This window comes from Hyperoodon ampullatus (genome assembly GCF_949752795.1).
Source record: "Hyperoodon ampullatus genome assembly, chromosome: 3".
NCBI classification, from domain to species: Eukaryota; Metazoa; Chordata; class Mammalia; order Artiodactyla; family Ziphiidae; genus Hyperoodon; species Hyperoodon ampullatus.
This window is the reverse complement of record NC_136916.1, coordinates 148,735,183-149,023,540: the sequence shown is the minus strand read 5'-3', so window position 1 is coordinate 149,023,540 and position 288,358 is coordinate 148,735,183. Positions and strand designations below refer to the sequence as shown.

Here is a 288,358-nt window from a genome sequence, read left to right as displayed (position 1 = left end):
ATGAAAAGACGACCTCAGAATGGGAGAAAGTATTTGCAAACGAAGCAGTGGACAAGAGATTAATCTCCAAAATACACAAACAGCTCTTGTAGCTTGATATCAAAAAAACAAGCAACCCAATCAAAAAATGGGCAGAAGACCTAAATAGACATTTCTCCAAAGAAGACATACAGATGGCCAAGAAGCACATGAAAAGATGCTCAACATCGTTAATTTATTTATTTATTTATTTATTTTTTTAATTTTTTATTTTTTGTGGTACGCGGGCCTCTCACTGTTGCGGCCTCTCCCGTTGCGGAGCACAGGCTCCGGACGCGCAGGCCCAGCGGCCATGGCTCACGGGCCCAGCCGCTCCGCGGCATATGGGATCCTCCCAGACCGGGGCACGAACCCGTATCCCCTGCATCGGCAGGCGGACTCTCAACCACTGCGCCACCAGGGAGGCCCTCAACATCGTTAATTGCTACAGAAATGCAAATGACATATCACCTCACACCAGTCAGAAGGGCCATCATCAAAAAATCTACAAACAGGGCCTCCCTGGTGGCACAGTGGTTAAGAATCTGCCTGCCAATGCAGGGGACACGGGTTCGAGCCCTGGTCTGGGAAGATCCCACATGCCGCGGAGCAACTAAGCCCGTGTGCCACAACTACTGAGCCTGCACTCTAGGGCCTGTGAGCCACAACTAGTGAGCCTGCGTGCCACAACTACTGAAGCCTGCCAGCCTAGAGCCCATGTTCCACAACAAGAGAGACACCGCAATGAGAAGCCCACACACTAAAATGAAGAGTAGTCCCTGCTCTCCGCAACTAGAGAAGAGCCCACGCGCAGCAACAAAGACCCAACACAGCCAAAAATAAAATAAATTAATAATAATTTTTAAAATCTACAAACAATAAATGCTGGAGAGGGTGTGGAAAAAAGGGAACCCTCTTGCACTGTTGGTGGGAATGTAAATGCATACAGCCACTACAGAGAACGGTATGGAGGTTCCTTAAAAAACTAAAAAATAGAACTACCATATGACCCAGCAATTCCACTACTGGGCATATACCCTGAGAAAACCATAATTCAAAAAGACACATGCACCCTGATGTTCATTGCAGCACTGTTTACAATAGCCAGGTCATGGAAGCAACCTCAATGTCCATTGACAGATGAATGGATAAAGAAGATGTGGTACATATATACAATGGAATATTACTCAGCCATATAAAGGAACGCTATTGGGTCATTTGTAGAGACGTAGATGGACCCAGAGGCTGTTATACAGAGTGCAGTAAGTTGGAAAGAGAAAAACAAATATCGTATATTAATGCATATATGTGGAATCTAGAAATATGGTACAGATGAACCTGTTTCCAAAGCAGAAACAGAGACACAGACATAGAGAACAAACATATGGACACCAAGTGGGAAAAGGGAGGGCGGGATGAACTGGGAGACTGGGATTGACATATATACACTAATATGTATAAAATAGATAACTACTGAGAACCTGCTGTATAGCACAGGGAACATTACTTAGTGCTCTGTAGTGACCTAAATGGGAAGGAAATTCAAAAAAGAGAGGATATATGTATACATATGACTGATTCACTTTGCTGTGCAGTAGAAACTAACACAACATTGTAAAACAACTATACCCCAATTAAAAACAAAAATCAATACTTGACAGCTTCAAACACCAGAATAACAAAATCATACTGTGGATCCTGCCATAGATATTTGGCTAGTTTGTGGGAATGCTTGAAAACTACACGCAACATGCATATCACATGACAACCAACAGACGGCCCTCCAGTGCTGTCCATTTTCATGATGGGACCCTTCAGAAACCTCCATGGGGGTCTGTGCCATCTCCTGTTCTTGCAAGGGGATCACAGGATGAAAGAGGGTCATGAATGAAGCTTTTCAGTAGACTGACAGTGTGAACCACTTCTTGGACCATTGAAACCCCCTCTCTGAGGATGTGAAAAGACAGCCCAGCACCCATGCTGTTTCCAGGACTCCTGGAGATGACTTCTGAGACAGAGGCCAAACCACAGTGCTCAAGTGGTGGTGTAAGAAAAGGTTTCTCCTACCCTCTAGAGGGTGAAGAAATGTTTAAAACATCCAGTTTTTAAAACTCCAGGAATCTGAGACAATGATCTCCAAGTCCCTGGTCTTAGAAAGAATCACTAGACTTTAAAACAACAACAAGAAAACCCTAAATGTCAAAAGGAAGGGGTGGTAGAGAGAGCGCTAAAGCCCTAGATATTTCTTTGTTCTTTTTGTTCTGAGTGTAGATAGCCAACTGCCGAGTTTTGGTGGCTACAATGGAAGAAGGAAGAAGGTGGGTCTTGAAGGCAGTCCATCTGGGAGGGATCCCAGCTGGGCCCTTTCTTAGCTGTGTGAGCTTGGACAATTTATATAACCTCTTAAGCTTTAATGTCCTTATCTGGAAAATGGACATAACAGAATCTGCCTGATGTGAAAACTTAAATGAAAGAATGTATGCAAACCCTTAGCTCACTGCTTGGCACACAGAAGAATCTAAGGAGGACACGTGTTCTGTGAAAGGGAGAGGATAGAAGGTGGAACAGGATGAAAGCAGGTATCTTAGGAAGGTGTCGCGATTGGGCCAAACCCACTGACAGCAAGCTCCCTGAGGTTCTGACTTTGTCTTACTCATCCTTGAATCTCCAACACCCAGCATGGGCCTTGTACAGAGTTGGCACTCAAGAAATGTTTGTTAGACTGAATGGAGCCCTAGCTGGGCCTGAGTCAGGGAGAGGTTTGCAGAAGGGGAAGGAAGGCAGGTGAGAGAGAAAAGGACACAGAGTGACAAAGCCTGAATGATGGAGATTCCAGATGATAAATGCTAACTTTGCCCTGTCTTTAGAGTCCCCATAAAATTAATGGACTTGAGATGGAATTGTTTCAAAAGTGTTTGGGGAGCCAGATGGGAAGCTTATGTCATTGTGTTCCCTTGCGAGCTCAAAATAATGGGTCGCGTTCCTGCCTGCGGGGGAAGGTAGGCATCCTCCACCTCTCTCTGTCCATCACTGCTGAAATGGAGCCTTCCCATCCTCTCTGCAGATGCCTTTTGGAAATGCTACCTGCTCTGCGAGGCTGTCCTGGGCAGCTGGGGAGTGGGGCAGGTGGGGGGAAAGTGCTGTGAGGTAGAGCCAGGCAGGGAGAACTAGACATTCCAGCCTCACAACAAAAGACACATCCCACATCCCCTACGGGAAGTGAACGCAGCACCAAAAGCTAACCAAGTTCTCAGGCTGGGCGCCTGGGCGTATTTTAGGTCTTAGCTGCACAGGAAAGCTGTCAGAAAACTGTGAACTGCTCTGCAAATATAGCGATTTGTTAGTTAATAGTGTGGGGAGAAGAAAATAACAGCAGACCAAGAGATACAACAGGGTCCTTCCACCGCTTTGCAGCTCACCCCGTGTCAGACGGGGCCACCAACCTCTTTGGACCTGAGTGCTTCACCGACAGAACAAGGATAGCTTCCTCGAGCCCACCTGGGTCAAAGTGACCCCGTGCTTTTCTGTACTCCAAGCCACGTAGCCCAGATTTTTATGTGACATGTATTTTGCTCTCTCTGGCATGAGATTTTTTTTGATATTTCAGTTAATTGTTTGTATAGCTCTTGACTCGGCCGATTATAAGCTCCCTGAAGGCTGGGATTGGTGGGAAACGCAGTCAAGAATTATTCATTTTCAGGCATCCACTTAACCAGCATTGACTGAGTCCACCAAGCACTGTGCTAAACTCTAAGATGATAGTGCTGAGCTACTCAGGTACCATCCCCGCACTTGGAGAGTGTTTCTTCTGCTGGGGAAAATGGGTATGCATGATAAAATAGAACAGACCAAGAAAAACAGAGGCAGAGCTCCTGCGTCACAAAACTCCAGGGGGCAGATTCCTACAGAGCACAGCGTGAGTGATGTCCCTCAGATTGCGCAGGGCAGCAGCCCTGGTGTCACCACATTCCCAGGGTCTGGCCTGATGCCTGATGCTGTAAAGGTTTGTTAAAGAACAAAAGAGGATTAAACGAGGGGTCTTCCCCAGTGCGGTGACGGCTTTTAATGTCTGACTGTATCCATTTGTCTTTCTGCACACACCTCCTGGCCCCTGTGACTAAATCTGCCCAGTGTAATGCCAGCAGAAGTGCCAGGATTCACTTTCTGGGCTGGCGGGGCAGGGTGGGTGGGCAGTGCCTGACCCCCTCCAGCTGTTTCTTTTCCTGCTGCGGTGACCAAGGCAGCTCTAAGATGATGGATTCTATCACCCTGAGCCCCTGAGAGATTCTGTGGGGCAGGGCAGAGCAGTCCCTCATTGGCTAAGAAGCATTGATTAAAACAAGCCTGTGTTATGTTAAGCCACTGAGACAGTGGGGCCGTTTGACACCCTGGCATAGACTGATCTATTCTGACTGATGCTCTCACTTTCCTGTGAGTTGGGTCATGGGGTCGTTTATAGGACCAAGCACAGAGGTGATCAGTAAATGTTAAAAAAAAGAACTGAGAGGTGGAAGAGGAATGTACATTGATTCATAAGTATTATCAGTGCCTTTTCCCTCTGCTGGAATTCCTCAGCTCTTAGGAAATGTGCTCTGTGTGCCCTAGGCCCCAGACACAATGGCTGGATTGTTCATTTCCAATAGGTGGGTTTCCTTTTACCCGCGAGGCCCTCTCTGTGGTAGGTAAGGTAATGCTGCCTTTTCCACATAGAAAAAAGCACACCAGCTTCTTTCCATTGATGCAAACAATCTGGAGGAAGGACGTAATGGAGGAAAACTCCAGGCCCCCAGAGTTGGAGCAGGTGGGGTCTTTGCCTACCCAAGCCCCCCCAGTGTGGCTCACACAAAACAGAGATGCTTGCAGCTGTGCTGTGACCAGAGCCAGAGGTAAGGACCAAAACACTCCATCCCCACTGCCACAGACCCACTTCCTTAGACCAGGGGTTCTCAAACTCTGGAGTGTATTCGAATCACCTGGAGTGCTTGTTCAAACACAGACTGTCAACCCTCATTCCCAGAGTTTGTGATGCCGGGCTCTGGGGTGGGGCCTGAGAATTTGCATTTCTAACAAGCTCCCCAGTGATGCTGATGCTGGTCCAGGGAATATATTTTGAGAAACCATTGCCGTAGATGGATGTTCTGCCTCTCAAAGTCAAGGATAAAAGCAATACCTTTGAGATTAGCCCTATAACCTGTTATTAGCCTTAACGATACAGAAGGAAGGAACTCTTTTTTTTTTTTTTTTTTTCCAGATTACCCAGTTCAGTAGAGAGGAAAGGATGAAGAAAAGATAAGTTTCAGGGAGGAGAAGGCCTGGGAAAGAATCCAATTTGAGGACTGTTGTCCAGAGGGGAGGGCTGATGGGTGTCACAAAGGAAGGTCCTGGGATGAGAGCCAGAAGGAACCTGGGTGCTGAGGTAGCCAGAGAAAGACAAGTTTGACAGCTGATCATTGGGTAGTGAAAAAGAGCACTGGATTTGCAGTCTGAAAACCTGCATTTCTCTCCCATAAGGCCTTGCAGCTACTGGCAAGAGCCAAGATAAAACCACTCTGAATTCAGTCAAAGGTGATCTAACAGCTCTCATGGGCAGAGACTGCCAGTTTTCTAGGTGGGTAAGCCCAGTCCATGGCCCTATGCCCAGTGCACTATTTGTACTGGGCCTGAGACCCAGAGCAGGAAGCCACCAGGCACTGCCGAGCACTCCGGCAACCTCCTGCTGATTTATCCATGCTCCCGGCAGGACTGTGCTGTGCCACGGGTTAGCGTGGGCGGCCGTGACTCACCCAGCCTCGTGGGGAAGCAGATGCTGCAACTGCAACCAGCGCTGCCACGGAAACAGGCTAAATCAATCTCAGATCCCTGTAGGGGCAGAGAACAAGCCACCTGCCGCCAGGGAGCTGGGGCTGCTCTGGTGGTGTTCTGGGTTCAGACACCAAATTGGTGAGCACAGCCCGAGCTGTGCTGGTCACGGAGCTGGCTGGAGAGCCAGGTCGGGGTCAGCAGCAAAGAAGCTGGTGCAGCGACTAGATCATGTGACAAGGAGTGGACAGACTCCCCACCCCTGCTGTGTCTGATGACGGAAGCAGGGTTGGGGGGTTGGGGGGGTGGGGGACAGAGGGCCCTGGATGGACCAGTTCACGCAGATCCTGTCCCGAAATCTGTGGGATGTCTGCGCTGCTTCGGGGGGGTGGGGGGGACAAGAGATGCGGACCTGACTGACCCTTGACTCTCTCTCTGCTCTCAGCTTTGCTAAGACCCAACTCCTATGAAGTTGCTCCCTCACCAGATCATGTGACCACAAATACACCCCCAAGAAGATGAGGAAACGGAGGCCAATGACCTAAGCAAAGTCCCACAGTTTTCTGAGGCAGTCAGGCTGGGCTCCCGATATCCTGAGCACCAGTCCTTCATCATTTGCCACTAGACACTGCATCCCAAGGAAAGAATTCGATGGGCCTTGCAGGATTTGCTTTGCCTTCAATATCTGCTCTCCGGGGCAGTGGGTGGTGCCATTAATAACGTACTCTGCTCTTCCCAAGAGCTACAGTGAGTCTTTAGCCAGCTTTCCCCACCTTCATCAACTCCTAAGCCAGGCGATGAGTTTCCACTGGCTCCACCAACCAGACAGAGGAAACCTCAAGAGTCTCCAGGTTCGCCCAATATCCCATCATCATGGCATCATGGGAACAGAGCCAGAAGTGGGCCCCTGGGGTTTTCAGGCCAGCCCTCCCTGGGTTGAGGGGGGCGGTGCGGTGAATGTCTACACTCAGCAGTCCCTCCTGGGGACTCTTGGGCCATTTCCCTAGTTGTCGCCTCTAGGGATTCCCAGCCGAGGCTCACAGCCGGCTGTGGTGGCTTCAGCACATCTTCAAGCCCTGAGGTCCCCAGGTCCCGGGCAGCGTCTCCCCAGCCCCACTGCAGCCACTTCAGACCTTCTGCTTCCTCAAGCCCCTCGCCTGCAGAGGGTGCTGTGAGGGACCTTCCCCTTCCATTTCAGGGGTGGGGTGAAGGCTACCCGGTGGGTCTCTACCTCCTTCCTGCCTTCCTCCTCCCTTGTCCTGTTTAAGGAAAATCTCTTCTGCCTTCAGGATCCCTTCCCCACCCTCGCTGTGTCTTTGATCCATTAACTATCTTTCTCCTAAGGATTCACCTTTGGCTTTTCTGTGAGCTCCTCCTCCTCAGTCTATAATCACGTTTCTGTCTCTCCTACGTGAAAACAGCTAAACCAAACATGTGTTCCACTCTGGCTACTCTCCTTCCCTAACCGCAAAGCTTCTTCTCAGAGCAGCACTTTTTCTCTCTCCTCTCTTACCACCCAAGGGGTCCAAATGTCTCCCTGTGCTGCCTGGCATCTCTGCTTCCTCCCCTGCTCAGTCTCCCCCACTGGCTGGCATCCACCATGGGCACATCAACACCTGGGGCTGTCTCAGATGTTCCCAACATGTCTAGTCCCCGGGGCGCCAGAGCGGGCTGGGCTTCAAGCAGGGGAGGAGAGGAGGGCCCCCTGACCCCCAGCTGCACGTCTTCTCTTGAGCCCCAGCGCAGCTGTACTTGTGTTCAAGGTTTCCTCAACGGTCTCCTTCAGCTCCAACTTTGTCTTCCCTACCTAAGCCCCACTGCCACGTTGGGCGATACACCAGCTCCCACAGGACCAGCCAAAAGGAAGGATGTCAAATAAGCCCTTTATCTCCTCTGGCCTTTCCCCTACCCAAAATATTTTATTCTCCCCAAGTTACAGAAGAAAATCTCCCTTGCATGGAGGGTGGGCAGCAGAGACCGGAGGGTGCGTACGGTGGGGAGAAGTGTACGGTGGGGAGGAGAGGACCAGGCTCCTGCAGGGGCGCTGATGGCAGGAGCTGTGTGTCCAGCCACCCTGAGTCAATTCTTGTGGAATGGGAGAGAATCCTCCCAAAAGGACCATTAGGGAGTGGAAGGAGAGGGTCTGATTCTCAGTCTTGGAGCTGAGGGGTAGGCTTTGAAAGATGTGAAAGATAACTTTTCCTTTGATCAGAGTTTATAGCTAAGAACCACCAGGAAAGAAGGGTGGGCTTGTCTCCCGGGGAGGCCCCCGCTTGTACCAGATGTGCAGGGTCTGATTTCACGGTGGAGGACACCTGGCCTCCCTGTCTGAGCGCTCGCATCTCCTTGAGGGGCCCGTCTCACCATCGGCCTCCTCCCTTGGGAGCATGCGGTCCAGCCAGAGGAGCCTGGGCTCTAGGGGTCCTGAGAGCCGGTTCCCACTAGAGTCAGCCCATGGCGGGGACCTGAGCAGAAAGTGCCTGTGCTCTCTGTCAGTGCACTTGTCAGACGCAGAAGCTCTGGACTCCAGGTGCTGCCCGCAATGGCAAGGTCACTCTGTGACGCCAGAGCCCAGGTGGTCAGCTGGCTCTCCCCTGGCTTTTGGGGCCCATCTCCCGTCCCTGAACCTGGCCTGGCTTCTGGGAAATGCACAGAACGGCCAACGTACTTACAGCCTCACTGTAGATTCTTCCCAAAGCCCTTTGATATCCACCAAAATGTAGCCGCTCGCATTTCAAAGGGACCTTACAGCCCAAGGTTCAGCACCCCTCATGCAGGACTTCAGTCAGCTGATCCACCTGTCTGTCTTGAGTGGTTCCCAGAACAGAAGGCTCTCTGCTTGATTAGGTGGCCTATAGAAGGCACTTTGGTTAATGGAAATTTCTTCTTGATTTTGACCTAAAATCTGCCCCCTTGTGACTTCCACCCACCTGGTTCTGTTCTCTGGTCCTTGGAAGAAAATATCTCCTCAGTCATCTAATTGGTCTCACAGTAGCCAGAGGAGGTGAGGATGGAACTATTGGCCTCTTTTATAGAAAGTGCATGACTGGGGAGGTTAAGGAGCTTTGAAAAAGCTACAGGTGGAATTGGAGATAGAATCCAAGTGTCTTAATTTCCCAGACCAGTTCTCCTGCCATTACTCTGCATTTCTTAATCTTTGCCCATTATTGTTGAGTACCTACTGTGTGTACCTGGAATACCAGGTAAGGGTTGGAGGCATGGGACACCTGGAGCCTCTCTCCAGAGTCATTGATTCCAGCTCAGAGGACACGGACACACACACACACACACACACGATTCAAAACACCTGCTCAGCCAGCAGATTGGGTGGCCTCACCTTCACCCTCTGAAGTTCAGCCTAGAAAATCAGCCTTCTTCCTTACTTTTGGCTGCTCCCCCCACCAGCACAGGCTGACAGGTAGGAAAGGGAAAATGTAGAGAAGATGATTTTAACCACGGAAGAGCCTGAACTTGAGAGGAAGAAGGAAGGCCTGAAGAGGAGTTTGAAAATGATAGCTGTCAACACTAGGCTTGGAAAGACGGCGGCACAGAGAGCTCGTGGGTGGGTGGGTGGGAGGGATGCTCACCGGTGCCAAAGCTCAGTCGTGTGGCAGCAGGGAAGTAGGGACGCAGGGCCGGGGCTGCCAGAACTGCAAACCAGAACCGCCAAGGCCTGGTCTCAACAAAGGCAGGCCCTAACAACTTCCCAGGACCTGGATAATTGGGCCAGGCTCCACCCCCGAGATGTGCTTTCATCTTTCTTAAAGGCACAGTGCCCTGATTCAGTGTCAGCTGAGTATCCAGCAACAGCACTAGCACTCGGTACTCTAGGCTTCAATTTTTCTCCCTTGGACGGCAGCACTTATTCTACCGAATCATTTAGGCACAGAGAGACCCAGGCTCTGCTCTCTGCAGTTTGGGGATGCAAAAGCTGACCAGAGAGGGAAAACCCAGGGTTTTGACTTTAACTGTGCCCATTGCTCGACAGTCACTGAGCCCTGGGGGACGAAGTCCTGTAAAAGGACAGCAGCCCTCACTCCTTAATTTGGCAAAGTGGAGGAAAGAGCTTCCCCCCTCAACATGGGCAGATAAAACTCTCCTTCTCAAACCCAGGCACCTTGCTAAGGGGCAGATTGCTTCCGTGGGGCTGGGCCTGGAATTCTGCATTTCCAACCTGCTCCTGGTCGTGGTCGATGTTGTTGGTGCCCGAGTACTTGCATCCTTTGGGAGAAAACCTCTACAGGGTAAGGCAGGGTGAACTGAAAGAGGAAGCGTTTGGGCCGTTTCAAAGAGCTCTGGTAATCAAAAGAACTTCCGTAGAGTCCCTGGGGTGAAAGCCAAGTTACTGAGAGCTGAGGATGGGGGTGGCAGCTGGGGGAGGGAGAGCAGATGTCACAGGGTGTGGGACTCCTGATCAAGTGACAGTAGCTGCCCACCTCCCATCACCTGCCCTCCTCAGGATGTCAGAGGATGTGCTTCTCAGAGGAGCTCTCTGGATAAAGATGCATCAGTGTTCATGGGGGGACGACGGGAGTGTGGAAGCCTGGCCCACTCAGTCCTGCCCAGTCTTGCCTTGAGCTCCTCCCAACATCAACCAGGCTGCACCTCCTGGGCCTGGGGCGTCGTGGCCTGTCCCCTCTGCTCACTGGGTGTTCCTGGCTCCTTAGGGGCTTTCCACACTTTCCTCCCCTCTCTCTTCCACCCTATCCCGCGTCTTCTCATCCTCCCCGTGACCTCAGAGAACACACTAAAGCAGAGGCTCATGTGTTTCCCTGCTCAACACCATCCAATGGTCCTCATGTTACTCAGACCCTTACAATGGCTCCCAATGCCTCGTGTGACTCACCACCCATTTCTCTCAGCGCTCGTCTCCCTCCCTCTGTCTCTGCCTCACAGAGGCCTCCTTGCTTTTCCTCACACACGCCATGCAGGCTCCTGACTTACGGCCTTTACGCAGTTGTGTGTGGTTAATTCCTTCATCTCCTTTACATCTTTGCTTAGAAAACTTGTACACAAATGTTCACAGCAGCACTGTTCGCAACTGCTGAAAAGAGGAAGCAACCCAAGTGTCCATCAACAGGGGAGTGGATAAAGAAGATGTGATGAGTCCACAGAGTGGAATACCATGAGGCATAGAGGGGCCTGGGGTACCAACACGTGCTCCAACGTGGATGCACCTTGAGAACATTGTTACCTGAAAGAAGCCAGTCACAAAGGTCCAGATGTTGTGCCATTTCATTTATATGAAATGTTCAGAATAGATCTACGGAGACAGAAAGTAGATTGGTTGCCTACAGTTGGAGGGAGGGAGGAATGGGTACAGAGTGGGTACAGCCAGGGGGCACAGCTAGTGGGTACAGAGTTTCAATCTGGGTGATGAAATATTCTAAAGCTGATTGAGGTAGTGGTTGTGCAAATCTGTGAATATACTAAAAACCATTTAGTTGTACATTTTAAATGGGAGTGTAATAGGGAAGAAACTTTACTCTAGTACAAGTTAATCACTAAAGGGATGTTGCCTATAAGCTTAAATTATGCATAATGGCTCATCTCTGGGAACCCTGCCTCCCAGGTAATGAGCATTAAGTTAAAATACCTTTGTTTAGCTCACAGGGAAACATCCTGACCAGGCTCACCTGTAATGGCTGCAGGAAGGAAGAAATTAACACATCCCCTCCAAGTCTGGCCAGAACCAGGACTTTCCCCTTTCCCCTTTTAGTATAAAAGAAGCCTGAATTCTAACTTGGGGAAGATGGTTCTTTGGGACACTAGTCCACCAGCTTCTCAGTCTGCTGGCTTTCCAAATAAGCTGCTATTCTGAGGACCCAACAGCTCGTCTCTCGATTTATTGGCCTGTTGTGTGGCAAGCAGTGTGAGCTTGGGCTGGGTAACCCTGGGACATTTAGCTCAACAAGAGATGCCTGCAAAAGCTCAGCTTCACCCTCCAAGGGCACAAAGGCTGTGTGAATGCACCACAGCACCTGCTGGAGGTGTCTCAGAGGTGATGACACCAACCCGGTGCTGCCCAGGGTCCCTAGAGCACTGCCCCCTCATCAGAGGATGTGTTTCCACCAATGGCCCTGTGAGGGGGGTTGTGTCAGAGCTGAGCCCATGCCCACGTGGGCAGGGGTAAGGACACCTCCCCAGCTTGGTGTGGGGTGTCTCTCTCTGAAGAGAGAGCTCAGGAACCCCCGGGCTTGAAGCAGAGAGGGGTGGGGGGACACGACCCTATGTCTCCCCTGCCCCCGCATTCAATGCTCAATCCTAGGGAAGATCATTCTAGGTTTGTTTAAAGCAAAATTATCTATTTCTTAAATGACAGAATTCTTTCGTTTATATTTTATGTAGTTTTAGCTTTAACTTTCAAGAACTTTAAACTTCAGTTTGCTTTATCAAAGAAAGTGCTGCTTGGTGATGAACAAAGGTATGCTTTTCTGTGCAGCAAAATGAGCTCTTTCGGTTGTACTTGGGACCAGAGAATCTGATGGGCAGGGTGGGCACCTTAGGGCTGGCATCAGCCCTCATCTTCTGCCCTGCCCTTTGCCCTACTGTTGTTTGCACTCTCCTTACCTGCCTGGAATACTGCTAGGGGTTCCTATCTCATGCAATGGCTCTCAGATCTCTCTCCCTCTTCAATTCCTTCAGCCAGGTTCAATTCCCCCAAACACACTCAGGTTATTTCCCTATTAACGGCCCTCCATGGCTTGTCACACAGCGTTCCAGACACTCATCTGGCTCCAAGCCATCTCCTCAGCCTAACAATCAGCTACCACCCTACCTGGGCCTTGTGCCTCAGTCAGGCTGCACTTCCGTTCCCACACTTCATGTTTCCTCTCCTTATGCCAATCCTTTCCACCTGGAGTGGCTTCCCTGTGGCCTCCTCGTCATAGCACCTCCTCCAGGAAGCCCTCCAGGGCCTCTCAGTTGAAGTCATCTTATGATCTTTGTGCCTCCCTCGTGGTGCTGTGCACCTTCTGCCCAGCTGGAGTCGTTCTCATCCATGATTTCTCCACAAGGCTGTGTGGTTCTCAAGGCCAGGACTTTTTTCATCCTTCTTTGTAATTCAATACTTGGCACACAGCAGGCCCTCAACAAGAGCATTTAAAGTGGTCTGACTCTGATCCCACTGCTGATCACCAACTAAAGATTCTAGCCACCAATTTTCAATGTGTGTGTTGGTGGGCGGAGGGGGGTGTCCCCACACATCCAAGCAAGTCTCCCACACCAGCTGGGCGTCCTATGGTCGAATTCAATTCTGACACCATCTACCCAGCGATAGCGTCAGATTCCACAGGTGAAGGGCTCAGTCCTATAAGACTGTCCCCCCCCACCTCACCACACACACACTTCAGACGCCACTTCACAAGTCCAGGTTGTCACCCGTGTTTCTGACTGACTGGCTATAGATTGCAGGTTTCAATGACTCCCTCTTTGGGTTCAATTAATTTGCTACAGCAGCTCACAGAACTCAAGAGAAGATTTTACTCACTATATAACCTGTTTGTTATAAAAGGATACAACTCAGGAACAGTCAGATGGAAGCGATGCACAGTGCAGGGTATGGGGGCCGGTACAGAACTTCCATGCCCTCCAAGCTGGACAGTCTCCCTGCATCTCCATGTGTTCACTAAGCGGGGAGCTCCCCAAACCCCATCCTTTTGGGTTTCTTTGGAGGCTTCATCACATAGGCACGATTGATGAAATCATTGGCCAAGGTCAACGGATTCAGCCTCCAGCCCCTCTCCCTTCCCCCGAGGTCAGGGGGCTAGGACTGAAAGTGATTAGTTCTGGCAACCAGTGTCATCCACGGGTGTGGGTTCCAAGTCACCCCATACCTCCCTCTTCACAGGAAATTCCAAGGGTTTTAGGAGCTTTGTGCCAGAAATGGGGACAAACAACAAATATACATTTCTTATAAATCACAGCAGCACAGTATTAAATAAATGGATGTTGGGTTTGTTGTCTGATCTCTGTCCCGCTCCCACCCCACCTGGCAGGTAGGGGCACTGGGGCTCTATTTACTTACTTTGCTGTGACCCACAGCTGCCAGGGGCTCAAGGGAGAGTGACTGCTTTGTTATCATCAAGGGCGCTGCTGGCCGGCATTAATGCCGGGGCAGTCTCACTGCGGGCAGCTGCCTGCCCCCTCCAGGAAGGGACACAGGTGTGAACGGGCTCCCCTCGACATCTGAGGAAGCAGCCTTAGGAGCTGCAGCCCTATGTCACCATCATCATAACCCTGTCCTGAACCGCAGCTCTCTGCCCAGCCTGGAGGGAACAAGACCCTCCCTCCCTGCTGCCCAGGCTTTGGAGAAGGTCAGGGAGACACGCTAGCTCCACTTCTCTAAATTTTCAGGGGGTTCAGGGAGTCCCTCAGAAATCAGTCTACAGCTCAAGCTGAGGTCAGGTGGCAGGAGTCCACGTTTCAGCACCTGCCCGGGGAAGTCTGGCTGCTTCCTCAGGTGTGAGAGTTGCTGGAAGCCCGCATTTCCTCTCCAAACTCCAAAGGTAGGGATCAGGCTGTCCAAGGAGGAGCTGAGATCTGGGGCCTGATTAGCTTCTCCTAAAGCCTTGGGGCTGGGAATGGGCTCTATATCCTCCACCCCCTTGTCTCCCCTCCACTTAAGTCACATGAGATCAAATAAGTGCCTTCTGTAATGCTTAACAGACAGTAGGTGCTCAGGAAATGGTACTTCCTTTTTTCTTTTTGATTCATGCCCATTTTCTGCTACAATAAAAATTTTGATGGACTGTGTAAGTAACAGAAGACCCAACTAACAGGGCTTAAATGATATATCATTCTCACATAACAAGGAGTGTGAAAGTTCACAGTTCTTGGATTATTTTGGTAATTCAACAATGTAATCAACATCCCAGGTTTGTTTTTTCTTATCTCTCAGCTATCCTTGACACGTGGCTTTTCATTCTCTTGCTGTAACCTAATAGTCACAAGAGGGCTGCCACAGCCCTTGATAACATGTCTATTTTCAAGGCAGAAAGAGGAAAGGGTGGAACCAGCTATATTTTTTGGTTTTTTAATCAGAAAAGCAGTTTTTGCAGCAACCCCTCCCCCCCAGCAGAGTTTCTCTTAGGTGTCTGTATTAGTTTCATAACACTGCTGTAATAAATTACCACAAATTTAGTGGCTTAAAACAACATATATTTATTTATCTTCCAGTTCTGGAGACCAGAAGTTTGAAATGGGTTTCACTGGGCTAAAATCAAGGTGTCAGCAGGACTGCATTCCTTCTGCAGGCTCTAAGGGAGAATCTACTTCCTTGACTTTTCCAGCTTCTAAAAGCTGCCCACACTCCTTGGCTCATGGCCCCCTTCCATCTCCAAATCCAGCAATGCCTGGCTGAGCCTTTCTCATGCTGCATCACACTGACACGGACTCTCCTGCGTCCTCCTTCCATGTTAAAGGACACTTGTGGTTATATTGGGCCCACCTGGATAATCCAGGATATTCTCCCTATGAAAAGGTCTGCTGATTAGCAAACTTAATTCCCTCTACAACCTTAAGTCCCCTTTACTGTGTAACATAGTCTCAGTTTCCAAGGATTAGGATGAGGACATCTTTCTGAGGTCGTTATTCTGCCTACCATAGCGTCCTTGGCCAAACCAGATCCCGTGGCTACCACCAATTGCAAGCGAGATTGGTAAATCAATTAGCCTGTGAAAGCGAGTAGGAGATCACAACTGGCTTCGACTAATCACGTTTCATCATCTGAATCTGGTGTCTTTATTAAATCAAATCAGGGCTGCATTTGCAAGGAAAAGGGGTGAAGGAATGGATATTGGATTGGCTGCCAACTGCCTGCCACAGCATGCAGCAGCTGACTTTGGGCAGATTTCCCTGTCACATGTCAAGTTTGCATTTTGTAATGCGATGGGATGTGAATGTTCCCAGGCTGTACACAAACCCCCTGTGCATTCCGGTGGACTCTAGTTCTGCCTGTGAATTTTCACTCCCTCCCCTGCTCCTGGCTCCAGCCCTCCAAAGAAAGAACCTGCCCACACAAAATGATTTTCTTGGGCAAAGAAAACTATTCTGTAATGGGCAAGGAGGAGTGAATTAGATGGGAGAAGCAAGGTAGACTTTATTGAGACAGTGTGTCAATATACCTCATAAAAGTCTGATAGAAGGAAGGGGAAAGAGAATAGAATTAGGAAGGTAGTTAGGAGTTTTCCCAAGGTCTCTGAAGAGAGAGCACAGGAGCTGGGGACTACAGTCCTTGTCACTGGGTTAGAAAAATGTAAGTAAAGTCATGAGGATTTTGGAATGACTTTGCTGGCACAGTTGACTGTGACTCCACTCTGGAACTCAACCAAATGGTAGATTCAACAGTAATTATTACAAGTAACTCCCCCACTCCACTCCTCCCCCCGGTGCTAACTTGCTAGTCAGTGGTGCTAGTCAGTGCCTGGCAAATCGTTAACACTTGTTTCAGAGTCTCAAACAGGTGAACAGCTCTAAAATAGGTATTTGTACAAGGGGATATCTGAGTGCCCTTCCACCTTGCATAATTGACAATCCTGTCATCATGTGTGGGGTCCACGTCAAGCTCCTTTCTGTACCCCCGGGTGTCTAGGGTGTCACTTATACTCTAAAAGATGGGCTCAGAACACAAAGAAGATGTAATTTGGAACTCTACCACTCACAGGGTCACTTGACTTCTCTTAGCTTGAGTTTCCTTAAATGCAAATGGCCTTACTAATGCCCACATCATGGTGTTGATATGAGGATTAAAGATAACATGTGCAAGGCCTATGGCCCATAGTAGGCACTTAAGGAATTTCCACTCCTAAAATAAAGGAATTGAAGATGAAACATGATGATCTGCGATCAAAGGGAAAACGCGGTTGTTCTTTGGGTGGTGACAACAACAAAAAATTATCAAAAGCAAACATCTTGAAATTTTTAGTTTTGGGTCTCAGAAGTATTCAATTTTTTTCTGCTCTATCCTTTCCACACTCAAGCTGACTGGTCATCCCTGCATCTGATAACTAACACGTTTACAGAACAGCACACCTATTCATTGGAAAGGGGAGTACTAGCTTGCTTGTCCCCTTTCAAAACACTGCATAAGATTCTCCCGTTCTCTATGACCAGGGTCCTCTGTAAATATGACAAAAGACTCAGGCACTGTTTTTGTGTTTGCAAATTTGTGAGCCTCTTCATTTTGACCAAGATCCCCCATTTGTTCAATATGGTAGCCACCAGACACTGAAATCTAAATAAGTAAAAATTATGTGAAATAAAAAATTCAGTTTCTCAGTCACACTGGTCACATGTCAGGAGCTCCATAGCTACAGGGGGCTGGTGGCTGTCACATTGAACAGAGCAGATTATAGAACATTTCCATCACCACAGTTCTACTGGACGGCACTCTCCCAGACTGATTCACCTAGCTTTTAATAAAAATAAACTTAAAAAACCCAGCCTGGGACTTCCCTGGTGGTCCAGTGGTAAAAAAAAATCCGCCTTCCAATGCAGGGGAGGCGGATTCACTACCTCGTTGGGGAACTAAGATCCCAAGTGCTGTGGTGCAACGAAGCCAGCGTGCCACAACTACTGAGCTCGTGCACCTCAGCTAGAGAGCCCATGTGCTGCAAGCTACAGAGCCCACGCGCCCTGGACCCCACGCGCCACAACTAGAGAGAAGCCCGCGCGCCGCAACAAAAAGCCCGCGCACCACAAGGAAGATCCCTTGTGCTGCAACTAAGATCCGACACAGCCGAAAAAGTAAAAAAATTAAAAAGAAAAGAAAACAAAAAACCCTACCTGACAGTTGAAGTATTAGTCCTGATAAAAGGGCCATCTGGCGAGGACCGTTTTCCCAGGAATGCATTGCGTGACAGCAGAGTCTGCCTGGTGACCTGCAGGTAGGGGAGGTTGTGCAAAGCCCGTGTCCCTGGGCTCACAAGGGCCCCAAGTGGGAATGCCTTTCAGGCCACGCTATGTGCCAGCAGCTTCGTGACTGGTAGCTTAACTAGTCACCAGTTCAGATCCAGGCTGCAGATGAAGTTGGGTGAAAAGGCCCCCTCAGTGCTTTCCACGGAGCAGTTAAGGGCTGCTGGCTTTCCTCACACTCTTCCCTGGCCACAGATGAATAGACAGCCATGTCCTTGACACCTTTCCTGCCTGTCAAAATCTCCCCCATTCTTCTCCACGGTCTCAAATGCCACCACCTCCAGGGCCTCCCTGACTCTCTGTGAAGCCCCTCTTAGCTCTTTCTTTGTAAATCTCCAAGAGTACTTATGCATCGTGCCTTGAACCCGAGGTAGTCTGTCGGCCTCCTCTTCTCCTCTATTGGATAGCAAACTCCTTGGAGTGAAAGGCCCCATGTTTGTCACCCAGCCCAGCATGGGGTGCCGTGTCTTAACGTGGCAGACATTAATTAGCAGGACCTGATCCGTGTAAACCCCGGAGGGTCCACCCTGAAGAGTTTTGTGGGACGGCTCTGACCTATACACTTGTCACAGGGAGACCCTAATGGTGGCCTCTGTGCTTGCCACTGACCGCAGCTTCATTCAACCACCGGCCAGGGCCCCTGCTTCAGGAGGGGCTGGAGTGTCACTACAAGCTCAGACCCCACCTCAGCCCCTTACTCACTGGGTGACATCAGGAAAGTTACCTCACCTCTCTGGGCCTCATTTTCTGTAAAATGGGGATATAAATACAGATCTTCCTCTACTTAAACGATGGGGTTACATCCAATAAGCCCATTGTAAGTTGAACATACTAAAATACTAAACATGATAGCTTAGCCCAGCCTACCTTAAACATGCTCGCAATACTGACATTAGCCTACACTTGGGCAAAATCATCTAACACAAAGCCGATTTGATAATAAAGTGTTGAATAGCTCATGTGATTTATTGACTACAGTAAAAACAGTGGAAGTGAAAAACAGAATGGTTATCTGGGTCCAGAATGGTGGTAAGTGTATGGGTTGTTTACCCTCATGATCGCAAGGCTGCCTGGGAAATGTGGCTTAATGCCCTGCCCAGCATCAGGAGAGAGGATCGTACCGCATAACACCAGAAAAAGATCAAAATCTGAAACACAAAGTATGGTTTCTACTGAATGTGTATCACTTTTGCACCATTGTAAAGCTGAAAAATCATAAGCCGAACCATCTTAAGTCAGGGCCATCTGTAGTATATATCCCCTGGAGCTGCCGAAAGAATTAAAGAAAATAATGCACCTAAAATACATATTAAATGCCTGACAAACAGTAAACACTCAATAAATCATAGCTATTACATTATTATCATCATTCTCTGCAACAGCCTAATTGTTCTGGGAAGTAGCTTCCTGACTTCATTCATACCCATATTCCTGCCTTTGATCTTCAATTTCCTGGTTTCTGTCATCATCTATTCAACCAAGCATCTCCCAGACCCTGCTTGTCTTGGTCTGCCTAGCCCCCATCACGGGCACCTACCTGCCTCCTGTGAGACCCAGGATGCCCAGCCTCTCCTGGACATGGCCCAACTCAACACTGGGTAGCGATGTCTTGCTCAGGCTGAGGGTACTCAGTAAATGTTGGCTGATTGGAATTGTTGTTCTCAGAAAAACTAGCTCCTGACAAACATGTTGGGTTGATCTCTGAGCACAGGATTCTAGCTCAAATGGGGCTATGTTTCCAGGAAAAATGAGCAGGGTGTCAGGAAAATCAAAGGAGTGAGCCTTCTGAGGATATGTTATTAGGAATAATAAAACAGAAAGTATAAGCTGATTCTAAAAGCTTTCACTAAAATGGCATTTTGGAAAAAAGAATTTGGGACCCACCAAACTGTCAGCGATCAGAAAACAATGGTTTACACTGTTGGTGGGCATGCCATTGTAATAGGTATTCTCTTAATGATGGGCCTCCAAAATGTGGAAGTAACAATGCTTACCAAAAGGTCCATATCTTTTGAACCAGAAAGACACTTCTAGAAATATAGTCCAATGATATAGTCAGAGTCAAAATTTATATATAAGAATATTGGTGGCAGCATTATTTACGAAAAGGAAACTTTGGAAACAGCCTGAATAGCCAGCAATGTTAAAATGCTTTTGCAAGAGTGAAAATCCATCCATTACTCAGTGGAATATCATAAAACACATTTGGTCTCTTCTGCTGTCCAGAAAACTCTTGGACCTGCAGCCTTCTCTTTTCACTCACTTCAGGACCCTGGCTGGCCAAGTTCTTTGCACTGCAGAAGTGGCACCATGAGCCTCAAACAAAAGCCCAGCCCCTGCCAACAACACCAGCAGACTTCCTCTGTGGTGTACCTTGCCGAGCAAAGAAACTGGGCCTTTTGCAACCCTGCGGCATTCACTAATTATTACAAATTCCCTGGGTGAGAAACATAGCTCCTTCTCCATCATTTAATCTCAAGCAGGAGACAGAGAGTGGGGCGGATGGACTGATCCACCTCGGGGACGTGGGCAAGTGAGTTCTGGTCTGGAGACAGGGCTGTTTTCTCAGAGTGGTAACCCAGTTTGGGCAGTGACCCCACGCTGAGCCAGTTCTTTTATTCCATGGGGTCAAACTTCCCCTCTAATCAGGTGGTAATTGAGAGGTTCCAAGGGAAACTGGGAGAGGAGGGAATGTTACTTGGCATTTGCAACACATTAGCTGCAGGGGATTTCAGAGAGAGACTCTGACCCTCACAATAGCCCCATAAAAAGTGGGGTTCTTGGGGCTTCCCTGGTGGCGCAGTGGTTGAGAATCTGCCTGCTAATGCGGGGGACACGGGTTCGAGCTCTGGTCTGGGAGGATCCCACATGGCGCGGAGCAACTGGGCCCGTGAGCCACAACTACTGAGCCTGCGCGTCTGGAGCCTGCGCTCCGCAACAAGAGAGGCCGCGATAGTGAGAGGCCCGTGCACCACGATGAAGAGTGGGCCCCCGCTTGCCACAACTAGAGAAAGCCATTGCGCAGAAACGAAGACCCAACACAGCAAAAATAAATAAATTAATTAATAAACTCCTACACCCAACATTTAAAAAAAAAAAAAGTGGGGTTCTTGACCCATTTCAGAGACAGGAAAACTGAGACTTGCCCAGGATACTGCCAGTTACTGTTCCTGCAGGGTCTGAAGGGCATGGGGATCAGCAGCCAACTCAGATCCTCCCCACTCTCTCTTCCAAGCCACCTCATGCAATTAGCAGTGTTTCAAGAGGGCTGGCAGGGCAAGCGGAGGAGCCAGGTTCCAATCCATGGGCACCTCGTGGACTGAAGTTCCAAAGATTCCAAAGCTCAGAGCATCCTGCAGGGTGGATGACCCCTCCAGCTGAGCTGTCAGGCTAAACTCTGAATGCCCAGGCAGCCCTGAGGATAGGAGGGGAATATTTGCATGTGCACTGTTTTTTCCTACACCAGTATTTTATTCTAATTACTTATGACTGATTCATTCATTCTTTTATTCACTCAATAAAATGTTATTGAATTCTCTCTCAAGGGCAGATCTAGTTTTGCAGGGCCAGACACTTATTTGGGAACCCTCTGTAAGAAAAATTACAAGTAAAAAGTTAAGTACAAAAATGAATATTTAGAATGAGAAGGGAAATCACAACATATTATTAGTGTCTTGGACATTCAGTTCCTCTGAGGTTTCTTTGGGCAATGATGTGCCAGGCTTGAATAGAAATGCTTCCCTCATTGCAGTCTGCCACACTAGAATGTTCTGTAACTCCCAGCCCTCACAGGGGCCATGCAGGGGAGGGTCCTGAAGCTTGACCTTTATTAACTGCTGAGAAATTCCATGTGCTACGTGCAGGGATGAGCAAACACAGATACAGTCTGCTCTCTTGGCACTTGCCATCAAATACCATCAAGTAATCACACTAAATGTTTATAATTAAAAACTGGGGCTTCCCTGGTGGCGCAGTGGTTGAGAGTTTGCCTGCCGATGCAGGGGACACGGGTTCGTGCCCCGGTCCAGGAAGATCCCACATGCTACGGAGCAGCTGGGCCCGTGAGCCATGGCCACTGAGCCTGCGCGTCCGGAGCCTGCGTCCGTGCTCTGCAACGGGAGAGGCCACAACAGTGAGAGGCCCGCGTACCACAAAAAAAATAAATAAAAACAAAAAAAAAACTGATTAGTTCCATGGAGGAGAAGAACACAGAGACATCTCTGAAGTTGTGTGACAAAGGGAATGACACCTTTAGGACACCTTCTCTAAGGCGGTGACACTTGGTGGGGGGTAACAGGGTGAACAGTAGAGGGTTCCAGACAGTGCATTACTCTGTTCCCCAAATGCTTGTTCATTCCTCAGTGCTGGTGTGTGAATGTGTGAGCTCTCCCCTGCCAAGAAGGCCCTCGCCAGGTCCCCGTTCCACCTGCACTGCTGATCAGCTCTGAGAGGACGGGGAGCTGGCCTGGCTCGTGGGGCTGCCATGCTCAGTGCCCAAGAAGGCTGCTCCCGCTCTGACCCCTGAGGAACCGACGACACCCCTGCCTCCATCCTGACCCACTCCTCCTCTGGCTTGGATTTCATTCCAGTCTCCATCCCCAAGACACCTTCTCCCTGTCCCAGCTGCATCCAAGTGGCATGCTGATACAGGGCACTTGGAAGGCGGCAACTGGCACCACACAGCACGCGAGAACAGAGCTGCAAGGCTCTGTGATCTGGACTCTGCTCTACCGCTGCTTACATCCTGTGACCTGAGAGGTCAGTCCCTGGAGTGATGCAGTGAGATGAGGACTGGGGGACAGGGACCACCAGGAAGCCAAAACTCAAAGATGGAGAAGTCCATGCCAAGCACCCCTGGGAACCACTGATTTTAGTGGAAAAGTGCATTCCTATGTAAGTGGGAAAGGAAGAAGCCTTTGCACCTAACTTTGTGCCTGGCACACAGCAGGCTCTTGGCAAATGGCTGGCGAACGAAGGAACGAATAGATGAAAGAACACAAGTCCTGCTCGGTCCTCCCTGGAGAAGGAGAGAGAACACGGAGGGCGGGCTAGGTGTGTGCCCTGACTGGATCCCAGTGTTGTTTCTGCATCCCGACCTCAGGCTTGCAGGAGATGCTCCTCAGGCCGCCCTGAGGGAGAGGAGAAAAGCAGCCAAGGAGGCAGCTCCACTCCCAAAGGGGGAGGGGAGGAGAGCTGTGCCTCCAGCTAGAGCCCTGGGGCCCTCCCCCACTGGCATCTGGGACACCCTCACAGACCCCGCACCCCACTGAGCCCAAATGTGCGCTGACTGGGGTCGGGGCCTCTTGCTGGGAAGGGGTGAACTATTCCACGTGGTCTTCTGCAGAGAGGCTTCTGCAGCTGTTGCTTCCATCGGCCTCCAGCTCCCTCTTTTCTTGTCAAAACTTCACTTGAAAATTACTCTGTCTTCCCCATGTCTGATGAGTCCATGGCTCTCCCCATGTCTGATGAGCCCATGGCTCTCTTTTCGTTGGGTTTTCCCCTTAGTATGAAGAGAAATATGGTACCACACTACGGAAGGTTTGAGGAATAGAGAAAGGACACCTCTATGGCGCTACCATCCTAATACCCGCCCGTCCTCTGTGTTTGGTCTTCGCGTTGCTTATGGCAGCCAGGCAGGACTCTGGGCTCCAAATGCCTGCAGGTGAGCCATTGCTGCCACCCCCAGGCTCTCCGCTGTCATACCCAATCCCCAGGCCACCTTCTGAGCCAAGGGCAGGGCCATCGCTGGGGTGGATGGGGAGAGCTGGTCCGAGTCTGGGGGCCCCTCAAAGGGCTGCAGGGCTCAGCCACAGCCATACTTTCATGGAAAACATCAGAAGCCAAGGAAAGCCCTGGCTGGAAGGGAGTGAATTACCGGGAGAGAGTCACGCCTGGGCTGAAGGGCTGCCCAGCCATGAGGGGCCCCAGTGAGGAGTGATTTTTTTTTTTTTTTTTTTTTTTTTTGCGGTACGTGGGCCTCTCACTGCTGTGGCCTCTCCCGCTGCGGAGCACAGGCTCCGGATGCGCAGGCTGAGCAGCCATGGCCCACGGGCCCAGCCGCTCCGCGGCATGTGGGATCTTCCCGGACCGGGGCACGAACCCACGTCCCCCGCATCGGCAGGCGGACTCCCAACCACTGCGCCACCAGGGAAGCCCAGTGAGGAGTTATTTACTCAGGGACTGCAAGGCTGCACTTAGGTTTGTCCAAGGTGCCCTGAGCACGCAGCCTGCCCTGGGTGGCTGTCAGAGATGGGATAGGGAGCAGAGACCGCAGGCCTACCTGTGGGCCTGCAGCTTTCCCACTTCCTCTGGCTGGTTTGCCTCTCATTTCTCAAGTCTCCTATCTCACTTCATTACGGGGCTCAGCCTTCTAGCAATTTCCAGACGTTAGCCCCACCTTCTGCCCCAGCAGGGGGTTGCTGATGGCAGCCCAGGTGGAAGAGGGAGGCCAGATGGCAGGCGGCAGTGCTGAGCCACTGTCACTCCAGGGATTCTGGGTGCCTGGTGGAGATTGCGAGAACCTCGTGCTCGGCGGTCCTGTGCGCTTTGGGTCAAGTTGGGGATGAAGGTGGGGGGAGGCTGGAGACATTCCCATTTGAGTCGGCTGCTCATAGCACACGGCATGTGCCTGGGAGGCACACACACAGACTTTCTTTCATAAAAGAACAATATGAGGTAGTAATAACAATAACCACAACTCATATGAGTGCAGTACTTTACAGTTTACAAGGAGCAGGAATAGCATGGGTAGAGTCTCTTTTCTGCAGCCCAGCCGGACACATTGTGCTTAGTTTGAGAAGAATAATTAGGAAGGGGAGGCAGACAGATGATGCTTTCTAATGAAGTGAGCACAGCATTAGGAGTAAGGTAGCCATGGGACTTTGAGCTAATTTTTTTTTTTTGCGGTACGTGGGCCTCTCACTGTTGTGGCCTCTCCCGTTGTGGAGCACAGGCTCCGGACGCGCAGGCTCAGCGACCATGGTTCATGCGCCTAGCCGCTCCGCGGCATGTGGGACCCTCCCAGACCAGGGCACGAACCCATGTCCCCTGCATCGGCAGGCGGACTCTCAGCCACTGCGCCACCAGGGAAGCCCTGAGCTAATTATCTAACCTCTCCAAGCTGCAGTTTGTTTCTCTGTAATATAAGGATAATATTAACTACCTGAGCACACCTGGCTCCCAGATCTTGGTTGCTGGTACTAGTCTCCAATAAAAGGAACCAGGGCTCCTGGGAGAAATGGCTGATTCTAGGACTAGAGCAGGAAATTTCCAAGATAAGCCTGGAGTACCTTGTAGTGCCAGAAAGTAAGGAAGTACTGAAAAAACAAATAAAACAAAAAATTACCCAATTCACAATGATGGGACAGGGTGGGGATGGGGAGTTCTGTGAAAGGGACACAGCAGGGAACTGAAAGAACTCTCAATGACCAAAGTTGGGACAACTTGACAATGAGATAAATAGTGTTATATTATAACCCAAGGTACAAAATAAATTTCCATGAGCCCATATTGATACAAAGAAGTGATCAGAGAACAGACTTGTGGTTGCCAAGGGCGGGGGGAGGGATGGATTAGGAGTTTGTGACTAGCAGATGCAAACTATTATACAACAAGGTCCCACTGTATAGCACAGGGAACTCTATTCAATATCCTGTGATAAACCATAATGGAAAAGAATCTGGAAAAAAATGTGTGTATCTGAATCACTTTGCTGTATACCAGAAACTAATACAACATTGTAAATCAACTATACTTCAATAACTTTTTAAAAACAGACTGCAAAGTAACACCAAGAAAAAAAAAAGAAATGATTAGAAACATAAATAAATGGGTGGGAAGAGACAAATCTTCCATGCAGAAGAATTCCAAATAATATATATAGATGCTCTGCCTTCAAGGAGGCATGAGTTGTGCCCGGTGACTTCCTTCCAAAGAGGACAGTATGCAAAGGGAAAAAGAGAAAGCCTAGAGCAGAGAAACCCACAAAGCCTCTCTCAAGCCAGGTGACCAAGATTAACATCAACAGTGATACCTCATGTTATCAGCATGTGCTCTTGATAGGATGTGATGAAAACAGCACGTTGCCTCTGAGGTCTTCTTCCCAGAACACATGAAGTCTGATCTAATGGCAAGAAAAACATCAAATTACAACTGAGGGCTATTCTACAAAATACCTCCTCTTCAAAATTGTCAAGGTCATCAAAAACAAGGCAACTCTGAGAAACTATCATGGCCAAGAGGAAGCAAAAAGTAATGTAATATCCTAGATGAGATCCTTGAACCGAAAAAGGACCTTCTATAAAAACGAAATTTGAGTCAAGTACAGACTTTAGTGAATAAAAATGTATCAATATTGAATCAATAGCCGTGACAAATGTACCATACTAATGTAAAATGTTAATAATAGGGGAAACTGGGAATGGGTTATATGGGAACTCTCTGAACAAACTTCACCACTTTTCTATAAATCTAAAACTGTTCTAAAACTAAAACTTTAGTTAAAAACTATTGTCTGCCTCTTAGTGTTATGAGGATTATGATAAGGCATGAAAAGTGCTTAGCACAGTGCCTGGTAGATGGTAAGTTCTCCACAGATGGCAACTCGGTTATGATCAGGTACCAGAGAGGACAGAAAGCGGAGGAAGAAACACACTGGAGAGCATATGAATACAAGACTTATGAGTCGGACTTCCCTGGTGGTGCAGTGGCTAAGAATCTGCCTGCCAATGCAGGGGACATCGGTTCGAGCCCTGGTCCGGGAAGATCCCACGTGACACGGAGCAACTAAGCCCGTGCGCCATAACTACTCAGCCTGCGCTCTAGAGCCCGCGAGCCACATCTACTGAAGCCCATGACTAGAGCCCATGCTCTGCAACAAAAGAAGCCACCGCAATGAGAAGCCTGCACACCGCAACAGAGTAGCTCCCGCTCGCTGCAACTGGAGAAAGCCGGCTCACAGCAACAAAGACCCAAAGCAGCCAAAAATAAATAAATAAATAATTTAAAAAAAAAAAGACTTATGACTCTATGCCTAGCTGTGGCCACAGCACCTCATTAACAACTCCAGGGAGCTGCCGGCCTCCTGGAAAGGACTGTCACACCTTATCTCAGCACAACAGGGTTGCTTAATATGCATCGCTGTAAAAACCTATAGCTCAATGGATGGGACAGTGACTGCAGGTGTGCTAATCAGAGCCAGGAACAACAGGTGATGGCTGGCTGATTTGCACACAGCCAATCAGAGCTAAGGTATGAACGTCGACACCCCCTGGGAAAGGAGGTCCCCCTACAGAGCTTTCAGCATGTGCTGGCACCGGCTCCCCCTGCGGGGCTACACACTGCCTCTCTGATTCAGGTTGGAGGCTGGCCGGAGGCTCTGAATCTTGTGCTCTAATTGATCCCTTGGACCAGCCAACAATGAGATACCTCATGCCAACCACCATCCTGTGCTAGCTACCTGCCATGAGGTGAGACCATCTACACCTACCAGGTGACATGGGTCACTCTGGGGCTAAGACCCCGCAGCTTTGATTCAATTCTTGCCCCCAAGGGGTGCTATCCAGACATAGACCAGAAAGATCAGTGAAGATTCTAGGGGGCAGTTGATGGCGTTGGAGAAATCCAGGACATGGAGGAACAAACCCAGAAACCCAATACCCAGTGGGTTATTTTGCATCCTTGGGGTTGCAAGTGATAGAAACCCAACTCACCTAGGTTAGGGGCATGAGGGAAGGAGGTTAGCTCACACAACCAGGCTTGAGAAGCAGAATCAGGGCTGCTCCACGGATTACCTTTTGGAACCGGGATTCCAGGGCTGAGAGGAGGCACTTTCTGTGGGTTTCTCAGATCTGCACCCCACCCCCAGTTGCCAGCTGTGTCCTTTCAGACCTGCTTTGTCCAGACTCAGACAGCTCCCAGGCCCACCATCAGCCCATGTCACCCACAGAGGGGACGACTCCTCTCCTCTGACCAAGCTTCAGTTAAATTAAAGCACGGGGAAGGACTCTGATAAGTCCACCTGGGCTGCCGTGCTCACCTCTAGACGGGTCAGGAACCGACAGCTCCTGGAACAGAGAGGAATTTCTAGACAGAGTTTCTAATTGTGTCAAGTTGTTAACTGAGGACCTGGAAAGGTAAAAAGAGAATTCTAATGGATCACAGAGTTAGCAACTGCCTGAAACAGCTACTAATCCTAGGACTGGGGAAGAAAGGGAAGACATTGGAATTATTTACATGTAGAAATTGAAAGATGGGGACCCTGGGAGCTGGGAACCAGACTTCCAAAGAGGGGGGCACCAGCTGGTTGGTATCTCTGAGGGGGATGCAATAAAACTGGTTTAACTCGGGTTGGAAAAACTGCTAACTGGATTCAGCTGCTGCACAGGACTGCGTTGCTGCTGATGGATGAACAAATGTGGTATATCCACCCAATGGAGCACGTACTATTCGACAGCACAAAGGAACAAAGTCCTGTTGCCTGCTGATAACATGGAGCCACATCAAAAATATTACGCTAAGTGAAAGACGCCAGACACAAGAGGACACAGGTTGTGTGCTTCTATTTTTATGAATGTCCAGAAAAGATAAATCCATAGAGACAGAAAGGAGACTAGTGGTTGCCTCAGGTGGAGAGGGATTGCTCACAGGCTCGGGTTTCTTTACGAGCTGATGGAAATGCTGTAAGATAAGATTGTGACATGGTTGCACAATTGTCAATAATACTAGCAATTATTGAATGGCACACTTTAAACAGGTGAATTTTATGGCATGTAAATTATACCTCTGTAAAATCTTTTTAAAAAATAAGCAAGGATGATCCCATTGCTAGCCAACACTATGGTAGTAATTATTTTGCAAGATAGGAGTGTATTAAATCAACACATTGTACACCTTAAACTTACAGAATGTTATACATCAGTTATGTCTCAATAAAGCTGGGGGGAGGGAAAGCAAGTAGACAGAAAACCATAGGCAGGTTTTAACACTTCACCCTCCTCCCGCTTCTCAGAGCCCCTTTAAGGACTCTTCCCTGCAGAGCTGAGCAGGGAAGGTGTGGACTCCCATAGCATCATAGGAAAGGGTGAGTGTGAAGCAGAAAGGCAATTACTTAATTAGTGTCACAGGGAGATAAGTGCTCCCCAAAGAAAGGAGGTTTCTGACTTCTGAAAAAGGTCTGAAGGAGATGCCAGGCAATCAGAGCAATAAACATTCACAGCAGAGGGCCCGGGAGGCTGGGGAAGTAGGACAGGAACTCAGTTGTGAAAATACTGGGGAACAGGGCAACAATTGAGAGAGAGTCTAATGACAGCAGGAGTCACAGGCAAGGCAGGAGCTCCTTCTATCCCCCTGGCCCAGAGTCAGCGACCAGAAGCTCGGTGGAATATTTCTAGCTCTGACGATTTGTAGACAGGAGGCACCTGGTTCTGGAAGCCACCACGTCCTGGTGTGCAAGGAGCTCGCCAGCTGCACCGCACTGGGTGGGTGTTTGTGAGGGCCACCGGGTCTGAAATACCCCCATTCAAGGGCTCGTTCCTTTGAGCTCACTGCTCCCTCCTCTTACAAGATGCAAATACACTTCAATGGCAGCTCTTTTGTTTTACTTCTGAAATATGTATCCCATGCCTACTATGTGCAAAGCACTTCTAAATCATTTTAGAAATCTAAACTCCAGGCATTTTTAAATCACTCCTTGCCCTGACAGGAGAAAACATCCATTGCTGAGCCCTGTCGGGGGAACTGGGAAATCTGGGTGAGAAAAGGGCCTGAACCCAGACTGCTGTGGACATTCAGGGGAGGAGAGAGAGACAGGGAGAGACAGGGAGAGACAGAGACACAGAGAAGGGAAATTAGTGGTGCCAGGGCTGGGGGTGGGAACGGGGAGTGCCTGCAGTGGGCACCAGGCTCCTTTTTGGAGTAGTGAGGATGCTCTGAAATGAGATGATGGGATGGTGCACAACTCTGTAAAGATACTGACAGTCACTGAACTGTACACTCAAAACGGGTGAATTTTATGGTATGTAAATTAGACCTCAGTAAAGTAGTTTCAGAAAATGAAAGTATCTCAAAAGACAGGTTTTTTTATGGACACTTGAGCAGATAAGGACAAGACACCCACCAAGGACTCAGCACTCTGCCAGCAGGCGCCGAGGCCGCTGCAGTTAGAGGCGCGAGCGCAGTTGCTTCTGACACACCCTCCCCTACTCCTCCGAGGGAGGGGCGTGGCTCACTGAATCCGGATCCTCCTGGCATTCAGCTCTGCCCTCAGCTTTGTTTTTCTGTGCATCCTGAGACGGGGATTCGGGAGTGGGATGAGGGATGGTGGCTACAGGCTCCTACCCAGTTTTCACCCCAGTTCTGCAAAGAGGTTACTGAGTTGTGGCTCAGCTATTAATAAAGTGGGGTATTGATTCCTATTCTGTGTGTTTAAAAAATAAGACAGCATTTGAGCATTTCCGGTCTCCTGCCATAAAACAATCAAAACACCACCCAAGCCCAGTGTCACCCTCAGTGCAGGTTCTGATTCAGGATGTCCGGTATTGCCCTAGATTCTGCTTCTCTCATCAGCTCTGGGCGATGCTGATGCTACTGGTCCACGGACCACACGCTGAGCAACTTGCATCTAGAGCTTCTCTGCCAGAGCTGCAAAGCCTCTGCTGCTTCTCCTGGAGAATCCAGCTCCAAGGGAAGGGGCAGGCAGGCCTTTTTTGAGCAGAAGCTCATGGGAGCCACCAGGCTCTCCGGGAGTACACCCGGGGATGCTTGCCTCTGCACCAGGTTGAGGCTCCAGAGAGGCTGCAGGCTGGGACGATGGCAAAGGCAGCAGCTGCTTTACCCGACCCTCCCCCCACCCCCAACAGAGAAAGTGATGAGCTGCTGATTAAGCAGGAAGGGACCTGCTCCACCTGAGATCGGCCATTCACCACGGACTCCTGTTAGTGCAGGAGAGGACGGGCGCCATGTGTCCCCTCCTCAGCACCTTAGAGGCCCAACTCCAGCAGGTGATGGATGGGTCCTGGAGCACTGGCAACAACAAACAAGGAAGAATTCGCTGCCAAAGGCAGGAACAGCCACCGCTGAACTCACATGGCTATTCTCTCAGTCAGAGAACATTCCTTCAGCATCACTAGGTGCAAAGCACTGCCGACGAGCACAGAGATGATTAAGACCTGGCCCGTGTTTCCGGGAGCCCAGGACCCTGGGGCAGGCAGCGTGAAGTGTGCATGACCTGTGATACAGTGCAGGGGGAGAAGGAGGCGCGAATACAGGGAAACTGTGGGGAAAGGGATACAGTTGTGAGCAGGGAGAAGAAACTGCGTTGGAGGGCGCGGCCTCAGAATGGAGTCGCAATGGCTGGGTCGAGTTGTGGTGCGTGAAGAAGAGCCGAGAAGGGGATGGGCAGTCAGGAGGGGGAGGGAAGAGCATGTCTGCAGAATGGATCTGCTGGGTCTGATGCGGCACGGAGGTGTGTGGTTAATCGTGTCTACTAAGCATTTACTACGTGCTATAGGGGCCTCGGGAAGTGACAAAAAAGCAAATGCTCTTACATGATAGCACATTCGTGCATTCCAAATATAGAGAAGTCCCTGGCAGAAAGGGCCGTGAGGAAAATCCAGAGCCACGTAGGGGTTCAGACGAGGGACCCATTTCTCTGGGCCCTGTGCTGGGAGAACTCTGGGAGCCTGCAGAGCAGACCAACAGGCGGACTGTCCGATTAACCAGGAATGGCCTTCTAGTCAAAGCACAGAACTGGGAAGTTTGGCCCTTTTCTCCTGGCGTTCTACCTCTGCTTTCTGCAACTTCTCCGCAGCCTGCCTGACAAAGCCTGATGTGTTCAGTACCTCACTGCGGTGAGGCCGTGCCCTTGACCAGCTGCTATGGCTGTAAGGGTCACCTGACAAGTATTAAGAAAAGCTACCCAGAACCTGGAAACAAGGCCAAGGGGTTATCTGCGTGTCCTTTTAATGTCATGCTGAAGTATTGTTTAACAGGCTCACTCAAGGATTATCAACATTCTAGGAGAATGTACTATTGCTTGACTACACTCTTTTCTATGAATTAAGGGCTCAGACTCTGAAGTTAAATATTGTCTTGCAGAGTTGTATAGATGCAAAGGACTCTTGTCTAGTAAAAAAGATAACCTCAAAGGTGAGGGCTAATTGCCAGGAGGACATTAATGAGTTGTTGTTTTTTTTTTGCTGTACGCGGGCCTCTCACTGTTGTGGCCTCTCCCCTTGCGGAGCACAGGCTCCGGACGCATAGGCTCAACGGCCATGGCTCACGGGCCCAGCTGCTCCGCGGCATGTGGGATCTTCCCGGACCGGGACACGAACCCGTGTCCCCTGCATCAGCAGGCGGACTCTCAACCACTGCGCCACCAGGGAAGCCCTGAATAAAGTTTTTGACGTGGGTTCATTCCATATTTGTAAGAAAGTCATGCTTTTAATTTTTGAACATTATACTTGCCCAGCTAAACACTGAGGGCTTTAAGTATTATGAGAGACAAAAACATGTGAATTGATAATGCTCAATAGTATTAGAACTTTCTAATGGGCTACGATGGTCATAACCCAGGTCCCCTGTGGACAAAAGGAATCACAGATCCCAAGGGGAAGTTAATCAGAAAGAAGAGCTGGTATAGACTAAATCAGTATGTTCCTACATGAGGTTTGGGACCATTTCTCTCATGTGTGTCTTGCACTAGAAGTTCCCACAGACTTGCAAACCTTGACGTCACACTCATGCTTAGGAAACAACAGCAAAATACTTGAGTGTAACATACAAAGGCCGGAACCTTGGGGACTCCATGTTTTGGGACCTGGACAAGCTGAATGTCAGCCCAGCAGGGCCTGGGACAGGTCACATTGGGCAGTACAGAACCTGCTTGCATCATGATGCCATGTGGCAGTAACAGAAGCAACAATAATCCAGCCCTTGGCCCTGCTGCAGGCTGAGCAGACACCTCCACTACAGTCTCTGCCTGACATTGGGAAGGAGGCGAACCCTTTGGATTAAATCCCCTTAAGTCTGAAGAACAATTCAAGGCCTCAAGAAGAAGGTGCTGGGCTTCCAGCAGGTGGGCACCTGAATGACACGTTGGAAATGAAAAAATATAGTTATCTGTACCCCGAACTGGTCACACCACTTTATATACACATGGGTTATGTAAGAGATTGCCTTTTAATAAGAGGCCACAGCTGAAGAGAAGTCTGCTCCCGAGCTGTGGGAAAGCATGGAAAGAACTGGGGCAGGAAGGAATCTCCCCCATCCTGGGGCAGGAAGGGAAGGCCTCAGAGAGTACACATGGCCGCCAGCATCTCCCAGATCCATGCACGAGGCGGACCATGGAACTGGGCTGGGACTGTGTATCACTTTGCACCTAGCAGAGAAGCCCACACCCCTGGCATACAGTAACAGCCCTTTGTTGTCATGGATCAGGCCAGGCCGGGCTCAGCTGGTGGGACCTGCCCCTCAGTGCAGGTCTGCGGGCTGCTATGCTCCACCCCGCACTCAGTCGGGGCTCAGGTGGAAGGTGGCCGTTACCTTCGCAAGAGAACAAGCGGAAGCATAGGAGGCCTCTTAGGCTCAGAACCACACACCATTCCTTCCATCCACATCACTGGCCAAAGTCAAGGTCAAGAGGTATGCGCCTTGCCTAGGATAAGGCCATGGTAAGGGTCTGGATGCAGGGAGAGGTAAAGGATTGGGGCCATTCGATCTGCCCCAGAGAAAGGCTGATGGCCTTGGGAGCCCCCGTCTCCCGTGCATCTGCCTCCTTCTGGCTGGGCAAGCAGAACTGGGCCACCTCCAGCCCACAGGTCTGCGTGCCCAGCGAGTCTCCGGGGGGAGCAGGGGGTCAGTCCAAAGGCTGAATGGCATGGGTCGCGCCAAAACGTACAGTCTTCTCACGCATTCCTTTCCCCCCTTCCCTCTGGACTACCCTGGTGAACATTTAAATCATTCTAGAACTGTTTCCTTGAGCTCATTAAAATGGTCCTCTTCCTACCTCATTGTGCAGGGGCGCTTTCAACCAGTTTAATGACTGTGCTGGCATCCCAGGGACGCTCAGCCTGTCAGATGGATCCTCACAGAGGCCCAGTGTCTACCATGTGGCCTCTGTGATCAGCAATAAGATCTCTACTGGCCCCCGCTCCCCCTTGTGGGGATGAGAAGAATTCTAATGACTAGACTGGGGACCGGGATTTGGGACCTCAGGACACAGTCAGTCAGTCGGGGACTCAACCGAAGTTATTGTTGTTTATTGAGTGTGAGTCCCAATTACGTGTCAGGTGAGTGTCAGGGGGCTCTCTCAGCACGGGGTGGAGATGGACCTGTCCCTGAAAGAGGAGTGGGTCCTCTGGGGAAGCTGGTGGGCCTTGGGAGCAAGGTGGCCGCCATGGAGGGTATGTGGGGCTATAGGGTCACTGGCCAGGGATCTGGAGCTGGAGAGGGTAGTGGTTTCTGCATGTGGCTGAGGTTAGAAACGCTTTTACACCCTATTCACTGGCGCTGTAGAAGAGGGGCATGGTGTGTGTGTGTGTGTGTGTGTGTGTGTGTGTGTGTTTGTGTGTGTGAGAGAGAGAGAGATGGGGGAGGGGTGGGGAGGGGAAGGGAATGATTAAGAGATCAAATTGCCAAGTAATTAGAGAACACGCTGGATCATAATCCCATTTACGTGTTACATGTTACCTATGACCAGGGCCCCCAGCCAAGCTCCTGCAGATGGAGGGCAGTGGGACGGGCAGATGTGCACACCCTGCAGTCATGCCCCCCCACTGTCCCCAAGGGGACTGAGACCAGGGTGGACAGGACTTACAACAGCCAGCGGAGGCCTGGCTTCAGGGCTGTGGGGTGTGTGCCTAGTTCCCAGCAAGTCTGCGGGTGGGAGAAGAGGATGGTGCTGGGCAGCCACACAGCTCAGGGAGCCAGTTGTGACCCAGAGTGGCAGGAGTGGCCTAGACTCCTACTCCACAGCAGACTGGTGAGAGCTGCCAAGCTCCTCTTTACGAGGAAACTGCAACCAAGACCAGATGTCTTAAACTGATTCTGTCCCTGGCAGTAGTGGATGTATCAGGGAGGGACCCCCAGGAGAGGAAGGCTAATGCCATGATAGTGACCTGGGTGCTTAAGCCATTTATTTTGAATAGGGAATGAATGTGTTCTTATGTATATTCCACACTGGAGACACAGAGCATAACAGCTACAGATAACAGTTATACATCATCACCATCATCATCATCATCATCATCATCATAACATATCTCAAGGTTGTGTAAGAACTAACAGTTATGCAGTTAGTTCTCCCTAATCCTTACACAGCCTTGGATATATAATAATTATTATTATTATTCCCATTTTGCACACACACCCAAGTCTTCATTCAGCAAGCTGGTCAGTTCTGTGCTCACCGAGCCCTGGGAAAGGACAGTGGGGTGTGGAGAAAAAGTAGCCTGGAGGAGAGTGGATGGGCTAGTTGGGGGTGATGGGACAGGCTGGGTCCTGCAATTCAGTGCTGAGGTGACAAGAGACACTCAGACAATCCCTAGGGAGCCTCAAAAGGGCCTGAAGAACACTGGGCTTCTGGAAGCTCCCCGGAATGCAGGTGTGAATCACCCTTATCTAACTCTCTAAGGGATATAAGGCTCCTAAGGGCTGGGAACAGGGCAACCAGAAAAACCTGGACTGTATCTATGCACCGAGTCCCAAGTATGTGTTAGGCATCATGAACTTTAAATACATTGCAGGGTTTTTTCATTAAAATTTAAAACAAATACAAGCTTGTAAAAATCCAAACAGTGCAAATGTGTGTGGTACAAAAGGTAAATCACCCTTGACATGTCCCATCCTCCTCTCCCACGGTTGGCAGTTTGGTGTGTGCGCTTTCAGGCCTGTTCACAGATACATGAGAAAGTGTGGGTAAGTGCTTACTAGGAACCAGAAACTACTCTGAGTTTACACACAGACACACATTCACACTTTTTTTAAAACACATAAATGGGTTCACATTCTACCTTTTTTTCTAAGTTGCTTTTTACTTAATATGTTTTTGAAAGCTTCCCAAGTCACTACTTATAAATATGCTGCCTTTAAAAACAACATTTTATCTTTAAAAAAGCAGTGGGTGCACATGGTAAGAACTTTAATCAGAAGGATGAGAAATGGTATGTAAAATTTCCCGACTGCCCATTTCATTTTGCTCTGAAGTCTATACTTTCATTAATTGTCAGCACCTCATTCATATATATGTATTTTCACAATTTTTTACTTAATAGTTTTGCAACTCCCTTTTCTCACTTCATATATGGGGATCTCTTTCCTCATTAGCAGATAAACAACTGCTGCTTTCATTTTTAACTGCTGTGTAATATTCCACTGAATAAAAATATCATTCTCTATTTAATCAGTCTCAGACTTGTAGATGTCATTTAGATTGTTTCTAGGGTTTTTCCAATTATAAAAAATGCTGCAATGAACACCCTTATGCCTATACCTATGCTTATGTATATGTGTTGTATTGGAGATTGGGCAGTGGTCTCTGTTAACCAACCTCCTCTGCTTTCTTTAGTCATATAGCCTCTGGACTTTTGAGGGCACATGGCTGCCCAGAATAAAGACTACATTTCCCAGTGTCCCTGCAGTTAGGTATGGATATAGGATTAAGTTCTAGTCAATGGGATATAGCAGAAGTGATGAGTGCGACTCTGGAATTGTGGCCTTAAAGGGAAAGGATGTGCCTCCCATCCCTTTCTCCATGTGGTGGGGAAGCTGCCTTCTGCCATGCAGATGAGGGCAGCACTCTAAGATAGTAGAGCAAAAATTATGGAACCTAGGCCCTCAATGCCATGGAATCATGACACCCCCCTACACACACACTATCCCAAGCCCTAGATTGATTAAGCTGAGCTGTCATGTTCCAGAAAGAAATATGTCTCTGTTATGTTTAAGCCACTGTTATTTTGGGTATTATAGCAATCAACCCAATATCCTAATTAAAATTAATATATTCATAAGATTAATTCAGAGCAGTGGAGCTGCTACATCAAAAAGTATATGCATTGCGGAGACCTTCAAGATGGCGGAAGAGTAAGATGTGGAGATCACCCTCCTCCCACAAATACATCAGAAATACAACTACATGTTGAACAACTCCTACAGAACACCTACGGAACGCTGGCAGAAGACCTCAGACCTCCTAAAAGGCAAGAAACTCCCCACATACCTGGGCAGGGCAAAAGAAAAAAGAAAGAACAGAGACAAAAGAATAGGGATGGGACCTGTACCAGTGGGAGGGAGTCATGAAGGAGCAAAAGTTTCCACACACTAGAAGCCCCTTCACTGGCGGAGATGGGGGGGCGGGGGAAAGCTTCAGAGCCGCGGAGGAGAGCGCAGCAACAGGGGAGCGGAGGGCAAAGCGGAGAGATTCCCGCACAGAGGATCGATGCCGACCAGCACTCACCAGCCCGAGAGGCTTGTCTGCTCGGCCACCGGGGCGGGCGGGGGCTGGGAGCTGAGGCTCGGGCTTCGGAGGTCGGATCGCAGGGAGAGGACTGGGGTTGGCTGCGTGAACACAGCCTGAAGGGGGCTAGTGCACCACAGCTAGACGGGAGGGAGTCCGGGAGAAGTCTGGAGCTGCCGAAGAGGCAAGAGACCCTTGTTTCCTGGTGCGCGAGGAGAGGGGATTAAGAGCACCGCCTAAACGAGCTTGAGCTTCACAGACAGGCGCGAGCCGCGGCTATCAGCGCGGACCCCAGACACGGGCCTGGGACGCTAGGGCTGCGGCTGCTGCCACCAAGAAGCCTGTGTGCGAGCACAGGTCACTCTCCACACCGCCCCTCCCGGGAGCCTGTGCGGCCCGCCACTGCCAGGGTCCCGTGAACCAGGGACAACTTACCCGGGAGAACGCACGGCGCGCCTCAGGCTGCTGCAACGTCACGACGGCCTCTGCCGCCGCAGGCTCGCCCCGCCCTCCGTGCCCCTCCCTCCAGCCGGCCTGGGTGAGCCAGAGCCCCCGAATCAGCGGCTTCTTTAACCCCGTCCTGCCTGAGCGAAGAACAGACGCCCTCAGGCGACCTACACGCAGAGGCAGGGCCAAATCCAAAGCTGAACCCCGGAAGCTGTGCGAACAAAGAAGAGAAAGGGAAATTTCTCCCAGCAGCCTCAGGTGCAGAGGATTAAATCTCCACAATCAACTTGATGTACCCTGCATCTGTGGAATACCTGAATAGACAACGAATCATCCCAAATTGAGGAGGTGGACTTTGGGAGCAACGATATATATATTTTTTTCCTTTTTCTCTTTTTGTGAGTGTGTATGTGTATGCTTTTGTGTGTGATTTTGTCTGTACAGTTTTGCTTTTATCATTTGTCCCAGGGTTCTGTCTGTCTTTATTTTATTTTTTCTAGTATAGTTTTTAGCACTTGTTATCATTGATGGATTTGTTTTTTGGTTTCATTGCTCTCTTCTTTCTTTCTTTTTTTATTACTTTTTAATTTTTAAAAAATTTTAATATTTATTATTTTAGTAACTTTATTTTATCTTATTTATTTTTTCCTTCTTTCTTTCTTTTTTTCTCCCTTTTCTTCTGACCTGTGTGGCTGACACGGTCTTGGTGCTCTGGCTGGGTGTCGGGCCTGTGCCTCTGAGGTGGGAGAGCCGAGTTCAGGACATTGGTCCACCAGAGACCTCCCAGCTCCATGTAATATCAAACGGCGAAAGCTCTCCCAGAGATCTCCATCTCAATGATAAGACCCAACTCCAATGACCAGCAAGCTACAGTGCTGGACACCCCATGCCAAACAGCTAGCAAGATAGGAACACAACCCCACTCATTAGCAGAGAGGCTGCCTACAATCATAATGAGGTCACAGACACCCCAAAACACACCATTGGACGTGGACCTGCCCACCAGAAAGACAAGATCCAGCCTCATCCACCAGAACACAGGCACTAGTCCCCTCCACCAGGAAGCCTACACAACCCACTGAACCAACCTTACCCACTGGGGGCAGACACCAAAAACAACGGGAACTACGAACGTGCAGCCTGCGAAAAGGAGACCCCAAACACAGTAAGTTAAGCAAAATGAGAAGACAGAGAAAAACACAGCAGATGAAGGAGCAAAGAACAAATGCACCAGACCAAACAAATGAAGAGGAAATAGGCAGTCTACCTGAAAAAGAATTCACAGTAATGATAGTAAAGATGATCCAAAATCTTGGAAATAGAATGGAGAAAATACAAGAAACGTTTAACAAGGACCTAGAAGAACTAAAGAGTAAACAAATGATGAACAACACAATAAATGAAATTAAAAATTCTCTAGAAGGAATCAATAGCAGAATAACTGAGGCAGAAGAATGGATAAGTGACCTGGAAGATAAAATACTGGAAATAACTACTGCAGAGCAGAATAAAGAAAAAAGAATGAAAAGAATTGAGGACAGTCTCAGAGACCTCTGGGACAACATTAAACACACCAATATTCGAATTATAGGGGTCCCAGAAGAAGAGAAAAAGGGACTGAGAAAATACTTGAAGAGGCTATAATTGAAAACGTCCCTGCTATGAGAAAGGAAATAGTCAATCAAGTCCAGGAAGCACAGAGAGTCCCATACAGGATAAATCCAAGGAGAAACATGCCAAGACACATATTAATCAAACTGTCAAAAATTAAATACAAAGAAAAAATATTAAAAGCAGCAAGGGAAAAAAAAATAACATATAAGAGAATCCCCATACGGTTAACAGCTGATCTTTCAGCAGAAACTCTGCAAGCCAGAAGGGAGTGGCAGGACATATTAAAGTGATGAAAAGAAAAAACCTACAACCAAGATTACTCTACCCAGCAAGGATCTCATGCAGATTCGACAGAGAAATTAAAACCTTTACAGACAAGCAAAAGCTAAGAGAATTCAGCACCACCAAACCAGCTTTACAACAAATGTTAAAGGAACTTCTCTAGGCAGGAAACACAAGAGAAGGAAAAGACCGACAGTAACAAACCCAAAACAATTAAGAAAATGGTAAAAGGAACATACATATTGATAATTACCTTAAATGTAAACGGATTAAATGCTCCAACCAAAAGACATAGACTGGATGAATGGATACAAAACAAGACCTGTACATATGCTGTCTACAAGAGACCCACTTCAGACCTAGGGACATATACAGACTGAAAGTGAGGGGATGGAAAAAGATGTTCCATGCAAATGGAAATCAAAAGAAAGCTGGAGTAGCAATTCTCATATCAGACGAAATAGACTTTAAAACAAAGACAATTACAAGAGACAAAGAAGGACACTACATAATGATCAAGGGATCACTCCAAGAAGAAGATATAACAATTGTAAATATTTATGCACCCAGCATAGGAGCACTTCAATACATAAAGCAAATGCTAACAGCCATAAAAGGGGAAATCGACAGTAACACAAACATAGTAGGGGACTTTAACACCCTACTTTCACCAAGGGACAGATCATCCAAAATGAAAATAAATAAGTAAACACAAGCTTTAAATGACACATTAAACAAGATGGACTTAATTGATATTTATAGGACATTCCAACAGAATACACTTTCTTCTCAAGTGCTCGTGGAACATTCTCCAGAATAGATCATATCTTGGGTCACAAATCAAGCCTTGGTAAATTTCAGAAAACTGAAATCGTATCAAGTATCTTTTCCAACCACAATGCTATAAGACTAGATATCAATTACAGGAAAAAACCCTGTAAAAAATACAAACACATGGAGGCTAAACAATACAGTACTTAATAACCAAGAGATCACTGAAGAAATCAAAGAGGAAATCAAAAAATACCTAGAAACAAATGACAATGAAAACATGACGACCCCAAACCCATGGGATGCAGCAAAAGCAGTTCTAAGAGGGAAGTTTATAGCAATACAATCCTGCCTCAGGAAACAAGAAACATCTTAAATAAACAACCTAACCTTACACCTAAAGCAATGAGAGAAAGAAGAACAAAAAAACCCCAAAGTTAGCAGAAGGAAAGAAATCATAAAAATCAGATCAGAAATAAATGAAAAAGAAATGAAGGAAACAATGGCAAAGATCAATAAAACTAAAAGCTGGTTCTTTGAGAAGATAAACAAAATTGATAAACCATTAGCCAGACTCATCAAGAAAAAAAGGGAGAGGACTCAAATCAATAGAATTAGAAATGAAAAAGGAGAAGTAACAACTGACACTGCAGAAATACAAAGGATCATGAGAGATTACTACAAGCAACTATATGCCAATAAAATGGACAACCTGGAAGAAATGGACAAATTCTTAGAAAAGCACAACTTTCCGAGGCTGAACCAGGAAGAAATCGAAAATATAAACATACCAATTACAAGCACTGAAATCGAAACTGTGATTAAAAATCTTCCAACAAACAAAAGCCCAGGACCAGATGGCTTCACAGGAGAATTCTATCAAACATTTAGAGAAGAGCTAACACCTATCCTTCACAAAGTCTTCCAAAATATAGCAGAGGGAGGAACACTCCCAAACTCATTCTACGACACCACCATCACCATGATACCATAACCAGACAAAGATGTCACAAGAAAAGAAAACTACAGGCCAACATCTCTGATGAATATAGATACAAAAATCCTCAACAGGGCTTCCCTGGTGGCGCAGTGGTTGGGAGTCCGCCTGCCGATGCAGGGGACACAGGTTCGTGCCCTGGTCTGGGAGGATCCCACATGCCATGGAGCGGCTGGGCCCGTGGGCCATGGCCACTGGGCCTGCGCATCCGGAGCCTGTGCTCCACAGCGGGAGAGGCCACAACAGTGAGAGGCCCGCATACCACACACACAAAAAAAATCCTCAACAAAATACTACCAAACAGAATCCAACAGCACATTAAAAGGATCATACACCATGATCAAGTGGGGTTTATCCCAGGAATGCAAGGATTCTTTGATATATGCAAGTCAATCAATGTGATACATCATATTAACAAATTGAAGAATAAAAACCATATGATCATCTCAATAGATACAGAAAAAGCTTTTGACAAAATTCAACACCCATTTACGATAAACACCCTCCAGAAAGCAGGCACAGAGGGAACTTATCTCAACATAATAAAGGCCATATATGACAAACCCACAGCCAACATCATTCTCAATGGTGAAAAACTGAAACCATTTCCACTAAGATCAGGAACAAGACAAGGTTGCCCACTGTCACCACTATTATTCAACATAGTTTTGGAAGTTTTAGCCACAGCAATCAGAGAAGAAAAGGAAATAAAAGGAATACAAATTGGAAAAGAAGTAAAGTTGTCACTGTTTGCAGATGACATGATACTATACATAGAGAATCCTAAAGATGATACCAGAAAACTACTAGAGCTAACCAATGAATTTGGTAAAGTTGCAGGATACAAAATTAATGCACAGAAACCTCTTGCATTCCTATACAATAATGATGAAAAATCTGAAAGTGAAATTAAGGAAACACTCCCAATACCATTGCAACAAAAAGAATAAAATACCTAGGAATAAACCTACCGAAGGAGACAAAAGACCTGTATGTAGAAAACTATGACACTGATGAAAGAAATGAAAGATGATACCAACAGATGGATAGATATACCATGTTCTTGGATTGGAAGAATCAACATTGTGAAAATGACTATACTACCCAAAGCAATCTACAGATTCAACGCAATCCCTATCAAACTACCAATGGCCTTTTTCACAGAACTAGGACAAAAAATTTCACAATTTGTATGGAAACACAAAAGACCCTGAATAGCCAAAGCAATCTTGAGAAAGCAAATGGAGCTGGAGGAATCAGGCTCCCTGACTTCAAACTATATTACAAAGCTACAGTAATCAAGACAGTATGGTACTGGCACAAAAATAGAAATATAGATCAATGGAACAGGATAGGAAGCCCAGAGATAAACCCACACACATATGGTCACCTTATTTTTGACAAAGTAGGCAAGAATATACAGTGGAGAAAATACAGCCTCTTCAATAAGTGGTGCTGGGAAAAGTGGACAGCTACATGTAAAAGAATGAAATTAGAACACTCCCTAACACCATACACAAAAATAAACTCACAATGGATTAAAGACCTAAATGTAAGGCCAGACACTATAAAACTCTTAGAGGAAAACACAGGCAGAACACTCTATGACATAAATCACAGCAAGATCCTTTTGGACCCACCTCCTAGAGAAATGGAAATAAAAACAAAAATAAACAAATGGGACCTAATGAAACTTCAAAGCTTTTGCACAGCAAAGGAAACCATAAACAAGACCAAAAGACAACCCTCAGAATGGGAAAAAATATTTGCAAATGAAGTAACTGACAAAGGAGTAATCTCCAAAATTTACAAGCAGCTCATGCAGCTCAATATCAAAAAAAGAAACAACCCAATCCAAAAATGGGCAGAAGACCTAAAAAGACATATCTCCAAAGAACATATACAGATTGCCAACAAACACATGAAAAGTTGCTCAACATCACTAATCATTAGCGAAATGCAAATCAAAACTACAATGAGGTATCACCTCACACCGGTCAGAATGGCCATCATCAACAAATCTACAGACAATAAATGCTGGAGAGGGTGTGGAAAAAAGGGAACCCTCTTGCACTGTTGGTAGGAATGTAAATTGATACAGCCACTATGGAGAACAGTATGGAAGTTCCTTAGAAAACTAAAAATAGAACTACCATATGACCCAGCAATCCCACTACTGGGCCTATACCCTGAGAAAACCATAATTCAAAAAGAGTCATGTGCCACAGTGATCACTGCAGCTGTATTTACAATAGCCAGGACATGGAAGCAACCTAAGTGTCCATTGACAGATGAATGGATAAAGATGTGGCACATATATACAATAGAATATTACTCAGCCATAAAAAGAAACGAAATTGAGTAATTTGTAGTGAGGTGGGTGGACCTAGAGTCTGTCATACAGAGTGAAGTAAGTCAGAAAGAGGAAAACAAATACCATATGCTAACACATATATATGGAATCTAAAAAAAAAATGGTTATGAAGAACCTAGGGGCAGGACAGGAATAAAGATGCAGACATAGAGAATGGACTTGAGGACACGGGGAAGGGGAAGGGTAAGCTGGGACGATGTGAGAGAGTGGCATGGACTTATATACACTACCAAATGTAAAATAGATAGCTAGTGGGAAGCAGCTGTATAGCACAGGGAGATCAGCTCTGTGCTTTGTGACCAAAAAATCACTGATCTGATCGTGGGAAAGGGAGGGTGGGAGGGAGACATAAAAGGGAGGAGATACGGGGATATATGTATCTGTATAGGTGATTCACTTTGTTATAAAGCAGAAACTAACACACCATTGTAAAGCAATTATACTCCAATAAAGATGTTAAAATAAAAAAAGTATATGCATTAAAAAACTGATTTTTAATGCCAAATTGCATTCTGCAGCTATTGTACTAATTATACTCCTACCAACAGTATGTGAAGGCGCCTGCTTTATCACACCCTTGCCAACACTGTCCATTATCACACTTAAAATATTTGCCCATGAGTTTATAAACTTCATAATTCAGAAGTCTGCATTAATTTAATGATGATGGAAAGTCGGTTTTGCCTATGTTCATTATCCTTTTTATACATTATCTTCAATCTTTATAAGAATTCTAGCGCATTTTATCATTATACTCATTTAGTTTACCTCTGAAATGTTAAGCAACTTGTCCAAGATGGCACAGCTGGTAAGTGAATGGAGCCAGCCTTGAATTCAGGCTGGACTCACTCTAGACAAGAAACCAGACACTTTTTCCTGCATCATACCTTTGGCCTTGACAAAGCTTCCACCTCCCCACTTACTACTTGCATATTTACTGAGCAAGTACTCAGGGGCCCAGATAGGCAAACCAGCCTCCACAGCCAGGTCCAGCTGGGCCCTCTGGAGTGCCCACACCTGACCGTCTCATAAGCATCTTCAAAAGAAAAACTTTTTCCTTTGGTTTTGTTTATTTTGTCTAACCCTGGATGAGAAAATTGTCTTTGCAACTAAACTTTGTATCATCATTACAGTGCCCTATAGTCTAGGCAAAGAAAACAGTGTCCTGACCAATAGAAGAGGTACCTCATCCTTATGTTGAGAATAATTACAGCTTCTTATCTTTGGGGAGGTGTGTGTAAAAGAGAGGAGAGGAGAAATAATAAATGTAAAATGCTTGGCATATAGTAGAAACTCCATAAACTGTACCCATGTTTTTATTATTGGGGTTCCACTCCATCCCATACACCCTTGCAGCTCACAAGCCTGTGACATATACACATGTATATTTATCCTATTTTCCAGCCTCACAGAGTCATTCATTCAGAAAATATTAATATTTGTTGCCCAGTCTTGGCCTCTTTGGGCGTGCCAAGGAATAACGGTCACAACGTTAGGAACACATGCATAATGCTTACTCTGGGCCAGCACTGTTCTGTCCTCTGACTTCATCTCATAACCACAGCCCTAAGCCATAGGCTCCCCACTGTACAGTTGCGGGGTCTGAGTTCAGAGGGGCTGAGCAGCCCCCCCGAGAGGTGGTGAGCAGCAGAGGCGGGACTCGAACCCCGGCAGGCTGGGGGAACTTCTATGTCTCCTCCAGGCTCGGCAGGCTTGTCATCACCACCTTAAGTGGCTGTCCCAGGTGCTCCTCCCCGTGGAGGACGTCCTTGTCACCTGCCCTGCCCGCCCGCATCCAGCATCACCCTCTCCTGGCCACCCTCCCCCCAGTCTTCTCAACTCCCAGCTCTATGGCAGGTATTCCCGACCCCTGACAACCCCACCACCAGCCCTGAGAGCTCCTCGAGGACAGGGATGTGTCTGATTTATCTGCGTATCTGGGCCTGGTCTAGCCTGGTCTCTAGATAAAGGAGGAACTGAGAATGGGGATGCAAGGGCCCAACTCAGGGGAACAAAGCTACCTTCACGCTCCCGCAGTGAGCCTGCCGCCGAAGGAAGGGGCTCCCCTCCAAGAGGTGGGGGAGTCTACAGGGGAGCGTTGGCAGGCCTGGGAGGATGAAATCATTAAAGCTTATTCATTTGGGAAAGATGTTCCAACTCTACAACCTCAGTGTCCCAATCTGTAAAATGGGGGTAAAAATTACAACTATCTCCTGAATTAAATGAAATATTTCATTTAAAGTGCTGAGCCTAGTTCTGAGCACCGAGTAAGTTCTTAATAAGTGTTACCATCCTTATTACCCTCATTACAGGTAGCACAAGATACCGTATCCATGGACTTTAATTCCTTCTACTCTCTGTGTTGTGTTACTTAGAGAATGGAATTTCCTCGCAATGTTATTCTTGCCTGCTGAGCACAGGTTTTCTATCTTTGAAAAGGATAGACGCCTCTCTCTGAAGGACAGAACCCCAGAAGGGTAAGCAGCTGGTGACCGCTGGCTCCGGAACGTGCTCAGCCCAGAGCAGGCTGGACTGTGAGGGCTACCGACCTTACAGGGAATGGGCAGGCAGCAAGGCCAGGCTTCCGATCCCTGCCTGGGTGTCCACCTGTGGTCCCTCTGGGTTCCCACATTACCCCCCTCTACACACACACACCCCTGCCTGCAAAGGCACCATTCTGGGCTGGGCTCTCAGGGAAGGCTCAAGGGGAGGGTGCTCTCTCTCAGCCCACAAGACTCCTTAACTGCAGTTAACTCCAGAGTCACAGGGTAGCTTCTCCTCAGGTTGTCAGCAGCCACCTGTGCCCCACACAGACCCGCCATCAGGGACCTGCAGACCTCACTCTGTGAAAGGGAAGAGCCGGGGCCAAGTCATTCGGCCAGATGGGAATTCAGGCCTTAAGGAAACAAGAAACAGGTCAAAGCCCGACTTGCTACCTTTAACGGGCTGAATTTCCACGTGGGAGGGAAACAAGCACAGCAGCATAACATTTTGTTGCTGAACGGAACTTAGGTTGATCTGGTCGGACCCTCCTTTCACAGTTGAGGACACCAAGAGGCGAGGTATCCCGGCCCAAAATCACAGAGGGAGTTTGAACAGAGCCAGGACCAGGCCTCAGGTCTCTCCTCATGGCTCGATCACACTTTTTTATTTAAGGTCTAGCTTTTGCACAAGGGAATTATCACACTTTGTTCGGAAAGCCAGGGACTTGTAGGTTGGTGCTATTGGCACCTACTGGATAGAGATCAGGGATGCTGCTAAACATGGTACAAGGCAAAGAACTGTCATGCCTCGAGTGTCAATGTGGTTGGCTGTAGGTAACAATCTAGGCTAATCACCCAGGCCTCCAGGAAAAGTGGAACTGCAAGAGGAGAAAAAAAGGTAGTAGAAACAGATTATAGTTTAACAGGGAAGTGTTTGGTGAGAAAAAGGGTAGTGCCTGCAGGGTATTTTCCACACCAACAAGCAATCCTCTGACACCAACTGGGTGTCCAACAGTTCAATCCCATTCTGACACTAACTGCCTCGAGTTAGCACAGACCCCACAGGTTGAGGGCTCAGCCCCACAAGACAGTCCCCACGTCAGACGCCAGTCACAAGTGCCAGGGGCCACCTGTACTTCTGACCCACCAGCTCTAAGTTCAGGGGTCCCACGACTATCTCCTCAGCTTTGATAATCCGCTGGACGGATTCACAGAACTCAGGAAAGCACTTTACTTACATTTACCAGCTTATTATAAAGAACACAACCCAGGAACAGCCAAATGTAACGGGAGAGACATACAGGGCAAGATGGGGGGCTGTGCGGAGCGCCTATGCCTGCTCTGGGTGCACCACCCTCCCAGGACATTGATGTGTTCACCAACCCGGAAGCTCTCCAAACCCCATCATTTAGTGTTTTTCATGAAGGTGTCGTTACACAGGCACGATCGATTAAATCATTGGCCTCGTGATTGAGCTCAATCTCCAGCTCGCTTCCTCTCCCTGGGGTTGGTTGTGAGCGGGGGTTGGGCTGAAAGTTCTAACCCTCTAATCACAGAGTTGACTCTTCTGGTGACCAGACCCTATGCTGAAGCCATCAACCCACCCCACCCCTGACGCCCACCATGAATCATCTCATTAGCACATAAGACAGTCAATTCCAAGGGTTTCGAGGGTCTCTCTGTCGGGAACTGGGGACAACCACATATTTATTTTATATTTTCCCACAACAGGTTAACTCCAAGCCCTAGATGTCCTGGGCTGAAGGGGAAGGAGATTTTTTGAGTCAGGAGACAAGAGCCCGGCAGTGCAAGGTGTCCTGTGTGTTCCCAGTCTCCTGTGTGGTTCGGTGGCCCTCAGACTTCACAGGATTTAGGTGGTGTGGGACCCCCCATTAACTCATTATGCTGTGACCAGGCTACCAAATCTCTCAGATGCCAGGCTTTTTGTAAAAGTTTCAGAAAAGACATAGCAAGCTTTAGTTTCTACTTTCTCCCCTTGCAACTGGACAATCTGCAGACAGGAAGAACAACTGAGTTTGCTTTCTCTCTGCAAACTACCATGCTGATACTGAGTGGAGCAAGGGAAGATAAGAGCCTGCCTTCCCTCTTCAGACTGTTTACAACATATTCCAGAACCCAGCAAAGAAGGCAGGAAGCGAGCCTACCAGGCAAGTCTCCTCAGTTAAAATATGTAAAGATGAGGTAAATGATGAGGGGACTGTGGACACGGGTGATAACGTTTCCTGCTGTTGGTGTCAGTAAGATTTCATAGGGGCCTTTTCCTGTCTTCACTCAAAATGAAATGCATTGACACCAAGGGAAGTGGTAAAACCATGGGCCATTCTATGTTTTAGAAATCTGATGTTTGGGAACCTGCAGGTCTGACCTGCAGACCCGAAGAGTCAGGCTTCTTATGAAGATCTGATACACAGGGGTTATCCAGACAAGGAGCTGACTCATCGAGAAGTGTGGTGGACTTCTACGTAAAGCCTCAAACCACAAATGCTTCACCCCTAAATTCTGTAGACTTAGACATTTTTGTTAAGCACTGTGTGAAACAATGGGATGCCTGGTTTCTTTCCCCTCCCCACAGTGACTACATGCATCTTTTATAATATGCCCTTGCCATGTGGTCAACTTGCAAGGATGAATTTATTAATGAGGCTGTTTAGGGATTTTCAAATGGAAGACCTTATAGGAATGTAGAGTAGGTGTTCTTCTTGTACATGGAAGTATGTGAGCCCTAGTTCTCATCCCCAATGAGGCAACTGAGGTTACTGATAGTGGGAGAATAGAGATGGTGGGAATTTCCTGTAGAGGACTCATCACTGAAGAATTCTCTCTACCTCTTGATTTGACCTAGACTTTCCAGGGATAAAATAAGACTCAAGGTTTGATGGCGAAACAAAAAAAGTAATCACTTTCAAACTCCCAACACCCTTCCCCATCTCTCCAAATTTTCAGCCTGACTCACTTCCCAGCAAAACAGTAATGGGTCCAAGCTGATCAGATGGCAACGGAAGTAGGTGTCCTTCCTGGTGGCTGCCCGTACTTATCAAGACGGGCTCATCGTGGTCAACAGCACAGTCTTTGAAACTGACTGCTTGGCTGGAGTCTCAGCTCTGCTACTTACCAGCTGTGGAACTTCTGGCAAGTTACTTCACCCCTTCTACCTCCATTTTTGCTTCTGTCAAAAGGGGGTAATAACAGCAACATTACTCAAAATAGCCAAAAGGTGGAAGCAACCCAAGTGTCCACTGGTGGATGCATGGATAAACAAAATGTGGCATAACCATACAATGGAATATTATTCAGATTTAAAAAGGAAGGAAATTCTAACACATGCTACAACATGGAGGAGCCTTGAGGACATCATGCTAAGTGAAAGGACAAATACTGTATGATTCCACTTACATGAGGTACCTAGAGCAGTCAGATTCATAGAGACAGAAAGCACAGTGATGGCTGACAGGGAATGTGGCGGGAGGACAAGGAGTTAGTGTTTAGTGGGTAGACTTTCAGTTTTGCAAGATGAAAGAGTTCCAGAGATAGAGGGTGGTGATGGATACGCAACAATGCGAAAGTACTTAATGCCACTGAACTGTGCACTAAAAAATGGTTAAGATGATAAATTTTATGTAATGTGTATTTCACCACAATTTTTAAAAAAGTAATTTAAAAAAAATAAGGAGAGGTCATAGTGCAGGGTTGTTGTGAGAATAAAATGAGTTACTGTCAAGTCAATAGTTCTCTACCAGGCTGCTCCCCCCACTTCACACAAATCAATGTGTCGGGCCCAGAATGTCACAGGACGAATGCTGAGGAGCCCTGGAGAAAAGCACCTGGCACAGGGTAGCTCTAGGTAAACAGTGGCTGTGATTTTTATGTAGTTTATATAAAAAGGATTTATCATGCCCCCGAGTTCCCGTCGCCTCTCCATAGGAGTCTGTTGCTGATGCAGAAGCACCCAGAGGACCACTCATAGCAACAAAGGGCTTGAGGGTGAAGTCTGCGGGTCTGAGGGCACATGGCAGTTTATGGTCGTCAGTCGAGCCAGAAGAATCTTTCTCCACAAACTTGGGTTTGCTAACAATTTTATATTACTTTATTTTCCTTCAAATTAATTTGGACCACAAACTCCGATCCTTGTCCCCCCCATCCAAAGATGAGCAGAGAATCTGGGGTCTCATATGGGGCCAGACATCCAAGGAGGCTCCTCTGGCTGCAACCTGCCCAGGGTTACCCCCGGTGGCCCCCATTCAGCCTGTGTGAGCCCTGGAAGGCCCTCAAATCTTGGCTGTGGCCAGGAGTTCAAGTTTGGGGTTGCAGCCTCCCCACGCCTCCATGAAGACCCTCTCTTCTTCTGCACATCCCATCCTCACTACTCTGAGGAAGCTGCAGACCTCTACTCCCTTCTGGCTGTGGGAGACGCCCCCTCTCCAGGCATAATTCACTCCAGGCCCACCTGGGGCAACGAGGGGCAGAGCTGGCGGCTGGTGGATCATCTCTGAGCTCCAAACTCCCTCTCCACTCCACAGATGACCTTCCTCCTCCGTCAGTGGCCCCTCCCTGGGCTCTGACAAGAAGGGCCAGCGGGAGCCTGGCAGGTAGGAGCCGGGGGGTGGGGAGGACAGCCCTGACTTTGAACCAGTTCTTGGTTCCCTCTCCAGCTGTTTCTCGGCACCAGCTGTGTTGTCACGGCCCCACAGGGCCGCTGCAGCTCCAGGCTGGCCCGCGCTCCAGCCACCGGGTCTGAGCACCCACCTCTTCCTTGTCTCCCTGCCTGGCGCAGGGGCTGCTTCCCAATCCCCAGCCCTGTGCTCCCAGGGCACTTCCCACTCACTACTGAGCCAGTGCCTGACATGACACTCTGTCCAGCCACCGAGCGTGGTTTCCTTCTGGTGTCCTAGATGGCGTGTGTGGCAGGGCCACCAAGGCTCCTCCCCCCACCCCCACCCCGCCGAGAGGCTTCTCCTGTGATGTCACCAGGAAACCGCCCAGACGAGAAAGATCGCTCTGAGGTGTTGGAAGCACGCCACGCTCAGCAGGCAGCACGCTGACCTTGTCGCAGTCACCTGTCCCTGCCTGTCACGGTGGAAGCAGGGCAGAGGTCCCCTCTGCCTTCTCCCGAGAGGCTGAGTGGCTGAGACACACAGTGTCCCCGCAGGTCCTGGGAGAAGGTCCAGCTCCATAGCCTCAAGGGACGGCTCCTGTGAGGCTCAGTGAAATGATGGAGAGAAAAAACGACTCAGCAAGACCTGGGATGCTCTAAGGGCAGTCCTGATGGTGAGGTTTAGGACCACCGGGCCGCATTTAGCTGGAGGCAAGGACTCAGGGGCCTCGCAGATAGGCACCGGCATCAAGCAGTAAACATGTGAATCCAGGAGCACAGCCAGGGTAACTACTCCCAGGTAGACCCCTGATTTAACAGGCTCCGAGAGCCTTGTCATTTAGTTATTTTTTGTTCCTCACACCTCTGCTGGCACGTGTGTCTCTGGGGCTCCAGCCCACCCAACACACCCCAGCCCTCAACGCCTCCCCAGCCTGGGCTGAGCGCCTGCTGCCATCTGGTGGCAGTTTATGGGAGGACACCAGTGAGGCAGCCGCTGCTTCCCCTTCCTACATTCTGTTTGCAGAGACGGGAGCTTCCTTGGCATTTCCTTCACGGACAGAAGGAAAGGCCACTCGGCACGTCACTGCCATGCTCCGTTATGTCCCGTCCCCGCGCACAGCACAATTTAGGGAGATGGGACACACGAGGGGGCGTGTGGGGGAGTGTCACCGCTGATAGGGCAGGTCGCAACAGGATAGCTCTGTCTTTCCCAGCCCTCCAGGAAGCTGTCTCCTTTTCAGTCAGGGATCTGGGCACCTCTTGAGGGAGGAAAAATACAAGCTCCAAAGCTAATGGAAAAGCTCCAGCACATCACAGGATTTATGTTCTTAGCCACACACCCACTCACGTTGCAGACTGAAACCCTGGCACGTCCAGACTCCTCCACTGGTGCGTGGTTTCAATTGTGAGCTCCTTGAGGTCAAGGGTCTTTCGTGTCCATAATCTGTACCTAGCACAGGGCTGAGCACAGAGGGGGTATTAAATGTTTCTTCAGTGAAAGACCTCTATGCCATCAGGTCAGCATAACCTGTCAATTCATCGTCCGGAAGCCATTCTCTTGTCTGAAGCCCTCCTCTTTATCCCCAGGGTCAGTGGGTGCTATGTGCCACCCCTTGACCGCTCAAACCTAAGGCCCTGCCCAGGAGCTGCCCTCCTTCCAAAGGAAGCTACTTAACCAAGGTTGAGTCTCCTCCGGGAAACTAGTCATATCCAGTAACTAGTCAGTGCCGGCCGGGGCGGTTCCAGACTCTGTACCTCAAACCGGGATAACCTGGACCACTGAAGCCCCAGAGCTTCCCGTGGGACAGGCTGAGGCCTTGGCTGTGGCTGCATTGCAGCTCATCCTCTCCCTCCGCCCACCATGCACTCTTCACCCCTCCTAGGTTGAGGGCTCTCGATGCACCAGAGAAAGGCAGCAAGAGGCTGAGGACAATTACTTGCCTATTTAAGGCAAGGAGTCAATGTTAGAGGGGCCTCCTTGGTAGCATGTAGAGGTTCCTGTTCTCCTTCAGCGAGAGGGCAGGGCAGCTGAGGCCTGGCCCAGGACAGAACACGAAGGGAACAGAGCTCCAGAGAAGACTGAATTTTCGACTCAGCGGGTGTGCCATGCCAAGGACAGGGCCTGGCTGGGAAACAGGTGAGACTTGAGAGAGGGATTGTGACGTGTCTGGAGATTCCTCTGTTGTAACTGCATTGCAGGTCAACTTGACGCTCTTGACAACCTTGAAGCCCCAGATTCCCAAACACTGGCCTGCAGATGTGACCTGCTCTCCGCTGCTTGAAGATGACTCAAAGGCCACTCATCCCCTCCAGAATCTGCTCCCACCTTCCCTCCTGGCTCCCTGGCCAATAACTGGTCAGGTCACAACATCACCTGGCCAGGGGCGCGCTGGGGCTGCTAGGGGAAGAAGGGGCTAGGGGTTGAGGAGACCCCGCCAGTGTGAGCTGGCAGAGGCCAGGAGGCTGCATATGAGACTGGATCTGGAGGGTGCTGAATCAAGAGAAAACGAATACAAAGTTGGAAAAGAGAGAGTTTATCAATATGAGAACACTCTCCTATGACAGAAGATTGATATCCTGGCAAAGCCCCTAAAAGATTATGCAAATATACTGCTAGGTTGGTTCCCAGAAGACTGGAAAATGCAATAATCCATACTAAGTAGAACAGAAATGCCAGAATTGCCATGATAAGTGGTAGAGAAGGAATCCGAGGCTCAGAGAAGTGAGCATGCTAAAATGGGTATGTTGCATAAAGTCAGAAAACCCACCAACTACATTCCACGGGAAGGAGGGCCAGCCTCCTATCACTTTGTTTAGCAAAATGAAAAGAAATGTGTTGGTGACAAGGGCATCAGCACGACTGAGAAAGCTTAGTGGTGGGGGCTGTCCTCTGTGGGCCAGGGCTAATGCTAGAAGATGCTGTTATAGAGCAAGATTCCTTGATAGCAGTGGGATGATAGAGTCTCAAATTAAAAGAGGCCAGGAAGCACAAGGCATCAGAAGCAAGGTGGATGCAATGATTGTGATAAGGAGCAAAGTCGTTGACAACTGGGGAGACTGACCCAGAGGGAACGTGGAAATGGTTAACAGAACATGGCATTCAGAAGGGCAAGATAGAAAGGCAGGCACCAACAGGGGTATCATGCAATCTATACAATCAAAAGAAATCAAGGGGGCTTCCCTGGTGGCGCAGTGGTTGAGAGTCTGCCTGCCGATGCAGGGGACATGGGTTCGTGCCCCGGTCTGGGAGGATCCCACATGCCACGGAGCGGCTGGGCCCGTGAGCCATGGCCGCTGAGCCTGCATGTCCGGAGCCTGTGCTCCGCAAAGGGAGAGGCCACAACAGTAAGAGGCCCGCGTACTGCAAAAAAAAAAAAAAAAAAAAAAATCAAGGAGGCTGAGGGAAGTACCCCAATAAGAACTTAAAATCTGTGGCCCAGGGGCTTCCCTGGTGGCGCAGTGGTTGAGAGTCCGCCTGCCGATGCAGGGGACACAGGTTCGTGCCCCGGTCCGGGAAGATCCCACGTGCCGCGGAGCGGCTAGACCCATGAGCCATGGCCGCTGAGCCTGTGCGTCCGGAGCCTGTGCTCCGCAACAGGAGAGGCCACAACAGTGAGAGGCCCGCGTACCGCAAAAAAAAAAAAAAAAAAAAAAAAATCTGTGGCCCAGTTTCTGGGTCTGGGCCGGCTTTCAGACCTGGAAGTCAGTGACTGAAGGAAAAGCTGGGCCCTCGGGAGGAAGGATCCTGCAATACCACAGCAGCATATACAGAATGATTCCCTCTGTCCTTCCCCAAGGGATCTACGGGCCAACGTGAAAATCCAGAGATTCTAATGACTGGTTGGACACAGAAACAGGATCTGAGGTGTCAAGGATACTGGGCACCCAAAGCATCTTCATGATCCCTGTTAGAATGCAGGTCAGGGAGGCATATGAGAACTATATAAATAAAATACAAAGAAAGCCCTAGTGAAGGTCTGGTTTAGAGTGGGCCCACTGGGTCCACAGACCTGCCCAGTGTTTTATCCCTCATCCCTGAATGTATGATCAGAGTGGGCATACTTGGTAGTCAGGCAAACCAACTAGTCAACCACACTAGGGAAGGCCAAGTGGAAGCCTCTGAAACTCCCTCCGACCCCACCCCTCCACCCAAGACAGTAAGTCACAATACCTGCAGGGATGAGAAGAGATATAAAGGAGAGGGGTGGCAGCTCTCATATTCCCAACTGATTCACTAGTCAGGTCCCTACAAAAAACACAAATGCAAATTAACACTGCTTCAGGTACATGGTGACACTTGGCACATGGTCACTCTGGCAAATGTATTCTTATCCACCTCTACTGAGAATGAAGGCCAGAAGCAGTCTGCATTCATGTGAGGTGGACAATGCTGTCCATTTACGGTCTTCTGCCCTCCATCAAAAGGTATGAAGGAAGCTGTGTAGACATGTTGCAGAAAATCCCATTGGTCCCCTACGTTGATGACATCACGCCAGTCAGACTGGATAATCAAGAAGGCGCAAGTATGGTAGGAGATAAAGCCTATAAAAATCCAGGAGCCTGCCGGAATTTCCCCTTCAATGTAAAGGACTCGTTTCTCCCATGACTAAAAAGGACTCAGAATGCCCATAGGTTAATGTGGATGCTAAAGTCTGCAAAGTCCATTTGTGAGAATACTGCTCTGACCCATTTGCCAAGTCACATGGAAAGCTTTGAGTGGGGCCCAAAGGAGAATGACTCTGCAGCCAGTCCAGGATGTGGTGTAAGCAGTCTTGCCACTTGGTCCTTACAACCTGGTAGATCTTATGATATTTAAAGCATCTATGATGGGAAAAGATGCTGTATAGGGTTTATGGTAAACCTTATTGGAGAATCACAATGTAGACTCATAGGATTCTGGAGTAAGGCCATGGCATTTATACCAGCTCCTGGTTTGCTGCTGGCCTTGGTAGAGAGTGCTTGGCTACGTGACTTGTCAGACATTAAGCTGTAAGCCTGAATAGGCTCAGCAGCAACCCATTTGAAAATGGAAGTGGTACACAGGGCATTGGACATGAGCAGGGAGAGGGGACACAGGTAGGCTGCATGAGTAGGCAGCCCAGGCTCCCTGCCATGTCATTCACTGCTGTCGCACGAGCTCACCACTATGGCTAAGGGCATGGGAATGTGTCCCTTATAACCAACTTACGGAAGAGGAAAAAAGCCAAGTTTGGTTCACAGGTGGGTTCATGTGGTAGGTAGACACAAGCCAAAAATGGACTGTTGTTGCAACGCAGCCCCACTCAGGTGGCCCTTTAAGACAGTGGTGAAGGGAAATCACTGCAAGGCAAAAGTCAGGCTATCCAGTCATCCAGTTTGTGTGGAATCAGAACGAGTCCAAGGCCAGAAAAAACATGAACAAATGGGAGTAGCAAATGGCTTCGCTGATTGGTCAAAGGAGAGAAAGATAAGGTGGTTACGGACACAGGTTGGGGCACATGGATGGTCTATGGGAGTGGGCGTGGTGTATAAAAATCTTTGAATGGTGTTAATGGCCACCAGAGAGCATCTACTATGGAAGAGGCACTGAACAACCAAGTGGTCCAAATGATTTGGGCAGTTGATACCTGCTAGCTTCTTCATTAGTCACTCCTGTGCTGGCAAAATGTGTGCATGAAAGGAGTAGCCATGGTGGCAGCAATGGCAGATACACGGTGGGATTCCATTCACCAAGGACGGTCTAGCTACTGATGTTGCCAAATGTTTAACCTGAGTGCTAGAGATCACTGCTGTATATTGTATATTGACTCAATACCCACCCCTCAAGGAGAAAAACCATCCACCTGATGGCAAGTGGACCCCTTCCACTCTAGGTGGGGCAGTCATTTATCTTGACTAGAGTTGACACACATTATGAGAATTGGTCTTGCCTTTCCTGCTTGCAGGGCTTCAGCACTATGATAGTATGAGGGTTTACAGAGTGTCAGACCCACTGACACAGGATTCCATGTGGCACTGAATAGGACCGTGGGACTTTACAGCAAAGAGAGTGAAACAGTGGGCATATGGTCAGGGGATCTACTGGTCCTATCATGTACTGGAAAAGTTGCTGCTCTGATAGAACAATTAAGTGACATTTTAAATGTGCAGCTGAGGTGCCAGTTTGAAAATGATATCCTGTGAGGATGGGGCACCACCCACCCTTCAGGATTGCAGGATACATCCTAAATCAATGACCATTCTAGTGGTTCAGTGGCCCCAACTGGCAGAATACACCGGACTGGGAACCAACAAATAGAAATGGGAACGGCCCCGCTAACCATCTTTACCAACGACCCTCTTGGGGAACTTGTGCTTCCTCGTCCCACAACTTTAGGCTCAGTGGGTCTAAAGAACCTGGTTTCCAAAGGGAGAAATCTTCCGTCAGGGGATATAGCAAGAGTACCATTCAACTGTAAGCTACGGCTATCACCCAGTCACTTTGGGTCCTTCATGCAATGAGGCCAATAGGCACGAAAAGAAGTCACCACCACGTTCTTTCCTTGGTGGAAAGGAAATTAGGAGAGGCGGGGCTGCCCTCACGCAATGGGAGGAGGAGAGACACGCCTGGCATCCAGGTGATACACTGGAGTGTCTCTTGGTAATCCCTTGTCCAATTTAAATGGAAAATGGTCAGTCAGGTACAGCAGTCACTGCTTGAGAAGGGCCTGGTGACGAGAGGCTCAGAGCTCTCAAGGATGAGGGAGTCTGGGTCATCGCAGCAGGTAAGCTTAGCGGTAAGAGCAGGTAAGCACCCAGACTAGCAGAGGTGCTCGTCAGGAGAAATCTCAAAAGGGTGATGGAGGAGGGAGACACGTGGATGTGAGCAGGGCAAGAACTGCACTGGGCGCTGTGGTGCTCTGCCCAGATTCCACTTCAGGATGGAGATAATGATGCCTATCCCAGAGGTCAGGAGTACTGCCGCCCCAAGGTGTGTCCTCAGAACATCTCAGAAGGGCTCCAGGTCTTCCCATGGATTTTTAACTAAAGCCTTTGTTGTAACTGCATCAACAGTTCATCAATCCAGCTTCTCGTGCTCCCTCACCTATACTGTCCCTGAAGAGCACTCTCATATATACACTACCAAACGTAAGGTAGATAGCTAGTGGGAAGCAGCCGCATAGCACAGGGAGATCAGCTCGGCGCTTTGTGACCACCTAGAGGGGTGGGATAGGGAGGGTGGGAGGGAGACGCAAGAGGGAGGGGATATGGGGATATATGTATATGTATAACTGATTCACTTTGTTATAAAGCAGAAACTAATACACCATTGTAAAGCAATTATACTCCAATAAAGATGTAAAAAATAAAAAATAAAAATAAATAAAAATAAAATAAATAAACTGTGCAAAACTCCCAGCCTCAGAGTCTGCTAACTAATGCCCTACAGTCAACACCTCAGTCCCAGCTCAAGGCTGAATCACAACAGCCTCCGAGGATGTCCTCAGGGCTTCCCTTGCAATTCAAATGTCCTGGACCCGCCCCCCCCAGATTTTCTCCATCATGCCACTTATTACGTGGATTATCTCAGGCCAATTACTAAAAATAAGGTAGACAAAACTTGTATGCCAATGGAAAACTATGCATCGTCTATAGCATACTCCTCTGTCTTATCAGGTTCTGATTCTGTAGGAATTATTTTATAACTTTGTAAAATGTAGGTATCGAATAACTCATGTAAATTCTGCCTCCTCTAGTAGAGGTTCAGTGGACAAAAAAACAAAACAATTTGTCTCCATTTCACAATTCATTTTTAACATTCTTTTACTCCACATACACTTGTGCCTTTTTCTAAAAAATTTAAATTTGAATGTGTTATAACATGTGGTTAGTTCTTCAGATTAATGCATCAGATAAAGTCTTGAACACATGTAGTACATTTTTATACCTGAGGACCATGATTTTACGTTTTCCTTAAAATTATCTTTTAACCCTCTATTTTCACATATGCAAGACAGTAAAAACATATGACAGGTTTGTTGTCAATTTATCTGGCACACAGTAGGGTCTCACATGCTTACTTCGATAAACACTTTGCAAAGAGAGTCATTACTGCTTTATATATAGAGTCCTTCTGCTCAGATTTGCAATGGAAATATATTACTTTCCAGAATCTTTAATCTGGCAAGAGTTATCATATGCCAGCCCTTTGCCACAGACATGTCAGCATCTTGTTTTAATGTCTTTACACTATTAGATTGTGTCTAATCAGTCTGTCAGTGTCATTTATCTTCCGTCCTTGAATACTGAATATTTTCAAGATAATTTACAACAATCCCTTTCAAGCTAAACAGATCCCGTATTTTAAAATTAGATTTTGCTTTTAATCTTTTAAAACATGTTTGCTCTTAGTTTAAAAGTTATGAGACATTTTCCCCTCCCCAAATTGATGGGTGTATTTGGAGAAAATAATTAAATTATTCTTAGTGGGAAATGTAATGAAGTAGGAGGTATAGTCAATTTGTGTCCTCTGAACTGTAAGATAAAGAGATTTTCCCAGGTTTGAACTAGTGAACTTCACACCAGTGGGTAAGACCAATTCTCTGCAATCAAAGCAGGAAGGACGGGCTTCCCTGGTGTCGCAGTTGGTTGAGAGTCCGCCTGCCGATTCAGGGGACACGGGTTTGTGCCCCGGTCCGGGAATATCCCACATGCCGCGGAGTGGCTGGGCCCGTGAGCCATGGCTGCTGAGCCTGCGCGTCCGGAGCCTGTGCTCCGCAACGAGAGAGGCCACAACAGTGAGAGGCCCGCGTACCGCAAAAAAAAAAAAAAAAAAAAAAAAAAAAAGCAGGAAGGGCAAGGTGTTGAGTAATCCAATTAAGGCATCTCAGCAGAAGCAGAAGCTGAGTGTGAGAAAGCTGGAGCCTAACACAGTCGCATTGACACACCTGAAGGAAGAATGTGACAAAAGAAGAAATGTGGTCTGCTTGGAGTCTAGAAAAAGGAAGCCAAAGATCAAAATTTGACAATGTTTACTGCAGTGAAAAAACTAAAACTGATGGACATAAATATTCCATCACTAAAAAAGTAGAAAAATTATAAAGCATGCTTTTCCCAAGGCAGGAAAAAAAATGTTCAGAATTATAAAAAATGATGTTCCTTGTGCTCTATGTCCATAAACTAACTTCTGATGACCAAAGTGGCCTAACAGTTACCTTCTGACACGAGGCTGGGAGTGCCCTCATCTCCAGAACAGGTCAGTCAATAAACTGGCATTTTCATCAACGTATTAACCTTCTACTACTTTCATTATCATTAACTGCTTCTGAAGTTAATTCAGGTTCTGACAAAATCAAGTTTGAGTACTAACCCTAACAGACCCCAAAGTCAAGCATATCTGAATAGCCAGTCTGCCTCTCTCCAGAACCTCTCTCTCCACATTAATTCTAGCTCTTAAGCCATCTTCCTCCTTTACCTAGAACACACTCCGTGCAACTTTAGCTACAAAGGGATGCTAATGAAAACTTCATTATGAAAAAATGCATCCTAAATTTAACCTTATTCTTCATGTTCTCTAGAAGTGCAGGGGCTGAGGAGCTTGTAATTTTTAGGCCCAATACCCAGTTCTATGAGGCTTGCTGTGTTGGCCGTGGGCAGATGAGCCAGTGCTCGCCTTGGTGGTGACACCTCACCATCTAATCACTGGAGACACCAGAGCTTTCCCTGCTTCAGGACTTGTCATTTCTTTGGCCCTCTCACCCATGGCCCACATAACCTGTAGGTTTTCTTTCTGACCTGCATACCCAGAGGGTGACCCAACACAGGTTGAGAAAGAGAGATGTTAACTTGAACGTGTCAGAACTCGTGTAATTGGAGAGTTCTCTCGTTTCCAGAAAGGAAAAGATATTATCCAAGTGAAATATTTTTTGCCTCCTGTCCTCTGGCCCCATATTTTTTTTTTTTTTTTGCGGTATGCGGGCCTCTCACTGCTGTGGCCTCTCCCGTTGCGGAGCACAGGCTCCGGATGCGCAGGCTCAGCGGCCATGGCTCACGGGCCCAGCCGCTCCGCGGCATATGGGATCCTCCCGGACCGGGGCACGAACCCGTATCCCCTGCATCGGCAGGCGGACTCTCAACCACTGCGCCACCAGGGAGGCCCTGGCCCCATATTTTTGAAAAAAAAAAAAAAAAGTAAGTCTAAGGTCTTACAAAATGAATTATAAGCCTCTGGACTGGATGGTTTTCAGTAAATAAACCATTTTATTTCTCTGAACACTCAACTCAATCAGCTCAAGTAGATTAACCTTTAAGAAACTACCACTTAGCAAATTTTAGTGAAGTAACAAAACAAGAATATTAACAATTATCTGAAAAGGCTATTCAAATATTCCTCTCTTTTCCAACTACATATATGTATGAAGTCAGGTTTTCTTCATATCCTTCAATCAAAATAATGTAATGTAAAACATTGTATGTAGCAGCAGATAGTTTAGATGTCTTATGCAATTTTTAAAATTTGGAAGCACTGTTTTAAATAAAAATGTTAACATGTAATGAGTTCATTATTTATTAATTCATTTAGAAATAACATCTTTAGTATTTGTTGTTTTAATTTCTAATGCAATATATATCAGTAAATATAAGTATTTCTTACATAAAAAGAAGTTCTCTGGTAGCGGGGGGCTCAGTAATTTTTTTAAATGTCCAAGTATTCTGAGACCAAAAAGTTTGAGATGTGCAGTCCTAGAGAAATCCAACTTACCATAACTAACTAAAAAAAGAATAGGAAACCTGAGTAGTCCTTTAGAAACTGAACCCATCATTAAAAGCCTTTTCCTAAAGATCATCCTATGTCTAGGTGTTTACTTTTTTCTTTTTTTCCCCAACAAGTTAAGGAAGGAAATAATTTACATGGAGAAAAGCAGAAGCACGATGAGATGTAAGGCAGCCCCTCAGAGAAACAGAGCAAACACTTGGACCTAGTCCACCTCAGTTTCTGCTGACTTTCTGTTCTAGGTCTGCTACAGATACATCCTAAAAGAAACACCTTATTTTGTAGGTAGTCTGAGTCTCTGTTTCTTGAAAACAACACTCAAGTTCCAAAATGCTATGTACAGACCTGTTGTGGACATTGTGGCCAACTCCTTTGCACACATCGTATAGCAACCATGCTGTTTGCGGAGTGGACTCTGGGTTCTGGGCTAAACTCTGATTTGTCTGAGCCAATCATGGTGACTGTTCTTATCAGTGACTGGTTCAGAAAATCAGGACATAGGGACAGGTTAAGGATCTTGCATATGTCAAATCTTACATTAATGAGATGCAAGGAGAAATATGCTCAGGCTTCTGAGAGATTTTCCCACTTAAGGGAGGTAACAGGAAGTGTTTTTTTCTGAATGATAATGTGTATGGAGTGAGGTCTAGAAATAGACCCTTAGTTCCAGTCTGAAAAGAAAGCCAGCATACACAGGAGGACAGAGATGGGAAAATTACAGATACACGGAGCTGGAGTAACATGATTAATCAATCCTGAAAGCCCAGTTTACCTTTCATTTTATAATGAGCCAATTTCCTGTTTCAGGAACTTTGGTTTTTTTCTTCCTTGCAACTGTAAGCATCCTAAGTAAATATTTTCGAACTATTTAAATAGTATCTTAATGTAATTGTACAAAAGGAGTCATCCTCAAATTTATAAGCTAGATAAATCTGCATTTTGTCTTAAAAAAAGATACCTTACTTTAGCCATTTGTGCTCCACTGTTGAGTTCCCACTGGGACATCCTGTGTTATTAACTAGTACAAAACCGAAAAGTGGTGGGTGGTTTCTGAGAGCAAACCCATTAACAGTATTAAAAACACTGCTTGGTATCTGATTAAATTCAGTGCTGGCCTGGGATGGTGACTGTATGATAAAGACAAGTCAGGATGCTTGTGCTTCAGGGTGGGACTGACCTGGAGTATCCTTACATGGGCCCAGTTATTATGGATTCATACAATGTCCTTGGGAGCAAAAAGGAACCCTGGACTAAAAGATGACTTTTCCCTTTCAGCACAGTTTACTGGGCACTGAAACTGAATGGTTTCTTAAAAGGCTTTCAGATAAGACGGATTCACCTCTTACCACTTGCTGTTAATATATATCCTGAGAAATTACAGAGCGATCTAGGGATCCTCTTGTACCAAATTACATTTTTCTAAGCATGAAGTTCAATTATATTTAGCTTTCTTTAATAAGCACATATGAATGGGGGAAAAGGGGAATAAAACAAACGTTTTATATAGTAAGCGCTGAATGAATACCCCAAAAGCCATCATCTGGTCACGTCCTTACTTCACAAGGTGTGTTTTACCTTCCCCAGAGGAAAATGCACCTACATGGTGAGATTCATTGGTTACAGGCCAACATTTTCGGATCCTTTAGGAGAAAAAAAAATCCTAAGTAAACTGCACTTTACAAACAACGGAGAGCTTTTAGGGGACCCAAATTTCAGGTCAACTCCCTTTTGAATCTCTGGCTCTAAGATTAATGTAGATCACATACACAGAAAATCCCTTTCTTTGAAGATGTGTTTCATTTAACCAGCATGTTTCCTGTCACTAGAAAAAATACTGTCCTATAAGATCCTATAAGACTAAATGCCATTACATTTCTAGGGGTGCCACTGTGATCCTGGACAGGAAGACAGCAAACTGTTTGGGACTCTGATGCCAATGGCACGCCACCTGCACCCTGCTGGCTTTGGTTGTTACTTATAGTTAAAATGACTCACCGAAGGATTAATAAGTGACTCAGTCAAGAGTATATCTATTATCATTGTAAGTCAGCTTGCATTTTCTTGAAGTATTCTACATGAAATCAGTGGGTTAGTACACACACCAAGTTAGCGTTTGTCTGATTTTGATGACCATAATCTGTATGTCCTTTCCATTTTCTGTACTGTAATTTAGTGTAATACAGTGAACATGTACACATTTTCATCCGTCATCCTACATGCTCCATCTGATATTATATCATTAATAGGACACATTCAGATAAGTTCAGAAGATGTAAACTACAATCTTTCTGCCAAGTGTGAAAAGCTATCCTTTTATTATGAAATATATACATTTCTATTATAAGCTGAATCCCATGTTAATAGGCCAAAGCTTCTGTTTAAAATGATTATTTTCAGAACCAAGTACATGTTTTTAAAATATGCTAGGAAGAGCTTAATATGGTAAACTCCAATTTTTCTTAATTTGACAAAAATGGACAGAAGGCAAAATGAAAAAAAATTTATTTCCTCCGTGTTTTATCCACTGTCAATACTGTATCTTTGATGCAATATATTTGCAAAGAAAAAACAATCTCAGCTTTTAGTTTCCATTTTAAACATCTACAGTATTTACAAGCTGTTTAGAATAACAAACACTCAACACGCGCGCACACACACACTCACAGACACACGTGAGTACGTATATTCTTATCTCTGGTTTATACTGAATGCTGGTAGAGGCAGTGAATACTTTCAGAGCCCATGATCAGAAAAGGGAAACCCATTCTCTTTCCTCCCACCTACCTTCCTGGAATCATTTTCAGTATTCTTTCTTCCATTTCCTCATGCAGAGCTCATTGCCAGACTTGTACAGGGTTAAGGTAATCATTTTTTACAATTTATTTTTACTTAAACTATAATAAACTTTAAAAAAGCATAAGCAGACATGATTTTCCCTCCCATTTCTGTTATTTTGGTTGTAGAATCAAGCTTCATATATAAAAAATCTTGTTTAACCACAATTATGCTAAATCCAAGAGTCATCTGGAGCAGCCATCTCATTCTCTTCTACTACTCTGCTTTGAATTCCAGGGTATCACCCCATCTGTGCAAATACCACACAGGAATTCATCCTTATCACAATCTTAGATGACCTTTCTTCCTTCTAGCTTGGATCCTCTGAATCATAAATTGTCAGGTACAGAGCTGAAGCATAGAAAAAAGGTATAACCCTATATAATAGGTGTGCCTTAGAACAGAGCTGTCATGTAACCTTGTGATGACAATCAGCTCTGGTCCCCCACAGAATGTTATGCTGCTTCCATAAAATGGCAGATAATGAAGTTCAGTTCACAAATAGAACTTATTTTCTCTAATTCAGAAAGAATATGTGGCTGATAGGCAATAAAGAGAAATTCTTATCACACATAATTCTTGACAAGATGACTCTGGAGAGGTGATTCAAAGCAGAAAATATACATCTGTTTCAAACAAAATTAATACTTCACTCACATACCTACCAGATCTATTTGTATAATAATTAACTTCTTTCCAATCACAGTTCTCACCTAAACAAATGAGAAGGACTAGGTATATATCAACCAGATTTTTTTAAAAAAATGAAGTGAAGAAAAGAGAGGCTGGTTTTTTAATACTTAATTTAAAAAAAACTATACATATCCAACGTAATATTAAAACTTATGCTGCACAAATACATGGTAATAGCTAATTTTCCTCTTTCTCCAGATAAATAAAACTCAATTTCCATATATGACTGAAACAGACAGTTCAAAGTCCATTAATGGGCTCTAAATATCATCTTAGCCTTGAATGACATCTTACCCTTGGTCTGTGTCCAAGCAAAGTAATTTTATGTGATTAAAATATACTACAAAAAAGAACAAGAATGAATACTGAGGACTTTTAAAAACGGGGGGGCTCTGTCCATATTCATGAAAAAGTAATGAAAACAAACACAAAAGTCAATCACAATGCGGGTAGCAATTTATAGTTTTGTAGCTTAGTAAACATAAATTCAAAGAATTCTCATGCAAAATTATTGTTATCTTTTTCTCAAGTCACATATTTAGGAGGGAAGATTTTTGAAAGAAAACAATAACCTTAGCCTCTGGGCAAATCCTAAGTTTAAACGACTCAGTTCTGGATGAATGTGACTCAGTGCAGCAATCCACCAAATGAAGATTTCCTAAGCAGAGGCAGAAGGGTGCTGCTCAGAAGCAAAGTGGGATTCTTTAAGGCTAAGCTACCCTTGCTTAGATTGGAGGCTGTTTTTTAATAGTTTGATATGAGATGGAAAAGTAAACTAACCCAGGAAGAAAAATCCTCTTTTTAATGAGCTGTTGTTTCTTACGTAAAAACTTGTATTTTCACTGCCTGACGTTTGGTACACAGAGTAATTTTCCATGGTTCACTCGGGAGAGAAATCTTGTCTGACTAATTCTGTTTCAAGGGTCTGTAGAAGTATCTCAGACATACTTGAAATATTAAAAAAAAAAGAAAACCCTCAAATCTAATGGAAGTTAATCTTCCAGTAATGGAAACTCAAAGAAGGCAGAACACTGATGAAGTCTGTTTGCTAATTTCCTGAAAGGTAATTAATCTCCTTTTACCTTAAAAATATAGAGCCTCACCACCTACTCTCCCAAGTCCCTTCAAGATCAACATCTTATATTAGTCTAGACTTTTGGAAAAATTATAGTTCTTTAGAAAAAAGTGAACATATAAACTTTTATCAAGTATTGAAAAATGGTGTAAAAATAGGGCTTACACCAAGTTATAAACTGGAAGATTAACCAAAAATTTGAGTTATAAAATGATTTTTAACACTGAATAACAACAACAGCAAAAAAGCTAGGAATTTATAACTTATTCCAAAACTCTCTCTAAAGGGGGAAAAAGCAAAATCAAACAATAAAAAAATGGAAAGCTATCAATAAAACTATTTAAAGCAAATGAAAAAACTAGTGTTTTAATTACATATTTTTACTTTCAAATTATGGAACTCTGAACGTTTTGGCAACTGTGAACTAAAGATGCTAATGTGTGTATACTGGAGTCTTATATACTAAACAAAAGGGCTAAGCAGGGAATCTAAATGAATAGCTCACTAATCTCCAAGGGGGTGTGGGGTGGCAGGGGACAGGGTTGAATAAGACATGTATAATCAACTTAATTAATGAAAGTGTGTATATTTCTATATTATACTTTAGTTCCAATTATTTTTTTTTTTTTTTTTTTTTTTTTGCATTACGTGGGCTTCTCACTGCTGTGGCCTCTCCCGTTGCGGAGCACAGGCTCTGGACGCGCAGGCCCAGCAGCCATGGCTCACGGGCCCAGCCGCTCCGCGGCATGTGGGATCTTCCCAGACCGGGGCACGAACCCGCGTCCCCTGCATCGGCAGGCGGACTCTCAACCACTGCGCCACCAGGGAAGCCCAGTTCCAATTATTTTTAAGACATGACTCCTTCTTTAATTATCAATGCTTCCCCTGATGCAATTATTAGAAAAGTATTATCATTTTAAAAAGACTATATGTTTTAGTCTTAAACATTTGAAGTTCAGGTTTTTTCTTTTTCTCTGTGTAGGAAAATGAAGTATCTTCTATTTAAGACTGGAAAGGCTCCACTTATCTTCTCATCTAGGCAATGACCATGAAGAGATCATATTCATCTCAGAAAGGGAACAAGCAGCAGGGAGCATAATTCCTCTGAGAGGATTTTAGATAATATAGATAGACAAACAGATCATATATTCAGTTTCAGAAGAAAAAAGAAGAACCTGAACCTTAATGGCATATTGTACATTTACCAAAATAAGGCAAACATAGAAATATAATGACAGCATCAGGAAAAATACATTTTAACTGGTCAATTTAGAAAGGGTACCTTTGTGTAAATGTTCAGTAAATCATTTGACAAAAAGTTTTTCAACAGTAAATTCTGCAAAGTGTGTGAAGTCTGGAAACCTCAACACGAGGCACATTGGCTCCTGAATACCCACAAAAATTTAAAATTGGAAAAAGGAAAGGTAAATAGGTTTTGGAGTGAAAATGCAATCAGAGGCTATATATTAGCTATTTACTTCCTTAGCTTTCATTCCTTCCACTGAAGTGTCATGTGATACTGTAAGATCTACATCAGAATTAGGAGGAAAAACAGCTTCTATCTCCTCTCACCTCATGAGAAGACACTTTAAACCCACGCTGCCCAATACAGTGACCACTAAGCACATGTGGCTAGCAAGTACCTGAAATACGGCTAGTACCACATGGTGAAATAGCAATACTTTGGATATATGGACTAAACAAAATGTATGACTGAAATTAACTTCACCTGCTTCTTTTTACTGTCCATTCACAGGGGGCAGAAAGATGGCTGCTCCTAAATGCTCAGATGTACAGTCTTCTTTGGAGTTTCACACAAAAGGAGAAAAATTTTCTGAAGGATTTAAAAAACGCCATATGTTGAAAATTAAATCTAAACTGCAGTTCCCACCTAGTCTAATTGTAAATCTGAGTTATATATTTCCCTGAATACATACACTTTTAAAAAAACCAATAAAATTTAAGTTATGAGACAACATATGAATTAAGTCAATTTCATCACCGTTATAAATATTTCAAATTACAGCTACACACTATAAATCACAGGAAATAAAATTCAAGTAATAGAATAAAGAGAGGAGGAAAATAATAGGCAAAGTTATTAAAGAGGGATATAACAATAAGAACTGCACCATTTGGATAATTTTGTTTGAAAAAATTTTACTTGATTAACTGAACTGCATGTGAATAACTTCAAGAGGTAAGAACTCTTAAAGTAAAAGGCAATCCATCCTTTCTTTAAATTCCTGGACGTTCACCTTCTTCTTTGAAAAGCAAAAGTATTTTCTTCCCAGAACTGACCCCAGCAGAGCTTGCCCCAAGTGGGAGAAACAGGGTAGCTGGGACGCACACAGTGTTGGAACCCATCTGAAATGTGGACACAGGAGCTGGCAGGAGTGTTCACGGGACTGAGTCACTGACTACTGGCTCCGGGAAATGCCAGTGATGAAGCTACGTGTATCTTGAGATTAAGTATTCATTTTAAAGGAAACATCCAATGGACTGGCATGGAGTACAGACTGCTAAAGAAAAATGAGCAGCACAGTTCCTGCTACGTATAAGGAAAGGGAAGGGGTTAATCCCAAAGGCAATTTAAATAATGGTATTTTATTTTTATATATAAATAAATGTTCTGAGAAATCTCAGACTTTATAGTGCATTGTAAAAAATTAGTGCAGTTTTTTTCATTAAAGTTTTTAGCGCTCAAGGAATAAGATAAATCTATGTCTGTTCATAGTCTTTTTCACTGTACATTAAACTTTTATACTGCTATATGTCAAACTGAAGGTTTCTACACTTGTCTGTTTTTAAAAATCAAGGTAAATGGATTTCATGTTTTATGACAAAACATGGCAATTATTTTTGGCAAAAAAATTAGAAAAATATGAGATCATAGTTTAGAAAGCAAGAGTTTGTTGATTTAAAGCATAGGCAATGCATAGGAAAAAACTTGTTTTAAGGATGTATTTTAACAGAACTTTATCCTTCATGCACGATGTTTTCTCAGCAGCTAACTTAAAAAAATATTTCAGCTTTATTTGGGGATGGAGACAGTGACAGGAGTCAGGGTGAAGGGCCAAGGAGCAGTGCTTAACCAAGCCCACTCTATGTTCAAGTCTCTCCTACAGGTTCAAAGGGATACCTGCAGGCATCTTCTGCTCTCTCCTCTTTTTTCCAATCTCTTGGAATTTTGAGGGAAAAGAAATGAAGTTATAAAACACTGGCTCACACTTCAGCCCCAAGTTCTAGTACCCCAGTTTCGATTACAGTCACGTATTTATCTTCAATCTGAACCAGAAGTACTGTCTTGTCGATGTGGGATCTAGTACCTGGATCTCTGCTGCAAGGCACCCAACGGTGAATCACCTAATGATTCAGAATAAAACAAGCAGTTAGTGGCAGAGACCCTGAATACACTCACAGACTCTATCCTTAAGATTAGAGGTAGTAATTCAGTTTGGTAATTAAGCATAAGTACACAAAGCAGCTAAAAAACAGGCATACCAGTCAGGCTACAAAAAAGTCAGAGCACCAGCTTCACAGAGAACTTACATGGCCTTCCATGCCCTCCTGAGGACTCCAGTCTTTCCAGCTGTTTCTCCCAGCTTTTAACCGAATACCCTCATCAGGCCACTGCAGCTCTTTCCTTTTTGACAGGTTGATCCCATCCAGAATCTGACTGGGATCCACAATCTGCAGTGTAAATACATATGGATCATTCATTCAAAAATTCATTTTCCCCTCGATGACAAATAATTATATAATCCCAAACAGAATTTCTTTCACAGTGTCTCAAATTCTCCACTGACTATAATGGAATAAAAAACAACCTAAAGAGCCCCTGAATTCCTTTTAGTCTCCTAGGAGACCTTACCTGCAATGGCCACATAACCATGGCTGAAGAGGGAACAAATACACCAGTGAAAAACTGCTTGCTTTCAGTTTTTATACTGGCAGAAACATTTTTTCAACATTCAAAATTGTTCTAGTCTTCAGACTAAGCAATATAAGGTGTGTCTTCACAAGAGTCCTTCACTCAAAAAAAAACAAGAAATAAAAACAAACGAGTAAGAGAAACAGTGCAAGAAGAACCGTGGGCTTACTCACCTGGACTCTGTAAATCACCTCCCCCTTTTTGGCATGTGAATTATTGGCAGGACTTAAGGTGTTGCCGGGCTGAGTATCAGCGGCACTGCTCTGACCGCCGTCTGTCCCAAGAAAGCCCACGAGGGTGTGATGCTTGCAGGCTGGGATGCTTTGGCTGGAGCTGCTAGAGGAAGGCAGGCCATGCTGCACACAGGCCGGGCCGCTCTGACTGGAGGGTTCCATCTGGTTCACCACAGAGAGGCGGGACTGGATGGATGACGGTAAGTTGCGAAGCGATATCTGGCTGGTGGAAGAGCGCCGGCAAGGCACAAATCCCGTGGTGGACATCCGGAGAGATGAGTGCCGGCTGCTATAGCAGTAAGACGACTGGCTGGCTACAGAGGCCCGGGCAGGGGACTGCCGGACCAGGCTGGACTGCACAGAGTGAGAGCTGTGGCTAGCGGCTGGGGAGGGAGAAACAACAGCAGTGCTCCTTCTCAGTGGGATGACCCAAACACAACTGCTTTTTCAGTAGTTTCTAAGACTTTCTCCCTTAAGCCTCGCACCTTAAATTAGTTGGTGAATTTATTGAATTTAATATTTATACCTAAAACTTTTAAAGCTGCCAAAAAGAAATAAATATCTGAGATCTATTTTCTTATGTGGTTTTTGTAACATAATTTCTGTTTGCTGAAGCTTTTTAAAATTCAAATTCTGGGGCATAAAAAAATACAATTAAATAATTTATAGAAAATAGCAGGTATTTAGGTTGAGATAAATCCTAAAATTTCTTTCACTGAAATATTTCAGAATACATGAATATCTCATAGAAATGAGACAGTGAGAAATATTTATTAAGGATCTACTATGCGGCAAGCTCTGTAACTACTATTTCTCAAAATACGGTATTAATGCCCTTTCAATCTATTCCAATGACAAACTATACCACCTATAGAGGCACAGTGATGCCACACTGTAATATGCATATACATTAAGGGATCACTACTGAATATGAATGATCAGTGATACTAAATAGCAGGTTATTCTGTGTCCTTTTTTCTAATGGCTCGATAGGATTCTTCAGATTTGTGAAGAGTGATGTGAAGATTATTAGAAAATTATTATTAATTATATTGAAAAATAACTACATGTACTTTTTAATCTGAAAATAAAAAGAGCTAATCAATGTTAAAAGTAAAAGGTATATTTAAAGAAGCACACTGGCAGTTTTAGGTTTTCACTCAGAAGTTAAAAAAGAACATAAAAAAATGTCGATCACACACCTATTTAGAGTCTTAACAATTTCAGTGCCATTACATTTTTTTTTTTTTTTTTGTGGTACGTGGGCCTCTCACTGTTGTGGCCTCTCCCGTTGCGGAACACAGGCTCCGGATGCGCAGGCTCAGCGGCCATGGCTCACGGGCCCAGCCGCTCCACGGCATATGGGATCCTCCCGGACCGGGGCACGAACCTGTATCCCCTGCATCGGCAGGCGGACTCTCAACCACTGCGCCACCAGGGAGGCCCGCCATTACATTTTTTTAAATCATTTTAAGTAAATGTTTTAAAACTTCATCTGATCCATGCAAAACAGAGAGGGGGAAAGGACAGTGCTGGATCAACCAACCAGCCATCCGGGAACAGGTAAGATCTGAGTCCTGCTGCATGCCAGGTGGATTACAGCTCTCATGTAAAAGGCAAATTAGTAAAAGAATAGCTTTCTTTGGGATAAGGAAAAATTTCTTAAATAGGATACAAAAAGTATTAATCATAAAGGAAAAGATTAGTAAACTGCTCTACACAAAAATTAAGAACTTACCAAAAAAAGGCAAGCCACTCTTCACAGAAAGAGAAGGGAAAGCCAAGATACAGAATGGAAAAAGATGTCTGTGGTACAGAAAACTGACCAAGGGTTCCAATCCAGAATATACAAATAAGAAAAAGATAACCCAATGGAAAAATGGGCAAGAGACTTAACATGTACTTCAGAAAGAAGATCTGATAAACTCATTTAAAAGTTTCCAACCTCAGGTATTATTAGAGCAATGCAAATTTAAAAAATGCAACTAAAGACCACCCCCCTTCTCCTGTCTCTCTGAGAGAGCAGGGAGCAGAGGTGGAAACAATGATACTCAAAGCTGGGCATTCCTCTATACAACTGGTCAGAGTACCAATTGGTGTAAAAGAAATAAAAAAGAATTCTGGAAAGATTTTTGGCATTATGTATCATGTCTTAAATATTCTCATAAACTTTGACTTGATTCCATTTTTAAAGTTTCCAGCCTAAGAAAATAGTAAGTGATTACAAAGATTTATATACAAAGATTATTACAACACTCAGAAGAAACCAAATCGTTGTTCAACAGGAGAGAAGTTAAATAAATTACATTAGTTAACTATTATTGGCCTTTAAAAATGATACTTTCAAAGAAATGCTATTTCAAATGGTGTGTATTTATATTTATATATATTAAATGATTAACATAAACAAGTAGGATAATGTCCTATTGGGAATCAAACAAAACATTCTATTTATATATTTCCAAGTAGGTAATATGTCACCCTCTTTATACACACATACTACCTGAACCCCACAGTTGAGATGCTAACATTACACACATAATTTTGTTTCAGATTACCTAGTGTTGGAGGGTAAGATGTGACAGGCGGATGGAGTCCTGCTCCCGGTCCCTGGCCTGGGTTTCCAGTGCTTCCTTGGGACGCACTGCTGTGGGGATCATTGGCAGTTGTTGCACTGTTACTAGTGCAAAAGGCTCCACCTCCAGCATCAGAATCTTCAATATTGCCACCACTGTTACAGCCAGCTCCACAACCTTTCCTTAACCTAGGAACAAACACCGGAGTAGGAGGCGTGGTCCCAAGATCACTTCAAGATAGGTACTGTATTCTGAACATTTAATGCTACTAATGTTCACCTTTGGAAGTCTTCATGGGGCAATCAACATTAAGAAGCAAGAGTCTATGATGTTTGCGTATCTCCCTCATACTCACTGCCTCCGTTCTTCTAATCAACTTCACTTTTACACTACACTCTATCATCTTTTCTACACCATAACAAAGAACTGCACATAACAAGTTGTTCCATTAAGATCTCAGCTGGAAACAGAATCCTTGCCACTGTATACAACCCACGAATACCTAATTGATTTAAATTAAACCTAATTTATTCTGTAGCACACCTGAAGAGAACTGCTGTAATAATTTTTCTTCTCTTTATTTTTATTTATTTATTTTTTTTGCGGTACATGGGCCTCTCACTGTTGTGGCATCTCCCATTGCGGAGCACAGGCTCCGGACGCGCAGGCTCAGCAGCCATGGCTCATGGGCCCAGCCGCTCCGTGGCATGTCATGTGGGATCTTCCCGGACGGGGCACGAACCCACGTCCCCTGCATCGGCAGGCGGACTCTCAACCACTGCGCCACCAGGGAAGCCCTCTTCTCTTTTTTAAAACGTAGGGTGACCAACTCTCCTCGTTTGCCCACAACTGTCTCAGTTTGGCACTGAAAATCCTGCATCCCAGAAAACCACTCAGTCCTGGGCAAACAAGGCAATTCCAGCACAACACGTATTTTTTGAAAAGAAAACTTCTTTTAACACTACCCTGGTTTGTATTCTTCCCTCTGTTTAAATAGGGGTAGACGTTAAAATGGTGAAATTTTACTCTTTAATGCTGGGTATTCCTGGAAGAATTTTTTTTTTTCTTTTTTTGCAGTACGCGGGCCTCTCACTGTCGTGGCCTCTCCCGCTGCGGAGCACAGGCCCCGGACGTGCAGGCCCAGTGGCTACGGCTCACGGGCCCAGCCACTCTGCGGCACGCGGGATCCTCCCGGACTGGGGCACGAACCTGTATCCCCTGCATCAGCAGGCGGACTCCCAACCACTGCGGCACCAGGGAAGCCCCTGGAAGAATTTTAAGACACCTATTTGTGAGTTTGTTGCTCTAGTCTTGTTTTGGATTAAGTTTTGATATTTAAGGATCTGAACAACTCTTAATCTGAGATTTTTCTTTACCATCCATCAAATTATGATGTTCCTGCACCATATATCATAATTTACTACACAAAAGGCACAGGAACAAAATTCATGTGCATACTTGAAGACACTAAATATGAGATGTGAGTGCTGATTAACTGTTAAAATGGCAGCAGTATCTCTGCATCTCACAAGGAGGAGTTTCAACATGGACAGCGTGCTCCCCCTACTGCTGGAACGGAATACAAAAAGAATGTAATCGACTTGCACAAGTTTCTTTTATTTTTCTCTCATTTGCCCTGTTTGTTGACCCACACATTCTAATAGTGGCAATAAGCTGCAATAGAGAGTTTAAAAAACTAAAAGGAGGGAATTATCCAAGATTCTACTAAATGCTAGAGCAGTGGTTCCTGACCAGACTACTGTACATTAGATTTATTTAATAAGAGTTTGAAGATACAAATGCTCAGATTCTACTTCATGAAGCTCAGGTATAACAGGTTTTTATTGTACCGTGGCATCTGTGTTTTTCCTACAATCTTTCCAGGTGGTGCTAATGCACCTATACACATTAACACTGCCTAGATTAAGCAGGTCAGGACACAACACCACTGGAAAAGGCAGTCCTATGGCTCACCTGTGCCAGGTTGACACTACGAAGTTTCTGATATTTCCCAAGCTGATAGGTCCCCCAAGAATTTCTTTAAGCTGTTCATGGCTGTCAGAGTAAGAAGTTGTCAGGGGTGAGACAAAGATTGGGTAGCCAATAGGTTGATCACAAGATGAGTTTATCATGTTCCTCAGAGCTTGCTTGGCATTTTGGATGCTACCTCTCTCTGGGTTACGGTTACGTAGGAAAACAAGCTCCTGCTGTTGCCCTGCCCAAAGGCCTCGGACACACTCCTTATTCACCTGAAAACCAGAACACATGGGAATTAGGTTAAGGGGCCAAGAATAAAATTTATATAAACAGAAGAGTAGAAATGGGAGGGATATAAAAGACATTATATTATGATAACCAACTGTGAAAAGCAGGAAACAAATATAAGTAGGTCACATCTGAACAGGAGTTAACTATTTTCCACTGTCATTAGGCTATTAAATAATAAACACCTACAGAGCTCTTCCCTCTGCTATCTTGTAAAAATACCAAGTAAAATGTAGTCCATTTAGTCTTCTAAATTGGTGAAGCACTGAATTTTGTAACTAAGATAATAAATATTTTTGATAGAAATGAGAGGTAACAAATATTTAGAGTTGAAAGGATGTTTGTGATTTTGGGGGTTGATTAAATGAAGAAAAAACATTACAAACTATCAAAATAAAATGCCAGAGATTAAACCTCCTAAAGCCCCGAGATGCTTAAAAAAACAACAAAACAAAAAAGCAAGTTAGAGTGAACCATTTACAGTTAGCTACTATGAAGTACAAGCTATAGTATTATTTTGCAACCTAGGAATCACATCTTATTAGCAAGACAGTACTGACATTTTAGGAAGAGATGCTGCCCCAATAGCACATATAACAGGCAAGAGACTGCCAAGAGAGAACTAAGCAAAAAAGTTAAAGCTTTATGGCACATGAAAAAATTTTAGAGGACAGAGTAAATTACTGACAAAATAAATTAAGAGCTCAAAAAACAATAAACGTTAATGTAGTATGGTCATTATTTTTGTTTTCTATAAAAGAGTTTCAATTACTTTTTAAAAGTCTGGATACAGTTATCTAAGCTCCATTGTTTTCAGAGGCAAACAAGTGCCTCCGAACCTTACTTTAATGACCCTGAAGCTCAGGTAGCGTCTGTTGAGCATGATGATCTTGTACTCGTTGGTGCCATCATCCATGACGTGCCGCAGAGCAAGCAGGGAGGGTGAGTTGGCGAGGACTGCACTCCGCCACGCAGGGTCCCCTTCGTGGGCTATGACGAGGTTCTTCTCATGAGACACAATGGCTTCATAGAGCACAGTGGGGTCATCGTATTCATCCGGAGAAGTGAAATGGTCCTATACACAGAGATAAAAAATACACCTACAATTTTAGGAAGAGAAGAGAATGACTTCCAGGATGATGAAAGCTTCTGAAATTACTAAATCAGTTACTAAGTTAAAAGTCTTAAAAAACTAGTTTATATATTTCATTTCAGCACATGTTAATGTTATTAGAGATAAATTATTCAAGTTGGTTTTCATATCTTCATTCATTTTTTTTTCTGTTAAAGGATTATCTCACTGTTATCAGTTAAGGGAGGCTAAAACTACATAAAAGGTCTCTAAATTGAGCTTCTTTTTAACTAGTTGCTTTTCACTTAAAGCCACATCTCTAGAATGATTATAATAAACCATTTTATCCTGCCTCTCATTTAGTTAAGATAAGGCTCAAAACTATGAGCTCTGAGGACAAATTAAGGGCCCTAGGCCTAGAGAAGCTAGTAAAGTCTTCCCTAAAAAACCTCTCGGCCTTATTTGACAAGTCGTTATTTAATATCTACCACATGCAAGACTACGTGGTACGTAGCATGGATGAAACAAAGGAGTATATGAAATGTGTTTCCCATTCAGAAACCTAAAAATTAACAGGGGATACAGGATATAAACCCAAATAATCATAACACAAATCAGAATTTCTGAAATAGTGCGTTATTAAGGAAACACAAATATTATATTGGCTGCCTTGATAAGTTTTTACATCCAGGTAAAGTGACTCATTTGTGCTCAAGCCAACTGACTGGAGTGTGTGCTATCTGGAGGAGAGACAGTGACAGCAAGAAGCCAATGTCCCCAGGAATGCACTTCCAAGTCTGGGGGTTCATCTACATGAGACTAAGGGAAGTCTTCACTGTACACGTGGGTACATAACGTAAGAAGTTCTCCGATACAAGATTTCATCTCACTCTTACAACAACCTGGTCAAGGAGATTGAGCAGGTAATACCAGAATTTTACAAATATCAAAACTGAAGCTCAAGGAGGCTTAACTGCTTCTTAGGTTTAGAAAATTAGTATATGATTGTAATGCCAGGACTTGAACACATTTTTTAGAGTATTTTTTCATTCTGATTTTTAAAAATTTATGATTATAAAAGTTAACTGAAACACCTTTCAAATCCAGTTGCTGTGATTAGGGAAAGCTACACAGTGCAGGTGGTGTGGGGCTGGATCTTGAAAAATTAGTACACTTTCAGTGGATGGAGATGGCACCGAGGGGGAAGGGAAAGGGCTCCAGGGAAGAGGACCTACTAGTGCCTCTCCAGACTTTTTATAAGGCTGGTGCACTCCTCGCTCCACTGCTTTGAGCTTGGCTCGTAACAGCTCACAGCTGTTCCATTTTCTATGAACTACCTTCAGCTAATGGAGCTGCCTGGGTAGGAAATGCCAGGGGAGGATTATTCCCCCCTTGGCTGTGGAGGTGCAAGGTACACAACAGAACTCTGGGTGACATTAACACTCCAGAGCTCCCTCTGGAGACCAGGGGAGGCTAGAGCTCAGCTGAGAGACACTCCTGCTCAGCTTCTTCCCTTGCTCTTTCCTGCTTCCATCATTTCCTCACAGACTGTCCTGAGGGCATCCCCTGACTTGACTCTGCTTCTAGTGAACATGCCCTAAGAGCATTTACAACTTAAAATACTGATGGATGGCTCTTGACTTCTGTCCATCACACACCGCCAGCCATGCTAATCTTTCTTTTAGATACTGAGTTCACTTTCCTACACCAGCAGATAGCTAGATGACATAAGATGTGCTCTCTTTCATCAAGTTGTTCAATTAGGGAAGGAATGACATCCTTGGATAGTAGTATTTGTACAAGTATTTGAATGGCAAGTAAACATACAGAGACAGGCAGTAATCACATTCTTAATAAAACGGACACAAAGTTGGAAATCATTAGGCATGCCAAAAGTGGAGAATGCTTAGTCTTGTCCAAATATTTCTTCTCACTGGGCTTAAAATAGTTGAATGAATATGTAAACTTCTATGTACATCATTCAGCACTGTTTCACTGATAAAATATTTGAAACAGGGACTTCCCTGGTGGCTCAGTGGTTAAGAATCCACCTGCCAAGGCAGGGGACATGGGTTCGATCCCTGGACCGGGAAGATCTCACATGCTGCTGAGCAACTAAGTCCGTGAGCCACAACTACTGAGCCTGCGCTCTAAAGCCCACGAGCCACAACTACTGAGCCTGGGTGCCACAACTACTGAAGCCCGCATGCCTAGAGCCCGTGCTCCGCAATGAGAGAAGCCACTGCAATGAGAAGCCCGCACGCCACAACAAAGAGTAGCCCCTGCTCGCCTCAACCAGAGAAAGCCCACGCACAGCAACGAAGACCCAACACAGCCAAAAATAAATAAATAATTTTATTAAAAAAAATTGAAACAATCAGAATGTCCATGAATAGTGAGATAGCTTAATAAATGGAGTAAAAATTATACTCTGGAATACTACAGAGTCATTAAAGAATGTGGTGTGCCTCTATATGTGCTAACTTAGAAAGGTGTCCACGTTAAACTAAATGGGAAGAAATCTTGCACTCCAGATCAATTTCTATAGCACGATTACATTTTTAAAGAGGAAAATATTTATACATATAGTTGGAAATGTCTGCATGAACTTGGGGAAGTCAGAAAAGATAGGCATCAAATTACTGGCAGTGACTGCTTTGTGGGGCTGTTGTATGATGGTATGGGATGACGGAAGGTGCTTACTCTTGGGAGATGTTTACTTTTCAATGTTTCTCAGTAGTTTTCAAATAAATAAAAAGAGATAATGTTTCCAATTCTAGGAAAAGTTTTTAAAAGCATTTTAGAAACTTCTCATAACTTGAGAAGTTATGAGCAGAGGCACAGGAAATATTATTTTACGAAAACAATGAAACTCACGTAGCAAACATTCACAGGGCACCAAGCACTGTGCTAAACAAGGAGGACACAGACATAGAGACTAATATTGTCCTTGTCCTCGAGGAGATCACAGATTGTAAGACTTTCATTATATATCTCTTGTAAACCAAGCTAGACTTTAATTGGTTTATTTTACATCTAACGACCAGGTAAATCCTTAAAGAGACTAGCAAAAGAGAAAAAAATAAGGAAATATGCTGTTTTACAAAATGATTAGATAGAGGACAAGAGAGAACACATGAAAAGGGCAATTTGAGTAATTTCTCTGAGTTTTGATTAATCTTCAACTATAAAACAGGGATTAAAATAATTTTCTGGGTCGTGGGTGATATAATGTGTATGAGAGCACTGATACATTATAGGACACTGTAAAACTAAATATTACACAGATAACAGTTTTAATTTCTAAAGTAAAAACATATAACACATTAGATTGGAGAATTAAAAAATTAAAAAAGAACTGAAAAGGAAAAAAGCAAAAGTTAAAAAAAAATCTATGAAAAAGCTAAAAGCACCCTATCAAAGACTGTGTCTGAAACAAAAGTTATTAAAAATTTCATATTTTTAGCTCTCTGGGAACAGGATCTTTTTTAAAAAATCAGGTTGAGGACTTCCGGGTAAGATGGCGGAAGAGTAAGACGCGGAGATTACCTTCCTCCCCACGGATACACCAGAAATACAGCTACACGTGGAACAACTCCTACAGAACACCTACCGAACGCTGGCAGAAGACCCCAGACCTCCCAAAAGGCAAGAAACTCCCCACATACCTGGGTAGGGCAAAGCGGAGAGATTCCCGCACAGAGGATCGGTGCCGAGCGGCACTCACCAGCCCGAGAGGCTTGTCTGCTCGCCCGCCGGGGCGGGCGGCGGTGGAAGCTGAGGCTCGGGCTTCGGTCAGAGCGCAGGGAGAGGACTGGGGCTGGCGGCGAGAACTCAGCCTGAGGGGGGCTAGTGTGCCACAGCTAGCCGGAAGGGAGTCCGGGAAAACTCTGGAGCTGCCGAAGAGGCAAGAGACTTTTTCTTCCCTCTTGGTTTCCTGGTGCGCGAGGAGAGGGGATTAAGAGCGCTGCTTAAAGGGGCTCCACAGACGGGCGCGAGTCGCGACTGAAAGCGCGGAGCCCAGTGACGGGCGTGGGACGCTGGGGCTGCTGCTGCCGCCGCCAAGAAGCCTGTGTGCGAGCGCAGGTCACTGTCCACACCGCCCTTCCGGGAGTCTGTGCAGCCCGCCACTGCCGGGGTCCCGGGATCCAGGGGCGGCTTCCCTGGGAGAACGCACGGCGCCCCTCGGGCTGGTGCAACGTCACGCCGACCTCTGCCGCTGCAGGCTCGCCCCGCACTCCGTGCCCCTCCCTCCCGCCCGGCCTGAGTGAGCCAGAGTCCCCAAAGAGGCTGCTCCTTTAACCCTGTCCTGTCTGAGCGAAGAACAGACACCCTCCGGTGACCTACACGCAGAGGCGGGGCCAAATCCAAAGCTGAGACCCAGGAGCTGTGAGAACAAAGAAGAGAAAGGGAAACCTCTCCCAGCAGCCTCAGAAGCAGCGGATTAAAGCTCCACAATCAACTTGATGTACCCTGCATCTGTGGAATACACGAGTAGACAACAAATCATCCAAAATTGAGGAGCCAGGAGTCAGTGCTGTGCCTCTGAGGTGGGAGAGCCAACCTCAGGACACTGGTCCACAAGAGACCTCCCAGCTCCACATAATATCAAACGGCGAAAATCTTCCAGAGATCTCCATCTCAACACCAGCACCCAGCTTCACTCAACGACCAGCAAGCTACAGCGCTGGACACCCTATGCCAAACAACTAGCAAGACAGGAACACAACGCCACCCATTAGCAGAGAGGTGGCCTAAAATCATAAAAAGTCCGCAGACACCCCAAAACACACCACCAGACGTGGACCTGCCCACCAGAAAGACAAGATCCAGCCTCATCCACCAGAACACAGGCACTAGTCCCCTCCACCAGGAAGCCTACACAACCCACTAAACCAACCTTAGCCACTGGGGACAGACACCAAAAACAACGGGAACTACGAAGCTGCAGCCTGCAAAAAGGAGACCCCAAACACAGTAACATAAGCAAAATGAGAAGACAGAAAAACACACAGCAGGAGAAGGAGCAAGATAAAAACCCACCAGACCTAACAAATGAAGAGGTAATAGGCAGTCTACCTGAAAAAGAATTCAGAATAATGATGGTAAAGATGATCCAAGATTCTACTTCCCAGATCCAAAATCTTGGAAATAGAATAGACAAAATGCAAGAAACAGTTAACAAGGACCTAGAAGAACTAAAGATGAATCAAGCATCGATTAAAAACACAATAAATGAAATAAAAAATACTCTAGATGGGATCAATAGCAGAATAAGTGAGGCAGAAGAACGGATAAGTGAGGTGGAAGATAAACTAGTGGAAATAACTGCTGCAGAGCAAAATAAAGAAAAAAGAATGAAAAGAACAGAGGACAGTCTCAGAGACCTCTGGGACAACATTAAACGCACCAACATTCGAATTATAGGGGTTCCAGAAGAAGAAGAGAAAAAGAAAGGGACTGAGAAAATATTTGAAGAGATTATAGTTGAAAACTTCCCTAATATGGGAAAGGAAATAGTTAATCAAGTCCAGGAGGCACAGAGAGTCCCATACAGAATAAATCCAAGGAGAAATACCCCAAGACACATATTAATCAAACTGTCAAAAATTAAACACAAAGAAATCATATTAAAAGCAGCAAGGCAAAAACAACAAGTAACACACAAGGGAATTCCCATCAGGATAACAGCTGATCTCTCAGCAGAAACTCTACAAGCCAGAAGGGAGTGGCAGGACATAATTAAAGTGATGAAGGAGAAAAACCTGCAACCAAGACTACTCTACCCAGCAAGGATCTCATTCAGATTTGATGGAGAAATTAAAACGTTTACAGACAAGCAAAAGCTGAGAGAGTTCAGCACCACCAAACCAGCTTTACAACAAATGCTAAAGGAACTTCTCTAAGCAAGAAACACAACAGAAGGAAAAGACCTACAATAACGAACCCAAAACAATTAAGAAAATGGGAATAGGAACATACATATCGATAATTACCTTAAATGTAAATGGACTAAATGCTCCCACCAAAAGACACAGAGTGGCTGAATGGATACAAAAACAAGACCCATATATATGTTGTCTACAAGAGACCCACTTCAGACCTAGAGACACATACAGACTGAAAGTAAGGGGATGGAAAAAGATATTCCATGCAAATGGAAACCAAAAGAAAGCTGGAGTAGCAATTCTCATATCAGACAAAATAGACTTTAAAATAAAGACTACTAGAAAAGACAAAGAAGGACACTACATAATGATCAAGGGGTCGATCCAAGAAGAAGATATAACAATTGTAAATATTTATGCACCAAACATAGGAGCACCTCAATACATAAGGCAAATACTAACAGCCATAAAAGGAGAAATCGACAGTAACACAATCATAGTAGGGGACTTTAACACCCCACTTTCACCAATGGACAGACCATCCAAAATGAAAATAAATAAGGAAACACAAGCTTTAAATGATACATTAAACAAGATGGACTTAATTGATATTTATAGGACATTCCATCCAAAAACAACAGAATACACATTTTTCTCAAGTGCTCATGGAACATTCTCCAGGATAGATCATATCTTGGGTCACAAATCAAGCCTTGGTAAATTTAAGAAAATTGAAATTGTATCAAGTATCTTTTCCGACCACAATGCTATGAGACTGGATATCAATTACAGGAAAAGAGCTGTAAAAAATACAAACACATGGAGGCTAAACAATACACTACTCAATAACGAAGTGATCACTGAAGAAATCAAAGAGGAAATTAAAAAATACCTAGAAACAAATGACAATGGAGACACGACGACCCAAAAGCTATGGGATGCAGCAAAAGCAGTTCTAAGAGGGAAGTTTATAGCAATACAATCCCACCTTAAGAAACAGGAAACATCTCGAATAAACAACCTAACCTTGCACCTAAAGCAATTAGAGAGAGAAGAACAAAAACATCCCAAAGTTAGCAGAAGGAAAGAAATCATAAAAATCAGATCAGAAATAAATGAAAAAGCAATGAAGGAAACGATAGCAAAGATCAATAAAACTAAAAGCTGGTTCTTTGCAAAGATAAACAAAATTGATAAACCATTAGCCAGACTCATCAAGAAAAAAAGGGAGAAGACTCAAATCAATAGAATTAGAAATGAAAAAGGAGAAGTAACAACTGACACTGCAGAAATACAAAAGATCATGAGAGATTACTATAAGCAACTCTATGCCAATAAAATGGACAACCTGGAAGAAATGGACAAATTCTTAGAAATGCACAACCTGCCAAGACTGAACCAGGAAGAAATAGAAAATATGAACAGACCAATCACAAGCACTGAAATTGAAACTGTGATAAAAAATCTTCCAACAAACAAAAGCCCAGGACCAGACGGCTTCACAGGCGAATTCTATCAAGCATTTAGAGAAGAGCTAACACCTATCCTTCTCAAACTCTTCCAAAAGATAGCAGAGGGAGGAACACTCCCAAACTCATTCTACGAGGCCACCATCACCTTGATACCAAAACCAGACAAGGATGTCACAAAGAAAGAAAACTACAGGCCAATATCACTGATGAACATAGATGCAAAAATCCTCAACAAAATACTAGCAAACAGAATCCAACAGCACATTAAAAGGATCATACACCATGATCAAGTGGGGTTTATTCCAGGAATGCAAGGATTCTTCAATATACGCAAATCAATCAACGTGATACACCATATTAACAAATTGAAGGAGAAAAACCATATGATCATCTCAATAGATGCAGAGAAAGCTTTCGACAAAATTCAACACCCATTTATGATAAAAACCCTGCAGAAAGTAGGCATAGAGGGAACTTTCCTCAACATAATAAAGGCCATATATGACAAACCCACAGCCAGCATCGTCCTCAATGGTGAAAAACTGAAACCATTTCCACTAAGATCAGGAACAAGACAAGGTTGCCCACTCTCACCACTCTTATTCAACATAGTTTTGGAAGTTTTAGCCACAGCAATCAGAGAAGAAAAGGAAATAAAAGGAATCCAAATCGGAAAAGAAGAAGTAAAGCTGTCACTCTTTGCAGATGACATGATACTCTACATAGAGAATCCTAAAGATGCTACCAGAAAACTACTAGAGCTAATCAATGAATTTGGTAAAGTTGCAGGATACAAAATTAATGCACAGAAATCTCTGGCATTCCTATATACTAATGATGAAAAATCTGAAAGTGAAATCAAGGAAACACTCCCATTTACCATTGCAACAAAAAGAATAAAATATCTAGGAATAAACCTACCTAAGGAGACAAAAGACCTGTATGCAGAAAATTATAAGACACTGATGAAAGAAATTAAAGATGATACAAATAGATGGAGAGATGTACCATGTTCTTGGATTGGAAGAATCAACATTGTGAAAATGACTCTACTACCCAAAGCAATCTACAGATTCAATGCAATCCCTATCAAACTACCACTGGCATTTTTCACAGAACTAGAGCAAAAAATTTCACAATTTGTATGGAAACACAAAAGACCCCGAATAGCCAAAGCAATCTTGAGAACGAAAAATGGAGCTGGAGGAATCAGGCTCCCTGACTTCAGACTATACTACAAAGCTACAGTAATCAAGACAGTATGGTACTGGCACAAAAACAGAAAGATAGATCAATGGAACAGGATAGAAAGCCCAGAGATAAACCCACGGACATATGGTCACCTTATCTTTGATAAAGGAGGCAGGAATGTACAGTGGAGAAAGGACAGTCTCTTCAATAAGTGGTGCTGGGAAAACTGGATAGGGACATGTAAAAGTATGAGATTAGATCACTCCCTAACACCATACACAAAAATAAGCTCCAAATGGATTAAAGACCTAAATGTAAGGCCAGACACTATCAAACTCTTAGAGGAAAACATAGGCAGAACACTCTATGACATAAATCACAGCAAGATCCTTTTTGACCCACCTCCTAGAGAAATGGAAATAAAGACAAAAATAAACACATGGGACCTAATGAAACTTAAAAGCTTTTGCACAGCAAAGGAAACCATAAACAAGACCAAAAGGCAACCCTCAGAATGGGAGAAAATATTTTCAAATGAAGCAACTGACAAAGGATTAACCTCCAAAATTTATAAGCAGCTCATGCAGCTCAATAACAAAAAAACAAACAGTCCAATCCAAAAATGGGCAGAAGACCTAAATAGACATTTCTCCACAGAAGATATACAGACTGCCAATAAACACATGAAAGGATGCTCAACATCTTTACTCATTAGAGAAATGCAAATCAAAACTACAATGAGATATCATCTCACACCAGTCAGAATGGCCATCATCAAAAAATCTAGAAACAATAAATGCTGGAGAGGGTGTGGAAAAAAGGGAACACTCTTGCACTGCTGGTGGGAATGTGAATTGGTACAGCCACTGTGGAGAACGGTATGGAGGTTCCTTAAGAAACTACAAATAGAACTACCATATGACCCAGCAATCCCACTACTGGGCATATACCCTGAGAAAACCATAATTCAAAAAGAGACATGTACCAAAATGTTCATTGCAGCTCTATTCACAATATCCCGGAGATGGAAACAACCTAAGTGTCCATCATCGGATGAATGGATAAAGAAGATGTGGCACATATATACAATGGAATATTACTCAGCCATAAAAAGAAATGAAACTGAGCTATTTGTAATGAGGTGGATAGACCTAGAGTCTGTCATACAGAGTGAAGTAAGTCAGAAAGAGAAAGACAAATACCGTATGCTGACACATATATATGGAATTTAAGAAAAAAAAATGTCATGAAGAACCTAGGGGTAAGACAGGAATAAAGACACAGACCTAGTAGAGAATGGACTTGAGGATATGGGGAGGGGGAAGGGTAAGCTGTGACAAAGTGAAAGAGTGGCATGGACATATATACACTACCAAACGTAAGGTAGATAGCTAGTGGGAAGCAGCCGCATAGCACAGGGAGATCAGCTCGGTGCTTTGTGACCGCCTGGAGGGGTGGGATAGGGAGGGTGGGAGGGAGACGCAAAAGGGAGGGGATATGGGAACATATGTATATGTATAACTGATTAAATTTGTTATTAAGCAAAAAAAAAAAAATTAAGAGAAAAAAAAAAATCAGGTTGAGGTATAATTTACACACAACAAACTGCACCCATTTTAAGAGTACAGTGAGATGCGTTTTGACAAATGTGCAAACTCGTGTAATCACTGCTATAATCTAGATGTAGAATATTTCCGTCATCCCAAAGTTTCCTCCTGCCTTTTGGTATTCAATCTCTACATCCCAAACAAGCACTGATCTGCTTTCTGTCACTAAAGATTAGTTGAGCCTGTTTTAAATTTTATATAAATAAAATAATACCATATGTATCAAAACTTTTTTTAATTTTTTTATACAGCAGGTCCTTATTAGTCATCAATTTTATAAACATCAGTGTATACATGTCAATCTCAATCTCCCAATTCATTACACCCCCACCCCTGGCTGCTTTCCCCCTCGGTGTCCATATGTTTGTTCTCTACATCTGTGTCTCAATTTCTGCCCTGCAAACCAGTTCATCTGTACCATTTTTCTAGGTTCCACATATATGCGTTAATATGACATTTGTTTTTCTCTTTCTGACATACTTCACTCTGTATGACAGTCTCTAGATCCATCCACGTCTCTACAAATGACCCAATTTCGTTCCTTTTATGGCTGAGTAATATTCCATTGTATATATGTACCACATCTTCTTTATCCATTCATTTGTCGATGGGCATTTAGGTTGCTTCCATGACCTGGTTATTGTAAATAGTGCTGCAATGAACATCGGGGTGTGTGTGTCTTTTTGAATTATGGTTTTCTCTGGGTATATGCCCAGTAGTGGGATTGCTGGATCATATGGTAATTCTATTTTTAGATTTTTAAGGAACATCCATACTGTTCTCCATAGTGGCTGTATCAATTTACATTCCCACCAACAGTGCAAGAGGGTTCCCTTTTCTCCACACCCTCTCCAGCATTTGTTGTTTGTAGATTTTTTGATGATGCCCATTCTAACTGGTGTGAGGTGGTACCTCACTGTAGTTTTGATTTGCATTTCTCTAATAATTAGTGATGTTGAGCAGCTTTTCATGAGCTTCTTGGCCATCTGTATATCTTCTTTGGTAGGTCTTCTGCCCATTTTTGGATTGGGTTGCTTGTATTTCTAATATTGAGCTGCATGAGCTGTTTATATATTTTGGAGATTAATCCTTTGTCTGTTGATTGGTTTGCAAATATTTTCTCCCATTTTGAGGGCTGTCTTTTCGTCTTGTTTATGGTTTCCTTTGCTGTGCAAAAGCTTTGAAGTTTCATTAAGTCCCATTTCTTTATTTTTGTTTTTATTTCCATTACTCTAGAAGGTGGATCAAAAAAGATCTTGCTGTGATTTATGTGAAAGAGTGTTCTTATTATGTTTTCCTCTAAGAGTTTTATAGTGTCCAGTCTTACATTTAGGTCTCTAATCCATTTTGAGTTTATTTTTGTGTATGGTGTTAGGGAGTGTTCTAATTTCATTCCTTTACATGTAGCAGTCCAGTTTTCCCAGCACCACTTATTGAAGAGACTGTCTTTTCTCCATTGTATATCCTTGCCTCCTTTGTCATAGATTAACTGACCATAGGTGTGTGGGTTTATCTCCGGGCTTTCTATCTTGTTCCATTGATCTATGTTTCTGTTTTTCTGCCAGTATCATATTGTCTTGATTACTGTAGGTCTGTAGTATAGTGTGACGTCAGGGAGTCTGATTCCTCCAGCTCCGTTTTTTTCCCTCAAGACTGCTTTGGCTATTCGGGGTCTTTTGTGTCTCCATACAAAGTTTAAGATTTTTTGTTCTAGTTCTGTAAAAAATGCCATTGGTAATTTGATAGGGATTGCACCGAATCTGTAGATTGCTTTGGGTAGTATAGTCATTTTCACAATATTGATTCTTCCAATCCAAGAACACGGTGTATCTCTCCATCTGTTGGTATCATCTTTAATTTCTTTCATCGGTGTCTTATAGTTTGCTCCATACAGGTCTTTTGTCTCCCTAGGTAGGATTATTCCTAGGTATTTTATTCTTTTCTTTTTTCTTTTTTTTTTTTTTTGCGGTACGTGGGCCTATCACTGTTGTGGCCTCTCCCGTTGCGGAGCACAGGCTCTGGACGCGCAGGCTCAGCGGCCATGGCTCACGGGCCTAGCCACTCCGCGGCATGGGGGATCCTCCTGGACCAGGTCACGAACCTGCGTCCCCTGCATCGGCAGGCAGACTCTCAACCACTGCGCCACCAGGGAAGCCCTGTAATTTTCTTTTTTTGTAGTATCTTTGTCTGGTTTTGGTATCAGGGTGATAGTGGCCTCATACAATGAGTTTGGGAGTGTTCCTTCCTCTGCAATTTTTTGGAAGAGTTTGAGAAGGATGGGTCTTAGCTCTTCTCTAAATGTTTCATAGAATTCACCTGTGAAGCCATCTGGTCCAGGACTTTTGTTTGTTGGAAGATTTTTAATCACAGTTTCAATTTCATTACTTGTGATTGGTCTGTTCATATTTTCTATTTCTTCCTGGTTCAGTCTTGGAAGGTTACACCTTCCTAAGAATTTGTCCATTTCTTCCAGGTTGTCCATTTTACTGGCACAGAGTTGCTTGTAGTAGTCTCTTAAGATGCTTTGTATTTCTGCGGTGTCTGTTGTAAGTTCTCCTTTTTCATTTCTAATTTTATTGACTTGAGTCCTCTCCCTCTTTTTCTTGATGAGTCTGGCTAAAGGTTTATCAATTTTGTTTATCTTCTCAAAGAACCAACTTTTAGTTTTAGTGATCTTTGCTATTGTTTTGTTTCTATTTCATTTATTTCTGCTCTGATCCTTATGATTTCTTTCCTTCTGCTAACTTTGGGTTTTGTTTGTTCTTCTTTCTCTAGTTCCTTTAGGTGTAAGGTTACATTGTTTGAGATTTTTCTTGTTTCTTGAGGTAGGCTTGTATAGCTATAAACTTCTTAGAACTGCTTTTGCTGCATCCCATAGGTTTTGGATTGTCGTGTTTTGTCATTTGTCTCTAGGTATTTTCTGATTTCCTCTTTGCTTTCTTCAGTGATCTCTTAGTTATTTAGTACCGTATTGTTTAGCCTCCATGTATTTGTGTTTTTTATGTTATTGCCATGTAATTCATTTCTAATCTCATAGTGTTGTGGTCAGAGAAGATGCTTGATATGACCTCAATTTTCTTAAATTTACTGTGGCTTGATTTGTGACCCAAGATGTGATCTATCCTGGAGAATGTTCTGTGCACACTTGAGAAGAAAGTGTAATCTGCTGTTTTTGGATGGAATGTCCTATAAATATCAATTAAATCTATCTGATCTATTGTGTCATTTAAAGCTTGTTTCCTTATTTATTTTCATTTTGGATGATCTGTCCATTGGCGTGAGGTGTTAAAGTCCCCCACTATTATTGTGTTACTGTCGATTTCCTCTTCTATAGCTGTTAGCAGTTGCATTATGTATTGAGGTGCTCCTATGTTGGGTGTATATATATTTATAATTGTTATATCTTCTTCTTGGATTGATCCCTTGATCATTATGTAGTGTCCTTCCTTGTTTCTTGTAACATTCTTCATTTTAAAGTCTATTTTATCCGATATGAGTATTGCTACTCCAGCTTTCTTTTGATTTCCATTTGCATGGAATATCTTTTTCCACACCCTCACTTTCAGTCCCTAGGTCTGTGTCCCTAGATCTGAACTGGGTGTCTTGTAGACAGCATACAGATGGGTCTTGTTTTTTGTATCCATTCAGCAAGCCTGTGTCTCTTGGTTGGAGCACTTCACGTTTAAGGTATTTATCGATATGTATGTTCCTATGACCATTTTCTTAATTGTTTTGGGTTTGTTTTTGTAGGTTCTTTTCTTCTCTTGTGTTTCCCACTTAGAGAAGTTCCTTTAGCATTTGTTTTAGAGCTGGTTTGGTGGTGCTGAATTCTCTGAACTTTTGCTTGTCTGTAAAGCTTTTGATTTCTCCATTGAATCTGAATGAGATCCTTGCTGGGTAGAGTAATCTTGGTTGTAGTTTCTTCCCTTTCATCACTTTTAAGTATATCATGCCACTCCCTTCTGGCTTGTAGAGTTTCTGCTGAGACATCAGCTGTTAACCTTACGGGAGTTCCCTTGTATGTTATTTGTCGTTTTTTCCTTGTTGCTTTTAATAATTTTTCTTTGTATTTAATTTTTGATAGTTTGATTACTATGTGTCTCGGCGTGTTTCTCCTTGGGTTTATCCTGTATGGGACTCTCCACACTTTCTGGACTTGGTTGGCTCCTTCCTTGCCCATGTTAGGGAAGTTTTTGACTACAATCTCTTCAAATATTTTCTCGGGTCCTTTCTCTCTCTCTTCCCCTTCTGGGACCCCTATAATGCAAATGTTGTTGCATTTCAGGTTGTCCCAGAGGTCTCTTAGGCTGTCTTCATTTTTTTCATCCTTTTTTCTTTATTCTGTTCCACAGCAGTGAATTCCACCATTCTGTCTTCTAGGTCATTTATCCATTCTTCTGCCTCAGTTATTCTGCTACTGATTCCTTCCAGTGTATTTTTCATTTCAGCTATTGTATTGTTTACCTCTGCTCATTTGTTCTTTATTTCTTCTAGGCGTTTGTTCTTTAATTCTTCTAGGTCTTTGTTAAACATTTATTGCATCTTTTCAACCTTTGCCTCCATTCTATTTCTGAGGTCCTGGATCATCTTCACTATCATTATTCTGAATTCTTTTTCTGGAAGGTTGCCTATCTCCACTTCATTTAGTTGTTTTTCTTGGGTTGTATCTTGTTCCTTCAACTGGTACATAGCCCTTTGCCTTTTCATCTTGTCTATCTTTCTGTGAATGTGGTTTTTGTTCCACAGGCTGGATTCTAGTTCTTCTTGCTTCTGCTGTCTGCCCTCTGGTGGATGACACTATCTAAGAGGCTTGTGCAAGTTTTCTGATGGGAGGGACTGGTGGTGGGCAGAGCCCAGTAAAACTTTAATCCGCTTGACTGCTGATGGGTGGGGCTGGGTTCGCTCCCTGTTAGTTGTTCGGCCTGAGGCAACCCAACACTGGAGCCTACCTGGGCTCTTTGGTGGGGCTAATGGCTGACTCCGGGAGGGCTCACACCAAGGAGTACTTCCCAGAACTTCTGCTGCCAGTGTCCTTGTCCCCACAGTGAGCCACAGCCACCACCCGCCTCTGCAGGAGACCCTCCAACACTAGCAGGTAGGTCTGGTTCAGTCTCCCCTGGGGTCACTGTTCCTTCCCCTGGGTCCCGATGCGCACACTACTTTGTGTGTGCCCTCCAAGAGTGGAGTCTCTGTTTCGCCCAGTCCTGTCGAAGTTCTGCAATCAAATCCCACTAGCCTTCAAAGTCTGATTCTCTAGGAATTCCTCCTCCTGTTGCCAGACCCCCAGTTTGGGATCCTGACGTGGGGCTCAGAACCTTCACTCCAGTGGGTGGACTTCTGTGGTGTAAGTCTTCTGCAGTTTGTGAGTCACCCACACAGCAGTTATGGGATTTGATTTTACTGTGATTGTGCCCCTCCTACCATCTCACTGTGGCTTCTCCTTTGTCTTTGGATGTGGGGTATCTTTTTTGGTGAGTTCCAGTGTCTTCCTGTTGATGACTGTCCAACAGGTACTTGTGATTCTGGTGTTCTTGCAAGAGGGAGTGAGAGCACATCCTTCTACTCCACCATCTTGGTTCCTAAAATATTATGTACTCTTTTTATGTTTGGCTTCTCTTACTCTGCATCATGTTTGAGATTCATTCTTGTTGTGGCATCTAACAGTAGATCATTTATTTTTATTGCTAAGTAACATTCTATCTGTTGATGAACATTGGAGTTTGCAGTCTGGGGCTATAGAATGGCTATGCACACTTGTGTGTAAGTCTTTGCATGGCCATACACTTTCATTCTCTTGGGTAAATACATAGGAGTGGAGCTGCGGCATCATATGCCAAGCGTGTACTAATCCTTTAACATATAAGCCTTCTGTGGATTTTCATGAGTACATATGAACTTTGGAGATGAGCAGTACTGGCTGACACATCTATCTTTTCCTGGCCTCAGAGTCCCTCACTGGCAACCCACCGTCTGGTCAAAGTGATGTGCAGTGAATGGCTGTTGCTTGTTACTTTACAGGTCAATCTCACCCTTCTCAAAGGTGTATGTGAATCACAGAACTTCTCCAGGTTGCATCTGTGTTCTCATCTCCTCCCCTCCCCCAGCCCTCCATGGCCCCCAGTTCCCGAGTCCACCTCCTTATCCTCCCTGTTTGTCACTGTTGCTGTCTGTCATGGCTAATGATGACAGTGTGCTATACCCAACTGTGTTGGGCCTGATTATAAGGTGGAGAACCACTGTCATAGGCTAAAAACACATGTGAGGAAATGGACTAGGAGCAACAGGCAACAGCACTTGTAGGGAGAGATGGGGGCAGAGACACAAGGATCAGAAGATACAGAGAGCCTGTGCCTCAGCTCCTCTCTCCCAGATGGAGACAAAATACCTGTCATAACGTTCAGAATTAACTGTTAGTTAGTCATGCTACATAAAAGAGTATTTCTTATGTAACAGATACACAATACCTTTTGAGAAATTCTGAAGTTTTAAAAATATTTTAATATGAAGTCATTATCTTTTTCTTTTCAATACACTGAATTTTGTCTTGAAACTCTAAAGCTAGCCTGAAGATAGACAATTCTATTTGATCCCTATTGTACATTTTCCCCATCATCCTCAAAATAGTATTCTTTTCACAGAGATTTTCAAATACTATAGCCCTTATTAGTAATGCTCCTAAATAATGTGGGGTGTTAACTTCATTGCAACACGTTTTACCTTATTTTATTTTTTGGCTGTGTCAGGTCTTAGTTGTGGCATGCGGAGTCTTCACTGAGACATGCGGGATCTTTCGTTGTGGTACGTGGGTTTCTCTCTAGTTGTGGTGTGTGGGTTTTCTCTCTCTAGTTGTGGTGCGTGGGTTTTCTCTCTCTAGTTGTGGTGCACGGGCTCCACAACACGTGGGCTCGTAATTTGTGGCGCGCGAGGTCAGTAGTTGTGGCACGTGCACTCAGCTGTCCCGTAGCACGTGGGATCTTAGTTCCCTGACCAGGGATCGAACTTGTGGCCCCTGCATTGGGTGGCAGATTCTTTATCACTGGACCACCAGGGAACTCCCCATTCTAACACTTTAGATCACAGTAAAATCATCTGAAGAGTAATTCACCCTTTATTTGGTGGAAAGAGTCATCCAGATTTGAGCACAGCAGATGTATTTTAATGAATATTGTCATGTGCTCTCTATCATCAGATATCATCATTACTGTCAAGTGGAATGATTAGAGCAGCAAGTGCCAGTATTTAATTTCAAAATATATTCTTAAAGTGATCTGGGGCTGTAGATATACATTTTGGAGCCCTCATTTTCATTTTATTACCTTACTAGGATTATTTAATTAAGGCTGAATCTGTCCTAACCATCTATTACTCTATACAACATGCTGAATGGAGCTCATAGTTCAGTAACAGCAGCACTTACAAGACTCCTGAGATGCTGTTACACTGCACCAGAAGTCAGCTACATCCACCCACAGAACAGGAATGAATTATAATCACGTGAAGTCAAAGCAACCATTACAGGGGCCATAGGTATTTATTTCCAGTTTATCACTGCTTGCATTTTTTCCTCAAGTTCATGCCCAGGTCACTCTCTAATATTAACGTTCAAATTTACTGTTAGAAACAGGTTTAAGCTCCTAAGATTTAATATCGTGTCATGAATCATGTTTTTCTTTGCTTCGAATCAGGGTATTTCTCAAAAGGATCCTAAGGAACATAATTTGGAAGTCAAGTGAAGAAGTACCATTAAACACCAGTAATGCATTAGAAATTCCCTATTCTTACCTGATGAAGTTTAATGGACATACGAATTCCAGGGACTACTACTTTTCTCAGCAATTCCATGTCAGCAAAGATCCATTCGTCTCGAATTGAAGAAATTCGGAAATCTCCCTTAAATAGGGCATGCAATCCATAGAGGAATGACTCTAAATTACTGTTAAGATTAGAGATAAAATTTACATATTTTAACAAAGGTCTTCCATTACACTGATTCTAACATTTGGTTATGCATCAGAAGAATGTGGGAGTGTTTTGAAGATACAAATGCCAAGAACTAATGTAAGCACCCCTGAATCAGAATCACAAGGAATAGGGCCTGTTTGACCTGGGACCCTTGTTTATGAACTACTATAATAGTGAGTCCCTGAAAACAAGCAACAGGCAAAGACACTGTAACTTAAAAGAAAGTAAGGAGGGCCTAATGGAAAACATGTAGGAATCACAGAAGAGACTTAAAATACGTGGCATTTCTTAATTCTAATTCAATTGGATGTATATGTCAAGAAATCCAGTTTATATTTAGTCCCCAAATCTAATGTACCACTATATTAACAGTATAAATGCTGTGAACAAAAATTGCAAGGAGAAATGAAAAAATAAAAAGAAGTGAACTGTTAGAAAAATAGACGTATATGGGAAGAGACCAATCATACGTTATGAGTTGATTATTTTCTCTTAAAATGTCTTAAATCTATTAAATTCTCATTATCTATAGTTGCTCACACGTGTGAATTTTAAAAGCCAGTTCTGTTAACCACTTAGAACTCCACTGTGTTCGGCAAAAAGATCTATACAATACAATATCCGAAGAGGCATTTGCAATAAATTAGCACGGAATGCTTCCATTAAAAACTATTTCAGATTTTTCAGATTTCAGTTATAGAGCTTCCCAGTCTCTTTCTGAAAACAGAAATGCCTTCCTTACCTGGACATATGGTGGGATGCAGTCCCCAAAGCTCTCCGTCCCAGAACACAGAGTCCATAACAAAGAGTCACCAGGGATGAATCTTTGTCCACATCCAGTGGCTTTACAAAACAAAAAACAAAGAATGGGGTGACAGGGTCAAAAGGCACAAATTTCCAGTTATAAAATGAATAAGTCATGGTGATGTAATGTACAGGACAATGACTACAGTTTAGTAATACTGTACTGCATATTTGAAAATTACTGAGAGAGTAGATCTTAAAAGTTCTCGTCACAAGGAAAAAATTATCCTGTAGCTATATATGGTGAAAGATGTTAACTAGACTTATTGTGGTGATCACTCTGCAATATACACAAATATGGAATAATTACGTTGTACACCTGAAACTAATTAATGTTATGTCAATTACACCTCATTAAAAAAAGGAAAAACGAAAGAATGTTAGTTATCAGAAAGGAATATGAGTATTTAACAAGTCAGAAGATATCTATTTAATAAATCAGAGAAGTTCAGGAACTCAACTAGTACATACTTTCTATCTCTCCAGATAAAAGTTCTAATGAAAAGAAACTTAACAAAACAGCATAAAATGAAGTGTGAATGTATATGAGGAGGTTCTTTGGAATCTTTAAATAAAATCTAATACTTTATAATAATACTAGAACATACTAAAAAAAAGTGGCTGTATTACAGAGTATTAGGATATTAACTAAACATCTCAAAGTACTTGTTTATATACATCATTAGTGATATTGTCCTCTCCTGAAAAATACAATATTCTATCTATATAGCCTATTAGTGACTATAACCATAGCAAAGAAAATCAAACTGATATCTGTAGAATACGGCTTCCCCTCAACCTTTTAATTTTTCAACAACTGCATACCTTGATTATTGACTATTACATATATATTATATATTGAAAATATATAATACAATAATTATATATATATGCACAAGCAAAATGGTATACTTTATATAATACTACAGAAAATATTGGTAGCATCTCAATGACTGGAAACAATCTAAAGCAGTGGTTCTCAAAGTGTAATCTTGGGACACAACATGAGAATCATCTGGGAACTTATTAGAAATGCAAATTCTTGAGCCACTTCAGACCTATGAAGTCATATTCTGAAGGTGGTGTCCACCATCACACTCCCGGTGATTCTAACACATGCTAAAGTTGAAGAATCATGGATCTAGGCTGATAATGAGCTTAATTATTCTAACTTTGCCAATGGTATATATATTTGGCTTTATAAACCATTAACTTATAAACAAAAAAGGGCAGTTGTCTAAGATACTAACTTAATATAGCTTGGTTAGTTAATTACCATTAATTGCATAATTCAGTTAACAACAGTAAATGTGTAGGAGATCCTACATTTCTTTCTTTTCTGTCTCCCTCCCTTCCCCACCCAGTCAACTTTATATACTGAAAATGTATTGCTTTTGTGATGGGAAAAAAAAAAATTTTTTTTTTGGCTGCACCACATGGCATGTGGGAATCTTAGTTCCCTGACCACAGATTGAACCCATGCCCCCTGCAGTGGAAGCACAGAGACTTAACAACTGGACCGCCAGGGTAGTCCAAAAAATTTTTTTTATTTTAAATTTAGTTCAGGCCTCTGCTACTGGCCAAGACAGAGTAATAAAGGCCGGATTTACCCCTTGCACCTGAAATGACCAAGAAAAGAATATACTGAGACATTGGATACTAATCCCTGAGAAATGGGAAACCCTACAAGAGTTTCCAGGCTGTAGTACAAGGAAGAGGAACACAGGTAGAGCCTATAGCTCTCCAAGTTGAGGAGACAGCCGGGAGTCTGGGGAGGTCAAGGTGGCTAGAGTTTGCAGGGCAAAGTGCCAAGGAGAGACCTACATACAGAGAGCAAGCTCTGGAGATCTGCAGAGGATCCCTCTTGAGTCCAGCAGATTACTGATCAGCACATGCAGCAAAGGTCCAAGGCTGAGAACAGAACCATCAGGAAAAAAGTAGAAAGGAACAATGGAAAATTCTATGATTGGCTAGAGTGCTCAAAAGAATACTGTCTCAGTAATGGTGAAAAATTAGCCCCAGACTAAAGCTGCTTTGGTCCCTCTTAAGAAAGCTTAAAAGTAAACCCTGAAAAGATCAAACTGTCCCCAAGGAACTTAATTGTGTCACAGAATCATAAGGTCAATAATATTTATGGGAATACAAAAATATCTAGCACTCATCAAGGTAAAATTCATAAAGTCTAGCATCCAATCAAAAATTGTCAGGCATGCAAACTAGCAGGAAAATAGGACACGCAATTAGAAAAATAATCAATTAATCAATCAAAACTGACCCAGAAATGACACAGATGTTAAAATTAGTCAACAAGGACATTAAAAGAGTTATTATAACTGCATTCCATAAGTTCAAAAAGATAGAGGAATGACAGCATGCTAGTAGAGACATGGAAGGTTTATATCAGTATAAAAGACACAAGGAATTCCCTGGTGGTCCAGTGGTTATGACTCCATGCTTCCACCACTGGGGGCCTGGGTTCGATCCCTGATTGGGGAACTAAGATCCCAAAAGCCCCACAGAGCAGCCACAAAAAAAAAAATTAAAGACAAAAATTAAACCTCAAAAATACAAAAAAAATGCAATGTCTGAGAATAAAAAAAAATACACCGCATGAGATTAATGGCATATTAAACAACGCAGAAGAAAAAATAAATCATCTAACAAATGTAACAGAAACTATGCAAAGTTAAACACAGGGACAAAAAAAGACTAAAAAAAAAATACAGAGCATTAGTGAGCTGTAGGACAACTTAAGGCAGCCTAATATAAATGTTAACTGGAGTTCCCCAGAAAAGGGAAACGGGAAGACAGGAAAAAAATTTGAAAAAAATAATCACCAAAATATTTCCAAATCTGATGAAAATGATATATACCTAGGGATTCAAGTAGCTCAATGAACTCCAAGAACAAGAAACATTAAGAAGACAGCACCAAGGTACATCATAATTAAACTGCTTGGGACTTCCCTGGTGGTCTAATGGCTAAGACTCTATGCTCCCAATGCAGGGGGCCCAGGTTTGATCCCTAGTCAGGGGATCTAGGCCCACACGCTGCAACTAAGAGTTCACGTGCTGCAATGAAGATCCCACATGCAGCAACCCAGACCCAGGACAGCCAAATAAATAAATAAATTGCTTAAAACTAGTGATGAAGAGAAAATCTTAAAAGCAGCCAGTAAAAAAAGACATCATTATGTGGTACATACAGGCATACATTGTTTTATTGCGTTTTGCATATACTGTGTTTTGTTTTGTTTTGTTTTGTTTTACAACTTCAAGGGTTGTGGCAATGTTGCTTTGAGCAAATCTATTGGCACCATTTTTTCCAATAGTATTTGCTCACTTTTATGCCTCTGGGTCACAGTTTGGTAATTCTCAAAATATTTCAAACCATCCACCAGCAAAAAGATTATGATTTGCTGAAGGCTCAGATGATGGCTAGCATTTTTTAGCAATAATGTATTTTGAAATTAAGTAATGTACATGGTTACAGTTTTAGACGTAATGCTATTGCACACTTAGTATACTTCATAACATTTATAATTGGGAAAAAAAACCAATTTGTGTTGACTCGCTTTACTGTGATACTCGCTTTACTGTGGTGGTCTGGAACAGAACCTGCGATATCTCTGAGGTGCGCCTTTATTATTTGTCAGAAACAATGCAAGCCAGAAGGCAGTGTAGCCACATCTTTAATGTACTGAGAGAAAAAATAACTGGTTCAACCCTGGTAGCTCTATTTTGTTACTGTTGGAGAAGACATGTGTCTTACATCCTCAAATGCATTAGAAATTCTCACAAAGACTTCTTGCTAATACTAACAACAATGGTGAAAGAAATGTACTGTCATTTAACAAGCAGGAAGCAAAGTCAAGCTGAGAGGAATCTTTCCAATTTAGCATTCCAGGTAGTTTTAATGCAGTTAATCCAGGGCTACACTTACAAAAACATTATTTCAAGCTCTTCAGAAGACAGGTACAGCTATTATATGAAAGATTATTTCCTCCTAGAATACATATAATAAGAGAAGGAGGAAAGAATGACTTTTTTATTTCTGTGTAATATGCAAGTTAGAAAACTATCTTGGAAGGAAACTATGGGAAAAAAAAGTCTGGAGGCAACTTTATTAACATTCAGCAATTTGGAGTCAGCAAATCTTTCTGGTTTAATTAACTTCCTTCCCTGGGAAGAGGTTATTCTGGGAATGGTGATTCAGAAAACAGAATTCATGGTTTTAAGGAGGTAGGGATAATCTTGTTCAAGTTAAAAAACTGGAGAATGAAGGGATTATTTTAATTTTCCTGACACTTTTCTTCTAGAGGGGACTACAAGAGTAGAATATAATCCAGACTGATCTAGTGATAATAAGCTCTCTGAAGAGACTGGGGATACCCAAGTTTGGGGGTAAACCTTTTGAATATGATTTATTAGCAATTAAGAGGATGACTTCCTTGAGATACATCCATGACCTCAGCAATAATTTCTAAGAGATTATTTATTCCTTAAAGTCAGGAAGGATGGAGCCTGTTCCTGAGTCGGTAGACTGAGTTCCTAGTCTAGGTAATGATGGTAAAACCAAACAAAAGTAACCACTATAGTCTAAGCCAGAAGAAGGCTATTAGAATATGGTCACTCCAACCGCCCCCCACCTCCCCCTCCCCTGCCAAGAAATAAGTCCAAGGATTTAAGAACAGTGTGCAAAGCATTCTAAGTATATTTCATTTATGAAAAAAAAATAAACTGCTTGTTATGTGTTTGAAAAAAGAGAAGATTAGCTTTGAGGGCCTCCATTTCCAGACATTGTCTGTTGGTCCTTTTTCTGAGCTCTTACGAGGTTATTTTATTCTATCTTTTATTCCTTCCTTAAAAATATGCTACTCTGCTCAGTATCTACTGTGCATCCAGTACAAAAGCTCAAAGGCCACTCCTCAACTAGGAATTACAAGGATGCTCCTTTTCTTATGGATGAAGTAAGAGAAACAGGCTGATTAAGATGGGGTGCCTTACTCTAATTGAGTATCTGTAAAGGAAAGACTAAACTAGGTGCTACATCTAAAGACAGTCAGTGTGTACAGCCCAGATCATGATAAAGGCACTGGTTGTCAAAGTGGCTCACTATGCTCCATGGTACAGAGTAATCCTGTACATAGGGTGCTGGTGGTTCAACTACACAAGACTTTGCACTCTGCCTTGGTACTGTGGTTACGGTCCCTGGGGTCTAACCAGGGGGAGCAGCACTGCCACAAGAGCCATGGGACCTAGGAGGAAAACAGTAGTTGCTGAAGTCTGTAACTCAGCTTACATTTAGGATAAGACAAGTTATCCTGAAGTGTGGATTACGAACCCCTTGCATTATAATCACCCAGCATGACACAGATCTTGGGTCTCCAGCCTAGACCTACCTACAGAATAAGAATCTCGCAGGCAAGACCCATGAATCTGCATTTTTACACATTCCTGTATCATTTTTACCCATGTTAACATTTTAAAGTCAGTAGTCTAGATGAACATTGTCCAGTATGGTAGCCACTAGCCTAAATTTAATTGATGTAAATTTAAATCAATTAAAATTAAATTAAAAAATTCATTTCCTTAGTCATACTGGCTACATTTCAAGTGTCTCAGAATCTACCATATGTGGTGGGTTAGTAATTACCATATTGGAACAACACAGAATGTTTCAATCATTGCAGAAAATTCTATTAGCACTGGATTAGACTTTGGATTTGGGACAAAGATATTAACTTATCCTTAAGTCTGCTGTGTGTGTTTGGGGGCTTGGGGCTGGGGATGCTCCAAAACGCAGTCTTTAAGAAGGTGCTACACATAATCTACAACCTAAATCTGTGTATATGCACGTACCTGCACAGGGTGGAGGGGTTGCTATTTGGACAGTGAGATTATGACACTGCAGATGAAAGAATGAGAAAGGTCGCTTACTCTAACCTGTTTTGGCAGAGTTGGTTTGGCCCAACCATAATGAACTAGACAGGTTCTCTTACCCAGATAGTTAGAAAGAGGCAAGTCTAGAGAAACGAACCTCATGATAACAAACAGAGGTATTCTTTCCATCTTTGGAAAAACAGATTCAAAGAGTTATAAATGAAATAAACTCTACCTTTGCTCTTCGGGAAGAGCAATACTCTATCCAGTTGAGGTAAATCACACAGAAACTCTCCCTGGATATGCCTGCAAGTCGATGGTCATAGTCTTCATCAATGTTTGGATTAAACGTTGGGTCCACATCAACGTAATTTCGATCTGCACACAGACGTAGTCCTTCCTGCATCGTCTCATTAGCTAGCCACTCCTCCAGTTTAGAAGAGGTTGTAACATAATAAATGATACCCTAATGAGGAAAAGATTAAAAAAAAAAAACCCTCAGGCTAAATCAGAATCTGAATTAACTGCAAGTCCTCAGTAAATTAATTCCAACTGTTTATACTGATAGTAGGAATCAAAAATGTATATTCCAGCTCAATACTGTAAGTATACTATTTTAAGAATGCTATAGTAATACTTCTCAGGCTTTCCTGGATTAAAAAAATTAATTTAATACTTTTAAAATCACAACGATAAATTCAAGAAGGCAACTTCAAAACAACTCCAGTCCACTGATTTTAGGATATTCTAAAAACAATTCTGTCTACTGAATTTAGGATCTTTTAAGAGAGATGAAAAACCTTCATTGTGGTGTACTTATTTTGAGAAATTTCTCATAGAAAGCTATTAAACCATCTTGTGATCCTAGGTCAAGTTATAAAAATATAACTAATAAATAAAGGAATAGAAATATACATCTTTAGAGATAGGAAATTCCACACACAAATGCACACATGTTAAAAAATGTTGTAAAGTCAATTTCTTTAGCTTCCTGAGGTTGGGTTTAACCAAACATTCAACAGAGGACTCAGGCTTCAACCCAATCAGCACAAATAAGGTGGTACACAGAGGTAATAACACATGAATCATTAAGATTCAGCATACATTTTTCCTCTTGAAAATGTTGGCTTGGCTTGTAAACCCCCAGTCATAACCATGCTGTACTTCTGTAAAATCTTTAGCAAAAACAGAATACCTGTGCAGTAAAGAACTAATCTTGCCCAAAGAGAGGTTTGGCCTTTGCACCTGGGTTCTGGGAGGTAACCTCTAATCCTATGCACTGTCCTGCCTGATAAGAGAGTCTTTATTTACCTGGAGGCTTAGAACCATGAGCTCTAGAGGATCTGGAAACTAAGGCTGGCCATGTGGGTGGTCAAACAAGTCTAAATGACTGTGTGTCAAGACAAACTCTGCACACTGAGGCTCAGGCGAGCTTCCTTGGCTGGCAACACTCTGTAGGTATCCTCTCACATCGTTACTGGGAGAAATAAACATTGTCTACACAACTCCATTGGGAGAGGACAACTGGAAGTTCAGGCCCTAGTGTCTCTAGACCCTGCCCTATGTGCCTCTTCCCTTGGCAGATTTTAACCTGTATCCTTCCACTGTAATAAATTCTAACCATGAGTATAATGGCTTTGCTGAGTTCTGTGAGTCCTTCTAGCAAATTATTCAACATAATTGTGGTTTCAGGGTCTTGGGGACCCTGCAATTGCAATTGGTGTCAAATGTGAGGGTGTTTTTGGAGACCTCCCAAATCTTGCAATACTTTCGTTCAGTTTGTTGAAAGCAGTGCAAAGCAGTGGTTAATAGCAAGGACTCAGGAGTCAGACAAGCCTGGGTTTTAAATCCCCAACTCCACTTGCTAGTTAGAGGACTTCGGCACAGTTAACTTTTGATCCTTAACTTGTTTATATGTAAAACAGGGACGTAATATTTCTTTAGAGAATTATGTAAGATATACGTATCATATATATACATGCGTGTATGTGTGTATTCCTTAACACAGTGCCTAAAAGATACGCACTACAGATGCTAGCTATTAATATTAATGAACAAATGTAATAAGTTTCACTAAAGAAGGAAATAGCAAGACCTTCATAGGTATAATTTACTGACTGTACCGGATACTAGAGAATTTAAGTCACTACTTAGAAGCAAAGCACAAGTTAAAAAAACAAATGTGCATGTGTGTGCGCACGTGTGCGTATACATGTGTCTTTTCCAAGAGCCCCTGATACCAGATCAAAGTAGGCACATATCCTTACCTTGACATAGTAAGTGGTGAGTACTTTCCGAAGATCAAAGACTTGAAGCATGGAAGCAGCGCTATTGTCAGTGATGCTATAACCCTCCAAAATATACTTGGTGACTATCACTTCCCAAGCTAGCCAGCGCTGGCTAAATGCAGCATTAAATGAAAGCACATGAGGAACATGGCCAGGTTCACAACAGCAAAATCCTTCATCTTCCTCAACACCTTCAGTAATGGCCTCCACTTCCCGTTGTTGACAGTAAGTACCTTAGAGAGAGAGAGAAAGCACTTACGACAAAGGGGAAAGAAACATGAGGTGAAAAAAACATGAGGAGGAAAAACGAATGCTTCAAAGACATAAGAAACTTAGAAAAAAGACATTTTATTTATAGCAATTGAGAGTATGTGATTGATTTGCCTTAGACTGTCCATTAACAAACTGCAGCATGCTCCAGAAAACAGGCATAGTATATATTCATCGTCTGCAGAATCATAATGTGTACTAGCACATTCAAGGTTCTGAGAATTTGTGCAATAAAGCAACCTTAATTTTGATTCATTGATTCCCAAATTTGAAAAATTTGGGTTTACAACTGCATTCATATCAAATGAAGACCAAATGAGTCAACGTGTGTCTCACGAAGGTCTGAGTTAACTCAAAACTAGAGGAGTGGAACGAAAACTGAATCATCCCAGGGCACACGATACAGACAGACATGCAGAACTCAAAAGAATCTGGGCTGTATTCTCACCAGCACTGTGTCCATGCTGCAAGCAGAAATAGTATATATACATCCTGCTTACTTGGCTATACAACTTGTAATGGTTCACTATAGTTTAATATTAAATATATAATTACAATTTTTCTCTGTTGCCAATTCCAACAATAATTGGATAAGATTACATTATTGGCACTTGAGGCTTATCTGCTGATAAAGTTTCAATTAGGTACCAGGTCTGATTGTTCTGTACTAGCAAACAATTATTTGAAATTACATTCTTTTATCGATGATACTTATCTAATAGGCATTCTCTGCATTAGTGTTATTGAAATAAAAACAGAAAATCAGATTAAATATAGAATTAGATTCACAGCCATCTATGCCAACAAAATACCATCCATCACATTCATGTTAATTTTTATTTCGTTCTGTGGTCTTGCTTCCATTTAATTTGTAAATTCCTTATAGGACTATAGAGTGATTATAGCTAATTTTATAAAGGCACATATTAAAGTTACATTATAATAAAAGTAAGTGGGACTTCATAATAATTTTTTTCTTTTAAAGAGTATATATACAACATCCATATTTAAAACACCACTTTGAGAGAAAAAGTTGCCATGAAATTTAGCCCCGGTTGGTGATGGTGGTGGTGGTGGTGGTGGTGATGGTGGTATGATGAACGATAAGACTGAGAGGTAAGCTTGGCCAAGCTAATGAGCTGTACTGTCGAGAACTCTAGAGCCTTCAACAATTTTATTATTTCATTTCTTGTTTAATTATGTTGACAAGCCCTTCCAAAATAGTGTTACGGAGTGGTGAAAAAACTGTCTTGAACCTGACATAAACAGGAATGCATGCTGTGGCTGACCATTACATATGATACTGACTACAGATACACATATACACTTTTTTCAGAATAAGGATGTATGTAATTTTATAAAGTACTTTTGAAACCAATAATGAAAATGAAATTTAACCAATTTGCTTTTAATAATTAATTTAAAGCATGAAAAACGGCTGAATTGGTGAGGGATACTTTAAAAATAAAACTACTAAAAAAAAAAAAAGTACTGCTGGTTTCTCCTTACTCTGGGCTCTGAGGATTTTTGTATCTATAGTCATAAATGAATTAAACTATAGTTACTTTTTTAGCCAGTTCAGTCATATTTTGACATCAGTATTACACTGGTTTTGTACAAGAGAGGCTTGAGATATTTTCCTTCCTTATCCATTTGCTAGAATAGATTAGAGAGGGCAGAAGAATTATTCAATTTCTAGAAGAAACTTTCTGAGGCTGGGTTTTTTAAACTGTGGCATGAAGTTGGGTCTATTCCTTAGGTTTTATATGTTTTTACTTTATTTTATTCATTTTGTCATCCTTCTGCAAAGTCAGTCAAAGGTTTTTAAAGTAAAGGAAATAACATAATGAGAGCTGTATTTTGTGCAGATGACTCTGGTAGTAGTATACAGAGAAGAGAACAGGCAGGAGTGAATTCAGAGGTTTGACATTTTCTCACGAGAGACAGAATGAGGTCCTTGTTCAGAGTAGCAGAATAAACAGAGTAACTGAATTAATGTGGGGTGTTTTCACTCTGACATACAAACCCCAAGAATATTTTCTACCCCAACATACCCAGTAATACATTTTGCTTAGAAAATGAAGTCAACAATAAGCACAGGAATATTAATAACTGAAAAAAGAATTTTGAGATTTGGAAAGGGATTCTAGAGAAACCATTACTAATTGTTTCCTGGATTAGCTAGATCTTTCAGTCACTTCATAGTGACTGGTAAAAATAACTGGTAAAAATTAATAAAACTAACAATTATGAAAACCAGACATGTTAAAATTAATTTGAGTAAAAACTGAAAGGAATCTAAACAGAATAAAAATTTTTGACCTATAAAGTTTGACCTGAAAAACCATACTTGGTAGAAGCTGTAACCAGGAAATTCTGATAGACAAAAAACATGATTGATAACAAATATCTGACATAAAATTTACATGGAAAAGAATCTTGAGAATATCAGTAAAATGAAAATGGAAATGAAAACTATGAAGGTATTTAACCAAGACCTATAAAAAACTGATCAAGAAATTTTAGTTAAATGTCACTTAAAATTTAGCATCCACTATGAGAGACAATAAAATCAAAGGAATTAAATTGGCTTAATGGAGTACACATCAGAAAACACATCAGAATGCTCAGCAGATCCAAATATCTGCCTGGCAAAATACTGACAACACTCTTAATTAATATTTTGAGGGGTAGGAGGTAGATGGAACAGGGACTACCACTGTGAAGGAAAGAAAATAACCAAAGATCACAACAGCATTTGAGCAAGAATATAATCATTCCTCATCAAAGTTCTGGAATGAAGAGGAAGGAGAAAAGACTATTACCTAGATTACTTAACCATTCTACAAAATGATCTTTATCATATGCTAGCTGCTGTGATAGGTGCTGGATATACAATGATAAATGAAGCAGACAGGACTCCTGCCCTTGAGGAGTTTATAATCTACAGCAAAGGTTTACAAAATACAGCCCTGGGCCAAATCCAAGCTAAGAGTGGTTTTGATATTTTTAAAGGGTTGCTTAAAGGAAAAATCAAAGAAGAATATGCAACAGAGAATGTGTATGGCTCCAAAAGCCTACACTATTAACTATCTTGGCTCTTTACAGAAAATGTCTGCCAACCCCTGGGCTAGAGAAGAAATAAACTTTAAACAAATAAATAAATATAAAATTAGAACTCTGCTAAGTGCTAAGGAGGTAAAAACAGGGTAATATGAGAGATAATCATGTGGGACAGGTGGTTAGAGACAAAGGCTTCTCTGAGAAAGCGACAGTTAAGCTAATTCTTAAAGATAATTAAGGAATTAGAGGTGGAAGATTGGCAGGAAGAGGGGAGACGTTTGGTACTTTCTGGGCAAAGGGAAGGGCAATAAGGAGGCCTTAGTAAAGAATATAGCACAGCTAGGACACTGAAGGAAGGCCAGTGTGGCTACAGTGGACGAGGAGGGTGCTACAAAGTAAGGTGGAGAAACTGACAGAGGCCAGATCTCACAGCTGTCCATAGGATGTGTTAAGGAATTTGAATTCTATTTTAAATGCAATGGAAAGCCACTGAAAATTTAAAGCATGGAATGGAAAGGACATAACTGAATTTGCCTTTAAAAAAAAAATCACGATGGCTGAATGAAGAATTACAGGTATGGCCTGCTATTGAAATTCAGCATGAGTTCAGAAAGTAAGGGGGTACTGTGTTCTCAAATTGATTTGAGTTTTGTTTGACAAAAGAGTGAGAGTTTGGATGGCAAAGGATTTATCCAAAATTTTACTTGACTCTATTTGGTACCAGAGAGTAAAGTGGGGAGAGTGAAAATTTGGATCAATTTTTGATTTGGACAATTTCTGATCAATACGGTGAAATGAGCAGATAAGAAGGACCCCCTTCCAATTCACACACATAGAAATTCTGGATAAAATAACCTCCCCACAAATACTTGTTAAAAAAAAAGTTAAATTAAAAGCAAAGATGAAATCTTCAGGTGCCAACAATTTAAAAAAGAAGGTGAAGTTATAGCAGTGGTATGTGTAGTGGTAAGGGGGTGCTGACTTTTGGATGAGGATAGATGGATTAGATTTGAACAGCACTGGGTTAAGACCCTAGAAGAGATGGAATTAAGGTCCTGGGCTTCTGACAGAGAGTCAGAAACAAAGCATAAGACAAGAATAGGAGACTTTGAAGAAGAGAGAGTGAATGGGTTACAAATAAATTACAAATAAATAACAAACATTAACATTTACTACCTTGAGTTTTACACAAGTAAAATCTTACTTCCAATGAATGGAGTAACTTTAGAAAAGCACTTGCTCCATTAACAAAGACATTATGTAACAAAGGTGCAAAATTTCTGATTCAACACCAGGGTAAAAATAAAGCTATTACAGGTCTAATTTGATCCTCTATTTAGACAAATGCTTTCTTATTTCCTATTTCAGGTTAAAAACACCTAAGGTACTTCTTAGAATAGACCAAAACACTGCTTGGATGCTTTCTCTAAAAACTCTCAAGTCCAAATGTTGCCTAGTTTGGAAACACATGCATTAATAGGACTCCTTTCAATTCCTATAAGACAAGTTTCTATTCCTGCTTACAAGACACTCAACTTACAGAAGTGGATAACATCAAGCTGGTATGTTTCTGAATGCACGATTTTCTGTGTAGAAACAGCTTCATTTGTCAGTATACAAAACTGTTGAAGGCTGGTGGGGGAATAGGGAGTAACTGCTTAATGGGTGTGAGGTTTTATTTTGGGGTGATGAAAATGCTCTGGAACTAGACAGAGGTGGTGGTTGCACAATATCGTGAATATACTAAACGCCACTAATTTGTTCACTTTTAAAATTGTTAATTTGACGTTATGTGACTTTCACCTCAATTTAAAAAAATTGTTGAGGACAAGGCATGGCAACTATATGAAAGTAACTTGGTTAGCTAATCTCTGCCTCACAGCATTCTATGCTGCCAGCCATCTAACGAGCATATGCAGCTGATCACAAAAAAAGACTAGCAAGAGGGTAAGCAAAGAACAACAGAAATTCACTATTATCAGGAAAAAACAAGTCTATTATACACTATTGATACTACCTTTACATACAGAGCATACTCCAAAAATGATTCTTCTCTGAATGTGAAATTTGGAAAAAAACTAATAACTACTCTTTAACAGCTTTTCTCATTCCAGAATTCCAAATACTAAGGACCTACTTTTATAACTTTTGATTTGAGATGTAAACACATAAAACTTAGATGTCACAGGAGTACGTTATAGAAATGAAAGGTGAATGTCTTACCTCTGAATTCAAGTCCCCGCAGCTGGAAGGTAACCAGCCCATTGCCTATCTCTATAAGGTGTACTAACGCATTGAGGTAGTCAGAGGCAAGAATGAAACAGTCCCCTGTACTGTAGTTTCCCCACCGTCCTAGGTGCAAATCACCACAAAGACTGTGTTGTAGGGATCTGGTTAAATGTTCATAAAAGATGGAATTCAGATTGTTGTCATCTGATCCTATAAGAAGGGATTAAAAAAATGTTAATTTACCTTAAGTACCCTTTATAACAACAAACAAGATTGTTAAAAGTATTAAAACTAACTTCCAGTTAGGGCTGTATCTATAGTTCTTTGACAAGGAAGATAATATACCCTTACAAGGGTACCCTGTACCCTTATAATACAGATACCCTTAAAATTTCTATATAAAAATGAAATATAGGATAATGGGAAAAAAATTTTCAAATTACAGTTAGACATAACGTAACCTCTCTGAGTCTCTGGTCCCCATCCATAAAATGTGGGAATTGGATTAGGTGAAATCTAAGGTCTTTTCCACCTCTTTAACAGTCCATGATCAAAATTTTCTATCACTGTTCAATTAACTATGCTTTATAATTAAAACCATGCAAGAGAAATGAAAAAGATAAAAGAAATTCAAAATTAGAACAAAAAGATATACTGGTAAAGGAAGTGGGTTAAGTAATACAAGATTTGAACAAATGAGATAGTCCCAAACAAAGAGAAGCTGGTCAAAAAAACTCTGTATACTGAGATGCCTAATATTAGCTAAACAGAAATAAATTGTATACACAGAAACAGCAGTAAAGAACCACCTACAAATTTATTAGTCATCCTTTAAGAAAAAAAATTAGGATAAAACATCACCCAATAAATTGGAAAAACATCTTTAGAAGTAACCCATCCAAAGCAATAATCTGTAAATGGGTGCCGCCCAAAGCACAGAATTGAAGAATGACAAAACATACTAAACTTAATAATTACTTTAAACTCAGCCTAACTAAATAATAAAATAAAAGGGAAACACTAGGCTCAAGCTTCAATAAAATAGTTGTATCTGATGCTGTCTGCCCATTATGAAAGTGTGCATATTAATTCAGGACATGGTCTTTGTGATATGCAGGATGGCATCATCATAATTCCAAGCCCCCTACAAGGACATACCAGAGCTGAGATGGCTGTTATATCTACCAGAACATGATAATGACAGTCATTAATATCAAACAACTAGTCCTCCCCTTAATCAAATTTATAATTATGAATCAATCTGATTACTATAATTTAGTTTCTCAAGCAGAGCATTTGAAGTAATCTGCGAGTTAAATGAATACAAATCTTCCAGTGTATTGGGAGTCATATTTCTTTAGTAAATTAATACATTGATATTCTGGTTGATACATTAATCTTTTATGGGTGGGGCAGTGAGATTCACCCTCTCTGTGCCAGATTACTAATAGGTGGGCCAACAAAAAGATGTTTCCCAAAGGACAAAACTAAGAACCAAACTTTAGATAATGGTAACACCACCCAAATGTCCCACACTGAAACCTTATCTTGAGTGGCTATTTGGCTCCTCTACATGACATCTCTGTATACAATAAACTTAATGAAATTAACATTTATCTAACCATTTGGGGAAGCAGGGAAGCAAACATAATAGTAAGTTCAGACTGCATACTCTTCAATACACCTCATCAGTTTTACTTTCACTGTGCTCTACTTTTTTAACCTATGTAAGAACAATCTTTGAATGGATTTTAAAATTCTTATCAGCATTCTTAAAATGCATTTTATAAAAGATGGGTATATAAATTTTAGATATTCTAATTCACGTTACTTTGCTAAAGTAAAACAAAATAAAGCAAAGGATATTTAGTTTTTCAGAAATGCCCTTTGGATTCCATAGAGGATTCCCAATAAGTCGCGAGTGAAATACGTATATAACGAATTCCTTAGACTTGCTTCTTTACTCACAAATAGGGCTATTACCTGGATTTCTATCAAGCTGGGAAGCCAATCTGGTATTTGAATGATCCACTCGTTTTGTGCTAAAAAAGGCAAAATGAAACATCTTTAGTAAGCTCTTTTATATTAAAAAAAGTCTAACAATTAAAAGGGAGAAAACTATACAATAAAGATGAAATAAATATTATCGCTTTATAAAAATGAGAAAAATCCATGAGTAACATATTAATAAAGCTCTTTGATAGAATAATTTTAGGGGTAAGGATTTATTTTTTACTCTTCCACCTCCATTATACATAAAGTTTTTTCTTAACTGATGTTTCACTGAACAGTGTATAGAAAGACACTGACTTTAATGTAAAAAAAGTTTTGATCAGGATGAAAAAATGCATACTGTATACAGTTCCTAAAAATACACAGTGCATGAAACATTCCTCATAAGGGGAAGGTTATTAATGTCCAGAGGTACAGTGTTCTTTAGAACAGTGGTTCCCAAAATGTGGTCCACAGAACCTAGAGCAGGAGACTCCAGATCTTTCGGGGAGTTTTCCAAATCAAAACTATTTTCATAATAGTACTGAACTGTTATTCATTTTTTTTCACTGTGTTGACAACTGCGTTGATGGTGCAAAAGCAACGGTGGGTAAGACTGCTGGTGCTTTAACATCAATCAAGGCAGTGGCACCAAACTGTACTATTTTTCACTGCTACCCATGCACAAGAAAAAACAATAAATAAAAGTTCAAGTTTCCCTTAAAAATGTTCTTAACGAAGCAATAAAAATAATAATTTTGTTAAACTGCAGCCCCTCAGTACAGGTCTTTTTAATATTGTGTGTGGCGAAATACACATAAAGCACTTCTGCTGCATTCTGAAGTAGGACGATCATCTGGAGGGAAAGCATTTGTGCAACTGCTTGAATTGTAAGTAGCAGTAGCTGCTTTTTTTCCACGGAACACCATTTTCACTTGAATAAACTATGACTATTCAGACTTGAGTATTTGACAGACATTTCTCAAGTGAAGAAAGTAAGTCTGACATTTCAAGAAAAATAACTGATAAAGATACCTGTTGCCAATAATAAAAATTCAAGTTTTCAAGCAAAAATTAGAATTTCAGAAAACTTGTATCTACCACCATGCGCTTGATAGCTTCCCAATACTTCAACACTTTTTTGAGATTGGTGGTGATATGAATACATATATTTTTTAATATTGTACCGTGAAATGGGTCAAAATTTGGAAGATCTACATTACTCACTGAGCCAGTATTTTCCAAATGATAAAGATGTATCAATATAAGTATATGCATGCGTAAAAGACCCATTCAAACTATAAGACATATCAGTGAATTTTGATGTAATACAGTTCCAAAAATTCACTGATATGGCTTTAGATTCCACATTGCCACTAATCTTTAAGAAACTACCATGTGTCGAAGGATCCAAGAATATCCACAATTGTCTAAAAAGGCTATTAAAATACTTCTTTCTTTTCAAACTGTATGTCTGTGTGAGGCCAGATTTACTTTATGTACTTCAACCAGAACAACACAATGCTACAAGAGACTGAATGCAGAAGCAGGTAAGAGAATTCAGCTGTCTTTTATTAAGTCAGACATGAAAGAAATTTACAAAACTATAAAAACAATGACATTCTTCTGATTTTTTTGGTGGAATGGTAAATACAGTTATTCTTCATTAGAAAAATGTTATTTATATTAACATGTAATGTGTTTATTATTGTTATTTTTATATTAATTCATTTAAAATTCTGAGTTTTGACTTATAATACAATAAATATTGTACAATATTTATTATAGTAAATAACTATGTAGTAGATAAAAACCCCTATCAACAAAAACTCTTTGGAGACGTCAGTAATTTTTAAGATTGTATGTAAAGGGGCTCTGAGATCAAAAAGTTTAAGAACTGCTGACAAAGATGTTATTCTGGACTAAATTTAAGTTGGTCAAGAAGAAAAAAAGGGTATAAATAACACTGAAATTCACCAAAAAGAGAAATACTATGTGTGATTTTAGGTAAAAGACCAGAGCAAAAGTTTCACATCCATAAGCCAGTTCACTGTTAAAAAGATTACCATTTTCACCTATTATATGTACCTATGTGTGAAAGTGTAGAGAGAAAGGCAGTCGCGGAGCTGGCCAGTAGAATTATAAATTAGTATAAGCTCTTTCTGAATCAACATGTTAATACATTTATAAGCCTTTAAAATGTTTAAGCTCCATGATTCAGTAATTCCCCTTTAGATATTTTCTTAAATTAAAAAAAAAGAAGACAAAAATTTGGAGATTACATACAAGCACAGTTACTAGGCATCATATTAAACAGCTAACCTAAGGAATTAAGCTTAAATGAAGAAAATACTTTATGTACAAAGATGGTTATTTAAAAACCTATCCTCATGAAAAACTACAAATAACCTATAAAAAGTTTAGCTCTAAAAATAGCTACTTCTTAGAAAACTGAGATAACTAATTATGACTGTTATAATGATGTAACATTGTATAGCATAAAGTTTCAAAGTATTATTAATGTGGAACAATTCTAAGAAATAACATTAAAAGAAAAAAGACAGAAAAATGAACATATTTAACTAAGACTATGTTTTAAAAATCTTATAAATAGAAAAAAAGGTAGAGAAAATAGAGTATCCTCTGACTCTTCCAATTTTATATAATTTTGAAACTTTAAGAATATTTATAAAATTTTAAATATTTCAATAGAAAAAATTGTTAACCATGAATAACTTATAACAATGCTGTCAAGAGTTTTTCCTAGTAAAAAAGATAAAAACTGGCTTTCAAGTGTTGTTCTTTACTCACTTATAGTCTCTCTCCCAGAATTTCACAGGTCGAACATATGAAGTGATGAATATTGCACTTCCCAGAAAGGGGTTCAGTGGAGTAGAAAAGAAGGCTGATACGGCAGCCTGAACAAACAACATGGCTGAATCTATGGGAAAACTGGTTAAGGACCTTAACGTTCATCTGATTGTGCACGCGTGTTCACGCACCTGCGCACGCGGGGCACACGCGCGCGCACACACACACACACACACACACCCCTCACAAACACATTGCAATTACAGCAATTAGAAAAATGAGGTTCATCAGAGGAATACAGAAGAAGGTGTCACTGGACAGTATAAGGAGTAGAAGCAGAAAGACACAGCCAGGAAAGTACAGCCTGGCATGATGCTCTGAAGGGAGCCAAATAAATATTTGCTAACATGTGTCTGGTAAAATTCCATGTATCACTCTAGGGTAGAGATGGTTTTAATTTTCCAGAAGATAAAAACTAAAATTTAAAGATACAAAAGTCTGCATATCAACATCTACAAGGTCACTAACCTTTATGTTTACTTGGAAAGTACCTTTAAGAAAGGATGAGAATAGAAAATTTTGAATGTAAGTTTAATTACAATCATATCAATATGGAAAATGTTTTGAACACTCATTCATTTATAAATATTTCTAAACACATTTTGTATATATTGAAAATTCCTGGACTTTAATACTCACATATATAAACATGAAATTTTTAATCAGCATTACTTAATTATAAAACCTTAATACTTTTCTCATGTTCAGATGATCTGTGGGCCACAGAAGTTAATACAAATTAAACAATCAAAATTGGTATAGGTGTGGGCTCAAAAGACTGTGAATATTTGATAATTTATCATATAGTAACCTATATTCTATGCCTGTGAAAGGTTATGCCTACAAACCAACATTCTCATCAAGGATATGACTGCCCTTTCTTATAAACTTTTATTAGAAGGATACGGGGCACTGCAAAGGGCTGGGCAAAAGCATGGAAAGCAGAACCCCATGTAATTTGCCATGGAGCAATGTAAGTGTATACAAACTGCAATTTATAAAGGAGTTCCCAAAGCTGTAGGAGGAAAACAAAAACAATCAGTAAAAAGCTTACCATCAGATTTTTAAATTAGAAAATGAAAAACTTCTAAAATGATTTTCTTCCTAATAGGGAAATAGCATGGAAATTATTTGCCATTTGCATCAAAGGAAAAGAAATATCACTGCCAAAACACTGAATGTGTTTTTAAGTAAAGACAGTTAACTGACTTACGGATTTGTGTTTTACCAGTTTAAAAAATTCTATGCTCTCTATTGGTTCTATTACTACTAACAAGCAAAACCAAAAAAAAAAAAAAAAAAAAGAAATATAGATGTCTGTAAAGCTTAAGCAATAAATATATATTTTTTACTCTGACATTTCCCTTTCCCTCAAATTTTAGTGCTTTGGAAAATGAGTAAGTTTTAAATGCAATGTCAAAAGGAATTTGAAAGCAGCCAGGCAGGGGATAAAGCTGTAATTCAGTTGTCACTGTCTGTTTCCTAAGAATTTACTAGTGTGTATTAGGCATCTGTTCATAATCAGAATTGTTATTGCCAATGGAAACATAATATACATTTTAATCTTACTTCAATTAGGACCTGCTTTGTTGTTGAACATTTCTTCAACACTGAAACAGATCTATTGTGCCCAAGATTGCCTCTGCATGCTAGGCAATGCAAGGCCCCATTCTCAGAACAGATCACAGAATCTTAAAAGCAAGAGGTTCTGACTAATTCAGTGCCATGATTCAGGCACCAAACACCTCACATTTAAATTATTTAGCCGATTTACAAATGAACTTGTTTAACTTCCAATTTAAAAAAGAAATCACAACTTCAACCCATCAGAAACTGCAGATGAATCCCTGCATTCTTTGCCATGACTCAAAATTACGCTGGCAACCCTCGGTACTAATGGGATCAGGATGACAGGAAGTAGAAGCATCATGTATACTATCAGATGCCATTGCAACTGCTTAAAAACAGTGACACAGAACACTCTTCTGTTTCTAAATGGGAAACAGACTGTACTCAAATTTTGACTGTAATATTAGAGAAAAATGATATGTAATTACATGTTTAAATGGTTAGTGGGTGAAAATATTTTTGTATACATTCAGAGCGATTTTTTCTTGAAATATTATTAAGTTGGTGGTACACCTTACAATGATATCTTAAAATAAATATATCTAAAGAGATTCCTTGAATATTACTTGCTTATCATCACTGTTAAGTTCTATGAAGTAACCATATAAAATGCAAACTCCTTGCAGGCAGAGGTTTCTCTGTTTTGCTAACTAATGTAGCCTAAGCATCTAGAATAGTTCTGGAACATGGTACACTCTCAAAAACAATTTGCTTAACAAATGAAAGTATTAAGAAAATCCAAACTAATGCGAGTTAAATGTAGTGACTATTTCAAGGACTGTTTAGTTTATATTTTACTGCAACTTTCACTTTTTTCCAACCGGTTTAAGATTCAATACAATTTCCAATCTAAATATTAAATTTGTGAGAAATCACATGCTTTTTTTATACAGACAATTCTCTTATTAACTTTCTGGCTTCCTCCTTTGATTAACCATGCTCACTAGAAGAGGAAATAAATGATAAAAATGCATACAAATTAGTGATTGAACAAATATAATACTGTGATATTTTAGAAGCTATTCAGCATAACATTTAGTACAATATTTAGAAACTATTTCTAAAAGCTGTTCAGATTAACGGTTTTCATTCTTACTGTCCCCATCCTAGGCCAGAACTCTATCACATCTAAATTACTGTCAAGATCTCTTAAGCTGTTCTCCATACCTTTAGGTTCTCTCTTCCCCAATTCATCCCAAATGTGGCTGACCAGGCTAACTTTCCTAAAATTGGGATTTCATTGTGTTTTGTAGCTGCTCATATGCTTCAGCTCTCTGTCACCTATCAAATGGGATAATATATGTCAAAGTCCTTTGTATGTGGTCAGTGTTAACATGAAATCTAAACTATTTAATTTCAAATAATCTGACTACACAATCTATTTCACTTAGAAAGGCAGTGTGGCTCAGCAAGAAGATTCTTGGAGGCAGAAGATGCAGGCTTTACTATCTCGTTTGTAAAAAGACTACAGGCAACTATCCCATGGGTGATAACAAATTTTAGGAGCATTCTGTAAACTTCAGTATATTCTGCAAATAAACTAGCGTCTCACTGCTCCGCAGGGCCTCACTGCCCTCAGTCTCCATCATCTTCATTCAGTATCAGGTTATTTCCTCCCTCCATCTATGAAGCAGCCTACAGTTCAGTTCAATTATTACCATGTTTGTTTCTAAAATTATTCAAAACCACACCCCCTTTTGGAAGAACCCATATATTTATATACTTATTAGAGTTCCTCTAATTTTTCCATATAATTTAATCTTACCTTCCTAGCCACAGCAAGAAATATATCTTCTATGGATGACAGTGACTGGCATTGTTTAGGGATTCTAATCCTAAATAACTGGTTGACTGAAGAAAGATACTACTTAAAAGATAATGAAGCGAATGAAATGCAAGCGTAATCCTCACTAAATGGCATATTACTTAGGGAGACACTTTTTACAGATAAGGATGTTTCCTTCAGTGATAAATTACCTTGTTGAAGAGTATGGACATGAAGAAGAGATCCAACAGCATGGTCTCTGAAAAAGCTTCATAGTCAATTTTGAAAAAGAGCACAGTAAAGATGACTGTGACATACTGATATGTAGGGCTGCTGAAAGAGGACCGTAGCAGCTTCAGACCAGCAATGGTGATCATTAAAGCACCTAATCTACAATATAAAGAAAGCACATTCATCAACTGATGACTGAAAACGTTAATCTATGAACTTCAGAAAGATCACCATTTCATTTACTAAACTTAGAATATATATATCAAATTTAAACTTCTAAATATTCCTTTTTAAGCATATGTATCATAATTCTCATCCTTTATATAAATAATCATGTTTAAAAAATAAGTAACACTATTGCAATTCTGACATTTGGTTCTCCAGTTTCTCAGTACTTCTATTGCTTAAACTTTAACAGCATTTAGCACATAAAAAACATATTAATGCTTACCCAACAACATGTACCTAGTGTAGTGGGTAGGCCTACAGGATGACTGTATAGGCAAGTGAACACCTAAATGGTCTGATTCACACAGTACACAAAAATAATCATCTCCAAAACTTACCATCTAATATTAAAATTAACCTTATTTAATAAATGTCATCTCATAAAATGTTAGTTCACAATGAGATGTCTGGAGTAGTAATATGCCAAGAGCAGAAACAGATGTTCAGAAAAGGGAAGTCAAAGACAAAATTTCACTTGAATTTTTCACACAGTACTTTGCACCAAAGAGACACTCAATGATTACTTGTTACTAGATCAGTAACTTAAGACATTGCTATGACAGACCCCAACAGTCAAACTTAGATAAGAGGAGTACTGTACTTACTCTGTATCCAGTTTTTTTGGACTAGCAATTGTCTCTGCGCTGCTACTAAGTTCATTGAGAACAATCAATGGATAGATGATATTCTTCTCCACAAAAAGAAGCCACACATGAAGTTTCTCAAACCACATCACAGTAGCTGCGTCTAACAAGGCAATATTAAGTCAAGAAAACCATGTCATCTAATGCATAAAATAGTCTGGTAATGTGATAAGAAAGGAAAATCTTACCACTCAAATTCAGCTGTACTATAAATAATGTAAATAATCCAGTATGTCAATCAATAGTCAATTTTATGAATTCTGAGACACATCCAACTTTCCAACTTAGATGTTAAATTTAGATGAACTGAATTTCATTTTAAACTTTTATTCTTGAAACCTCAGGTTTTAACCACAACTTTTTCTTATTTATGCCTATAACTTTTGGAGAAAAGATTAGTGAAGATTATTAGACTGCCCCTTTCCCCCAAAAGAAATAAATGATCTATTAAATTATCTGTTTTTAAAATCCTTACATACACATACATCTTATAAGACATACATCTCAGAACAGATATGAAAGTATATGTTTTGGATTCACACACTTCATAAGTGTCATTTTCATTGCCAGTAATATTTCCCCAATACTTTAATATTTAATGTCATTAGGGAAAGTGTCTAGGATAAGCTGAAAGATTTAAAATAAGGTTCTCCAGCTATGTAAAAATAATGTCAACCACCTCTAGGAAGTTCTCTAATGAATCAGATTTTTCTTTATAGCTACTACAGTCAACTTTGCTAATGCCTAATACTCTCAATAAGTGAAAAATGTTATGTTGATTCAAAATCTATAAAAATTTAGACTAAATGTTTTGTTAACATAAAAAACAAACAACATGATCAATGATTTAATGAAAACTGTTCTTCAAAACAAACCAGATACACCTGCTAACATTTATATATGAAAGCAATTAATCATTAACTATCAAAAATACATCATTCTGGGGCTTCCCTGGTGGTGCGGTGGTTGGGAGTCTGCCTGCCGATGCGGGGGGCGCGGGTTCGTGCCCCGGTCCGGGAGGATCCCGCGTGCCGCGGGGCGGCTGGGCCCGTGGGCCATGGCTGCTGGGCCTGCGCGTCTGGAGCCTGTGCTCCGCAGCGGGAGAGGCTGCGGCGGTGAGAGGCCCACATACCGCAAAAAAAAAAAAAAACATCATTCTGAGTTATTTTCCTTATGGTAAGAATAGGCCAGTACAGATTTTTATAGTTTTATGTCATTTTACTACAATCTACACATTAATATTTAATTATCTCTCCAGGATCAAAATAGTGATCAAGATTACAGTACCATGGTGACTTAAGCAATTCTGCTAAAAGGCCCAGGAAATATGCTTTGATACTGCAAAGTCAAGTTTGGTATAGAAATCTTTCAAAAGCTTCAGAGTTCTCTAAAGAAGTTAATTTATCTCCAAACAGTTGAGAAATTTACTCTCTATAGTAACTCATTAACTAAAGAGAAAGTCTGAGGAAAAAACATTGGCTTGTTTAATCACTGGTATATAATAATGATGACACAGGTATTAACTTTTATTATATCCCTAAAATGAGGAAATATATTATAGGTCATGGAACCAATGAACCAGACTGATTACTTATAACAGAAAAGTCAGGGTTTAAAGTGACAAGTAAAAAGCTTGCCTAATGGACTGGCCTTCTACCTCTTTTTAGTCATTTTATACTTTATCCCAAATCTGAATGAACAATAGCAATTACAAATGTTTTTCACCTCTTTTCTCTTGATCAACTCTTTATAACCCTCTCTGGTAGGACATAGTGTCACTGGTGGAAACATGAACGAAGACCTTTCTATTCCCTTTATGCTTTGAGTTAAAAATATATCAAATAGAAGTCTTAAAGAGGATCGAGTTGCCTGCATATGGCAAGGAAGATTGAGGGTAAAGGTAGGGACTGGAAAGAGAAGTCATAGACATACACTGAAGGATTAATCAATGAGAGGTCTGTGAAGAACAACTCAGAGGAGGAAAGAGCAAGGCTTATTCTGTGGTAAGTTGGCATTTTAGCACTGACATTTATACTTCAACTGAAATGAAAGCAAAAGGTCTGATTCATTAGTGTCAAACCTAAGAAACACAAGCCAAAGTGTTACTTGACGATACTTACTTAACAGTCACCTGTCAACAAAGTAAAAGAAAAAAATCCATAGTATTGAAAGGAAAAGTGTTAATGAAATACTTACTTCGAACTTCATACTGATTATACTCCACCGTCTTGAGCAGAGGGTGAGAGAAGCAATGCCACGGTAGCTGCTTCCTAACTTGAGGCAGCACGTAATGGGTTACAAAACCCACGAAGCCAACAAGCGCGTACAACACATACTTGAGCGCAGGCTAAAAGAAGGATAAAGTTGAGGACATTAGAAGTGATTTTGAGACCCAAAGGAGAACTTCTAATTTGTCAGTTCAATTTTAGTCAACTACAGAATCTAAGAACTAAACATCTGTCTGCAGTTAACATTTCTATATTATGTAATTTTCTGATTAAATCAGCCATAAAAGTTAGTGTATTCATGTATTACAGATATTTTAAAATGTGTTAACTACTTTCCTTGGTGTCTCACACTGTCATGTCATTGTAATTAGAGTGTGGCCTGAGGTATATTGCTTGCTTCCCTAAGAATGTTCTATGTGACTTGCAGAGCAATGTATTCAATTGTTTTAGCTAGTAGAGATAAAGGACATGAGCTAAATAAAAGTTAAGTTTGAGTGAAGAGCAAAATAGAATGAGAAAAAAGTTCTTTTTTTTGGGGGCTTCACAAGGTTTGGAAGAGAGTTCTTATGTATGACTAAATTCACAAAAACCAAGTACCATCACTTCAAGTGTTCAAATTAAAAGTCATACGTTTAGAAACTAAAGAGGTTTCCATCGGACCCCTGAAGACCCACTGGACCTCACTCAGCTTGTGAGGTACTCAGGAGTTAATGGTTCAAATTGGAAGAGAAGAAAACAGGCAAAAATGTTAAAATTAAATAATATAACCTTTGCTTCTGGCCAAATGGAATAATAGAGATTTACTCTATTCCACATGAACCAAAATAGACTAAAATATATGAACCAATGGTTTGCAATATACCAGACATAAGGAAATAATCAGTAAACACTGAGAGAAAGAAAACAGATGAGGTAAGTGTCAGGACTGCCCCAGCTTACTGCCCTTAGATACTTTCCAAGTTGCAGTGAAGGGAGGGGAATCCACATGAAGCCTCCTGAGTTGAGAAGATAGAACTAAAAGCCTGGAGACAGCAAAGCAGCTAGAGCTCACCAGAGCAGACAGTGTTCCAAAGAGAAAACTGCATGGAGAGAGAACTTAGAAGATCTGCAGAACCTCCCTCGAGTATTCAGGGGAATCAGCACATGTGTGTGGGAGGGAACTACATATGCAAAGGGAAGGAACCTCGCCAAGGGATCAGAGAGAAGAGTATCCAGCACTCACACAGGGCTAGGAATAGTGCCTGTTCTCACAAGCCAGGTTGGAAAAACTCAACATTCACAGGGCATTGGTCAGAGTATTCCAAAGCATGTTGCCTCAGTAGGGGGAATATGAGCCCTAAACTAAACAGCCGTCTCAATTAAGCAACCTTAAAAGTTAGGTCTGAGGGGATCAAACTGTTAACAAGTAACTTAACAGCGCCAAAAAACAAAGTTCAAGAATATTTCTAGTAATACAAAAATATCCAATACACAAAAGGCAAACCTTATAATGCTTGACATCCAATCAAAAATTACCATGCATGCAAAGAATCAGGAAACTATGACCCATGGGGAAAAAAAATCAATTAATCAAAACCAACCCATAAGTGACACAGAAATTAGAATTATGAGACAAGAACATTAAGAGAGTTAGAAGTGAATTCCATTTGTTCAAAAAAGTGAATAGAGGCATGAGAGGTATAAAAAAAGACCTAAATCCAACTTCTAAAGATGAAACCTGTTAGTTCTGAGACAAAAAATACACTGGATGGGATTAACTGCAGATTACATATTACAGAAGAAAAGATTAGTGAACTTAACAACAAAGCAATAGCAATAGAAAGTATTCAAAATTAAACATGCGGGGGGGGGCGGAAGAATTTAAAATGAACAAAGCATCAGTGAACTGTGGGACAAATTCAAGAGGCCAAATATACATGTAACTGGAGTCCATGAGTGGGGGGGGGGTGGAGGCACAGCAAAAAGGAAAAGGGAAAAAATATTTACAGTAATAATGACCAAAATTTTCTAAATTTGATGAAGACTAGACCACAGATGCAATGTACCCCAAAACATGAAGAAAACTATGTGGAGGTGCATCATAATCAAATTGACACCATGTAGAAATACAGATCTGCACAAGAGAATGAAGAGCCCTGAGGAGGGTAACCGCATGGCCTGCAGGTGCGCAGCACTGTACTGTAGGACCAAGCGTCGCCCACACCCGGGCCTGATTTAGAGGACGACCTTCTGGACTTGCAGTTGTAGTGGAATGAGACTTTGGGGGGTTTAGAAGGGTGTGAATCATGGAGGCCAGAGGGCATACGGTGTTAGTCCAGCACGGTTCCTGGTGTTTATGCCTGCTTGTATTCCCCTCCCACATTGCAGCAGGGTTGCCCTGTATGACCAACGGATACGGAAGAAGTGGTGGTATGTATGCCACATCCAGCATCAGTTATAAAAGACTGGGCCTTCGGTCTTGGGCTTTCATTCTCTAAGATCACTGGCTCTGGGGGAAACAGGCTGCCATTCTGTGAGGATATTCAGGCAGCCCATGGTGAGGACCACATGGAGAAGAGCTAAGCTCTCTGGCCAACAGTCAGCAAGGAAGTGAGGCCTGCTAACAGCCTCAGTTGATTGCAGCCACATATGACTGCAGCATCATAACACATGCTGAGCTGGGATCATCTGGCTAAGCAACTCCCAGAGTCACGACCCATGAGAAACCATGAGAAAATAAGTATTTGTTGTTAAAACCAAACAAAAAGTCATATATTTCGGCATTATGGACCAACACTACAATCAAATCAGAAGTGAATCCAAACAAAGTGATTTTCCCCGAGTGAAAAGAACAAAATGATTCTTTACCTGCAATACTGTGAACACTGTGCTTACATGAATAGCAAAATACAGCACACCAATTACAATGCACACTACTAGGTCAGACTGTAAACGCTCGCTCTGTGGAACAAAACAGAATTATCAAACATGACACAAAAATTTAAACAAAATCTTTCCTCCCAAGTGGCCAAGCTTAAGAAATAAATTTTCATTGATCCTATTCTGTAGCACTTCTAAGTATTTCTTACACATAATAATTAACTACAGTAAGTCTTATTTTCTTCCTCAGTTTCCTCATATTTTGGTTTGATACTGCAATACCAAGGAAATTACACTAAGCTTAACTAGTTCCACACACAGTAAACATATCATAACGAAGTCTTTTAGAATGAAGATTTTCCCCCCATTGGTCTGTAAGCTTTAAATACGGGGAAAAGAAATGAGATATTTAAGTTCTTTTATAGGGTATATCCTTTTGGATAACAAAGTTAAATTTTCATTGGCCTTCTGAAATGTTGAAACTGCATGCATATGTCCTGTTTTACTTTTTGAATCTTGATTTTTTTTTTTAAATTTATTTATTTATTTATTTATTTTTGGCTGCGTTGGCTCTTCATTGCTGAGCGCGGGCTTTCTCTAGTTGGGGGGAGCGGGGACTACTCTTTGTTGCGAGTGCGTGGGCTTCTCATTGTGGTGGCTTCTCTTGTTGCAGAGCATGGGCTCTAGGCACCAGGGCTTCAGTAGTTGCGGCTTGCGGGCTCTAGAGCGCAGGCTCAGTAGTTGTGGTGCACGGGCTCAGTTGCTCCATGGCATGTGGGATCTTCCCGGACCAGGGCTCAAACCCATGTCCCCTGCATTGGCAGGTGGATGCTTAACCACTGCGCCACCAGAGAAGTCCATACTTACTGAATTTTGGTTCTTTTAGTGGTTGCAGTGAAAACCAGAAACCTCTTGATATCTTTGGTCATCAACTGACCCACAGATTTATGCTTTTAAGCTAATACATTCAGAAATATCCTATTATACTTAACATGAAATGTCCTTTGCTAACATGAAAACTAAAGTCAGAAAAAATTGTTTAAATTATATCTTGAGGCAGTTTTGTATTTTTCTAAAGTTTTCTAAAGAATATGTGAACAGCTCAAGTTCAGTGAAGGTAAATATTAGTCTAATTCAAGACCTATATAAATTGTTTTTCATAAATGGAAATATGTAAAATAACTTAGGAAAAAATGTTTTATGTTTTGTTCCATATGGCAGATATGAATCTGTAGAATTCATTTTTTAAATAATAACTGAAAGAATGCAGGTAACATTAAAATTTTTAAAATTACTACATCTGCTTGAGTATATGAAATTAGTACAGGTTATTGTTCACTCCCTCAACCTGGAAAATAAACATACGCGCACACACACACACACACACACACACACACACACACACATATACTTACCCCTGAAAAATAAAACACACTAAAAGACCAGCAGATGACTTATAAGGACGTAGTTTTTATCAACAAAAATAACAACAAAATAAATCTAATTTATGTTAATATTCACCTTTCAAATCCTAGTTTAAATTCAATAGTATTAAGAATTCTATAAACAATGAAATCACTTAATCTCACCTTATCTAAAAATAAATATTTAGCATACTGCTCTACATTGAAACAAACTTTGAGGAATGAGCATTTCTTACATGTTAAAATTTGAAATAAAAACCACCAACCATGTACAACTATATACGTATTTTTCCCCAGTTACTAAAATTGTGTTACCTCAAAAAGTGTTCATTATATAACATGATGAACTATACAAAATTTAACTCTTTTAGGTGATTTTAAAAAGCTAAAACTTACAACAGAATTTCTAAGTTTTTCAGGCAGTGGATCTTTTACTTCAGACAACGGGTCTTCTGGATTTTTCTCTTCTGTTTTTGGAAAAATCCTGGATTGCACCAAAGAGCTTTACATTAAAAAAAGAGAGAAAATAATTTAAAAATATATTTTGAAATCAAATATAGATAAGTCAATAGCACTTTGACAAGGCATTGGAAAAACAGATTTCGGAAGTTAAATTTGAAAGAAATGCCAACTTATTTAGATTTCTTTAATTCAATAACAAGTAATCTCACTTACAAAAGTACAGACGGATCACTGCTTTGTCGGCTGAGATGATAGGATACTGCCACTAATAAACCACAAAAAATGGAGAAAAGCACTGGAATATGCTGCCCATCCCAAGAATCCTGTTGGGGAAAAAAAAATTTTGACAGAACAATATGCTTCTAATTCACAATGTATCACATAATCCTTTTATGTCAGTATTTTGGAGAAAGATAATTTAATTAAACAAAACCTTTTCACGTGTTATTAATTGCATTTTATTCCACATAAACTTAGATTTATTACTTTCTGATGAACTAGAATCTAACTGCTAGATCATCGCCAGATTTCTTTTGGTACTAAAGCTCTATTATACACTAGGAATAATACATTTGTTTCTGATACATGCTGCTGTCAACTTCTAAGTGGTATTAAGTTTACAATAAACTACGTTCTCTTTTTTGAAAAACAAAATAACTTGGTGTAGCAAACTTCTGTTATATATAATAATGGAGTAGGAAAAGGCAAAACATAATACAACACTTCAGGCAAAACAAACTGTTGACATTTGGTATGCTACTTTCTGGATGCCTCTGCTCATATAAAACGCCATTATGTCCTCCAGAGCACTGAATAGGCATCAGTGTTTCTTGAGTGAATAAACTGTATATTCCCAGAAATAAATAATACAAAGCTAGCTTCTAAGGCCAACCAAACATGTGGATGTGGATATGCCATGTCTGCTTTGCTCACTGCAGTATCTCTGGAGTCTACTAGCACGGTACTTGGTATAGGGTAGATAACACTGCTATAAGGAATAGCTAACAGTACTTAAGTATGGCCTGTGAGGTAAGCGCCTTTGTCTTTCTCTGGGGATTCAAGAGGGGAGAATGGCGGAGTGGGTAATCAAATGGTAGTTTATTATACAACCTGCTTTTTTTCCCATTTAGTAATAGTCTTGGAAATTGCTCCACATCACAACAGAGACCTTTTTTTTTTAATGGCTACATCAAAATCTTATCATCATCATTGTATTACGTGTATCATACTATGTACCGAGCCCCATTCTCAGAGCTTGTAAGTACTTCCTAAATTCTTACAATCATCCTTGGAGATATGTACTATTACTCCCCAATTTATAGATGAGGAAACTAAGGTACAGATGTTAAGTAATTTGTCCAGTTAAGTGGTGGAGCCAGGAACTGAACTTCCTGATATGTTTGAATTTACTGAGGAGGAAGTTAAATGATACGTGAAGAGTTTGAGAATGAAAGAGAGATAAATACATAAGAAAACAAAGTAAAGGAGAAAACGAAATGTATGTAGGAATAGCACTTGCACAGTGATAGTAAGGTAAACATACCAGGTGTATGAGGGAGACAAGGAAGGCTGCGTCTAGTAGAAATGTGGGGGGAGAGGTGAAAGAAAGTTAAGCCTACAATTCCATGACGTGCAGTCCATGGATAATGCCTAAACCTTGACAAAATACAAGAAGTGTAAGTTAGTTGCTTAGAGATACGGAAGCAAATACCAAAAGAATCAGCTCAAAGAATTGAAAGTGGTAACTCTGAGGAAGAAATAACCGGGTAGGGGATTGCTGTCCCTGGCACTAAGTCTTGCAGAAATATTTGACTCTTTAAAAGATAACTATGTGCAACTCTGGTAAAAATGAAAACTGAAAAAAAGATGTGTAGTACAACCACTTTGGAAAACAGGCAATTCAGTTTTAGTTATCTACCCAAAAACATGAAAACATTTATCCACAAAAAAAGACTTGCACAAGAACATTCATAGCAGCCTTATTCATAATAGCCCTATATTAGAAACAACCCAGATGTTCATCTCTAAGATAGTAGATAAAACTGTGACATATTCATACAATGGAAATCATGAGGATTTAAAACTAAATGGGATGCTTCTCTGTAACAAAAAGGAACAAACTACTGATACACATAATGTAGATGAATCTCAGAAACATTATATGAACAAAACACATCAGTTACAAAAGAGTAAATATGGCATGATTCCATTTATATGAAGTTCAAGAACCGCAAACCTATAATAAAATAAAAGCGGCTGGGGCAGAGCGACTGGGAAGGAGCAAGAGGGAACTTTCTGATGGTGATGAAACTATTTTGTATCTTGCTAGGGGTGTATATTACACAGGTACATGCATTTGTCACAACTTATCAAATTGTGTACTTAAGATACATGGAATTCACTGTGTATAAATTTTTCCTCAAAACAAATATCTGGAAAAAAAAAAAAAAGATGCTTGCATTTATTTAACAAATGCTTGACAGTACTTTTTATTGCTCTCAGACAAAAAAAAAAATCCTTAAATTGGTCTCAAAATGACTTATTTTATTTAGATTAATAATTTAGAATAATATGCAATACAATGATTAAAAGATGGATTTGGGGCTTCCCAGGTGGCGCAGTAGTTAAGAATCTGCCTGCCAAGGCAGGGGACACGGGTTCGAGCCCTGGTCTGGGAAGATCCCACATGCCGCGAAGCAACTAAGCCCGTGAGCCACAACTACTGGGCCTGCGCGTCTGGAGCCTGTGCTCCGCAACGGAAGAGGTCCACGCACCGCGATAAAGAGTGGCGCCCGCTCGCCGCAATTGGAGAAAGCCCTTGCACAGAAACGAAGACCCAACACAGCCAAAAATAAATATAAATAAATTAATTCATTTAAAAGATGGATTTGTTCTACACACTGTATTGGGTCTGAACGTTTTCACTTCATTACATAATGGCCCAAATTCTGGCAATCTCTTAAAAATATGTAAGCATCTAGAAAGTACATACATAAAAAACAGGAGGTACTAAAGTTGTCTTAGAGGAATAATGTTAACTTTTAATAAGCTTTAAAGTTCAAGGTAAAACAAAACGTAAACACAAAAAAAGCAGAAATCAGAAATAACAGATGTAAAAGTCTACATTAGTGAATAGATAAAAAATTAAACCATTCCTAAAGGCATGCAATAATGTTCCCCAATGAGCCTAACTGTCCAGAAGTAACTTCTGTTGTCAATTTCTTGTGTATTCTTCCATAAATGCTCTATGTATATACAAGCCATCAGGTGTGCTTTTTTAAAAAAAGGCACAAAGGAAACATCTCTTTTTTGGCATATTGCCTTCTTTTATATTAAAACACACACACACACACACACACACACAGAGGGATATTATTCAACCTTAAAAAAGGAAATTTTGTCATCTGCAACAACATGGATGAAACTGGAGGGCATTATGCTAAGTAAAATAAGCCAGACAGAGAATAACAAATACTGCATGTTATCACTTACATGTGGGGGGAAAAAAAGTCAAACTCATAAAAACAGAGAATAGAAAAGTGGTTGTCAGGGACTGGGAGGTGGGGGAAACAGGGAAAGGTTGGTAAAAGGGTACAAACTTTCAGTTATAAGATAAAGTTTAGGTACGACATGGGCAAATGGGTAAAGAGGGTCAAAAAGGCACAAACTTCCAGTTTTGTTTAATATTTATTTATTTATTTATTTGGCTGCGTCAGGTCTTAGTTGCAGCATGTGGGATCTTTTTTTAGTTGTGGCATGTGAACTCTTAGTTGTGGCATGTGAACTCTTAGTTGCGGCATGTGGGATGTAGTTCACTGACCAGGGATCAAACCCGGGTTCCCTGCATTGGGAGCACAGAGTCTTACCCACTGGACCACCAGGGAAGTCCCATACTTCCAGTTTTAAGATAAATAAGTTCTGGGGATGTAACGTACAGCACAGTGACTACAGTTAATAATAATGTATGCATATTTGAAAGTTGCTAAGAGAACAGATCTTAAAAGTTCTCACCACAAGAAAAAATATTTGTAACTATGTATGGTGACAGCTGTTAATTGGTTTTATTGTGGGGTTCGTTTTGCAATATATACAAATATTGAATCATTAGCTGAAACTAATATAATGTATATGTCAATTATACCTCAATAAAAATTAAAATAATAAACTTAGAAATTGTTTTTTAAAAGGTGAATAAGTTCTGAGGAGCTAATATGTAACACAGTGACTATAGTTGATAACACTGAATTGTAGAACTGAAATTTGCTAAGAGAGTAGAATTTAAATGTGCTCACCAAAAAAAAAGGTAAATATGTGAGGTGATAAATGTGTTAACTAACTTGTCAGGAGGAATCCTTTCACAATGTATACGTATATCAAATCATCACACTGTACACTTTAAATATCTTACATTTTTGTCCATTACATTTCAATACAGCTTGATAAAAAAGAAACAAATTATATGTCTTGGAAATCACTCCACATCTGCAGATAAAAAATATATTTTGGGACTTCCCTGGTGGTCCCAGTGGCTAAGACTCTGACTAGTCTAGGACTGAACTAGGAGTTCACATGCTACAATTAAAAGATCCTGCATGCCACAATGAAGATCCTACATGTGGCAATGAAGATCCCGTGTGCCACAACTAAGACCCAGTGAAGCCAAATAAACAAACAAACAAACAAATAAATAATTTTAAAGTCTGTTTTTACTCTTTTTCATGGCTGTATAGTATTCCAGTGCAAGGCTATACCATATTTGATTTAAACAGTCACAAACAACAAATACTAGGTCGTTTACAGTTTTTGCTGTTACAAACACTGCTATGATGAAATCTCTGCACATAGTCTTTGCTCATTTATATAAGTACATCTGCACATTTATTCTATTACAATGGGGAATGCCTAAAACTAAAATAGTCTAATGTAAATGCCATGGCCAAGAAAGAAGGGAAAAAAACATATCTCCGTGCCTGTCTTAGGACACAAGGTTCTAGTTGGCAGTTTTACAATTGCTGCTCTTCTGCTATATAATTACAGTTAAATAGGCCTTTAGAAAATTAGAAAACTTACTGCATTGTTAACTTCTATGACTGCAACTTCCAAATAATGACCCACTTTCCAAAACATGCTCTCCAAATATAGATCTAAAACCTTTATACCAGGATGTTTTATAGGTAGTGTAGCTGGGAGAAGCTTGGATTTGGATCTCATTACCTCCAGTTCCTTCCTGGGCTTAATGTCATCAAGTATCTCCCTCTCTGATCAATTTTCCATCTCCCCTTTTAAATGCAATCAAGGCTCAGATCTTTTTTAAAAAACAAAACCCAGAAAACAATCCTCATCATGTGCACAGGCTTCCCGACTATATTCTAGAGAGAGTAGAATACGTTTCCTTAATATCTATTCAGACCTAAACTTATATTAATCTAGCTTCCTCAGCCAAAACACCAAAAGAGCTGTTTTGTTAAAGTCACCAATATCCTATTAACTGCCAAATTCAATAAATTTTTTTTCACACTGTATTGCTTCTGAAGTTTCCTTTGTTGGATTCTGTTCCATCTACTGCTTAAATATTGGCATTTCCCAGGGCTCTATCTGCATCCTGCCAACCCAGGCTAGCAGTCTTTTTCTTATACTTTAATTTGTTGATGAATTCTAAATCTTTTCATCATTACTGCAAATAACTACCCACTATATATCTCTGGATACCCCATTAATGCCAACAAACATAAGTGTCTAAATGTAAACAATCACCTTCCCCAGTAAACTCAAAGATTTCCAATCATGTGCATTAATATCACTATCTAACCAGATGTTCAAGCCAGCCCCTACCCAGAAGTCATCCTGGATCCTACTCTGGCTCTTTTCATCCACAGAGTTCCCAAATATATTCACTGAATCCAATTTTCATTAAGTCCCTTATAATTAAGACGGCAGCACAAGAGTCCCCCTACTTCTGATACTTCCTGCTTATATTTCAGTCTCCTTCACACTGGGGACCAAGTAATCTTTCTAAAATGCAACACTGATCATTTCCTTGCCTTACCTCGAATATTTGGTGGTGTTCCATCTCCACCCAATATGTTCAGGATAAAAGATATTTCATAATCCAGCCGTTGCCTACCTTTCCAGCCTTACTGTAGGCCATCTTTCCTCATGTACCCAAATTTCCAGCAATTCCAAATTATTTGCTGTTTCCTGTACATAACACACTTTCTTTACAACTCCATGGCTCTTCATCCCTTGTTTCAACTAGCTATTTCCTATTGTTCTTCAAATTTTGGTTAAAAAGCCACCCCCCTAGGAAAATCATCTTTAATCCCTTTAGGCTGAATAGGGTAATATCTTAATTCGTATATCTGTATGTTTTCATAGCCTTCATCACCCTCTATTAAGAGCATCGACTGACTTGTTAATCACAGTTAACATATAGGCAAATTAAAAGCAGAACTAGGCACACAGTAAGCACAGTAAATGCTACTGAATAAATGAAGCAAGGAAGGATGCTATGAGTCACTTTTCATAGCCCTTTCAACCCTATTGTTCTCTGATTATCTTGTATTAATCATAAAAAAATAAAATACCAGGAGCTGAGAGCTGTTTATGAGAAATCTAAAATTTTTACAGTTATAATTTGGTGACAATTGTTTTAAAATGGAACTAATAAGCCTCGTTCAGATTCTTCCAAACCAATATGACATTAAATTTCAGTGTGTTAATTTTTACTAGACTGTATTTTAAATTGCAGTCCTTGAACAACTTCTCCTAAGCTTTAAAAAATCTTGATGTGAAGAGTAGTTACACATATTCTTAAGTAGAAACCTAAAATTAATTTCATATTCTGTTATTACTATGCCCACCTCTATCCCAGACCAGCCTAGTTTTTACTAATCTGTTTCTAATATTAACCTATGATTACTGCATGGAAAAGGATTTTCCTTTAGTAATGATTAACTATGAAAATGCTTTCAAATTCAAACTAAATGAGAATAAGAATAATGCTCAACATAGGAAGACCATGAAAATTAATGCTGAAGAGATACCAGGAAAAAAATCATTAGTTAATTTAAAACAATCTTCATATAGAAAAGTAGCCTTAAAGACACAACATACTACATGTATTGCTCACCTTTAAGGCGCCGTAACACAATCCATATAGTAAGGCTACTGCCACAATGCTACAGATGAAACTGTAAAGTGCTGCAAGCAGGCTTGTAGTGGCTGGACAGGAAAGGGAAAATGAAATCAACATTTATAAACATTTATGGAGAAAACATACTTTAAAAGGTCACTGAAAAGTATTTAAAATAGTATGCTATTAACTATAATTAAATATCTACTTGTTTGATTTATAAAAATTCAGTTTCTTCATCCTGTCCTTTCAAAAAATTTTGAGGACTTTCCTGGTGGCACAGTGGTTAAGATTCCGCCTGCCAATGCAGCAGACATGGGTTCGAGCCTTGGTTCGGGAAGATCCCACATGCCGCGGAGCAACTAAGCCCGTGTGCCACAACTACTGAGCCTGCGCTCTAGAGCCTGCAAGCCACAACTACTGAGCCCATGTGCCACAACTACCGAAGCCCATGCGCCTAGAGCCCATGCTCCGCAACAAGAGACGCCACTGCAATGAGAAGCACGCGCACCACAATGAAAAGTAGCCCCCGCTCACCGCAACTAGAGAAAGCCCGCGTGCAGCAATGAAGACCCAGCGCAGCCAAAAATAAAGTAAATAAATTTATATATAAAAAAAAATTGAAACGACAAAGGTTTACTATCAACAATTTCTGATACAAGGGAAAATATATTCCCCTTGGAAGTAATAAACATTTATCTACAGCAGAAAAAAATTGTACCTATATTATGCTTCAAGAATATATCTTATTATTTATAAAAGTATGGGAAAATGAAGCTTGCAGAGCCTGAAAAGAAGCTAGAAATGTATTGTGTAGACTGTCTATGTAAACAGAACTTGTGTTACCCACAGAAATAAATGTATATTCCCATGTGTTAATCAATTCTCACAAGAGTAATGATCTAACTGCTAACAATAACAAAAAATAGATCTAATGGGATTATTAATAATAAGGAATAGAGGATGGCTAAGATAACAGAATTTAATAGTAATTTTATATGCTGACCATAAAAGAACTCTACAAGAAAAATTTTTCTTTAGGAGATATTAAAAACCTAACACCTTGCACAAGTTTGTAAATTATGACAAAGCCCACTATTATAAATTACCTACACTAAACCTTCTGCGTAGTATTTAGATTAATATAGCACCTATAATAGTCCCCTAAATACTGAAATTGTTTTCTACCCATTAAGCTATGCTGAAGCCCAGCCCAGTCTTAATTCACACTCCTTCAAATTTTCAAAACAATAAAAATGCTCTAGATACATAGTGACATAGAAAAAGCTTAGCTTCTATTTAAAATTTAAACCATAATATCAACATTTTATCAGTAGAGATAATTTCAATGCATATACTTGGAAGATGTGGACTGCAAATGTGAAGTATAAATAGAAATAAACTATAAGTTCAGTAATTTCTTTCTCTTTCATATTTTTTTCTATAGTTGTACACTCATCTTTCAATAAGATGTTATATGGTTAAACTTTATAAATAAGGGTATATTTTAACCATGGTGGCTGTCCAAAGTGTTATTTTCAAGTTCTGCAACTTGAAAATTATTATTCCAGGGTAATTTTCGTATAGTCTTACTTATTTTGAAAATAAAATGTACATATAACAGGGAATACATTTCTATCCACATATCCTACTCTAAAAACAGAGATACTTCTAGAAATCTTATTCAGTAAAATGCTTTTACTAAAAGCATTCAGGTTTTGGTGTTCCCATTCTAAAGATAAAACAAAGCTCTGAAACCAAATATATAGAATATCAAATGCATACACTAGTTCAAAATCTAAATATAATGCCACGTATCAGAGCTCAATCTATTTGATCTTTTATAAATATTTTGTTAAGTCTATTCAGGTTCCATGTAAACTCACTATAACTTTTACTTTAAGATGACAGTATTTTGACACTTACAAATCAACTCCATTATCCCTGGATCTTTCCCTAAAGTAGCAGCCTTGACTATTTCTTCCTATCTACAAATTAATTCCTGTTCTGTCTTTAATTATTAAATAAGTGCCTTTTTCTAATTACAATTCTAAAATAAAAACTGGAAAAGCAATTTAATGTTCAGTTTATTACTTAATGATCTGTAAAAGTAATACTGTAAACTGAAATTTTTATAAAGAAGTACTCACCATTACCACCAAAGATATGGATATCCAATTGTTCACAAAGGTACATTACAAATGTATTCACCTGAGGCAGGAGACCAATGAAAAATACTATTGGGAAACAGAGTGTAAACACTATAGAAAGAAAGAAAAGCAAGTTAAAAACAGTATATCACATCCATCCTTTTGTTCATCTAAGATCATAAAATAAATGATAAAAAGAAACCCCAAATTAATATAAATTATTAAGCTAGTTTCTTAAAGTTGCTTAAAACTACAAACCAAATTTCTTAAAATATACCATTTTAAATTACTTCTCTCTAGATAACTGCCTGAATATTAAATAATCTTTCCAACTATAAACAACAGCTTTTAAAATTCAACTGTTTTCACCTAATAGGAACCTGAGATCCAAAGGAAATCTTTCATTCCATCTGCTTCAACAACAGAAGAATTACTACAATATTTGTTCATCATTAACTTTTTTCATTCCTAACAGCCCTATAGTTTTGTTCCTCACTGAGAAGATGGCAATAAACAGCAAAATAAACCCAGTAAAACTATTTTTATCTATAGAATTGATCTATTTATCAGTGAATGGTTTGTATACAAATAAATTAACATTAAGATCTAAGATACTTTAAAGATGACTCACCTATAACTAAATCCCTGGCTGATATAAGCACCAGCGGATTGGTGAAAGTTATTCCGTATAATTTGAACTTGGTTGTAGTAAGGTTTCTACTACCATAATCCAAGAGCCAAATAAGACCACAACACAAACAGAAATAAACTGGTCTACTGTAGGCAATGATACGATTATGACCCTGAAAATGATATTAAAAAAGAAGTCAGTTTATTTAACTTGAAGTGTCACAACTAGCTACTGAGATCTTTGATGGCTTATATTCTAAGGATTCAAAATGCTTCCATATGGAGGTCAGGTTTCTGACTGTGGCAGAAGGGAATTACCAATAAGGATAGGAGGAAGGACAGAATAAAGCCCATGATACTTGATTGAAATTAAGTATCAGTATGAACTCAGTATTTTTTTTTAATTAATTAATTTATTTATTTTGCTTTATAACAAATTTAATCAGTTATACATATACATATGTTCCCATATCCCCTCCCTTTTGCATTTCCCTCCCACCCTCCCTATCCCACCCCTCCAGGCGGTCACAAAGGACCAAGCTGATCTCCCTGTGCTATGCGGCTGCTTCCCACTAGCTATCTACCTTACGTTTGGTAGTGTATATATGTCCATGCCGCTCTTTCACTTTGTCACAGCTTACCCTTCCCCCTCCCCATATCCTCAAGTCCATTCTCTAGTAGGTCTGTGTCTTTATTCCTGTCTTACCCCTAGGTTCTTCATGACATTTTTTTTTTCTTAAATTCCATATATATGTTTCAGCATACAGTATTTGTCTTTCTCTTTCTGACTTACTTCACTCTGTATGACAGACTCTAGGTCCATCCACCTCATTACAAATAGCTCAATTTCATTTCTTTTTATGGCTGAGTAATATTCCATTGTATATATGTGCCACATCTTCTTTACCCATTCATCCGATGATGGACACTTAGGTTGTTTCCATCTCTGGGCTATTGTAAATAGGGCTGCTATGAACATTTTGGTACATGTCTCTTTTTGAATTATGGTTTTCTCAGGGTATATGCCCAGTAGTGGGATTGCTGGGTCATATGGTAGTTCTATTTGTAGTTTTTTAAGGAACCTCCATACCGTTCTCCATAGTGGCTGTACCAATTCACATTCCCACCAGCAGTGCAAGAGTGTTCCCTTTTTTCCACACCCTCTCCAGCATTTATTGTTTCTAGATTTTTTGATGATGGCCATTCTGACTGGTGTGAGATGATATCTCATTGTAGTTTTGATTTGCATTTCTCTAATGAGTAAAGATGTTGAGCATCCTTTCATGTGTTTGTTGGCAGTCTGTATATCTTCTGTGGAGAAATGTCTATTTAGGTCTTCTGCCCATTTTTGGATTGGGCTGTTTGTTTTTTTGTTATTGAGCTGCATGAGCTGCTTATAAATTTTGGAGATTAATCCTTTGTCAGTTGCTTCATTTGAAAATATTTTCTCCCATTCTGAGGGTTGTCTTTTGGTCTTGTTTATGGTTTCCTTTGCTGTGCAAAAGCTTTTAAGTTTCATTAGGTCCCATGTGTTTATTTTTGTCTTTATTTCCATTTCTCTAGGAGGTGGGTCAAAAAGGATCTTGCTGTGATTTATGTCATAGAGTGTTCTACCTATGTTTTCCTCTAAGAGTTTGACAGCGTCTGGCCTTACATTTAGGTCTTTAATCCATTTTGAGCTTATTTTTGTGTATGGTGTTAGGGAGTGATCTAATCTCATACTTTTACATGTCCCTATCCAGTTTTCCCAGCACCACTTATTGAAGAGACTGTCCTTTCTCCACTGTACATTCCTGCCTCCTTTATCAAAGATAAGGTGACCATATGTGCATGGGCTTATCTCTGGGCTTTCTATCCTGTTCCATTGATCTAACTTTCTGATTTTGTGCCAGTACCATACTGTCTTGATTACTGTAGCTTTGTAGTATAGTCTGGAGTCAGGGAGCCTGATTCCTCCAGCTCCATTTTTCGTTCTCAAGATTGCTTTGGCTATTCGGGGTCTTTTGTGTTTCCATACAAATTGTGAAATTTTTTGCTCTAGTTCTGTGAAAAATGCCATTGGTAGTTTGATAGGGATTGCATTGAATCTGTAGATTGCTTTGGGTAGTAGAGTCATTTTCACAATGTTGATTCTTCCAATCCAAGAACATGGTACATCTCTCCATCTATTTGTATCATCTTTAATTTCTTTCATCAGTGTCTTATAATTTTCTGCATACAGGTCTTTTGTCTCCTTAGGTAGGTTTATTCCTAGATATTTTATTCTTTTTGTTGCAATGGTGAATGGGAGTGTTTCCTTGATTTCACTTTCAGATTTTTCATCATTAGTATATAGGAATGCCAGAGATTTCTGTGCATTAATTTTGTATCCTGCAACTTTACCAAATTCATTGATTAGCTCTAGTAGTTTTCTGGTAGCATCTTTAGGATTCTCTATGTATAGTATCATGTCATCTGCAAACAGTGACAGCTTTACTTCTTCTTTTCCGATTTGGATTCCTTTTATTTCCTTTTCTTCTCTGATTGCTGTGGCTAAAACTTCCAAAACTATGTTGAATAAGAGTGGTGAGAGTGGGCAACCTTGTCTTGTTCCTGATCTTAGTGGAAATGATTTCAGTTTTTCACCATTGAGGACGATGCTGGCTGTGGGTTTGTCATATATGGCCTTTATTATGTTGAGGAAAGTTCCCTCTATGCCTACTTTCTGCAGGGTTTTTATCATAAATGGGTGTTGAATTTTGTCGAAAGCTTTCTCTGCATCTATTGAGATGATCATATGGTTTTTCTCCTTCAATTTGTTAATATGGTGTATCACGTTGATTGATTTGCGTATATTGAAGAATCCTTGCTTTCCTGGAATAAACCCCACTTGATCATGGTGTATGATCCTTTTCATGTGCTGTTGGATTCTGTTTGCTAGTATTTTGTTGAGGATTTTTGCATCTATGTTCATCAGTGATATTGGCCTGTAGTTTTCTTTCTTTGTGACATCCTTGTCTGGTTTTGGTATCAAGGTGATGGTGGCCTCGTAGAATGAGTTTGGGAGTGTTCCTCCCTCTGCTATATTTTGGAAGAGTTTGAGAAGGATAGGTGTTAGCTCTTCTCTAAATGCTTGATAGAATTCGCCTGTGAAGCCATCTGGTCCTGGGCTTTTGTTTGTTGGAAGATTTTTTATCACAGTTTCAATTTCAGTGCTTGTGATTGGTCTGTTCATATTTTCTATTTCTTCCTGACTCAGTCTTGGCAGGTTGTGCATTTCTAAGAATTTGTCCATTTCTTCCAGGTTGTCCATTTTATTGGCATAGAGTTGCTTATGGTAATCTCTCATGATCTTTTGTATTTCTGCAGTGTCAGTTGTTACTTCTCCTTTTTCATTTCTAATTCTATTGATTTGAGTCTTCTCCCTTTTTTTCTTGATGAGTCTGGCTAATGGTTTATCAATTTTGTTTATCTTCTAAAAGAACCAGCTTTTAGTTTAATTGATCTTTGCTATCGTTTCCTTCATTTCTTTTTCATTTATTTCCGATCTGATTTTTATGATTTCTTTCCTTCTGCTAACTTTGGGATGTTTTTGTTCTTCTTTCTCTAATTGCTTTAGGTGCAAGGTTAGGTTGTTTATTCGAGATGTTTCCTGTTTCTTAAGGTGGGATTGTATTGCTATAAACTTCCCTCTTAGAACTGCTTTTGCTGCATCCCACAGGTTTTGGGTCGTCGTGTCTCCATTGTCATTTGTTTCTAGGTATTTTTTAATTTCCTCTTTGATTTCTTCAGTGATCACTTCGTTATTAAGTAGTGTATTGTTTAGCCTCCATGTGTTTGTATTTTTTACAGATCTTTTCCTGTAATTGATATCTAGTCTCATAGCATTGTGGTCAGAAAAGATACTTGATACAATTTCAATTTTCTTAAATTTACCAAGGCTTGATTTGTGACCCAAGATGTGATCTATCCTGGAGAATGTTCCATGAGCACTTGAGAAAAATGTGTATTCTGTTGTTTTTGGATGGAATGTCCTATAAATATCAATTAAGTCCATCTTGTTTAATGTATCATTTAAAGCTTGTGTTTCCTTATTTATTTTCATTTTGGATGATCTGTCCATTGGTGAAAGTGGGGTGTTAAAGTCCCCTACTATGATTGTGTTACTGTCGATTTCTCCTTTTACGGCTGTTAGTATTTGCCTTATGTATTGAGGTGCTCCTATGTTTGGTGCATAAATATTTACAATTGTTATATCTTCTTCTTGGATCGATCCCTTGATCATTATGTAGTGTCCTTCTTTGTCTCTTCTAGTAGTCTTTATTTTAAAGTCTATTTTGTCTGATATGAGAATTGCTACTCCAGCTTTCTTTTGGTTTCCATTTGCATGGAATATCTTTTTCCACCCCCTTACTTTCAGTCTGTATGTGTCTCTAGGTCTGAAGTGGGTCTCTTGTAGACAGCATATATATGGGTCTTGTTTTTGTATCCATTCAGCCAATCTGTGTCTTTTGGTGGGAGCATTTAGTCCATTTACATTTAAGGTAATTATCGATATGTATGTTCCTATTCCCATTTTCTTAATTGTTTTGGGTTCGTTATTGTAGGTCTTTTCCTTCTGTTGTGTTTCTTGCCTAGAGAAGTTCCTTTAGCATTTGTTGTAAGGCTGGTTTGGTGGTGCTGAACTCTCTCATCTTTTGCTTGTCTGTAAACGTTTTAATTTCTCCATCAAATCTGAATGAGATCCTTGCTGGGTAGAGTAGTCTTGGTTGCAGGTTTTTCTCCTTCATCACTTTAATTATGTCCTGCCACTCCCTTCTGGCTTGTAGAGTTTCTGCTGAGAGATCAGCTGTTATCCTGATGGGGATTCCCTTGTGTGTTACTTGTTGTTTTTCCCTTGCTGCTTTTAATATGATTTCTTTGTGTTTAATTTTTGACAGTTTGATTAATATGTGTCTTGGCGTATTTCTCCTTGGATTTATTCTGTATGGGACTCTCTGTGCCTCCTGGACTTGATTAACTATTTCCTTTCCCATATTAGGGAAGTTTTCAACTATAATCTCTTCAAATATTTTCTCAGTCCCTTTCTTTTTCTCTTCTTCTTCTGGAACCCCTATAATTCGAATGTTGGTGTGTTTAATGTTGTCCCAGAGGTCTCTGAGACTGTCCTCTGTTCTTTTCATTCTTTTTTCTTTCTTTTGCTCTGCAGCAGTTATTTCCACTATTTTATCTTCCACCTCACTTATCCGTTCTTCTGCCTCAGTTATTCTGCTATTGATCCCATCTAGAGTATTTTTTATTTCATTTATTGTGTTTTTAATCGATGCTTGATTCATCTTTAGTTCTTCTAGGTCCTTGTTAACTGTTTCTTGCATTTTGTCTATTCTATTTCCAAGATTTTGGATCTGGGAAATAGAATCTTGGATCATCTTTACCATCATTATTCTGAATTCTTTTTCAGGTAGACTGCCTATTACCTCTTCGTTTGTTAGGTCTGGTGGGTTTTTATCTTGCTCCTTCTCCTGCTGTGTGTTTTTCTGTCTTCTCATTTTGCTTATGTTACTGTGTTTGGGGTCTCCTTTTTGCAGGCTGCAGCTTCGTAGTTCCCGTTGTTTTTGGTGTCTGTCCCCAGTGGCTAAGGTTGGTTTAGTGGGTTGTGTAGGCTTCCTGGTGGAGGGGACTAGTGCCTGTGTTCTGGTGGATGAGGCTGGATCTTGTCTTTCTGGTGGGCAGGTCCACGTCTGGTGGTGTGTTTTGGGGTGTCTGCGGACTTTTTATGATTTTAGGCCACCTCTCTGCTAATGGGTGGCGTTGTGTTCCTGTCTTGCTAGTTGTTTGGCATAGGGTGTCCAGCGCTGTAGCTTGCTGGTCGTTGAGTGAAGCTGGGTGCTGGTGTTGAGATGGAGATCTCTGGAAGATTTTCGCCGTTTGATATTATGTGGAGCTGGGAGGTCTCTTGTGGACCAGTGTCCTGAGGTTGGCTCTCCCACCTCAGAGGCACAGCACTGACTCCTGGCTCCTCAATTTGGGATGATTTGTTGTCTACTCGTGTATTCCACAGATGCAGGGTACATCAAGTTGATTGTGGAGCTTTAATCCGCTGCTTCTGAGGCTGCTGGGAGAGGTTTCCCTTTCTCTTCTTTGTTCTCACAGCTCCTGGGTCTCAGCTTTGGATTTGGCCCCGCCTCTGCGTGTAGGTCACCGGAGGGTGTCTGTTCTTCGCTCAGACAGGACAGGGTTAAAGGAGCAGCCTCTTTGGGGACTCTGGCTCACTCAGGCCGGGCGGGAGGGAGGGGCACGGAGTGCGGGGCGAGCCTGCAGCGGCAGAGGTCGGCGTGACGTTGCACCAGCCCGAGGGGCGCCGTGCGTTCTCCCAGGGAAGCCGCCCCTGGATCCCGGGACCCCGGCAGTGGCGGGCTGCACAGACTCCCGGAAGGGCGGTGTGGACAGTGACCTGCGCTCGCACACAGGCTTCTTGGCGGCGGCAGCAGCAGCCCCAGCGTCCCACGCCCGTCACTGGGCTCCGCGCTTTCAGTCGTGACTCGCGCCCGTCTGTGGAGCCCCTTTAAGCAGCGCTCTTAATCCCCTCTCCTCGCGCACCAGGAAACCAAGAGGGAAGAAAAAGTCTCTTGCCTCTTCGGCAGCTCCAGAGTTTTCCCGGACTCCCTTCCGGCTAGCTGTGGCACATTAGCCCCCTTCAGGCTGAGTTCTCGCCGCCAGCCCCAGTCCTCTCCCTGCGCTCTGACCGAAGCCCGAGCCTCAAGCTTCCAGCGCCGCCCGCCCCGGCGGGCGAGCAGACAAGCCTCTCGGGCTGGTGAGTGCCGCTCGGCACCGATCCTCTGTGCGGGAATCTCTCCGCTTTGCCCTACCCAGGTATGTGGGGAGTTTCTTGCCTTTTGGGAGGTCTGGGGTCTTCTGCCAGCGTTCAGTAGGTGTTCTGTAGGAGTTGTTCCACGTGTAGCTGTATTTCTGGTGTATCCATGGGGAGGAAGGTGATCTCCGCGTCTTACTCTTCCGCCATCTTACCCGGAAGTCCTGAACTCAGTATTTTTAATATGCATATAAATAGGTAGGTATAAGAATACATGTGTGTATATACGTGTATGTGTGTATGTTAAGTGTATACATGTATTTTTCTAGCTTTATCCACTGAGAGGACCTAGAAGCAATAACATTCTAGTAATAAAGATTACTAGCATCCAGATCTTAGTTTATAAATAACATTATCCACTAAAAAGAACTAAGGATCCACAGAGAAAAGGCTGGTTTCAGGCTAGGGTCGGGAAAGTATACGATGAGCTTGGAACAAATAATTGTGCCCAAAAGGAAGAAAGTACTTTTAAAATGATGAAGGCATGTCAAAAGGACACAGAAGCCAGCTTGATGGGCTCCCAATGGCCAAATCAGGAACAATTTGAGCATCAAAATAATGATAGTAACATTACTGTCCATTTAATAAAATAAGAATCCATGAATCCACACCAATACAAACAAAAAGGGAAAGTTCCTACTTGCAGTAAAAAGTCAACTTATAAATGCAGAAGGTATGATGGAACTAAAAAAATCACTATTTGGCAACCATCAAATGATAACTGATTCGGGCAAGAAACATCAATAGATACTAAAAACAACTGGGCGGAGGTTTGCAGGGCAACAGGACATATACACAGTCTCAAAGTATCTCCTATGATATACTTATTAACTACAAGAGAAAAATGGTAACATTACAGTAGAGTATTGGTTCTCAAGGGAGTGGGAGGGGATTCTGCCCCCCAGGGAACATATGGCAATGTCTGAAGACATTGCGGTTGTCACAGTTGGGGTGAGGGTGTTATTGGCATCTAATGGGTAGAAGTCAGAGATAATGCTAAACAGCCTACAATGTACAGGACAGATCCTCCCCACCCCCAACTTTCAACAAAGAATTATCCAGCCCAAAATGTTAACACTGCAGTGTTTCAAAAACACTGCATACACTACCCTTAGCCAAAAAATCAAAGTTAACATCACCAATAAAAGCATAAATTGACATTATGTGCTTCTGGATATGATGAGTTATGAAGAACACAGCATTTTTGTAATATTCCTACCAAAAAAGCACAGCCTGTATCTAATAAAGAAGGAATATCAGACAAAGTCAAATTGAAGATCATCTGTCTACAAAATTACTGGCCTGTGCCCATTAAAAATGTCAATATTGTGTGAGACAAATACTGAGGGACTGCTCTAGATTAAAGGAGGCTAAAAAGAACAAATGCACTATCAGGGACTTTCTATTGCCAGTGAGAAAATAATAACATAAACCTTAGTTCAGTCTGAAATATGACCAAAAAAGGGCTTTGAGAAATGTTAAGGAAACACAAGTTACAGGTGTATTAGAGTGACTTACATGTCTGGGAGAAGAAGAATCTGGTTGAACACTCTAAAAAAGAAACAGACAGATTACACTACTGAAGACCTGGTAATTTTACATTAACTTCCAAAATGCCTGAAATAATGTCAAGTAAATATCCCATAGCTAAGAAATGACCTACATTAATTCTGTTGAAACATCAACAGAAGACAAAACATCAGCTCCAGATACTGATGTCACTGCTATTAAAACATCTCAAATCTTTCCTAACTCTTATACTTACTATGATTAATTAATAATCTGCATCTAGCTTAATGCTTCTGAAGTGGCAAATAGCAAATAGATCCATCCTACTACTTGGCTCATTACAACACCTAAGTACAGTTAAGGTAGAATGCTTTCTCACGGCAACATCACTCCATTCAGGAAATGCACAAAATATGGGTTAGCTTAAAAGAAGGATTCCAGTTCTGCCCACAAATTCCAAACTTACTAAACAATTCAATGGTAGTTGTGTTAAATATATTCTCTGCATTTTCACATCAAACCCATCAAATTAGTTAAGCTGTATCCTTCTAAGAGACTTTAACAACTTTCCATAAAAATGTTCAAAATGTATAGTGCAGCTACCCCCCAAATCATGACTTTTCTCCAAAGTTGCTGTTCATTTTCAATAGCATACCAAACAATTTCACTAGGATGGTCTATCACCATCCTACAGTTCTACATTGGACTAAACTCACTGAGTTTGGCATGTGGCCCTTGGCTGGATATGAGATCAGACAATCTTTAAACTCTTTCAATTCGAACATCTATCCTCCTAAAGCTCTGTTCCCGCCTTTCTTATTTCTGTTTATGATATTACCATTCTTCTAGTCAACTAGATTTTAAAAATCTGAAATAGTTTTAAAAATCTCAGTCATCCTTTGCCTTTTCCATATCTAACCATATTAAGCAGTGGACAAAATTAACAGGATAAGGGACACTGGATCCAGGGAATGAATTTAAATGGTTTAAGGCAATAAAGGGATGGATTAAGGGGAACTGAAATGAAAAGCAAGAAGAAAGGCCAGAAATTGTAACACGGAATCACAAAATTTAATCAGAGGGACGCAGTCACTGTCATTAGAGGTAAAGGAGGAGGAGGAGAGGCTCTAAGCCCTGGGTTGGTACACAACTACCAAAAGCAAAGGAAACGGGGCAGAGTCAAGATGGCGTACTAGGCGGAAGCGGAATTCTCGTCTCCTCACAACTGGGCACCTACCAGGCACCCAAGGGGGAGGGCACCTAAGGGGACGGAAGGAACCCCAAGCGACCAGGTAGGATGTGGCATGTGGGGGGAGTGAAGGGGGAGAAGAGGTGGAGGCGGGATGGGACTGGTGCCCCTGAGGGGCAGCTGGGGGAGGGGAAGGGATCCCAGGCCCAAAGGGGGAAACTGGGGAACCACTGGGAGGTCAGAGGATCAAAAGGGAGCATGGCCAGCTTTCCCCTGTCCACTTGGACCCCCAGAAACCTGTTGAGATCCCGGGCCTGATCCTCTGCCCACCTAGGCCCCCTCCAGCCATGCGGGTCCTGAGGGAGTGGGAGGGAGGGAAGTGGGAGCAAAAGTAAAGGCCAGACCTCTGGGGCTGGCACCTCTGGGGGGTGGCTGGGGGAGGGAAGGAGTTCCTACACCCAGCAGGACCCACCCACAGTTAGGGGTCCAGTAGCAATGGGGGAGACCCTGGGAGAGATGGTGGGGGAGGGGCGTGAAGGAACAGAAGGGAACGGGGCCAGTGCTTCCCTGCCCACTTAGGCACTGAGAAGCCTGTTGGGCTCTAGGACCTAATCATCTGCCCTCAGAGCCTCCCTCCTGCCAAGCAGAGCCGAAGCCCCGCCCCTACACCCCCACCCAGGGCCCCCCTCTACCCTCAGAGACCCCCTCCAACCATGCTGGGCCTAAACCCCACCCACACACCCTCACTCAGGGCCCTACCTCCAAACTCCGGAACCCCCCTCACTAGAGGCCCTCTTTTCCACATTCTGCCAGGTCCTAAGCAGAGGCCCCGCCCCACACTTGAAAGTCACCCTGCCTAGGCTCCGCCCCACGCTCAAACATCACCTCCCCCACCCACCTAGGTCCCACCCCAACCTAAACCCCGCCCCTGCCTAAGTTCCACCCCCCACCTAAACTCCACCCCCATAGCCAAGGCTTTTTTTTTTCTTTTCTTTTTTCCTTTTTTAGATTGGGGTTCTGTTTTATCTTGTTGATTCATTGTTGTTGATTTTTTTATTTTTCCTAACAAATCTTTTATTTTCCTAATTTTATTTTATTCTTTATCTTTTGTTAGTGATCTCTCCTTTTCACTTGTGCCCTTCCCCCCTCTTTTTCTGCTGTGGTTTTATTTTACCCTGTTACAGTTGTTTCAATTATACTTTTATTTTTCCTAATATATTTTTTAACTTTCTAATTTTATTTCATTTTTTATTCTTTGATATTGTACTGCTCCTTTTTGTTCTTTCTTTCTTCCTGTTTTTTTTCTTTTTTTTTTCCACGCCACGAAGTTTGCGGGATCTTGGCTCCCAGGCCAGACACTGGGCCCAAGCTCTTGTGGTGGGAGCTCTCAGTCCAAACCACACTAACAGAGAGCCTCAGACACCAGGGAATATCAATCAGAGTGAGGTCTCCTGGAGGTCCTCATCTCAGCACCAAGATGCAGCTCTATCCAGATGCCTGCAAACTCCAGTGCTGGATGTCTCAGGACAAACCCAGTAAGACAGGAATACAGCACCACCCAACAAAAACAAAAAAAAAAAGCAAAAAAATATGTTACAGATGAAGGAGCAACGTAAAAACCTATAAGGCCAAATAAATGAAGATGAAATAGGTAACGTACGTGAAAAAGAATTCAGAGTAATGACAGTAAAGATGATCCAAAATCTTGGAAACAGAATGGAGAAAATACAGGAAACATTTAACAAAGATTAGAAGAACTAAAGAGCAAACAAACAGTGATGAACAACACAATTACTGAAATTAAAAATACTCTAGAAGGAACCAATAACAGACTAACTGAGGCAGAAGAAAGCATAAGTGACCTGGAAGATAAAATGGTGGAAATAACTGCCAGGGAGCAGAATAAAGAAAAAAGAAGGAAAGGAATTGAGGACAGTCTCAGAGACCGCTGGGGAAACACTAAATGCACCAATATTCGAATTATAGGGGTCCCAGAAGAAGAAGAGAAAAAGAAAGGGTCTGAGAAAATATGTGAAGAGATTATAGTCGAAAACTTCCCTAACATGGGAAAGGAAATAGTCAACCAAGTCCAGGAAACAAGGAGAGTACCATACAGGATAAACCCAAAGAGAAACACGCTGAGACACATATTAATCAAACTATCAAAAATTAAATACAAAGAAATAATATTAAAAGCAGCAAGGGAAAAACAACAAATAACATACAAGGGAATCCCCATAAGGTCAACAGCTGATTTTTCAGCAGAAACTCTGCAAGCCAGAAGGAAGTTGCAAGACATATTTAAAGTGATGAAAGGGAAAAACCTACAACCAAGATTACTCTACCCAGGAAGGATCTCATTCAGATTCGATTGAGAAATTAAAACCTTTACAGGTAAGCAAAAGTTAAGAGAATTCAGCACCACCAAACCAGCTTTACAACAAATGCTAAAGGAAGTTCTCTAGGCAGGAAACACAACAGAAGGAAAAGATCTACAAAAACAAACCAAAAACAATTAAGAAAATGAAAATAGGAATATACATATTGGTAATTACCTTAAATGTAAATGGATTAAATGCTCCAAACAAAAACATAGTCTGGCTGAATGGATACAAAAACAAGACCCGTATATATGCTGTCTACAAGAGACTCACTTCACACCTGAAAGTGAGGGGATGGAAAAAGATATTCCATGCAAATGGAAATCAAAACAAAGCTGAAGCAGCAATTCCCATATCAGACAAAATAGACTTTAAAATAAAGACTATTACAAGAGACAAAGAAGGACACTATATAATGATCAATGGATCAATCAAAGGAGAAGATATAACAAGTGTAAATATTTATGCACCAAACATAGGAGCACCGCAATACATAAGGCAAATGCTAACAGCTATAAAAGGAAAAATCGACAATAACACAATAATTGGAGAAGACTTTAACACCCCACTTTCACCAATGCACAGATCATCCAAAATGAAAATAAATAAGGAAACACAAGCTTTAAATGATACATTAAACAAGATGGACTTAATTGATATTTATAGGACATTCCATCCAAAAACAACAGAATACACTTTCTTCTCAAGTGCTCATGGAACATTCTCCAGGATAGACCATATCTTGGATCACAAATCAAGCCTTGTTAAATTTAAGAAAACTGAAATTATATCAAGTATCTTTTCCAACCACAATGCTATGAGACTAGATATCAATTACAGGAAAAAAACTGTAAAAAACACAAACAGGTGGAGGCTAAACAATACAGTACTAAATAACCAAGAGATCACTGAAGAAATCAAAGAGGAAATCAAAAAATACCTAGAAACAAGTGACAATGAAAACATGACGACCCAAAACCTATGGGATGCAGCAAAAGCAGTTCTAAGAGGAAAGTATACAGCAATACAATCCTACCTCAAGAAACAAGAAGTATCTCAAATAAACAACCTAACCTTACACCTGAAGTAATTAGAGAAAGAACAAAAAAACCCCAAAGTTAGCAGAAGGAAAGAAATCATAAAGATCAGATGAGAAATAAATGGAAAAGAAATGAAGGAAACAATAGCGAAGAACAATAAAACTAAAAGCTGGTTAGCTGAAAAGATAAACAAAATTGATAAACTATTAGCCAGACTCAACAAGAAAAAAAGGGAGAAGACTCAAATCAACAGAATTTGAAATGAAAAAGGAGAAGTAACAACTGACACTGCAGAAATACAAAGGATCATGAGAGATGAGACTACTACAAACAACTCTATGCCAATAAAATGAACAACCTGGAAGACATGGACAAATTCTTAGAAAAGCACAACCTTCCAAGACTGAACCAGGAAGAAACAGAAAATATAAGCAGACCAATCAAAAGGACTGAAATTGAAACTGTGATTAAAAATCTTCCAACAAACAAAAGCCCAGGACCAGATGGCTTCACAGGCGAATTCTGTCAAACATTTAGAGAAGAGCTAACACCTATCCTTCTCAAACTCTTCCAAAATATAGCAGAGGGAGGAACACTCCCAAACTCATTCTACGAGGCCACCATCACCCTGATACCAAAACCAGGCAAAGATGTCACAAAAAAAGAAAACTACAGGCTAATATCTCTGATGAACACAGATACAAAGATCCTCAGCAAATACTAGCAAACAGAATCCAACAGCACATTAAAAGGACAATACACCATGATCAAGTGGGGTTTTTCCAGGAATGCAAGGATTCTTCAGTATACGCATATCAATCAATGTGATACACCATATTAACAAACTGAAGGATAGAAACCATATGATCATCTCAATAGATGCAGAAAAAGCTTTTGACAACATTCAAAACCCATTTATGATAAAACCTCTTCAGAAAGTAGGCCTAGAGGGAACCTATCTCAATATAATAAAAGGCCATGTATGACAAAACCACAGCTGACAACATTCTCAATGGTGAAAAACTGAAACCATCTCCTCTAAGATCAGGAACAAGACAAGGTTGCCCATTCCCACCACTATTATTCAACATAGTTTTGGAAGTCGTAGCCACAGCAATCAGAGAAGAAAAGCAAATAAAAGGAATCCAAATCGGAAAAGAAGTAAAACTGTCACTGTTTGCAGATGACATACTACACAAAGAAAATCCTAAAGATGCTACCAGAAAACTCCTAGGGCTAATCAATGAATTTGGTAGAGTAGCAGGATACAAAAGTAATGCACAGAAACCTCTTGCATTCCTATACATTAATTATGAAAAATCTCAAAGAGAAATTAAGGAAACACTCCCATTTACCACTGCAATAAAAAGAATAAAATACCTAGGAAAAAATCTACCTAAGGAGGCGAAAGACCTGTACTCAGAAAACTGTAAAACACTGATGAAAGAAAGGAAAGATGATTCAAACAGATGGAGAGATATACTATGTTCCTGGATTGGAAGAATCAACATTGTGAAAATGACTATACTACCCCAAGCAATCTACAGATTCAATGCAATCCCTATCAAACTACCAATGTCATTTTCACAGGACTAGAACAAAAAAATTTCACAATTTGTATGGAAACACAAAAGACTCTGAATAGCCAAAACAATCTTGAGAAAGAAAAATGGAGCTGGAGGAATCAGGCTCCCAGACTTCAGACTATACTACAAAGGTGCAGTAATCAAGACAGTATGGTACTGGCACAAAAACAGAAATATAGATCAATGGAACAGGATAGAAAGCCCAGAGATAAGCCCACGCACATATGGTCACCTTATCTTTGATAAAGGAGGCAAGAGTATACAATGGAGAAAAGACAGCTTCTTCAGTAAGTGGTGCTGAGAAAAGTGGACAGCTACATGTAAAAGAATGAAATTAGAATACTTCCTAAAACCATACACAAAAATAAACTGAAAATGGATTAAAGACCTAAATGTAAGGCCCAACACCATAAAACCCTTAGAGGAAAACATAGGCAGAACACTCTATGACATAAATCACAGCAAGATCCTTTTTGACCCATCTCCTAGAGAAATGGAAATAAAAACAAAAATAAACAAATGGGACCTAATGAAACTTCAAAGCTTTTGCACAAAAAAGGAAACCGTAAACAAGATGAAAAGACAACCTTCAGAACGGGAGAAAATATTTGCAAGTGAAGCAACTGACAAAGGATTAATCCCCAAAATATATGAGCAGCTCATGCAGCTCAATATCATAAAAACAAACAATGCAATCCAAAAATGGGCAGAAGACCTAAATAGACATTTCTCCAAAGAAGATATACAGATTGCCAACAAACACATGAAGAGATGCTCACCATCACTAATCATTAGAGAAATGCAAATCAAAACTACAATGAGGTTATCACCTCACACCAGTCAGAACAGCCAACATCAAAAAATCTACAAACAATAAATGCTGGAGAGGGTGTGGAAAAAAGGGAACCCTCCTGCACTGTTGGTGGGAATGTAAATTGATACAGCCACTATGGAGAACAGTATGGAGGTTCCTTAAAAAACTAAAAATAGAACTACCATATGACCCAGCAATCCTACTACTGGGCATATACCCTGAGCAAACCATAATTCAAAAAGAGTCATGTACCACAATGTTCGTTGCAGCACTATTTGCAGTAGCCAGGACATGGAAGCAACCTAAGTGTTTATCAACAGATGAATGGATAAAGAAGATGTTGTACATATATACAATGGGATATTACTCAGCCATAAAAAGAAACGAAATTGAGTTATTTGTAGTGAGGTGGATGGACCTAGAGTCTGTCATACAGAGTGAAGTAAGTCAGAAAGAGAAAAACAAATACCATATGCTAACACATACACATGGAATGTAAAAAAAAAAAAAAAAAGGTTGTGAAGAACTTAGGGGCAGGACAGGAATAAAGACGCAGATGTAGAGAATGGACTTGAGGACACGGGGAGAGGGAAGGGTGAGCTGGGACGAAGTGAGAGAGTGGCATGGACATATATACACTACCAAATGTAAAATAGATTGCTAGTGGGAAGCAGCTGCATGGCACAGGGAGATCAGCTCAGTGCTTTGTGACCACCTAGAGGGGTGGCATAAGGAGGGTGGGAGGGAGACGCAAGAGGAAGGGCATATACGTATGCATATAGCTGATTCACTTTGTTATACAGCAGAAACTAACACAACACTGTAAAGGAATTATACTCCAAAAAAGGTGTTAAAAAAAAGAAAAAGAAAAGGAACTGGGAAAGGAAAATATCAGAAGATGATGATGTGCCATTTTCAGAATGTGCCCAGCTGCCTGTTAGATATATAGGACTAAAGTTTACAAGAAAGGTGAAGCCTGTGAGACATAAATCTGGACATAATTCATATACGGGGGCAACAAAGTAATAAAAGAGTATGACTTCACTGGCAAGGAATTACAAACTGAAAAGAGGGCCAAATAAAACCCTAGAGAGTTCTTGTAAATTAAGAGGTAGTCAAAAGAACAAAGAGGCATCAACAAAGGAAAATAAAGTTACCTGCAAAATAGCATAATCATGAGGGTAGTGTAAAGTAACAGATCGTCAATGAGGAAAACATAAAAATGGAAGAAAGTATTCACAGGTATTTAAATGATGCAGCACTCACAGAGAATGAAGACTAAGAACACAGATTTGGCAATTAGAGATTATTAGCCCACAAAGACTGTAATTTCAATACTGTAACGAGGAAAAGAGTATGGATGGATCTTGAAGAAATGGAGCAGTTGACAAAGATGGTTTACTCCAGATGTCTATAAATGGAGAGAGAAAAAAGAAAGGATAGCTGATGGTATAAACAGAACTAAATAAATAGTTTTCAGGATGGGAGAGGGTTCTGCATGTTAGTATGTATCAGGCAAATAACCAGTACTGGCTAAGAAAGGAAAGAAAACAGTCCATGTTACCAGTGCACACTGATGTGGCATGCAAAGTGAAAACTTTGGTATTTGATTCTCCCATTTATGGAAAGCTTAAAATTAATAACATTTGGTATTTTAGAACCACTATTTAGACAAAAGCAAAGGGACACTGATCTGCTCTCTGTGTCCACAAAGAATGTATATGCTAGTTTTGACATTATTCTATCTACCAATGATGGATCTTTATAAATTTCACCTACATAATAGAAGACTTAAAATATGAGAGTAGGACAGTTAACGTTGATAAATTAAAAGAAAATAAATTTCAAGAACTCGAATTCTTGTTAATTCCCTAGTGGTTCAGTGGTTAGGACCTGGCACTTTCATTGCCAGGGTCCGGGTTATAACCCTGGTTGGGGAACTAAGATCCCGCAAGCCGTGTGGCATGGCCAAAAAGAAAAAAGAAAAGAAAAAGAGAGAGAGAAAAAAAGAACTCGAATTCTTATTTTTTAATTTTAATACAAAAAAAGTTTTTAGGAAGCTTCGTTCACGTCATTATTTTTTTAAGTTTATATGTCCCTTTTGTTCCTTTCCCAATCTTAACGTAAACATCCAAGGAAAATAAATCTAAAAATTATATTCTTACTATAATTCAATGAATGATAGAAAACCTTCTGCTTTTTAACATAACTATGATGCCAAAGTCTGAAGAGAAGGGAGATGCTGGTACCTTAAGTAGTGAATATTGACAGCTGGCTATCACCAGGCAGAACTGGAAGACCCAGATATCTCTGAAGAAGCCTTGTATGAGAAGAATAGATCCCAAAAAAGCCACAAGAATAGCCAAGATGACAGCTAATACATTTTCCAGGATCTCACGATTTCTGTAGACAGAAAAATTTATGAGTAAGTATATCATCAATACAAGAAATTAATCAGAATGCAAAAAGGGAAGACATCAATATGAAGTTCATACTATGCTTGTTAAGATTTTTTTTTAGTACTGGGTTTGAACAAGGTTTTGGATCATATGGAAAAAGTATGTTCAGTTTAGATGGAAAACTGGCACACATTCTTATGTGCAAATAAAGCATGCTACGGTGGATTGTGAAGTTATTATAATACATAATACAGTTTCAATTTCTATGTTATAACTTTACTTTTCTTATCATCTGCTTCTCTGTCAAGTTTGTTGCCAAATAACTAAACAACCTGAATGGCAAATAAAGGAAATATACAAAGAAACAAGTTTGAAAAACAAAATCTCAAAAGAGTTTCTAGAAAATTAAATTGAAAACATTTATATGACAAAGTTTGTAAGCAAATTTGGATACCAAGTGGTTTCATTTCCCATGTCTAAATCATCTGAAATAATCAGAAATCTTACTAAAATTACTTAAACACAGGCTCTTACATACGTTGAGAATGAAGGCAGTGACAGACCATCAATGCTGCCTCTATCAAAGTTACTGAGACAATTCTATATTTTACTAAACTGACACTGTAAAAGAAGCAGTATGATGTTCAACATACTACATACAGCAATGAAGATAATTTTTTTAAAATTTATTTTATTTTTTGGCCACACTGCACAGCATATGGGATCTTAGTTCTCCGACCAGAGATCAAACCTGCACCCCCTGCATTGGAAGAGTGGAGTCTTAACCATTGGACTGCCAAGGAAGTCCCTGAAGATGACTTTTATAAATCATGCCAAAAAATAAGAATCTATCTTACTTCTTGGGGAAATTTTATTCAAAAAATGTTAAGTATGTGCTAAAACTCTTGATTTTAAAGAATATTTACTGACACAGGAACATGCTCAGTACATTTGCTATACAAAGAAAGGAGGACACAAAACTGTATACGAAGATACAAGTTCTATTACTTAAGACACATACATATACAGGTTTTAAAAGACAATATATCGATTTGGTACTACTAATAATGGTTCTCTCTGGGTGGAAGGATTTTGGCTGGCCTCTGTCTTAAAATCTTTCTACATATTTAATAAAGAATTGCTTTCATAATCATAAAAAGATTTTTATTTCTTTATATTACATCAATGCCCAATTTATAATCAATTGACCTAAAAAATAAAATTCACAAACATCTCTGTACTATTTCACTTGATAGTTCTCCCAGATTAAAACAAGTTCAATAGTAATTTCAAATCAATAAATGAAACACTGGTATTTTCACTTGTTCTTATATGGCAGTTGTGGAATTCCCGATTTGCCGAATCCAATGATCCGTCGGCCCTGTTACACTATATTCTGTCCACGTCGCTTGAAACTGAACACGTACTCTCCCTTCGGCTTTTGTTAGTTTTTAATTTTGATGAATCCAATTTATCAATTTGTTTTTTCATTGATCTGTTTTTGATGTCACATCTGTGCAATTGTGCCTAACCCAAGGTCACAAATCTTTTCTCCTACGTTTTGCTTTTTTCTGAATTTTATGTTTTAGATTTCACATTTAGGCCTATGATCCACTCTGAGTTAATTTTTGTAATATGATGCAAGGTAATAATACAAATTCTTTATTTCTCTCTCTTTTTTTTTTTTGCATATGGAAATCCAATGTTTCTAGCACCACTTGTTGAAAAGCTTATCCTTTCTCCACTTCACTGATTTGGGATATTATTTTGGCACTATCTAGGCCTGGAATTTTCTTTATGGGAAGGTGTTTAACTACAATGCCCATTTATTTAATAGATATAGCAACATTAAGATATTGTATTTCTTTCAGAACTTTGATAGTTTTTATCTCTCAAGAAATTTGTCCACTGTCAAATTTATTTACATACAGCTGCTCATAATATTTTATTATCCATTTATTACCTGTAGAATCTGTAGTGATATCCTAGCTCACATTCCTGATATTAGTAATTTGTAACTTTTTTTTTTGTCCTGATCAGCCTGGCTAAAGTATATTACTTTAATTGAGCTTTTTGGTTCCCTTTATTTTTCTCTACTGTCTTCTGTGTCCTTACTGATTTCTGCTTGGTTCTTTATGATTTTCTTTCTTCTGCTTTCTTAGGCTTAACGTGATCTTCTTTTTCTAGTCTCCTAAGGGGGAAGGTGAAGTCACTGAATTGACTTTTCTTCTTATTCAGTGCTATAAATTCTTCTAAGTACTGTGTTAGTGGCATCACAAAAATTCTGTTTGTGTTTCATTTTTATTTAGTTCAAAATATTTTCTAATCTCCCGCTTGATGTGTCCTTTGATGTATGAGTTATTTAGATGTATTTAGCTTTCAAATATTTAGGGATTTTCCAAGGTTCTTTTGTTACTGATTTATAATTAACTCCGTGGTCAGGGAACACACTATATAGGACTCAAATCCTTCTAAATTTGATCCTTATATTATGGCCCAGAATATGGTCTATCTTGGTAAATGTTCTGTGTGCACATAAAAGAATGTGTATTCTGTGGTTATGAGTGGAGTGTTCCATATATGTCAATCAACTTAGGTTGGCTGACAATTATATCTTTGTTGATTTTCTACATACTTGTTCTATCAATTATTGAGAGAGGTGTGTTGAATTCAACTATAATTGTGAATTTATCCATTTCTCCCATTTCTATCAGCTTTTCCTTCAAAGCACTGTTTGAGATGTAGAAACATTTAGGATGGTTAAATCCTATGCATTAATTGACCACTTAACATTATAAAATGACCTCCTTTTACCTTGGTAATATTCTTTGCTTTGAAATCTACTTTGTCTGACATTAATTCAGCCACTCTAGCTTTACTGTGATTAGTGTTAGCATGGTATATCTTTTCTGTTTTTATATTTAAAGTGCATTTCTTGTAGGCAGCAAAGAATTGAGTCTTGTTTTTTTCCTCCAATTTGACAATTTCTGACTTTTCCAACTATCATCCTGTCATTTATCTTCTGTCAATCTGTTTTTGATGTCTTTCCTTTTCTGCCTTATTTTAGATTAAGAGAGTAATTTTTATGAATCTATTTTATCTCCTTTATTTTTTTAACTTACTAGTTATAACTCTTTCTTTTGTTATTTTAGTAGTTGCTTTAGTATACATTTTATGACAGTCTACTTCAAGTGATGTAGTATAAGTATACATACAGTATAAGCAACTTATATTTAATTCATATACAGTATAAGAAACTTATAGTAGTATACTCTTATATGCCCCTTCCTGGCGTTTATGCTATTATTGTCATGAATTTTACTTTTACTTATCTTATAAATCATACATCATTATTATTTTTGTTTAAACATCCAATTATGTCTCAAAGAGATTTAATCAGTAAGAAAAATTTTTATATATTTATTCATGTAGTTACTTACCATTTACAGTGATCTTTTATTTCTTTGGGTAGGTCCATATTTCCAGTTGGTATTATTATCCTTCTGCCTGAAAGACATCCTGTAATATATTTTGTAGTGCGGGTCTGCTTGAAAAAAATTCTTTCAGTTTTTCCTAGTCCAAAAATGTCTTTATTTCATCTTGGTTTTTGCAGTTTTGTTGGCTATAGAATTCCAGGTTGAGTTTTTCTCTCCTTTCAATACTTTAAAAATGATGCTCCATCATCTCCTCATTTGTATTTTTTCCAACAATAAATCTGATGTCTTCTTTATTCTTGTTCCTCTGTACAAACTACATCTTTTTTTCTCTTGCAGTTAAGATTTTATCACTGATTTGAGCAATTATGTGCCTTGGTATAGTTTTTTTCATGTTTCTTGTACTTGAGGTTCATGAAGATTCTTCAATGTGTACATTTGTAGTTTTCATCAAATTTTGAAAGTTTTCCACCATTACTTCCTCAAAATTTTTTCTCTCTTCCTGTCTCCCTTGGCTTACTTTCATTTTGTATATTCTTTTCATTGGGGGATGGGAGTAGGAGAATGATTCTTTTTTCTTTGTTTCATTTTTTAGTTTCTACTGCCATGCTGTCAACTTCACTTATATTTTCTTCTGTAATGTCTAATCTACCATTAATCTCATCCATTGTATTTTTCATCTCAGACATTTTAGTTTTCATCTCTAAGTGTGACTTGGGTCTTTTTTTTTCATATCTTCCATATCTCTACTTAATTTTTATTAACACGCAAAGTACATTTATAACTGTTTAATGTCTTTGCTAATTCTAATATCAGTGACAGTTACAGGTTGGTTTCCTTACTTCCCTCATTATAAATCACATTTTGTCATTTCTTTGTATGCTTGGTAATCTCCGATTGGATGCCAGATATTGTGAATCTTAACTTTTTATGTGGTGAGAATTTCTGGATTTCTATAAATCTTGTTGAGCTTTGTTATGCTACTTGGAAACAGTTTGATACTTTCAGGTCTTAGTTTTATGGCTTGCTAGGTGGGTCTGGAGTAGTGCTCATGCTAGGGCTAATTACTCCCCACTTCTAAGGCAAGACTTTCCTGAGTACCCTACACAATGCATCATAAAGTATGAATTATGGTGGGTGGGGATAGGCACTATCCCCAGCCCTGTGTGCCAGGCACTGTTCCTGTTTCTTTCACATCATTCTGACCCTGTCTTCCTCCTATACATTCTCTTACCAATACTCTGCTGAAGAGTTGAGGAGACCCACTAAAAATCTCTGAGGTTCTCTCTCTGAGCAGCAATCCTCTCTCTGATGTTCTATCCTACAGACTTGAGCTGCTCTAGTCTCCCTGGACTCTGAGCTCCATCTCCTCAACTCAGGAAGTCTGCTGGACTCTACTTCAGTACCACAGCCTGGGGACTCTCTTAAGGCAGTAAGGTGGGCTCACATAATTTGCTTCCCATCTCTCAGGAATCACGGTCCTTTTCTGCCTTATTTCCAGTGTCTTGAAAACCACTGTTTCATGCATTTTATCTGTTTTTCATTGTTTTAGGTAGAAGAGTAAACCCAGTCTTTGTTACTCCATGTCAACTAGAAGCAGCAGTTGGTCACCAAGTTCATAATTGACTAATACTGTTTACTATTATACCTTTTATAGTTCGAGTCATACTACATATAACCTTATGGTCATTAACACCTCAAATTCTCTGGCTTTTAAGTACAGTTGTATGATTCTTTTTCTTTTTTTTTTTTTTTTTTTTTTTGCGGTATGCGGGCCTCTCACTGTTGTGGCCTCTCCCATTGCGGAGCACAGGCTCCGGACGCGCAGGCTCAACGGCCATGGCTCACGGGCCCAGCCGCTCCGCGGCATGTGGGATCTTCCTGGACCGGAGCACGAACCCGTGTCCCCTGCATCGGCAGGCGGACTCTCAACCACTGCGCCACCAGGGAAGCCCCAGTTGTATGATTCTTAATGATAAAAACAATTTTTAAAATAAACATATTAAAATTTCCACAAAAAAAGCTTTTAATGGATTCAGGAGAGTCAATGTTTGGGAGCCTTACTAACTTAAATTTTATCTCAAGAGAACCAAAATAGAAAACACCTTCCAACATGGAAACCAAGTCAAATACTCAATGGGTAATTTAATACATTTCAATTTAAAAATAAAATCTGTGTATATCTTTAATATCACACTATATTCTCACCTATCAAACAGGGCCAAAAGTGTGAGTCTGTCAAAGTTAATGCCGATCCACAGCTGGGGCAGGATCCAAAAGCGATAATAGTGTTTAACTTTTTGGGCAGCTTCTTCTGTTGGACCATAAGTAGCTGCCAAATCAGGGCTTAGGTCAATGTCTTGTTGCTCCAACAAATCTGTATCGATGGTCAATAGTCTGTTCAATCGAATCTGTGGAAGAGAGAGCTAAAAGAAAATCAGCATTGAAAGGCTTAAAATATCTTTAATCAAGTCATGCTTCAAGGGCTATGCAATCAGCTTGCAAATTATCTAAACCTCCTTAATTATCTACACTAGTCCACTCTTGTGGATATTTTATGATTGTTAGAAACTACAGAAGGTGACAAAAGGAAGTGAACTACAACAAAGGCCTTTTGGAAAGATTTTTCTAGGAAGTATTTGAAATTTTAGTATTTTATGATTGTATAGCTAGTGAATCCATTAAAATCACCAACAGGGAATCATTAGCGGCTTCCCTTCTCCCTACCCCTTCTCTTCTCTCATTAAGCTATGAACCTCACTACTGTGTCAAATCTAAGCTCCTCTGCATTGGATTCAATGCCTTCAAATCTCAATTCTTTGTACAGTCTCTTATCACTCTTACTGCTCTTTTCAAATCCTTCCCACACTCCTTTATTTTTGTTTTGGCAGGCTGCTCATCTGAGGCTATACAGGGTAGTACCACATTACATTTCTTTCAGCTTCAACTCATCCATTCACCAGTTTCCCCTTCCTCTGAAAGAATCCAAAGTTTACTGAATTTAGCATAGCACTAGCCAGCATTTTGCTGTCTCAAGGCTCTCATACCATTTAACAGTGGAAAATACTACTATGCCATTTTATATAAAGGACTTGAGCAAACATAGATTTTGGTATCCGCACAGGGTCCTGGAAGCAATCCCCTGCGGATACCAAGGGATCACTGTAATCATTTCCCCATTTCTGCTTTCCTGTGGAGTTTCCAGGAATACATTGCAGCAGAAGAGTAGGAACAGTCTTTATTTTTCCTACACAGGGGTGGGGTAAAGTCAAGAAAATATGTTTCTTATATAACAGCCATTTCTGTCTCTAAGCATTGACAAATATCTCCCCAAACACTTTTTCTCCCATATCCTCTATGCCAGGGTTTCTCAATCTTGGCACTACAGGTACTTTCAAGCCAGATAATTCTTTGGGTGGGGGCTATGCTTTCCACTGTAGAATGTTTTACAGCATCCCTGGCTTCCACCCACTAGATACCTACAGCATCCCCCTGGTTGTAACAAGCAAAAATATGTCCAGACATTGCCAAATGTTGAAAACTACTGTTCTGTGCCAATTCACATCTATGGTTTTAAAACCCTGCTCACAACTCATCATCTTCAGGAAGCCTCTAATAATTAATCTCTTTGGCACTAAATTTATCTACACGTACTTTGTATCTCTTAAATATTGCTTATAAGGATTTCAACTGTTCTATCTTTTCTAACCTTATTTTGATATACATCACACAAAGGCAGTGTTATCTTTTTAAAATATACCCACTGCATCTCATATGGCATTTTTCTATACAGCGGTAACATCACTAAGCACACACACTGGTATATGAATAACTAATAGTTAACCAACAGTTAGTAGATAAGTACCAAATCAGTTAGCTATGTACCAAAATCATAATGTTCAAAGTGAAGTTTTAAAATGGCACAGTTAAAAATGGCACAACCAGATTATGACACTGGTGAGTAAACAGACCTCTATGTACCCTCAAAAGTGTAGTTACTGATTCATAAATAGCTAATTAAACTTCATGGTGCTTTACGCTTGTTTGCTTCTTAACAAAGGACTTATGAGAAGAGATCCACTATGGGACAGCAAAGGTGATTTTGCCAGTTTTCAACAAAACTGATATTTTGTAACCTCATCAATTTTCTGATTTGTATAGCTACTTAATCTGAAAATACAGCATTTTATAAAAATAAAGGAAAACCTACCACATCATGTGGATAAAATCGAACTGAGGTAGAACTGGATACATGTGAATCCGTGTCACTAAAGAAAAATGAAGAAGACTTTAGGGAATAAACAGCTTGTCAAGTAGTAGAAAGAAAAATAAGTCTATTAACAATTACATGATACTTACACTGTCTACTTTTCCATGTAAACTTCAAAGTACAAAATCGAATTTTCCTAGAGTTGTGATTAGGAGCATAGCCTCTGGGTCAAAGTATCTATATTCAAATCTCCTCATCAACTGAATGAGATCTTGGACAAGTTATCTAACCTTTTTATACCTCAGTTTCCTCATTGGTAACATAGAATAAAAGTACCTCTATGACAAAGTTCTTGTGAAAATTGTTTAAGAAAGCAATTAACATATTGCCAGGAGCCATAATAAATTTAACCTATGATATAATAGTCTAGGACGTGACAATTCAGTTTCCACAGTTCAGTCAAATTTAGATTTCAAAACTTAAGACCTTACCACATTTATGGTGTAAGGAATTGTTCTTATCTTGAATTATATTAAACATAATAAAGTGTTCCCATTGCTCCATCCTCCTATTGCTTCCACTGTTACAAAATCATCTGAACACTCCAATCATTTTTGAGGGGGTGAATTCTGAAACTGGACTAAAGGAGCTTTATTAAAGAGTACAGTTTCTGAAATGTTCTATCTTTTCAGCATGCTAAGCTAAGTGATCACAAGACCCTATTGCTTTAAAGAGACCCATAAAAAACTGAAAAAACTAACTGCCCATAGATATGTAACATATAAATAGGTGTGTCCCACTATTAAATGGAAGTCCTAAAATAAGAATCAAATGACTCTTGTGGAAAAAAAGTGAGCTAATCAATCAACAATGAATTTCAATGCAGCAATTTGAATAGATGAGTAAGATTAAAATTTCAGAAAAAAAATTTAACACATTCTAAACTATAATTGATTATGTTACACGATCAAGATTTCTATTTCTTATTTGCTTTCCTCCTAACTTCTGTTATCTTACATAATTCCTTCCTAAGGGAAGGAGAGAAAAGAAACTAAATGCAACATATTACCCACATTTTAAGAAATTCCTACTTCTTACAGCTGGTAAACACATTTTAAAACAAAATAAAAGATAATCATTTAAAAAGACACTTGACCAAAACCCTCACACAGAAATAAAAATTTGAAATTACACAAAGAAAGAGAATCAATGGGTTTGAACTTAGCTGTGTAAATATTTTTCTAATAAGTTTTTTCCATCATGCAATATATATACATAGTTAAATTTGAAATTGCAGGAAACTGCTGTCTCATGGTAAGATCTACAGGAAATTTTTACTTAATTTTTTAAAAATACATAATAGCTTTTGTTTTAAGAATAACAGCTTTCTTTTTTTCCACAGCAAAAAATTCTACTTTAATTCTTTGGCAACAAATGCATAATGACAATTTATTTAACCTAATATAAACAAATGTTTTCAAAATAACTTTTCTATCTCAATGTTTACAAACTTTAAAAACGGCAAACATATGCAAGTATATACACTCCCCTAATATGACTTCACACATACCAGATATTGGATGCTCTTCTTGCTGCTGGTTCAAAATTCACAAGTGACATATCACAGCCACCAGTCTCATAAAGCGTAGAAGAGAACTTACCTAGCAAATAAATGATTTTTTTAAAAAAGCCATTAGAATACTCAGAAATTTTCCTTCATGAAACACTAATTTTAAGCTTGTTACAATCTAAGAAAATGTATTATAACCTTCTTTTCCCAAAATATTTAAAAAACAATGATCTACATGTAATTCAGCATGATGTGAATTGAAAAGGAATGCTAAACAGTGCGGCAAAATGTCAACATACATAATCAGGTGTTAAAAGTGATTTAAGTCAGCTTGTAATAGCAGTCTCCTTCTCTTTTCTCCTCCCAGCACATTCTCAATTCAAATTATAATACAAACAAACTGAATATTGTTTAAAGGTCACCTGACCACTACTTACAAGTGGTGAGTAGCCATTTGGAGGGCTGCTTAAGTTTTAAGATAGCTCAAACTGCAAGACAACAAATTTATGTGATTACCTTCAGAGTTTTTTGGTTTTGTTTTACTTTTAAGAAGAAATGAAAAGTACCAAAATGGATCTAAGGAAGTTCAATGAATGAAGTATAATAATGTTGGTGACAAACTACAGTATTCAATGAATATTAATAGTTGTATGATTCTACAAGAACTCTATGAAAGAATTTAGGAACACCATTTGCTGTAGCCAAGTATCTACAGAACTGATAAAAGGCTTAGAAATTTTATTGGTTGCAAAGAATATAGGTTTGAAAAAAAAACTCTCTTAAAACGAACTGTATAACGTAAAATGATTTCTGATAATGGAATTTTAGAAACCTGAATACTGTCTGAAATGCATGCTGTACTTTGAAGATCTATGGTAAGCCATATCAATGGTGGGTAGGGAGCATAAATAAATGAATATAAATTTCTAGTAGGACAATAAGATGAGGTATATAACTGCAACTGTTTGGATCTAGTCCAGACTGCCTTTTGAGTATTTATGAGGTTTTTGTTTTACCAGCTAGAACTACTGAGGTTATAAATATGAGAAATCTAAAGGGCAATTTCAACTTGATGACAAGGCTAAAGGATTTCTTCTCCATGACTACAATGAAAACAGTATACAATAAGAATTTTTATTTAAGTGAAATCCTTGAAAAATGACAATAAAAGGCCCCCATAATATTCTAATATAACCAAGGGTTCACAGAACATTTCAACAACTACTTCTTTCGTCAAAAGGACTAGAATCAGAAAAAGTACTTTATTAAATAGGATTGAGTACTTTCTATGAGTCATAATATTTTATCCTATTATGGTGTTTTCTGTAGTAGCATTATTTTTGGTCAAAATACTCCTGAGATAAATTAGGGAAAAAGGCATTCTGTGAAATGCTCAGCTCATTTGCTGTTTTTCAAGGGAGGATTACTGAGCATGTAGATTATCTAAAACTCTGCTTTTTACCCCCGTCTTCTAGCCATGAGTTACTCACTCTTAGCACCTCTAACAGAAACCAGAGTAGGGAAATAAAATGAAATGATAGAGTTTTCTGAAGTGATAGGGTGGGTTGAAGAAATTGTTAGTAAAGACAAAAGTTAAAAACTGCCTTGACTGAGATTTTAAAATTATTTTTAAATTGTAACTTTTTATGCTGTGCTCTTTCCTTACTTATTAGCATGTATAATCAGAGATGGGCTGTGCTAAAATTAACTTAGATTAACAGAAAAAAAGAAACACCTGATCAAAATCACAGATTGCATAAATGCAGAAGAATATAAAATCATATTAAATGACTAAATCACAGAGTAACAGAGCTGGGCGGGCTAGTATGAAATCCAGTAAGAATGGAATACATAAATATTTGTGTTTATATCACATAATTTGTGTGTATTTTTGAAATAATTCTATATTCAGTAGAATTTAAATTATTGGAGTATATTCTGAGTATTTAAGCATTCCATGGGATTTTTAGTAATATAAGTCCTGTTCTTGGGATATTAAAAATAATAAATATTTATATGCAACTGAAATCAACTAAAATATTACTCTTTGTAATTTTCAAACGAAACAGTAAAAGATGATTAAGTCATTACTGCAACTATGTTGTCTTTTATGTATAGATGTCTAGTATGAAACTTATAAAGAAATGGGTGCATTTTAAATAAAAATAAAACAACCCCCCAAAAGCTTTTCAGAAAGAAAGCTGGAAAAACTGAGTAGTTTTATTACTACATAAATCTACAGCTACAACTACAAATCTACAACTCTGAATGCATACAAAACCACTGAGTAACAAGGAATAAAATTTAAAAATTTAAACAAGGCATAAAACATGTCTAAGAAAAGGGCAGTTATAATTTCAACAAATGTGCATGACTTCAACAGTGCTTGTTTTTTTTCCCTAAGAAGCTTCTGTCTACCTACTAACTTTACAAACATATCAGGTTCATAAAAACATACATGGCATATGTCAGAACAAACTAACTTTGTATTAAGGCTTCATGGTGTAGTCCCAACTTAACTCCACCAAAAGAACAGATTCTATGTCCCTCTTACATCTTTGGGCTTGGCAGCTGACAGCACTTCAGAAGTAACAAATTTTATTCAGAAGATAATTCAGAAAAATAAATTACACTAAAAAGTGTTTAGCTTAAGGTTTCAGTGAAAAACTTAGTAACATTTTAATATATGAATATAATAATCTACTAAAGACATTTTCAAAAATAACCAAAACAGAAATAAGTACATATTGCTATTGGTTTATAAAAATTAATAATATCTTAAATTTGTACAAATCTTCTTAGCAAACATAACAACTTGACATATATCTCATTTGAGATTAAAACCATAATCACAGTTAACCTTTCTGAACTAATAAGTAAATGTGCCCTTATTAATAACCCTATTTTAATAAGTATTCTGTATTTAGAAAAATACTTCCATTTAAATATTATTTCTAATGAACATTAATTGGGAAGGAAGTAGAACATCAATGAACTATGTCCTCCTCACATGCATTATGATTATAAACTAAGTTATCTCCTCATAATTCAACTCCCAGGTCATAACTAATTATATCTAACAGTATGGCTCTGTCATGATTTTAAAAGAAAATCATTAATTTCTGACAAACAAGATTGGAGGCTGGAATTTCAGACTTAATAATGACATTGGCCATGATATAGCATCTCTAAGATAAAGAAAAGTTAAGGCACCCGGTATTTCTGTTTCAAATATTCAATAATGACTGCTATTGTCTTCAAAAATTCAATTTAATTCCACAAAACCCTATTTTTCTTGAGATGGGAGAATTTCCAGTAACCACAGGTCAATACATAAGTGATGAACAAGAAGATAAGTAAAACTGAATATTGATTTAAGGAACAAGGACACTTGAAGCATTTCCCTGAAGCCACAAATTCAAAATAAACACTGGGGACTTCCCTGGTGGTGCAGTGGTCAAGAATCCGCCTGGCAACACAGGGGACACGGGTTCGAGCCATGGTCCAGGAAGATCCCACATGCCGTGGAGCAACTAAGCCCGTGTGCCCCAACTACTGAGCCTACGCTCTAGAGCCCGCGAGCCACAACTACTGAAGCCCGCGCGTCTAGAGCCCGTGCTCTGCAACAAAGAAGCCACCGCAATGAGAAACCCACGCACCACAGCGAAGAGTAGCCCCTGCTCACTGCAACTACAAAAAGCCCGTGTGCAGCAACGAAGACCCAACGCAGCTAAAAATAAATAAATTAAAAAACAAAAAACCAAAATAAACACTGGCAAAACACTGATAAAAGACATAGAAATTAATGAGATTCTCTAATTAGTCCTATCAATAAAGATCCTCACCACGTAACACAAAGTTCAGTTTATATTGTGAGAAACCCTTAATGTATTCTTAATGTCACTCTCATTTCACTTATTTATCTTAGAAAGAGGTGGTTACCAGAAGGACAAATCATCCGTAGGGTTGTTCCAATCTTCCTAGCACCAACGACAAAGAAGGCCTCTTACATTTCTTGGATGATTTCGTTCTGTAGAACCCCACCCTACACCCCCATTCATTTTGCATTCACCAAGCCTAACCCTGATACACTGCTTGACTTCTCACTTTTCTAGCACTATTCTTAGCGCAAGGAGGGGGGCTACAAGAGCAAAGAGAGAGAGAGACAAGGGAGGCAGCTTTACGAAGTGTTTTTAGAAGACAACTGGGGGACTACACACATCTCTAGGACGAACTTGAGTACTCTACGAGAAGTGTCTTTTTCTGGCGGTGATGAGTATTGTACAAGCTCACAATATCATTCCAATGAATACATGACACCTTTAAGAGAGGAGGCCTTGACAAGTTCCCATTTCTTGGATAGCACCCCCCTTACTATGAGTGGTGCCTGTGAGTCTCTGAGGAAACAAGAGTTTTCACCCAGACAGAAATGACTCATTTTACTGCTGCTTACAGGTTTATGGACCTGTTTCTCCCTAGACCAGGGATCAGCAAACTTTTTCTGTAAAGGGACAGATAATAAATATTTTAGGCTTTGTGGGCCAGATGGTCTCTGTTGCAACAGTTTGAGTCTACCATTGTAGCGTGAAAGCAGCCACAGAAAACACATAAAATATTTACTTTATTTACAAAACAAGCGTCAAGCTAGATATAGTCACCAGGCCATAGTCTGCTAATCCCTGTCCTAGACCAAAGGCCTTACTCTTATAAAATCTCTTTAATTCTTGTGCTAAATGGAAATCAAGTCACTATGTTGCTCCTATTCAATACGACAACCAGCCCTTCTTCCTAGAACGTGCAATGCTGTGCTAGGTTTTTAAAACAGGAGAAGGATAAGAAAAAGGGTAGAAATGAGAAGAAAGAGGTTGGTTTAGAAGAGAGCTTTTGAGTACTGGTAAGAAAAGACAGATAAACTCTATTGCTTGGTAACAGTGAAAGAGATTCATATACTGATATATTTTACTGCCATGGTCACTGTTCGCTAGTTCTGACTTAACACAACATGTCAATTCATTAAGTGGAATCCCCAGATCAGGTGAACCTTCCAGAAGTGAATGTACAAGTTCATATTCTGATATAATTTCATCACCTCACATCTCCTTCAAAAGGGCAAGTCTTCCTCATCTTGGTAAAATAATCCATAACAATGACATTGATGACATTACAAGTGATCAGATAAATAAACAAAAAAAGTCACAGAATGGGAGAAGATATTTGTAATTTGTATCTGACACATTAGTTGTATCTAAAATATCAAAAGAACTCTTAAATGTCAATAATAAGACAAACAGCTTGATTTTAAAACTGAGTAAAAGATTTGGACACACTTCACAGAAGATATATATATATATACATATATATATATATATGTATAGTCAATAAACACACCAAAGGATCGTCATCATCCCTGCTCATAGGAGAAATGCAGATTTAAGCCACAATGAGATATCATTATACACCCATTAGGGCTAACATTTAAAAGGCCAAAAATAGCAAATGTCAGTGAGAATGGGAACAACTGGAACTCATACATGCTGGTGGGAATATAAAATTACTTTTGAAAACATTTTAGACATTTTATTCACAAGAGCCAATACCTGGAAACAACACAAACTTGTCCATTGACAGATGAATGAATATAAAATATATAGTAAGCTCATAAAATGAATACTCAGCAACAAGGAACATACTGCTAACAACATAATGAATCTCAGAAGCACCAGGCTAAGTGCAAAACTAAACACAAAAGGTTTCATATTGTGTGACTGCATTTATATGAACTTCTAGGAGAGGAAGAACATAATGACATAAAGCACACAGTGGACGCCTGTGGCCAGGAGCGGAGGAGGCACGGACTGCAATGGGGGCACAATCTTTTGAAGATAATGAAAATGTTCTGTATCTTGACTGTGGGATTTCACAGGCGTGCACATCTGTTAAAACTCACCAAGTTGTACATGTTGAATGAACACAATTTATCATGCCAAAATTATATGTCAATAAAGTTGATTTAAAAACAAACAAGAAAAAAAAAGACTAGTCAGGTAAAAGACCAAGTAGATGGATGAACATGAGAGAGCATGTAGTCAGTGAAATTCCCACACGTTACTAATCAAGGTTTTGGAGAATGAGTGACATCTGTTGTTTTGTTTTTGTGTTTCATTTTTAAAATATGACACATCGAAAGATTCAAAAGCAGTATATAAAATGAAGAAAGTTCCCCACTCCCCACAGAAAGCCACTGCCAAGAGCACTTTCTGGGTTCTTCTGAAAATTTTTTATCTACATTTTGTCCCAAAGCAAATGGATCATTCTCTTCATACACACTTTCTAAAATTTACTTCTTTTGCTTACTAAATAGCTTACCTTTTCATGTCAATAACACATATATATCAAGTTCTGAACATCATAGTTATGTTCATAAATAATACACCAGGGGTTCTCCAGTAACAGACATTTAGATTGTTTACAGTTTTCCAAATTACAAGCAATGCTACAATGAATATCCACGTACATATATCTTCGCATGTTTGTGAAACTTGTGGATTAAAATATATTGGCATTTTTGGTTTATTGTTCTAAACCTCCCTCCAAAAATGTTCAATCTTGTAGTGGTCTATTTCACCAGACCCTTTCCAACAATGGACATCACTACACATTCAGTAGATGAAAAATATCATAATCCTATTTTTAATTTGCAATTTTTAAAATTATGAGCAAAGTTGAGCTGTTTGCCCATAATTGCAAGCTACTTGTAACTCTCAACTTTTCTAGTAGGTCATTGATCTTAATCTTACTGATCTGAAGTGTTTATTGTCTTACTGTGGCAAAGACTGATGACTGGCCTCCAGTATGCATCTTGTCCTTATCCCTTTTCAAAATAGGACCTTCCCCTCAGTGAATTTCAGCTGAGCCTATGTCTATCTACTTAGAGACCTCTCCCAGCCTCTCCTGAAGCTAGAAGTTGCCATGTGACTATGTATGAGCCCATGGAAGGCAGGAGAAAGTGACAGGCACATTTCCCAAGTCACAGTCTGAAAGATAAAGGCTAGCTGTCCTTGATCTTTTTTTAGCACCCCCCTCCCCACTGCCCTCCTGTCTGGGGGTAAATGTCAACAACTGGAGCAGTCACCATGGACCAAGCAGGGAAGCCATATGTGGAAGATAAAAGAACCAACCCATCTGCTAGGGACGGCTCCCAACAGACTGTTATGAGAGAAATGTAAACTTCTCTCTAATTTCAGTCACTGATGGGGGATGAGGGAGGGCAGGTCTCTCCATTAAAGACTCTACCTATATTCTAACTAATGCACATACTAATCAATTTAATTTAGAATCTTAAGAATGTTAACGTTAGAAAGCAGTTAATCTAGTGCTTCAATGAATTCTTTACAACACAGACTGGCAAGAGACAAATCAGATATCTCAACCAGTCTCTGTTATCTTCTGTAAAATTCCTAGAGTAGTTCAAGCATCCCAAACTTTTAAAAATAATATGCCGGTAGTCTTTCCACAGTAACAATGATAAACTTCTGAGCATTTCCAGGAAATGACGGTTAGAGTAGATAAAATAAAATTTATCTAGGTTTATTTTTAATATTTGTGGGGATAAAACAGACACTCTCAAACCCTGCCAGACAAAGTATAAACAAGCTTTCCATAAAGCAATTAAGAGTATACATCAAAGTCTCAATAATGTTTATTTCCCCTTGACGGATAATTCCATTTCACTGTATTTGGCCTAAGGACATAATCACAGCTGTACAGAAAGGGCTGTGCAAAGGATGTTCAGCAGAGTGTTTATTACAATAGAAAATATCAGGAATCATCTTGAAGACTAACAATGGGGTTAGTTAACTGGTTAAATAAATTGTAATAAATAATAATGTTAACAATAATAGTGATGATTATTTATGTAATTTACTATTGCCAGGCACTGTTCTAATTGCTTTCAATATTTTAATAGGTATAATCCTCACCACAAACCTATGAAGTATTATTACTATCCCCCCCTTTGATACATAAGGAAACTGAGGCACAGGGAGAGAAAATAACTTGTCCAAGGTTACACAGCTAGGAAGTGGTAGAGCTTGCATTTGAGGCCAGGAAGTTTAACTCTAGAGCTCACTATTCTACACTACCTTTCATGTAGCTCGCAGTGATAAAATATTACGCAGTCACTTAAGAACAAGTTAAAAAACAACATGAATAAATGTTCAAATGTGCTAAGAGAAAACAGCAAGAAGCAAAACTCATACGGTGACATAAAAGTCATACAACATCATCCCAGTTCTGTTAGAAAAGCATATACATGTATGCATTAAAAAAGAAAGGAAATAAAAATAAAATGTTAATAGTGACTATCTCTGAGTGGTAAGACTGCAGATGACTTAATTTTCTTCATTTTATTTTCCAGTATTTGTAAACTTGTATTAGAACATGCTTTTCCCATCCTTACACCAAAAAGTACAAATAGAATACATCCCCCTAAATTCTTAATACTTCTTCCTTCTAGAGATAATGAAGCATTTTTACTGTTTCCATAAAAATAAACATTTTACTTTCATTTATAAATACTGGAGATATGGGGATATATGTATATGTACAGCTGATTCACTTTGTTATAAAGCAGAAACTAACACACCATTGTAAAGCGATTATACTCCAATAAAGATGTTAAATAAATAAATACTTTGTGTTGCCCTCCCCTGCAAAAAGGTACAAAAAAATAGAATTTGTATTCAAAAACAACAATAAAGGGTAAGATCAAGGTTGTTGCAAAAAAGAATAACTTTTAGTTTAGATGAATGAAAAAGATCTACCATAACATAGGAGACTAAAGTATGGACTCCAAGGTCCCTTTAAAGCCATCTTGACTTTTATTTATAGTAATGAGAAGTACTTAATGACAGAGCCCAAAATGTTACAGAGTAGTCCATAATAATATAATCTATTTTAAACACTAAGACTAACATAAAAATCACTGGAAGTATTATAGATCATCTGAGTCTCTGCTTTTTAAAATAAAAAATTTAAAAGCCTCCAAATTGTATTTCTCCTTAATAACGCATAGCTGCTATAAACTGCTTAAGAAGGTCAATAGGGTGTTGCCAGATTTCCGTTAAATCTTTTTCTAGAGCTGATCACATTTTCAAGGTAATAAGTTCTGTAGTAGAGCGGATTATCAGAAAGAATACCTTCTTTGTAAATACTTGTACAGTAATGAAATTTTTTAAAAACCTTAGAAAAATCAATTCATTACTCTTTAAACCTCTAATACATTAACAAAATTAAGAAAGTCTTAAATTCAGAGGAACACTACCTATGATATTTATATATTTTACATTTATGTCTTGATAAACATAAAACTCTATTGTCCTCATTTCTTGCCTATAACAGTATTTTTATTTTTCACATGAAAATAATTTTATATATACTTCTCAAAACATATCCTCACCACCACTAATTTCATACACAGAAAAAAAAAGACAAATTTTCCTGTTTGATCCTATCTAGAATACTTCCTCTGAGATGTGATATATATTAAGAGTTTAACTATCAATTATAATAACCTATTTCATCACTACATCAATTTATTAGTCTTAATTCACAAGCGGAAGCCAGGATTAACATAAAAACTGTCTCTTGTGTGACTTACCTGGGTAATAAGCAAAAGCTTGTTTTATTTAGTAAAACTGCAGTTTAATTCAGACTATAGTATGAAATCAACTGCAAATAAGTTCAACAAAAGGCTGATAAAAAGAAAATTAACCTTTAGAACGTGGTTTTTACAAAAAGAATAACACGTTACATTGAAGGATTTGAGAAATTCTTTGATAGTAATTTCCTTTTCAAAGATTTTAACTTCAAAACTTACCCATCACTTACATAATTATTTAAACAAAGTTTCCATGGAAATGAAGTCTATAAATGAGAAAGGAAGCCATCCAAATTTTTCCAACCAGGTTCTAAATTATACACTAATAATTCAGTTTTAAAAGTTATGATGAACAATTATTATGCCTGTGGAAAATGGATGATGAAAATGTATTTTCCTCTGCTGATTAAGCTACTAATAAAACCTTATAATGCCATCATCAATGAACTTTTCCGCCACGTCCAGTGCTACCTGATAATCTTGAAATGCTAGATAAAATGCAACAGAAAAATGATTCTCAGGATTTAGTATAGGAAATGGATGTGGTTATCTATTATGACATCACAGAGTAAAAATGTCAAAAACATAGTTAAGGAAAACTACCTAGGCTTGGAATTAAATAATGCCTGACTGCAAGTTTCCTTTAATCAAAAAAGGCTAATATTCCCCACTTTAAAAAGTAAACAGGGCTTCCCTGGTGGCGCAGTGGTTGAGAGTCCGCCTGCCAATGCAGGGGAAACGGGTTCGTGCCCCGGTCTGGGAAGATCCCACATGCCGCGGAGCGGCTGGGCCCGTGAGCCATGGCCGCTGGGCCTGTGCGTCCGGAGCCTGTGCTCCGCAACGGGAGAGGCCACAACAGTGAGAGGCCCACATACCGCAAAAAAAAAAAAAAAAAAAGTAAACACACAATTACAACATATACATGTATACACATGAAAACATTTATATGCACCCAAACATATATATGTATAAGTGGATATATGTAAGTTTGAGTGTGTATGTGTATGAGTGTGTTATATAAATGTATTATGTATATTTATAAATTTTCACATGTAAAAATTATACATTTAAAATTTTCAGTTGAAGAAGCTAAATTTGGAAGGAAGCAATCCTTTGTAAATACTCCATACTTTCAGGGAATATCATGGCTAACTTCAACATATTTGAGTATACAGTATCCAAATTCATTCACACAAAATTATTTTACTACTGTTAATTAAAATCATGTAGAAAATTAAACTACGCAACAAAAATATTCTAGTGTAATATATTAAAAAATCAGTGTCTCTACCAATTCCTTCAAGTTCAGCAGCAGTTCATTTTAAGAATCTTTTTTGGCCAACCTTATGTGCTATGAAACGAACAGGTATACACTCTCCATTGATTGTGTCTTTTGTGCTAATTATTACTAAGCATTCAATTTGGCAACGTTCAATTACCACAGGCCAAGAACTATCAGAAAGCAGTTAACACAAAAGATAAAATCCAAATTTTAAGAGAATATCCTGAATATTCACCAGTAGATGCTAAATTGATATGTACATATTCTCAATAATCTGCATGTGGTTTAAGCATGGAACTTTATAACTAAATCTTGCTTAGCAAGTTTTTTGAGAAATTAAGAATTTTTACAAAGGAAAATCACCTACTGGTTCAATTTATTCTTCATCTGACAAGAGTTTAAAAATCCAAAATGGATTAAAACTAAGCTTAGCTCATCTACTACCAAATGATCAATGGACAATGGTGATAGTGACTGTAATTTTACACATACAAATTGACAAGTCCTCTGTTTATAGGAACTTTGGGTTAACCCAAGAGAAACGTCAATAAAAAGATACTATTTACTCAATATATTTGCAGCTAAGGAAGCATCCCTACTTTCAAAGTAACTAAATTAAAGTTTACCTTACTCTTTTCAAACACCCTCTTTATAGACTCCCTGCTCTCTGCAAATTACAAACTCAAAAGCAAAAGCACTCTAAAATTAAAATGTTTTATTGCCTTCTCATTTTATTTAGAAATCACCGTACATTCTAATGTATAAATATCTTAGATGACCACTTTCAGCTTTCTATAAGATTTGCTAAAGATGACAATTTTCATCAATATGCATATCTAATACTTACTAATTCTCTCTGTAACTAAGAGTTTTTACAAAATGGGAAAAGAGTCAATAAATAGCATATGAAATTTTATTATACCTATTTTGGGCACCCTATACCATACATCCTTCTAGTAAAAGCATCAACTAAATTATCTTCTTTATAAATGAAAGACAGTTATAACATGGAGAAACAAAATCACAGTAAGCAAATATAATACTTTGAAATGTGTATTTCTGAATAACAAGATTTTCTTCTTCATTATATTTACTTAAATTGCTATTAATCTGCATTTTGAGCACGAGAAAGCTGAACCGGACAGAGAAATAGAAAACAAACCAGTATAAAATACTGTCTTTTTAAGGCATTACTGAGGCTTTAAACATACCACCTCTCTGAGAATTAACTATTTAATAACTTATATTTCTATTTTTAGATGTATTAACAGGAAAAAGAAAAAACTTTATAAAGTCATTTGATAGTGGTATAGAGCCATCATGTCCTCAGAATACTGCATTTAGAATTATAGTAAGTCCTATTTCTGACAGACATTGAAGTAAAATATAGAATACTTAAAAGAAAGATTATACAGCAATAGGCCATTAGAAAGTACTTTTGCCTTTCCTGCAGCAGAGAATTCAGAGAAATTAAGGTTCAATCAAAATAATTTTTAAAAATTCAACATTTCACCACATGGTACAAATGCCAAGAAATAATAAAATTGCCCAAATCGTTATAAGAGGACAGTAAAGCAAGAACATTTATTAATACTTTACCATTAATAACGGACATGCTCAAAAGAAAATGTAGAGTAAGAGTTGAAAGAAACAGAAAAGGGAAAAGCAAATGTCAAATTTTCCTTATACACAGGGCAAATCCTAAAAAAAGTGCTCTTATGCATAGTTCCAAAATGAAGCTATCTCAGGAAAGAAGTGTAATCATTGTTACCCATTATCTGCCACATCAAAGTTTTAAGTCACCAAGATTATATAAGGCCTGCGTACCAAGTTCATCGTGCAAACTGCTGCCGCCTACAGCAGATGCATCGTCATGTGATGCTTCTAAGTGGACACTCCCATTTCTCACCAGCAAGGAGGCACTAGCACTGAGCACTGCAGCCTGGGAAGGGGGGCGGGACTGGACTTTGACCTGGGCTGTGGACTGCTGGTCTTGCTGACCATCTTGAAGGCTAGGAAAAAACATGGATTGGGGAGACATTACAGGGAAGAAAAGAGAAAACAATAGCTAGAAGTCAATATAGAAAACTAATTTTAAAAGATTTCAATGTAACCTAAGAGCGAGCCAACAAACTTTGTAAAATATGCAGATCATACTGCCGGCTTAAAATTTCCAGTCTTTAGAAATCTGATTCACGGTGATGAACACAGAAAAAGTTCAATGTATACGTAAAGCAACCAATGTGTGACACCTTTCCACCTCAAGACAACAAAGTTCTAGTATAAGGAAAAAAGCAGCAAAGAAGAGTCACAAGTACACTAAATATATGTAGGCTGTAGCTGGTCCCTTATAGAAAAAACCTATTTTTTAGTTCAATATGCATTTTTATAAATAACCTTGATATAATTATTCTAGAATTGTTCTTTCAAATATTCTGGCATCTCAAATTCACAATAAGACAAAATTTCTATGCACTTGAAAACCAAAGAATCTTTATCAAATGCAACCAAGATGACAATTTTGAATCAAAAGAAAATCACAAACTAGTGAAGATAACCAGAATAAAAAACACTGAATCAAGTGAAATAAAAATGACTGCTGAGATGCTAGAAGAAATATAATTCATATATAAAGTGATTTTTCTACCAAAAGCCTACATAGTTCTGCAATAAGGCCACAGGCTTTATATACAGGTGTTAGTTAACAATAATTACATTCCCTTAGTGAATTTTGTTCTTATCTTTTCCAATTCATACCAAAGTTTCATTACAAGAACCCATCGTTTTACAAAACCATAAAAATAATTTGGAAACCAGTAATTTCTCAAGGGATATTATAATCTTTTCTGAATTTTACAAAAATTTAAAAATACTTAGTATTTTGTGATTATAAATGTTATTAAAATTATCTAAATTATCTAAAAATTAGATAAAATTAAGAAACTATACTATATTCTTAACTCATTTTATGTTTATATATATTTTTAAACACTATGAATTTAAATTTTCTTAGTATAACACTCAAATTTAAACTGATCAAACTCATGAAAACACTTTGAGTATAATTATTATATGTCGTTCTCTACATGATGTTCAATGCAACTCTGCACTATTATTAAAATTATTAGACCTTTTAGGAATTAAAAGAAGTATGTTACTTAGAATGGCCTCATTCGGTAACTTTAGCATTTTCATGAGTATCAACTTCTCTCTAATCCTTTGAATTTAAACGCAGCGGTTTCTCTGATGTCTAGAAAACAAGACTAATCCTGCTGCAGACTGGGACGAGAGCTGTAATTTGAAGTAGAGTTGAGCCTTGAACAACGCGGGGGTTAAGGAGCCAAATCTCCAGAGTTGAAAATCCGCATATAACTTATAATGCCCCTCCTTATCCACGGTTCAGCATCCAAAGATTCAACCAATTACGGATCATGTCATCCTATAGTATTTATTATCGAAAAACACCCACATGTAATTGGACCCACACAGTTCAAACCCATGTTGTTTAAGGGTCAACTGTAACCATGAAATAAGACTAAGTAAAAAATACTTCAGGGCTTCCCTGGTGGCGCAGTGGTTGAGAGTCCGCCTGCCGATGCAGGGAACAGGGGTTCGTGCCCCGATCCAAGAAGATCCCACGTGCTGCGGAGCAGCTGGGCCCGTGAGCCATGGCTGCTGGGCCTGCGCGTCCGGAGCCTGTGCTCCGCAATGGGAGAGGCCACAACAGTGAGAGGCCTGTGTACCGCAAAAAAAAAAAAAAAAAAAAAAAACCTTCATATATTGCTTAAAGCTGTGGTTATGGTAACAGAACACACTCTGGAACTGTACTGTCTAATACAGTAGCCACACACGACTAAAGTAACTAAAATGTTAGTTCCTCATTCATGCTAACCATATTTCAAGTGCTCAAGAGCCACGTGACACAGCTAGTGGCTACCATGGCTACCACAGCTACCAGAGTGGGCAGAAGCTAGTAGTTAGTGTCTTCTATACTGGACAGTGCAGATTATAAAATATTTCCACCACCACAGAAAGTTCTGTTAATCACCACGACCTGAAACATTATTTTTTTTTCAGGCTTCTTTTAGAGCCAATAAAAAGCACATAATCTAAATAGAGCACAGGAATGTATGCAACATATTAAAAACAAATAAGTCTGCAAAACACTGACAATGCTTACCGGCACTAACTTTTTAAGTCATAACTATAAATAGTAAGTCTGTCCTTGGAAGCCATCTAAAGTTATCCATAAACCTTACCAAAATGACCAAATTTCACAAGGGAGAAAATTTTGAGTAGCTCAAGTACTATGATCCTTCAGACTCAGAAGACAAAATTTTATAATATATGTATATATATATACTCAACGAATTTTTCCATCAATTTCTTCACTTAAAAGTCATAAACAAACGTGCTATACGGCAGTTAGATGTATTCTAATGTGAACGTATTGAGAATATGTTAATCTTCAACATATCCATATATAAAAGGTTTTCAAAATATTAGGCAATGCATGAAAATCAACTCCAGAATAAAGAAACAAAGAAAATTAGCCAAAATCTATGCAGTTGTAAATGTCCAGTTTCCGAACATCAAAAGCTAGACAAAAAATATTTATGTCCCTTGAATTCCTGTTTTCAAGAATCCTTCAACAAGAAAAAAGCGTATTATTTTTGCACAAATTGCTAGGAAAACTATTCCTGGAGGTGGTACTTCACCTTAAGCTAACTAATAATTGACAAAAATTAATCTTTTTTACAATACTAATTATATATCAAAACTATCAGTTTCAGAAAAGGTAGCAACTATTTCACAACACAGCAAAAGGTAGAAATTTAGGTTTCTAAACTATTGGCTATCAGTAGCATCACTGACACGCAGTCTTACTAATTAATTAACTCTTCTAATTTAAATGATAAAAAAATATAGTTGGTCTTGGTCTTTCCTTCCTCTGTACCACGTACTTAATATTTGACACATTCTGCCTTACACTGTGAGTTATCTTTGTATGTATCTCCCCAACTAAACAATAAACTCTAAGAGTATGATCCCATTATTGCTATGAATCTCCAGATTCCAGAGAACACTCAGAAGAGTATCTTGAACACAGTACACAAGCAACAAATATTTGGTGGATTCCTTCCTGAGTACCACAAAATGATATGAATTTCCAATTATGGACTCAGTTATTACTATGACCTTATTTGATTACAAGTCTTTCAATCTTATATTTAAAAAAATAAATTTAAGAATACAGTAAAGCTTCTTTCCCTTCCCCCAAATGCACTGATGATTTATTTTCATTCCAGTCCATTAACTAGAGTTCTAAAAGATATCACATTTAGGCTGATAAATATAGAACTCTTAATATTAGTATTATAGAATTTTTAAATATTCATTTTTGTTTTTATCTCTATTAACTGGGAAGAATTAATAAGGGCCTACAAGGTTAACTTAATGAACAAAAAAACTTTAAAAAGTAATTCTGAAATAGGATATTCTAACAAGCATAAAAAATACATGCAAATTCTCTTTGTAAGGAAATTGATGATTCACCCCCAATCTTTGGAGACATATACTTTACCAAGTTGCTTTTTAGACTGTTGATTGCTTACACTATTCATTAAACTTTAAAATAAGTTAATACATTTTACTGATATTTATAGAGTAATTATAATTAAAGTATTATCATACCTATTCCATTTCTTTTTGACAAGTTTTTCAAGTTTTGCATAACCATGCTATCCTATATTTATTTAAAGATGAGATTATTATTATGTAACTCACATTGAGAATACCACTATTACTTTACTTGAATATTTTTGCAATTAAAAAAGGTGGTTTTATTCAATTGGTGTTTCTCCTAATTCCTCACAGCTAAATTTTATCTTATTTCATTCATAATGAAGTCAGCCTCTTTAAGGTACATGCAATCTTCGTACTGGAAATATCATGGAACCTTAACAAAATCTACATGCTGACTGATTACTGGAAGACTACTTTCCAAAAATCCTAATGTGAGCCCTTTACAAATAAAGGGCTCACAGCATATCCTCATTTGAATGGTGATGTATTTAAAACCTTAGAAAAACATGGAGAAATCCTATGTGGTTGGCTGGAGTTAGAACAGTTCTTTAATATTCCACCAGGCAGAGAAAAAAACCAAATTTGTCTACATTTGTTTAGTGAGTGAGATCCAAAGAATGAAAGGATTTTTAAAGACTAAAAAGAGAAGGTTAAAAAAGATTAAGAAATATCAACATGGAGTGAGAAGGTAAGCAAAGAATATGTCTATGGCAAGTATTATTCAAGGGGAAAAAAGAAGAGGTTAGAAAACACAAAATAGGAAAAGTAAAATGAAATGGTGAACACTTTCTGCAGGTTGGGACTACATCCCAAATCCATCAGCAAAAAAAGTTACCTCAGGGAGCAAAGGAAATAGAAGAGGAGGGCTCACAAAAAGTAAAGGCACTCAGAAAAGATTTCTAGACCAAATGTTTCTTTTCAATGGTTGCTTCCCCATTTTTATATTTTAAATATTGGTTTAACTAATCCACACTGCATTATAAATTATGTATTACTGCAGGATTAATTAGGAACATGATCTATGAAAGATGAAGTTCCTGATTGTAATGTAAAACTCAGAAGAACAATCAAGTCTTAAATCCCAAGGGGAATATAAAATAAAGCAGTAATTTAAAGATATAAGGATTTTGCTATTTTCATGAACAAGATTTTAACAAGGGAAGGGATTTATCTCTTCAAACCTACCATGCATTCAACAGCAGTTATTTCACCAAATTTTCCTCCTTTTGAATTTCAAAATGTAGTAAAATAATTTGGGTAATGATGCTTTTGGACAAAAGAGATTAATAAAAGCATATGGTATAATAACATACGCACTGCTTAAGCAAGCACATATATTTTCGTCCATATTTGTATTCTTTAAATAAAGCGTAAGTCTTTTGAATAGGTTTTTTTATATTTCTAATTCAAGCCATAGGCTCATTAGATTTGACATAATTGAGAATAAAAAAGCTTAAGAATTTCAATAAAAAATTACTCCCAAGATTATAAATAGATGCTTTCCTAATTAGGAATATTGGAAAAATAATTTTTTTGTTCAGCATACTATAGAGGTTGAGAAATTCACCATAAATGTACATACAAATGTATATATCTGTATATATATATCTCCAATTGACCATAAGTTACCAAAAATTAAATATTCTAGTTCCGTGTCATTTACTAGGTCCTGGTGATTAATTTTCAAGCAATGCAAAATAAAATATATCATATTTTAGTGAAATAAAATAATCAAACTGGTTTATCAGGCTGACGTCAACAAGCTCACCACTCAGTCCATATTTGTTCATATTGAACACTGTTCAAGGTGTTCAGGAAAGATACTGCATGAATATTACTAACTTGGTGTAGGAAACAAAATGAAAAGCTGACTTAAGGCCTCTATTTACATTTTTATAACTGCCCTAAAATAATTTTTGTGATTTAAAATTGGCTAAACCAATCTGATCATTTTGTTTAAATAATGCAATATAAGACATGCATAATGCAATAAGCTCAGTCACATGCAGAGAAAGCCTAAAGAAGCGTAACAGTATAGGAGAGAAACTGGAAGAAAAAGGAAAACAAAGCTATTTAATAAATGCTTTCTTGAGACTGACAGAACAAGTTAGAGGTCTGTTACATGCATGCTAAGCTTGGTGGAATTTTAAAATACCATACCTTAGGGGTGATCCGATGAGCAATGTAGGAGGGGTAGGGTTACTCCCTGCATTGTGCCGGCGCCGTACTGCCTGGCGCCTAAATGTGCTGCGTTCACGGCGAAATGACACTGCCTCCTCGCTGGCCTGTGCTGCTGCATCAAGACAGACTTAGGTCAAACAGGAGCCTAGGTCAGAGGCATAAACAGCAGCTGAGCCTGTCCTCCCCAGATACGACAGATTAACAGTGAACCTATGAAAACCTTTTGGCTCAGTCAAGTTCCCTTTACTTTGAGTGTGGGAAGTCAGGGACTACACATATTCCTTTTTATTAAAGATAACTGTTTCTTTAAAAATAATGTTTCTGATGTTATCTGGCCTCACCGTCTTCTCTTCAACCTCAATTTTCTATTTTAAGATCTCTGTTGTTTTAAATCTTTTCCTAAAAGTCTTGTTTATTTAGTCCCATATTCCTCTACTGGCCCTTTAAGTCAGCCTTAAAAGTACTGTATGTGTCAGTTCCAACCAATGGTAAAGGGGCATTAATTTCTTCCTTTCATGAAGACAGTAAAAGCAACAATGATAGTACTTGTGATGACGAGGAGTCAGGCAGTAAGTTTATCTCACACTACCCTGTGCCACAGTTTTGGCAGCATTAAATGAAACTGCTGTCTGCTATGCTGCACAACTAGCTTTTTAAATGCTCAATTCAAGGTAGCATGTGTGTATGTTAACTGTAGAGTAGTTTGCTGCCATCGAACTTTATTCAACTCCATGCCCTCACACTGGTCCCCTCAACACTAGGAAGCAAATGTCAGCAAAATATCACCAAAAAAATTAGAAACCCATAGCTTAATCCAAAAGCAATAAAGTACAAACTAAAACCAAATATATAACAATGAGAAAATCAAAACTATGGCTTAATAGAATTACATAAAATTTTATAAAACCATGACTGATTTGGGTTTCTAAAACAAAACGCAAAATGATGTTTATCCATTTGAATCTAAAACAATTGTTTCCTATAGTGATCTAAATATTTTAAGAATCATTTTGATTTTGAGAAAGGGTATTTTGATACTAAATATGAATAAAGACAAAACAACTTAGTCCAGATGACATTTTTTTTTTAAACAAATGAAAATTTCTTTCTTTTCAGCAAGTATGAAATGGATTACAAAATCAACAATGTTGTATTTGGACTTCAGTTCTCTGACAAGTGTTCTTGACGTTTTGAAGGCATTACTAATTCTCATCATTATTCTGCTTAGCAACAGCCATTTCCATAAATTTAAATGTTGATTTTAATAAAGTATTCTTTTAAATGTTTACACTTTTATCCCTTCCCCAGGCTGCCCCAGTGAACGTTCTTTGTGTAATTAATCCATTATAATTAGGAATATATGGATTACCTCCAGAAGACATGGACTTCTCTATCTTTAGGCAATGTTTTCTTTTATTAAAGGGACGATAAGCACAGAATTATTTCACCCACTTGGCAAGCTTCTGCCGGTAAGAAGTGTAAGTCACAAATAACGGGTCAACAATTTACATTCCTTCTTTCTTTTTCTGCTCACGCACTCCAGTGACATTCTAAAGTTAGACAACTAAATCAGAATTAAGCTTTGGGGCTTTGAATCCAAACCAAACTTGACTCCCGGAGCTAATACTTCTTTTCTTTTCTTTCACCAGTTTTATTGTGATATAATGAAAATTCCTTTAATGTGAAAAGGCTGTTACTTGTGATGTAAAAGCTCATGTATACAAAAATTATATATGACCTGTGAGAATAATGCTGATTAAATATGATTATTTAGAACTGTGCTGTCTAACATGGTAACCACTAGTCATATATGGCTATTTAAACTTAAATTAATGAAAATTAAAAGTTCAGTTTACCAGATTCATGACCCATATTTCAAGCGCTCAACAGCTGCATGTGGCCAGATACAGACACTTCCAGCACCACAGAAAGCTGTATCGTATGGTGCTGATTTAGAGAGTCAAGGATGCCTGTTTGTCACTGTAACCTACAGAGCATATTGTGTGCTTTGCCTATTCCTGACAACCAAGACCTCAACAAAGGAAACAGTAACCAGCACTGGCACTAAGAAGAAAACATAATATTGGCATGGCAGTCATTGGATGAAGGATAAAACAAAGCAAACAAGCCACTTGAAAGAAGAAATGAGGAATTAGATGAGTGACTCATATACCTGTTAATGGTTTTCAGACGTCAGTAAGGTTAATTTGGGTTAGGAAATTTTAAGTCACTATTTTAAACCTCAATTCAAGACTTATTTTTGAAATTATATTGAAGATTTCTATTCTTTTGTTGTAATAAACTATTGCTCAATTTACAGGTCAATTCACTTCTGTTAAGAAACTTTCAAACATTCTTTCTAGTTTTAGATATATTGTTTCAACCAAAATAACAGAGTAAATTTACCCAGATAGAATTTATAGAGGATAATTTAATCCATAAAATGTACTAAAATTATTCAGAAGGTTTTGGAAAAAAGTAATAGATGATCCCTGAACACTGAGAAGAGGAAGAAGGGACATAGGAAACAGCTTTCTTTACTGTCTTCCTTCTACTGAGGACTTAATGGGGTTAATTTAAAATAAAAGCTAGTTATTCCATAGTATTGGGACAAAAAAACCAAACTACGGTGTCCATTTGTAGTCAAAATGTTCTTTGGTTTCTCCAGAAGGCACTTTTTTTTTTTTTGCTAGTAACATACCACCTACATTTTGTTATCTGCAAAATAACTATTAACACTATTTTCTTAATAGTTTTAGAAACATATCAAAAGTTTAGACGTCCATAGAACAACATATTAAAATGGAGTTATGATTACTGCCCATGTTATCCTCTGTAATATTCAGGGTATAAATAACCAATGATAAAAGAATATTCAATGTTTACTAGAGTCACCCGTTTAACAGTAGCTAGGATCACACATTCGGCTGAAAACACTGTGCTATTGTTTATGGTCACACAAATAAGATTAAACCATGCCCCCCCTGGGAAGGTGCTACTTATAATAGAATATTTCCATTTGGAACAGGTTCCAGTGGGGGTCCAGTTCTATTAGAGCCGAGGGGGAAAAAGTGTCTAAAGCTTAAAAATAATTTGCTGTAAGCATGCTCAGTCAGATAAGTTATAGCCTTACTTGATGAAAATTCACTTCCACAATCCAACTGCAAAAAACTCTTTTTGAATCCTTTAACTTTATAAGAGAAAGAAAACAAAAACAACAAAATCTTTTAACTAGGGAACCAGAGAGGAGAGAGAAAACACTTTAAAACCTGGTTTTGAAGTTGATATTGCTTAAAACTCAGTATCCCCTGGCAAAGAATAAAATTAACTAGTATAATAATGAGTATAAAATGCAAACAGTAAAAATTTAGCACTCTAGGTACAACTAGATTTTATGCATGTGTAGGTAAAGGAGAAAAAAAATCACAAACATTCAAGTGATTCAAAAACCATGAATGGCAAGACAGATATAAAGCACTTTCAAGGACATATATTTAGACAAATGTGAATTTTTTAACATTTTAAAAAAAATTATAAGAGTCTTGACTTTCTAATTATTTCTTTGTGTTAAAAAGACTTCAAGAGACTGAATTACCATCATAAGTTTAAGAGATAACTTCAGATAATTTACCTCTATTTCTGGAGTAGTGATACAATCATTCAATTAAGTTTAAACATTCTCATGCACAAGGCACAGATATCCGAAGATATTTTAGACAGCTGTGGTCTGATCTATTCCTAAAGACCACAGAGAAAACAACATATACACCTCCCGCCTAAGGAGTTACTTCCCATTTATCTCAACGAGTTAAGGAAAATTCTACACATTCTATAGTGAATTATTTTAACGCATTATTTTTTTTTAATATGGGGGTATTAAAACAATGGACTTCCAGTTTGTTTTAGTCTGTTAAAAAACAGAGAAAGCATTAAAGGCACTAATATACTTTCAGGATGACTGGGATGGCACAAAAGAACACAATTTGGTGAGGCAGAACGTGAGGCTTGTTCATATTGTATCTCAAAAATCGGAAAGTTATGAGCAAAAATACATATAGAAAAAGATGCCACTTAAAAATGATGCGAATCATACAGCTGACTGCTTAGTGAAAGGATTCATATGTAATAAGCTGCTTTCTAGTTGTTACATGCTGCTATGGCTGGCCTCTTGTGATAGCTCAATGGCTAGTAAATGAATTGATAAAAATTTAGACAGAAGACACTACTCAAGAAAGGTGTTGTTTTCAGAGGGCAGTGTCTATTGTAGGAAAAAAGGAGTAAATTTGGGAAGATCACGAAAATAAAAATGTGTGTTTTGGTACCACAGAAGCAAGCTGTTTAAGCCAACACTTTAAGGAAAAAAGATGAAAGTATGAAACAAATATATACACATTTCAGAAAATTAAAATATAAATATAAACATTCTGAAATACACTGAAATATTCTTCAAGGTAAAAATTATTTTACTTAAGAATTAAGTTATTATATGGAGAAATGAACATTCAAATGATTTTGCAAAAAACATTTTAAAGGAAATATTTTAGTCTAGGCATGAAATCCATCTTATCTAAACATCTTTTCCCTTTCTTACTTTCCATGTCAGTCAAGAATGATGCTAACATCAGCATGCAAAGATTTTGTTCTAATATAGAAACAAATGCTTACAAGCATCATTTTCTGGGTGGCCAAAGAACAAGAATCTGCTGCACAATTTCTAAGCATTCATTCTGAATTTAAATCATTTCCATCTATGAAAACATTTTAAAGGTCTACTCTATTTTTTTTGACACATGAACCAACAAACAGTAGCAAACAACAACAAAATTATTAGCTGTATCTTGAGTTAGAGAATTTGCATATCTTTATTGATACTCTCCATAATCCCAGGCCGTCACACAAATACAGTTGGGTAGACAAAGTTAAATGATACTCTGGAGTCATTTAGGAACAGTTCCTAAAAGATATATAGTTTAAGGATTACTTACTTTCATAGGTGGTTCCTAATTTTTTTGAATCCTTTGTGAATGGTCTGATAGACCCTCTCTCCTGGAAAACTGCACTCAGAAACAATTTTGAATATATTTTCAGGAGATTCACATAATAAGGGATCATTAGTGAAGAATATATATTTGAAGTGACATATTTGAAAAGGAAAACTTCCTTACAAATGGCATCAGTGTCTTAGTTTTCATAATAAATCTAAAAAGCACTTGACACATGGAAGCTTGTTAGAGTCTGATCATTAACTGTGAGACATGCTTAAACAGTTATTATTACTGTTTCACAATTGAGGAAATTGAGACACAGGTTTAATGGCTTGCCAGACTATCCAGTTAGTAATTAGAGGTGGTATTAAAATGTAACTGTTTGAATCCTTAAACAGAACTTTACTGCTGCTAGAAAGAATGGGCTGGTTTTGGGAATTTGATATACAAACCCTTATTTGCCTCATCAATAAAATACCTTTTCTTGACACTGCTTTAAGAGAAGATAATTTTTTCAAGTAACTGAAGCATACAAACCTGCTTACTACATCTAATGAGCATTCTTCTATGTGGTTTTATATGTCTAAGCTTTCTTCTCAGTATAGACTAAATATAATACAATCTTTCCTTAGTCACATACATTTATTAGTGCGTTATACTGTAACACAGCATTAAGTTATGATTCTGTGATGTCCTTGAACAAATTAAGATAGTTTGCCCTGGATTTAATGACTCCCTACCATTCTGTTTTTGGCACTGGTGTGTATGGTTATTCCAGCTTCCGTAGAATTAGCAGTGCATTTCTTCTGCTGTCATTATTTTTAGCCTCTATAAGCACCCCTCCCTTTCTACTAATTTTCTTCTTCTCACTTACTATGTTGACTGGGAAATCAGAAAATTAAGTTTCTTAGAATTTAGATTCCCTCTATTCAGTAAAATAAAACAGTCTTAATCCACATATTCTTGTCTGTTCAGTGGTCTTTGTCTTTTTTTTTCAATAATATTTGGGATCAAATTTACATGTATGGTACAAACCCTCATAAACTGTTTATCAAGAAGATTTGGCTTTTCTTTAAATAAAGTGACATTCCCTTAAAAAAAGACTATCTTTGGTTGCCAACACAAAAATATTATAATAGGATCCTATTTCATGCTTATAAAATAGTGACCCAAGTATTACATTTAAAATAATTTTCTCAAACAGAAAAACAGAGGTTGAGAAATTCAGAAAAAAATACAAAGAATAACAGAATGAATATAAACCTTCCTATTCTGGTTGCTCTTTACAGTCTGTTGAATCAGGCAATATATAAGTTTAAGTTACCCAAAAGAAAACAGGGTAATTTTCTATCATATATAACTTGTCTGTACTTTTTATTCCTAAAATACTAGTCATAAGTTATTAAAGATATGCTTCATAATTATAAAAGAAAAATTAAATGCAAAAACAAGAGATCATCAGTAGAAAATGTCTTAGCCTGAATATAAAATTTTCCTGCCTAAGCAATCACAGAACATTATTGATGAAATCCAATTTTAACCAAAGTACTAGATCAATAGTGAGCTGTCCTATGAAAACAATCATTTGCTATGTGACTCAGTATCAAAAGAAAATTTATATGACATATTGCTGCCAAGGTAAGATTAAAATCCGTATTACTAGATTAGATGTTAATAAAAATATTTTTCTTTTTGGTATTATGTAAGAAATTAGGAATTCAGATTATTTATTTTTACTTATTGAGTTTCACAATGGCACAATGAGAGTATCTTTAATGTATTTCTATATCTAATCATCTTCTTCAACTTTAAGGATAGGATACATGAGTAGCGTAACAAACTGGCCTGTGAAATAGAAACGTCAGCACTATTAAGCTGTTACTGTGTGCCAGGCACTGTTGTAAGCATTTTACATCTATTAACTCCTGTAGTCCTCATAAAAACCCTATAGGATGGGCGAAGCTGGGGCCAAGTGAGAGTAGCATCGACATACATACACTACCTAATGTAAAACAGATAGCTAGTGGGAAGCAGCAGCATAGCACAGGGAGATCGGCTCGGTGCTTTGCGACCACCTAGATGGGTGGGATTGGGAGGGAAGCTCAAGAGGGAGGGGACATGGGGACATGTGTATGCATATGGCTGATACGCTTTGTTGTGCAACAGAAACTAACACGGTATCATGAAGCAATTATACTCCAATAAAGATCTATTAAAAACAAAAAACAAACCCCTATGGGATAGAAACTACTATCATCTCCATTTTAAGATGAGGAAGCCAAGGCTTAAGAAGGTAAGCAGCTTTCCCAGAGTCACGACTACAATGAGCCCATATACTAACAAGGATGTATAACTCCATGTCACTGTATTAGGTACCTGCTATTTTAGAATATTTTATTTTGGTACTTTAAAGAACACTTCCTTAGTTCCATCCTTCCACAGGACCAACACCCATTCAGCTTAAAGACAAGACAAAAAGAAATCATCAGAGAGCTCATTAACACATCCAAATTCATTAGGATAAAATCTACTTATGGTTTATGCATAGCCATGTGAATGGTCAAGCAGTATCCTCTGTTGTGCTGACACATTTCAGGAGTAGAGTATGTAAAGCAGAATAGATAGCCAAGAAAAATTTCTCCTAATTATCAAAAAGAAGTAACAATCTAATAAATTTTACAAAGTACTTGGGAGTCTATATAATTTTTAAATAATGAAAACCAAAATAGATCCCCTCCCACTACCACCAATTATCCAAAAAGCCCAAACAAGACCCTAATAAAATGTCATGAAAACCAACTAAATATAAATCCAATACATTTAAGCAGTTTAGTTTTGATCTTATTTTTATTCTAAACACACTGAAGCTCAAATAAAAATAGCCCCGACAATGCCTGCCTTTGGCAAAAAATGTTTTTTAACAGCCCATAGATGATTACATTTATTCCACTGAAGTGCGTGGAAATTTTTAGTTCATTATTTGTTTCTTATTAACAGTCGATGATTTGTTTTTTTAAAAAAAAAAAAGAACACAAACAAAAGAAAAGCTGGAATCTGGAAAAATGAGGGCTCATCTTAGTCAAAGATCAGCACTGAGAAGCAAATAAGACCTTCATATAACCTTGCCTTAAAAACAGAACGCCCCACATCCCTATGAAAAGGAAATGGCATTTTAAATACAAAGACATAAGATTTACTATAGCTCTTACACATACTTTAGTATTTACATTTCAACAATATTTAGAACAGCAATATTTTTCTATCATTGCATATTCACTCTTAAAATTAATTTTAATGACAACTTTAATAAAAATTAAGCTATAATTTAAAACCCAATGGTTTCTTGCATATTGTGAACATATCTGATATGATTTGTGTGAGAAATCACTAAAAGCATTTCAGACCTTTTATAAAAAACACAATGATACCCACATCAAAGACTTGAGGGAATTTAATTACTATATTGTCACCAAATGATTATAACTTCAAATATAATTAGTTCTCAATATTTAGGTCTGACAGACTAGTTTCTTCCTTAGGTACTAAAGATCATTTTTTTACATTCCCATTAGAAATTAATCTTTGTTAGAAACTATACCAAAAGAAGAGAATGTTTACCACATTATGGACTTTTAAAACACTGTGGGTGAAATTAGAATTCTTTGAGAGAAAAAGCTTGTTCCTTGTTTCAGAATGTTTGTGCAAACAAAAAACTCAGCTTAACTTTTCATAAGACTGAACATTACTACACCAACAGACTATAAACTTTAAAACTAAAGATATAAGCTTTATTAAAGGATATGAGGTGGAGGATAAAAAAGCCACGTGCTAGCTAGCAACACAGGACTTCATTCTTCTGATTCTAGTCAAGAATGAGATTCCATAATAACCAAACAGAGTAAGCAAACTATTCTGGGCAGAAGGAAATACCAAGAAACAACTCTGAAATAAACAAAATGGCCAATACACACTGACAATATAAAATCACCTATCAAGTTTTGCACAAGTCCTCATAAACCTGAAATAAATAAGCTATTACTTTAATCAAAACACCACCACTGTTATCATAGGGAGCACCATATATTCACTAATGGACAATAAATGTCAACATAAACTACAAATGCTGATTAATAAATTTAATGTGAAGTTACAGAAAAAAAATAAAATGTTTTTAATGCCTAAAACTTGAGTAAGCAAGAAATAAAACCAAAGAGACAGACAAAAAAAGAGCCACAAGTTTTCAAAGTACACAGTCAGAACTAAAGTAATATTTGGACAAATCTTATATAACAGGTTGAGTGACCTAATTCTGAAAGTTCAGTAGCACACATTGTATAAGAGAGGACTAAAAATGGTTTGGCGCCCTAATAAAATTCTACATTTTGTTGTTGCTACGGCTGTACACAGGAGGAAGGGGACCAATTTTTTGTTATTCCTGGTAAAACATTAACAGGTGGCAAATGGCTCAGAAAAGGTGAATGCCCTCAAGAACAAACTGACATACTCAAATAATACAACGAAAAAACATTTTCTTGGTGTTCACACCAAAACCTTTTCTAAGATAAACACCTCCCTCTTCATGCAAAGAAAGTTTATTTTAACAACATAGTGGAAGAGGGGCTATTAACACAAAATACACTCTAAATTGGTACTCCAATCAATAGCACCAAAAATTACAGTGACTCCTGGGTAAATCTCTTCCTGCAATTTACTTACCTCCACTGACTGCATCTTGCTCTTCGCCTTCAGGAAATGCGACCTGGCTTGGCAAGCTATTCCTAGATCGAGTGACTGTCTCTAACTGGGAAGCCCGTCCCAATAAAGATAGCTCATCTAGCACCTCTCCCTCTTTGGCCTCGAGATCTGATTTTGAAGTGGTTAAGGGTTCTATGCTTTCGGGTGCCATCAGCCTAGTGGAGTCATTCAAACACGCTACTGTGCCGCTGTCCAGGCTCAACACTCGGGCCCGAGTCTTGGCACTATTTGTGCTGGAAGTCCGCCGTGCTGTCCGCTTTTTGCCAGTTCCTTCAGGGCCCAGATGGGCTTTGTGTGCGTGCTCAGAGTCGGTGCCCCTCTCCTTAGGGGCGTGTTTGGTCTTTAGGGCGCTGTATCTGCCCTCGGGAGACTGACATGAATGAGAAGTGGTGCTAGAAGAGCTGTCACTGCCAAACTGGTGAGCAGACTGAACGCTTGACGCTCTGCTCAAGTCACTTTGGTCACTGGAGTCCTCATCGTGACAGAATATAGCACTATGTGGCTTGGTAGCAGAAATACCTCGAAAGGACACATAGTCCCTATGCCGACTTGAATCAAAACTGCTAGCCCGTTTTTTTCCTGTCCGTCTCCTGCCTGACTTATGAGCAGAGGCTGTCCGGTGGATTAAGCTAGAGGATTTAGGTCGTACATCCCCTTCCTTTTGCTTTCCACCAACATCTTTACCAACTTTTGAATCCACTGAAACAGCTGGCTTATCACTCTCCTCCTCTTTGTTTTCAGCAGTTTTCCCAAGTGGTGTGTCCCCCTGTGAAGTAAATTCATTTGCATGGGGGTTTTTATTGGCTTCTTCAGATGCAGAGGTGCTGAGACCTTTCTGATTGTGCATGTCCTCAGAGCTATTAGAATGCTTGGCTTCTTGAACCCCACTATTCGTACTCACTTCCAAGGCAGTTTTTTCACTGCTAGTCCTTTTGTCACTGGCACAGCTACTCTTGTCCTCTGGCTCAGTGCAGCACTCTTTCTTCTGACCACTGGTCTTTCCCACTTGGGGAGACTCCTCGTGCTCTGACAAGATGCTCTCTATGTGAGTGGAGCTGGTCTGCTCACTTTTATAGCTGCTGACGGTGCTGTGAGTGTCCCGGTCCGTACCACTGCAGTAGCTCTCTGTTGAGCCACTACTGCGCGTGCTCAGACTCCGCAAGCTGTCCATGCTTTTGTCTGCTTTCAAGGGTTTGCTCTTCCCACTTTTGGTAGGTGGCTGAGAATTACTGTTTTTCAGCTCACCAACAAGCTGAAATTCCCCAGGTAAACAAGAATTTTCCACCAAGGATTCTTTGGATCCAGAATGAGGCTTGGAAGATTCTAACTCACTAACAGGATCTAACCCACGTCTTTGCTGATACAGAGGGAAGTCATTCAGTGAAGTGTCTGGAAAAGCCACAGCAGAGCTAGAAGTCCGTGGTACACCTCGCGGCCGGTGATCTTTCCTGTAAGAGTGTGAATGTAAAGGGACAAGAGATGCTACTTCTGTGTCACAGGCACTGGACAGAGACTGCTCAATGTGGTGGTGGTGGCTGTGACTTGGCAGGCTCACTTTGTCACTGCAGTCTCTTGGTAAGTCCTGTCCACATGAGGATAAGGACGGCTGAATGGAGATGAAGGAATCATTGGAGACCAAACGGAAGAGCTTCCGATCAGTTGCCAAATCTGTTTCAAACATATATTTGGAAATGTTAACACAAATCTACAATCTGTTTTTTCTACTGTTTAACAATGGAAAGAATTCACAGTGTACCATAAAAGTATAAACAATTTCTCAAGTAGCTTACTGAATAACAGTTGACCAGTTATTCCAAAGGGCTGGTTTTATTTCACAGCTGTACAAAGAAAGCATTCTACTAACGGAATGAACTCAATTTCCAAATCTTCAACGGGCTTCAGAAAAAGTTCTATAGATTATTAACAATAAAATAAGAAGCAACAAAGGATTATACTTAAAATGAACCTGGATTTCTGTGCGAGTTCTGTCCCTAACTTACTAACTAGGTAAACTTGGGTTACCTTTCTAAGCTTCTGTTTCCTCATCTGTAAAATGTGATATCAATCTCACTTAGTACCATGCAATAACTGAGTTAATAACATAACGTTGCTTAGCACAATGTATGGTAGCTATCATTATTTTACCTTGCAAAATTAAAAATCTTAAAAAAAAACTAATATAATTGTTTTACAAATCCACAAAAACCTAGAGTAATCAGAAACAAACAAAAAAATCAAAAGGCTGACCAATGCACAGACAAGATATGATATAATGATATAAGATACGTTACTGTTCACAGTGGTTGAAAAAAATTAAAACAATCATTACAGGGCAAAATACTACATTTTATCTTTCACCACGGATGCAACAATTACAAAATGCTTCATGAAAAAAATACATATCCCCTCCTATATCTGTAAGACTATTCCTTCAATTCTCCATTTAGGGCAGTGATTAGTGACTTGAGTTATCATATATACTATATATATAAATATAGATATAAATATAAATAAACCCATCTACCCACCTACCTACATAGTAATTTATCTTGAAATATAGCTTGACAACCGAACTGTACAATAGCTGATTTTTTATATACCTTTTGACAGATAAGGATGGTTGAATCTGCTGTTAGTTCAATAAAATGAAATATTATTGTCTTATTTGTCATAACTAGATAGGAAAAATACAATAACAGATTCTATAATAAGTTAGACTCTTCCCAGTAGAGTTACCTTAAATAATAAAAGCATACATTTTCCCTTAAGATTAATATAAAATGAAAATGAAATACTAGAAATATTTATGTACTTTAAAAAATCTAAATGTAGATTAGATCTAAGTAATTAAAAACTTAGAGGTACCCTCTAGAATGTACCATATAAACTGTGATTTATAAATGACATATTAGGCTTTATCTTATGTTTTAAAGTCTTCAAGATAAGTGAAACCAATGTTCATTTGTCCAAAACTGTGCCACTGTACTTGGGTTCTTATATTCTTTAAAAACCCAAATTTAAAAATTAGTACTGTATTTACTTTTCTGTAGTATTAATTTATAATGTTATTTCTAAAAACTCTCTATATCCCTAATAAACAATTATGGGATGGTGTAATAGTCACATTTCAAGGATATGAATTTCATAAAACAAAAACTTAACTGAGTAAGTAGTTGAAAACCACTAATTCTAAAATACAACAAAAGACTTTTTAAAAAATACTAATGATCAAAACCAACTCTTTTCCAAGACATTAATAAAGCAGAAAGTTAAGTTTTTCATTTTAAAAGACACAGCCAAACTTGCTTTAATACATGTGTTTTTTTCAGTGTTGCTAAATAAATATACCATAATAAGTTTGACTTTGTCAGGAAGAACTTTAGGTGGTTTAGGAAACTTCCAAGTAAACATGTCTTCTTAGACATTTTTCTTACTGGTAGCAATACCGTCAAAGACAGGCTCAAATCAACCCAGAGAGATTCTATTTTTCATCTAATTAAACTTTTTTCCAGTGATAGCTACGGTTAGTGTTCAGGATAAGAAAAGCATCTCACATACTGCTCCTGGTGGTGCAAACTGGCGCAACCAACCTTCTGCAAAGCAATTTAGCGATGTTGACAAAAGCCTTCAAAAATATACTTACCCTTTGATCACTAACTATTTCTAGAAATTTTTACTAAAGGATAAAAATCAGATATGTGAATAAGGTTTTAGAAAAAGGTTGTTCATCTCAGGTTGTTATAAAACTCCTTAAAACACAGAACTATAAAATTGTCCAGTAAAATGAGGTTGAATAAATTACACTGTCTAGTAATAACACCATGCAGGCACTACAAATGTTTTCAAAGATTATGTAATATGAGAAAATACTTAAAGTGAAAAAGATGGCACTATATAAAAAATATGACTCCAGTCTGTAAGAGTTAAAGAGAATACTAAGGGTATATGTACATATGTTTGTAGGAATGTTAAAAGTAATATACCATATTTAGCCATAAAAAGGAATAAAGTCCTGACACATGCTATAACATGCAAAGTGAAGGAAGCCAGAAACAAAAAGCCACATATTACATAATTCCATTTATATGAAATGTCCAAAATAGGCAAAGGCATAGCGACAGAAAGTAGATTAGTGGTTGCCAGGGGCTGGTTGAAGGAGGAAATGGGGAGTATAATGGTTATGGGTTTCTTTTGGGTGTGATGAAAATGTTCTGGAGTTGGATAGTGGTCATGGGTACCCAAATCTGTGAATATACTAAAAACCACTGAATTGTATACTTAACAGGGTGAATTTTATGGTATGTAAACTATATCACAATAAAAAATACGGAAAAAAGTGACACACGAAAAAATATTAACAACAGTTATCTCAATGGCAGAAGTGTAAATTATCTTCTTCCTCATACTTAACTGTATTTTCTAGAATTAACAGAATTAGTAGAATTAACATACTACTTTTATAAACAAAAATCATATCTTCCTCCTCTCTTCTAGATCATCCCCATCAATTATACAAAACAAGCTGTTATTTCTCTTACATTCTTACAAAATCCAAATCTCCTCCTTTGTCCTCACTTCCCCTGCAAGCTATCACCTTGTACCTCTGATCTCCTTTACAAAAATTCACCAAAAAGTAGTCTATATTCACTGTTTTCAATTCATCTCCTCTGACACGTATTCTAGTCCCACCCCATTAAGAAGCTTATCAAGGTCACCAACAACCTCTACGCTAAGTCCAATGGTCAAGTCTCGGTCTCATACAACTTGGCCTATCAGCAATATTTGACAAAGCTGATCACTATACTCTCCTTGAAATGTGGGGATACACACCTCTACCTCACCAGTTGTTCCAATTCAGTATCCTGGATTTATTAGACTACAGTGGCTCAGAGCTCAACAGCTGGAACTCTTCATTCTTCTATCTATACTTTCTCTTTTGTAGGTCTCATCCAATTTTCTGGCCCCATAATAACTGAAGTTCAGAAATACGTGTAACTAGTTCCTGCATCTTCTACCCAGCCCCGGTACTATACAGGGATGGACTAGAGTTCTGATCTTGGGTAGGGAAGACATGAGTGAGGCTGGGGAGGGAAACTGTAGATAACCCCTTCTTAGAAAATGTAGAGGACACATCCCCACAACCTCAGTTTTCTCCCAATCATCCTGAATCATGTTGATGAAATGAGTGTCAACTAGTCAACTAATTGCTAACTAACAACTAATTAAAGGTCACTGTCCTGTAAATCCAAACCAGCCAGAGAGCCAGGAGAGCCCCCGCTGATATTTAAGCCAGAATGAACAACAGCCACTAGGTGGTGCCTAACCGTAGCCAAGATCTACAGGGATTTGGCTCAGGGAGCCAGGCTGCCTCAACTCCAGGCCAGCTAACCGTAGAGGCTTTCCCTGTTAGTTCATGAATTTCATGTTAACCCAACCCCACATGTGACATAACTGAATTTTTATTTTTGATATTTATACACTGAAAACTCCTAAATTTAAAACCTCAACCCTGATGTCTTACCCGAAATCCAGACCTATCTAATTATCTACCAAGTACTGCTGCTTAGAAGTCTAACAGCAACTCATACTTGACGTGCCCAAACTGAACTCCCTCTCTTCCCTCCACCATGCTCTCCCCACTCCTAAATCTGCTCCTTCTCAGTCTTCCCCCTTTCAGTTAATGGAGACTCCATCCTCCCCATTATTTAACCCCAAAATCTTAGAGTCATCTATGACTACTACTTCTCTCACACGGTATTTCCAAATCCATCCACATATCTCTCATTAACATCTGCCACACACAGTCAGACCACTTCTCGCTACCCTGATCTGTGCCCCGATTATTGCAATAATCTGCTAACTGAGCTCCCTGCAACAGCCTTTGCCCCTTTTAATATATTCTCAACACAGGAGCCAGAACAACTGTTAAAATGTAACACAGATGATGACACTTCTCTGCTCAAAACCCTATAGAGCAGTTTATCATCTCACTGGAAATTAAAAGCAAAATCTTTAAAATGGCTTACAAGACTGTAATTTGGCCTCACTTACTCTGTACCAGCCCCACGATTTCTCAAACCTGACAGGCATGTTCCTGCTTTAGGACTTTTGCCTGTGCTGCTACCTCTGCACGGAGGCCGCCTTCCTCCCAAATATCCCGACAGCTCGCTCCTTCACCTCCTTCAGGTCTTTGCGCTTAGCGAGGTTTTCCCTCAACCGTTCTATTTACAAACTTACGATGGCCAGAGCCCCCAGCACGCCCTATCCTCTGTCTCTATTACTACATCTATATTTGATTTATAATAGTATGTTTCCGAACTAGTAGTATGGAAGCCACAAGGGTAGAAATTTTTGTCTGTTCACCCATTATTTCTAGTACTTAGACTGGTACCAGGCACATATGAGTACTCAATAATAATTGTTAAATGTGAAACACGTGTGAAAATGTTACATGATAAAAGCAAGTTATAAAACTATGTAAAAGTAGTATAGCATAGTGATTAAAAGCAGGATTTAGAACTCGATTTGAACTACAGAACTGCCACTTTGCAGATGGGTGACTTTGGGCAAGTTTCTTATAACTTTGCTCTAAGCTATGATTCGCTCCTCTGTAAAGTGAAAATAATAACCGTATTAACTTCAAATGCTTGTCGTGAAGATTAACTGGGTGAATGCATATAAAGTGGTTAGAAAAAGACCTAAACTAGGGTTTGATAAACTAAGACCTGTAGAGCCAAAGAGGCCCTCTGCCTGTTTGTAAGTAAAGTTTTAGTGTAACACAGACATTCCCACCCATTTATACGTTGTTTACGGCCTCTTTCACTCTACAATGGCAGAGCTGAGTGGCTGCAGGAGAGACCACGTGGCCAACAAAGCTTTACAGAGGAAGTGTGCTGACCCCCCACAGGGCAACGGTATGCACTCAGTTACTGTCAAACACCATTATCTATGTCAATATGTATCTGCCAGGGTAGAATTATAGGAATATAATTCCCAACGTACTTGCACAAGGTACTTTCCAGAGGAAAATAAAGAGACCTATGACCCGTAATGGTAGTGGCACTAGCCCCTCTAAGATCACTATCCAGTTTCTGAGACACTAATGATTACATATTATAGAAAGGAATACTGTAATTCTCAAAGAGATTAATTCACCTTTCCTTTTTATAAGAAAATAGCTTCCATACCATATAGTATGTTTAAAAGTATTTTTAAGGGGAGAGGGGTAGGTTGTGAGGGGTGGTCCAAAGAAGCAAACAGTGACGAGGTACTGTAATTCAAAAAAAGCAGCTACAGTGATAAACCTAGAATGCTAAGTACCAGGAACAAAATATACTTGCAAGAATTAAACCTGGGTAAAACACTAAATTAATGGGAAAATGTCACAATTCAGTGATCTATTTGTGACTTCATAAATAAGTTTCATAATTCAGTACAGGAAATTTATCACCTTGCCTGCCTACCAAACATCACCCATAAGCTAATAAAAACAACAGGCTGGAAACAGGGAGACAGGTCTCTAATCCAATTTTGGCTCACTGATTATATAACCTGGGATAATCTCCACTTGAAATGGGTATGACATATCCGTCCTTTCATGTTTGAAAATTAAAAACCAAACTTGAAAATGTGGCAGTTCTTAAAAAAAAAGGAACTCTATAAAATCCAAAATACTCATTTATAATGGAGTTGAATAAGGAGAAAAAAAAATATCACTTAAAACCAAAATTTCTATTAAAGGTTAAAAATCTGTTACAGGAAGGCACCAAGCTGGAAGCAGACAGTTTCTCAGAAAGTCCAACAGCAAGTTATTTCTCTGTGAAAACACATTGTCGTTTCTGCAGTTGGGCAACATATGCAGCAGTTGGCATTTAGACGTCATACTGAATGGAAGAGAACAGTTTTACATACTAGGTTATCACTAAGATAAGCAAGATGCTCTGACCAATTAAAGGAATAGCAGATTCTTATCTCCCATCTCACATTCATTCTGGGGCATATGCTCATAAAGTTTCCCTGTTTACTTGGCAGAACATGTGTAGCTGAATTCCAGAAAGCTGTAAGTACTTATAACACTGTGTTACTGTTATGCTAGCAAATCATTTTATTTTAATGTTTCTAAAAAATACCAAATTAAGTTATTATAACCTTCTGCCAAAATATGAGCAGCACATTCCACAAGCTCACCCTGGTCACCATACTACATAAGGGCATCATGAAGTAAAACGTTCTTACCTTGTTCTTCACTTCCTTCCTTACAAAGACTAGAGCTCTGGCCCAGACTTAAACTGATATCATCAGAAGTCTTAGCGGTGTCTGTATCTCCTACAAAGTGAAGAGAGACCCATGAAGACACTATATGAAAAGTAAAGGCCGTACAGTGTGGCATAACAAGGAAGGACATGAGGGAGTACAGTAGACATTTATTAACTAAAGCAGTTTTTGTATCAAGGGTTACAGTGATGGGAGATGCATTAAACTAGCAGGAAGTGTCGTGGACTGTCAGATCACATAATTATTCTCATAGTGCTACAAACCAAATACGGAAAGCCTCATAATATTAGCTAATACAACTATTTCTTTCAAAAGAATTTTTAAAAAGGAAATGCAAATCATGTAATACCAAGTTGAAACAACATAAAATCCCCTCCCAGGGAAAATTAGAGAGTTATAAAATTACAGGGCAAAAATAATAATGAATTTATCTGAAATAGATGTATTGAATAAAAGGGATATATAAGCTGTACAGGAAAAAAACTTTTTTTTAGTGTCTTATTCGTGCCCAATTTAAAGGTTTCACATTAAATTAGTTTTCTATGAACCTCATCAAAACCCATGAAAGTATCTTCCCTCAAGGCAAAGAAGTTTCTTAAAGATCAAAATCTATAATTCATACAATGTAATGCAAATGGTCAAATACTTCTATGAAATGTGGATGATGAAAGGAGACCACAATTTAAATCAATTAATCTTTAATATAAGATACATAATTTGGGGCTTCCCTGGTGATGCAGTGGTTAAGAATCTGCTTGCCATTGCAGGGGACACAGGTTCGAGCCCTGGTCTGGGAAGATCCCACATGCCGCAGAGCAACTAAGCCCGTGCGCCACAACTACTGAGCCCGCGCTCTAGAGCCCATGAGCCACAACTACTGAAGCCCACACGCCTAGAGCCCGTGCTCCGCAACAAGAAAAGCCACCGCAATGAGAAGCCCGCGCACTGCATCAAAGAGTAGCCCCCCCTCGCCACAACTAGAGAAAGCCCGTGCACAGCAATGAAGAGCCAATGAAGCCAAAAATAAATTAATTAAATAAATAAAAATTTTTTAAAGTCTACCATAAAAAAAGATACATAATTTTATCCTCAAGAATGATTTTTCATTACATGTAAATATATGATACAGTTATCTTTACTAGAAACAAAAAAGAAATGGAAAGTCAGAGGTAACTTTCAGGTTAGATCACACCTACCTTTAATAGTTGTTGCTGTTCCAAGACGAGAGGAACCAGATCCAATCTGAAAATATGACATGAAGTAAGCGAAATGCTAGCTACGCCATCAGCACAGACTAGCAAGGTTATCAAATGAAATTATATTATCAAAACATGTTATCAGTCACTTTCACCAAAAGGCCATGATGTACCAGAGCCGCACTCCTTGTCTGCTGTGGTGCATGCTGCGCATCTAGTACAGATTTGCTGAGACACTGAATCCCTCTGCGTACTCAGGACTGATGGAGCCCCCAGGGCAAGAGCCTCCAACCTCGAACAATCCGTGCCAAACGGTCATTGTCATTTTTATATTGCATCATGACATGTTCAAGTTATAAACAAAAGCAAAACTAGGTGTTAAGTCTACCTGAAATAAATTTAGACTTCTCAGGGCATATAAAGGGAAAGTTTGGAGGACGTAACATACTAACAAAGAGCAACCTAAATCTTACTTTCAAATTGTTAGTAAATCAATATGTTCTTTCCTGAGTTTCAGACAGAAAGTAAGTACTTCTTTGTAGGCTGCTATAACATATTTTTAAAGAATAAAAAAAAACTAAGGCATCTAAGAAAAAGGAATTTTTAGCACAAACTCTATAAACAGAACACTAAAATCTGCGGAGCTTTTAGGGCTTATATTCAAGATGGTATAAGACGTCCCTAAAATTTCATAACCATCAATTATTATAGTACCATAAAAATAATAGAAACGAATACCACAAATTCCATGAACACATTAAGGAAACCAAATATAACATGACAGTTATTAAATCAACAAGTCTGAGTAACTCTTTTTATAACCTGTTTTCAAGGGATTCAAGAAGAAAATAGTCAAGCAAATTTAACACCTCATACTAAAATCAAGAACATTCATATAATACTCATATTTTGCCAAATCTTTTCTTTCATTGATTCAACTGAATAGAAGTATACAATGAGAAATTTGGTCAAAATATAGGTTAATATTGACTTTGAAGGGGCATGAGGGACTTTCTTGGTCTATATTTGGGGGGGATAAATACAGAAAAGCATGAAGAATAAAACATAACCACCCATTGTATCTGTTAAGATTGCTTTTGTCACCAAATAATAGAACTCAACTAATTAGGTGACTTAAAGAAATAGTTTTATGTCTGTCACCTAAGTTTGGAGCTGGTTTAATAGCATTTGTTCAGCAGCTCTATAATATTAGGGCTCTGGATGGCAGAGCCTAATTGTCTAATTGTCTGGACGGCAATTAAATGGGTTACACATATGTAAAAATCTACTGAGCCGTACACTTAATAAGTGTATACTATGCTATATAAAAGTTATATGTTGGTGAAAAAGTAAGTAAAAATAAACAGACACATACAGGTTAAAACTACTAATAAATTCTTATGTAGCCAATAAAAAAAATGAGCTTTGCAATATTTTTTGAACTGCTTATTAAGTTTGATTCTCCTGATTTTTCCTAATTTCTGCTTTCAATTAGCCATAAAAGGCACTGCAACTAGACAGAAAGAAAAAGGCCAAAAAGCATTTTACTGCAAGACTTTCATTCTTATCACACCTGCTAAACAAGTTATAAAACTAACATGTTATTTTTCTACTAGAATAATAAGCGTGTAACTTCCTAGACAGAAGTTTAAAAACAAGTAAGCAAACAAAAAACACCATTTCATGCCACCCTTCTAAGAATTTAAACTTAAAAAAAATGTTTTTTGAATATGCGTACGGTAGTCATTTGCTCACAACCTCAAAGTGTTCTCTTTTTCTTTCCTTAACAAACTTCCCATTTTGTTCAAATGTTGGGCATATTATCTTTTGACTTAGGAGAAGAGGGCCCAGACTCTGATCTAGGTGTGTACTCTAGTTCTGCTCAATGAATGCATGGGAGAGTCTGCTGGAGGGCTTTGAGGAAAGACCTTTTCATGTCTGAGAAGATGATGAGCAAGGACAACTCTGCCCCACACTGTCACCTGCTTCTTAACTTTTCAACAGGATCATAATTGAAGCTGCTGTGCTCATCCTGCAACTCTAAGGAAAAGCCAAAAGAACTCGGGAAATTCCAACCCAGAGCCCTAATATTATTGAGCTGCTGAACAAATGCTATTAAACCAGCTCCAAACTCAGGTAACAAACATAAAACTATTTCTTTAAGTCACCTAATTAGTTGAGTTCTATTATTTGGTGACAAAAGCAATCTTAACAGATACAATGGGTGATTATATTTTATTCTTCATGCTTTTCTGTATTATTTAAAATTTATCCTTCCCCAAATATAATGGAGTTGTGACTGTTCACACATGAAACAATAAGGGATTGAAAATATAAACCACAGTGCATACAAATAAAAGAATGCAATACAGTCCCCAAAATGTCACTGCAGAAGAACACTTAATAATATTAACATTCATGATATAGTCAGTAAAGAGAATCAAGTTCCAAAGAACAGCACACTAAAATCCCTCTTTGTTTAAAAAGTTTTTTTGATTATGACATTACAGATGATTTTTATTTTCTTCTTGTTGTTTGCTAACTTTCTAAAAATAAACACATTCAGAAAAGGAAAAAATTAAGAAAAAAATGATATCTTCATACACTTAGAGGTAAAGTTTTTACTTAATAGGTTTGCACAAACTAAGATGGTCCAGTGTTTCTTCTCTTTGGTAAGTGCCAAAGGAAAGTCCAGGAAGGATTATGGATGTCAGAGAAGAAAAATTACTTCCAACTAAAGAGCAATCAGGCAAGGCCACCTCCTCCATGAAGCCTTGCCCCTCTCTCTAGCTGGAAACAATTACTTTCTCCTCTGAAATCTATAGCCCCTTTTCTGTACCATTCCTATGGCAACTATTACTTTGTATCTTGTAGTTACACTTACTTGGTAACATATATTTATAACTTCAGTTACTTATAGACATCTACTAGGAAATTGCAAACTCTTTGAGGGTGAGACCCACTCCACATCCCGGACAAACAAAATGCCTTAAATACTATCAGGTACTAAAATATTTTAAGGAAGATAAGTGATAAAAGGGAAGAGAGGGACAGGGCGGGGGTGGGAATGGAGAGTAGAAGATGGAAAGGAGAAGGGTAGCAGTGGCAGGAAGGAAAGAATGATCACAATGACTATGATAGAGCTACTGTGTTCAAGGAGTTCACTACCCAGTACAGAAGACATTTATATACAACTATGATAATGTGTAATAAGGCCTATATAATAAAACGTGTGAGAAACATGGTATGTCTATATTGGTAATATCTCTACCGATATACAAAAAGCCCAACTTTACTTCCCCACTTCAGCTTCCCTAAAGGATAACGATAATTATGTCAATAATTCCTTCTGATATAAAACAGTATACAACTAAAACACCAAAATCTAAGTAGCACAATAGCTTCTGATATCTGTCCTTTTTTATTCAAGAGTTAATATTTTAAGGAAAACCAAATTAGATGTGCCGTGCATTTAGGTGCAGACATGCAATAATTACATTCAAGATGGGACTCCCTCCCTAAAACAAGTAGGGCAAATTCTAATGGACATGATGCCAAGGGTAGAGTTACCAAAGGTGGCTGGCCACTGCTATGTCCTTTTGTCTGTCCTAACAAAAAAAAAAAAGAAAAAGAAAAAAAAGAAAAAAGTTGTGGTTCTTCAAAATTTGTTGCAAAAGTGTAGGCTTATTCCCCAGGGTAATCTGATGTTGCTAATATTTGTCAGTAAGAAGAAAGGCCAGGTTTAATTAAGAACATAAAATGTGCAGCCATATTTAAGGACTAAGTCATTTCATTCTATAAAAAGAGACTGAGAAAAGCACAAGGGATAACCTATATGTCTCCAATACAGACAGACACCATGAAGGTAAATAAGCACACACTAGGAGCTAAAGTTCCTAAGGGCACTCACCACAACTGTCTCAATCGAAACTACCCCTGGGCAATTAGCATGTGGTATGTGCTCAGCAACAAAGTACTTAATTAATGTGAAAATTCTGTTTAAAATAATAGTAATAAAAGATAATCAGTAAACCATAAAAATATTATTAATCAGCCAGATAAACCCAAACACTGACTGACTGTTACAGACAAGAGAACACCTGAGACCACCATCAGGAGGAGGGAAAAAAGCAAAATACAACAGCACAGGTTCCTACCTGGTTGCCTGGATCAAGGCCAGCATAAGAATTTCTTGAACTGCAACCAACTGGGGGTGTGGCCTCTCGAATGAACTCAGACATTTCAATGCCCCCACCAGGATCACTGTGGGGAAAAAATGAGAAAAGGAGAATAACTGTCATTATTCTGACACCAATGGTTTTCTTTTTGTTTGTTTTTTAAGTTATTAACCTTTTTTCTGTAAAACTATCAGGTTCCGATATTTAATATAGCAAATTGAAAAAAAATCATTCTTCTTTTATAAGTCTGATAAATTTCAACTATTTTATAACCATGTCACTACTCCAAAACATTTAAAACTCTCTCCCAAACTGTCTACATCCAATCCAATATTAGAAACTGGCGTTGATTACAATTGTACCATACTAAATATAGCACATATTTTATGATATGTGCCATAAAACCACTCTAGCAAAGAAATTATTTGCCTTTTGTTTCCTAACAGCAAAGAGAAATTGGTCAGAAAGTAATCAGATCTTTTTTTAAATTTATTTTTAATTTTTTAAATTTATTTATTTTTGGCTGAATTGGGTCTTCATCGCTGCGCGCGGGCTTTCTCTAGTTGCGGTGAACGGGGGCTACTCTTCGTTGTGGCAGGCAGGCTTCTCATTGCGGTGGCTTCTCTTGTTAGAGCACGGGCTCTAGGCGCACGGGATTCAGTAGTTGTGGCACGTAAGCTCAGTAGTTGTGGCTTGCAGGCTCAGTAGTTGTGGCGCACGGGCTTAGTTGTTCCACAGCATGTGGGATCTTCCTGGACCAGGGCATGAACCTGTGTCCCCTGCAATGGCAGGCAGATTCTTAGCCACTGCACCACCAAGGAAGTCCCAAGTAATCAGATCTTACACTCCCTGACCTCTCCAAGAGCACAGTCTGATTGAGCTGCATGATACAATGACGAACATGCATGAGAGCAATTATCCTGGTCAAGCTATCTGTATTTCTTTTTTTTTTTTTTTTTTTGTGGTATGTGGGCCTCTCACTGTTGTGGCCTCTCCCGCCACGGAGCACAGGCTCCGGACGCGCCCGCTCAGCAGCCATGGCTCACGGGCCCAGCCGCTCCGCGGCACGTGGGATCCTCCCAGACCGGGGCACGAACCCATGTCCCCTGCATCGGCAGGCAGACTCTCAACCACTGCGCCACCAGGGAAGCCCTGTATTTCTTAAGTTAACAGAATTTAACTAGGATACTAACTTGTTTCACAGAGCTGGGAACCTAAGATTTTAGACTTGCATGTGTAGAGTTAGAAGGCACAAGTTTAAAAAGTGAAATGATGCTATGTAGTAAAAACAGGCATTAGAAAGACAAAAGAGAAAAGTACTAGGTTCAAAGAACTAAGGAAGTCCACATATAGAACTTAAAGATAATGGGATCCTAAAATAAGGAAAAAAGATCACACCAAATTTCAAAAAACTTAGACAATTAAAAAAAATTTTTTTAAGTTGATATGTTGTATTTTCATTTTTATTCAGTTCAAGAAATTTTCTTTTTAGTGAGGGAGCCACTCTGCATACGGGATTCTTAGTTCCATGACCAGGGATCAAACCCACACCCCCTGTGGTGGAAGTGGGGAGTCTTAACCACTGGACCGCCAGGGAAGTCCCCTAGACAATTTTATAATAAAGTTCCTCAAGAACACAACTTTTAGAACAATTCAGGCCTAAAAGTTATCATAATCCTATTTTTGCCCAAAGGTTTTTACTCATTCTACCTGGTATACAAAGTCAGTCAATAAATTTTTTAGCCATTATTATCAAGGATAAAAGCTCTAGTATATATGCTCGACATTATTGTGGACATAAGCTGTCTTACCATCTAGCATCTAATTCAACCTCCTGGTTAACAGCAACAAAAAAAGCAACTCCAAATTCTTCTGGTGAATCACCTCATCCCAATCTCTCATATGGCTGTGGGAAATGCTGACCCTACTCTCAAGTTTAGGGGTAAGCTCTACTGGCCAAAGTCAATCAGCATATCCCAATCTCTTGGTCACAGCAACTAGTAGTTCTAGAACAGGCACATGACCCAACTCAGGCCAGAAATGTTCTACTGTTGAGAAGAAACTTCTCTCTATCTGTTTGTCTTAATGCTGAGAAGATGGGTCCTGGAGCTGCTGTAGCCATTTTACAACCATAAGGGGAGAGCCTGTTTAAGAAGCCAACTAAAAGAAAAGCATAGCCTGGTAAAGGGAACGAGAGTCATGAAGCTACTTGAAATTCTGCACATTGCCACATCTGAAGACATCCCTTAAACAGACTTTTCAGTAATGTGAGCCATAAATTACCTTAAGCCTGTTTGGGTGGGGATTCCAACAGCTGCAATCAAAAGATATAGGCAAAATACAATCTGCTTACAAGTTCACCTTCCATTTATGTACTTATCACTATAGCTGTTTGAATTCTAGTGTGTTTTTTAAGTTAATGGTCTCATAACTACCATGTCCCTGTTTGCTCATTGGGTCTCTAACTCTAAGCCACTGGCTACAGTTAGCTAATGGAAATTATCTTTCTAACTTGTTACCCATTTATAAAAATAAACCATAATGGAACTCAGTTACAAACATGATGGCCAAGTCTGCATACAAATGTCTATGTGTGAGAAAAGTGGAGTATGAATAAATTTGCTGGCCATTTGGTGTTAAGTCACACGGCTATCTAGGCCAGAATGAGAAATATTTTTTTAATTTGGCAAAATCTCAAGTGTGTATACACAGGCAGCTATCACCCACTGAACTAGTGATGAGTAATAACCAGCAATACTGTTAACTCCATTGGAATGCATTCTCTAATTAAGATTGCAAAGAAATCAGAAGATGAAGACCAAGGTGAAGACCAAGGAATAAAATGTTCTATGCCACAGAAAGGATAAAGAGCCCTCATCTTCCCTAGTTTATATGCATCAGCTTTAATAATATGTAATTCACATACCTTACAATTCATCCACTGAAACTGTGCAATTCAGTGATTTTTAGTATATTCATAAAGTTGTGCATCCATCACCACAGTTGATTTTAAAACATTTTTATCATCTCAAAAGCAAACCCATTTAGCTATTACCCTTCCCACCCCTCCTTCCCCCTGCCCTAAGCAACCACTGATTTACTTTCTGTCTCTATAAATTTGCCTATTCTGGATTTTTTTTCATATAAATGGAATCACATAATACGTGGTCTTCTGTAACCGACTTCTTTCACTTAGCACAATGTTTTCAAGATTCATCAATGTTGTAGCACGTATCAGAGCTTTATACCTTTCTATGGCCAAATAATATTCCACTGTATGGATAGAACACATTTTGTTTATTCATTCATCAGCTGATGGACAATCTTACCCAGTTTTTTTTTTTTTTTTTTTTTTTTTTGCGGTACGCGGGCCTCTCACTGTTGTGGCCTCTCCCGTTGCGGAGCACAGGCTCCGGACGCGCAGGCTCAGCGGCCATGGCTCACGGGCCCAGCCGCTCCGCGGCATATGGGATCCTCCCGGACCGGGGCACGAACCCGTGTCCCCTGCATCGGCAGGCGGACTCTCAACCACTGCGCCACCAGGGAGGCCCTTACCCAGTTTTATACATCACTTCTGATAGCAAGTCTAAATGATTATAACTGGAACATAAAATTATTATTCATGACAAAGCAAATATTTACTAAATACTTAACACATTCCAGTCATAGGGGTGCATGCTTTATTTGCATTTTCTCATGAAACATTCCCCTAAAAATCTATGATATAAATACTATCATCCTCATTTTACAGATGAAAAAACTGAAAACCGAAAAGGTGTAAAAACTTGCCTAAGGTCTCAGAGGAGTAAACAAAATAAGCCAAGTCATTGGTATATGGAGTTCAGGTGGGAAGGGAGGACACAAATAATACTTCCTCATCACTCTACAATGTGTTATCATATCTGCTCTTTCTGGGTTTTTTTCCTTCACACATGAATGTAGGTACTCATAACCAATAAGGACTGAGAAAAGATTTGAACACCAGGTCTAACTCTAAAGGCTATAGTCTAGGACACCAATAATGCCTTTTAACAAACAGGCATTAAAGTTCTCTTTCCAGTTCAAAACCAAAAGTAAACACCATTATCTAGGGAAGGTTTCTTAACCTCAGCACTATTGACATTTTGGGCCACATAATTCTCGACTGTAGGAGACCATCTTGTGCACTGTTAGGATGGTTAGCAGCATCCCTGACCTCTACCCACCAGATGCCAGTAGCATTTCTCCCTGTGATAACCAAAAATGTCTCCAAATATTGCCAAATGTTTCCTGGGCGGCAAGGTCATCTCCAGTGGAGAAACAATAATCTAGAACTAATGCTCAATGGTCAACACTGAGTGGGAAGGAGGTATTAAGGGGAGAAAAAAAGATGAAGGAAAAAACAAACAGCTCCTTTTGTAGAAAAAATATATCCTCTTGCAAACTGACTGTACCTTTCTCTTCTCTACAAGTTCAGAAGCAGACCTTTTAGTCATCTGTTGGTGTCCTAACATATAAATTGACTGAGTAAGAATTTTCTTTATTAGCAAGACTTGCAGATGTTCAGCAATGGAAATTTCAGCACATACCTGGAAAGTAAGTAGTTTACAATTCTCACAGAAGCAAAGTGGTCTACTGCAGTAAGCAGTACACCAAATTCAGGGCATCTCTACCTTTATGCCTTAATTTCCTCATCTGTTTAAAAATAAAAACAGGTACAGGGAAAGGCAGAAAAGCAGAAAGGGTCTGATCTGAATTATAAAGGAGACTTCACAAATTAATTTGTTGATTATCAGTATCATAAACTGCTCAGGCTTTAATTAGAACTTCACAGAACCAGCACAGTACTAAGTTTACAAATCTAATCTAGATCACAACGATGTTCCTCAAAGTATGAACAGACAAAAGCAAAGTCCCTAAACAGAATAAATCTTCAGAAAATTTAGCCTAAAATTCACCTGTGTATATTTTAAATGGATCCTTAATTTACAATATTGTAAGCATCACTGAATGAGAAATGGAAAATATGGTTTGTCTACAAATAATTGTATTCAAATTCTAAAATTCAGGGTGCTAATTTCCTCTCCTGAAACGTTAGAAATGTAATACATACATTAATGGCTTTGACTCTTTCTCTAAGATTAAGATTGAACAAACATTTCTGAGCTGCTATACCACAGCCAATGACAACCAGAAGCACAAGTAGTCACTCCTACTATATTCATTCATTCATGCAACAAATTGACAGCTCTAATGTACCAAGCATAGTGACCGGCTCTGGAAATAAGTGTATCTGTTTTCCTGTTCATTTCTGTTCAGAACAGAGATTTACAAGTGGGAGAGTGGGGGAAAGGAGATGTCGAAAGCAAAAATCTACAACAAAGACCTTATTTAATGGTGAAACTTAAAAGCACTCCTAAAAAGACAAGGATGTACACGAATACTATTTCAATTTAACCATGTGTGAGAAGTTATACCCAATGAAAAGTTAAACAAGAAGCATAAGGTCTAGAAAGGAAGAAATAAAACTGTCATCATTTACAGAAAATCAAGAAATAACCTACAAAGTTTTACCATTAATAAGGGAGTTTAATAAGGTTGCTGGATACAAAGTAAACTGCTACATTTAAAGGGAGAAAAACAAAAGGTAATTAGAAAAAATCATATAATAGCAGAAAAACTATAAAATAATTTGTCAAATTTAATAAAAGCTATGAAAGCCTTTTAATGGAGAAATGATAAATATTTACCGAAAGATATTAAAGAAGACTAAATAAATGGAGAGATTTAATATTGTAAAGATACCAATTCTCAGCAGAATCTACATAGCCAGTGTAATTCCAATAAAAACCCTAAGTTCTTGTAGATTTTGCCCAGTAGACTCTAAAGTTTACATCAAAGATCAAGGAGGGGCTTCCCTGGTAGCACAGTGGTTAAGAAGCAGCCTGCCAATGCAGGGGACACGGGTTTGAACCCTCATCTGGGAAGATCCCACATGCCATGGAGCAACTAAGCCCGTGTGTCACAACTGAGCCTGAGCTCTAGAGCCCACGTGCCACAACTACTGAAGCCCGTGGGCCTAGAGTCCGTGCTCCGCAACAAGAGAAGCCACCGCAATGAGAAGCCTGCACATCACAACGAAGAGGAGTCCCCGCTTGCCACAACTAGAGAAAGGCTGCGCGCAGCAATGAAGACCCAAAGCAGCCAAAAATAAATAAATAAAGTAAATTTATTAAAAAAAAAAAAAAAAAAGATCAAGGAGCCGAGAGTAGCAAATTAACTCCTGAAAAAGAACGAGGTACGGGGCTTCCCTGGTGGCGCAGTGGTTGAGAGTCCGCCTGCCAATGCAGGGGACACGGGTTCATGCCCCGGTCCGGGAAGATCCCACATGCCGCGGAGCAGCTGGGCCCCTGAGCCATGGCCGCTGGGCCTGCGCGTCTGGAGCCTGTGCTCCGCAACGGGAGAGGCCACAACGGTGAGAGGCCCACGTACCGCCAAAAAAAAAAAAAAAAAGAACGAGGTACGAGGTTTGCCCCACTAGGTATCAAAAGTCATGTTATAAAGCACTTAGGATAGAGTGGTAACTGCACAGGCATAAACTAGATCAAGAGAACAGAAGAGAGCCCAGAAACATACCCACCATATATGAAAACTTAATTTATGACAAAATGAGTACTGCAGATCACCAAGGAAAAGATAGTCTGTTTAACAAATACTGATTAAACCAGTCATTTATAAAGAAAAAAAACAAATCCTGAATCCCTACCTTACAACAGATCATAATAATTTCCAGCAAAACTGAAATGTGAAAACAAAAGAAACATGAAACTTTAAAAAGACAATCTTTCTGAGAGTATCCTTCTGATATCTGTGTAGGAATAATTTCTTAAACAAGACACAAAAACGTTAATTACCAAAAAAAATGATAAACTGTGTATTAAATTTAAGAATGTATGATAATCATAAGAAACCTTAAGAAAAGCAAAGTGACAAGCTACAAACTGGGAAAAGATGTCTGTAATGTACATAACCAATAAAGGAGTAGTATAATGAATATATTTTTTAAAACTCGTTTTTCTTAATCAATAAGAAAAAGAGAACTCCAAAGAAAAATAAAAAAGAAACGAATGGGCACCGGAAGGAACAGAAGACTTAAATGGAACATATATGTGAGATAAGATGCTCAGCCTCATTAGTAATCAGAAAGGTCAACTAAAGTCAAAATGAGACACACCTAACACTTAACTTTTAAAACTTACCAAAATCAAAGATTGAGGATATGAAACAATAAGGACTTTCACACACTAACGGTGAGAGTATAAATTGGTACAATCGTTTTGGCAAACAGCTTGTATTACCTAGTAAAACTGAACGTAAAAACACCTTGTGAACCAGCTTACATACACTAGATATACACATGTGTATGAAGAGACATATATGATAATGTGTTATCTGAGCAAAAAAACTTGAAATAATCTGAATGACTATCAACAGAAGAATGGATAAATTGTAGTCCATTCCTACAGTGGTTGACTATATCACAGCAAACATAAATGATAGCCAAAAGCATCAACATGGGTAAGTCTACAAAATATGATATTCTGCACAAAAAAAGCCCTTCACACAGAAATACATACAGTATGATTCTCTTCAGGATATCCTAAGGTAGACAAAATTAATTAGGAATATCTACAAAGACTATGTAACAATAAAGCAAGGGAATTATTAACAAAAAATTCAAGATAAAGGTCACTCCTGAAGGGAAAAGGGTAGAATGATATAGGAAAGGAGTACATGAAGACTTGTATGGTAATTGTATAATGTCCTTATTACTTAAGCTGTGTGGTGGTTAAGTATTCACTTGATTATTATTCTCTAAATTATACATGTAATTGATATACCATTTGGAAATATATATATTTCACAATAAAATTTTTTGAAAACTAAAAGAAAATAGAAAAATTCAGTAACAGAAACAATTAAAAATATATACGATTATACAGAATAAGAGCTAGCAATTACTGAATTGTTCCACATACCAGAAATGGTACTAAGTCCTTTACATATATGATCTCATTTATTCTAATAATCCTATGAGACAGTACTACTATTTATCTCATCATCCAGATGAAGAAGCCAAGGAATAAAAAGCTTTAGTAACTCCCCCAAGGTTATACTATCAGGAAGTAATTCAAGCCCCTGGCAGATTAAGTGCAGAATCTACATTCTGTTTGCTTACCCACTAAATGAGGGTATGCATTTCCTAACAGAAATAGAATAGACTTAAGAACTATGCAGGACCCACTAAAAAATGTACACACATATACCATGTCTCTGAGTGAGACTTTCTATTTTAAAGGCTGAGTTCTCTCCAAATTTAACACAATTATCATCAAAATTCTACTCAAACTTTCTGGAGGATGTGTTTACAAGGAAACACCTCATAAAAAACTAAGTAAGTATATGCATAAGGATAACTAAGATAATACTGAAAGAAAAGTACTGAAGAGGGATTCATACTGCTAAGTATTAAGCATACTAGAAGGCCATAAAAACAGTATATTATAAGCAAAAAGAGAGATCAATGGAGCAGAAAACAAAGCCCAGAAATGGACATAATACAAGTATGCTACATGAAAAAGCAAGCATTTAAAATTACTGGGGGGGAAAATGCATTATTCACTCAATTTTGTTGGTACAATACTAACAAACCTTAAAAAAAAGAAGTTAGAAATGTTTTCAGATTGACTACGATTTAAGAGTAAAAAATAAAATGATAAAAATACCAGAAGTAGATACAGGTGAATATTTACATAATTTGGGGAAAGAAAACTATCTCACAAAACTTGATATCAAAGACAGAACTAATAAAGTTTCGTAGAATAGAACAGATAACAGAAAAATTAATTGTGGCATATAAATATATAAATAAAATGCCATAAAGTGAGGAAAAGTATTTGACACAAAATGATATCCTTCATAAATATCTTCTTCAAATCAATAGTAAAAAACTAACCACCAACAGAAAAATATACAATTCACAAAATAACAAATATAAATGGACCAGCACAAGAAAAATAGCTCCATTTCACTAGTAATCCAAAAACTGAAAACAGTAAACAATGAATTATTTACCAGTTTGTGAAAATACTAAATAGTGTAGTCAAAAGTACAAAATAAGAAGCCCTCAAACTGCTAATCACAGTAATTAAAAGGTAAAAATCTTCAGAATTTGGCAATATATATTGAGACACTTTAAAATGGGTGTAGTTTTCCGGTAATTCTACTTCTGCTAAATCATGATAAAAAAACTTAGTCATTTAAACTTTGAACATCACAGTGATCTAACACAAATTTAAATTAGAAAATAATTAAAATAATTAAAAACAAGATAGCTAAATTAAGATACTGTATTCCCACAAAATGGAATACAGTGTAGTCATTAAAATACTATCACAGAGTTAGATAGCCTCATCCACCAGAGGGCAGACAGCAGAAGCAATAAGAACTACAATCCTGCAGCCTGTGGAACAAAAACCACATTCACAGAGAGATAGACAAGATGAAAAGGCAGAGGGTTATGTACCAGATGAAGGAACAAGATAAAACCCCAGAAAAACAACTAAATGAAGTGGACATATGCAACCTTCCAGAAAAAGAATTCAGAATAATGATAGTGAAGATGATCCAGAACCTTGGAAAAAGAATGGAGGCAAAGATCGAGAAGATGCAAGAAATGTTTAACAAAGACCTAGAAGAATTAAAGAACAAACAAACAGAGATGAACAATACAATAACTGAAATGAAAACTACACTAGAAGGAATTAATAGCAGAATAACTGAGGAAGAAGAATGGATAAATGACCTGGAAAACAGAATGGTGGAATTCACTGCTGCGGAGCAGAATAAAGAAAAAAGAATGAAAAGAAATGAGGACAGCCCAAGAGACCTCTGGAACAACATTAAACACAACAACATTCGCAATATAGGGGTTCAGGAAGGAAAAGAGAGAGAGAAAGGAACAGAGAAAATATTTGAAGAGATTATACTCAAAAACTTCCCTAACATGGGAAAGAAAATAGCCACCCAAGTCCAGGAAGCGCAGCAAGTCCCTGACAGGATAAACCCAAGGAGAAACACGCCCAGACACATAGTAATCAAATTGGCAAAAATTAAAGACAAAAATTATTAAAAGCAGCAAGGAAAAAATGACAAATATCATACAAGGGAACTCCCATAAGGTTAACAGCTGATTTCTCAGCAGAAACTCTACAAACCAGAAGGGAGTGGCATGATATACTTAAAGTGATGAAAGGGAAGAACCTACAACCAAGATTACTCTACGTGGCAAGGAGCTCATTCAGATTCGATGGAGAAATCAAAAGCTTTACAGACAAGCAAAAGCTAAGAGAAATCAGCACCACCAAACCAGCTCTACAACAAATGCTAAAGGAACTTCTCTAAGTGGGAAACACAAGAGAAGAAAAGGACCTACAAAAACAAACCCAAAACAATTAAGAAAGTGGTCATAGGAACATACATATCAAAAATTACCTTAAACATAAATGGATTAAATGCTCCAACCAAAAGACACAGGCTTGCTGAATGGATACAAAAACAAGACCCATGGGGCTTCCCTGGTGGCGCAGTGGTTGAGAGTCCGCCTGCCGATGCAGGGGACACGGGTTCGTGCCCCGGTCTGGGAAGATCCCACATGCCGCGGAGCGGCTGGGCCCGTGAGCCATGGCCGTTGGGCCTGCGCGTCCGGAGCCTGTGCTCCGCAACGGGAGAGGCCACAACAGTGAGAAGCCCACATACGAAAAAAAAAAAAAAAAAAAAAAAAAAAAAAACAAGACCCATATATATGTTGTAAACAAGAGACCCACATCAGACCTAGGGACACATACAGACTGAAAGTGAGGGGATGGAAAAAGATATTCCATGCAAATGGAAATCAAAACAAAGCTGGAGCAGCAATTCCCATATCAGACAAAACAGACTTTAAAATAAGGACTATTACAAGAGACAAGGACACTACATAATGATCAAGGGATCAATCCAAGAAGAAGATATAGCAATTATAAATATATATGCACCCAACACAGGAGCACCTCAATACATAAGGCAACTGCTAACAGCTCTAAAAGAGGAAATCAACAGTAACACAATAATAGTGGGGGAGGTTAACACATCCCTTACACCAATGGACAGACCATCCAAACAGAAAATTCATATGGAAACACAAGCTTTAAATGACACACTAGACCAGATAGATTTAATAGATATTTATAGGACATTCCATCCAAAAACAGCAGATTACACTTTCTTCTCAAGTGTGCACAGAACATTCTCCAGGATAGATCATATCTTGGGTCCCAAATCAAGCCTCAGTAAGCATAGAAAAATTGAAATCATATCAAGAATCTTTTCTGACCACAACGCTATGAGATTAGAAATCAATTACAGGGAAAAAAACGTAAAAAACACAAATACATGGAGGCTAAACAATATGCTACTAAATAACAAAGAGATCACTGAAGGAATCAAAGAGGAAATCAAAAAATACCTAGAGACAAATGACAATGAAAACACGACAATCCAAAACCTATGGGATGCAGCAAAAGCAGTTCTAAGAGGGAAGTTTATAGCTATACAAGCCTACCTCAAGAAACAAGAAAAATCTCAAATAAACAACCTAACCTTACACCTAAAGGAAATACAGAAAGAAGGACAAACAAAACCCAAAGTTAGCAGAAGGAAAGAAATCATAAAGATCAGAGCAGAAATAAATGAAATAGAAACAAAGAAAACAATAGCAAAGATCAATAAAACTAAAAGCTGGTTCTTTGAGAAGAAAAACAAAACTGATAAACCATTAGGCAGACTCATCAAGAAAAAGAGGGAGAGGACTCAAATCAATAAAATTAGAAATGAAAAAGGAGAAGTTAAAACAGACACCGCAGAAATACAAAGCATCCTAAGAGAATAGTACAAGCAACTCTATGTCAATAAATGGACAACCTGGAAGAAATGGACAAATCCTTAGAAAGGTGGAATCTTCCCAGACTGAACCAGGAAGAAATAGAAAATATGAACAGACCAATCACAAGTAATGAAATTGAAACTGTGATGAAAAATCTTCCAACAAACAAAAGTCCAGGACCAGGTGGCTTCACAGGTGAATTCTATCAAACATTTAGACAAGAGCTAACACCTACCCTTCTCAAACTCTTCCAAAAAATTGCAGAGGAAGGAACACTCCCAAACTAATTCTATGAAGCCACCATCACCCTGATACCAAAACCAGACAAAGATACTACAAAAAAAGAAAATTACAGACCAATATCACTGATGAATATAGGTGCAAAAATCCCCAACAAAATACTAGCAAACGGAATCCAACAACACATTAAAAGGATCATACACCATGATCAAGTGGGATTTATCCCAGGGATGCAAAGATTCTTCAATATACGCAAATCAATCAATGTGATACACCATATTAACAAATTGAAGAATAAAAACCATACGATCATCTCAATAGATGCAGAAAAAGCTTCTGACAAAATTCAACACCCATTTATGATAAAAACTCTCCAGAAAGTGGGCATAGAGGGGACCTACCTCAACATAATAAAGGCCATATACGACAAACCCACAGCAAACATCATTCTCAATGGTGAAAAAATGAAAGCATTTCCTCTAAGATCAGGAACAAGACAAGGATATCCACTCTCACCAGTATTATTCAACATAGTTTTGGAAGTCCTAGCCACGGCAATCAGAGAAGAAAAAGAAATAAAAGGAATACAAATTGGAAAAGAAGAAGTAAGACTGTCACTGCTTGCAGATGACATGATACTATACACAGAGAATCCTAAAAATGTCACCAGAAAACTACTAGAGCTAATCAATGAATTTGGTAAAGTTGCAGGATACAAAATTAATGCACAGAAATCTCTTGCATTCCTATACACTAAGGATGAAAAATCTGATAGAGAAATTAAGGAAACTCTCTCATTTACCATTGCAACAAAAAGAATAAAATACCTAGGACTTGTAGGTATTTTACCTACCTTTTGTTTCCCTAGGTAGGTGTTTTGTCTCCCTACTTAGGGAGACAAAAGACCTGTATGCAGAAAACTATAAGACACTGATGAAAGAAATTAAAGATGATACCAACAGATGGAGAGATTTACCATGTTCTTGGATTGGAAGAACCAATACTGTGAAAATGACTATACTACCCAAAGCAATCTACAGATTCAATGGAATCACTATCGAATTACCAATGGCATTTTTTATGGAACTAGAACAAAGCATCTTAAAATTTGTATGGAGACACAAAAGACCCCAAATAGCCAAAGTAGTCTTGAGGGAAAAAAACGGAGCTGGAGGAATCAGACTCCCTGACTTCAGACTATACTACAAAGCTACAATAATCAAGACAATATGGTACTGGCACAAAAACAGAAACACAGATCAATGGAACAAGATAGAAAGCCCAGAGATAAACTCACGCACCTATGGTCAACTAATCTGTGACAAAGGAGGCAAAGATATACAATGGAGAAAAGACAGCCTCTTCAGTAAGTGGTGCTGGGAAAACTGGACTGCTACATGTAAAAGAATGAAATTAGAACACTCCCTAACACCATATACAAAAATAAACTCAAAATGGATTAGAGACCTAAATGTAAGACCGGACACTATAAAACTCTTAGAGGAAAACATAGGAAGAACACTCTTTGACATAAATCACAGCAAGATCTTTTTTGATCCATCTCCTAGAGTAATGGAAATAAAAACAAAAATAAACAAATGGGACCTAATGAAACTTCAAAGCTTTTGCACAGCAAAGGAAACCATAAACAAGACAAAAAGACAACCCTCAGAATGGGAGAAAATATTTGCAAACGAATCAACAGACAAAGATTAATCTCCAAAATACATAAACAGCTCATGCAGCTCAATATTAAAGAAACAAACAATCCAATCCAAAAATGGGCAGAAGACCTAAATAGACACTTCTCCAAAGAAGACATACAGATGGCCAAGAAACACATGAAAAGCTGCTCAACATCACTAATTATTAGAGAAATGCACATCAAAACTACAATGAGGTATCACCTCACACCAGTTAGAATGGGCATTATCAGAAAATCTACAAACAACAAATGCTGGAGAGGGTGTGGAGAAAAGGGAACCCTCTTACACTGTTGGTGAGAATGTAAATCGATACAGCCACTATGGAGAACAGTATGGAGGTTCCTTAAAAAACTAAAAATAGAATTACCATGTGACCCAGCAATCCCACTACTGGGCATATATCCAGAGAAAACCATAATTCAAAAAGACACATGCACCCCAATGTTCACTGCAGCACTATTTACAATAGCCAGGTCATGGAAGCAAGCTAATAATAATATCCATTCGACAGACGAATGGATAAAGAAGTTGTGGTACATATATACAATGGAATATTACTCAGCCATAAAAAGAAATGAAATTGAGTCATTTGTTGACACATGGATGGATCTAGAGACTGTCATACAGAGTAAAGTAAGTCAAAAAGAGAAAAACAGGGCTTCCCTGGTGGCGCAGTGGTTGAGAGTTCCGCCTGCCGATGCAGGGGACGCGGGCTCGGGCCCCGGTCCAGGAAGATCCCACATGCCGCGGAGCGGCTGGGCCCGTGAGCGATGGCCGCTGAGCCTGCGCCTCCGGAGCCTGTGCTCCGCAATGGGAGAAGCCACAGCAGTGAGAGGCCCGCGTACCGCAAAAAAAAAAAAAAAAAAAAAAAGAGAGAAAAACAAATATCGTATATTAACGCATGTATGTGGAACCTAGAAAAATGGTACAGATGAGCCGGTTTGCAGGGCAGAAGTTGAGACGCAGTTGTAGAGAACAAATGTATGGACACCAAGGGGGGAAACCACAGGGGGGGTGGGGATGGTGGTGTGCTGAATTGGGCGATTGGAATTGACATGTATACACTGATGTGTATAAAACTGATGACTAATAAGAACCTGCTGTATAAAAAAACAAAGAAACAAACAAAAAAATACTATCACAGAAAAAAGTATTTTCAGTAGTTCAAAGTATTTCCTGAGTACCTATCAGGGCAAGACACTGTTCTAGAACCTGGGAATATAATAGTTTGTAAGAAAAACAAGGCCCTGCCTTCAAAAAGCTTATAAATGCAAACAAATGATTAAGTAAGATAATTTCAGATAGTGATTTATGCTATTAACAAAATTATTATAAGGTAAAATATCTGTTCAATGAACAAACAGGGTAATCATGTTAGGGATGGAGGAAAATGTAACTGAAAAAGGATAAAGGCTTTCAGTGCACTGGAGAATATACAGAAACATTACCTGTCTTAACAGATATTGAGTACCCACTTTTAGTGATATTATTTATATCCTGAACCTGAAATATTTGATATTATACTGACTGGAAACATGGCATAGTGGTTAAAAGCATGGCCTCGCCTCCAGAGCTTGACAGCCTAGATTATTTGATCTTTCTCACCTCACTTTCCACATCTGCAAACCAGGGATAATAACAGCAACCATCTCATAGAATTGTTTTTGAGGACTGTATGAGCTTAAAAATGTCAAGTGCTCATATAGCAACTGTTTAAAAGTTATATTAGGGACACCTATTATTTCTATAAAGTCACTATAACCTTTTGACTATGATAACTAAATCCCTCTGTCAGAAAGAGAAAGTGGGTGAGGCCAAGGTAATGGGATAGAATGTGACTGAGAGCAGTAGGGGACTATTTTAGCTGAGACAGGCTCCAGGAAAGCCTCCAGGAAGGGGTGACAGCTACAAAGAGTTGAACCCTAGGAAGTCAGTCATGCCAAGATCTAGGGAAGGAACAGCTAAGTTTCTAAGGTGAGAATATAAAATTGAAAAAAATTGACAATGGATAAAATGAAAACTGTAGCTTATAAATGTCAAGTAAAATATTATCACAGTTTGCTTAAGATATATATACACATTTTATTTACATGTATAAAAATAAATGCTTAGATTTATAAAGCCATGTTTTATTATTTCTTTAACCTGTTTTCCATTGGTTTTGGTCTTTGGTATGAATAACTATTACACTATTATGACTATTATAGTTCTAAAATGTTATTTATTAACAAGGCCAAGGATACTGATTTATCCCCAGATAGCCAGTCAGCTTTGCTGTGGTCTAATGTGACAATCACACTTGTCACTGTATCAATAGTGGTAAGATCTACCACTGCCTTAAAACCAGGTAAACAGAACAAATAATCACATCATTGTACACATGCATCACTGTACATCATTACAAACTGAGTGGCATGGGTTTCCTTACCTTGGGCCATTGCTGTCTTTTCTCCTTGTTGAACAGTTGCCTTGCTCAGCTCTGGCTCGCTGATCTGTGAAATCATTTGTGTTCCTATCTACAATCTCTCCAGCATCAAGTGCTCTGTGGAGTCGATAGTTGACCATCTTCAGAACAATGAAAACAGCAGCTATCACAGGACAATAGACTGCTACTATAATCATGGAAGAAGGAAGGGCCTTAAAGAGAAAGAAAATAAAGATAGGAATTTTAAAATATTTTATACTTTATTCAATTAGAGAAATCTGTAACTAAAATAATAAACACACACATTCTCACACAAAGCAACAATTGTGTTCCTAGCACTAAGTTGTAAAAGTATAAGACAGCACCACCCAATATAGCCACTTGCTACATGTGGCTATTGAGTGCTTGAAATGTGGTTAGCCTGAATTGAGGTGTGCACTAAGAATAAAATAACACTGGATTTTGAAAAGTCAGTATGAAAAAAAGAATGCAAAATATCTCAATTTTTATACTGATTACACGTTGAAATATATTTAGATTATACTAGGTTAAATAAAATATATTATTAAAGTTAATTTCATCTGTTACTTTTATTTTTAATGTAGCTACTAGAAAAATTTTAAATTACATATGTGGCTTACAATATATGTCCACTGGACAGTCCATTTGTAACAGTCCATGGACTGTTACAAAGTTCATGCCAAAAAGCTTATAATACAAGTAGAGAGTTAAGGTATCACATTATATAATATGTGAATAAGACAGGGTTGTGATCCAAATACATATAATCCCTGTTTATGTGCTCCCTGTAACTTTTTTTTAGGATATAAACTTTCTTTGTGTTCTAGAAAATCCTAAGTTAAAACTGTTATGAGAATAACCTTAGAACTATGACTATAAAACCAGGTAAGACATGGGGGACATTCAAAATCCAAATGCTTTATTTTAAAATACTTAAATGCTTAAAATACTGAAAATGTGTAACCTGTCAAATAAAACGAATAAAAGAATACAGAATAGAATCAAGCAATAAATAGATGTATTGAAATAAGTCAGAAGCATCCTGGGCGTGGGGACTGCACACCCATCATACCTGAGAATTCAGTGATGTGGACATGAGTCCGGGGCTGGCAGGCTGGAGAACACCCCACTTGGAAGGCATGACTCAGAGTCACTATTAGCAGAGCCTATAAAACTAGGCTCAAGTTATGCCCCTTTTCATGAGAAAAAAATCATCCCAGGTGTTTACAGCTCTAGATTTCACATGTTTTCATAAGGTTCCACCTCAGTAATCTGAGAACATGGCTCTAAATTTACTTGGAAAGATATCCTCAAATCGCTTGAGAAGGTGAAATTGAAAAGGTTCTAATGAACCAGGGAGGTTTCAAAGACAGATATGATAAAAGTTTAAAAAATAAGACAGTTATTTGGGAGGTAGAGAGACGGAAACAGTGTGGGTTGGAACTGGGAGGCGGGAAAAGAAAGTAAATCAAGCCTAAAGTTTAATACTTTTGGGTTGAGTGCAGGCATAATAGGTAAATATTTGGTATTTTTATTTTTTAATTTTATTTATTTTTGGCTGTGTTGGGTCTTCATTGCTGCGCATGGGCTTTCTCTAGTTGCGGCAAGCGGGGACTACTCTTCGTTGCGGTGCACGGGCTTCTCACTGTGGTGGCTTCTCTTGTTGCAGAGCACAGGCTCTAGGCGCACAGACCTCAGTAGTTGTGGTTCGCGGGCTCTAGAGCACAAGCTCAGTAGTTGCGGCACACGGGCCTAGCTGCTCCGCGGAATGTGGGATCTTTCCAGACCAGGGATCGAACCTGTGCCTCCTGAATTGGCAGGTGGATGCTTAACCACTGCACCACCAGGGAAGTCCTATTTGGTATTTTTAAATGCTTAGATTAAGAAGCCCTTCATATTAGTGTATCTAAAAAATTACACTGGTGATTTCAATTTAAAATGTCACTGAATAACAGACCTAGGCTTATAAAATGTATTTAAAATCTTACAAAATCCATAAATATCAGGTTTAGAGGAGTTAAGTACTCCAAAAGATTTGTTAGATAATTTACATAATTTACTTAAAATAAATACTAAATTTATAAATGCAATTTAAATTCAAGGGATCTTAAGCTACATGAAAAACCAAATCTCTTAAAAATGATTGTTAAAATGTGTTCAATTTGTAAAGAGTTTAAAATTCTAAGTTAATGTACAGCTTTAATAAATCTAACATTCATTGCAAAAAAAAAAAAGTTCCCTGAAAAACTTTTTCCAAACAGAGACACACACACACAAATTGACAAAAATTTCAAAGTAAACACGCACATAAATACATACAAACACATACACTGCTTAGAATATTTATAGAAGTTCTGCATGATGCTGATTTCCATATGATATGTTCACTTAAGAACTGGAATTCTTGGAGATCATTTAGTTCAACACCCTCATTTCCGGACTAAAAACAGAGCTACTGTATGATCCAGCAATCCCACTCCTTAGCATATACCTGGAGAAAACCATAGTTCGGAAAAATACATGCACCTTAATGTTCACTGCAGCACTGTTTACAACAGCCAAGACATGGAAGCAACCTAAATGTCCATCGACAGATGAATGGATAAAGATGTGGTACATATATACAAGTAATATTGTACATATATACAGTTACTCAGCCGTTAAAAAGAATGAAATAATACCGTTTGCAACAACATGAGTGGATCTGGAGATTATCATACTAAGTGGAGCCAGACAAAGACAAATATCATATGATATCACTTATATGCTGAATCTAAAAAAAAAAATGATACAAATGAACTTACTTACAAAACAGAAACAAACTCACAGACTTAGAAAACGAATTTATGGTTACCAGGGGGGAAGAGTGGGGTGGAGGGATAGATTGGGAGTTTGGGATTGACATGTACACACTGCTGTATTTAAAATAAAATGACTTTCCATGAAATTAATTAACTAATTTAAAAACGTGTATCACTGTATATAGGAATATGTATATATTTCTATATGTATGTGTATATATATAATATGTAAATTATATAAAGAATAAATGTAAAGAATTCCTTCAAAATCAATAGCAAAGAGGCAGACCAATGAAAATAAAGGACAACAGACAGAACTTACACAGAAAAATATAAATAGCCAATAAAAACAACATGAAAACATGTTCAACTTCATCAGTAATGAGCAAAATACAATGTAAAACCTCAACAATATATCATTAACACCCATCTTAATGAACAAGAATTAAGAAATCAGACAAAATTAAGTATGGACAACCAGACCTCTTATAAACTGCTAGTAGAAATATAAATTGATAGATACATCACCAAGATCCAGCAATTTCTCTCATAAGCATAAAAATGAAAGAAACTCTTACACTCGCAGCATAAGACTTTTACCAAAAACTGGGGGTGGGGTGGGGCAACCTCAACTGAAAATCAACAGGAAAATGGAAAACGGCAGACTAGTTACCAATGGAATATAACAGTAAAAACTACAGCTACACGCAGCAACATTAACTGTACATATACAATATGTGTTGTATTCCAAATGTAAACTTACGTTTTACTGTATTTTCTTGATTTTTTGGTAATAAGCATGTGTTTCTTTTATAGTTAGAAAAAAGAGCTAAAATTTTAATAGTGATAAAAAGGTTTTCATATTAGAAAAAGAGTATATTAGCTTTCACCTTTTACAAAGACATGATCTACATTCTTCTCATTAATGAATGCCTTATCAATAGGTCAAGTTCCACATCAAGGCCGTTTGTCACCTTACTCCTTATTTGCAAGAAGTTAAAAAAAAATCTTAACTCTCAATTATACATCCCTGAATGGCAGGAAGTGTTAACAGCTGTCAGAGAGCTCTAGATATTCAGATCAAACATAGCCCCCAAAATTGTAGTAAGCCTCCTTACTAAGAGCTATGTTAGATACTTTACATAAGATCATCCCTCTTAGAAGTTGGATGAATAGAAATGTAAATGAAAACTGCAATTAAGTATTACCACATACCCATTAGGATGGCTACTATCAATTAACCAGAAAAAAAAAAAAAAGGACAGAAAATAACAAGTGTTGGCATGGGTGTGGAGAAATTGGAACCTCTGTACGCTGTTGGTGGGAAAGTAAAATGATGCAGCCTCTATGAAAACAGTATGGTGGTTCCTCAAAAATATTAAAAATAGAATTACCATATGATCTAGCAATTCCACTTCTGGGTATTTATTCAAAAGAATAAATCGAATCTTGAATAAACTGCAGGATCTCGAAAAGATATCTGGACACTCATGTACACAGCAGCATTATGCACAATAGCCAAGAGACGGAAGCAATGCAGTGTCTATGAATGGATGAACAGATAAACAAAATGTGGTCTATATGTATGATGCATTATTCAGCATTAAAAGGAATGAACTCTTGTCGCATGCTGCTGCACGGATGAACCTTGAGAACAGTATGCTAAGTGAAATACGCCAGTAACAAAAAGGCAAAATACTGGATGATTCCACTTATATGAGGTATCTAAAGTAGTCAAATTCATAGAAATAGAAAGCAGAATGATGGTTGTCATGGGCTGGTGGGGGAGAGAGTGAAGAGTTGTTGTTTAATGGGTGTAGAGTTTCAGTTTTGCAGAATGAAAAGGTCCTGGAAATCCATTCCACAACAATGTAAATATACTTAACACTACTGAACAGAACAATTAAAAATGTGTTAAAATGGTAAATTTTATGTTACGTGTTTTTTACTACAATTTAAAAAGTTAGATGGACAAATGTTTCACTCTTTTCTCTCTGGTGAGGAAAGTCAAATGTTGAGAAACAAGCTAGGAGACTGAGCCATTTACACCACTTCTTAAATTCTGACAGTTTATCCTGAACGTTAAAAAGTTGTGTTATTTCAGCCAGGAGTGATAGGTTCAAGCTATTCAAGACGCCAAATATATTTCTGATAGAACTCTTGAGAAAGCCACTTGGAATCACAGAAATGGTCATACCAGAATTAACAGTGCCATGAAGTAAATTTATCTTACATTTCATTTCAAAACTCGAGTGAATAATTCTCCCCTATGGCAGGCACACTGCATGGCAGAAAAGCTATCTTTTATACAATGTTCATTTCATTGTGCAGCAATGTAAAGACATTATGTTCACTGTCTATGCTTTGTGGTGGAATCTTAATTTTCTCTATTTTCTACACCACTGAGTCGAGATTTGAAGCATGCTGTTAACAAATGCATATCCTTCCTTAATATATTTGTAGCTGTTCTCAATTAGAACTGATTTCACTGCATCTTTTCCAGTTCATATTACAATACTTAGTGCCAACTAACATACTTAGATATCAACTAACACTTAGTGAACACCACGTGCTAGGCACGTTTCTAAGTGCTTTACGTATATTAACTCATTTAACCCTCACGATCACCTCATGAAGTCAGCACTATCATTCTTCTCATTTTACAAATTTAGAAACTGAGGCACAAAGAGATAAGTAACTTGCTCAAGGTCTCAGAATGAGACGTTAAGGAGCAGTTTGGCTCCAGAGTCCTTGCTCTTCATCATGATACCTAATTGTCTCTAAATCAGGGGCTGGCAGACCTTTTCTGTTTGAAACAAAAAATATTTCACAGTTTGCAGGTCATATGATCTGTCATAACCACTCAACTCTGCTGTTGTAGTCTGAAAGCAGCTATAGGCAGCATACATGAACGTGAACATGATGTTTTCCAATAAAACTCTATGGACACTTTGTAGACACTGAAATTTGAAATTCATTTAATTTTTACATAGCATGAAGTATTACTCTTCTTCTGATTTTTTTCCAACCATTAAAAACTGAAAAAAACATCCTTACTTAGCTCATGGGCCATACAAAAACTACATGGGCCGTAGTTTATTGATACCTGCTCTAAATCAAAGTCTATTTTCTTCTCTCACCAGTAAGATATCATCACCAAACAAAAGATCATCAAGCACTTCCCCCTCATACATGCCAAGTACAAATCTATAATCTCCAACATCCCCAGTTTCATCCAACTATGAAGCAAAGTAACTGCTAGCAAACATGGGCCAGTAATTGCTCTTCCCTTTCAGTGAGAAAGTCTAACAATTTACACAGAAAGCATTGGTTTGGGATTATCATGGAAAATTCCACTGGTTCCACAGAAATCACTGGAAAAATGAGAAAAACAATGGCTTTCAGAAACTATTTGACAAAGTTTCATGAGAAGAAACTAACTAGGGACGAGGGGCAGAGGGTCTCTCTGTACTATGAAGGAAAACCTCCGACGCAAACACGAAGACTGAACCTCACTGTCTCTAAAATAGTAGATTAACTGTTAAGAGAATCGTAGAAGGGACTTCCCTGGTTAGAACTCTGTGCTCTCACTGTTGAGGGCCTGCGTTCAATGCCTGGTTGGGGAGCTAAGATCCCACAAGCCGTGGGGCACAGCCAGAAGAAAAGAAAAACAAAACAGAATCGTAGAAGTGAAAAAACAAATTTAGGTCAGCCTTTCAAAACAAATAGATAGCAAGAAGGTCACGTTTCTACACATCTCCTTTAATTAGATATTTTTCCTCAAAATGTTTAGCCATAAATTTGTAATTAATAAATACAACTGTCATTCCCCTGAGGCCTTTCTTTGCTGCCTTACGATAAACCATAGTTCGATATCCAGCTATAAGAAAAAACTGAGTAACGGTTTTGCTTCCAAGTTCAAAACACTAAATTCATTCAGATTATTCAAGTCCAAGCTTCTCTCCTTGTGTGGTTTGGGATCACTGAATGCTGCCAACTACCAAGGTAGTTGGTGCTTTTACCAAGCTACAATATAAACAATCACTGAGATATTTAGACAGAAAAACTGAACTTAAATTTTTCTTAGCTTTAAAGTCCTGTCTGCTCTGTCAACATGTAATAGAAAAGGAAGTAAAAATAAAATGATAGCCGAAAAAATCTGGTAAATGAAAACAAAAATTAGCAGAATTTGAAAGCAGTATGCCTTATGCCCTGGGGATGGGACAGGGAACCACAGATACTAATCCTGTCCTAAATTATAAATTCCATCCATCAATAATATCCAGACTAACTTTTCTTAAAACTTTTTCAGAAGAAAAACTAGACAGCGATAACAAGGGTACTGCCTTCCTTCCACAGTCTACCCCCAAATGCATCAGGCCTATGGCTATTCTGCTGGGCACAAATGGCCAACCGTGCAAAGAATTAAGAACCAGTCTTCATAAAGCTATACCAAGATAGCCAATTGGACCCGGGTTCTAGCTTTTCTACTGGTATACCTGAAGCTGTGGGAATACCTGTACTTCCTCATCGTGATGCAAAATCCCTTCTGGCTTATTCACAAAAAAGATAAATGCATAAGCTAATTCCTGCAAAGTGCAGAATTCAGTTCCACATCTGTACCCCCTTTTATTTGTGGCCAACAGAGAGAATGTTGGGGGGAAAGGGAGGGAGAAGGTCTTAGTAACCAAATATTGCCCATAAATTGTAGACAATGACTATTAATAGGGGTAAAGAAAGAGGTTGGATCAGGAAAAAAAGGACTGTTTTTAAACCTTAGGGTTTTCATATGTAGGCTGCCCCCAAAGGACTTAGGAAAGCCCTTGTGTCACAACCCTAACTCTAGGGATTCGGCCCTTGTCACAGCCCCCTTCGGGGGTTGACGATTAAGCACTGCAGGTAAATACCTCCTTTCAGAGGACGGGCTGCAGAAGAAAAAGAAACTACTCCCAATGTCAGGATTCAGGCATACTTGCCCACAGGAAAAAAACCCAAAATATAACTTCCTAGAATTCCAACTACATAGGGAGTCAAACTGATTTCAGCAGGCCAGCTGAGAACCTCGAACAAACTCAGAATACATTTTTCCCAGAGGCACTGGTTTACAAGTGACTACTGGAACGTGAGCCTATCCATATTTCTGCAGAAGTCTGAATTTTATCTACATACTATTTTAATACAAATACAATCATTAAAAATACTAGATATTTTTCTGTTTATATTTGCATTTTATATTTATGTCACTCTAAAACATATATGTGTATTTACATTTTTATCTACAGTAGAATGTTCTTTGTAGGAAAGCAACATTCAAAAATACATATTAACAAGCTGCAAAGAGACCACAGTAATATAGTACATACAACTCATAGCCAATAATATGTGTTAGGAGCTAAAGACAGGCAGGATAGGCATATATAAAACATAAAGGAGAAGTCAGAGCACAAATGTGAAAAATAAGGGAGGGAATAAGAGCCTTAAGAAATAAAAGCAAGGATGGATACTGATGGACTAAAGTTATCTCCTATACTTTATAAGAATTTTCCTATACTTTTAATTTTCCCAACAAGGAAAGAAAAGGCTTTTAGACAATCTGAATCTGTAAATTTTGGTGAAAGTCAATGTCTTTACAGTTAAAATGTTCTATAAAATATATTTAGATATACTATGTTTCTACCCTATTTCATAAAACAATTTTGTTCAATTCATTTACATATACCTTTAGCAACAGAGCTTTCTTCGTCACAAAAGCCATCATGAGTTATTTAACATAGGCTTACATAGCACATTATCATCATTTTGGTATATGTCATTTAAGTTACAAGACTTTTTAAAAGTACATGATGCTGTTACTGGAAATTCTGTTTATAACAAATATCCATTTGCATTTCATTAGGACAACTGTTCTTTTTCCATTCACATCATAAATGCATATTCCTATCTCCATAACTGAGTAACATATTGTTTTATTTTTAATAATTTATTATGACATTCAATACTTGCAAATTATTAAGTTATAACCCTAGTAATAGTTACTATACCTATTGATATGTTAAGTTTTTTAGGACTTTAACAAAAAAAAACATGTTGAAAACACAAAAAAGCAACTGGGTGAAAAAAGTAACTGAGCAAGCAGCAGGTAATATAAAAGACTTTGTAACGACTCAGATAATATGGTAATTCTTTCTTTGCTGAGGGATAATTGTTGGGGAGTCAGGGGGAATCTAGCCTTATGCAGGCATACCTCTGAGATATCGTGGGTGTGGATCCAGACCACCACAATAAAGCGAGTCACGTGAATTTTTTGGTTTCCAAGTGCATATAAAAGTTATATTTACACTATACTGTGGTCTATTAAATGTGCAAGCATTATGTCTAAAAAAAGGAACATATCTTATTTAAAAGATATTTTGCTAAAAAATGCTACGTCATCTGAGCCTTCAGTGAATCATACTCTTTTTGCTGGTAGAGGGTTTTGCCTCCATGCTGATGGCTGCTGACTGATCAGGGTCGTGGATGCTGAAGGCTGGGGTGGGCGTGGCCATTTCTTAAAATAAGACAGCAATGAAGGTTGCCACATCGACTGAATCTTCCTTTCATGAATGATTTCTCTGTAGCATGCAACACCGTTTGATAGCATTTTACCCACACTCGAACATCTTTCAAAATTAAAGTCATTCCTCTCAAACCCTACCACTGCTTTATCAACTAAGTTTTTGTAATATTCTAAATCCTTTGTCATTTCAACAATGTCACAGCATCTTTACCAGTAGTTTCCATCTCAACAAACCACTTTCTTTCCTCATCCATTAAGAAGCAACTCCTCATCTGTTAAAATTTTATCATGAGGGACTTCCCTGGCAGTCCAGTGGTTAAGACTCCATGCTTCCACTGCAGGGGGCATGGGTTCGATCCCTGGTCGGGGAACTAAGATCCCACATGCTGCGTGGTGTGGCCAAAAAACAAAAAAAAAATTTTTTTTATCATGAGATGGCAGCAATTCAGTCACATCTTCAGGTTCTACTTCTAATCCTAGTTCTCTGGTATTTCCACAACAACTGCAGTTACTTCCGCCACTGAAGTCCAGAACCCCTCAAAGTCATCCATGAGGGTTGGAATCAACTTCTTCCAAATTCCTGTTAATGTTCAATATTTTGACCCCCCCCCCATGAATCACAAATGTTCTTAATGGCATCAAGAATGGTGAATACTTTCCAGAAGGTTTTCGATTTACTTTGCCCAGATCCAGAGAAATCACTATGGCAACTATGGCCTTAAGAAATGTATTTCTTGGGCTTCCCTGGTGGCGCAGTGGTTGAGAATCTACCTGCCAATGCAGGGGACACGGGTTCGAGCCCTGGTCTGTGAGGATCCCACATGCCGCGGAGCAACTAGGCCCGTGAGCCACAACTACTGAGCCTGCGCGTCTGGAGCCTGTGCTCCACAACAAGAGAGGCCGCGACAGTGAGAGGCCCGCGCACCACGATGAAGAGCGGCCCTTGCTTGCCACAACTAGAGATAACCCTCGCACAGAAACGAAGACCCAACACAGCAAAAATAAATAATTAATAAACTCCTACCCCCAACATCTTCTTAAAAAAAAAAAAGAAATGTATTTCTTAAATAATGAGACTTGAAAGTCGAAATTACTCCTTTTTTAAAAAAAATATTTATTTACTTATTTATTTATTTGGCTGTGCCAGGTCTTAGTTGGGGCACATGGGATCTTCACTGCAGCGTGGGGGATCTTTAGTTGTGGCATGCGGGATCTTTAGTTGCAGCATGCAGGATCTTTAGTTGCAACATGTGAACCCTTAATTGCAACATGTGGGATCTAGTTCCATGACCAGGGATTGAACCCGGGCCCCCTGCATTGGGAGCGCAGAGTCTTAGCCACTGGGTCACCAAGGAAGTGCCCAAAATTACTTCTTGATCCACGGGCTGCAGAATGGATAGTGTTAGCAAACATGAAAAAAAAAAAAAAAGAATCTCATTGTACATCTCCATCCGAGCTCTTGAGGGGCCAGGTGCATTGTCAATAAGCAGTAATATTTTGAAAGGAATCTTTTTTTCTCAGCAGTAGGTCTCAAGAGTGAGATCTACTGTTGAGACATAAAATATACAGTAAACCATGTTGTAAATGGATGAGCTGTCACCCAGGCTTTGCTTTTCCAATAGAGCACAGGCAGAATAGATTTAGCATAATTCTTAAGGGCCCTAGAATTTTTGGAATGGTAAATGAGCACTGGCTTCAACTTAAAAAGTCACCAGGGACTTACTTCCCTGGTGGCGCAGTGGTTGAGAGTCCGCCTGCCGATGCAGGGGACATGGGTTCGTACCCCGGTCCGGGAAGATCCCACATGCCGCAGAGTGGCTGGGCCCGTGAGCCATGGCGGCTGAGCCTGCGTGTCCAGAGCCTGTGCTCCGCAAAGGGAGAGGCCACAACAGTGAGGGGCCCGCGTACCGCAAAAAAAAAAAAAAAAAAAGTCACCAGCTGCACCAGCCCCTAATGAGAGAATCAGCCTGTCCTTTGAAGCTCTGAAGCCAGGCACTGACTTCTCTCTAGCTATGAAAGTCCTAGGAGGCATCTTCTTCGAATAGAATGCTGTCTCATCTACACTAAAAATCTGTTGTTTAGTGTATCCACCTTAATTAATGATCTTAGCTGGATCTTCTGGATAACTTGCAGCTTCCACATTAGCACCTGTTGCTTTACCTTGCACTCTGATGTTACGGAGATGGTTTCTTTCATCAAGCTTCATGAACCAACCTCTGCCAGCTCCAAACTTTTCTTCTGCAGCTTTCTCACCGCTCTCAGCCTTCACAGAATTGGAGAGTCAGGACCTTGTTCTGGATGAGGCTTTGGCTAAAGGGACTGTTGTGGGTGATTTGATCATCAGGCCACTCGAACTTTCTCCATATCAGCGATAAGGCTATTTCACTTTCTTGTCATCCGTGTGTTCACTGGAATAGCACTTTTAATTTCCTGCAAGAACTTTTCCTTTGCATTCACAACTTGGCTGGTTCATACAAGAGACCTAGCCTTCAGCCTGTCTCGGCTTTTGACCTGCCTTCCTCACTAAGCTTAATCATTTATAGCTTTTTATTTAAAATGAAAAATTTTAAGTGAGAGAGTTTCAGTTGAACACTTAAAGGCCACTGAAGGGTTATTAATTGGCCTAATTTCAATACTGCTGTGTCTCAGAGAATAAGGAAGCCTGAGGAAACCGAGAGAAGTGGAGAACAGCTAGAGCAGTCAGAAGACACGTTTACCAATTGTCTGCTGGCTTATGTGGACACGGTTTGTGGTGCCCCCGAACAATTACAACAGTAACATCGAGGATCACTGATCATCACAACAAATAATAAAAAAATCTGAAATACTGCAAGAATCACCAAAATGGGACACAGAGACACAAAGTGAGCTGATGCTGTTGGAAAGATGGTGCCATTAGACTTGCTTGATACAGAGCTGCCAAAACCTTCAATTTGTAAAAAAAACAAAAAAAAACACAGTATCTGTGAAGCACAATAAAGCAAAGTTCAATAAAATGAGGTTTGCTTGTATTAAAATATATATAGTAATGTGGCAGACTAGAGACAGAATGCTACAAAACAAAAGATGGTGAGAAGGAAAAAAACTGGAATGTACATTAACAGCAGAGCTTTCCCTCAGTTTCCATAATCATCTTTAGATTACTATTCAGAACAAAAAGAGGGTAAAAAACAATAATCACATAATTCCAAAAGATTCTTCAAACAATTCCTGTCTATAATTTCTCAAAGATAGCACACTGAAATTCTAGAAATTTTTCAAAAATGAAGGTAACAAAAAGGTATAGGCCCTCAAATAGAATATCCAACAATCCAAACTCTATAGATGGAATTAATGACACAAAAATCCTTTCTAAAACAAATTCATGCTTTCCTCTATGTTGGAATGGTTTTCTGATGAGATTAAATTCCCAAGCCATCAAGCAACAGCCAACCTGAAGTATCGTAAAAAAATAACATCTGGAATATACATCTGGAAATTATAATTGGTTACTAAAATATGTCAGAACAGCAAATAAAAACTGGAAGATAGAGATATTCACGCATCTAAAATAAAGAGACCAGTACAGATTTATCTTTCAATATTACCCAGATGGTATTATCTAGAGACTGATTCTGTTCTTTACCAAAAAAAAAAAAAACCCAAATGAAAGTATAAGAACATTGAGAGGTGCCAATGTTTTGTTTTTAATTTAAAAAATTTTTTTACAATTTTTAAAGGTTACTTTTCATTTACAGTTATTACAAAATATTGGCTATGTTCTCCATGCTGTAGAAGTACATCCTTGAGCCTATCTTACACTAAGAGCTTGTACCTCCCACTCCCCTGCCCTTATATTGCCCCCCCCACCCCACTGGTAACCACTGTATCTGTGAGTCTCCTTCTTTGTTATATTCACTAGTCTGTTGTATTTTTTAGATTCTACATATAAGTGATATCATACAGTGCTTGTCTTTCTCTGTCTAGCTTATTTCACTTAGCATAATGCCCTCTAAGTCCATCCATGTTGCTGCAAATGGCAAAATGTCATCCTTTTTTATGGCTAGGTAGCATTCAATTATATATATATATACACCACGGCTGCTTTATCCATTCATCTGTTGGACACTTAGGTTGCTTCCATATCTTGGCAATTGTAAATAATGCTGCTATGAACATTGGAGTGCCTATATCTTTTCCAATTAATGTTTTTGTTTTTTTCAGATATATACCCAGGAGAGGAATTGCTTAGTCACACGGTAGTTCTATTTTTAGTTTTCTGAGAAGCCTCAAACTGTGGAAAATATTGTTTTCCACAGTGGCTGCACCAATTTACATTCCCACCAACAGTGTAGGAGGAACGTTCCCTTTTCTCCACACCGTCTCCAGCACTTTTTATTTGTGTTCTTTTTGATGATAGCCATCCCGACAGGTATGAGGTGCTATCTCATTGTGGTTTTGATATATAGTTCCCTATGATTAGCAATGTTGAGCATCTTTTCATGTGCCTGTTGGCCAACTGCATTTCCTCTTTGGAAAAACGTCTACTCAGTTCTTCTGCCCATTTTTTAATTAGCTTGTTTGTTTTTTTGACGTTGAGTTGTATAAGCTGATTATACATGTTGGATATTAATCCCTTACCAGTCATATCATTTACAAATATTTTCTCCCATTCAGAAGGTTGTCTTTTTGTTTTGTCGGTGGTTTCCTTTGCTGTGCAAAAGCTACTACATTTAATTAGGTCCCATTCGTTTATTTTTTATTTTATTTCCTTTACTTTAGGAGACAGATCCAAAAAAATATTGAGGCGATTTATGTCAAAGAGTATTCTGCCAATGTTTTCCTCTAGGAGTTTTATAGTATCCAGTCTTACATTTAGGTCTTTAATCCATTTTGAGCTTATTTCTGTATATGGTGCTAGAGAATGTTCTAATTTCATTCTTTTACATGTAGCTGTCCAGTTTTCCCAGCACCACTTGGAAGAGACTGTCTTTTCTCCCTAGTATACTGTTGCCCCCTTTGTCGTAGATTAATTGACCATAAGTGCATGGACTTACTTCTGGGCTCTCTATCCTGTTCCATTGATCTGTGTGTCTGTTTCTGGAGAGGCACCAATGTTTTGATTTATGTGTTTTTCTGAGTAAACCTAACCATCCTGGAAAGAGAATGGGATATCCTATACTAAGAACTATCTTGATTCATATCATAAGTTAGTAACTTGACATTTTGCTGTATGAATCACTCTTTAATGGTTTAATCAGTCTAAATAAATCCCTGAGTAAACTGACAAAAACAATTCATCTAAACAGTAAATGAGGACCAGAAGCTATCTCATAAAGTCCAACTTAAATTGCTTGACCTATTTCTTTCTCTTTTTTTTTTTTTACCTATTTCTTTATTCTATTTGTTTCTGATATATTCTATTGAAACAATTTTTCAGGATTTATAGTAAGTGAAAATAAGAAATCTGTCAACATGACTTTGCAATTCTAAAGAATAGAAGCTAGGTTACCTTTTTACTATACCTCACAAAACAAAAGTTCAAGATATATTCCGTGAGATTATTTTATAGGCAAACATATGTAAAATAATGGGACTCTTCTTGCACTTATTAGCTATACTCCTATAAAAGCAGTGTACTATACAAGCACAAAATAAGTAACAACAGTTCAAAATTTAAGGCTTAAAACTCAAAAGAATTTAATTCAATAACAAAAGCATTAAGCCAAAGTAAAACTACAAGGATCAAGTAAAAATAAATATTTTAAAATAAAATATGAATATACCCAAAAAACTAGATTATCAAACATTATTATTTGTGTATTCTTTTATGTTTCACTAAAATAGAACAGAATAAATTGCAAGCTGAGGTCCTAACACAAGAATGTAAGTCAGTAAAGTTTATAAATTAAAAGTATACTAGCTCTCTTAAGAGTACTAACAAAACCCATATTTCGTTTTTGCCCTGAGCTCACTCAATTGGCTTGAAACAGGATGATGGTATTGCATGCTATATAATCCACTTCTTCCTTTAAAAGTAAATGCTAAAATAGGGAATGCATCACACACTAGACTTTAGGTGGGATAAATATGAAAGCTGCCTACCAGAAAAAAAGAATGAAGGAGAGTATAGCTTATCTTACTACCACCATTTCCTCAGTTTCCATAATGGCAACTCTGACACACTTAAATCAATAAATAAGAGTTTTATTCATTCATTCAACATATATTTACTGAACACCTATTAAGCCCCAGATATTCTTCTAAGGAATGTAAACACTGCAATAAATAGGATCCTTTCTCTCCCTGAGCATCTTAAGGAGAATGACTATTGTTTTACCAAGTGCCAGGTACGTTAAATGGATTGCCTCACAACAATCCTTTGAAGAAAGTGCTATTATTATTTCTATCTTACAGATAAGAAAATTTAGACAATGAAGTCATTGCCTGCAGCCGGTAAGTGGCAGAAACAGGATTTACATCCCGTCTGACTCTAGTGGTTAAGAATCTGAGTTTTTAACCACTACACTAGACAGTCTCCTCCAAGGCAGTGTTTCTCAACTTTTTTTTTTTTAATTATTGCTCTCCTAAGGGGTCTTTTTAGGCATTTTTTCCCTAATTACTCCCTGTTAAATAACAAAAAATACATATATTGGCTTCTGTCCCTGGGTCTTGATACAGAACTCCTAAAACCCTTGCGGTTTCCTAAATGATAAGAGCGCGAGGAGCCTCTTCTGTTCTAATATCTGGTCTTTGGCTCTGGTTCCTGTCACCTAAATCCCTTGGAAGTTCCTGGGTGACGGGAATGCCTTTTGTTCTAATGAGGTGACTCTGGGTGGGCTCCTGGATGGGGGCTGGTCACCAGAAAGACGAAGGAAGCCATGATTGGAAGCTTGGGATTTTCAGCCTCATCTCTCATTCTCCATAGGGGAGAGGGGCTGGAAATGGAGTTAATAATTGATCATGGCTATGTGATGAAACCTCCATAAAATCCCAATAGTATGACGTTCTGAGAGTTTCCAGGTTGGTGAACACAGGGAGGTGCTGGAGTGTGGCACACCCACAGAGGGCATGAAGGCTTGGTGCTCTTTCCCGCATATACTGCTCTATGCATCCCTTCCAGCTGGAGGTTCACCTGTATCTTTTATCATAGCCTTTTATAATAAACTGGTAAACAGTAAGTAAACTGTTTTCCTGAGTTCTGTAAACCTCTCTAGGAAATCAATCAAACCTCAGGATGGGGTCACGGGAGCCAGTGATTTACAGTCAGTTGGTCAGAAGCACAAGTAACAACCTGGACTTGGGACTGGCATCTTAGTTGTGGGGAAGAGGAGCAGTCTCGTGGGACTGAGAACTTAACCTGTGGGATCTGACGCCGTCTCCAGGTGGACAGCATCAGAATTGAATTAAACTGTAGGACTCCCAGCCAGTGTCTCAGAGAATTGCTTGGTGTGGGGAAAACCCCACACATCTGGTGTCAGAAGTGCTGTGAGTATAGCAGTGTGAGAGTAAAGGAGAAACACACAGAAGTGCAGGTTTTCCGAACACTGCCCCTCATGAAAGTTTACCACCACAGGAACACTGTATATCTATATGTACTGTGTGCACATCTGTACTTGGTACACAAAAATATTTGACCACCACCCCCAACCCAAGAACTAATTTTCGCCCCCTTGAGGACAACAACATACCCACTAAGAATGAATGCTCCAGAGCAAAGTTTCGCAGCCTCAGCACTGTTGACATTTTGAGCCAGATAATCTTATATGTTGCTGGGGGCTGTCCTATGCAATACAGGATGTTTAGCACCTTCCCTGGCCTCTACCCACTAGAAACCAATAGCACCGCTGTGCCAAAGTTAGGTTAGAATTTCCCGAAAAGTTCCAGTCCTTGAAACAACTGCTTCTCTTGCTGCTATTTACCTATTCATAAGGACTACAGTTCCAGATTTTGTTCATAAAAGACTGGAATGGACAGGATATAAACAGACTGCAAATGTTGCATCTCTGTAGCTGGAGTGAAGGAGCACATGTAATAGTAGTAGCAATGGCAAGAAGAAATAGTATTTTATATAAACACAGCAAGGAAAGGGGCCTGTATAAGACCAATTAGTAAAAGGATATTAAATTTTAGTAAAATCCATTTATAATACAGGCATACCTTGGAGATATTGCAGGTTTGCTCCCAGACCACTGCAATAAAGTGAAGAGCACAGTAAAGCAAGTCGCACAAATTTTTTGTTTCCCAGTGCATGCATATATGTGTATATATATATATATATTTACACTATACTGTAGTCTATTAAGTGTGCAATAGCATTATGTCTAGAAAAAAATGTACTTTTTACCTTATATTTTTGTACTTTTTACCTTATGTATTTTTACCTTAATGTAAAAATACTTTATTGCTAAAAAATGCTAACCATCATCTAAGCCTTCAGCAAGTCAGAATTTTCTTGCAATAGTAAACAAAGATCACTGATCACCATAACAAATTTGATAATAATGAAAATTTTGAAATATTGTGAGAATTACCAAAATGTGACACAGAGACACCAAGAGAACAGTGCTGTTGGAAAAACGGCGCCAAAAGACTTGCTCAAGGCAGGGTTGCCACAAACCTTCAACATGTTAAAAAATGCAAACATAATAAAGCGAAGCACAGTAAAATGAGGTATGCCTGTACATACTATAGAACAAGGCTAACTAACCTCTCCCTCCAAAATGATGAGTGAGACAGATTATCTCACTTTAACTATATGTGAGAACCATAACTAAATCCCCGGGAGATTTATAATGGGCTTCCACTGTATTCATATGCTAGTTGAGAAGGGGAGCCAAGATGAAAGATATAATTAGATGGTGATTTCAAGGCCAGCTCTGAGAGTTCTAGATTCAGAATACATATTGAAAAAGATCCAGGGACACTTAGTTCATCCCAATCAATCACAAGTAGGCTTTCAGAAACAGATTAATCAGAAAAGCACCTTGCAAGACTGTGGAGGAACACGGTGGAGGGTGACTGTGGTGGTCCTCCGGAGGCCAGAGGGAAAAATGGCAGAGGCAATCTACATAACCCTGAACCAGTGGTTTAACTTCTAGGAGCCTCTGGTTCCTCATCAGAAAAATAGGGATAAAAACAGTGTCTTCATTTCACAGGGCTACAATGAGTATTAAGTGAGAAAACTTGAAAGGAGATAGTGCATGGGCATATAATAGCACAAGAACTATCTGACGTTGTTAATAATGCTTGAGCAATGTAGTGACAAATCTGAGATAAGCAAACAAAAAGACCTCTGGGTAGAAATGGTTCAGAGAAAACAAAGATTAACTACAAAAAAGAAGATGACGTAGGTAAGACTTGTGACACCTCAGAATACACAGAGGTAAACATTAGTCTGAGAGTGAACCACCAGAAGGCACTGGAAAATGGACAAATACTTCCAGAACATAGTAAAGAAAAAAGAATCTGTATTCCAAAACACAACTTAGTCTGCTCAATGGTAAAACACTAAAATTCCCATTGAAGACGGGTACAAGGCAAGGCTGTTCATCTTTTCAACATTATTTATTACATCAATAGATACATAAAGTACCATACCAAGCAATTACACAAGAGAAAAAAGTATAAATATTGGGAAGAAGTTAAAATTATTATTTACAAATATAACTGCATATCTGAAAATCCTTTTAAAATAAACAGAAAAATTATTAGAAAGAATAACCTAATTCTACAGTGTCTGGTTGCAAATTTAATAAATTGAAATCAATAGATTTGAATGGGACCCTGGAACAGAAAAAAAGGACATTAGTTAAAAAAAGAAAGAAATCTGTACAAAGTACATATTATAAGTTAATAATGGTGTATTCATATTGGTTCATTGCTTGTGACAAATGTGCCACAGTAAACTAAGATGTTAACAACAGGAGAAACTGGGGGCAGGATATATAGGATCTCTCTGAACTATGTTTACAATTTTTCTATACATCTAGAACTATTCTAAAATAAGGTTTTTTAAAAAGTCATGCTTGGGCTTCCCTGGTGGCGCAGTGGTTGAGAGTCCGCTTGCTGATGCAGGGGACATGGGCTCGTGCCCCGGTGCGGGAGGATCCCACATGCCGCGGAGCGGCTGGGCCCATGAGCCATGGCCGCTGAGCCTGCGCGTCCGGAGCCTGTGCAAAGCAACGGGAGAGGCCACAACAGTGAGAGGCCCGCGTACCGCAGAAAAAAAAAAAAAAGTCATGATTTTTCTTACATAACAAGCAATAATCAGTTAGAAAGAATTGGTTGCATTTACAGTAGTGTTAGAAACTAAAATCTAAGAATAATAATCCTAAGGGAAAATGTGCAAGGTTAACATAAAGAAAACTTCTTTAAAAATAAATCTACTGAGGGACATAAAAGAAATGAAGAGTTCACCTTAACTCAATATTATAAAGATATCAAACTTCCCTCCCTAAAGTAATCCAAAATTCAACACTTTTCAGTAAAAAATTCAGCAACATCCTTAGGAAATGTAACAAAATGGAGAAATAAACAGGCAAGAATAGCCAAAGAAATAACAAGAAGAAGAAATGACAAGGTAAGACTACTACTAAGAAAGAAAAATACATAAAACTAGGATTACTAAAAAAAGTATGGTATTGGGCTTCCCTGGTGGCGCAGTGGTTAAGAATCCACCTGCCAATGCAGGGGACATGGGTTCAAGGGGACATTGGATCGTCCCTGGTCCGGGACGATCGCACATGCCACAGAGCAGCTAAGCCCGTGCACCACAACTACTGAGCCTGCGCTCTAGAGCCCGTGAGCCACAACTACTGAAGCCCGCACGCGTAGAGCCCGGTGCTCCGCAACAAGAGAAGCCACCGCAATGAGAAGCCGGCGCACCACAGCGAAGAGCAGTCCCCGCTCACCGCAACTAGAGAAAGTCTGCACGCAGCAACAAAGACCCAACTCAGCCAAAAATAAATAAAAGAAAATAAATTTATTTTTAAAAAAGTATGGTATTCATGTAAGAAAAGACATATTGATAAAACAAAATGCAAATACCCCCATGGAAACTTAGATTAGAAAGGTGGCATTTAAACCCCTGAGAAAAGACAGGATTGTTTAATACATTAGGTTGACTGGGACAACTGCCTATCAAAAAAAAAATTTTTTTTTAACTAGACACTCATATATTGCTTACAGCAAAATAAATTCCAAATTGGATGAACTATAAAAACTATTAGATGTTTGCAATTAGATTACAGAGGACTAACATATAATTAATCCTTAACACATAACCTAGTAGAAAATGGATAAAGCACGTGAACTATTTCAGAAAAATAGGAAAAAAATGACCCTGAAGCTTATGAAAAGCATCTCAATCCCACTCAAAGTAGGACAAATGCCAATTAAAACCACTCTAAGATACTATTTCTTACCTATGAAAATCGCAAAACTATGTGAGGCTGTGGCACGCAGGAGCATTAAGAGGCTCTGATACACTGCCTGTGGGCATGCCAGTTAAGTGGTACAATCCCTCTGGAGGGCCATTTGGCACTATCTTTCAGAACTACAAAAGCATTTACCCTTTTGACCAACCAATCTGATTTCTAGGAATTTATCTTAATATTATATCTAGACACAGGTGAGATGACATCTGTATGATTATTTACTGCAGCATGGTTTGTGTTAGCAAAAGGCTGTAAACAAATTAAATATCTATCAGCAGGTAACATGATAAATAATATATCCATGCAATGCATTACTATGGAACTATTAAAAATAAAAAAACTAAACCCAACAAAAGTCCAGGACCAGACAACTTCACTGGTGAATTCTACCAAACATTTAAAAACCTAGTACCAATCCTTCTCAAAGTCTTCCCAAAAACACAAGACAAAGGAACACTTACAAACTCACTTGATGAGGCCAGCATTACCCTGATACCAAAATCAGATACCACAAGAAAAGAAAATTACAGGCCAATAACGCTGATGAATAGATGCAAAAATCCTCAACAAATCAAAACCACAATGAGATATCACCTCACACCTGTAAAAATGGCTAATATCAAAAAGACAATAAAGAGCGAGTGTTAACAACGATGCGGAGAAAAGGGAACCCTTGCGCACTGTTGATGAGAACGTAAACTGGTACAGCCACTATGGAAAACAGTACAGAGGCGCCTCAAAAAATTAAAAATAGGGCTTCTCTGGTGGCGCAGTGGTTGAGGGTCTGCCTGCCGATGCAGGGGACACGGGTTCGTGCCCTGGTCCGGGAAGATCCCACATGCCGCGGAGTGGCTGGGCCTGTGAGCCATGGCCGCTGAGCCCGTGCTCCGCAATGGGAGAGGCCACAACAGTGAGAGGCCCGCGCACCGCAACAACAACAAAGAAAACCCTCAATCATACAGTTAAAAGACAAATTAGGGGAAATCTTTAATACATAACAAAGATCTAATTTTTAAACATACAAGGGGCTCTCAAAAATCACTTAGAAAGAACATGACCTTCAAAAAAGGATAAAGCATACAACAGGCAGCTAAAAGAAAAAAGATATAAATGTCTACTAAGCCTATGAAAAGATACTCAAAGAACCTATTAATAAAAAAACAAAAATTAAAACAAGATGCCAGTTTACACTATCACATCAAAAAGACATAATAACCAATGTTGGTGAAAACAAAGGGCAAAAGGTCCTTTCATACACTAGTGAGAATATAAACTGGTACAACATTTTCTGAGGTATAATTTGACATTCAATTTTAAATGTACATAATTTGACCCAGCAATTTTTCTAGAAACTTATGCTGTGAACTTCCAGGTGTAAAATCTTATATATACAAATGTGCACCACACTATTGCCACAGCATTGTTTGCTTTTATTTTGGACCCTTACTTTGGATTATATGTACTTTCATTTTGGATTATATATACTTGATTACCACATGGAACAATTTCTACAACCAGTAATATTTTCATGATAAAAAACCTAACAATGGCTTTTTAACTGGAGGGTGAAATGCTCAAGGATTATACTATACTGGGTAAAAAGCACTATATAAGCGTTACTACTTTCAGTACCATAAAAGCCCCTATTACAGCCAGAGTCAAAGTTATTCAGTAATCTATTCACTGCTGAAAAAAGGAGATGAGTTAAACCAGCAACCTAAGCAGGAAACAATAAGGTATTTTCAGACAGTCACAAATAATAGACTAAAACTCCCAGGTAGTGACTGTTAGCATGAGGTGCTCACCAGCAATCACCTACAGGCTTTTTCTGCTGGTACATCTAGGGGGAGTGGCTTTTCAAACTACACTTGCCTGGAATCTCCCCCAGATACTGATTTATTGGAATAAAGCAAAATAGGAATGCAGGCAAATTAATTCCCAGTTATTAGATGGTGCGCTATGTTTTTTTTTTTTTAAGAAGAAAGGTAATGGCAGCTCTGCCCTATGTTATCCCTTGTGTAGAAGCCTGTGTCATATGATAGGCCAGCAATTCTCAAGTGGAGTATCATGAGAGACACAAGTAAGGAATATAAAAAGAATTCCTAATAATCTTCCAAAGCTGCTGAGTAACTTCCTTTTTAAAAAAAAAAAAAAAAAAAAGGCAGATTCAGGATTATCTCAACATCAGCCTCACTCCAGCCTGTGTTGTGATGTGCATCCTGCTACAGAAGGAAAAGGGATGAGCAGTTACTCAGAATGAGCAGAGTGGAGGGCAGGTAGTTTGAAACCATCCAATGGAGAATTCTAATTCTCCTCACCCTACTGGTGAGCAAAAATATATAGTTATAATTAGCTGAAAGCCACCTGCCAATGCCTAGAACAGTGTGAAGAGCTATGTGGTGCACTTTGTGATTTTAGTTACTTTGACTTTCTGTGTTTTACCTACAGATATTCTTTAATAAGGAAGAAAGCCAAGATAGATACACAGTGAAAATTTGAGTACCACTGACATTGCATAATGATGTGAACAAAAACGATGCTATAAACACTTGTCAGTAGTTGTGTAAGATTACCAAATCAAAGGCAAAGCCAACAATGAAAGGGAAATTTGGAACAAAACACTAACCATGTTAGATATCATGTTAAATTTTATAAATTCTAGGAACTATAACTTTGAACAATTAAACAAGGTTTAAGAAAGCTTTAACATGTTGGATATATTACAATAAAATACTTGATAGCAGAGCAAACCATTACACCCAAGAACACCTATTCTTTCACTAAACGATCTTTTCCATAGAACAAAGATTCACTTGCCTGGTGGGAAGATTATGGGAAATGATGTTCCAGCACAAATAACAAACCTTATAAAGGTCCCCCACCATAAGGCCTACCACAGTGCCCAGCATACAGTCAAAGTTGTGAATGTATGAATTATCCTCTGCATAAAGCCTTCTAGGAAATAACTGCATCCTCCTTCCAATTCCTGAACACTTTACGACACATAAGGGATTAGTCACAGTCTACCTTGTAATATGGTTGTGCATTTGTCTCATTGCTTCTAATTTATAAATTAGGAAAACAGCATTATAGGAGGAAGCTAAGACACTGGTGTCCATTTTGTGTGAATGAGGTCTAAAGTCTTTTTCTTCTTTAGAATGATTTCATGTCATACAATTCTTCATATGTAAAATATCTCAATTCAAAAACAGCCTCACATAGGTTAATGGTCAATGCTTGGTTTAAAAATCATTCAGAATACTCTCCTCCTTTCTCCATCTAAAATGTACCTATCACAGGCATAAAAAACCTTTCACTAATTTTTCTTATAAGACACAATTTGATTAATTGTTATAAATTGTAAAATTCCTTAAAGAATAGAATCCCAGCATGGTAAGGGAAAACAGAAAGAAAGCAAGCCATGTTAAAGATGATGATACTAAATGCAATACAGTATCCTAGGCTGGATCCTGAAACAGAAAAGAGACATTAATGGAAAAACTGGTGAAATCCAAATAATGTCTACAATTCATTACTAGTACTGTACCGATGTTAATTTCTTCATTTTGACAAATGCACCATGGTTATGTAAGATTTTAATATTAGAGGAAGCTGGGCAAAGGGTATATAAGAACTCTCTATACTATTTTTGTAACTTTTCTGTAAACCTAAAATTATTTCAAAATACAAAGTTTTCAAGATGACAACTATGGTGCTTGGATCTGTTTAGTTTATGTCTAGACAACTTTCAGGGAGTGAGGAGGATTAGGAAAACAGCCACATACATGATTCAAGTTTCTCAAATTTGTGACTAATATTCCTGCCTATTCTCAGGGCAGTTGGCACTCAGGTTTCTATTTGGTTTGTACAAAGCTCTACAAATAGGACTTTTTTTTTTTCCCTTAAAATCTCAAAAGGAAATGGCTTGCTTTCCCCTAGGTTTTCTTTTCTTTCTTATTATAACACAAAGCAAAAGAGACTAGCACCAACCGTACAAGTTATAAAACATGCAACCCCTCAGGTTCTCATGATAAAGGAAGGAAAGGAAGTGTGAACTATGTTACAATTCCAGCAAAGAAAGCATTTAATCAACTTTTAAGGGGACAGGGAGAGGAACCAGAGGAATCAGAATCAGTAACTATTTATTCCACTGTGGTTTGGCAAAATTCATCTGTAATGCTGAAGAAGTCAACAGTATAGTAGAATCTACAGAACATTTGTTGTACTCTGTGCTTTTCCATACCATTACTCTATGCTATCCTAGTGTTACTACCCCGGTGTCCCAGATGTCCTAGCCCACATACAAAATGATTCTCTGTCCTCCCCAGCTATGCACAGAGACACAGGAAAACCATTTGATTTAACTCAGATAAAATAACAGAAAGACGCAACCAATCTCCTCTCAAAGAAACATTTCTGCTTGTTTACCAATTACCTAACTGTGAAAATTATCTGAGTGCAGAGAATAGGAAAAATCAAATAAAAGTTGTTTTGTGATATATGTTAGTGCAGTAAACATCCTTAGTTTGGACTAAGAAAAGTTTGGATTAAAAAGTACTTTAAGGGGGGGCTTCCCTGGTGGCGCAGTGGTTGAGAGTCCGCCTGCCGATGCAGGGGACGCGGGTTCGTGCCCCGGTCCGGGAGGATCCCACATGCCGTGGAGCGGCTGGGCCCGTGAGCCCTGGCCACTGAGCCTGCATGTCCGGAGCCTGTGCTGCAACGGGAGAGGCCGCAACAGTGAGAGGCCCGCGTACCGCAAAAAAAAAAAAAAAAAAAAAAAAAAAAAAAATTGTATTGGGGGCTTCCCTGGTGGCACAGTGGTTGAGAGTCTGCCTGCCGATGCAGGGGACGCGGGTTCGTGCCCTGGTCTGGGAAGATCCCACATGCCGCGGAGCGGCTGGGCCCGTGAGCCATGGCCGCTGAGCCTGCGCGTCCGGAGCCTGTGCTCCGCAACGGGAGAGGCCACAGCAGTGAGAGGCCCGTGTACCGCAAAAAAAAAAAAAAAAAAAAAAAAAAGTACTTTAAGGGCTTCCCCGGTGGCGCAGTGGTTGAGAGTCCGCCTGCCGATGCAGGGGACACGGGTTCGTGCCCCGGTCTGAGAGGATCCCCGTGAGCCATGGCCGCTGAGCCTGCGCGTCCGGAGCCTGTGCTCCGCAATGGGAGAGGCCCCAAAAGTGAGAGGCCCGCGTACCGCAAAAAAAAAAAAAAAAAAAAAAAAAAGTACTTTAAGACAAATTCTGCCCACTATCAAAAACAGAATATTACTGAAATCATTTATTCAACATTCCGTTGAAAAAGAAATTTACAACCATTAACACTCTTTTTTGCAAAGTGTTGAGAAGAGGTGGGAAGACAAGTACTCTCAATCCTGTTGATGAAAATTTAAATTAGTACCGCCTTTCAGGAGGGGAATTTGGCATTTTTTTACCATTTTCTCCTTTTCAAGAACTTTTTCTTTGGCTTCTGTTATGGGTTCCTCTCTTCATTTTCCTTTTACCTTTCTTGTCTCCTTTGCTGATTTTTAACTGCTGTTAGGCTTTGGAGTTCTGGCCAAGCCATTTTCTTTTTAATGAATTATACTTTCTCCCCAGATATTCTAGTCTGTGGCCTGGACTGTCCTCTATAATGCTGATAACTTCCAAGTAAACATTTACCAATCTTCTTTGCTAACTGCCCCTAGACTAGGATCAATCCCCTGACTAAAAGCTCAGGGTCATTCTGTACTTACCTTTTCACAACAATTCTAATGCTTGTAATTGTTCATTATCCCCAAGCTAGACTTAAACTTCCTTGAAGGCAAAAGCTGTGTTTTGTTCATTTCTAATCATTCATTTAATATTTGAGTTCTCACTATGTGCTTGGCACTGAACTAGGTCTTGATAACACAGCAGTAAACAAAAAGCCTCTGCCCTCTTAGAGTTTATAGTCTAATGGGATAAGAGAGACATTAAGTAATAAATATATACCAATTTGTAACAAGTGCTATTAAATAAAGGAGGGTGGGGGGCTAGGAAGTATTGTAGGAGCTGGGAAGTTGCTATTTTACAGTGGTTATCAAGGAAAGCCTCGCATATAACTGAAACCTGAAATAAGTGCAGCACGTTAAGTCACACATATATCTGGAGGGGAGGAGTCATCCAGAGGGAAAATAGCAAGTGCAAAGGCCCTGAGGCAGGAACATAGTTATTGTGTGGAGAAAATTTTAAGAAGGCAAATGGAGTGGGGGAGAGGGTAAACACACGGGAAGGGAGGCTCTGAGCTGAGTGCCATGATCTGACTTATGTTTTAAGGAATCACTCAGACATCTTTATGAATAGAGAATAAAGAATGGAAGCACTGACCCTCATTAGAACACTGCAACAACCCAAGAGAAATATAATGATGTCTTGAACCAAGGGAGTGGTGATGATGATTAGCTGGATTCTAGTTAGGTTTCAAAGATAGAACCCACATGATCTGTTGATGAACCGGATGTGAAGAGAGAGGAAGAGAAGAATCAACGAGAGCTTTTTAAAGGCTTAGGAAGAACAGAGTTGCCATTAACGTAAACAAGAAAGTCAGAGAAGCAATTTTATTTTCCCAGAACCCAGCAAATTGCCCACTACACAGTAGACATTCAAATATTTATTTGTGAATTAAATTTAACTGAATAAACTCCCAAAATGAAGCAGTGAACTCAGTGCTTTCCATTTGCTCTAATAATGCCTTAATAACACCAAGAGTCTTAGCCGAGAACCGGCTTCAGTTTTAAATTTACAATTCTCCTGGATATAAAAGAAAACTGCTATAAAGAGCTCTGTGACAGCCTGAGGATTCTTACACCCAAAGTAATTAACCTGTTCATTAATTATGTCATATTCCTGGAAGATAGAGAAGTGCAAATAGAACTAACTCCCTGGGCCAGAATTAATGGAAAATTATAACACTTTGTGATAAATTTTCAGAAAGTGACAAGACTGAACAAGTCCCCTAAAGAAATAAGCCATCAGTTACTCAGTATTTTTTTTAAAACGGCTTTTTTACCTCTAGCAGCAGGTCCCTCCCAAACGATTTCAATGAAAAATTAAAAGTTGTTGAGAATGTGAAATTTAGTACATCTTCCTCCACTTTTTCTGCCAAGTAGTGTAAATGAGCTTCACTTAGGAAAGAAATGGGTATCCTCACCAGATTTTCTAATCCAGCACCCGTACTACAGCTCCACGAAGAACCACAACGTTAGCAGAAATATATTCAAAGGCATTCTCCTAAAATAAAAAGTTACCAATCTTTCCTCCCTTCTGTTTACTTTAAAATTTTAACTGAAGCTTAAGTATCACCTCTCTTCCACATTAGTCTCCCTAATGCCCCACCCTAACCCAATGTGTTTTAAAAAAGAAAATGCGCTCACAACTTTCGGTGAAAATATATCTTAAAAACCTAGGTCGTTCGGAGAAACTGAACGTAATGAATTCATCAACAGGCAGTACTTTCCTTTTTTCCTGTCAGTACAAGGCCTTGAACCAACCCAAACAAATCTGCTGAAATGCCAGCCAGATTCCCCGTATCTCCCCCGCACCCTACCCCCAAAGCTGGCCTGGAACTAAAAGCCACTGACCACGGAGCCGAACAGAAAAGAACCACTGGTAAGCAAAAACAGGATTTTGAGAGGCAGGAAGGGCGAGAGTCAGATTTTCAACCACTACGTCTAAGCGAGTAAGAGCCCGGACTCCCCTCAAAATATATTACGCACCGAGCGGCACACATTCTTCCCTGCGGCTCCAAAAGCTCCGCACCCGGATTAGAGGAGAGATGAAGGGAGGGTACTCCCCGGAGAGGAGGAGCGAGAACTGCTTCGGGGGCAGGGAGTGCCCCAGGGGTGTCCGGCGCCCGAGGAACGGAGCGCAGATAAGCACGCGCGCCAGGGACGGATGCGGCGGCCCTTGGGAGCAGAACGCTCGGCGCCCACCACCAGACGCGGAGGCAGGGAGCCCCACTCGGGCTTCACCCACCCGGGAGGAAAGGCTGGAGAGGGCAGGATCAGGACCCCCGAAGAAGGGGCCTAGGAAGCTACTACTTCCCAGAAAACGGGCTGGGCGCCCGGGGGCGGGAGGCGGAGGCTGCTGCTGATTCGCTTCTCCTGTCATCACTGAAATAGGGGAAGCCCTCCAGGGAGAGGACAGTGGGGAGTACGGATGGGGGAGGGGAGCACCAGAGCAAGGGGGGCGGCGGGCCCCTACGGGACCGGGGCGCGGGATGGTGGGGCGCGCGCACCGGGAAGGGGAAGAGGGCGCACCCCCGGCCCGGAGCCAGGGAGGCGCGACCGCCCGCCGGACTCGGGAAACCCGGCCCGCCAGAAGGGTATGGAGCCGCCCTCCTCCCCGCCCCCACACTCACCATGTAGAGGGTGAAGGGCAGGCCGAGCAGAAAGAGCCACAGGTAGAGGTGCAGCGCGTTCACGAAGGTGGCCTGGTGCGGGTCGTAGTACCAGCCCCCGCTGAGCGCGGCCCACACCCCCTGCCGGAGGATCTGCAGCGTCTGCGACCCCATCCCCACCCGGCGCCGCCGCCGCCGCCGCCGCCGTCGCCGTCCCCGCCCCGGCCCCAGCTCTGCCTTGGTCGCCGGAGCCCGCAGCTGCCCAATCTATCCCCCTCCGGAGCTCTGGGAGAGCCGGCCGGCGCTTCTGCGGTCGCTGGGGTTGCTGCAGGAGGAGGAGGAGATCGAGGAGGAGGAGGAGGAGGCGAGCGGCGGGGCGGAGGAGAGCGGAGAAGAGGTGGGGACCGGCCTTCGGGGCGCCGCCGCCATCTTGTTTCCTAACACCCGGAGCAGGAGCCAGGCTCCCGCCGCCCGCGGCCCGCCAGCGCCGCTGCCGCCGCCGCGACCCCCGCCGGCCGCCAGCCCAGAGCCTGGCGGAGAAGGAGGCCCGGCGCCCGGGAGGCACCGGGAGCAAGCCGCGCCCCCTCCAGCTCCGCCTCTCCTCTCCTCTCCTCTCCCTCCGCCCCTTGATCCGGCTCCCCGCGGGTGCGCGCAGCGCCTCGGCAGCCGCGGGCGCCTCCTGGTGGCGCCCGGGGGAAGCGCGAGCGGACGCGGGCCCGGGCCCGGGGGCGGGGCTGCCGAGGTTCCGGGGATAGCGAGTCAAGGCTGTGGGAGACCCCACTGCGCTCCCGGTACCCGATGCTGGCAAGTTCCATCACCAGTCCAGAAACCGGGTCTTCCACCCCCCGAGACCTTGTCAGCATCTTGGCTGACGGATTATGATATTTATTAAAGGCCTAGGAACAATGAGGCTCATATCTGAGATACTCCTTGAAGGCCGGAAAGAATTAGGTACAGCTGATGACGGTTGAAAACTCACAAACGCACCCACTTTGAGCAAGACCTGTGTTGGTCCATAAAGTGAGCGGGAGGCCCTTGACTGAGAAAAATAACCACGGCCAGGATTGGACAGATTTACTACTTCCAAAGACAGATAAATTAATAGAAGTTGCAAGAGGTGTAAAGGTATGGGGTGGACAGGTTGATCATTGTACACGGTGATTTTATTTTTTAACGTGCTGTAACTTGTAGCCATTTTTATTAATGGGCCAATTTAAACAAGGTTGAAAAATTAACGGCGCCTCCACCCCAAGTCACAACAGGGTCTCGTACTTTTCTTTTTATAGCTGTAACGTCTGGGAATCATTCTTGGCTCTGTGTAATGTTTATACGGCATGTCTGATCTCATTGAATAAAATTTTTTTAAAAAAAGAGTTTGAAGTTTGAGTTTATGATAGCAATAAATGTACTCTCTATTCCTGGATTAAAGTTGCTATAATTAATGAGAAAAGCAAGAGAGCCAAAAGAAATCCGTGGTGACGTTTTAAGAAGAATATTGAAAAACAATTGCAGTACCTCCCAGAGTCACACCACTTTACAGTTCAAACATTTCCACGCCCATTTCATTTGACCTTCACAATACTCCTGTAAGGGCAGCATACAGGCTAGCCTTACTTTATGAATTAGGAAACCCAAGCACAAAGAAACTAAGTGATTGCCCAAGTTCTCAGAAGTGGTTGAAAGACCTCTGGAACCAGCAGTCATCCTAACTGCATGGACTGAACTCTGGAAGTTTATTTCTTAGCACTCTCCACCTTATCCATTCAGATAAGAGTTTGAACTGGTCAATAACTGCTCAGCTTCTGGTCACCTGTGGCCAGTTTAAACATATGGCCAGTTGTTCTCAAAGTGTAATCCCAGGACCAGCTGTGTCAACATTGCCTGAGAACTTGTTAGAAACACAAATTTTTAGGATTTCCCTGGTGGTCCAGTGGTTAAGACTCTGTGCTCCCACTGCAGGCAGCCAGGTGTTCGAACCCCTAGTCAGGGAATTAGATCCTGTATACTACAAGTAAGAGTCCCAGTGCAGCCAAATAAATAAACATTTTTTTAAAAAGAATAGTTTATTTTAAAAAAAGAAGTGCACATTCTCAGGCATCCAGAGAAACTCTGGGTGTGAAACCTAGCTATCTATTTTAAAGAACCCTCTGGAAGATTTTAATATACCTTAAAGTTTGAAACCACCAATGTAGAATACCATCCCCAGCCTCGATTTGTTCATTTCCTTATAAGCACAAAGCCATGAAGTTCCAATAACAAACCTTGAAATTGAGAGACGTGAATGAACACTGGCTAAAATATACTTTAAAATATACTAGTATGTCTAAAAGCAAAATTAAGGTTAAATATGCAATTTTACAACTAAGAGAGTGGCCTTGAGCCTTTGTCACAGACACAAGGTATTGTCAAGTGTTCATTTGTTTCTCCTAAAGAAGACAGGAAAGCTCTCTAAGCAGCTTTTGGAAGTGATCCCAAGCTTTTCCAACACAAAGGAAGATGTAAACAAGGAAAAAATTCCAACACCACATCAGTTTCCACTCCAGCAAATATCTGCTGTAGTTTAATGTAAAAGGATTAACTGTAATTGGGGTGAGGTAGACTGGAAGAAGTGGAGACCAGAACTAGATACATCCATGGAATTGGAGGCAGACCCAGCTGTTGTGATGAGTGTGCAGCCAGAAGACAGTATTTGGAGGGTATGTAACCGGCAGCAACCAGGAAGGCAGCCAGGACAGGCTGGTTCAATACAGAGGATGCGAGTGTGGTAAGCCAATGGGCAGCGGCTACGCAGCCTTGGGAAATCCAGGAGCAGACAGAAATTGGGAAATCATGGCAAGCTTTAAGGAAATGTGTTGCTTATAGCAAGGGCCCAGCCTCAGTGCTGTCTTCCAGGTCTGGATTTCTCTCCCTTTGGGAAACTAATGAAAACAAGTAGAATTCAGGTCCTTGAGAGGAGGTACTGGGCAAGTTTGGAGGACAAGGACTTGGGCTCAGGGCAACAAGACAAGTATCCAAAGGCCAGATCTGGCAGACAGAGGGAGACTTAGAAACAAAGGAGGAACTTAATACCTAGAACTGAGACTGCATTTCATACTGACCATGGTTACTTCATGCTGAGGTCCCAGAGTATTAATATAGAACTCTAATTCCCCTCCAACATGGCTGGGATTGATCCAAGAGCCTAGAAGTGGGAGTCACGTGGCACCAGCCACTGAGTAAAAAGGGGTCAGCAGGATGCGCAAGTCCAGGAGATAGAAAAGACAGTTATAGACTTCATCTTTGAGCTCTGGACTGGTAAAAGCATTTTAGAAAAATGCTAATTAACTGCCTTAGTGAGTTAGCCATTGAAAGAATTCAGTGAAATGGATGACCTTTCCCAGAGACGGACTCAGTCTTTGGGGTGAGGGTGGGAGGCGAGAGAATGCTGCAGTGCTTTTTATCTGTAGCTTTCAAAATGTTTATGAATGTTGCCACAACAAGCTTCCTATTTTAAAAACAGGAAGCCGAGGCGCAGAAAGGTAACATACCCTGTCATACCCATAAAATACAAGAGCAGGACAAAAACTGAGGAATCTAATTTGCTAAGTGTTAACCCTCTTAGCCATGCATAAAAGCCATTAATAATGTGACACTTAGCCTGTCAAAGTTAGCAGCAATGACTTACTGCCAAACCACCACCTGACATGTGTTCATCTTTCAGCTAATTCTATTAAAATTGTGCTTCCTGACCAGGCCCCTTGAGGACTCTGACAGTGGATGCTCTTTCCTGCCTGAAAGGGACAAAGCTGAGTGTGCAAAACCTTCTAACAACCCCCACCCAAGCCCACCTCAGAGCAGAGGCATACAGACTGCAGCTCTGGTCAGTTTATGCAGTAGCAATGATCCACTGAGACATCATAGCCTCATGTCCTGCTGGCAACCTAAATGTAGCAGGTATCCATGTCTTTCTCTACACACATGCCCCCCAGACCAGCCCTTCTTATTTATTTCTCTTGGTGAAACCAACATTTTCCCACTCGCTCAGGCTTAGAACCTCATACGCCCTCCTCTATGTCTAGTTTCCTAGTCTTTCTCTTGCTCAATCCTTCCTTTACACTGCCAGATCAATCAATCTGGTGAAAACTCTCATAAACTCAGACCACATAGCCTCCAATCTCTCTTCAAAACCATTTTGCATTCCACCAACAAATTAATCTCCCCAATCCACTTTGCCCATGCCCCTCCTTTGCTCAGAAGCTTTCAATTCCCTTCTGGTGCCCACAGTACTAAAGACGCATTCCTTAGCCAAGCATTCGAGGTCCCCTACAAGCTGAAGCACTATTTTCTCTAACTTAGCTCCCGTTATTCCCCAACATAAAACATTTTAACATGAATATCAGCCTACACATTTATTTATTTTTATTTATCAGCCCATTGATTTACCAATTTCTGCCTCTATACTGTTACTGATGCCATGTGCCTTACCTAGAAAACCTTACTCCTCCATCTGCCTACTAAGATTCATTATGACTATTTCAAACCTATTCATCTATTTTTTGAATAGCCTAGAGTACTCATATGTTCCATTCTTTTGGCACCTAAACGTGTACTTCTTTATATCCCTCCAACTAAACTGTACATTCCTCGAGGGCAGGGCACTTTTCAGCCTGTCACACAAGGCCTAGTAGCAAGCTGTTAAGATCAACTGACAGTCAATGTACGTTGAATAAATAAAGCAACACAGAAAGCAATGACTTTTCAATTAAAGATTTTAATCTGTTTTAGCTTTTAGTTGGTAACTCTTCAACAGTCAAAAGCATTTCACCAGCATAGAAGAAATAGGGAATAAAGGTGAAGAAATTTGGAAGAGACGGGAGGTGCCCTAGAATTCTTCCCTGATTCTCTTTTTAGTCATTAGCTATATACCACTTTATAACACATCAGGAAAATGAAAGTCAAAGGGTGGCTGGGGCGGGGGTTGGAGGAGTCTGGAACTTCCCAAGTCTTACATAATACAATTGTAAAATACCAATATCTGGATATGGAGCTAAATATCAATAAGTAAAATAAGAGCAGCTGGGCTTCCCTGGTGGCACAGTGGTTAAGAACCCGCCTGCCAATGCAGGGGACACGGATTCGAGCCCTGGTCCGGGAAGATCCCACATGCCACAGAGCAACTAAGCCTGTGAGCCACAACTACTGAGCCTGCGTGCTACAACTACTGAAGCCCGCGCCTAGAGCCCATGCTCCACAACAAGAGAAGCCACCACAATGAGAAGCCCGCGCACCGCAACGAAGAGTAGTCTCTGCTTGCCGCAACTAGAGAAAGCCCGTGCACAGCAGTGAAGACCCAACACAGCCAAAAATAAATAAATAAAAAGGGAACAATAAGGTATTAAAAAAATTTTTTTTAATAAAAAAAATAAGAGCAGCTCATCCTTCTTGGAAATCTCATCTCAATCTACTATGCTTTTTTTTTTTTTTTTTTTTTCCCCGCGGTACGCGGGCCTCTCACTGCTGTGGCCTCTCCCGCCGCGGAACACAGGCTCCAGACGTGCAGGCTCAGCGGCCATGGCCCACGGGCCCAGCCGCTCCGCGGCACGTGGGATCCTCCCGGACCAGGGCACGAACCCGCGTCCCCTGCATCGGTAGGCGGACTCTCAACCACTGCGCCACCAGGGGAGCCCTACTCTGTTGTTTTTTAAAAATGTCAATTCCATATGATGAGTACTTTAGAACATGTTTTAATTGACACTAACTAGTTCAGTAACTCACTATAGTTTTGCGTCATCCTAAGGGTATCTTCTGATGTATATTTTAAAATGCAATTCACTTTTCTTAAACTCACACACAACACTTTTGGGGCAGGGCAATGAAAGGAAAGGGGAAGTGTATAGGATATTGCAAAACTCCCCAAACACTGGGAATCCCTGAATTATAAACAATATACCCATGCATTATTCCCCATCTTTTGACATTAAAGGATTCTTCTATGTCAGATGTCTGATGTGTTTAGCTATACCATATTAAGAAGCTTGTTTACCATTCTGATTCAGCCAGGGTAGCATAATTCCAGCAGGACCTATTGGGCCAACTGATGAAGCTGGGTAATTCCCTGAAAAGCTCGCTTGATTAGTAGTTACTAGTGTCATCTAGAGCATCTGCCTGAAGTTATGCAGAAATGAGAGAGGTGTCAGCTCTGGAGGCTGGATATCTGGTTTCCCTGGCAGGAAGCACCAAGAACATTCCTTGGTGGGAAGTAGTGTCTGGTAGTGGAAAGAAAATGAGGTGTGGAATCAGATAAACTTGTGTTTCAGTCCAGAGGCTGCTACTTCCTAAATTAGTCCTAGACCCAAGTCAAAAAATCCAAGCAGAATTCAAGAATCCTGAGGAATTCAATGTTGTAGACTCATTGCATCTAGTTTTGAGTGCTGTGGCTTTTTTCTAATGGCAAAAATTAATATCCCAATGATGTAATAAAAAGATCTTTGGAGATTTTTCACAGCTTTCGTTATGGAAACCTTGACAGCACTTGGGAATGTATTTCTTACTAGTTTTGTTTGTTCATGTGGTTTGACTTGGTTTGGTTTGGTTTTGGTTTCGGTTTTGATTTTTGCTTTTGCTTTGCTTATCATCACTGGGATTCAGCAACTGTTGATATACATAAGCATTTTCTAATTATGCACAAAGAGTATATTTTGCATCTGTGTCCCAGGGGAGTGATAGAGTCAGGATAAAATCTCTCAAAAAAGATCAGTAGAGATCACGATGCAAAGTGAAACCTCCCTGTTTTTCTAGTTTTCTCACTCTCTTTCTCTAAGTATTTCCATCTTTTAAACTCATTATGCCCTCAAGTCCTGTGACAAGTGTTTTTCAATGTGTAGTCCATGAACCACCCAAATCACAATGTTCTATTAAAAACGTAGACTTCCAAGTTGTGGCACGTCTATACGTAGGGCATTGAAAAACACCTCCAGTGTTGGGAATCCCTGAATTAGAGAATTAATATATACACCCTTTGTTTTCCATCTTTTGATATTTAAAAAATAGAATTCCAAGCAGCCAATAGAATATTAAAGTAGCTTTTCTTTTTTTAATTTTATTATTATTTTTTTTTTGGCTGCACTGGGTCTTCATTGCTGTGCACGGGTTTTCTTTAGTTGCAGTGAGTGGGGGCTACTCTTCGTTGCGGTGTGCGGGCTTCTCCTTGCGGTGGCTTCTCTTTGTTGCCGAGCATGGGCTCTAGGCGCAGGTGCTTCAGTAGTTGTGGCACGCGGGCTCAGTAGTTGTGGCTCACGGGCTCTAGAGCTCAGGCTCAGTAGTTGTGGTGCATGGGCCCTAGAGAGAGCGGGTTTCGTTAGTTGCGGCGCATGGGCTTAGTTGCTCGGCGGCATGTGGGATCTTCCCGGACCAGGTATCGAACCCGTGTCCCCTGCATTGGCAGGCAGATTCTTAACCACCGCGCCACCAGGGAAGTCCAGAATATTTATGTAGCTTTTAATGAGCCGACATGGATTGAGCTTTAAGATACATAGTTAAGTGCAATTAAAAAGTGTGGAACAGAGCTTCCCTGGTGGTGCAGTGGTTAAGAACCCGCCTGCCAGTGCAGGGGACACGGGTTCGAGCGCTGGTCTGGAAAGATCCTACATGCCGCAGAGCAACTAAACCCATGTGCCACAACTACTGAGCCTGCACTCTAGAACCCATGCGCCCCAGCTACTGAAGCCTGCGTGCCACAACTACTGAAGGCTGCGCGCCTAGAGCCCGTGCTCTGCAACAAGAGAAGCCACTGAAATGAGAAGCCACGCACCGCAACGAAGACTCGCCCCTACTAAAGAAAGACCGCACCAGCAACAAAGACCCAACACAGCCAAAAATAAATAAATAAATAAATAAATAAATTTAAGAAAAAAAAAAGTGTGGAACAGCATGTATAATATGTTATCGTTTGTCATATATATGTTATACATATATATTATATATATATATATATAAAGAATAAGATTATGTATTTAATGTCCCTAATAGGACATCTGAGAAAATGACAGCAGAAGTTACCATAGGAGTGAGACACTTACTTTTCATTGTATGTATTCTGTACTTTCTGAATTTTATGTCATTCACATATTAACCATTTTTGAAAAGCAATTAATAACTTGGTAAAATAATGCAGATCCTAGGCTCTACTCGAGACTTACTAAATTGAAATCTCTGACATGGGGCCCAGAGATCTGCATTTTTGACAAGCTCCCTATTCTTCTGCAAACTGGTATTGAGAACCACTGTTTCTGACCTTTCCTTTTAAAAAATTTCTTCCTTCTTTTCTTTCTCCTGACCCCTCTACCACCACACCCATAACCACTTCTCCTCCCCTAACTTCCTTATCTAGTTTAGGTCTCGTGGTTTTGCAATTCAATCATTCCATGGCTAGTGCTTTTTCACTTCTTTACCTCCCACCCTTGCCATCAACCAAAACCTAACACTGGACCTATCTTCCTTTACTGCCCCTAGCACACCCCTAGATTCCAAGTCCTAATCTCAGCTGCTACCTGGATTCTTCCTGGTAGTTCTTTGGTTCTTATTCAGTACCTGTTGCATCCCTCTTAATGACTTTAAAAAATCTCACCAATATTCTCAAGACTTCTATATCATTCTCACTCCCATAAGCACAAAGAAAACAAAGGATATAGGACTATGATCTCTCAATTTCCTGCCCTTCTACTTCTAAATGTATCTACACAGGAGTGCATCTTTTTTTTCTTCTCTTAGTGGAAGAGGTGTCGTTGGGTGTAAGGAAATGGTTCCACCCGTGCTCTGCGCCCCATCTCCTGCACTCTCTAACCCATAATGTTAACCTGGGTCCCTTAGGCACTGCAAGCGTTCTCTTTCCACTGGCACTTTCCTTGAGCCTATAAACAGGCCCTCTCGTCCCTAAGCCTTCTGTCTACTCCAGCTTCCACCCTCATTCTCCTCTCCTTCACGGCCAAGTCTCTTAAGGGTGAAACAATGTTCCTCATCTTTCTTGAACTTAACTCTCATCGCTGCTCTTGCCCAAATTGCCAGTGATTTCCTAGTTGCAGAGTCCAACAGGCACTTTTCAGTCTCTATCTTAGGTAATCCTTTTGCTTCTGGATCATTGCTTCCTCTTCCTGGTCTCCTCTTAGCTCCCTGATCACCCTAGTCTCAAGTGTCCTTAATGGAGATCTCATCTCCCTTCTACTCTTCAAAGGTGGCCAGTGGATTAATACGGAAAAAAAATTCTTATCATCTACCTCCAGAATTCTCCCTGGTCCAGAAGATGCTAAAGCCTCCCAATCTCAATTGTGTAATGACCCTCGGCCTGTGGGAACTACCAGAAAATGAAAACAAACTCCATATGAGGGGTGATCAGAAATATGACATCTCAGAAGTATTTGTGAAAATCATTGTCTCAAGAAGAGAAAAATGAACTCTGCTTCAAATATTACAGCTGTAATCTAAATTTGCTTTCTCCATTTTGTTTATTTTAAATCCCTCACTCCCAACAGCCTCAGGTTTACAAGGAATTCTTAAACTTCCTAATCTCTAATTTATGAAGAGCTTTTTAAAAGATTTATTATTTACTTTTTTAGCCTTCAGGCGTGTACTTGAAAACCTGACATTATCTTATTGGGGGTTTGCTTGGCCCAGCCTCTCTACCATTCTGCTTCCAAGGTGCCTTTTGGACTGGTATGTAGTTTTTCATCATAAAAATAATATATTCACATTTTTTAATCTGAGAAAATATAGAAAAGGGAGACAAAACTTTGTGACCCCCTACTGGGTCATAACCATTGTAAGTATTTGGTATCTTTCTGCTCAGTGTCTCCACCCCTTCCCCCCAACTTATTTCTGTACCATATTCTAATTGGAGTTCAGAGTCTGAATTGGAAAGTTTTTATGTCAACACATGCCATGTACCTTGGCAGTTTGCTAAGTCTGAGAAAATTCAGAAGGCATTTTTTTCCTTCTGACTTACCCATGTGTTTCACTTCGATGCTTGGAAACATATTCCTCTGTGCAATCTGGGTATTATTAGCCTATGGCTTCAAGTAACAGAAAATTCAATTCAAACTCACATAAACAGTAAGGAAAAGTATTGCTTCATACAACTGCAAGTCCAGGGGGTAGGGCAGTCTTCAGAGAGTTTAATTAGTGGCTCTGGATCTATTTTTCTGCAGTACCCTGAGATGACTCCTCTGTGTGTTGGCTTCGATCTTGGACCACTTCCTTCACAGACGTAAAATGGCTGTAGCAGTTACTGGTTTCATATAGAAATGCCATCGACTTGGGCGAGGTTCTCCTAAGACCAAGGAAACTTCTTTCCCAGGAGCCTCTAGCATTCTTGAATCAATCCCTGTTCTCAGGGCAATGCCACACACTGACTTTGGCCATGGTTCCTGAACCAATTACTGGCCATGGCAATAGAAGTACACTTAGACCAGGAAGTCCCAGATGTGGACTGAGACACAGGGGCTATGTTTGGAGGAGCAGGTGCCTAAATAAAACTGGATTATGTTAAGGATCAAAGAGGAGGATTAGAGATTGAACAGACAGACAAGCATACGTGTGTTTAGAAACCTGGCCATTAAATTATTTATTAATAAAATTGCTTTTATTTAATGTATTAATTAACTGACTTATTTACAAATTTTAGCTTATTATTATTTCATTTTTTAAAGTTTTAATAGATGATACCTTCATATAGTTGAATATCCAAAAAAACCCAACCAAACAAACAAAAGGATATACAGTGAAACATCCTTTCTACTGCTATACAGTGATATTTTATGTATATACAAGGAAAAAATATATATACGTAGTCATATAAACTCTCTTTTTGTACACAAAGTATAATGTTGTACACACCCTTCTGCACCTTAGTTTTTTCACCTAACAATATATATTGGAGATTACTGTATCAGCACATAAAGAGCTTCATCATTCTTTTTTCACTGCATTGTATTATACTGTATATAATTATACATTAGATTATATGAATGTGCCACAATTAATTTAATGCCTAGGGATGGGCATTTAGGTAGCTAATAATGTTTTGCTTTTAAAACATGGCTATAATGGTTAATATTGCATATATTGGGCTGGCCAAAAAGTTCGTTCAGGCCTTGCCACATCGTACCAAAACCCGAATGAACTTTTTGGCCAACCAAATGTTTCATTTTGCACATTTGGGGAATATCTAAAGCATAGATTTGTAAAAGAGGAGTTAATACCAATTGCTCTACCCAGCTGTTGCACCAGCTTACACTCCCACTAGCAGGGTATGAAAGTGACTGTTCAGAACACCCTCGTCAACAGAAATCGGTATCAGGCTTTTGGGTCTTCGCTAATTTGATCATTGAAAATGGATATCTCAGTGTAATTTAAAATTTTTTCTATTGTGAGTGAGGCTGAATCACTTTCATTTGTGCTTTCTCTTCCAGGCCCTGCCTGTTCATATCCTTTGCCCATTTTCCTGTTGCACTGTTGGTCTTTTCCCTTCTGATTTGTACGAGTCCATATGCTAAGGAAAATTAGTCTTTGGTCTGTAATAGAGCTGCAAATATTTCCATCCCAGTTTGTCATTTGTCTTTCAAATTTGCATATGGTTTTTCTATGCAGTAAATTTTTATTTTATGATATTGACTATATAAGTTTTTTTTTTATGGCTCTGGATTTAGTGTCATAATGAGAAAGGCCTTCCCCACTCTATGGTGAATAACTCTCTTTTACTTCCTTCTAAAAGAGAAGATGGTTTCATTTTAGACATTTAAATATTATATCTACTTAGAAGTTATCCTGGTCAGGTGTGAGAAATCAATCCAACTTTGATTTTTTTTCCCATTTGACTTTAATTTTATGCTATTTAATAATGATATCCCTTCTTGCTTTGTGACATTCAAGGTACTCCCAATATTCTCTATAAATATTTAAAAATCTAAGTTTTCATTGACTTTAATTAGCAAAACAATAGCCCAGAGAGTTTCTGTAACTCACCCTAGGCCATGGTATATTTTGGAGGTTGGGGAGATCATGGGATGAAAAGGTCTGAAAATCATATGAAGAATAATGCTTGTTACATTTCCATCATCATTGCTATTTGGAAATGTGCTTACTCAGGACATGTACTTGCAATATAAACAACTAAAAACAATAAAGTCTGACAAGTGATTTAAGTCACTTAAGACTGGCACATTTAATGTTCTACCTAATAATTTAGGCTCTTTTTAGACATGGCATGATTAATCTCCTAGAGGATCAGGACAGATAGCTGGCTCCTGAATGTATTCTAAGATGCTGCTGAGCCCCCAGACTCTTAATCAAGAGGCAGAACACCTCGGGGTCTGAAGCCCCCTCCAACGCTACCCATGGAGAGGGGAGCCCAGAAGCAAAGACAGAACAGAGACACATCTTGATTCCTTAAGCTGTGGATTTTGACAGAGGGACTGGCCAAACTCAGATAACCAGGGGACACTCTACTTAACTCTCTCTCACTACAAGGAGAATGTAATATGTATTGTGATTCTCCAGTTAGATTAGAAACTAACGTCTATCCACAGCAACAGTGTCACGTTCACGGCTAAGTAAAAATCCTTTGACAAGTATAAACAGACTTCTGCTGTAGCACTGTCACATTGAGTTATAGTTATCTGTTTACTGCTCCATGTTTCCCAGGAAACTGGGTGTTTTCTAAGGGCAGAAGCCCTTTGTCTTCTTTGAACCCCTATAGCTTAGTACACTCAGCCCTCTATAGGAATGTGCTTATTGCACGCTTTCTCTCTTACGTGAGAAGTCTGCTTATATACCCCACTCATCAATACTCACCGTTTGTTGAGTAGCTTCCCTGTGTCAGCCACTGAGCTAAAGTACTTCTCATGCACTAACTTTTTAATTCTCACAACAGCTCTGTGAGGTTGGTACTATTATTTTCCCCATTGTAATAGTGAGGAAACTAAGGGACAGATTGGTTAGTAACTTGCCCAAGTTCACACAGGCAAAAAATGGTAGCGCCAAGATTCAAATCCTTGATGGTCTAACTCCAGTGCCCACTGTTCTTAATAGCTACATCACATTGTTTCTCTCCAGTCTGTTGGAAAGTGAAGAAAAAAAAATTCTATGTAAAACAGTACTTACTGACTACCCTGGTGGCACAGTGGTTAAGAATCCACCTGCCAATGCAGGGGGACATGGGTTCGAGCCCTAGTCCTGGAAGATCCCACATGCTGCGAAGCAACTAAGCCCTTGCACCACAACTACAGAGCCTGCGCTCTAGAGCCTGTGACCCACAACTACCGAAGCCCGTGCACCTAGAGCCTGTGCTCCGCAACAAAGAGAAGGCACCTCAATGAGAAGCCTGCGCACCGCAACGAAGAGTAGCCCCCGCTCGCCGCAACTAGAGAAAGCCCACACTCCGCAAGTAGAGAAAGCCCGCGTGCAGCAACAAAGACCCAGCGCAGCCAATAATAAAATAAATAAGTTAATTAAATAATAAAAAAAACGGTACTTACAATTTTGCCTTCAGCCCGTGGGATATGGGTTTTTTATGATTGCTGTTATTTGTCTAGGAAAATGCTTTGATGTTCTTATTTGATTGATCCCACTTCCACCCGACCCTGGGCAAGAGAAGAAGCAAGTGAAACAAAGAAGGCCAAATTACTTTGTATACTAAAGAAATAGGAATCTGTGAGTTTTTAGCTGGCCGCTCAAGAGACAGCATAAGGCACCTGAAAGAGATGAGCAGGGCATGAGAGAGTGACATCTGGATGGGATAGTGAAACCCTATGTAAAATCATGGCCAGGAGGAAATTTCATGTGGTGAGGAAGACTTGAGAAATGTACAAATAACCCTGAACCATCAGCAATAGTTTGCAACCTACAATAAGCACATGTAAGAGGTGTTTTTTCAGGATTTGCAGAGAGCGAGAAAGAGGAATGGGCCTGGGGAGGCAGGCAGCAGATGCAGGAGTTGAAAGCAACAGTTTGGAACAGGTAGTAGCAGTGAAAAAAAGCAAATAGCATCAACAGCCCACTGCTAAGACAAAAGCCACCCAGAAACCCACAGGAAATACTGAGGGTGACTTTCCACCTGTAATCTGGAGGCTTGAGCAAAACTGATGCCCAAGAGCTGAAGGACATAGAGATGGCTGAGTTCTAATAACAAATTTTCTCCCCTTCTATGATTGAACCTGATTGCATTTGCTCAGCTGCATCACATAAAAATTTTTATCAACGTGTTTATACTTTTTGTGTCAGTGTAGATCAGAGTTTGAGCCTCGGCCCTCTTGATATTTTGAGATGAATGATTTTTTGTCTTGAGGGGGCTGTCTTGTAAGATGTTTAGCAGCATCTCTAGATGCCCGTAGCAGTAGCAAACCAGCCTCCAGTCGTGACAATAAAAAATGTCTCCAGACTTGCCAAGTGTTCTTGGGGAGGGGGGCAGAAATTACAGCATTTTGTGTAAAAATGGCTCCCAAACATATTTTGAGTGTTTCTACTAAGTCACACTAAGTGGTACAGCTTCTGAACATCTGCAGAGTGGCCAAGAGTGATGCTGCAGCAAGTTCCCAGGTCTTCAAGAATATTTATATTGTATTTGTGTAATAATAGCATTTACAGTTTTCTATGGCCTACATTACAAAGTGATAATATTGCCATTAAGAGAACACTGTAGTTTTAACGTTAGGTACAAATAAAAATTAAGAGTTGGTTATACAAGTTTTCCCTCTAAGCAAAAGTCCATTTACCTTAGTATGTGTCTGGGATGGGTACCCAGCATTGATACAGAGTAGTAGCTCCCAGGAACCCAACTGTGTGCTGCCAGAGTCAGATCTGTTGGGAAGGCTGCATGATGAGCTCCAATGATTCCCCACCTGAGTCTTCTGGAGATGTTCAAGATGGATGACATTCACACAAGCAGCACAGTCTTGTAGGAGAACCCAGATTCAAACTTTGGTGAAAACCAGTGTTTTGCAGGGAAGTGGAACAGGGCAATAACTTATAACCATGACAACTATCATTGTCTCTACCAGCCATAGTCTTTCAGTGCTATTGCACAGATAAAACTGGTGTGTGTGTGTGTGTGTGTGTGTGTGTGTGTGTGTGTGTGTGTGTGTGTGTGTGTGTGTGGTTCCCCAGGGAGCTTGCTGCAATTTGACCCATTCTCCTTGCTCCAAAAGCACATTTGAATACAAGAAAGTGAGAGAGACATCACCTACTCTGATTTATGATTCTAAAATATATCACCACTACACCTGAAACTAATATAATGTCACATACCAATTTTACCTCAATTTAAATCAGTCAATCACCATCAAATCTAATTGTTTTGTTAATCACAAATTATTGTGTGACATCTCACAACTGATGGCCACACAGTGGACTAGAACCTCTGGTTCACTGGGAAGGATGTGGGATTGAGATTCAGACAGACTGGGTTCATTTCTGGATTGCAACTTACTGACTTTTGCTTAAGAAAGGGAGTTCCTTTGCTCATCTGTAGAATGCATAGTAAAATAACCTCTTTTTCTCAGGCTTGTTGAGAGGATTAAATGAGGTTTGAAACAATCTGCTGTAAATTGCTGAACAAGTGTCAATCACTGTCATTACCTCCCAGAACCACCGGCACCTTGCACAGGTCACCCAGTCCAGCCCTGTAGGGTGCCTGGCTCTTTCCTGCTACAAGCCCACAGAAAAAGCCTCCTCAGTGGTGTGGTACATACGTTATCTTCTGAAGGTGAAAAAGTTGCTACATTGGGGTGAGTTGAAATACTAATCCAACCCAAGTGTCAGGTCTGCTTAAGCAGCTGCTAATGGAAAGGAATTATCCCAGCTCCTATTTCTCATTTCTCCTGAGGATTCAAACAGCAGCTGAGAGCCAAGATTCTCTACCACCAGTTCCTTTCTCAGCGTTATAGGCTAGGTCAGTGTCCTGGGATCTGACATTAACAATTAGGAATTTCTTAAGCAGCAGCGGACTGGGAAAGGCAACTGTCAGTGCTAAACAAATATGTTGAAACTCTTTTTTTTTTTTTTTTTTTTTTTTTGCGATACGCGGGCCTCTCACTGCTGTGACCTCTCCCGTTGCAGAGCACAGGCTCTGGATGCGCAGGCTCAGTGGCCATGGCTCACGGGCCCAGCCGTTCTGCGGCATGTGGGATCTTCCCGGACCAGGGCACGAACCCGTGTCCCCTGCATCGGCAGGCAGACTCTCAACCACTGCGCCACCAGGGAAGCCCCTGAAGCTCATTTTTTTACAGTAAAAGTCACAGAGATAGACAAATATGCTGAGTTGATTCATTCTTCTCAATATAGAGCAGTTATCTTGAAGGTGACACTCATTCCGATGATGCTAAACAGGTGACCTATTCTGTCAGCAATGGGATCCAGAGTTTTTGGAACACAGTGTGTCTCATTATGTCATCCAGTGGGGAGAAAACATTGACTCAGGCTCTAAGATCCCAAGAGTTTTAATCAATAGGAAAATTTGATTCAATCATAGTCATTAAGCAAATGGAAAGGAACCAGGAATCAGAGTGATAAGTAAGGTTGGGGAACCCAGGCAGGAAGCATGTAGGAAAATGCCCTGCAGGCTTGTGATGGGCACTGTTGCAAGTCAAGGCTGGATTGGCTAAGAGACTGAAACAGATTCTTGGCCACAACTACAGAGCCTGGGAGCTACCTGCACTGTCATCCTCATAATGTTCTTCTCTTATTAAGCAAACTCCACCTCCTTTCTTTATCTTCTGCTTTCCAAGTACTCATCCATCAGCTGTTCCACCAGTGGCTGCCCTTGAAGGAAAGAGTCTTAACTATTCTTACCTGGGTAAGAACAGGATGAGGAAGATATCTCAGGATTTTTTTTACCCTCCTCTCTCCACCCCCGTGAACATCTCCTACTCCCAATGCCCAGAATCTGCTTCTCTTTGCTTAAAAATTCAAACCATCCCCCATGGCCCACCAATTCTATGAAACTTTCCTTGACCTCCCTGGCACATACTAATTTTTTCTTTTTTTGTAACACCTGCAACTTGTACATAATGCAGTTAAAGGACATCCAGACATTTTTTTTTCTGTTTCATGTGTGCTGACCTTTTCTTCCCAAATAAATTATAACCCCCTGAGGACAGGAACCACATTTTAAACTTCTTGAATTACCTGCTTAATTCTATGATTTGCCAGTTAGTCCAGCTGAGGCCCTCAAGATCTCTACGGTCTGGGAGAATTTAAGGAGCCCCAAGCTGGTTTCTCTAGAGAAGAGCATCAAATCAGCCTTGCTGTGGGGTCTACACAAACCTTTTCCCACATCCTAGTCTCATGCCTGGGGATCAAGTCCCTAGCAACCTGAATCTGGGTCCCTTTTCCGGGATCCTTGTTCTATCCCATTTGTTCTGGATTGGGTGCTGGGCTCTTGTTCTTGTCAATCCTCCCAAATCCTGCCTCTGAACCACACTCTGCAAGAATCCGTTCCCACAACACATTATCCACAGCAGCTAGTTTGGATTTCAGGCTGCCCAGACCTCTCTACCATGTGGGCTATGCTCCACTCACATATACTTCATCTCTTCCCCTTCCTGGCACTGCCAGCCGGCCAGCTTCTCAGTCTGACTCTTTCTGCCAAAACCTTCTGGGAACGTCTGCTGTGCTCCAGGGCTTCTGGCTGACCTGTGTGTCCTTTCCACTCTGCCATCAACTAAGCCATCATTCTGAAATTAAAAAAAAAAAAATCACCTCTAAGTTGGAGACAAGCATGCACACACACACACATGCATGTGCACACACACACACAAATTCATTTATCAGTCAAGAAGATTTCTGTTACCTTCCTAAATTTATACTCTCCCTTTTCGGGCATTTATCATCATTTCTAAGTCTGCCAATGTCCACCTTGGAATTTTCTTTAAATCAAAGGGGCCTTTAGAGATCACTCATTCCAACTCTCTTATTTCTAGTCTCTATTTTGCTACCCTACATTTATGTCTCTATTTTGCTACCCTCCATTTATGCCTCTATTTAGAACCAGTGGCAGAGAGCTCTGCTAATGATAACCTTAGTGAGGAATTCTCCTTGTCTGTTAGCAAACTGCCACAGTGTTAGAAGACTTCATAGAAAGTCTCAACTTGGGAATCAGTTACCGTCAAAAGTCAAAATGTGTTTATCCATTGCTGAGATGAGATCATTTCCTTCTCAGCCCCAGAAAGGAGACACGTACACACCGTAAAAGTACACTCCCTCTCTCTCCCTCTGTCTCTCTCTCACTCTTAATGTGATCAGCCAGCTTTCTGTCTGGAACAATCAAAATATCTCCCAGCTGGAAAGACAGCGTCATTTTCTTGATGCTAAAATAAGAGAGTGATAAAGCAAGTCTCAGCAGGCACAGCAGAAATTTACTGCTTTTATGATTTGTATTTCAGAAATGATGCCATGAGACCAGAAATGCAAAGCAGAGCTTGTTATGTGTTGGCAAAAATATAGTTAAGGGCAGTTACCTCAGCCATGCCTTTCAGGCTCTGGAGGAAGAAACACCACTACCAATTTCCCCTCCTCGCCCTGAGGTTGCCATGGACACTGGGATTTTCCCTCAGCTATTCCCTCGCTGCGCTCTATGCTGTGAGCTCTATGCTGTGGGCTAAGAAAATTGCAGTATTTCCCACATGGTGTTCTTGCTATAGCTTTGAAGGTACTAAGGAGAATTGTGTTGGAAAGAGCATCACCAGGATTATGTCCTGCTTAGCCCCACCTCCTGACCGGGGGCAGTCTTTGGCTACACTTTCCAAACCTAGGATCTACAGGGTGTGCGTGTTCCTCCCCTCTCTGCTTTTCTTGGAGAGGGAACTCTCCAGACTACAGAAAACCCCTAGGAATTTCCTCCCCCTGCAGGTTTCCAGCAGCTTATTTCCCACTTCTCACTTTGACTTGTCTTCTTTGAGATCCAAGTAAGGAAAACAATCCTGGGTTAACACTTTATAAGCCATATAACTGAAGGACAGTGCCATTGGGAGGAAAACAAGATAGAACTCAGAAAAGATGGGTTTGAGTCCTGGGACTTCAGTCAGATCTTTGACGTCAGGGTATTGCAAACCTTCCTTCTTTAAAATGCAGACACTAATGTTTAGTTTATTTTATTTTTTAACATCTTTATTGGAGTATAATTGCTTTACATTGTTGTGTTAGTTTCTGCTGTATAACAAGTGAATCAGCTCTAAGTATACATATATCCCCATATGCCCTCCCTCTTGCATCTCCCTCCCACTCCCTCTATTCTACCCCTCTAGGTGGTCACAAAGCACCAAGCTGATCTCCCTGCAGGCACTAATGTTTAATCAGCTCATGTCATCTATGGAGCACTCAGGGTTTTTTGAGTAGAAGCTGCTGCCTTCGGGTAAATATCCCTCTGTCTGGGGACTTATTCCTGGACATTGGTTATGTGTCAGTGAAAAACTCCAAATGATCTATGTATCAGTTGCTATTTTACACTTTCAGTTTATACAACAAACAAGAAAAAGAGCTTAGCTCAATTTGCTGGAATCTCCGCCAAGACAGTTCGTTTCTATTTTGAAAGCATTGTTGGTAAATTTTAATAGTAAAGGGAAGAAATGAAAGCAGAAATGAGGCAGTTTATATAGTCTCAGTTCCCATGGCTCTAAAATCATCACTCAATCAACACACAGCTCAACCAGAAAAACCAAAACCTTTTGTTATAGGCAGAATTCTAAGATGTCCTCCAAGAATTCTGGCTCCTGGTATCAAGCCTTCTCCGAGTTTTTCAGTCAAACACTAACCTAGGTGCTGCTGTGCAGGAATTTTACAGGTGTAATTAAGGTCCCAAATCAGTTTCACCTTAAGATAGGGAGATTGTCTGGGTGGTCTTGACCTAATTGCATGGCCCTTTAAATCTGCAACTAGAGGTCAGAGGCAGAAAAAGCCAAAGAGATTTGAAGTATGGGAAAGATTTGACAGAAAGGAGATTTTCCATTGCTGGCTTTGAAGATGGAAGAGCCAGGTGACAAGAAATACAGCATTTCCAGGATGGCTGAGAGTGGGCCCCTGGTGACAGCCGACCAGGGAACAGGGACCTCGGTCCTCCAGCTTCAAGGCACTGAATTCTGTGACCACCAGAATGAACTCAGACAAACCTGAGCTCCAAATGAGAACACAGCCCGGATGACACCTTGATTCAGCCTTGTGAGACTCTGAGCCAAGTCATGCTCTTCCCAGATGCCTGACACACAAAAACTGTGAGATAATAAATGGGTGTTGTTTAAGGTGCTAAATTTGTGATGATGTGTTACTCAGTGTGAAAAATGAATACACACTCCATAAATGGTTTGAAAGCTTCTTATCCAAGACCAAAATCCAAACTCCTCAGGACAGAAACCTACCAACCATTGTGAATCAGATCTATCAGGCTCTCTGAGCCTCTATTAATCTATAAAATGGAGCAAACAATAGTACCAGCTTCATAGAGCTGTGATGAGGCTTAAATGCGACAGTACATAAAATGCGTTAGCCCAGTGCCTGACATGCAGTAAGGGTTTAATAAATGTTGGTTGTTATTGGATTGGGCACTAAGGGTTGAGTGAGTTCAGTGTAAATGATGAACACCACATTAGCTGGAAACAATGCAGGATCACTGCAGCAAAACGTCCTCCTCTGATGAAATATGCCATCACGGACCCTCAGAGGCTGCAAAAGCGTATGACCTTGGATTTCTACCGCAATAAACATCCCCTGACACCAGGCTGGGTCAGCCATGTCCTTCCATCTCAAAAATCATCTCTTGTAACCACCTGTGTCTCCCATCTCCTTTTTCCTTCTAACCTCCACTGCCAGCATTAACCTATTAACCTCGTGGGGCTCCACCTCACTTAGCTAATGAGATCTGGCCAGAAACCATAGAGACGGTTGTCAGAACCCCCCAGCAGGTGGTATCCTTGGATATCAGTGACAGTTCACCCCACAGAAAAGATGAATAGATATGCCGGCCACAGAGCACAAGCCGTGTGGCTGTTTTAACAAAAATCAAAGGTTCTTTTCATTTTTGCTGGAGGGAAAGATGACAGTGGTGATAGCAGCACAGAGTATAAGAACAAATGACAAGAACACACCGACAATTACAAATGGCCAATCCCTAAGTCAGAGAAGTCATCTGGGATCAGTTCTGGAGAGGCCCGGCTCCCCCTCCTGGCTTCTCTGTTCTTGGCAAACACGCCTCTCATTTGCTTTATCTTCTCATTCTGAGCCGAAGAAATCTCTGTGGTTCAATATAAATAATGAGGATGATATTGATAACAATAATAGCTCTCATTTGTTGACAGCTCCAAGTGCCAGGCACTTTTCATGAATTATTTATACTCGTTATAACAACTCTGTGAGGTAGACATTATTATGTTCCTTTTTAGTCAAGGAAATGGAGGCTCAGAGAGGTTATGTGGCTTGCCCAAGTTTACACAGCAGGTAAAATAGTCGCCATTGGATTCAAACCTGGGTCTGCTCGACTCTGAAACCTCTGCTCTCATCACCTTGTCTCTACAACATAGCTCTTATCCTGATTCCTTGTCTAGGCTCTTGACCCTTTGCCCGAACCCAGTATTTGGGCCTTTGATGCTATTGCCTGGTCAGCTGCTTCTGCTGCTTCTTCTTCTTCTTCTCCTATTTTTGCTGAAGTATAGTTGATTTACAATATTGTTTTAGTTTCAGTTGTACAGCAAAGTGATTCAGTTATACCTATATATATGTACATATCTATAGTCTTCTTTCAATTTTTTTCCATTATAGTTTATCAGAAGATATTGACTATAGCTCCCTGTGCTATACAGTAAATCCTTGTTGTTTATCTATTTTATACGTGGTAGTGTGCGTTTGTTAATCTCATACTCCCAACCGGTTCGCTTCTGAATTGTCTTTCTTCTGTCCTTCCCAGGTGGGTACCACTTCTGGATCTTGTCTTCTCTACTCAGATACTCACCTGTCTGGTCCTCGGACACATGCAGCACTCACCTATTTCCTGTTGGTCCACATGGTTCCGATCCAGGGTTTTGTCACCTCACTGCTCCTAAGTGTGTTGGCTAGGCCTGACCAATGAGGGGCTGGCATGACACCCCTAGACTCTGGATAACTATCCCTCCATCTAGACCCCACCTCACAAGGAGGGTCTCCTATATCTACTAGCTTGGCTCATGACTACAGAAGAGAATTTCCTGGATGTTTCCAGTGTTAAAGTAATTAAACAAAGAGGGCATTAGACTGAGGCGGCTCTAGCGTCTTGGCAGCCCACGCAAGAAAATTAAAACTTAAGCCAGAGTCAATGCACTCATATCCTGCAAAATGAAATTTAAGAACAATCACAAACAGACACCTAGGCTTTCCCAAAGAAGGTAGCTACTTAAGCTATAGCCAAGCAAATAATTTCCTTGCTTTGCTTCCATGTCCTCTCTATAAAAACCTCTCCCCACCTTCTGTTGGCTGAGTGTCCCTAACCACCTTTGGTTCTGTGTTGCCTGATTCGAACCATTGTATGCTCCAATAAACTCTGAACATTTTAATGTGCTCCAGTGTACCGTTACACAGAGAAACCACTCCACCTAGGTTCTGCTCTCTGCTCGCTCCTGCTATGCCCCATCTTGAATACTCAATTTCTTTCTTTCCAAACCACACTCTATTGCCCAGCTCATACCTGATTCAATTTCCACCCTCCTGCCCACGGAATAACACCTGGACTTGGAGTCACAGCCCTTCACCATTTGGCCTCAATGACCCTTTCAAGCTCCAGCTCTATTTTTCAGCCAGCTGTTCCCTATCCTCTCTCCATGATTTTCTTCTGGGCCTTTGCTTCCTGCTCCCACTCTGCCAGGAATGCTTCTTGTCTTTGCACTGTTTCTGTATCACCCAAGATCTAACTCAAAATCCATCTTTAACAAGGTCCTCCTGTATAGCACAGGGAACTATATTCTATATCCTGTAATAAACCATACTGGAATAGCATATGAAAAAGAATATATATGTATAACTGAATCATTTTGCTGTACAGCAGAAATTAACACAACACTGTAATTCAACTATACTTCAGTTAAAAAAATTTTTTTTAAATGGCCCTAATCCCCCAAGCGGAAAACAATCTTTTCCTTTTGTTAATTGGCTGTGGCACTTTATCTGCACTTTAGTGACACTTAACAGTTTTATACATTTTGCCATAGATAATTATATATATAATTTCCTGCCCCTTTCAGACGGTAAGGTCTTTGAGAGCAGAGAGCACTTGATTTTTTTCTTTTGGTAGCCTAACAATACCTAGCAAAATGCTTTGATAAATGATTGCAGTAAATCTGTTGATCCATCAGCTGGATGGTAGATGGATGGATGGGTGGGAGGATGGGAGGGACATTACAGGCACTGGGACTCCAGCTGAAATTTTCCAGCCAGGCCTCCTTGTCAAGAGAAAGGCTGCACCTGTCAGGTGAGCAGGCTGTCATAATTATGGAAAAGGAAGACTAGCTTGAACAAATGGACCATGCTGGGAGTGAAATCAGGCCATGAGGCCATGCATGGTCACCATTTTTTTTTTTAATGTTTACCAGGCTATATCAGTAGGATAATTTAAAATACAAAAAAAAAAAAGGCGGGGGGGCTTCCCTGGTGGCGCAGTGGTTGAGAGTCCGCCTGCCGATGCAGGGGACACGGGTTTGTGCCCCGGTCCGGGAAGATCCCACATGCCACGGAGCGGCTGGGCCCGTGAGCTATGGCCGCTGAGCCTGTGCATCCGGAGCCTGTGCTGCACAATGGGAGAGGCCACAACAGTGAGAGGCCCGCGTACCGCAAAAAAAAAATAAATAAATAAAATAAAATAAAATAAAATACAAGTAACAGGAAAGCCAACTCAACTTCGAATTAGCTCCCATGGTAAAGAAACTTACTGGCACAAGTATAGGAACTCAGAGGCAGGGGTAGGGGTAAGGATTGGTGGATCCAGTGGCTCTTTCCATTCCTTTGCTCTCCTATCCCCAGTGCTGACTTTATCCTAAAGTAAGTTTCCCAGTTCTTAGAAAGTTCTAGTAGTTATGGGCTAATTGCCTCCTTTTTCAAACATTCTGCTAACTTCCTACGGCTCTTTCATTTTCTTTTTGTTCTTTTTTAAAAATATATATTAATAAGTTCATGTTCATTGTCCTCGAGATCTGCCAAACTCTGGATCCAGGCTCAGTCAGTAGGGCTGCGTGGTACTTTATATGTCTCTGGCTCCTAAATTCCTATTTACCATCTCCAGAAGGCTCAGCTTCTAGAGGAGCTGAAGGTATGTTTAGAAGGGTACATTTCCAGGAAGAGAGAGAGTGATTTGGACCCCAATCTGATGATATCAGATACTCTGAATTTGTCTCTCTGTTCACTCTGTTCTGGCTCCAGAGAAATAAGACAGTTGCTAGTGAGATTGGTGCCATTTTCTGTAGTTTCTGTACCACGAACTCTCTCATCTCTGAGATCTTGTCTCTGGTTTTGTCTTTGTTCTAAGGCCCCATCAGGTTCTCCTTTTATCTGGACGTGGAATCTAGATCTTTAATTTTGAAACCAAATTTGTGCTCAGTTCTGGAACCTCAATTTCTTTAACAAGTTGCTCTCTGGAATCAATCCCAGGATAAGGTTTGTCCATAAGTCCCTTGCTGAGGGTGTGTAATTGGGAGGAAGTGTAGCTGGTAGGACATTGTCTATCTTCTCTGCTTTGAATCTTCTCTTCAGGGTGATCTTCGTCCTGGCTTGATTCTAAGTCCTCCTCAGGTTCTGATCTTTTCTGGAATCAGTGCCTAGTTCTTCAATTCTGAAACCAAATCTGGATTCTAGACCCTTCAGTGTTGATTTCTAAAGCACATCTCTGTTTGGTAGCATAACTTGGGTAAGAGTTTTGGTGAATTTGGTGTGGCTGCATCTACACTTCATTGTTTGGAGAGTTGTCTTGGGCCATGCTGGAAGAGAGTCCTGAAGTCTAAGGATTCAACCAGGAGCCTATGGCTCTTTCTTAAGGGTAAGGGAACATATTTTCCAGAAGTGCCTAGAAAACCCCTCTTAGTGACTCTTAGGTGCAAACTGGCCTAGGCCTGCCTACTCCAGACCCATTTATTACTGGCAGTGGGGATGGGGATGGGGTTGGGGATTGGGCTCAGACCACTCAAGGCCCACCCAGGAGCTGCAGTGGAACTTGTGATGGAGAGTCACTACAAGATCGATTACAGCAGACCGTTGCCTGGGTGCCACTCCCATTGAGGGCTGGCTCTTGTGACCTTCTCATTTTAGAGAAGTAATAAACAATGGAAAACACATCATCCAAAAGATCTCATTGCTAAAGATTTTATAGTGTATCTGCTCGCCTAAGTGTTCTTCAGTGCTTCTTGTGTAAAACCATTGGTTAGTTAGTAGGGTTTATTGAACACATGCTTTTTAGATAGCGTCATTCTAAGAGCTGTGCAAAGATTAGAAAAGGAAAAGGAGACAATGGCAGTGACTTTTTTATTTTTAAATATAGAATGAGTGTTGAGGGAAATAGTTCTGTTTCAAGGTCAGCATTAATTGTACTCAATTATTTTCCAGAATGTGGAAACTACTTGAGTCCCTTCCTCCTGTCTTTGTCTTCTGTTATTCAACTCTCCCTTTTCTTGTCACTCTTTTTCTCCTCTCTTACTCTTTGCTCATTTCAGGAAGGCAACATAGCCGAGATTAAGAGTGTGGAATCTGAAGTCAGACTTCCTGGGTGGGAATGCTGGCTTTGAGCCCCAGCTGTGACTTTCTAGCCAATTATTTCATTACCCTAATCTTCTATTTTTTGTGGGTAAATCATACCTAATAATTATACCTACCTCCTAGGATGAGGCACATTCAAAATGATTAGTAAGGGTTAACTATTTTAATTTTCTTTTTCATTAATTCTCTTTCAGTTGGGCCACATTTTGTGCCTATTCTTCCCTGTTAAATCCTAGAGTGATAGATGGTTAGGAAATAGAGTCAGGATTAAACTTACAGAACAACTTTCTAGTGAGGAATGGCATGGAGCCATTTTATTTCCTTCTCTTTTCCTTATTTTTTTTCCTCTTCCTTATTATAATTAGGGTATTTAAAGAGTGCTATGTGAATATAATTAAGGCAGAGATGAAAATGTACAAAACCAGTTGAGAGGAACACATATGTACTATACATGCAAACAGGAGAATGTCCTAGTTCAAGTAAGAATCTCCCAGATGACAATATCAGCTTCATCTAGGCTTATTTTATTCAGTTAGTGAGAGCACTTTCTGATAAGACCAAGATGAGGGCTTTAATAATTCTAGAATGTGGTGACCCTGCTTTATCTCTTTTATGGCTATAGACTGCTCTCCTGACCCTGGCTAGCCATCTCTAAATGCATCCATTGTTCGAAAGATGATCAGTTGGAGGAGTCTGATGAGAGCAGCACAAATTTATCATCTTAGTAGGAAACAACAACTACAATTGAGAGTACATTCTATCAGGGTGGTGGGTTAGCCTAATGTTTGTAGATGAAGAGAACACAGACTGACATCATTGTAGACTTCATAGAAGACCAATAGGTTTGGAGTGATAGGTTCCACAGCAGTTGACAACCCACAGCAAGGATTACCCCTGTGTGCTTTGCCTTCGATGCCCCAGCTCTTCCCAGAGACCACTGGAGAATTACCATCTATCCCTTCAGTTTCATGTTTGTTGAATGAATGACTGAATGAATGAATTTGTGTGCTTAGTTGATCAATGTATCTGGTTCCCCTCCTAGAATGTGAACTCCCCAAGGCCAGAGCAAGCCTGTTTTATTCACTCCTGTATTCCTAGAGCTGAAGTGAGGGCCTAGCACGTAGTAGACATTCAGTAAGTATTTTTTAAATCAATAATTTAAAACATCAATAATGCCAGTGTTGAGAAAAGGAATTTACTGGCAGGAACATGGTAATGCAGATGTCTTCACAGCTGTGAGGCTGCCTACGCAGTCTCCAAATTAACGTCAGAGTAATACTGGGTATTGTGAGGATGGGGGGTCACTTTTCATACACGTTTAGCATCTGACAACGTGAAATGACACACTACAGTGTGTGGCAGTGGTGTTGTACCAAGCTTGGAGTTTGGGTTCTAAAAGTCAACAAATAGGGCAAAAATCATATCAATAAAAAATTACCATTAAAAATCTCTTAAATCACCCATGTAGTACAGATTACTTGGTTTTATGTATTCTGTGCCATCTCACAGTAAGTTCAACACAGCCAGTTTTCCCCCAGAGTTGGAACAGATGGCCATGGCTCTTTCTTTGGTTGAGCACCAGATGAAGTAGTTGGCTTGAACTGAAGGGCCATATTGTTGGGGGGAAAAATTACATATATAGGTATATATTCATCCGCATTATTTTCTTTTGTTGAATGTGTAGCTGACTACAAGCAACTTAAATTCTTCTGTACGTAACTCCATTGTACTATTTGGTCCTCAGTGTCGTCAGATGCTCTTCACTGTTTATCAGGAAGACAGGTGTAAAGGAGGTGGAAAATAACACTTTGGGGGCACCACAATAGCTGGCATAACCAATAGGAGAATGTTAACCATAGTGATTTTCCAAATTAAAAAAAAAAAAAGCCTTTTATCTAAATTGCATCCATGCTCTAAATCCCTACAAAAAAATAATACAGAGCATGTGTGGGGTGCCTGCTATGTTCTGGGTACTAGGTTCTTTATGTATATTGTCTCATTGTACTGCCTCATAGTAACCCTTTGAAGAAGGTATTACAAGCCCTGAGACCCTGCAGTGATTCTTCACAACAGCCAGGCAGGCACACAGGCTTGGCCCATTGCCTGAAAGAACAAATTTAGCTGTAACCAGTGATGGAGACACTCCCAGCCCAGGGCATGATATAAACATTCCTGTCCTTGTCTCTTGGGTTGTCTTTTCGTCCACACCAGGTCTGTCTTGCAGGGTTGCTTGGAAACCTCTTCCCCACTCCACAAATGTATCTGGGTATTGTCTGCAAAAAAAAAAAAAAGGAGTGAGAGTCAGTCAACTTGTTTCAAGAGTTCTGCATTATGATGCTCACTTTATTAGTAACACTGGAAATTTTTATTTTATTTTATTTTTTATTTTTATTTTTATTTTTTTTTGGTACGCGGGCCTCTCACTGTTGTGGCCTCTCTTGTTGCGGAGCACAGGCTCCAGACGCGCAGGCCCCGCGGCCATGGCTCACGGGCCCAGCTGCTCTGTGGCATGTGGGATCTTCCCAGGCCGGGACACGAACTCATGTCTCCTGCATTGGCAGGCGGACTCTCAACCACTGCGCCACCAGGGAAGCCCTGGAAAATTTTAAATTCCACTTTGACGGGAACTTATGAGTTATGTAAAAACAAACTCATTTAAGAGGTGGAAGGAATCATATTCACTGCCTTTGTTTTTCTTTTGAACCTGTTCTCTGCTTAGTGTCCTATTTTCTACATTAGGTAAATTCTTTGCTTCAACCTGCTCTCAGTGAAAAGACTACTAATACAACACCATCGCTTCAGACGAACAGCATTGGAATAGTCCGCCTTGGTTGCTTTTTACACCTCCTCATATGTTTTTTCCTGAGCTTCTTTAGGCATCATAGTTTTTTCCACATCTCCCCAAAACATATTTAATATTGATCATAAACATGGGCTGTGTTGCCAATATGCCTAAACTTTCTATCATTTTCCCTTCCTTTCTTTTCTATTCCCTTTTCTTCAGGAACCTGGCTTCATCCTACCACCAGCCATTGTGTTCAAACTGGGGAAAAAGAACTCTATTTGGCCACACTGGTGAAGATGGAAAAGGTGCTGGGGAAGGAGGCAGAGATGTGGTGATCCTATATCTCACATTTACAGATGGTGACAGTGGTTCTTGGGGACTTTAAGTAGATTTTCCCATGTTACCCACCTAGAAAGTAGCAGTGTTGGGAGTTGAACCTAGATCAGCAAGGCTCCAAAACCCCTAGTTTCCATTACACCACACTGCTTACCACAAGCAGCAAAACCCCATTAAATGCAGGTTTGGGGCAACAATGATGAGCAGATTTGCATGAAAAAACATGCACTTATACATGATTAATAGGTCTGGTAATGTGACCTTGGAAAGAGGGTCCAGACTAAGTGAAGGACTTTCCTGAGATCAGCAATAGCATGGATGACCAGTGTTTACTCTGTGCATGGGACCATGCTAGATATTTTGAAGAAGACATAGGGCATCTTATAAGAGACAGGCTAGTTGAAGGGAAAATCTATGACTTGTAATATCCAGGGTACCTCCTGGATACAGAGAGCACACTCAAACTGTACAATTAAGAAGAGTTTAAGGGAAAAGAAGCAGACTCACAGATATAGAGAGCAAACTAGTGGTTACCAGTGGGGAGAGGGAAGGAGGGAGGGGCAATATAGGGGTAGGGGAGTAAGAGGTAAAACTATTATTAATAAAATAAGCTACAAGGATATATTACACAATACAGGGAATATAGCCAATATTTTACAATAACTATAAATGGAGTATAACCTTTAAAAATAGTGACTCACTATACTGTACACCTGTAACATATAGTATTGTACATCAACTATACTTCAATAAAATTTTTTAATAAAAAAAAGAGTTTAAGGGTCTAATCTACTTATAAAGTGTGGGTGAGGTTTAGGGAATTGGCGCCAGCAACAGTGGGATTCTGTTACCCACCCCCACACATGCAGGGGCAAGGGGAAGGGGCAGAGCATAGCTGTGTGAAGAGGAAGGGATGCTCCCCCCTCCCAGGAACTGTGACCTTCAGTACAGAAAAGCAGCCAAGCTGTGGTGACCCATGAGGGAGGGAGCCACAGTCATAAATATCTCAACCTCACTCTTTCTACTCTTCAATCTTTTGGTGATGCTTCCCATTAGCTAATCCCAGCCAGAAGCTAGAGGGCAAGCATTGATTCCATCCATAAAGCCAGGCAGCTAAAATTGTCAGCAAAGAGATGCTACAGACCCATGTCGACCTCTTCCACTTTGAAAATATGGCACCCTATGTCAGCATGAAGAAATTATAGAAGATGGACCTTCACCCCTAAACCCATAGAAATGGAATGATGTCTGACAAATGGGGATTTGTAAGCAGCTCTTTTGCCCCTTTCCTGTTGGTCTATTTCTGTTTCCCTTAAGCCTTAGTCATAAAAGTGAGATTACTAAGTAACATTTAACCTAACTCCTGATTTTTGCTTTACTGAATGTACACAACACCTTGTCTAAACTGTTGATTCTTTTCCCAGATTAAAAGGAGTATGCATGAAGAATTAAGCAGTTAAAGAATGACTGACTCTCTATCCCCAGATGCCCCGTTAGCAAATTTGCAGGCAGACCATGTGGGCAAGAGAACATCCAATTGCAGGCGGACCATGCAGGCAAGACAGCATCCAAAAGAAGATCAGGAGAAGTCAGCAGGTCTGCACACAATGGAAAAATGACGAAGAATCTGACCTCCTACCTTAATGATTAACTGAGATTGTTTCCCCTTTTTTCCTTTAAAAATGTCATCGCTGAGCAGAACCTTCCCAGTTGGTCTCTGGACAAGAGTCCACCTTCTCCCCAGATTGCCAGCTTTTCTGAATAAAGCACCTTTCCTTTCTACAGACACTGGTCCCTCAGTTATTGGCTTTTGAGCTGCAAGCAGCCAAACCCGAATTCAGCAACAGTTTCAAGTAAGAACAGTTCAAATTAAATACTGAAATAGACTGCCTTCCTGGTTCACCCAAAGTGAAGAGCAAGGTGAGCTTAAGCTTTCAATTGTATCACATAAGCAATGTTTTTGCTCAATTCTCTTTCCACTGCATAACTCTATTTCACTCATTCAGAGTTTTCTCCATCATTTTTTACATCTTCCTTCCATTTTTGCTCTTTGCTTTCCTCCAGTAAAAAGGGCTGCTTGGTTTGTGCCTTCATCGGCAGACACTTGGAAATAATGCACCATGGCAGCTTTGCAAGGATTTTTCTCTTTCCTCCATCCAGAGAGAAAAAACAAAAGGGTAAGGATGGCTTGAGAGATTAGATCAGAATGTTGTTTTATTGCAGCTGTTTCTGGATTGCAGGAGTCACCAGAGGGAAACAATGTGCTCAGGGACTGAAGGAAATGGTTTGGCTCCAATCTGTCCTGAGTCATCTGGGGAGGAATTTCTCATTGTTGCAGAGGTTAATACTCAACAAAGATTTTGCTTCTCTCTGCAGAGAGTGTGTGTCGGGGGAAAGGCATGGGAACTTGACATGTGATGGGAGCAAAGAAGGCAAATGCAAAAAAATAACTGAACTTTGGTCAGGGCACAAACCATTTACTCTCTGGACTCTGGTTTAGATGTGTAGCACAAGAAAGATCCACCATCTATTTCTAAGAGCTGGAGGGCTGGTGAGTCAATGAGATCTCCATTTTCACCCAGCAGGCAAAATAAAGATGGGGTTAATTTAGGCAGGTGGATCTAGTTGATGAATGAATGAGTGAAACAAGTCCAGGGGAAGATTTTCAAGTGATATTTATGTGGGAGGCTCATTTTGGCTTCTCATCAAGTATGAAAGGCTAAATTTATTTGCTTGAGTGGTGCTGGCTCTATAGGTATGTAGGACAAATAAATCCATCTTCACCTTTGCCCTCATATATATGTGTTATTGGTACTATTTGAAGAAGGCTCTGTGTTTTCCTCCCTGGTACTATCCCTGCTATAGATCCTGTAATCTTTATGGAAGGAGCCTGTAAAATACTCTGCAGTTTGGCAAAGATCAGGCTAGGTGGGCTGTGGAGACCTATCCAACTCCCATTCCAGCTTCTCTTGGTAGATGTTTCAATTTACATTTGGGCTCACATATTTTCCCCTTACTGATTTTTTTTTTACAAAGTTAGTGCTATGCATTGAATTGTGTCCCCCTAATAAATATTGAAGTCCTAACCCCAGGTACCTATGAATGTGACCTTATTTGGAAATAGGATCATTGCAGACAATCAAGTTAAGATGAGGTCATTAGGGCAGGCCCTAATGTAATATGACTTTTGTCCTTAGAAGAAGGACAAATTTGGACACAGAGACAGACTTGCATAAAGTGAAGACAATGTGGAGATGTAGGGAGAAGGCAGCCATCTACAAGCCAAGGAACGCCTGAGGCTACAAGAAGCTAAGAGAAAGAAAGGAATAGATTCTCCCTCACAGCCGCAACCCTGCCAATGCCTTGATTTCAGACTTCTGGCCTCCAAAACTGTGAGACAATAAATCTGTGTTGTTTAAGTCACCCAGTTTGTGGTGCTTTGTTTGGGCAGCCCCAGGAAACTAATGCAGTTACATATGATGAAATCTTCTGGTTCAGTCCTTCAATTTCTTCAGTGAAGACTGAAGTGTAAAATGTAAAATGGCTTAGGCAGTCACAGAGCCAGTTGGGGATAGAATTCTAAATTCCCAGATCATCCTTCTACCCATTGATATAACTGGTCGGATTTGGATAAATCACAGCAACTGGCTTCTATTGTTGGCTCAAGAGGATGGAGAAATGACATCCCTATATTCCATTTTTTCTTTTAATTTATTTTAATTTGTTTCTGGCTGTGTTGGGTCTTCGTTGCTGCACGTGGGCTTTCTCTAATTGCAGCAAGCAGGGGCTACTCTTCGTTGTGGTGTATGGGCTTCTTATTGCGGTGGCTTCTCTTGTTGTGGAGCATGGGCTCTAGGTGCGTGGGCTTCAGTAGTTGTGGCATATGGGCTCAGTAGTTGTGGCTCGTGGGCTCTAGAGCACAGGCTCAGTAGTTGTGGTACATGGGCTTAGCTGCTCCATGGCATGTAGGATCTTCCTGGACCAGGGCTCGAACCCATGTCTCCTGCATTGGCAGGCAGATTCTTAATCACTGCACCACCAGGGAAGCCCCCATCTTCTAATATACTAGATTTTAACAGTTTGAAACAAGACTTTGACATTATTAATGTGGAGTTGGAATGCTTATTCTGTGTCAGTATCAACGAATTTGTCTCAATGTCAATGAAGTTCACTTAATGCTCACCGGTTTATCTTTTGAAAACCTACAGAAACTTGAAGAAGATTGCTAGTGGGTTATGTATCTAAATTACACCTTATACATGAAAAGAGGTAACTCCCTGGGGCACCTCTTGGGAAGGTCAGGGGCACTTTCTCCTACATCTGGTGGCTTCTCTTACAAGAATCTAAAGTTCTGGTGAAGTTGTTGGAGCTCCTGAGCCAGGGAAAGTTGTGAATGCTGAGGAACAGAATTAGGAAGGAACTCAGGCTTCCTGGCTCAGTTCTCTTCAGCTTCTCCTAGGACCCAGCATCCTGCCTGGTGCTGCCCTTCTGGGGTGGTGGCGGATGGGAGGGTCCACTAACCTCTCCACACCTGATTCCTTTTTGGTCCTTATGCAGAGCTCTCAGCAGCCAGTCCCGAGATCCCATCTGACAAGGAGGGAGTCAACACTTTTGGTTTCTTGCTCTCTGGGTGCTAGCACAGCCCATGTCTCATACATCTTCCCTAGGCTTCTCTGCATACTCCTCCCAAGTCTCTGCTCCACGTCAGAGAGGTGGTTAGTAACTGGATTTGAATTGGGATTTGAATTCATGCCATCATCATCTGGATTTGGTGAATCAGATGTAGAGATTTGGTGTAGAACCCCTACATACTCAAATATTCAATTTAAGTATAAGACTTTGGGCCCAGGGCTTCCCTGGTGGTGCAGTGGTTAAGAATTCACCTGCCAATGCAGGGGACACGGGTTTGAGCCCTGGTCCAGGTAGATCCCACATGCTGCGGAGCAACTAAGCCCATGTGCCACAACTACTGAGCCTGAGCTCTAGAGCCCGTGAGCCGCAACTACTGAGCCCACGAGCCGCAATTACTGAAGCCTGCGTGCCTAGAGCCGGTGCTCCGCAACAAGAGAAGCCACCGCAATGAGAAGCACGTGCACCGAAATGAAGAGTAGCCCCCGCTCGCCGAAACTAGAGAAAGCCCACGCGCAGCAGTGAAGACCCAACGCAGCCAAAAATAAATAAATAAATAAAAATTAAAAAAAAAAAAAAGACTTTGGGCCCAAAGGACATGGACTCACAACATAATAACTGAAAAAAACAACTTCTTAGAGAATATTGGCATTTGTTTGCCTGCAGGAAAGTTTTGATTTTGTAACTTGAGAAATGGAGAGGAATTTTGGTGAAGGGGGAGCCAGAAAAGAAGGAATGAGCTGTCTCATGACTATCTGATCCAGTTTGAATCCCTACAGGTAAGAGGAGAAGGACAAAATGTGGACCCAACTGTCTAAGAGAGACTTTGTGAGCTTCTGGCAACACACATATCTTCTCCAGGAAGGGCTGCATTACCACTTTCACGGGCCGTTAGGTACTTGTGCCTTCCTGGGCCCCTTCTAATGAAAAACATTAGAAATTATATTTTATAACTGTATTGATATACACATGAATATTAATATTAAATATTAAAACATTTTCTTGGACCCCAAAGTTTAGTTTTATTTTCTGGTTTTTAAAAGAACTTATTTCATGGGGCCCTAAAAGTACTGTGGGCTCCAGGTACTGTGCTTGTTGTGCCTAACAGATAAAGCCGAGGCTTTAGAGCCCTGGAACAAAGTGTGGCCCAGAGTTAGGAAGGAGGCCCTTCTTCCAGCTTCTGCATGAAATTCTCATCCACTCTGATATCATCATAGTAAGAGGCATTGGGAAGACCCCAAGATAGCATCCACAGCACTGATTTGGCTTTCTCATGATGGGTGGTGGCATAGACAAGGCTACTTCAAGTGGTTCTGAGGTCAGCGTACATGAATAAGTGGGAGCTAAAGCAGGAGAGGACAATCAGGATGGACAACTCATGATGACTCTGGTGACAATTTTTATACTTTGAGACATTAATCACGGCATTTTTGTCTTGCAAGTCCTTACACCTTTTATTCCCCCCTGATGTTAACTAGCATTTATTGCCAAGGAGGACAAATGACAGTATAGGGTTTCATAAACCAGTACTTTCCCATTATTATTATTTTTTTTTGGCTGCACCACACAGCATGCAGAATCTTAGTTCCCCAATCAGGGATCAAACCCGTGGCCCCAGCAGTGGAAGCTCGGAGTCCTAACCACTGGACTGCCAGGGAATTTCCTCCCCCCATTATATTTAAGACGATTTGAAATTTATTTACAGTAAAATTTATCCTATACTGTGTGGTTCTGTGAATTTTGACCGAAGTATATAGTCATGTAAGTAAACACCATCACAGTCAAGTTCTATCACCCCCCCCAAATTCTTCCGTATCTCTTTATAGTCAACTGTTTCCTCCACTCCAGCCCCAGGCAACTGCTGATCGTGTATCTTCCCTTATAATTTTGCCTTTGCAAGAATGTCATATCAATGGAATCATATTGTACGTAGCCTTTTGACTCTTCTTTCACTTAGCATAAAGCATTTGAGTTTCACCCACATTGTTGTATATATCAGTAGTTTGTTCCTACAATTTTGGTACCAATTCCAATGTGTGTATTTTTTTTTAACACACCACTGAGCAATTTTCTGCCACCAGCTGGTCCTACAGTTCAGCTCAATTCTGTCACTATCCACCCAGACATACGATCAGATCCCACAGATTAAGGGCTCAGTCTCACAAGACTGCCCCCCACTTCAGATACCAGTTGCAAGTCCAGGTTTTTACCTATGCTTCTGACTGACTGGCTAAAAATCAGAGGTTCTCACACCCCCCTCTGTGGGTTCAATGAATTTGCAAGAGTGGCTCATAGAACTCAGGGAAACATTTTACTCACTAGATTATCAGTTTGTTATAAAAGGGTGTAATTCAGGAACAACCAGATGGAAGAGATGCATAGAGCAAGGTATGTGAGAAGGGGCAAGGAGCTTCTATGCTCTCTGAGCAAGACACTCTCCTCCAATCTGCACAATTTCATCAACACAGAAGCTCTCTGCACCCTGTTTTTTTTTGGGTTTATGGAAGCCTCATTACATAAGCGTGGTGGATTAATTTTTTATTTTATTTTTTGGTCTGCACTGGGTCTTCACTTCACTGCGGTACGTGGGCTTCTCTGTTGTGGTGTGTGGGCTTAGTTGTCCCTCAAACCCACGTCCCCTGCATTGGAAGACAGATTCTTAACCACTGGACCACCAAGGAAGTCCCTTGATTGATTAAATTTTTGGCCATTGGTGATAGAATTCAATCTCTAGCCCTTCTCTCCTCCCTGGAGGAGAGGGTGGGCTGGGGAGGTCTGAAAGTTCCAAGTGTCTAATCACGTGGTTGACTCCACTGGTAACCAGCTCCCATCCTTTGGTGAGTCCAAAAGTCACCTCATTAACATAACAGAAGATAACTTTATCACTCTCATTATTGGAAATTCCAAGGGTTTTAGGAGCTCTGTGTCAGGAACTGGACAAGGCCTAATACATACTTCTTATTGCAAATCACAGTATCACAGTTCCTTTTTCTATTCCTGAGGAGTATTGCATTGTATAGATGTACCAGTTTATTTATCTATTGTGAAAATTAATAAAGGGAAACCTCACAAAAATGTTGTCAGGAGGCCAGAAAGGGAAGTGCTCATGTACTTACCACTTGAGGTTGGTGCACATCCCAACAGTAAGAGATGTACTTTACATCTCCAGCAGGAAGTGACACTGCTTTACTGCTGCCAGTAGGAAGAAGAAAGATTTCCTCCTCGCCTGGAAACAGCTCAGCCAATGAAAAGTCACTATACTTCAACCTCCCAGTTTCCTCTAATGAACTTTTTGTTTAAAACAGCTCCTCCCAACTTCCCCTTCTCCTCTATAAAAGAGTTTCCTCTCTTTTGTTTTTCTGGGCTTGCATTTGGTTCACCATAGTTTCATGTCCCGAATTGCAATTCTTTGCTATTCCCAAATAAAAGTGTTTTGCTAGTAAAATAACTGGCTGTTTTATTGTTTTAGGTTAGCACCATTTAACTGTTGAGGGACATTTTGGATTTTTTCAGTATCTGGTGAATGTGAATAAAGCCACTGTAAATATTTGTGTACAGCTTTGTGTGGGTGAATGTAGATTCTTATTCCACAGGGTAAATACTTAGGAGTAGAATTGCTGGGTCATGTGGTAAATATATGTTCAACTTTATAAGAAACTGATAAAACTGTTTTCCAAAGTGGCGGTATTCATTTGCATTCCCACCAGCAAAATATGGGAGTTTTAGCTGCTCCACATGCTTGTTAACACTTGATTCTCTCCTAGTTCTGAGTACTTATTATTAAGCCATCCTAGAGTGTATATTACAGTTTTAGTTTGCATTTCCCCAATGACTAATCATGTTGAGCACCTTACTATGTGCTCAACATACCTTCTTCGGTGAAGTTTCTGTTCAGATCTCTTGCTCTTTTTCTTAATTTGGTAAGCTGCTACTTTTTATTCTCAAGAGTCTGAGCTTTTGAGCATCATAAGCCTGAGTCCCATTCCAGCACAACACTTTGACAGCGATTGGAGAGGAATTCTTCTTCAGCCAGAGTCAGCACTACTTTTTACCACTACTCCTCAAATGACCAAGCAAATATTCATAGGCAAATTATTGTAGATAAAATAAATATTTTTTATTCCAAGTGACAGAGAATCTGATAGCAAATCTATCAGACAAACCCAGACGTCCCATCTCACCCTAGAATGGTGGAAACATCTGTACCTGCAGTGTAATTCTGACACTGACTACCTGGAATTAGGATAAATTTCACAGGTTGAAGTCACAGTCCTCCATAAAACTCCTCCGACTTCAGTTATCAGCCACAAACTCTGGGGATCCCAGGATACCTGCTCCTCTCACCAACTAGCTACAAATTTGGGAGACCCCACTACCCCCCTCAGATTTGATAATTCACTAGAACAACTCACAGAACTCAGGAAAGCACAATACTTATGAATACAATCTTGTTTTAAAGCATAAAAGTCAGGATTAGCCAAGTGAAGAAACACGTAGAGTGGATCTGGGAGAGTCCCAAAGGAAGAGCTTCTATATCCTCAGGATGCATCACCCTCTCGGCACACTGGTGTGTATCACCAACCAGGAAGCTCACTGAGCTTCAGAGTTTTTTTTCTTTTTTTTTTTTTTTGCGGTACGCGGGCCTCTCACTGTTGTGGACTCTCCCATTGCGGAGCACAGGCTCCGGACGCGCAGGCTCAGCGGCCATGGCTCACAGGCCCAGCCGCTCCGCGGCATGTGGGATCTTCCCGGACTGGGGCACGAACCCGTGTCCCCTGCATCGGCAGGCGGACTCTTAACCACTGCGCCACCAGGGAAGCCCTTTCATTTTTTTTTTTCAGAGTTTTTTTATTGAAGTTGATTACATAGGCATGATTGATGGAATTATTGGCCACACGATTGAGCTCAGTCTCCAGACCCCTCCCACCCTTGCCCAGTAGGTCAGGCTGGTATCACATGGCTCAAAGCCCCAAACTCTTTCATCACGTGGTTGGTCTTTCTGTTGTGAACAGTCCCCTTCCTGAGTCACTTGATTAGCATAAACTCAGGTGTGCTCCAAAGGCCCATTATGAATAACAAGGACACTCCTATCACTCAGGAAATTCAGAGGATTTAGAGTCTTCCTTCTAGGAATCAGGGACCAAGACCAGTCAAATTCTACATCATACACCACTACCTAACAGATGTGTTGAGACTAATGCATTTAGAACCATGTGGTATATAATACGCACTTAATAAGTAGTAATTACTAGT

At 40.1% G+C, this 288,358-nt stretch overlaps 1 protein-coding gene across 2 annotated transcripts; it reads right to left on the bottom strand.

Annotated features, from left to right (window-relative positions):
• Positions 1-69,102: 69,102 nt before the first annotated feature.
• On the bottom strand, positions 69,103-249,810 carry PCNX1 (pecanex 1; the record flags this gene model as incomplete). 2 transcript variants are annotated; one of them, XM_079700727.1, is made up of 36 exons in its annotated part: positions 69,103-69,464; positions 69,651-69,791; positions 70,206-70,648; positions 72,824-73,029; positions 74,816-75,090; positions 75,951-76,181; positions 94,119-94,269; positions 95,041-95,141; positions 101,220-101,450; positions 103,252-103,505; positions 108,829-109,044; positions 110,818-110,876; positions 113,638-113,767; positions 114,604-114,712; positions 117,304-117,481; positions 118,156-118,297; positions 120,391-120,541; positions 123,270-123,362; positions 125,102-125,207; positions 125,381-125,490; positions 132,297-132,388; positions 134,450-134,560; positions 135,081-135,252; positions 143,448-143,480; positions 152,698-152,851; positions 158,490-158,707; positions 160,492-160,549; positions 162,062-162,152; positions 174,829-175,013; positions 180,748-180,880; positions 190,470-192,176; positions 198,744-198,833; positions 199,979-200,024; positions 204,136-204,241; positions 220,493-220,701; positions 249,658-249,810. In XM_079700727.1, 36 exons carry the CDS (start codon positions 249,808-249,810, stop codon positions 69,324-69,326), a joined length of 7,026 nt encoding a protein of 2,341 aa, XP_079556853.1. In that variant the 3' UTR covers positions 69,103-69,323. The 2 variants fall into 2 exon arrangements, with proteins under 2 accessions (XP_079556853.1, XP_079556854.1); XM_079700728.1 differs by lacking the exons at positions 174,829-175,013; positions 180,748-180,880 and having other exon boundaries at positions 158,490-158,692.
• Between the last annotated feature and the right edge of the window lie 38,548 nt (positions 249,811-288,358).